Below are 288,358 nucleotides of genomic sequence, written 5' to 3'. Positions count from 1 at the left end.
TCAGCAAATCTGGACAAATCCTATGTCATGCTCGCGGGGGCTAGACCAGATAAGAAATTTTCCTATAAGATAGGTACCTATAAAATTGGACTGGTTCAGTCCTTCTCCTATTTGGGTGTATTATTTGGTGGGCTTTTAAAGTTTAGACTACTTGTGGATAAACACTGCTCAAAATTGGTGGCCTCAACTGGGGCAATAATGAGTTATGGGCAAAGGTTGGGAAGATGGTCCCCCGAGCAAGTGATGAATTTGTATAGATCAATATGCTGTGCCAAGGCAGCCTATGGGGCTGAAGTTTGGGGTTTCGTAAACATACATCAGGTTCAGGCAGAGGAAAATAAATTTTTAAGAAGGATATTGAAAGTCCCACATAGTACATCTGCCTATATCACACATGAAGAACTGGGAGAACCCTATATCGAAGATCAAATCAAGGTCAGGCCGCTTTTGGCCTGGGTGAAGATCTGGTCTAACCCTGAGGCAGGCCTTAGTAGACAAATTATCATAGATTGTCTGAATAGAGACAAAAGGTGCTCTATCCCCTGGCTAAAATATGTAATGCGTACGCTGGAGGACATTGGCTGTAAGAACCTCTAAGCCTGAAGCCGTTACTCCTCAGGATAAAACGAGAGTCAAGAAAATGTATGGGGAATGGATAACTGCAAGCAGGGCGGCCACTGAAGAGCGCAAATCCACAGTTGCTGCTTACAGACTATTGAAAATTGAGAGTGGAAGGGAACCCTATCTCTCACTGACCCATAATGCACAGAACAGATTTTATATGACCCGTTTTAGGTTTAACCTTTTGCATCACTTATTGTCCGATCCCCCCGGTTTTACCTTAACGATTGAGCAGAAGGGTACCTGCGGCTGCGACAATAGGCCTCCACAGGATACCCTTCATTTTGTTTTGTTATGCTCATTTTACACATTACCTAGGTGCAAGTTCCTTGTGGGAATCCTGAAAAGAGCCAAGTTTAAACACGCCAAGGTAGCTTTATTGTTCTTGCAAAAGGCCAATGACGCATACACCCTGTCCTGTATCACGAGTTTTATTAAGATGGCGTTGAGGATAAGGAATTCGAGAGAGATGAGTTGATTGCAATGCCCTTTAACAGAGAGACTCTTGACTAGAAATGTTATGAATTGAATTGTTTTTAATGTGTTTTTAACTGGTTTTATGCACTTTTATGGTATCTTTTTAGGTGCCGAAAAAAGAAATATTTGAATTTGAATTTAGTCACAGCAGTGCATTGGTCCTGAACCATACAGACTACTCCTTAGAGCACAAAGAAAGTACACATGTGAAAATACAACTAGGTATGTGAGCATATTTACTACCTTTCTTTCAATTACCAATACTATGCTAGGAAATGTGAGCAAGGCACTAGGCCTGGGCAAAAAACTCCACTCCACTCACTGAGTTTTTGGAATTTGGGCACTCCGCGCTTCGCTGAATAGTGCGAAGTTCCTGGATTCCACCATCCAGTGCGAAATCGAGTTTCTGTTCACACGCTCAGGCTGCTAGCAAGCACATATGAGATTTTGCACCTGCTCGCACGGCTTCTGGCTGCGACAGATCCAAGATAGTGCCGCTCGTGAACACACCTCGAGCAGCTTTTCTGCTGGAGAAGCAGCTAAATCTACTATAAAAAAGTATTTTGAGTGAATTTTCTTCTCCAACAGACCGTTCAAGTTGTTTTTTGTTTTAGTTCCAACAGGAAGGAAGTGCACCAGAGGCACCAACTTCCTGTTCCTGTCCAGCAGGCTCCTTCTAGTGTTTTGCCTATCTACTAATCAATTTTCAATTGGATTTGGAGCTGGAAGGATCACTTTCTTTGTCTGCTGTATATATACCATTGGATTTAAGGACTTTGTATTTGAGATAAGTAAGTTCAAAAACTCTTGGATAAGGGTTTTCTTTGTTGGGCATGCACCAGTATTTATTTGTACTTTTATTCAAGCTTTCAAATTTATTGTGGTGGGTGGCCTGCAGTTTCAGCAGGGGCCTAGTTATTTGTTTTCCTTTAATTGTTTTTCTTCTGTAAATGAACAATGTTACACAGTTCAGTACATTTTCTCCATGTTTGTTAAATGTGCAATATTTATTTATTTTACTATGTGGTCTATTCTGCCAACGGGCTATCCAGTCAGTAGGCCCAGGCCAGTACTAGTCATGGGTGCATGACACATTTGTTTTTGTGGTATATGTTGTTTTAAAACATCATGTTGGGCTGGGATGGCATTGGATTAAATTAAAAATGTCGCATTTGTTTGTATTTCACATTGTGCTTGTGTACAAAAAGTGTAAATGTGGGGTAATATTTGATGTCTTGGGAGGATGTGTGTTGTAAAAATTGTATAACTCAGTTAATTTGTTTTTAGGCGTTGCTGAATCAATGGTTGTGTTTTCTTCAGTGTTACTATGCCTCCTTTGTCTAGCCAGTGAGTGTGCTTGCAATAGGCCTCGATTTGTCTTGTTCTGCATACCATGGGGCCAGGGACCATTTTCTGTAGTCTGTGGCCATAGACTTGCATGTCTTCTTTGCTCCCCATGCCTTCTGCAGTTTTTGTTTGATCAAGTGGCTGGCAGCCATTTTGTGCATCCCGCCAGTGTGTTTTTGCGAAAGGCTTGAATGTGTTATTTGTTCCCCATGCCTCCTTGCTCACTGTTGTTGTTTTACCATGTGGCTGGCAGCCATTTTGTGCATCCAGCCAGTGTGCCTTTGCAATAGGCTTACATGGATGGATTTGTGATATCGGTTTAATAATATGCTTGAGGGTCATTGTTGTATATGTATATTAAGAATATTATTTTGATGAACTGTGCATATATAATGCATGCATTTTCTTGCATTTTTTATTTTGTACTTCCTTTCCTCACAATAAGTTTCTTCTCATACTCCCATACAAACTTTTTAATTTTGATTTTTTAATTCCCTTTTTTATGTTTTATTTTAATTTAGATTTATTTCCATTTTAATTTTTATTTATGTATTATATTTTTTTGCCTTTGGCTCCATCCATCCATTCTTCCATCTATCCATACACCAGAGGCGCATTCATTTTTTTTGTTGGTATAATTCCATTTCCTCCTGAACACCCTTGCTGCAGTGCATTGCAGACTCATCAGCATTGCTTAAAAAACATGATTATTCCTTTTCCCCTGCACGAAACTGCCTGCCATAGCTACACACTAACCTTAATTATTTTTTAAAGATTATTATTTTTCGATTTACCCATGGACTTCCCTGGGTACCACAGGTGTCTCCTTTAGAATAGATGGACATAAAACAAAGAGCTATATCATGGATGATAAGAAATTGACAAGACTTGAGAAAATCCGACACTAAACTAAACTGCAAGTAGGTGCGGATTATTGAGCATGTTAATAGATACCGGAGGTGCCAACACATTGAAACTCAACCGATTACTATTAGTATGGCACGGTAAGCACAGCAAAAATGTAATGGAACTTCACTGGGTCCGGGGGGAGTAACGTAGCGCATGAAACTTCAGGGCAGGTGAATCTACAACTCCCACAATGCGCCTCCTTGCTACAGGGCAGTCTGGCCCTTGGAGTCCCGGGGTTAGTTGATCACGCTTACTTGGTGCCCACCAAGGAAATTGGTTTATAGGTTAGTTAACTCCTCTCCATTGTCTATGCCTTCATGTCCCTTGTAAACACTGGATGCTTGCCAGGGAGCACCTCAGGGAATTTGCCCGCAGTTGGTGCAGCAAGGTCTAGTGTGTGGTCCCTTTTGTTTGTTCTTTCCTATCATGCTGGGGGGCCTTGGTAACCTAGAACCCTGCATTCAGAGATGCTATTAGGTCACTGGCAACCATGTCAGTGGTCTTGGAAGGCCAGACACCCATAAATTAGCAATAATTGACATTCATATTTTATCATAAAGATATGTGTACTGGTTTATTATTAAGTCGAATTAACGTTTTTAATGTTCCCTATACTTTACCTTAGGGAGAGATCCACCCAGACTGTGGAGTCTTGTTATGCTAGAGTATAGGGAAACATTATTTTAAGTCAAAAACAATCAATAAACATATTTTTATGTTATGCTGAATGTACAATAATTGTGCATATTTATTTTAGAAGTAAAACAACATTTTATAACTGCTACAGCACTATTACCTACATTTTGGATTTTCATTAGTTTAAAAATTTTACAATTAGCTAGAAATTGTTTTTCTGAAGTTTAAAATACAAAATACATTCCTACCTAAAGTAAAATTAAATATGTCTCTTTACCCTTCCACCACATACAGGTAAAAGCTGTTGCAGATTACCCCCACAACCCCACAATGCTCCTACTAGTACTCCAACTTTACTATCGCTGAATGCATTTGTCACACATACTAAGCGATGGTGTTATAGGAACGTACTAGCCACTATCATTTACTGGGGACCAAGGGCTGTCTCTTCTAGTAGGCTTGAGTTGAACACTTTATGAGTGACTGAGTTGCCTTTTCTCTAGGCGGCTCCTTCTCTTTATAACTAACGACTTATAAGGCCACTTGATACCTCCTTCTACTGTCCCCTGTCTGTCAGTCACTATGAGATAGCATTTCCATTAGATCTCCCTGCTTTCTGATTTCCTGTCGTAATTAGGTCTAGCCTAGTGGCAGCATGCTTGCACTGCTCGCTCTGCGAGACTGCTGTAGTAGAGCATGGGGGATAAGCTGCGCCCACTCTCCTCCCATATTTTTCATTGGTTTGTGTCATTGTCTTTCGTAAATGCTGCCTTCGGACGGCCTTGTCTTCATTTGTACCCTCCCATGGCGACTGGCCCTTTTACTTCAGTTGTTACACTGGACCTGTTATTTAGTCTGTAAGCACTATTTACTTGATTGAGTTTCTCTTACTGCAGGCCGGACATGAGCTGCTTCTGCTGGAACCACTTGTGATTTTTTAACCAGCACGGCTGCCTCCGTAACACGGGCGCCTGCTTTCAGTCACTTTAACCCGGCATTATCTTGTGTCTGTTTCAACCCCCAAGTAAAATGGATTTAGAAATGATTAGCAAATTAAGTCATGTGAATTCCAGATACCACAATAATCCTGTGCTAATGGGCTGAGCTGAAGCTGACAACAGCACATCTGTGTTACATGTCATCTTTACTAAAGCCACCTGACAGGTTGTTTTCAAAAGCCTGTTTTACTAACAACAACCCAATAAAGAGAGAGAGGTCCCACAGTACCAAAGGGACAGGGCGTAACTTAGTCAAAAAATAATATAAATTCCCTTCAGTAGCCAAACGAAAATAATTTTTCAACCATTCATCTCAAGTATACCACAAACCATTCATATATCAAATATATACAAAACCCATGTGCCTATATTTGCAATGCCACAAGACAACCACTGAATGATGGAGTACCTCCTGTATTTTATTAAAAGACTTTAAAACATTAAAAATTGTTCATCATGCAAAATTCATAAATTTACATAACATTAAAAAATATATAGCATTGCTCAATTTCATATATTACATAAACAGCATATCGATTCAATACAAATATTATATCACATATGTAAATCCTTCAAATAATACGTACACCATGTCCATGTATATAAAAACAATAAAAAAAATTTGCTAAAAGGAAAATAAAACAGAAGAGAGAGACAGACAACAAATATGACAATTCACTTATTAGTGGTTCATGAACTAATCCAAGTCGAATAACTCAAGTGCCAGACATATATACAATCCAAGTATTTTTCTCACAATGGCTGGTCGGTACACTGGATTTAGTTTATGACAAGCGTCGACATGTCAAGCGTCGACGTGTTTCGGTGGTATTCACAGAATAATGGCCACCTTTATCAAGACAAATATAATGTGCCTCTCCTTTTGAAAATCTTCAAATTCCAAAGCAACTGTGGCGCGTGTCCTAATGGCGTATGTAGTCCTCCTCCGGAAGTGGGTCCACCGCTTACTATGGTAATACCATCATCCCGATCGAAAACTCCAGTTGTGTATGTTCTATTCAATTTTTGCACAACGTTTCCAGGTCAGTCTGTCTATACTGTCCCTCCTCGTGAGTGGATTTCCCAAGAGCTCCAAATGCGGGACCATTAATCTCCTGGGAGCATTTAGATGCTGTTGTATTTCAAGCACTTTGGCATCCTTGCGTCCGGTCTGCTTGTGTTGTTAACAACAACACCACCACCAATACCACCACCTCCACCAATACCACCACCACCAATACTACCAACAACAATACCACTACCACCAGTAACACCACCACCACCAATACCATCACCATCAATGCCACCACCACCAATACCACCACCACCATCAATACCATCACCTCCACCACCAATACCACCACCTCCACCACCAATACCACCACCAATACCACCACCAATACCACCACCACCAACACCACTACCAATACCACCATCAATACCACCACCACTAATATCACCACCACCAGTACTACCACCAATACCACCACCACCAACACCACCACCAATACCACCATCTCCACCAATACCAGCACTAATGCCACCACCACCAATACCACCACCCCCACCAATATCACCAATACCTCCACCACTATCACTTCCACTACCACCAATACCACCACCACCAATACTACCACCAACGGCCACCACCTCCACCACCAATACTGTCAGAGCTCGAACCCCCCCCCCGCTCCGCTCGTGTGCGGAGTGGCGCCGATCATCATGAAGACTCGAGGCGGCCGGATACGGGACTACACTTCCCGATATGCCGAGAATCGCGGCGCACGGATGATGCTGGTCAGGCGCGCAGCCGGAAATAAAGAAGCTTCCGGCTCCAGCGGCGGCGCCGATAATTCAGCTTTGCCCGGAGGAGAAGGTGTGGTAAGCTTGTCTGGTGTCCCACGAATTGTGTTGTGCCTTTTGAGACTTCTGTTCATGTAACACGCAGGTAGCGTGTATTTCAGGACCTTTGGTGGATTGCTAAAGAACCTCAGCTGTGAACACGCTTTCTGCGTGTGTCACAACGTTTCCGTCTCTCTCTCGGCTGTGAGGGCGTGATTAACCTTGAACATTTGACATTGAACGTGCCGAATATTCAGGAACAGTGTTGCACGTTATAATTATGCTTTCCGTGGTATTGTGAAAGATTGGAGGAGCAACACGTGTATAAAGGGACATTAACATTACCTACTGGCAATCAACGTTAAGAAGGAATTAACTTTGTTTGCTGTCTTTTGTTTGTTTCCACAACCTTGTTTTGCTTTGTTTACATATGCAGGAGAATCGAGAGAGGCGTATCTAAAGTAGGGATCCTGTGCCGTTAGGTGAGCTGTTCGGTATGGTTTGCTAGGACCTGTATGAATGAGTATTTTTGTCTTTAACAACCTCAGAGTTTTATGCATATTTCTTCTGTTTCTTATACAGTGAAACAGAATCCCTGGTATCACCTCAAGTCTCCTCTCCTCGCATTTAGTCCCTATTATTTTCTTCCACAGGTACGAAGGAAGGGTTTTGCAATTGCATTACATATACGTCTGTAGGAGTGTTAAGCAGCGGGTACGGGGGGGGGGGCAGAACTTATTCTAACAGCCTGTTCCTTTGTCATTCCAGATCTCCCTCCCCGCTGTTCCCCTTCCTTTCCCTCCCCGGTGGAATTGTCTTGATGGTCTGTATTTTAACGCAGCCATTGGGGTGGTTCTGCAGGGGAGGGCTTGGGTCGTTCAGCACAGTTCTGAAGAGATAAAGGAGGAGCCTGACAAATACCTCCACCACCAATACCAACACCACCACCACCACCAATACCCCCACCAATCCAATACCCCCACCACCAATACCATTACCACCACAACCAATACCACCAATACCACCACCAATACCACCACCACCAATATCACCAGCACCAATACCACCACCACCAATACCACCACCACCAGGACCAATACCACCACCAATACCAATACCATCACCACCAATACCAGTACCACCCCCACCAATACCACCACCAATACCACCACCACCAATACCACCACCAATAGCACCACCAATACCAATACCACCATCAATTCCATCACTAATACCACCACCAATACCACCACCACCAATACCGCCACCACTAATACCAGTACCACCCCCACCAATACCACCACCACTGATACCAATACCACCACCACCAATACCAGTACCGCCACCACCAGTACCACCACCTCTACCAATACCGCCACCACCACCAATATCACCACCAATACCACCACCAATACCAATACCAGTACCACCCCCACCAATACCACCACCACCGATACCAATACCACCACCACCAATACCAGTACCGCCACCACCAATACCACTATCACTACCAATACCGCCACCACCACCACCACCAATACCACCACCACCAATACCAATACCACCACCTCAGCGCCTCTCACTCACTAGTAATAGCAAGGGCACTGTACGAGGCTGGAGCTGCAGCCAAGACCATCCCTCCCTCCATGTGTGCCATAAAGCACAGCACACCCTGCACCCGGAGGTAAAGCCAGGGCCCTACTACAGCTGGAGTGTTTTTTCTCCGGCCAAAGATAGCAATGGCATTATGCAATGCCACACTGCACACTCAAATCACGGAGAGGGCAGGAAATAGCCCCCCCTCCCACTCTTCCTCCTGAGTCGCGACAGTGTAATCACAGAGCGAAAGGTGTTGGAGAGCTTTGTTAGTGTTTATAGCTCGGATCATATGTAACTCTCACTTCACATTTTGCTTCTGTGTAATGAACAACAATTACACATCTTCTTCACAGCACTATTTATCACTACTTTGAAGACGTCACCGTCCGGTCTCGTCCTCTAATATTTACAATCTAACAAGCGGTTGAGAAGGCCCCTTATTGAAATGCAATAGGTCTCTCATTTGCTAGAGGTTAAGCTATTAGTATTGTAAATGACAATGCCTTTTATTTATGTTTTTAAACGCAAAACATAAATAAAAGGCATTGTCATTTACAATGCCAATAGCTCAAACTCACGTGAATGCGAGACCTATTGCATTGCAAATGCTTGTTTTAGAGTTGGAAGTAAACCTGAGGAAATAGGATTCATAGCTCTCCATATGAAGACAGGTAGCAAGTCCTGCGCCAGGGAAGCTCCCAACATATTTGTCAAATGCTCCCTTGCATAGCAGATGTTTTCTTTTAGTCCCTATATTATTTCGCATTAATAGGGACTCTTGCTTAAAGAAAGACATGTATGCCACCGGCTGATGTGAGGATCGAAGTTTGCTTGAGGAGCTGTCCCTTGGAGGCCGACATGCCTGCTGTACTTCCAGCACCTAAGGATCTCTATGTCTCCACCTCTCTGAGAGATCTAAACAAGAAGGCAGAAATTTAGCTTGACAAACCAAGTACTAAAAAACACAATATTTTCTTTTTTACTCTAACGTTTGTTTGGCCGTTGTATAAAAATGAAATCACCTATTTATTCCGTATTGGTTTCTGAATACACGTGTACGTGTATAACAGTTGGGTTGACAACAAAGGCTTTCCATTAAAAAGTAACGTGCCACAATGCTGCTGGCATAACAGTGAAGGCAACAGTACATTTTTACCAGTGATTTCTTTTTCATAACCATCCAGGACAGATCTTCACTGTCTGCTTTTTAGGTTTTGCCTGGCGTAGCACTGCGCAGCAGTATTCGCGCAGGCGAAATCCTATGTTAGACAGTACGGGGCTTTGTCCCGCCTCTCTCTTCCATTGGCTAGCTCCATAAATGGAGGCTAGCCATTGGAAGAGAGATGTGTCAATCTTCGCGGGAGCTGATTCGTGGGCGTTCCACTGTTTTTTTCGCTCTCCGCCCCTTTGAGATCGTCATTGCAGCGGTGGGCGGTGGTTTTTTTTTTAAAGGTTTGTTTTGGCCATTTTGAAAGTGTCGTCTTTGAAAGCGGAGTCTTGTTAAACCGCAGCTGTAAACGATGGAGAAGGAATGCAGAGCATATGGCTATACAGAAGAAATACATATGAAAATAAACAAGGTAGCGTGCCTGCACGCTGAAACGAAGCATCATAACTGTAAGTGTAATAGTCACAAACAAAGGACAAAGTGAAACGCTGCAGCAGAGAACAACGCACTAAAACATAATTCAGTAACAGTCCACGAAACAACAACCTCCCCAGTTACTCATGGACGTTAAGCTTGGTTGCCCCAGACGACCTTGCACCGCCCTTTGATAATATTTGCGCTATAAAAATCGTAATTCAGTACTCCTAATCTTGTAACCAAGACCGTATAGTTAAACCCGTACGGACTCCATTACCAATGAGCACTTCAACGTTTTATGTAAACAGAGCTACTATTGGCACAGGATACCAACGATTCTCCAATCCCAGGCCACTTTACATATTACGACCGCCCCCGACCACTCTCGGCGTACTTTCTGCCATGTGATTGGCAGTCGTATGACCCGGAAGTACTGAAATTACGGAAAGATGTGGAAGTGCTGAAATTACTTACCAACGCCGCCCTTAAAAAAGATCAATTTCCTACAACAGACTTTGGGCTGAATTTACGGACAGACCTTGTAAGTGGGGCAAGCTATAGGGGCTTTGTTGGGAGAGAAGCCTATATAGGGATATCAATCTGGTGTTCTTTAGGTGCTTGTTAACAGCAATAACACTTTCAAAGGACATGGCAGTGGGTTGTCAGATGGGTACTTGCTCAAGAGGCTACTTTAGTCCAAAGGAACAATCCTATTTCATAGAATCCTGCAAGAGATCCAAACGTGTGGCAGAAAACTTCTAAGTGTTTGTGTGAATACCAGGGGTCTCATAGGTTCAAAAGATGTCAGTCACAGGCAGTCCTTCTCAGCGATTACACCGACCCCTTGAAGAATATGAAGGCCACAGCCGCATATTACATTAGGCCTGCCAAATTGCTGCCCCGTGCATTCAAAGGAAGCCAGAGGGTTCAACAACCCAAGGCTGCTCTTGATTATAGAATATTGTCTTCGAATGTTGTGGAACGGCCTAAATCAGCTACTGAACTTGCTTGGGAATCTGATTTGTCTATATCTTTATCTGTTGATGAATGGGATGGTATATGGAGCAAATTGTTTAAGACTTCTGTTGCAGCCCGTATTACCCAATCATTATATTTTATTTACCATAGATCCATTCTCACCACTCTTAGTATTGCCAAGTTCTCACCTTCTTCTTCTACTTTATGCTGGTCATGTTCTTCGCTCACTGGTACCCTCAAACATCAACTTTATGAATGTCCCTCTGTTTTAGCTTTTTGGAACTCGGTTTGGGATATTTGCATGCGTATATTTCAATGTTCAGTTCCCTTGTCATTTTCGACTGTGTTTTTAGGTTCTGCTTCAGTTGATATAGACATTGCTCCTTCTAGTGTTAGATTACTGGATCTTTTTATTGCAATTGCGTTTAAAGTAATTTTATCTTGTTGGAAGGATAATTCTAAACTATCTGTTCTTACATGGTGGAACTTTGTTTGTGATGAACATAGAATTGCTTTTGCTTCCTCCTCATCTGTCTCTTCTAAAGTTAAATCTGATCTTCTTTGGCTCCCCTTCTCCAGTTACCTTTCATCACCCCCCTCTCTTTGATAACTGAGCCTATATATACAATGTTTTTACCCTCCCTTCTCCTTTCTTCTTCTTTCTTCTTTCCTTTTTTCTCTCTCCCCTCTTTTTTCTTACTTTCCTTCTCTCTTTTTGCTTTTCCTTTCTTTTTCATTTCCTCTCTTCTATTGAACCGTTTATTCCATAGTTTTTTCTTTGCCTCAAATGTGTATCTTGGTTCTAATGTACTATTGCATTACCTTTGTATTGAACTTTATTTAAACAAAATAAAAACTTCTTAAACTGAAAAAAAAGGAAGCCAGAGGGAGGGGAGGAGCAATCCAAGGAATACACAGCAATGTAAGTGCGCGATTGCAGAGATTAAGTGGAATTTTATGGCTATGTCAGAGGTAGGTAAATAGGTAGACCAGAACAGCTCTGTAGTGGTCTCGAGAAACTAGTAGTATAGCCCTCTGCAGATAACAAGTTGGTATTAAAAACCTTAGAGAGCGTGGAATCATGAAGGGAACAGGGGGATTTGTCAGGGGGATTTGTCAGGTCGTTTCCCGGTGAACCAAGGGGTACGCCAGGGTTGTGTACTGACTCCCACCCTTTTCTGCCTCTACCTGCCTGTGCTTGCTCTCCTGAGTGTGTGTGTGGCTCTGGGTGGGTGTGTGTGGCTCTGGGTGGGTGTGTGTGGCTCTGGGTGTGTGTGTGTGTGTGGCTCTGGGTGTGTGTGTGTGTGGCTCTGGGTGTGTGTGTGTGTGTGTGTGTGGCTCTGGGTGGGTGTGTGTGTGTGGCTGGCTCTGGGTGGGTGTGGCTGGCTCTGGGTGTTGTGTGTGTGGCTCTGGGTGTGTGTGTGTGGCTCTGGGTGAGTGTGTGTGGCAGTAATTGCTGTCTGCTGAGCTTGTCCGTAGGGTACAATAGGTCTCACATTTACGAGAGATTAAGCTATTGGCAATGTAAATGACAATGCCATTTATTTATCTGTTTTCAAAACCAACACATAAATACAAATTTTGTCATTTACAATGCCAATAGCTCTAACTTTTCCAAAGACGAAACCGTTGCATTGTAAATGCTTGTTTTATATTGTATCTGTCCCTTAAACTGTCTTTCTTCGTTGCCCCCTCTTGTTTTACCTGTGTGTAACCCTTCTTTAACTGTCAGCCTGCCTTGTTGTCATTCTCTGTTTACTTTTACTTTTCCCGTGGCTAGCTTTTCTTCGCCTTTTATCTTCCTTCCTGTGTCTCTTGGTCGTGTGGCACATGCCTGTCCAAATATTTGTTCATCCTTTTGCTTTCACTTTTTCCATCTGCCTGCCTCCACTTTAGCTATTGCTCACTGTAACTGCTGGATGCTGTCATTTAAATGTTTTATCTGGGTTTCCCTTGCTACCTACCTTTGCTTTCTGACTGTCTTTTCTCATTTAATATCTTTTCTGCCTACCTTTGGTAGCACTTGAGCAATTTCTCTCTTTTAACGTTCTGTCCATATTTTCCCATTTTCTATGTGCGTGCCTTCTTTCTTCTCTTCTTTACTTAACTTTTTTCCAACACTCCAACTGTCAGCCCCCTCACATCCCCTTGCCTTTTCTATATGTTCCTGGTTTTTTAATTATATATATTTTTTGTGTCTAATTCTCACTTCTTGTTTTTGTACCTTTCTCTATGCATTTTTTTAAGTTCTGCCATTTTGAAAGCAAACACTTTGGTACAATGCAAGTAGATGCTTAGCAAGTGACAGTGCAGCAGATAGTCTTCTGAAGAGGTTTACACCGCCCACGTCATGGGTCAGAGGGAACTGAAGACTGACAGGCATTTCACAGTGTTATATGTGCACACACAGAGAATATCTCTGCTCCCTTCAGCAAGGAGTCCGGGGAGCCAGCATGCCGATGGTTGATCCCTCAGAATCTAGAGAGGCAAGCGGTTCTGATTGGCTCAATACGTCATAGGTACCTTCTCTCAGCAACGTATGTATATGGTGCGCACACTATCGTGAGTATGGACCATACTAGCCCAAGAAGCAGATACGATAACTTGGAATAGCACATGAATGTGATATATAGGCAGTACATGCTGCGACATGCAACAAAAAGTGTGCCTTTGTTATCCATCCTTTTGCCCAACTCTTCCAGCCACACACTCTCTGTCCTTCCAACACCCACCTCCACATCCGCCCATTCATTTTCCTTCCAACAAACACCTCCATGCATCTGTCCATCCACCCTCCGACTGTTGTTCAAACACCCAACTCCCTCCATTGGTCCACCAATGCACTGTCCTTCCAACAACCATCTATATCCGACAGTCCATTTACCCACTCACTGTCTTTTCAACGCGCACCTCCATCCGTTCATCTATTTCCCATGCAGGTGTATAATATGCAAATATAGATATGTACCTAATGGGTATTAAAGATAGGTGACATGCATGCATTATATTTGTTAGATAATATATTTTTAAATATATGTATCAACAATGTAACTAAACACACTCATACACATGAAGAAACGCGCAAAAACGCATAGACGTCCAGTTGTGTTTAGTGCATTTTAGAGCCAGCACTACAACCTTTTTAAGCTTTGAGATCAACATATTCTGATGTTGCTGTATGCTGAAGTCGGCATATCTTAACATCAGTATATTTTGACGTCACCCTAACTTGACATCAGCACACCTTAATTTTGGTGTATCGTGACATTACCATATTTTGACATCAGTATATATTGGTGTCTACACACCCTGATATAGACTATGTATTCTTTGCAGCTCTCACCCTTATCTTTCCACCATGCCACATAATTCCACTACACAAAGCCACTCCAAACCACACAATTCCACCACACAAAATTCCACAACTAACCATTTCAATGCAACCCACATAATTCCACTACACACCACACACACCCACCCCACTCTAAACTAAAACACAAAGGTAATTGACATTGTCATTTAGTATGCCAATAGCTCTAACTCTCACAAATACAAGACCTATTGGCATGGCCAAAGCTTGTTCTACATTTGTAGGCGCCAGCTTTTACCTGGTAAATCCCCATGCTATAATCTGATATTACTGCATTATCCCAAAGTGCTATAGTATTTAACTCACCTCCATCCCCGCTTTTATGCTAAATTACTAAGGGCTGAAGTGAGTAAAAAAACCAACATGTACTGTGCATGCATTAACAACAAACTGTAGGTCACAAAAGAGTAGAGCCTTCTTATGTAACACATGTGGGTCGTCAGACATTCACCGACTACCCAAAATTTGCATTGAAACATAACTGAACTATGACATTTAACAAATTGTTAACATTATATATTCATGTCATAGTCTGAACTGTGGGTTGTTACTGCGTCACCAACAACAATGAACAGGCTGCATTTGTTTGAACTTTCGTTTGCTTAACTGTTACAACAATGGTCCATTTACACTTAAAGGTCACGTCCTGCATGTTTTGAGATGTGGAAATGTTTTCTTCTGTGAAAATGTGTCTGTGAAAACATACATTGCTTTATCTTGTACTTTATAAAAATTGGTCTTTTCTAAAATAGTGTTCGTAAATCGATAAGAGTTTGACATACTTACTAATAACTTCGGCACTTTTTAATGAATCTTCATGAAATGTGTCAGGTTCATCAACTAAGGTTCTTTGTTTCAATTTTGGGGAAGATTTGTAAATAGGGCAAAGTTACTGGGAAAATGCAAAAGTAACATTCCCGATTTCAAGTCCAATAGAAATGTTTTCTCTCTCCTACCACAAAAACTGCTGAACAGAATCACGCCAAACTTGGCAGGAAGACAAACATTCACTCAAAAAATGAATAGTTGGGGGCGTGGCCAAGATGGCGGGGTGAGCGGACGCTTCCTCCCGTAGCTCCTCCGGCCCGGCTCAGCTCGAGCCCCGATTTCTGCGCTCCTCTCCCCCCGCAGCTGCTTTGCGGGTGAGAGGACTGTGCCGGAGTTCCTGGTGCACATATTGATACTACTTTGACTCCTATCGCCTCGGAGGAAGTACCCCGAAAGTTTGCTCAAAGATCGGAGCACGGAGGAGAGCCTGGGAGGCGGAGCGAATTGCAGTGCTGTCCAGGCGCCTCAGCTGGGCCTGGTGCTGAAAGCTGGCGATCCCGAGAGATCGGGCCCGACGTGCTCCGAAGAATAACAGCGCCCTCCGGCCGAAGCCTACGTGACCGGTGTCACCGATACACGGCTGTTCCTGGACCTTAGCTGGCGCTTTGGCCCTTCGCTACCGACGACGGTGCATGGTGCGGCGTGGACCCCGGACCTGGTGGCGAGGGACGGAGGCATCTACGCAGCAGCCGACCTGGGCGGACCCGCCGGTGAAACTGTGAGACACTGGCTGCGGACTTTCCTTGCTTATTGTGCCCCGGGGGTCGCCGGCGGTCTCGCCAGCCCGGGCCGCTCTCCCGGGCCCCGCCCTGTCGCCATCTTATCCCTGAGGTGCTGGAGCTGGCGACCTCCACCCGTGCCTTTAGCGGGCGGGTGCCTACTTTCACCTTGGCTCCTGAACTAATTTCCCAAGGGGTGCACTACTGAGAGACCCTGACTTTGGCCCCCGATTGCCACCCTGGTCGGAACCACGACTGTCTCGCCCCGGCCGGAGCCGCCATTTTGTCGCTTGTGACGCAGCACCCTTGTCTTCGGCAGAATCGCCACATCTGGTGCCCACGAGCGACTGGACGCATCTACGGCGGCCGGCCCTGAGCCTTACCCACTGCAGCGGCCACGATGACCGGGAGAGGAGGCTCGAAAAGGGGAGACCGCACTCTGCCAGACATGCTCAGCAGAGCCCAGCAGCTGCGGGACAGGACACAACCGTCGCCGGGGTCCTCCCGGGCCTCGGCAGACGCAACTGGAGGCGAACCGCCGGTTACGAGGTCCTTTATGGAGGACTTATTTAGCTCCCTCAAGGACGACTTCCAGACACTAAAGAAGGAAGTGGCCAGCGAGGTCCGAGAAGTGCGCAGGGAGGTAGAGGGCCTTGGCGAGCGTGTTGACACGGTGGAAACGGCGGCCCAGCGCCGAGATGAGGAGATAGTCCATCTCCAGCAGGACGTTCTCCGTCTCCGAGAGCAGTGTGTCGAGCTCCAGGCCCACTCTGAGGACCTCGAGAACAGGTCCAGACGGAACAACATCCGGGTGCGGGGTGTCCCGTCCGCGGACGAGGGGACGGATCTGGTGGCCTATCTACAGGACTTGTTCCGGGAGATTTTGGGGGAAGATGCAGAATTCCCGATCCGCATAGACAGAGCGCATAGAGTGGGCCGACAGCGCCAGTCATCAGCACCCCCCCCGGACATTCTGGCGTTTCTGCCTGATTTTCCCTTGAAGGAGCGCATCATGACAGAGGCCCGCAGGAAGCAGCCTTTAACTTTCAGAGAGCGGCCTGTGGCGCTCTACCCTTAGTGGAGAAGTGTGGCTCAGGGGTTAGAGGCGGCAGACCTGGAGCTTGAGTTCGGCCCCGGACCAGGGTTCAATTCCCCGCCTCGGTGGGTCTTGGGCTCAATAATTCCACGGACTCGTTAATTCTCGCTCCGGTGCCTTCTCAACTCACGGGTTCACACTCTGCGACTTTGGGCAATAGCTTGCTTAATCTCCACATCGGCCCTTCGCGGCGGGATGCCTGGCTTTCACCTTGTGGATACCCTTCCAGGGTTATCTCACAGGGGAATACCAGGACGGGTTCCCTAAGCAAGCGCGGAGATGCCCCAGGGTAAGTCCTGCGCTATATAAGTTTCATACATTTACATTACATTACATTACCAGGACCTGTCCGCCATCACGCTGCAGAAGCGCAGGTCCTTCCGGATTGCTACGGACTTTCTGCGGGAACACGAGACGCCCTACTCCTGGGGTCACCCCTTCCGTCTAATCTTTAGATGGAACGGAGTGTTACACCAGCTGCGCTCCCTCCAGGACATCTGCGGGGTGTTGGGACTCACGGCCACGGAAGAAGATGGAGCGACGCCCACATGGAGGCGCTCGGAGAGACGGAGCCGGCGGAGATCGACGAGGAGACAATCGCCGGCGACTGCGAGTCGCCCTGATTCCCCTACCATCAGGGCGGATATGGCGGAAGCCCTGAGAACGGCGGCCAGGACCTTGCCTGACTCCAATGGCGTGGCCTTGACGGCCTAACTTCACTCCGGGGGGAGAGATTCTTAGCCTCTACGATGCTGGGTTGGGGCTGGGGGTTGGGAGGGAACGGTGGGAGGTGAGTGGCTGAACGTCCACTTGATTGGTTTCTACAGACTTGCCCGTTCGGGCAGGACTGAGACAATGGGGTGTTTTTATTTGTTTGTGGTTTTGGCTAGTTGCCGTGGGTTGGTTCTGGGAGGGCTTAGGAGTTGTTCTGTTGTTGGTGGGGTCCCGTCCGATATTGCCCAAGCACACGCGTGGCCGGTCTTGGCCTTCCCTGCGCGCTTGCCCCACGCGCCCCCTCCGCTGATCCCTCGCTTGCTGCACAGCGCTTCGATTCCCTGGGGGAGATGCCATCCTTGAAGGTAGTGACCCTTAATGTTAAGGGTCTGAACAACCCTGTGAAGCGCAGAGCGATCCTATCCCTGCTAGAAGGGACGCAAGCGGACATATGCCTTTTGCAGGAAACTCATCTGCTACCCAAAGATTGTCATAGGCTGCGCTCTGCCAAGTTCCCCACCCAATTCTTCTCTTCGGCAGCGACCAAGACTGCAGGCGTAGCCATTCTTTTAGCTAGCTCTTTCAGGGGCGAGGTATTGTACAAATATGCCGAACAAAAGGGGAGGCTCCTAGCGTATCGCATGCGGCTTGGGGGTATTACTTTCACGGTTGGCTCCGTTTACAGCCCGAATGATCACCAGGATCGTTTCCTGGAATCGGTGTTGGTGGACGTCACTGCCTCGCCCGATCGCCATGTTGTCTTGGGGGGAGACCTGAACATCGTCTTTGACTCGGCTATGGATAGGTCTGCCCAGCGCTCCCCACAGACGGGGGAGCTTTCCCGCGCGGTGCAAGACCGGATTGCAGAGATGGATCTGCATGACCTCTGGCGCGCTATGCACCCCACCGATAGGGACTATTCCTATTTCTCCCACGCGCACCGCACTTATTCGCGGTTGGACTACCTCCTGGTGAGTGGACTGCTACGCACGGCCGCCACGGCGGCGGACATCGGGGTCCTGTCCCTGTCCGATCATGCACCGGTCTCCGGCGTCTTTGCATGGCCGGCGGCCTCCCCCTCCAGAGGGATGTGGCGGCTTCGAGATACTCTTCTACATAAGAAGTCGGTTGTGAAGCGAGTGGAGGAGGTCATTCGGGATTATCTGGTCCACAATGGCAACTCCGACACGTCTCAAGCGACGCAGTGGGCAGCCTTGAAGGCGGTCCTCAGGGGGGAATTTATCTCCATCTCCTCGGCCGAGAACAGGGAGCGGCAATGTAAGAGGGACGAACTGACTGCGCAGGTCAGGGAACTTGAGCAGGTTCACCGCCGAACAGGGGCTCCTCGAGTTTGGAGGCAGCTGAAAGCGGCGAGGAAACTCCTTTCTGCGCTGGACCTAGACCGGGCGGAATATGCAGCGTTGCGTCTGAAGCACGCCTTTTACACGGGCGGGGACAGATGCGGTAAGCTCCTGGCCCATCGGCTCAGGGCTGCGCAGCAACGCAACGTGGTGAAGGAGCTAGTGGGTGCAGACGGGGTTTCTGTTTCCGGTGACGCGGAGGTGGCGGACTCCTTTCGTAGCTTCTACAAGGCGTTATATGCCGCGGAACCCTCCTCACCGAGGGACGCTGAGGACTATCTGGAGTCTGTGACCCTCCCGGTGCTAGAGCCCGCCCAGGCGGACCACTTAGAGAGGGACATCCATGTGGAGGAAGTCATCTCCGCTATAGCACGATTGAAACACGGTAAAGCCCCGGGCCCGGATGGCTACACGGCCTTGTTCAACAAGACCTTCTGCTCCACTGTGGCGCCAATCCTGGCTCGCCTGTTCAACTCCTTCTCCGAACCGGGGGCTATCCCGCCGGACCTTCTTTCCGCGACTGTGTCGGTTATTCCGAAACCCGGGAAGGACCGGACCCTGTGTGGCTCGTATAGGCCTATTTCGCTTCTGAATGTTGATCTTAAGCTCTACACGGGGATCCTAGCGGCCAGACTTGGACTGCACCTACCGGGCCTGGTGGAGGCGGACCAGGCTGGCTTTGTACCCGGTAGACAGACAGTTGACAACACCAAGAGAGTGACGCACATATTAGAAAAGGCCTCGCGCGTCCCGGGGGAGCGGATGTTACTGTCGGTCGATGCGGAGAAGGCCTTTGATAGAGTTCACTGGCCGTACCTTGAGCTGGTTCTCGGGAAACTGGGAATCGGCGAGAAGTTCCGCACCATGGTCTTCAATTGTTATAAAAAACCATCAGCATCGGTACGGGTCAATGGGCACAGCTCTAGTAGTTTTGTCATTGAGCGCGGTACGAGACAGGGCTGCCCCCTCTCGCCGCTTTTGTTCGCCCTCTACATGGAGCCGTTTGCCCAGAGGATTCGCGATAATCCGGACGCTATTGGGGTTAAGATGGGTCAGTATACCCATACTGTTAGCCTTTATGCGGACGATGTCCTGCTGACCCTGGATGACCCCAGGAGGTCACTCCCTGCTTGCGTCCATGAACGCCTTTGCACGCGTGGCCGGCTTTAAAATGAATATGGCCAAATCGGCTGCCCTGGACGTGTCACTCGCCGCGGACACCAGGAGAGACCTCCAACGTCTCTTCCCCATGCAGTGGTCCTCGTCCACGGTGCCATACCTGGGGATCCTGCTGGCGCCTTCGCTGCCTGAAATGGTCAAAGCCAACTACTCTTCCCTTGGCAGGAAGATTAAGGAGGAACTCGGCCGATGGAACAAGGGCCTGCTCTCGTGGCTGGGCCGTATCTCAGCGGTGAAGATGACGGTACTGCCTCAGATATTGTACCTTTTTCGCGCTCTACCTCTCCAGCCCCCTGTGGGTTGGATACAGCAGGCGCAGGCTGACATCTCCCGTTTCGTGTGGCAAGGCCGCAGGCCTCGGATGAAGAGGGTTCTCTCCACGCTTGCTCCGGAGGCGGGGGGTCTTGGTATCCCGGATCTCCGGAAGTACTTTCAAGCGGCGCAACTCCGATATTTGGTGGAATGGAGCAGGTGGGAATCTGACAAGCACTGGCTCTTTCAGGATCAGGCGGTAGCGGGACGTACCCTTCAAGAGGTTCCATTCCTGCGGCGCGCGCATCGCCCGGCTAATCTCTACGCCTCCTTTGTCACCCGGGTTCCCCTGCGGGTGTGGGATGCGGTTTGCGAGCTTCGCGAGCTAACTACCTTCCCATCACCGTTTAGACCCATAGCTGGTAGCTTTCTCCCACTGGGTGAGTGCAGGTTGCAGGGCACTTTTTCAGATTTACGGGCCGGAGGGCGTGCTTCCTTTCCAGCAACTCCGACAGGAATTTGGTCTGACGGAGTTAGACAGATTGCGCTACATGCAGGTCCGCCACTGGGCTCTCCAACCCCAAGTGCGCGACGTCGCAGCCCGTCAAATCACACCTTACGAGCGGTGGCTAGTGACCCGGACCTCGGATGCCAAGCTTATTACCGATCTGTATAAATTTCTCCAACCCCGATGTTTCATTACCATAATCCGGGGAGGGAGCGCTGGCACAGAGAGTTGGGCAGGACCCTGAGCCACAAGGAGTGGGACAAGATCGCATATCGGGCGAGGCACTCTGCGTACCACACTGGGCTGACGGAGACCTTTACTAAGGTGTCCACCTACTGGTATTACACCCCGGAGAGGCTCTATGAGATGCACAAACTCACCGACAAGGGATGTTGGCGGGGCTGCGGACAGGAGGGTACTCTATCGCACATTCTTTGGGATTGCCCGGTACTGACTGCTTACTGGAAAGAGGTCTTGGATGAGGTGGATAGACACTTTGAGATTGAACTGCCGCGCTTCCCGGCGTATGTATTGCTAGGCCTTCCCAACGACTTAATGTACCCGCTGAAGTCCCGCAGGGGTAGACAGATTGCTATTGCGCTAGGCTCAGCGGTCCAAAATATCCTTGTCCACTGGCGCACCTCCACTGCCCCCTCCATCACTGGTTGGCTACATAGACTCTGGCAGGTACTGGGTATGGAGAAGATGTCGCTTACAGTGGCTGGTAATGTAGATCAGTTCGAGGAGCTCTGGCACCCCTTCCTGGCACTACTGTCCACAGAATTTCGGGAGCTCACATGTCCGAGGTACCTGCGCCTGCTTAGGCTGACGCCACCGGCGGCCCCGGCGGATTAGGAGGGATGGGGCTGGGGGGATTAGGGGATGGGGGTGGGCTGTTTGGGGCGGATGTTCTATTACGGGCTATTGGACGGGGATGTTGGGGTTTTGTTTCCTTCTTTTTTCCTTTTTCTGGGGAAGGGGGGCTTGGAGGGACTGCGTTGTGTTTTGCGGTGTTGCAGGAAGCTACTCGCGCTTCGCTTTGGTTGGGAGGTTGGGGAATATAGGAGGGTTGTGCGCACTGTCTTACTGCCTTACAGCTGATGCCTTTCCTTCCCCTCCTGGACCACCAACCTCCCCCCTTCCGACCAGAACTGCTGCAACATGTCTCTTTTTCTTTTCATTGTACTGTATGTAACCTTGACCTCCTACTCCCCTTCCCCATGTTTCTTTTGTTTCAATAAAAATGCTTTAAACCTAAAAAATGAATAGTTTATTGGTTTAGTGTAATAGTTGAATAGAATTCAGGTATTTGCTTTGTGACTAGGTGCTAAATATACTAAAGATTATTTGTTCATCTATGTGGTATGTTCTTAATACCTGACATAATTTGCCAAAGCTACATGACTTTTTGTAGTGACATGGCCTGTTCAATACAACTTCATTTTTAAGCCCGAAACCCAGAAGGCAGATTACTGCAACCTACCAAGAAGAAGGCCGAAAGAAGATGCACAGCAGAGGAGACTGCAGAGAAGAACTGACTTGTCCCCAGCCCTACCTTTGTGTCTGCAGTTTCCAGAGATCCCGCGCCAAAAGTCACCTTGTTTGCAGCCAGCGGCCTCCAGAACCCCTGGAAGGACTGACTGCTTTCAACAAAGACTGAATCTCTAGTGAAAAGCAGCTCTGTTCAAAAGAATCTCCAAAGAAAAGCTCAGAGCCTGCTGGAGACAAAGAAACCCGATGCCTAGAACCACCACTGCACCCGTCGCCTTGGTTCTGAGTCCGAGTGGCCCATCGGTCTCAGTGAGGTCCCCCAGTACTCCAGGGTCAGAGCCCTTCATGGATTAACCCCTCCAGGACTCCTCAATGTCGCCTGCAGCCTCTACACGGAGACACCCCCAACCGCATGTGGCCAGGTAAGGTAAAAATCAACCTCAAAAGGCACTCCTGCATCCAGCCGCCCTGCGCCCTGGAGAAGAGGACCTGAGGTGCACCTACGTCCTAGAGGCCTCCAACTTACCTTCCCGGCTGTTGGTTCCTCCGAGAAGACTTCCTGGACCAAGCCTGCAGCCAAAATCCAAACCGGTAATTCAGGACTCTGTACCCTGCTGTCCCTGTGCCGCTGTGGGTGCACCTTGTGTGCTAACTTGGATCCCCTTTTGTCCTGAGCTTAACCCTAGGAGCTTTGCTCCCTCAACCTTGTGGCCTCTCTAACCCCAGCTCCAACACCAACGACATCCCTCCTTCGCAAGACCTGTGCGACTCCCTTGCCAACTTCTTCCATCGCAAGATCGCAGACATCCCCGACAGCTTTAGCGTCACGACCACCCCGACAACCACTGAGACCTCCGTCACCACGGTCACCATCCGCACAGACCCCCTGCTCTCCTGGACCAACATAAACGACGACGACACCATCAAAATCATGAACACCATCCACTCCGGATCTCGGTCAGACCCATGCCCACACCACATCTTCAACAAAGCCAGCAACACCATCGCACCACATCTCCAGAAAGCCATCAACATCTCCTTCGAGACAGCAACCTTCCCAGAGAGCTGGAAGCAAGCCAAGATCAACCCCTTACTCAAAAAACCCAAGGCTGACCCCAAGGACCTCAAGAACTTCCAGCCCATCTCCCTGCTCCCATTCCCGGTGAAGGTCATCGAGAAGACCGTCAACAGACAACTGACCCACTACCTCGAGGAGAACAGCATCCTGGACCCGTCCCAGTCCAGGTTCCGCAGCAACCACAGCACCGAAACTGCCCTCATCGCCGCCACCAATGACATCAGGGCCCTGAGAAACCGCTGTCTTCATCCTCCTGGACCTGTCAGCCGCCTTCAACACCGTCTGCCACTGCACCCTACGCACACGCCTCCACGACGCTGGGATCCAAGACAAGACCCTGGACTGGCCCACCTCCTTCCTCTACGGCAAAACCCAGAGCGTCTGCCTCCCCCTTTCCGCTCCGAAGCCACCAAGATCATCTGTGGCGTACCCCAGGGCTCATCCCTCAGTCCAACATTGTTCAACATCTACATGGCACCGCTCGTCCACGTCGCCCGACTGCATGACCTCAACGTTATCTCCTACGCCGACGACACTCAGCTGATCCTCTCCCTCACCAAAGACCCCCACACCGCCAAAACCAACCTCCACAAATGAATGACAGCCATCTCCGAGTGGATGAAGAACAGCCAACTGAAGCTAAACTTGGACAAGACGGAAGTCCTCATCCTCAGTTCCACCCCTTCGGCCTGGAACGACTACTGGTGGCCGACCACACTGGGAACAGCTCCAAAACCCACCGACCACGCATGCAACCTAGGGTTCATCCTCAACTTTTCTCTCTCCATGACAAAGCAGGTCAACGCCGTCTCGTCCTCCTGCTTCAACACCCTCCGCATGCTCCGCAAGATCTACAGGTGGATCCCCACCGAAACAAGAAGAACCGTCACCCAAACCCTCGTCAGCAGCAGGCTGGACGACGGAAATGCTCTCTACGCAGGAGCCTCGGCCAAACTCCTGAAACAACGTCAACACATTCAGAACGCCTCTGCATGACTGATCCTCGACAGCCCTTACCGCAGCCACATCACTTTCAAGCTCCTTACCCACGCACACAAGGCACTCCACAACACCGGACCAACATACCTCAACAGACAACTCAGCTTCTACACCGCCAGCTCCGCTCCACCGACCTCGCCACAGTCCCTCGCATCCGAAGAGCACAGCGGCAGATCGTTCTCTCACCTCGCCGCCAAGACCTGGAACACCTTCACCATCCTCTTGCGGCAGACCCAGGACCTGCTAACCTTCAGAAGACTCCTCAAGACCTGGCTTTTCGAGCAGTAGCAGCATTCCCCCCGCGCCTTGAGACCCTCACGGGTAAGTAGTGCGCTTTACAAATGTTCTGATTGATTGATTGGCCTACCCGAGATCAGCCACCAACCAACAGCCCCCTAGCCCCATAGAGTAACCTCTGCCTAAGCACTCTGCACAAGGCCGCCCTAGTGCCGCTGAGGGTGCTTTTTGAGTGCATCCTTAACCCAAGGCGTATCCGTGTTCCAACCCCAGAAATGCAACCCTCAAGACTATTTACTTATCTGCAAAACGAAAACCCTATTTTTCTCCTTAGGATTGCATTGACAGGTCTTCTCTGAAAAACTTCTAAGTGTTCAGGGTCTTTTTTATGGCGTCAGCTTTTGCTTGTCCTTTTCGCATCCCTCGCCAGAGAAGAGTCTGGCATCTGCTCATTAATGCTTATTTGTAGTTTTCTGTTTGTCACAAGTAATCACTTCCGTTCACATGTTCCAACTGATCAGAGGCAAAGTTCTAGTCTCTTGATTCGGCAACTGCCTTGCTTATTTTGAATGCTTGCTGGGTATTTTTGCATTAAACACCTTAGACATCTATGTGCTTTCCTGAGAGTCAATTTTTCATTTGCACTTCTTAGGTATACAATATTATGATTGTTTGAGGTTTAAGTATAATTGTGTCATCTTCATACTGGTGCAGATTGACCCCACAATTTTTCATAATTATTTCAAATGGCTCCATGTAAATGCTGAAATGTGTTTGACCCAAGATTGAGCAAAAACAAACCTTAATTTATTTTGCAACTCATGATCTGTGATCACTAAATTTGACTAATAGATGTTTGACTTAAGGAAGGAGGTGAACCACTTGAGTACAGTTCTCTGAAAGGTCATATGACTATCCAGCATTGAAATGAGCCTACCATAGTTGATATTATCAATAGGTGTAGACCTGCTAATGAAAATGACTATGCATGTGTCACCTCTGTCTAGAATTTGATATATACTGTTCAGGCTGTTTTAGGTTGCTTATTTCTGGTTGTAACTTGCCCGGAAACGTGACTGGTGAGAGGCAAGAAAGGTCCTCATTTTTTAGGATTTAATTAAGCTATTTCCTGCTGTTCTTTTGAGTGTTTTCCCTAACATCAGAAGGCCGGAGACTTATTGGAAGCTAGGTTCGATGGATCCAGACTGAGCTTCTTGAGTAAGGGAGAAATCCGACTCACTTTTGAGGAGATGGGAAGAACCAAGAATTCTAGAAGGGGTATAAATTGTCTTTAATGACCACTGGAAGGGAGGCTCAGAAATAGTTGGTTGGCTTGAGGTTTCTTATGATTTTCATTAGTTCACTAGGAGAGATGAACACAAAATGATCCAAAGTTTTAATGAATTCATAGATTTGCATTCTTTCCTGCAGTGTTTTAGTTTGGAGAACTTTTGAGTGGATTACCGTAAATTGTTTTCTGCTCACCTCAGTTTTTCTGACATTGGCTTGCTGTTTGAACACCCACGACTGAGTTGGTTTGCAGAGAAATATTTGGTAGTATAGTATAACAAGTATATCTAATTTCTATATAATCATTTCATCGTATTTACATGTTGTGTTTCCAACATCTTTGGAAAGGTCATGCTGGTTTAGTATAGGGACAATTTGTTCCTGGAAAAAGGTGCAAGGGATATTTTCATGACTCTAGCAAGTCTTTTTGGTTGAGGATGAGTGTCAGGACCATATTATCTTTCAGGCTCATGCTTATGATTGTTCATCAGGCAATAGTTCTACTGCTTGCAAACAGAGCATTGAAGCTAACTTCTCTTTATTCGCCTGGTTTCCCAAGTCTGTTGTTTCTAGCTCACAGTAAAAGTATAAATAAATGCCAAATATTTTGTAGCTAATCAGCTTTTAAAATGTAATCCATACTACGCCTCAGAGATTCTCTCTTACCAAAGGATTGATTAGCGAGAACAGATCTTCAAGATAAACCTTCCATGGTACCTATTCACAAAAGGTACAGGATGTTTTAGAAAATTTAAGAAATCGGAAGTGGAACTTGTTGCTTCCCACAATGGGGCTGATGGTAATGGGGCTTCAGCTGCCATGTGGGGAAACAATCAGGTTCCAATCATTAAAAAGACCCATTCCCACACCACAAAGCAGAGAAGATCCTGGGGAATGCAGGAAATAACTTTCTCTGCCTATAAGAACATATCTAAGATTAGGAAGGAGTAGAATATGTGTATTTGTAGAGTGCACTGTCATCCACAAGGGCATCCTGACGCTGAGCTGGTGTGTGTGTGCCTAGAGCTGACTATGGTAGGTTGGTTAATTGAAAAGCCTTGTCTTCAGCTTCTTGTGGAATTCAAGAAGAAGAGAGAAAGAGGCTTTGATGTGGAGTGTGAGGTCATTCCATGCTTTAGGAATGATGTAAGAGTACATGTATCCTCCTGATCTGGTTCTGTGTATGCGAGGGATGTGTGCGAGTAGGAAACCTGGGTAACAGAGGTGTTTGGGTGGTTGGTGGAAGGAGAAGTGATTGTTGAGTTGGTGGGGCCCGACTTGTGTAATTCCTTGAAAGCATTTGAGGAGTTTGAATTGAATTCATTAGTATATCGAGAGCCAGTGTAGATCTGAGATGTGATGTGATGGGAGTTCTGTGTGGGAGGTTGAGGATGAGTCTGGCTGCCGGGTTCTGGATGAGTTGTAGTCTTCTAGCAAGTTGCTTGATGATCCCAGCATACAGGGTGTTCCCATAGTCCAACTTGCTGCTCAGAGTCAGTTTTTCGAGTGTTGCTTGGGAGTCATTTGAAAAACTTCCTCAGCATCGTCAGGGTATGAAAGTAGGATGCAGCAGTGGCGTTGACATGTGCAGTCATGCCCAATTTGCAGTGAAAGGCCAAATATACACCTCACACCCAGCCGCCTGCTGTGGAAAGAACCCAATCCACACCTGCCCACAAGAAGGAATTGGTGGCAACTCCCAGAAAGGCGAAATGGAAGGCAGTAGTGAGCTGAGACTGAGAGAAGGAAATGCGGTGGTGTTGCGAGCAATGCCTGCTCTTCCCAGTGAAGAGGTGAGGCAGCGTGTGGGCACAATCGCCTGATGTAGTGCCACAGAACACAACCCAATGCAATACTGCTGTGAGGGGCAAGACGGTGGGAGCAGAAGCAGCATTATGTGGACCTTCCACGACACCTGATAAACAGGCCACGCTCCAGGGTAAAAGGAGTCAATATCAGCCAAAAATACCCTGCGTGGAGAAAGTGGAGTCACAGGCTGGTGCGAGGAGAGCTTTGTGACGGTGGAGAACAACGTTAGCTAGGTTGGTATGCAGATGAGAGGTGAGCTTCAAACCCATAAAATCTGCAGGGATTTTACCAGTGTCTCCAGTAAAGGTTCATGTGGGGATGAAGAACAGTGATGGGATGTGGTACTGGCCAGACATAGGTTAGGTTACAATACCGCTTACAACAACCATATGACCATTACTTTTGTGACAGAGAAGTCTCTTGAATGTGCACCCCTAACTGTACTGATGTCCGAATCCCTAATGCTGATTGTTGTTGTCACAGACAAGCACAGATCATGCATGTGCACCATGACAAAGACCTGTCTGACGGATTGAGGTCGTGTTGACTGGAAAAGGCACCCAAAAAGCTACCCTGGTGAGAGGCTACTGCCTTCACCAGGAGTTAAACAGCACAAGTGCGATGGTGGCAGCATACCATGTATCAGTAGGAGTGAACTGGCCCTAACAAACCTACGCCCCTGGAGTGAGGCCTACTGGCTCTCTCAAAGTTCCCCTGCTGTGTGCTTACCTCATTTAGTTGTATTTTTCCTTTGTGTTCTTAGCGCTAGAAATACAATAGTTCTCTTTTTCAATAAAAGTGAGCATTTGGCTGGACAATGATTTATTGCTGCTGCATGCCTTTTGAATTGTGAGCCTATACTCACTTCCCTGTATCGCCTCCCATTGAGGACTTCTTGGACTGCTTGGACCATGCTAGACCAAGAAGCCCTCAAGTACTTCTTCAGTCAAGTGCTGAATGGGTACTTGGCCCAGTTGCTCAGGATAGTAGGTTGGTCCCCAGGACATCAGAAATAAAAGGCCTCAACCCCCTTGGTTGGGTTCAGTAACCCACTGGCAGCAAGAGGTGGGGTGCCTATTGTTTAGGAGCCTGGATATAAAAGTGGCCTTGGCCATTTCCAATTTATGCCAACAGTACAATAAGTCAATTTTGAATGCACCAATGTGACATGCTTAGGCAATGGAAAACTCAAGGTTGTGAATACACCTCAGCATTATGTCCATGGATCAGACCAAGGATTTATGCAGGGACAGAGGGTGGGGGATTCCAGGATTAGGGACTTAAAAGTCCTTGTTAACTTCATCATGGACCAGTTTCAGACACTGGGTGAAGCGGATGAGGTTGTAGTTGAGTCTAGGGAGAAAACCACGGTAGGTACCCAGAAAGAGAGTGCTGTAGATTCAGGGTGTAGGTTTCCCTTACGACAGATCGATCCAAGACACACACAGATTGCATCCCTTAATGCATCTTATAGAGTTTTATCAAGCCACTTACCACCTTTAGTTTCTAAAGTACAGCAGGTGTCTACACCACCTTTGATTTCTAGGGTACCACTGTCACCAATTCCAGTAGTGACTCTCTTTGGTGGCCTGAACCTAGTAGAGATCCTGAGCTTGCAGTTGGAGCTTCAGAAAGCTAAGGCTGAAGAGGATGCGATGGTTAGAGAGTGTGAGAGGGGAAAAAAATAAAATTAGCTCACCGGGAACCAGAGGAACGGAGGAGGGAGAGACAGAATCAATGGGCCTGGGAAGAGAAATTGTGAGATAGGGGGAAGAAACAGAGAGAAAGGGAGGAAAACAGACAGAGTGGGAGCAGAAACAGAAGGAAAAGGAAAGAGCTGTAGAGAGAAAAGATTGCCCTTAAGAGAGTGAAACTTAAGATAGAAGCATTGACAACTCCATCTGGTATAAGTGACTCCACATCCAGATCAGGCTACGTTTGTGGCCAATGTTCCAGAAGCTCTTGTGCATGTGTATGTGGACGTTCAGGACATTTTGGATTAGTTTACAAGCTTTGAGAATGCTTGTGTAGGAAAGTGCCCCTTTTAGACATGGTCCAACCTACTTTTTGCCTGGTATTTGATGCGATTTTGACAGGAATTGCACTGGGTTCCTGCTGACTAGGTCCCCTCTGCCAGGTCTCTTTCCCAAAACTGTTCAATTGTTTCTCGAATTGGCAATACCTTAATCCCTCCCTGTGAGTCTCAAGTAAATGGTACCACTGGTACCTAGAGCAAGGAGGCTAAAGAGGGTACCTAAGTTCTGCAGCATGTATTTTGTCACCCCAAGGGAACCCTCACCAAACACACAGACTGCCACTGCAGGCTGCATGTCTGGGTGCAGACCAAAGTGAAAACACGACATGGCACACCTCACTGTGTGCCATGTCAACATACATTCCATACTGTATAGGTAAGTCACCCTTACAGCCCTAAGGCAGAGCGCACTATGCTACATGTGTGTACATATCTGAATTAGCAGATATGTCCCTGTGTTGGTCAGTTCCATTACTGCCAATACAAGTGATCAGGGAAGCCATTTTAAGTACATGTGTTGGACACTGGTGAAACGAGTTCCCCACCTACATAATGGCTTCCCTGAAACTAGAAATGTATGGTATTAAACATCATGTATTAGTAAGCCCACACTGATTCCAGTGGTGGATGTGTAGTGTAGTTCCTATATTCCCAATAGGCTCTGCGCATTGGAATAACATAAACGATAGTTTAGACGTTGGACTGAAGTCAACTAGGTCTCTATTGAGTATGTTAGACTTAATTGTGAATGCCAGCTAGCTCAGAGGTCACTAGAAACTTTCTTGAATAAGCAAGAAGGGATTCGTTTCTGACAACCATATAACATGACAACTTTGTTCCCCAAGAATAAGAAATATATCTTCAGAGTCGCGGAAACAATAGATGGTAATTTCACTCAGTCAATCGTGCATGCTTCGTTTCACCAGGGTTTTTGCAGAGAAATAGAGAGACGGGCGTTTTCAATAAAAAGGTTATTTATTGAGCAGCCTTCTTTCTCATGCAAGAGAAGTTAATTGCAACAATCGTAATACTTGCTATGAAGTAAAGTGCGTACAGTAAAAAGAGTATTATGAAATAATACTGTAAAAGCATGATGTGGTTTCTAAGCCATAAGATACATAAAATAGATAAAATACATACAATGATAAATAATGACTAAAAGTACTCAACTGGTGCATATAAAATACGCCTACCCCGGTGTACCTAACCTAAGTCTAGTACAAGGGAAGAAGTAAGTGAGGTGTAGCTTGAGTTAAATAGTTTCTGCCAAGAATCTATCCAAGAATTCTCTAAGGGTCTAATCAGTTCCGTACCTTGGTTATAGAATGAAGGAGGTCTTGTATCTCTCTCTCAGGACTCGATCTCCCAGTAACCCGCAAGGGTAGCAGGGAAACACTGGAGCTGGATTTCTCGGCAGGAGAAAAGACAGCGTCTCTCTCAGTGCGTCAGCTGGAGGGTCGGCTTCCTTCGGCACTCGCTACAGCAGGACATCGGGCAAGTTGTTAGTCGATCTGCTCCAAACCACAGTGTCTTTGCTAGGGCAGTTGTGGGTATATTTATACCTGGAAGGTGCCGAGTTTGACGTAAGGGTGGACATAATAACGTCGAAGTTCTTTACATGCTCCAGGAGTTCTAGGACAAATCAATACTGAAGCAGGGGGAAGTCTTGTACTGCTGAAGGATGGTTGTCTTCAAGAACTCGTTGTACTCTAGGAGCTTAGTGGAAGTAAGGGTAATCAGAAGGGGGAGGAGGAATACATGTCCATTTATTTCCCCAGGTAAGTATCAAGGTTGATCAAGTAGAAAAATGGACACTTGTGACAATTCTAGACCATTGGTTAGAAAAACTATGGTATCCTCAAAAGACCCAATGTGTACAGGTGTTGCGGTATATATCGTTCATCCGCCCCTACATTGTGGTTTGTCGGCAGTTATCATCGGATACCATAGAAAGTGTGGGTGCCTGCCTCATCCAGAGGCTCCTCTGGTCTAGGTTGCAGTGTCCAGAGATGAAAAAAGAGAAAACCAGTGCAAAGAAAGGTAAAAAACTGTTAAAAATAAGGTCAACACCAGTAAAGATTTTAATGGAATGGTGGAGATCTTATATAAAAACAAGTGGGTACTTGTCCTAGATCGAGTTATGGGATCTAGAAGTGCAAATTTACAAAAATGTCGACATGTTTCAGCCCCCTTCGGCTCAACGGAGTCTATGGGGCTTTCGTCAGGACAGAAGGACAGACAAACATAGATAATCTACTCACACTTTTTGTGTGGAGTTCAATGGAAGTAGTGAGGGTCAACTTTAGCCACTCAAGTCTTAATAACCCCCGAAAGTGGAGTCTTTAGTTGTCCTCGGGGAGGCCCAGAGCCGCGTGTGTGGGATCCTACGCCGCTTGTGCTGACTCTGCCCCCAGTCTAGAATTGTCACAAGTGTCCATTTTTCTGCTTAGTGGAAGTAGCCATGCCGTATTTGGACAGCATTGGCTGTGCCTAAATATGGTTATGATTCTTATGCCTATATAAGGATATGATAAGTTATACCTATATAAGGGCATGAATCGGGAAAATTACACTAGAGCCCTAGATACGTTTACAACAGATGTATTAATACATGAAACCAGAGGGCACCTTAGAGGTGCCCCTGAAAGCCTACCTACTACCGGTGTGCTGGCTGACTGTTCCTAGCAAGCCTGCCTCTACAGACGAGTTTCTGACCCCCCAAGGGTGAGAGCCTTTCCTCTCAGGAGGTCAGAAACAAAGCTTGCTCGGGCAGAGGGTGTTTACACCCCCTCCCAAAGGATGACTTGCAAAATAGCATTCCAAGGCAGGGAGCTTCAAAGGACCTACCGCCTTTGGTTTGCAAACATGGCTTCCCTCACAGGAGAGGATGCCAAACCCACTAGACCATGACCCGTTTTGTGCCTGGGCAAGACAGGAAAGTTAATAGTCAGGGGGCATGTCCACCTTTGGGCTAGTTGCACCCCTAAGGTCGACTACCTGGAATGAATTTGAAATTTCAATGGTCTGCCATCTTTGTTATGGCAAAATTAGGAACTCTGGGACAAGGTTATGTCCACTTCCCACAGGAAGTGGTCACATAGGGAGCTTAGTGACCCCAGGGTTCAGTAGCCCAATGGCTACTACCCTACACTCCCCAACTCCATAAATCTAGTATTCAGGGGAACCCCTGGCACCTGAAAATCTGATCCTGTCGACCTGAAAGAAGAAGATGGGCATGAAGATTCACAAGAACAGAAAACCAGCAACTGACTTGGCGCCAACCCTGCCGGCCTGTTCGCTATCCTTAACAATTGGGCCAAAGACAACTTGTCCTGCAGCAGCTGTGTCACCAAAAGCCTGGGAGAACTGCCAGCACTTGACCCACAAACCAGGAACTCCAGTGGAGCAGCATAGCTGCTTCCTGCAGGCACCCAAAGAGACCTAAGAGGACTCTGGAGTGTCAAAAGCCTGACAACGGAAAGCACCACTGCCCCCGTGATGCCTACCTTGAGCGTAACAAGGCCAACATACCAGCATGATCCCTTGGCTCTACAGATACAACGCCTACCTTGGACTTGACCACTGTGAACTCACCGCCGCCGCCTGCAGCATCTGTTTGCAGGTTCCCTCTACTACAAGTGTCTCCTGTGACAAAAAACGACGCCTCAAAGTACCTCTGCACCCATCACCCATGGAGAAGAGGACCAAAGGTGTCTCCACGTCCCCGAGTATCGCAAGATCTGAGCCCATCTGTTGTTTTTGTCTGACAGGTCTCCCAGTCCAAACGGCAGTCTCTTTTCAACCAGACCAATATCCCTGGACTAACATTGGACATTTGACACTGTATTGCACCACTGCCCCCAGCTGCCCCAGTGCCGCTGGAGGTGACCTACTGGTACTGCCTTGGATCTTTTAAGATCCGTCGGAGCACTCAGTTAACGTTGTAATATCTTATTAATTCTTTGTGCTCCAGGGGGAAGGGCGGGTGAGGCTCCTGAAGCAGACCAGTTGCTGCAGTCTAGGTTGCTTCCAGAGATGAAGGGTTTTCTAGCTGCCGAATTGCCTGCCTGAGAAGATTTTTGCAAGGCACAGAAGGAGTGCTATACACTTGTGGGACTTTAGCAGGAAGCCCAGAAACAGGTCAGCAAAGAAAGGGCTGGGAACCCTATGCTGGCTGGAAAAAAGGCTTGCTTTATAGTGACACTTTATAGTGTCATTTTATAGTGACAACTATAACCCACTTTCAGTGTCATTGTGATTAAGCAGTTGATCATTACTTGTTGAATGACAATTTGTTCAAATACATGAAATGGGTTCTTACAGAAATGATTATGAGAATGAATTTTTGTAAAGGCTAATTTTCACAATCATATTTGTTCATGTGAACTGTTTTTTGTACCTTTGTCGTATGCTATTTATTACATAAATTTATATAGAAAAAGAATACACCCTTCTGTCTTAGTTTGTTTTGACTTTGTGAAATCTTGATTTTGTTTGATTCTGTTGTTTGTGTTTGTTTTGCATCAGTTTTTTTTTGTCTTGTGCAATTTTTCATAAAATTGAGTTAAAACAATTTAGTTAATTTGAGGCCACTGCTTTGGGTTCTCTCCATTAGTGGAACAGTGTAAACCAAAAAATGTTTTGGATTACCCAATTCTCGGATAGTACTTTATAGTGAGCCTGTAAATTTATTGTCAGAGAGTCGTGGTTCCATTAGTACACAAGAACTCCAGTATACTGTGCAAAGAGTCCAGGTTTTCCCTTATGAGTGGACAGGAGCTTGCTCTAGCAATCCCAAGGAGCTCTTCTAGGGGCCAGTGTGGTTGACCAGTCTTAGGCTTATCAGAGGTGAGTGTTAGACATCTGCAATACACAAACAGTCAATAAATGGTACACAACTCAATAAGGAGATTCACACTATTTTTATTAAAAAAATAACACATATCTTTATATATCTTTAGGCGCCAGAATCAATACGATCAGGTAAGTGCGTTTTGAAATTGACATACGTCCAGGTTTTAAAAGTTGACTTTCAGTGCAACTTTCATTGGCAACAATGTTAGCCTATAGAGGGAGAACAAATACTGCATATAAGTTCTTTACAGTGACTTACAAGACTAATCTCCTGGACTTAAGATGAGTATGTGGCAAGATCCAAGGCAGTCACTGCTAGGAAAAATGGAGATTCCACTTTTGGTGGTGGTGTGCACATATATACTACGTCCTTGTGGTCTTCTTCAATTTCATTAAGATAAATTATTCATGTAGACGAACATTTCTTTATCTAAGAAAATTCAAGTATTTTATTTCATATTGTTAAAGTATAATGTGCACACCACCACCAAAAGTGGAATCCCCATTTTTCCTAGAAGTCATTTACATATAGTGTTCCTAGACAAAACACTGGGAGGGAGTTGCACAAAAATTACAAAGAATTAATAAGATATTACAACGTTAACTGAGTGCTCCGACCCCAATGGCCCCAAACGCACTAAGGCACCATTAGTGCCTCTACTTGTTGTAGGCATTCCATTTAAGTGGGTTAGAATAGACATAATTGGTCCATCCGACGCCTCTCACAGTCAGGCAACTAGTATATCTTGGTTTGAAGTTGATCACCCGAGAGCTGTACCTCTGCGGAACATGACTGCACGGGCCTTATCAAGAGCACTCCAGGGGATCTTTTCTAGGGTTGGACTTGAAAGAAGAGTAATTTGTGACCAGGGAACCAATATCATCTCCTCTTACATAAGAGAGATGTGGGCGCAAGCTAGTGTAACATACCACTTTATAACACCCAGAAATCAACGGTTTGGTTGAGGGGTTTCACACAACACTGATAAGCATGATGGAAACTCTGGCAGAAAACCAAAGGTGAAAGTGACACGTTTCCCATGAGGAAGGGCATGAAGTAGGGCTGCATCCTACCCTCCTTCTGTTTCTGTTGGCCCATGAGTTGCTGGTAGCAACCACCTGGCAGACAACAGAAATCTGGGGAATCTAAACAATGGAGAGACAAAATAAGCTGTTCTTGTATGCAGAAGATATTCTTCTTAGAGTATCAAATCCCGATAACTGAATTGTCTGCATTCTTTTGGGTAGAGACTTAACTGGGGGAAGGGTGAGGTATTTCTCCTCATGGTGTGTACCAGAAGAGACTGTATTGGAGTGCACTCATTTAAAAGGTTCCAAAGAACCTCAAATACTTCAGCCTATTAGCCAACCGATGTCATGCTCAGGAATGGTTCTAAGTGTTTCATGTGTATTTCCATAGACAAGGCTGATGAAACAAAAAAAAAACTTTATTTTAGAGGACTACTAGTACCATGATCCTTTGCTCTGATCTGGCAAGGCGTCTCCTGTTTATAAGTTGAAAACACACATTCACCAACGCTTACTATTCTAAAACCCCTCACTGGGCGGAGAGGATTTGGCGCTCTCTCTCTGTCTCTCTCCATCAGCTGACGAACTCGTGGAACCATGGAGTGTTTGTTTGCTCCCAGCAAGCAGAATCTTCATGGAGATCATAAATTAGCCGAGTGAATGTGGCTTGTGCTCCACTTTTGTGATGTGCAGTAATCAGTGCTGTTAAAACACGTTTGTTTATGAGAAATCACAGTAATATCCTAGAATATCAGATTTTGTTTTCTGTTTAAGTACGGAGGAAATGCGTTTATCTTGTTTGGCAGTGAACTGCATTCAGTTTCAAAAGTTAAAAGTCTTACCAACAATTAACACTCCGAAAAAAATAAATCTCACACTGTTTAGCAAGAATGTTGAGGAAAGTGTGTATGTCGTGTTTGGCAGTGAATGCTATTAACAGCATTCAGTTAAAAGACGTTTACCAACAATTAACTCTTCTGAAAACAATAGGGCTCACTTTGTTTTTTCAAGACATTCCAGAAAAGAGCAAGTATGAATTATTTATAAGTGTGAACTCTGTGAGCAACACATTTTCTTTACAAATACTAAATCAGATCAAAGTATAATTGACATTGCTTTCAAAATTAACAAGTGCTGATGTAAGAACAGACGGGTGAAGAATTGAAGGCATAACAAATAGATAAAGCTGAGGAAATATCAGATGCACTAACCTGAAATATCTTTAACAGAGCGGGAGAGATGTTTGTGCGTGTCCTATCACTCCCCTCACTGCGATGCAGACCGCTTTCTGCTAGCCTTTGTCACAATTAAGGGAATGGGACAAAATAATAAACAAGATCTGGTCCGTTGGTGCACTGGACACCCTTGTTTGTGGTTGCCGGGTAGGCGCCACCCTTGACGTAATACCATGTGGGCGTTGAGGATGTGGTGCACACTAGGATATGAACATAAACAGAATTACCCACAGATCATCACACCTAACGCAAGCACTCCCTTGCACATCCCACCAAACACTCACTTCAGTATATGTATTACCTTTTCACACAACTAGATCAGCAGATAGCCTCGGGTCTTAGCTCAGGAGAACGGCAGACTGTTGCCTTCTGTTAAATCACTGAAAAACTGCCAGAAGGATTAGAGCCGTTCTCAAATCCAAAAGTGCTGTAAGGCACCTTACAACCATGCCCCCCAGTAATCAACTGTCTAGACCTGAACCAGGTAAACCTTTGGGTTACTTCACCCTCCAGCTATCAGTAGTAGCTATCCCTAACCATTGCAGCAAGCTGGGCATGAGATACTGAGGGCAGTGTCATACGTGCTAGCAGTTGTAGTCCTGTATGTACTGACTTGTTACTTTGCTGAGAGCTGTTGTGGCAAGATTCTATTGTATATAAATTGAATTGTGTTGCGCACACCTTTTCCTTGCCCTAAGTCAAATGTTTTCTAAAATTAATCAGATATGCTTGCAGGCTAGGAGGAGGTTGCCTGCCTCTACTATAACATGTCTAAACAAACAAGTGACTCTTCACCTGATGCCTAGCACAGCGGAAGTTTAACTTCACTCATAAACCAAATATATGCACAATTATGCAAACTTATAATTTATAAAGCTTCTCAATTTCGGTTCATTGATTTATTGAATTGTGTAATATATCACGTTTAACACAAAAAACGATGAATTAGTTGTAACAACATCCAATTCATTTCAAAAGATTATTTGCAACATTTCTTGATTATGGTCTTTAAAATCATGTAGTTCTTCAACATTCTGATGTGAATGATGCCCAATGCCTTTCGGGATAATGGATCCCTTCTCCAGGGGCCTCTATGAATACAAACAAATATAGAACTGGATCGGTAAATGATGCTCTATTGTATACAAGAATAAGAGCCATAACACAGGAATATGAAAGAAATAACGAATGGCAAGCAATGAGATAAAAGAACAAAAAAAGTAGTGTTAGTTAAAAGATAATCGAAGCCAATGCCACGAAGGTGACCAAAAACGTAACCCTGAACCCTTAAAATTGAGAAAAATGGCAAGCAATGAGATAAAGGAACGAATAAGAGTAGTTTAGATTAAATGATAGTCAATGCTAAAACTGTGAAATTGGCATTCAATTTCACCGTGAACCTGTGAAGCATGCAAGAAACCAGAAAGTGTAAAACAACACCTGTCAATCACAACACTTGGTGCTTCAACTCCGTTCAAATTTCAAACACCATGACGATGCTTACTGAATATGAAGCACAGAATCCTGTTCCAAAAGGCAAGAGTAATATTCACAACAGTCAATGCACACGCACTGGTACTCTAAAATGTGACCAAGAAAAAATTTGACATAAATTCAGATACTGCTTCCCTCATGTATTATGGGAACCACCCTGTAAAAACAGTCAAGTACCTGAATTCACGAAAAGTCCAAAAGTCCAGCACCAACCTCCACTACGACCAAGGGCTCAAATGTGTAAACTGACCAACGCTGCAATCAACAAGAATAAGTTCCTCAAAGACGGGTTCACTTGAATGTAACCACTAGCATAAGTAAACTTAAAAAAAATTCCCAGTACTCGTGCGTCTTCAAAAAGCGGTTCAATTAAAACCGCAAGAGTGTAAAAGCGGGTATTTGAAGCAACAATAGAAAATGGAAGACTGACTCGAAATGTCAACTGACGCGGTCGTCATCTTTAAATGTCGTACCCAATATCATTATAAGAATAGACTGAAATGACCAGTTTACAACACTGAAATCAGCAGCCCATGATGGGCTTAGAAAGTGAAAATATAAAACAAAGTGAAAATATATTAAAAAAAAAATATATAAAAATGTATGAGACCACGCAAGGTGGTACTAGAAGACCCCGGAGAGACAACACTAGATATGCATAATATATAAAACACGGGCTGAACAATGTAAACCCAACAAGGACTCTATGTTTGGGTGATTACCCGAGATATAAACACGATGAAACAAAGTAACAACATATGAAAACACTGAAACGCAAGACCCATAGGTAACACACAACAACGTGTTCCAGTGATAAAAGAGACCTCCTGTGAATTTGAAAATAATGAACAATGTAAAAATAAGCAAGTAACACCTACAGTGGTGAAGTTGTGATTGATGATCGTACAAATACTAGAGGGAGAACAGGCAAACCTTGTAATGCGTTAAAACCTGCAATAATAATCATGGGAACAACAGGTGTGGGAAAGCTACTGCGAAACTGTAATACAAAACCACTATCACATATAGGAGAACCTGTACAAACTATACTGTACATACATGGTTGTAATGACACATTACAGGATAAAAGACAAAAGCAACCTAATACATAGTTATGTCGCTGACAGCATAAGCTTTACAAAGTATTACACTCCATAACACTAAATACTAGCCAGGTTGAAGAAATATATAAGTAAACCTGTGCCAATTATACTGTACATATATAGTTGGTGAGACACATTGCAAGATAAAAAACCAGAGCATCCTATACATAGTGCTGTCGCTAACAGCAAAAGCATAAGAAATTAAAGAAAGCAAATCATGTCTATTTTCTCATTCAACCCATTCGAGGTCATAGTGTTGAACTGTTTTATCCACCAGATCTCACGTTGGGATTACAGTTTTAAGTTGTCTGTATCGGTGCTCATGCGTGGGATTTCCAAGATGGTAAATCTAAGTTGTGTTCTATTATGATTATGTTCCACCCAATCTACTGCTAAATTAGATTTAGGATTCTTGGTTCAAATCATGCTTTTATGTGCAGTTATTTTCACTTCGATCTTGCATTCTGTCTTACTTATATACACTAGGCCGCATGGGCATTTAATACTATAAATCACAATGTAAGAATTGCAATCTCCTGAAAATCTCAATCTCAGACTTTTACCAGACTGTGGATGGGTGATTGTATTACCAGGGATCACTGAAATAATATCGACGGACAAAATATCGAGTTGCCAAAATATCGTGGACAAAATATCGACAGTCAAAATATCGAGTTTGTATCTACAAACAGGTAAGTACAAAAATATCGAGTACAAAATATCGTTAACAAAAATATAGATGTAAAAAATATCGACTTTATTAAAAACAGTGTTAAATTAAATTAATATTAAATTTTAATTACTAAAATATACTTAAAACGACTTAAATTAAATTATAATAATTAAATAATAAATGAAAATAATAAAAATAATTTTTTTAAATCTTATTTGTTGACCCTGAACCCTAAAAATACCCCTTTACCCAAAAACCCAAAACTGACCCTGAACCCTAAAAATACCCCTTTACCCAAAAACCCAAAACTGACCCTGAACCCTAAAAATACCCCTTTACCCAAAAACCCAAAACTGACCCTGAACCCTAAAAATACCCCTTTACCCAAAAACTGAAAACTGACCCTGAACCCTAAAAATGCCCCTTTACCCAAAAACTGAAAACTGACCCTGAACCCTAAAAATACCCCATTACCCATGAACTGAAAACTGACCCTGAACCCTAAAAATACCCCTTTACCCATGAACTGAAAACTGACCCTGAACCCTAAAAATACCCCTTTACCCATGAACTGAAAACTGACCCTGAACCCTAAAAATACCCCTTTACCCATGAACTGAAAACTGACCCTGAACCCTAAAAATACCCCTTTACCCATGAACTGAAAACTGACCCTGAACCCTAAAAATACCCCTTTACCCATGAACTGAAAACTGACCCTGAACCCTAAAAATGCTCCTTTACCCAAAATTTATCAATATTATTTAATTAGCAATTAATTATTAATTAACAATAACAATAAAGTAAATATATTAGAACATTAGCTGTAATTATTTTAATAATTAATATTATTTTTTTCAAAATTAATTACTTAAAAATTACACAAAATTATATATATTAAAAATGTACTCTAATTAATGTAATTAACTAATTACAATTAATTAATTAACAATTATTTACTAATACAAAATATGTTCAAAATTATATTAATTAATTAACTAATTAATATTAATTAATTATCAATTAATTATTAATTAAAAATATTAACAAACATATATTAATTAATTAATTATTATTGTATTACTTCCCACCCTATTCCCCTATAAACCCACAACCCGCTACAGAATTACATTACGCAATTATTATAAAAACAAAATGCATGTAATAAAATATTTTATAACATTAATACACACTATTCACACATATTATTACATAAAAATACACTATAAAATATTATATATTATTAAAAAATCGATATTTTTGCTATCTATATTTTATACAGTCGATATTACTTCACTTACCTGAAAAACAATATTTTTGTAGTCGATATTATGTCCAGTCGATATTTTGTCCAGTCTATATTAAAAACTCGATATTATGTCCAGTCGATATTTTGGAGTCGATATTTTGTCTCTATACCTATTACCAGTGATTACATTGTTGCAATGCACACAGTTGTAACATTTGTGCATGCCTTTTTCAGTGGTACTTTGTTTGCATTTAAGTCAGGTTAACAGTTCTTTAATGTTCAGACTACGTGTGTGTGCAAATAATGGTGGTTTGTCAAACAGGTTCTTAAAATAGGGTTTATTCTGTAGAAGTTCCCATCTATTCTTAATAATCTTTTTAATCGCCTCTGATTTCGTTGAATAGTAGAAGACAAAAACCATGCGGTTTTGTAGTGATTTAGACCTCATCGTTGTGAGTGATTCCTGTCTCTGAATGGAAGAGATTCTTGTTTCTGCTTCAGTGAGTATAGAAGATGGAACATTATTTGTGTTAAATGTGATATATTACACAATTACGTAAATCAATGAATGAAAATTGAGAAGCTTTGTAAGTTTGCATATTTGTGCATATCTTTGGATTATGAGTGAAGTTAAACTTCTGCTGTGCAGCAAGGGATCAGGTGAAGAGACACTTGTTTGTTTAGACAAGATTTTTTTGTATGACATTAAAGATGCCCTCTTGGGGGTGTGCGACTGGCGGCGCGACTTAGTGTAGTTTCAGACGTGCCGATGTCCACTGCAGGTCTGTGACACAGGATGACATGCTGACATCCCCTGCAGACTCGTGACACAGGATGACAATCTCCACTACAGACTCGTGACACAGAATGATGTGCTGATGTCTTCTGCAGGGTCTTGATTCAGGATCCACTAGATGCCGTTATCATGAAGTCCAATGGCGACCGGAGCTGCTCTGAAGCTGCAACCGAGCCACACAGATTCCTTATTGCCAAGCAATCAGGTGGGCGGGGAGTGCCTTTATATTCCTCGTCCAATTAAGATGGCAGCTGAGTGGGTGACTCATTTCCTGATTGTATAATCATCAGGCTCATACCATGACTGCCAACTCATTTCCTGATTATATAATCATCAGGCCAGACCATAACATAATGGCGTCAACTCAACAACTACACACAGACTATATGGGGTTACAGCACACACATATAATCAGATGCACATGTGGAAAGCACACAGATACATGCGGGTTCTGAATGTGGGTTTATGCAGAGGGCATTTTCCAAGATTGCACAGCACCAGTCCAGGGATGCACATTATGACAAGCGTCATACATGGTGGTGTATATCCCCATGACAGGAAAGTGTATTCAATTTTGAGAAGACAATCATGAAACATAATCATAGCTAAAAGGTGCAAGCTGTGTGTTATTTTTGATTATGAGAAACATTGTGCAAAAAGAACAATCATATCAAGGTTTTCTTCTCTCTACATTTCCTGAAAGACAAATTTGAATCTTTTTAAGAAAGCCAATCCACCTCTGAGGATTTAGATTTTTAATATATTTATTGAAGGCTGGGGGCGGAGCTAGCCAAGCAACGCGATGGCCGCGGCTTAGGCGAGCTCCTCGCTACTGCCCACATTAATCCTTTAATAATCCTTTACACCTAGGCTCGATAGACGCAAAAAGGTGCACCGGTTGCCAGCAGTTGCCAAGGGCTGGTTATAACCTGGAATTGGCGAGCTTACCACTCTTTGGCTGATGATATTGTGGATCGGCACTCCAAGGCCCTGTCGAGCAAAAACAAAACTGAGGCGGCGGACTAGAGTTGTGGCGGGCGCCATGACGCAGGGCGCGCAACCCGGCTCTGACTGAGACCCCTGCCCGGCGGACCCTACAGGACAGGTCGGAATTCCTGGCGGGCGGCTACGGCACTGTCAAGGTGAGCTGGGAGCTGTAGGCTCGCGCGACCATCCACTGCCGGAAGGTGGGGAAAATAAAGCTAACGGGACTGTGGCCGAACTAGCTGTAACGAACATCGCGCGGTGATAGAGTGCGGCTGGGATTGGATCGGTAGAGGTGCGACACGCTGCTTGAAACCTGCAGCGCGAAAGATCCTGTGATCAGCACTGAGGAGACGACCCCCGTAAAGTAGCAGTGCGAGGCCGGGGGCGGCTCAAATCTGCGGCGGGAGGAGGAGCGACTATCGGCCCCACTGTCAGCTGTGGTCCCCGGGGGAGTGTGGCAGCTGGGGTGCTCCCGTCTGGAGTACCGCTCCTTGATGTGCAGGCGAGGCCTGGGGGTACAGAGCAAGCCTGGCTAAGAAGGCCACACACAGTGAAGGGAACAGAAACAGAATAAATAATAGAGACAGCATTTGACAGACAAGGGGCAGGCCGGCTCTAATGTATTGCTCTACATGGTGGCGTGAATAAAGCAACATGCTGCCACGTGCCCTGTTTTTTCTTTTGAACCGAGGACTTGGGGCCTAGAGGACTGGGAGCTCTACTGGTTCCCACACTAGGAACTGCGACATCAAGAGGCCAGTCCCAGGGCATAAAGAAGATACTGGACGGCCCTGGTCCTCTAGCGTGCCTTGGCCTATAAAACCCCAACTGTGCGTCACACGTAGTGACTCCTAAGTGCTGCCAACAACAGAACAGCTTCAGCGAAGGCACATGGATAACTGAAAGTCAGACCGTCCTGGGTGTGGGGCGCGTCATTGGGAGATACCACATGACGTTTGCATGTAAGGGCGCCCTCAGCCTATGGGAACCCTGATGAAATAATAATAGCAGGGAAAGGTGTAATGGGAGGTGCAAAACTTACTTGCCGCCACATGGGAAGTTGCTCCCAGTAAACTCTACACGAGGTCCCATTGACTACTGAACTGTGCATCTGCTGTGACGCCCGCAGGTAACCCACATGCAAAGAACACTAATCGCAGTATCACAAACGGGAAACAGACAACATCTTCACGCCTGGCGCCGCGTACCACCGAGGGAACAGGAGCAAGAGCTGGCCGGAAGCTGCGATAATGGGTAAAACAGATAGGAACCAGCCAAAAATAACATTCGAGAACACTAAAAAACAAATTGACCGAGGAACGGAAGGGCAGTCGCAGCAGCAGGAGGAGGTGGGGGCCCCCAGCGGTGTCACAAATGTCGAAGTGCAGGCTATGTTCACCACTATACAAGCCGCTCTCACTAATATAGATGGGAAAATTGACTCTCTCATATATCGAGTTTACAGAATGTTGGAGCGCCTAGACAAACACACCGAACGGCTGGACATGGCGGAGCGCAGAATCTCAGAAGCGGAGCACGCTCAGGTGCAGATGGATGCGAAGCAGTCGAGAATGGACAAACAAATTGCCGCTATATCAGCGAAGGCAGAAGATTTGGAAGCGAGATCCCGTAGAAACAACATCCGCCTGACGGGTATATCGGAGACAACAAGCACAGGCCCCATGGAACAGTATGTTATGTTATGTTATGTTATGTTATGAATGTTTATATAGCGCACAGCTGCCCCAGCCAAGGGGCGTCCCGGCGCTGGATGTCTGTGCCAAAAAGGAGGCTGCTGAAAGCAGACTAGCGGTGACATAACAAGCTAACAAAAAAGGTAAGTTTTAATAGCTTTCCTGAAGAATAGAAAATCCTTCATTCCACAAATCTGAGCTGGAAGTTGATTCCACAGCTTTGCTGCAAGGTATCTGAAAGATCGACCACCCATCCGACTCAATTTAATGTAGGGTATCGTGGCCAGATTCTGTCCCTCCGACCGTAAAGAACGTCGAGGAACGTAGGGTGAAAGAAGCGGGCATAACATAGTGGGGGAGGCAAATTTCAAAATTTTAAAAGCAAGACATAAGGTTTTAAAATGAATCCTCTTTTCTACAGGGAGCCAGTGTAGACTCCTGAGGGTGGTAGTGACAGATTTGTGGTGGGGAAGTCTCATCAGGGCTCTTGCGGCGGCATTTTGTACTCGCTGCAGTCTAGCTTTCTCAGCTACGTTAGCTCCTAGCAGCAAGGAGCTGGCGTAGTCCAGCCGCGAGAGAATAGCTGATTGACTCGTACTGAGTACGTGGAAAACCTGCTCATCACTCTGTTGGGACCGGACACCTTCTCTGAGATCTTCATCGTTGAACGAGCACACAGATTCTTTGCGCAAAAACCACCAACCGGATCGCCACCTAGGCCAATAATAGCACGGATATTAAACTACAGAGACCGAGATGCAGGGCTCAGAAAAGCAAGAGAGTTGGGGAAGCGGACTCACAAGAGTATGGACATATCACTGTACTCTGACATCACAATATCGGTACAGGAGGCACAGAAGAAGTTTGGACAGGTGAAGCAGAAACTGAGAGACCTCAATATTCCATATGCAATGCTTTATCCGGCGAGGCTCAGGATAGCAGATGAAGGGAAGGTGAAAATATATACTGAACCAAAAGGCGCGCTAAAATATCTACAGCAAAAAGACCACACAAAACCAAGACGGAGGTCCCCTAGGGGGGAAGCTGAAGAACAACACATAACCTCGGATGTCGAATAACGAGACATTGATAGATATGCAGAGCCCAGAGCGGCGAAAAGGGGGCAAATGACCACCACCACCGAGGGATTGATACTCCTATTACAGATGGAAAGATAGCGGACAACCAAACACTAGTTCTAAAGGTCTCAGCTGGACTGTTGAGCGACCAGACAGCAACGGGACGCACTTGGGGGGACAGGCGCAAAACACAGATAAGTTGAACACCATTGAATTTTGAGCAAACCTGTATTTTGTTACATTGAGTATTGAGCTCAGATATGTTTGAAATAAATTGAGTTCCCGTTATGGAGCCGTTCCCTTGCCACTCAGGCCTCACCGGACACACCTATTTTAACGTAATATGCTATGCTTGGTCTAGGTGAACATGTTTTTTTTTGCAGGGCATTGCCCATGTGGGAACTACCCACAGGAAACGGGCTGGCAGCCATCGCCCTCACGTGTATCCCACACTAGGTTATTGTAAGGTTTTCTTTTTCCTTTTTTTAGTTCTTTCATGGTTAAGCAAATTGGGAATGACTCCGCAAATGGGGACAGGGCGGAGTGGGTGTGGGAGGGGGGAGGGGGAATTAGAAAATGTCTGGTCGGAAACGAGAATCACTACCCACAGCTGATGTTGTACACATGTGGCATATGGAGAACACGACAAGCTCAAGAAAAAGCACATGTACATGGCAGATAACAGAATGAAAAGTCTGAAATTGACATTTCTGACATGGAATGTACGGGGGGTGCAAAACCCACATAAAATACGCAAGGTGATTGCATATTTTGACAGACACAGTATTGATGTGGCATGTATTCAAGAAACATACCTTACCCCAACAACTGAAATGAGGGTGGGCGCCAGGTGGGCTACATACCGCATAGCGTCTTCATACTCCACATATGCAAGAGGGGTAATTCTGTTGGTTAGACGGAGCACACCATTTCAGTTGATCCACACACTGCATGACGATCAAGGCCATTATGTAATGGTGCAAGGTAATTTCGGAGGAACTGTACTAACTATCATTACCTCCTATGGTCCAAACACTGACAACCCTGGATTTTATGCTGAAATATGGGCCAAACTTAGAGATTTTCCAAGTGCACCAATAATATGGGGAGGAGATTTTAATACTTGTCTAGATCCCGCATTAGACAGATCAACAGGCAATGAACGTTATGGAAAACAAGCGGCCGAAGCCCTGAACGATGGTATGGCAACGTGGGAAATGACAGATATCTGGAGGATGAGGCATGGGGGCAGTAGGGAGGGCACATGCAAATCTACAACGCACAATACGTGGTCCCGGAATGACTACTGGTTGCCTACAGCAGAGGCATGTACATGGACACACGCGGTTGAACACTTGCCTAAGACACTTTCAGACCATTCCCCGGTTAGCCTCACATTGGATATTCCCACACACATACCCCGGCATTTTACATGGAAATTACAGGGTAGCTCCCTATTAGACCAAGTATTCCAAATGGAGCTACGACAGGCAATAGTTGAATATTTTGAGTTAAACACCGGATCAGTGGAAAGTGCAGCGACATTGTGGGAAGCATTTAAGGTAACGACTCAGGGTCACTGTATCAACAAGCATGCCGGGATCCTGAAAGATATTCGACAGCAATTAAATATAATAGAGAAAGACATCAGTAAACTGGAGGCGGAACGCACACAGACACAAAACTCAGCCTTAATAGCACAAATTAGGAAAAAAATGGATGACTACCAGAGGTACGCTGTGGACAAGATAAAATATAAATCAAAATGATATACAGAGCGAAACTACGGGGAAGGAGGTAGACCGGGGCAAGCTCTGTTGGGTTAGATTAGAACCTTGTACCCGACATTTTACATAACACAGATTGGGGATGACGCAGATCGAACGTTATACGACACTACGTCCTTATCAAACTGCTTCAGGAGTTACTACTCACAACTTTATGCCAAAAAAACACTACAGCGAAGGAAATCAATCATTACCTCCAGGACGTGACTCTTGCATGGCTCTCAGACACACACCAAAAGTTTCTTAGCCATCACATTACCAAGGATGAACTCATGGACGCAATAAACGTATTACCAAACAACAAAGCTCCTGGGTTAGACGGGCTCCCTGGGGAGTTTTATAAAACGTATAAAGACCTGTTAATCCCACACTTAGCAGAAATGTATGGGGAAGCACACGAAGAAGGTAAACTCCCCATGTCACTGAGAGAAGCGCTCTTAGTGGCGCTCCCCAAACCAGATAAAGATCTCTCAAGGTGCGAATCATATCGCCCCCTGTCGTTAATAAATATAAACACAAAGATCCTAGCTAAAGTCATTGCAACCAGAATACAGCTCCTGCAGGAGAAGCTGGTATTGCCTGACCAAGCGGGATTTGTTCCCACCAGATCTACTACCCAAAACATATGCACCATCTTCGCCCTGTACCATCATTTGGATCCAGAATTGCCAGCAGGGGCAGCACTGCTAGACGCTGCAAAAGCTTTTGACTCAGTGGAATGGTCATTTATGTTTGTGGTATTACGTAGAATGGGGTTCCCCGAAAACTTTCTCAAATGGATAGAGATCCTCTACCATGCCCCAACAGCGAGGATTAGACTGAATAGAAAAGTGCCTGACCCAATAGAAGTAAACAGAGGTATGAGACAGGAATACCCACTACCGCAGATCCTATTCACCCTGATTCTGGAACCTCTGGCCTGTAGGATTCACAGGGAAGCTGCTTTACAGTTTAGCTTACGACCCCTCAACATCTCCCTGTATGCTGATGACATGGTGTTATTTACACTGCACCCTAATATACATTTAAACAATCTTATCAGAGAATACATTCGCTTTGAACAATACGCAGGGTTGAGGATTAACTAGGACAAATAGGTGGTTATACCACTAATGCCAGCCACGACCCAACCTGACCTAGATTATCCCCTGAAATGGCAAACTGACCCGGTGAAATACCTAGGCGTGTGGATACACAGAGAACCAGAACTGGTCATTAGGGAAAACTATGGTAGAGCAATGACTAAGTTAGATGAGCTAATAAATAGATGGATACGGATACCCATGACATTAGCAGTAAGTATGGGTGAAATTTGCTAATTTGCGGTGTGCAAATTCGTGCGAAAGCGAATTCGCGTTCCACATAATCCGCAATTTTGTGCGAGCATCTCCAGCTGTGGGATAAGGTGTACCAGGCCATGCGTATGGAGTCGGGGGCCCGGCGCACCTATGACCAAGTGACGCACCGGTGGGCAGAGGTCCTTGACCGGGAGCAGGACCTGCTCCACCTGCTAGGCGTGGAGATCCCTGGCCTTGGTGAGTAGCTATTTAATAACTACTTTGTTTTCTTCTGCTCTGTGTTATATTGCTAATATATGTTTTTCCCGAAGAGCAAGAATGCTGCAGATTCGATTACATTGCAGGTACATTAATGTTTAAATAGCTTCTGTGATTGCAGGTGCTAGCCTGCTCAGCGGCGTTCCTGCTATGCTTACTTGTTTGCAACTTTGTGCTCATTTGAGCAGAACTGCGTAATGCTAGAGAGACTAGAGACTCAAGTCTAGTCCTTCCTTTGTACTCCTGCTGGCACTAAGAAGAGATAGTGGTGGATTGATAGGTTGAGTATATTATGACTTGTTATTTAGTAGGAGGACATTTTTTAGTGGTCTGCCATCATGATGACGGACTGTGTCTGTCATGTCGCATGCTGCTTAGTGCTGGCAGTCATAGTAGAACCTTCTTGTTGTTGGTTTAGTTAGTGATTTACATAGCTTTCCAAGTAGACGGTCTGCGAATCCAGCAATATTGTACTATCTATCCTAGTTGACCAGATCAGATAGGTCAATCAATACATGTAGTGCAATTGTTGGTCATTTGTTTCCCCGAGATAATTTTAGATTGTGGTCAAAGAAATAAAATATTTCAAAAAAACAATCATCCATGTTTGTGTTTATTTCATGATCATCAGCACCTCCCAGGGCAAGAAGACTACACCCCAGACTCCGGTGGAACAAAGTGGGCAGGAACGGTCCTCTGCAGGCTCTTCTGCTGGCCCCAGTAAGTTGTTCTGTTGTTAATATAATTATACTTCCCAAACATTTACAGCTCCTGTTCATTTCAAACTGTTTCCTAATTCTATTTTTTACAAAATAGTGTTTGATCTTCTTGTAGACTATTTCTACATTCTTATCCTGCCTCTCTACCATCACTCTCTGTGCTACTACTATTTACTATTCGTATGAGTCGGTCTGTGTAGGTAGCTAAGCTTGCCCAGTCGGCAAACGATGTTAAACAAAACTCTGATCCAGCAATAGCTCTAGAGGCACTGAGTGCAGTCCTCTGGGTTGCCCTTGCTGTCTATTCCAGTCTTTTTAATGTTAGTGCTTTGACAATTTCCAACAACAAAATGTCAATGTCCACCAAGAATAAGCTAGTAGTTGGCTTTTTGATTTGATAGTAGCACATACCATACTGCTAGTGTTTCAGGACTATTCTGCACATACAGAAGTATGGACAAGAGATATAGGACATTGTTGATGATAGGTGCAGTTCGACTTTCCACATACCTCAGTCAGAAGTAACTGTGCGGGACTCGGGAGCCCTCACCTTGTTGGAACTTCAAGTCCTTGTGGTGGTGATGAGGAGTAGTTAGAAAAATGTTGCACGTTAAAAAGCAAGCATTCATCAGTTGTGCCAAAAAGTGTTGCATGTTATGGCTAAGCATATAAGTTAACACCCTCCCCATAACCGTGAATTTTTTTCAGTCCCAATAATTAAAAATTGTTTATATATTAACATTTTCTCTTCCATTACGAGACGAAATAGGGAGTGGTGTATGGAATCTAAAAGTATGACATGTTTTTTCTAGGCGTCACAACATCGGATGCAGCACTTCCCCCCACCATTGCCGGGGCCAGCAGCGCGGAGGGTTCCACTCCAGGGGCGGATGCGGCGGTGCCACAAGTGCCACCAGGAGGAGCTGAGGGGGATGGCTCAGCAGCTGCGGACGTTGGTAAGTTATTATACTCCTTACTTATTGACATTTTAGAGTAGGCTCGCAAAGGAGTGTATGATGTACTGTGCAGTAGACAGTACACTAGTACAAGTACACTGTACTGTTAAGAACAGTTACTGATTTAGAACTACGTTTTTGCCAATCACGGAGAAGACAGTCACCCTTGAATTAGCAATAGCATTAGCGGCGGTAGTTCTCGAGTAAGCAATGGCCCCCTCTATTTGACTTCAACTCAGCTGGGAAACTTTTATCGTGAAGCCAAGTCATATCAGAAGAACTTGAGGGATGTGATGAATGAAAAGGGAGAGAACTTAGGGTGAAAGGAAGGACGAGCGAGTCGTAACATTTATGACTGTAAAGAATGATACGTGTTTTTGAATGCAGGCAGAGGTGGCTGATAGGAAGGAATCAGATGCATGGCTGCTTGAAGTAAGGATGGTTGGAGGAGAAAGAAAAGATGACTGCCCGTGTGGGTGAATCAGAAAATGCATGTGTGGAGTGCATTGCAATATATAATTTGGGTGAAACTCAAATGCAAGTCAAGACGGTGGTTTACCAAATAAAATGAAAAGGGTGTTAGTTGGTTGTTGAGAAAAAGTAAAGTTGGTACAGTTGAGACATTAAGAATGAATGAATACCTTCTTCTATAGCGCATGGCTACTCTTGAGCATCCCAGCGCTGTAAGACCAAGGGACCAGGAAGACACTATTGAAACAAGTGTGTCTTTAAACGCTTCCTGAAAGCGAGGTGGTTAGACTCGTGCCTGATGTCATCTGGGAGTGCGTTCCATTCTTTAGCTGCGTGCACAGAGAGCCGGCGGCCACCCATCCGGGCCAGCTTTATCCTGGGGACTACCAACAAGTTCCGCTGGTTGGATCTCAGAGATCTCACTGATTGATGGCGACGAAAGAGGGGATCCAGAATCGGCGGGCCCGCACCATGGATGGACTTATGCGCCAAGCACAGGGTTTTGAAAATAATCCTTCCCTTGATGGGTAGCCAGTGGAGGTATTGAAGTGCAGCTTTCGCTGAGCATCTTTTGGGGACTTTCATAAGCAGCCGAGCAGCACAGTTCTGCACAGATTGCAGAATTTTTATGGTGCCGACTGGAGCCCCCATATAGACGGCATTTGCATAATCCAGCCGCGACATAATCAGCGACTGGACCAGCAATCGTCTGGCTTCGAATGGCAAGAGGTCTAGCACTTTTTTTAAGACTCTCAGCAGCCCATAGCAGGTTGCGGCTACCTTTTTAGCCTGATAGTGAAAACCAAGGGAGGAGTCTAGCCAGATCCCCAGACTTTTTATATAGGTCTTAGGTGCTGGGGGGGGGTCCTAAGCAGTGAGGCCACCAAGGGTCCAAGTTAATTGGGGCTTTGTAGCCCAGAAGCATAATGATAGACGTTTACTTTGGAAGCCTGGATGGTATCTTCTTCCTCATAGATAGCAGCGGTGTATGTAGAGCAGACGCTCAGTGCATGAAGAGTGTCAATGCCAGAGTAGCAAAGCAGAGGAAATCCAAAAGTAACAGTACAGTAGTTTACTTTGCAAGCACAGTATATATTGTGTATGTATTCTGTAGTTTACAATTATATCAAGTCAAGTCCCTTCCTCCGGCAATTATGGTTACCACACTCACTCCCTATGTTAATAATTTTCTTTCAGCTGTGTCAATCATGGGTGGACTATCGCTGTTGTTCACTCAATCTATCACAACAAAGCACCTAAAGTCATCCATCATATAAGCAAAGATCATGTGATCGGCTGGATACAAAATCCAAAATGAATAATCTTCATTTTCCTTTTGTAGTACTGAAGGCCCGGGGGAGCCGTGCAAAATATAAATTACATTGACAGTAGCCCTTGATGTAACCGAGTATGGCCAATGCCACCCCTATAGAAAAGTAAGAGCTTCCCTAACCCCACCTGCATGTACTGCTTAAAGTAATAGGAGTCTGCGTCATCATGGCTTGTGTTTGTTTTTCTTGGGTGCAAGCTGACTGAGCTGGCATTATGCCGGCTACCACAAGTTTACGTACAAGTAATTTATTTTGCAAAACTAGAGAAAAAAAGAAGACTGGTGTACTCTCTGACTCTCTGACTATGTAGTGAGTCCATAGTGCTGCTAGTAGAATTCCTGAAATTCCCACTAATGTTACAGGCCTACAAAGACGGCGGAAAGATACATGCCAAAATTTTATACTGTGCTTGCAAATTGCTAGTGTTACTGTGAGACAACTTTCTGTTGAATTATTTTGTGTTATTGTTAAAAAGTATTGGTTACAGTATTTTTCTTTCTTTCTTCATATAGATGCTCCAAAAAAGCTCACCCGGAAGGAGATGGCTGTCTGTGCCAGGGCCCAGAAGCTGGAGGCCATTTGTGCCGAATATCGCCAGCTGTGGACTCTTGAACAGGAGGAGGAGGCGGCAAAAGCTGCATCCTCCTCCAGTGCCCCCGGGTCCACCAGCCAGCAGTCTCCAGCACGATGCCGTGGTCCGACAGCCTCCCGCTGCCGCTCAGCTGCAACAACACCAGCAGCTGCCCCATCCAGAGCCTGGATGTGACACCTGCGCCGCCTACGCCGCCGACTGGACTACCTGGAGCGCAAGGTGGAGAAGCAGCAGCAACAGCTCCGGGACCTCCGCAAAGAGCTGCAGGACCACCTGTTCACAGGACACCGCCGGAGGTGACTGTGTCCCTTGCCCCTCTTTTAAAGACTGTTGAAGGGGGTGGGAATCGGGAGTTGGGATTCTTTGGGACTTTTCGCTGGACATTTGAAATGGACAATTGTTGGGGTTAGGGAGGGGGTGGTCTGGGTCTTTGGGACTAGTTTCATTTTTGTTAGGGTAAATAATATATAATTATTTATTTTACATACTTCAACATAGTGTACACGTTCATATTATTTTGTGGGGTGGTGGGCGGGGGTTACTGCACATTTGGTTTCCTCAAACTTACCAGCATGAATTATCTAAAACGTCCAAAAATGTAAAAAAAGTGCCACTAACAGAGTTAGTGAATTCAATTGGCCTACTAGTACTTTACTAGTACTACTGTCAGTCTCTCCTCCGAATCCTAGCCCATTATTCTACCTCCCCAAAATGCTTATCTTGCCTGTGATTCATGTTTGAGAATAGAGCTAGGCATCTGCGGATCTGCGGTCTGCGAATTTGCATGAAATCGAAAAAAAAACCCACAAATTCGCTAATTTTCCTGCAAACTCTCTGATTTGGCTAGTCCAGTAAGTGCAACCTTGTTGGGTAAATGTATAGTGCTTTTCCTACACTACAGCTGCGTAAAGTGCCAGAAGAGTTGTCTCCAGTGACATCTGTACTAACGCATTACCGGCAATATTAGCCTACGGGCCGAAATGCACCTTAGAAACAGGGCCAAATCAACTTTCCCCTCAACTTACAGACAAACTACTATTTTTCCCCTAAACTAGACCTTCCCACCGTGCCTCCCAAACCCCTAAACCCACTCCCAAAAATCTAGAACACCCCCAAAAAGCCCACCAAAAACATGCAATACTGCTACCTCGCAGGCCGCCAATGTTAGCCAAGGGAAAAAATGCACCTCAGAAACAGGCTCATATTCCCCTTTCCCCTCAACCTACAACCAAACTGCTGTTTTGACACAAAATTAGACCTTCCCAGCAGTGCTCCCAAACCCCTAAACCCACTCCCACAATCTATAACACCCCCAAATAGCCCCCCCAAAACATGCAATACTGCTACCTCGCAGGCCGCCAATGTAAGCCAATGGCAAAAATGCACCTTAGAAACAGGCCCAAATTCCCCTTTCCCCTCAACCTACGACCAAACTGCTGTATTGACACATAATTAGACCTTCCCAGCAGTGCTCCCAGACCCCTAAACCCACTCCCAGAAATCTAGAACACCCCCAAATAGTCCCCCAAAAACATGCAATACTGCTACCTCGCAGGCCGCCAATGTAAGCCAATGGCAAAAATGCACCTCAGAAACAGGCCCAAATTCCCCTTTCCCCTCAACCTACAACTAAACTACTGTTTTGACTCAAAATTAGACCTTCCCAGCAGTGCTCCCAGACCCCTAAACCCACTCCCAGAAATCTAAAACACCCCCAAATAGCCCCCCAAAAACATGCAATACTGCTACCTCGCATGCCGCCAATGTAGGCCAATGGCAAAAATGCACCTCAGAAACAGGCCCAAATTCCCCTTTCCCCTCAACCTACGACCAAACTGCTGTTTTGACACAACATTAGACCTTCCCAGCAGTGCTCCCAGACCCCTAAACCCACTCCCAAACATCTATAACACCCCCAAATAGCCCTCAAACAAACATGCAATACTGCTACCTCGCAGGCCGCCAATGTAAGCCAATGGCAAAAATGCACCTTAGAAACAGGGCAAAATTCCCCTTTCCCCTCAACCTACGACCAAACTGCTGTTTTGACACAAAATTCGACCTTCCCAGCAGTGCTCCCAGACCCCTAAACCCATTCTCAGAAATCTAGAACACCCCCAAATAGCCCCTCAAAAACATGCTACTGCTACCTCCCAGGCCGCCAATGTAAGCCAATGGCAAAAATTCACCTCAGAAACAGGCCCAAATTCCACTTTCCCCTCAACCTACGACCAAACTGCTGTTTTGACTCAAAATTAGACCTTCCCAGCAGTGCTCCCAGACCCCTAAACCCACTCCCAAAAATCTAGAACACCCCCAAATAGCCCCCCAAAAACATGCAATTCTGCTACCTCGCAGACCGCCAATGTAAGCCAATGGCAAAAATGCACCTCAGAAACAGGCCCAAATTCCCCTTTCCCCTCAACCTACGACCAAACTGCTGTTTTGACACAAAATTAGACCTTCCCAGCAGTGCTCCCAGACCCCTAAACCCACTCCCAAAAATCTAGAACACCCCCAAATAGCCCCCCAAAAACATGCAATACTGCTACCTCCCAGGCTGCCAATGAAAGCCAATGGCAAAAATGCACCTCAGAAACAGGCCCAAATTCCCCTTTCCCCTCAACCTACGACCAAACTGCTGTTTTGACTCAAAATTAGACCTTCCCAGCAGTGCTCCCAGACCCCTAAACCCACTCCCAAAAATCTAGAACACCCCCAAATAGCCCCCCAAAAACATGCAATTCTGCTACCTCGCAGACCGCCAATATAAGCCAATGGCAAAAATGCACCTCAGAAACAGGCCCAAATTCCCCTTTCCCCTCAACCTACGACCAAACTGCTGTTTTGACTCTAAATTAGACATTCCCAGCAGTGCTCCCAGACCCCTAAACCCACTCCCAAAAATCTAGAACACCCCCAAATAGCCCCCTAAAAGCATGCAATACTGCTACCTTGCAGGCCGCCAATGTAAGCCAATGGCAAAAATGCACCTCAGAAACAGGGCCAAATTCCCCTTTCCCCTCAACCTACAACCAAACTGCTGTTTTGACACAAAATTAGACCTTCCCAGCAGTGCTCCCAGACCCCTAAACCCACTCCCAAAAATCTAGAACACCCCACATTACCCTCTCAAAAACGTGCATTACCGCAACCCCGCACAGGCCTTGAAATGGTGCCAAAACGCACTCTGAAACTAGGCCCAAAACACCCCTTTTCCACCATGGATTTTCTTCAAACCACTTGCAATCAAAACTAGACATTCCCAACTCTCATCCCAGCTAAGCAAATCCACTAAGAACCACCTAAACACACTCCAATTGCACCCTGAAAACACGCAATAATTGAAAATTAACATGGGCGCCTATAGCAGGGGTTTCCCTTTCTCGACTTTGCCTAAACACACCCTTCCCATCAATTGATTCCTCCCAAATTTCCTGCACAACCACCAATTCCCTCTCCCTACCACTCCCTGCCCCATTCCCCTAGCTCAACTAGAACACCCCAAACACACTTTCTCCTTGCGCCCCCAAACCGCCCATTGGATAACACGGCAAATCGCCCCTTGACAATAAATAGTTGTTTTCAGCACTTCCACTACTTCAATCCTCTTGAAACTTACCAGGACACTTGTTCCAGCGATTCTCAAGAATCTCAGCAAGGCAGAACAAAATCGATCTACTGGAAGGTGTACGACTTTTCACCCAAACACATGCGCCCGCAAAACACCAAAAAAGGCCAAAATGCGGCCAATTCTGGACCAAAAAACGCCAAACCCCCCTAAAATCTTGCCAACATCATTATGAACAAGCCTGCATCGGGCCCTGAGCCCTAGACTCCGGGAACCCTACCAAATTCAATCCAAAAACCCTAGTAAACCGCACAGAACCCCTAAAACAGCCCTAAACCCTAAAAAACACCCAAATTCCCTCAAACCTAGCCCTCAACCCTACACTGAGCTGGCCTAAAAAAATCCACCTGCTCGCGAATTTGCGAATTTTCGGCAATTTCGCGAGATTCGCTGATTGCGAATTTGCCGAAAATCCGCAAATTACACGAGCGGAACGGATTTTTGGCCCATGCTTATAATTAGCACACAGCAGGCCAAGGCGATGCAGACGGTCAAGGCAGGCACCAATGAGTGAAGCAACCTGATGTAGCATACCTAGGCTCTTTGACACAGACAGACAAAGCATATATAATTTTATGCGACAAGCCACATAGCCCCAATTTTACATGAACTGCTGTCTGGACTCTGCCTGGCATAACAACACTACACTCCCTCGACCACTCCATACCACGACTAGACAGACATGTTGTTCTGCTGTAGTACTTGTTGTTGACTGGTTTACCTGTTTGCCACTCACAAATTGGCCATAGTTCTTCCGTAAACCAACAATGATGATCCATCCATCCCAATGAGTGACTGTAAAGAAAAAAGATATATTAATTAACTTTGATCATCAACACTCATCATCAATCATCATGGTATATTGGCAAACAGTGAGTCCAAGGATATTTTGTATATTGGAAAATGCAACGTAGTGGCCCCTGCAGTTGAAGTACAATTTGAATTAAACAAGGTAAAAAAAGGCAGAGTAGACTTGAGTTACATTTAGTGTGTAAAAGATTAAATAATAACAGAATACATATGATTAATTTCATGCACAACAAACAAACAGCACTTGCTTTAATCAGAGCCAGACAGCCATTGCTGTCCACTGCATGCCATCTTCTCATTATTCATTACCTGTTCCACATTTCGTCCGCATCTTGTTCTGAAGGCTTACAGGGCAGCATCTCCTGTCAATTTCAGAAGTAACTGTCAGCAATCAGCATGTAGTCAGTAATTCCAGTCCCACTTGAGGGGACTCGTCTATGAAGACAAAGTTTCTTGATTCTGCGTAATCTATCCATCTGCCTTGAGGGAAATGGATAGGGGGAGTCTGAAGGAAGAGGATAGAGGAGCATGATTGAGTTGTGAACTTGTAAACCTCAGGAATGCAGACTGCGGCACCTTCAAATCAATAAGGAAATAAGATGAAGACAGTGCTGCTGATGGACTTGTTGTGATTAGGTGATTAGAGTTTTGTTGTGGTAAAAGTTGCAAAACAAAGAAAGACACACAGGAATAAAAGTGAATAAGGACGAAAAAAAAAGGAAGTCATTTTCAGGACTCTGTGTCAGGGAAGTAGAGCTCATCCTCAAACTCTGTGAATTGAGATGGGAGTAGGTCAGCTAACAGAAAAAAACTTCCGTCACCTAAGTCGGTGTCCCCTTCTTCCTGCGTGCATTCACGTATTTTGTAATCTGGTGGTATGAAGTGCTGATTCATCTTGATCATTGTTAACCTCTCTACATTTTTGGGCGAGAGGCGGGTCCTTTTTGAAGTTACAATGGCACCAGCAGCACTGAAAACACGTTCAGAAGACACGCTTGCGAGTGGGCAAGACAAATAATTTAGAGCCAGGTTGGTGATCAGTCGCCATAGAGGCCTTTTCCCATACCAATACAGCAATGGGTTCTGATTAACAAAGACCTTTGTTGGGTCATCCAGATAGGCCTGCACCATTGACTCAAGGTTCTCCTGGGTTGCTCCAATTTGCGTACATCTGTGGCCTTTGCATCAGTGGAACGAGCAAACTCTTGATGAGTTAGCCAATCCGCTTCCGAAAATATTATGGCTGGGCCTGGTGCAGGTGAGGATGATGAAACAGTTGTTGGTGTTGTTAACGGCTGTGAGGGAAAGTGACTGCCTTCAGCCACAGATTCAGAAGTGGACCTTGACGCCGGATGGCCTGCTGATTCAGTAGTACTGCTGCCGGTTCCTTCAATTTTCTTTTTCAAACCGAGTGGCTGACAGAGCTAGCCAATGTTTGTACTTTGAAACATCTGCTTCATTAAAAGGAATGAATGCTTTGCTGGCCACAGCCTTTTTGTACCGTGGATCCAGAATAGTGGCACAAATGTAATGTTGTTCTGTATGTATTTTTTTAAGCTTTTCATTGTCAACTAGGCGGCTTAATAACCTCTCCGCCAACTGATATGCGTCTTGCTTTTCAGCATCATCTCGGAACGTTGAAGACACCGCCTTCAGTTGGTGCTCTAGCATGCACAGCAATGGGATAGCTTTGCCCAAAGTACAGTCCAACCTGCTGGCTTCACGCGTGAAGACCTCAAAAGGACGAAGCATGTCTGGCAGGCTTTTAACTAGCTTCCATTCCTCCAACTCTAGCCTCATGTCTTTCATAGTAGAACCCAGTTAAAAGACATACTCATTGATTACCACCCACTGCTCAGACAGACGCTCAAGCATGTAGAAGGTTGAGTTCCAATGTGTTACCACCTCCTGGATGAGTCCTCTGACTGGCAGTCTTCGTTCACGTTGCATGTTCCTCAGCTTCTTCCGGGCCTTAAAAGAATGGCTGAAAGGTGTGCAGATTCTTCGGCAGGTGGTCAGTAACTTGCTGACTGTTTTTTCTTTTTTCAAGAAATCTTGCACAACAATGTTAATACTGTGCGCCAAACACGGCACTCTGAAATAGCCACCCTCATGAATGGCCTTAACTACATTACTGCCATTATCCGTGGAAACATAACCAATCATGCGCTTTCTTGGATGCAGACATTCATAGACTTTACTCTGAAACTCATCCAAAATGTTTTGTGCAGTATCAGATTTATCCATGGCAAACATGGCTACTGTTGCATGTTTCCGAGTAGCTTGAAAAACTGTGTCCGGGTCAACACCTGCACGTAACTTGTCTGAAACCCTTGCAAAAGAGAGCCAGTGTGCAGTGATGCACATGTAATCAAGGGCTTGGCAACTGGTCCACATGTCTGTTGTCAGGTGGATAGTGTGAACAGCACTCTTCTGCAAAGCTGCCCCAATCACCTCCAGCACATCTTGATGTAGTGCTGGAACTGCAACTCTGGCAAAATAGGACCGGCTAGGAACCTTCCATTTAGGGCAGACTGGTGCCACAAATTCTAGAAAACCCACCCCTTCCACGAAAGAAAAAGGGAGAAGGTCCAGTGCTAACATTTTAGCCAGCATTGCATTATAAAGACGTGCCGTAGGGTGGTTGCGTTCAAATGGTGCATCCAACCGAAACATGCTTCTAATGGTGGTCTGGACCGTTTTCATACGTGGTGATGATGATGATGATGATGCAGACTTCTTCAACCCAGTTAGGCTCATTGATGTACTTTTTTGCATTGGTGTCTCTCCCACACTCTTAGTGTGCCTCATACATGTTGCAGGAGTAGAGGGTGTGGGCGCTACCACTGCAGTGCTGCTGCCAGGGGTACTGGGTGTACCAGAAAAAATGTCTGTCGCTTCTTCACTTCCCCCCTGCACGATCAGCCCCTCGTCATCATCAGATGCAATATTAATGGATACATTTGGATTTTTTTTCTTTTGGCTTCCTGGATCTTCCTTTGGTGCGCATCCCAAATGATACTGTGGTGTTTTTGGAGATGACCTCTCTGGCCTCCGGTACCATAGTTGGTACCAAGCTTACCCCGACTAACTACAATTTTACAAATCGAACAAACAATCATGTTTTCCGCGTTTTTGCTAACACTAAAGAAGTCCCAAACTGGGGACTGGAGATGTCTGCTGGTGGTGGAAGTGCTACTTTCCGTTTCAATGCCAGATGAAGTGGAGGATGGGCGTGACTCTGTTGTGCACTTACAGCACCACTACTTGAGGTAATGGAGGTCGATCTGGATGGAGGTCCCTGCCGGCCCTTCTGACGAGAAAATATGGAAGCTGTAGGTCGTGTTGGTGTAGTAGTTAACTGCTTTGGTGGTGGTACCAGTGCCACCCCGCCCACATCCCGCGCAGCAGCAATTCGGGATAGGGTAAAAATGTCTGTTTGCTGCATGCCCGCTGGGGATGGAGTGACGACTGTGATGACTGGGTCGTCGTCAGACTGTTCATCAGCAGCAGAATACACCACATCTTGTTCGTCGTCATCACCCATAACTGAAAGCCTTGCGGGAACCTTCCTTTTAGTCTTAGCTACCTTTGTCGGCTCATGGCGTGCCTCACACTCAGACTGCATTGGTGGGTTTCAATCAAGATCATCACAAGGAAGGGGGCTTGAAGAAGAACTTGTAGTAGCCCTTCTTGACTTTTATCTTGCTGGGGATCTGGAAGACAATGGATCATCAACAGAAGGAGTGGCTTCCTTGGATGATACCTATGCTTCAATCTCGATTTCCTGATGTGCCCCTACTTCTGGAGGAACAAGCATTGTGGGCAGTTGTGCCGCTCCATGCGCCTCTCCATGCACCGCTCCACGCACCTCTCCTTGCGCCTCTCCTTGCGCTTCTCCTTGCGCCTCTCCTTGCGCCTCTCCTTGGGCCTCTCCTTGCGCCTCTCCTTGCATATGTAGTTGCACTTGTACTGCTTGCACCTGTGGTTGTTGTTGCGGCTGTGGTTGTTGAACTCTCGTCAGATGAGTTACAACCTGCGTTGATTGGATGCTACTTTCTTGCGATGAGCCAACATCACTGGTCGATGATGATTGAGCAATTAAAGTGGCTGCCTCTGCAGCACTCATGGACTTGGACCTAACTTGGTGTGGTGGCACTGAGCCCAGTGAAGCGGAGGTGCTGCTCCCAGGTTGGTCACCGGCGGACCCCGCTGCTGTAGGCTTAGGTTTTTTTCCCCAAAAAATGTGCCGGTCGGCACACCAGTCTCCTTGGTAAGTGGCTCCACTTGCTTCTTCTGCTCCTTCTTACTGGCAACATTCTTGGTAGAGGAGCTACGGCCACCTTTTGTCGGGCCCATCTTCTTCAGATGTCAGAACAGCAGGCCGCAGTTGCACGAGTGTCAGAGTTGTCTGTGGCCACACGTGACGTCATGTGATGTTGTGCTGCACACACCGCAGCAGGACTTCTTCCTGGCACTGATGATGAACGATGGGGCTGATTCGTCTTTGTGCACCTAAAAGCAAACGAAGCCACGGGAACATCAGTTAAATAAATGTTGCATATGTCGTGCTTCAATTAATAGTTTGCAACTAGGCATTTATTATTATTACAACACACCCCAAAACGGAAAGACCAAAAATAAAAATTGCTAATTTATTTCTAATAAAAAATGGATGTTTACATTAATAGAAGAGAGACTACAAAGAGAGAGTTTTTTCTTGCACCACTGAGAACCCCTGGGCATAATGGATGAAAGCAAGGCATACTGGGTACAGCAGGCCTATGGCACAAAGCACACTGCCTGGCTTCAAAATGGCCCTTTGACCCCCACCCACATGGCCAGGCCCTGCCTTGACCGGGCCTCAAAATGGCCCCCACCCACATGGCCAGGCCCCCCCCAAAAAAAAAGCAAAAAAAAAAAAAGAAATCTCCACAATCCAATACCATCCATACCCTAAATTATGTATAAATTCAAGACACCCCACAGAAAGACTTGGTCCATGCACCACTGAGTACCCCTGGGCATAATGGATGAAAGCAAGGCAAACTGGGTGCAGGCATGAGCACACTGCCTGGCTTCAAAATGGCCCCTTGACCCCCAGCCACATGGCCAGGCCCTGCCTGGACCAGACCTCAAAGTGGCCCCCACCCACATGGCCAGGCCCCAACACCACCACAAAAAGTCGAAAAACACACATAAATCACCACAATCCAATGCCATCCATGCCCTCAATGATGTTTAAATTCAATACGCTCCACATAAAGACTTGGTCCATGCACCACTGAGTACCCCTGGGCCTAATGGATGAAAGCAAGTCAAACTGGGTGCAGGCCTGAGCACACTGCCTGGCTTCAAAATGGCCCATTGACCCCCAGCCATATGGCCAGACCCTGCCTGTATCAGGCCTCAAAATGGCCCCAACCCACTTGGCCAGGCACCAACAACACCCTGAGAAGTCAAAATAAACACAAAAATCACCACAATCCAATGCCATCCATGCCCTCAATGATGTTTAAATTCAAGACACCCCACAGAAAGACTTGGTCCATGCACCACTGAGTACCCCTGGGCATAATGGATGAAAGCAAGGCAAACTGGGTGCAGGTCTGAGCACACTGTCTGGCTTCAAAATGGACCCTTGACCCCCAGCCACATGGCCAGGCCCTGCCCCACAGAAAAACTTGGTCCATGCACCACTCACTACCCCTGGGCCTACTGGCTAGTGTGGCTTTACAGGCACCCCAAAATTAAAAAAAAAAGAATCCACATATAGTGAGCTAAAATTCAATGACATAAAGGAGATTTAAGTTCAACAAAACTCACAGAAACAGTTGTATCATGCACCCATGACTAACCCTGGGCCTACTGGATACTGTGGCTACCCACAATATATATTTTTTTAAGTTGTGAAAAAGTTTTAAAATTGTAGTTGCAGCAACTGCAATGCCACAAGCAAACAACACCAACTTACTTGTAAAATCTCAAATCCAAAGTGATCCAAAGTCCAAAAAGTCCTCAAATACAAATATCCAGCAGCAGCCACAAAGAGTAATCCTTCCAGCTCCAGATCCAAATGAAAAGTGGCCAGGACATGGACAAAGCACTGGGAGGAGCCTGCTGGACAGGAACAGGAAGTTGGAGTCTCTGGGGCACTTCCTTCCTCCCACTCCCCCCCCAAAAAATTGACTCCTTGTACCAAAAAGTGCAGCCAAATGTCAATATGAGGAGTTATTCTGATCAAAATCATCATTTTCAGAAGGTTTATGCTGCCTGCGGTGGATTTCTTGTGCAGAATTGCAATTTTTGCAAGTTCGGGAAAGCCAGCTGTTCAAATCTCCCGCCGGAAGTCAGCAGCGCGCGCCGCATCTACGTGTTCGCAATTGTTTACTCCCGCGATACGTGATCGCAGGCCCTTATGACGTACTCGTGTTGTCAAACTCTTGCTGTGCAAGATGGCTGGCCGCGATGACGTACTCGCGGTCGAAAAAGTCTCGCGCGATCACGCAGCAAGATCCAAAATGGCGCAGCACACGCAAACCGGGAGGAAAAACAACTCGGGGAACTCAGAATCACAGTAAGTCAACGCCGCGCGCGTGATATTGTATTTTTGAAGCGCGACCAAGCGAAAAAATCCGCCAGCATGCAAATTGCAGATTTTTGGGCAAATTCGCGCGATTCGCAAACTGCGAATTTGCCAAAAATCCGCCAATTCCTCGAACGGATTGGATTTTCAGACCATACTTAATTAGCAGATAGAATAGCACTGCAAAAGATGATTATACTGCCCCGTTTTCTATACTTATTTATTAATATCCCAATATGGCTGACGCAGACTTTTTTTGCAGAGTTGCGATCAAAAATACAGAAGCTGACGTCGGCAGGTAAACAGGCTAGGATTAGCTGGACTAAACTAACGAAACCATATCATATGGGCGGATTTGGAGCACCGGATCTGCAGCTATATTTCTACTGCGCACAGGCGCAACATGCTCACAACTGGACTAAACCACATGCGTATGTCTCGCACGTAGCAGTGGAAACAGACAGTGCACAACCCACTCCATTGCTGTCATTTGTGTCGAACCCGAGACCATACACGTATAGGGAAGCGATACAACCTGTGCGCTGCACAACACATGCATGGCATGCTTTGGCACCAAGGGCCAATAAACTGCCTATATACGCCCCAGCGCTTCCCATTGCTAACCATCCACAATTAGCAGTAACCCAAGAAAAGGGCATGATGGGACTGCTAGAAGATATGACACTTTCCACTATGAAAGATGTTTTTCCACACAACAGATTCATGCAGAGGAACGACCCGCACTAAGCACACACAACACACCAATGAAAGTGTTTGCTCACCTGCGGCTGCAAACAGCAGTTAGGGAACTATATGACACCTACCCGGAGGAGCCGCCAACATTGCAAGCTTTGCAGGCCCTACTCATAGCACCAACACTCCAGAAGTTAATTACACGTTTATATAATACGTCACAATCAGAACAAAGTGGGGCAAGAAATAGATCATTAGTTAGATGGGAAACACTGCTGGGAGACAAGATAGAGGTGCGGGACTGGGAATATAGCTGCACACAGTTACAATTATTGACATCCAACTGTAACCTGCGGATTATACATTTTCAATTTTATTATACCCCAACCCAACTCCACAGATACGGCCTCAGAACACATGACAGATGTCAGATGTGCAACGCTCTGAATACAGATTTCCTACACTTGGCGTGGGCATGTCCACAAGTATATAGATACTGGAACGACGTCATAGGGGCGATAAACGAAATGGCAACCGAACAAGTGCCAAACACGCCTCTGGTGTGCTTACTAGGGATATATAAATTAACGCCGACAAGAAGGGGGAAGTTTCTGGCGGTGGCACTGCTACTGGCGAAAAGACGAGTAGCTATCAGATGGGGTTAATTCCATTTCACCTCAGTGTTGGTTATTCCGACATACAATACATTTGTTTACCAATTTTTTCAAATGTAGAGTCTATGTTATAGTAGTTCATTGGTTGGCTTAGTGCCACATTTCCTCATAGGTGGTCCCATCCTCAATTCAACATGTTATCGGGCTCAGTGCCCTTGTAAATGTATTGTATGTCGGAATAACCAACACTGAAGTTAAATGGAATTATTCCATACATGAGACTGACTTTTTTTAAACTCCTTAGAAAGTTGCCTTGTCCCCTTTCAAACGTTTGTAAATAATCTAATAGTGATGAATACAATGTCTGATTAAGTTAAAAGATATTAACATGCAATGCTAAAAACGTTTTTTAGTTCTAATTGTTTTGATAAACTACATCTCCCAGCATGCTTCATTATAAGTTGATGGGTAGTGAATGTATATAAGGTGAAAATAGAAAATGGACTAGTGGCAACACTGTGAGCAAAACCTGCGGTCGAAACGCGTAGGTGAATGGGGCTCCTTGAGTCTCTTGAATAAAAACCCTATTTTGTGAAATTGGACGAGTGCAGACACTATTTTCTAGTTTGGTGAAGAATATATATATATATATATATATATTCCACAACACCGTTCACCAGGTTGCCGAACACTGCAGCGGGTGCTTCCGTCACGGTAGGTGACTCCGTCTTGTTACACAACAACTTCAAAACACACGGAGCATACTCAGGGGTCTTCGAAAAAATGGTTTATTTTCGCAAATGCATTTCGGTATTTCACCTTCCTCAGTGCTTAAAACCATTTGCCAATTCTGCTCAGCTACCATTCTTTAAAACTATTACTCACGCTTCATTGGCGCGGCTTCAGCCAATCACAGAACAGCACATCCCACATTGGGCAGAGATAGCGGATCGGCGGGGACTCAATGTCCCATAATTCACCTTTGCAGTCCATGTCCGTTATCAAAGTATTAAATGTTCTTGGCTTTTTCATCATATTGCCTATTAGAGTGCTGTGTTGATGGTGAGGCCTTTAATTATAGATTGAGTTGAGCGTAGTCCCTTCACTTCCCGCCGTGGAAATTGCACAGACGCTCGCGGGTATCTCTTGGCATTTTGAGGTTCCCCAGACTGATTAGCCGACTCCCTCACAGGAATACCAGCGCTGGCGGCGGTGGTTCAGGCACACCCAAACTATTCCACAACACCGTTCACCAGGTTGCCGAACACTGCAGCGGTTGCTTCCGTCACGGTAGGTGACTCCGTCTTGTTACACAACAACTTCAAAACACACGGAGCATACTCAGGGGTCTTCGAAAAAATGGTTTATTTTCGCAAATGCATTTCGGTATTCCACCTTCCTCAGTGCTTAAAACCATTTGCCAATTCTGCTCAGCTACCATTCTTTAAAACTATTACTCACGCTTCATTGGCGCGGCTTCAGCCAATCACAGAACAGCACATCCCACATTGGGCAGAGATAGCGGATCGGCGGGGACTCAATGCCCCATAATTAACCTTTGCAGTCCATGTCCGTTATCAAAGTATTAAATGTTCTTGGCTTTTTCATCATATTGCCTATTAGAGTGCTGTGTTGATGGTGAGGCCTTTAATTATAGATTGAGTTGAGCGTAGTCCCTTCGCTTCCCGCCGTGGAAATTGCACAGACGCTCGCGGGTATCTCTTGGCATTTTGAGGTTCCCCAGACTGATTAGCCGACTCCCTCACAGGAATACCAGCGCTGGCGGCGGTGGTTCAGGCACACCCAAACTATTCCACAACACCGTTCACCAGGTTGCCGAACACTGCAGCGGTTGCTTCCGTCACGGTAGGTGACTCCGTCTTGTTACACAACAACTTCAAAACACACGGAGCATACTCAGGGGTCTTCGAAAAAATGGTTTATTTTCGCAAATGCATTTCGGTATTCCACCTTCCTCAGTGCTTAAAACCATTTGCCAATTCTGCTCAGCTACCATTCTTTAAAACTATTACTCACGCTTCATTGGCGCGGCTTCAGCCAATCACAGAACCGCACATCCCACATTGGGCAGAGATAGCGGATCGGCGGGGACTCAATGTCCCATAATTCACCTTTGCAGTCCATGTCCGCTATCAAAGTATTAAATGTTCTTGGCTTTTTCATCATTTTGCCTATTAGAGTGCTGTGTTGATGGTGAGGCCTTTAATTATAGATTGAGTTGAGCGTAGTCCCTTCGCTTCCCGCCGTGGAAATTGCACAGACGCTCGCGGGTATCTCTTGGCATTTTGAGGTACCCCAGACTGATTAGCCGACTCCCTCACAGGAATACCAGCGCTGGCGGCGGTGGTTCAGGCACACCCAAACTATTCCACAACACCGTTCACCAGGTTGCCGAACACTGCAGCGGTTGCTTCCGTCACGGTAGGTGACTCCGTCTTGTTACACAACTTCAAAACACACGGAGCATACTCAGGGGTCTTCGAAAAAATGGTTTATTTTCGCAAATGCATTTCGGTATTCCACCTTCCTCAGTGCTTAAAACCATTTGCCAATTCTGCTCAGCTACCATTCTTTAAAACTATTACTCACGCTTCATTGGCGCGGCTTCAGCCAATCACAGAACAGCACATCCCACATTGGGCAGAGATAGCGGATCGGCGGGGACTCAATGCCCCATAATTAACCTTTGCAGTCCATGTCCGTTATCAAAGTATTAAATGTTCTTGGCTTTTTCATCATATTGCCTATTAGAGTGCTGTGTTGATGGTGAGGCCTTTAATTATAGATTGAGTTGAGCGTAGTCCCTTCGCTTCCCGCCGTGGAAATTGCACAGACGCTCGCGGGTATCTCTTGGCATTTTGAGGTTCCCCAGACTGATTAGCCGACTCCCTCACAGGAATACCAGCGCTGGCGGCGGTGGTTCAGGCACACCCAAACTATTCCACAACACCGTTCACCAGGTTGCCGAACACTGCAGCGGTTGCTTCCGTCACGGTAGGTGACTCCGTCTTGTTACACAACAACTTCAAAACACACGGAGCATACTCAGGGGTCTTCGAAAAAATGGTTTATTTTCGCAAATGCATTTCGGTATTCCACCTTCCTCAGTGCTTAAAACCATTTGCCAATTCTGCTCAGCTACCATTCTTTAAAACTATTACTCACGCTTCATTGGCGCGGCTTCAGCCAATCACAGAACCGCACATCCCACATTGGGCAGAGATAGCGGATCGGCGGGGACTCAATGTCCCATAATTCACCTTTGCAGTCCATGTCCGCTATCAAAGTATTAAATGTTCTTGGCTTTTTCATCATTTTGCCTATTAGAGTGCTGTGTTGATGGTGAGGCCTTTAATTATAGATTGAGTTGAGCGTAGTCCCTTCGCTTCCCGCCGTGGAAATTGCACAGACGCTCGCGGGTATCTCTTGGCATTTTGAGGTACCCCAGACTGATTAGCCGACTCCCTCACAGGAATACCAGCGCTGGCGGCGGTGGTTCAGGCACACCCAAACTATTCCACAACACCGTTCACCAGGTTGCCGAACACTGCAGCGGTTGCTTCCGTCACGGTAGGTGACTCCGTCTTGTTACACAACTTCAAAACACACGGAGCATACTCAGGGGTCTTCGAAAAAATGGTTTATTTTCGCAAATGCATTTCGGTATTCCACCTTCCTCAGTGCTTAAAACCATTTGCCAATTCTGCTCAGCTACCATTCTTTAAAACTATTACTCACGCTTCATTGGCGCGGCTTCAGCCAATCACAGAACAGCACATCCCACATTGGGCAGAGATAGCGGATCGGCGGGGACTCAATGTCCCATAATTCATCTTTGCAGTCCATGTCCGTTATCAAAGTATTAAATGTTCTTGGCTTTTTCATCATTTTGCCTATTAGAGTGCTGTGTTGATGGTGAGGCCTTTAATTATAGATTAAGTTGAGCTTAGTCCCTTCGCTTCCCGCCGTGGAAATTGCACAGACGCTCGCGGGTATCTCTTGGCATTTTGAGGTACCCCAGACTGATTAGCCGACTCCCTCACAGGAATACCAGCGCTGGCGGCGGTGGTTCAGGCACACCCAAACTATTCCACAACACCGTTCACCAGGTTGCCGAACACTGCAGCGGTTGCTTCCGTCACGGTAGGATATATATATATACTAGCAGCCCGTCCCAACCTTGTCCGGGAGCAATCAGGCTTCAGGGCCCCCGCCCGCCCCTACATTGTCCGTGGGTCCCCCGGAGGAGCAGCCCGTCCCGACCTTGGCTTCAGGGCCCCCGCCCGCCCCGACATTGTCAGTGGGTGCCCCAGAGCCTTACCTCATCCGCCGCACCTCCCCGCACTCCTGAGTTCACCGGTCTGCCGCTCCTCGCCGCTCCTCCCCGCCTGTCCGCCGCTCCTCCCCGCGCTCCTGATGTCAGCACGCATGTCGCGGCCGGCGCTACTTCCATGGGACTACTTTTTTTTCTCGTAAATTTTTTAAATAACTTATATTTATTTTATTTATATAGCCTATGTCCATCTGCACACCCTGGCAATTACAACAATGTATCGGGTCTATGGATTGGCGCTGTGGTTCCCGAGTTTACCCGCCTCAAAGGTTCAAAGTTCTTCCTTTATAATAGTAGTATAGATATTTATTGAAGGTACCAGTAGTATAATACATACATATATTATATATGAATATAGAATTTGAAAGATACACATACTCATTTTCCCAATTATTTTAGTTTCAGACCTCCTTCCCAGCAGTCCCTTCCCCTCACCCGGCATCTTAGAGGTTCATTGTTTGTTTAGTTGAGAAACAAAGGGGTGCCTGGAGGTGGGTCCCATTTTAGCATTGTGTCAATCCTGAGAAGTGTCAGATTCTTTCTTAACAGACTGGACAACAGGGGCCAACAAAACAAGGCACAAGAAATCTTTCTCCTGCTTAATCTGAAATAGGAAGCCCTTACTTTGGATGAGGGCATACGTTATGAAGATCAATATTGATTACAGAGTTTATAGAGCCTCACCATGTTAAGAATGGTTGACTGACACAGTAATAAAGGAACTGTATGGGGAAATGTATGGTGCTGTGCCAACCCCATTGTCTGAACTAGGCAATGAAGCAGGGTCTAGTTTTGCCATATAGTGCCCCAGGCCCATTCTCTCCACATCTGAAGCATGAGAGTCTCAAATTTACCTGCCAGCCCATAGACAGGGTAGTGGTAAATTGTCCATCCTACCAAGGCCAATAACCTTAGGTCACTGTCTTTCTGATGAACAAGTCTCTGAGCCCATGTCCTCTGCATGTACATTTTTCTAAACATCGAGAAGAGGTAGCAATAACAGGATGCATTTGTCATCTAGAAGAACAAGATGGGCTAAGAGTAGATGTTGGGGCCAACTGGGACTTTCCTCAGCTTCTCACCTGATGCTTTGCTAGCTTTGGAAACTAAGTCAGCGACATGGCTTAAAATAAACAATAACCTTTTGATGACCTATGTAACTTATAAGGAGCTTCTGCTTTAAAGCCTCAGAGAAGTGACGCAAATCGTTTTCGATAAAATTTCAGCTTTTGTTATGTTCTGCGGTCAAACACCTGCTAATGTTCCTCATTAAAAATGTATACAAGTCCTGTTCACTGAGCAGCTCATTGATCACATCTCACAGTGTAAATTCACGATGAGGTGCTCCCAGCTAGCTGGTTTATTTAACATTAGATACGGCCTCATTGTATTTTGATATTCAGTTACGCTCTCTCTCACTCTCTCTTTGAATTTCCGTGATTTTAAACTTGCCAGACTGCATGTTTTTACTCTTGATCATGATGTGTCTTTGACACTTGTTACCTGCTAGATTGTATGATGTTATTTTTGATTAATGATCTGACTTTGACACCTATTGTTTACTTGTAGTGTCACTACTGAAAACACATTCAGTGTCAGTTTGTGTGGTGAAAATAAAGCAACCTCTAACAGTTGGCCATTACGAAGGGAAGTGCAATAAGGACTTCCAGTCGGTGGAGAACAGGACATCCCCTGTGGCTGCGGCCAGGGTTTGCCCCTCCCCGTCTCTTCGTGCCTGAACCACTAGACACACACAGGTAATCAAAGAGTTTTTCTTTTTCTCTTTGTCTTGCCTTAGTGTAGTGTCTGGGTGCGGTTGTCTGGGGCCTGTGGGTGTCATATTCCTGTCCTGGTGCCCCCGTCCTTTTAACAGACTGTCACCTTGCCATGTCAAAAATCCCTTTCTTAAATAAAGCACACAAGCAGGAACTGAGCCAGGACTTATTATAGGACCTTGACGTTTGAGGTTAGTGGGTTTTGGGCTTCCCGTGCAAGATTTTACTGGACCTTGTAATCTGGTATCATCCTTTCTGTGGATTAACCTACAAAAGTGGCTAAATTATGTAGGAGTAGTTTGAGATCTGTACAGTACCATCATTCAAATTCTATTTTTTACCTGACAATGGGGACACTCAGATGGAAATTGAAGGATCTGCTTCTGCAAACATTCATGGAGGAAAGATGTGCATCCATGCTAAACCATACAAAAGGGAGTAGATGAGGGAATCTAGTCTGAAACTTAGCTGTTCGAAAATGCTTTGTGAGTGGCATTACACCACTTCAACCTAAGCCCAACTCTTAACTGCTGGAGATGTAGTTGGACATAGATAGACACTCTTCACATTATGGTCCTGCCCAAAAATCACCATCTATAGGTTTGAGATTTGTGAAGAATGTAAAGTATTATGTCGGTACTCTTTCACGTCGACCAGAGCTATGGTTATAGTATATGAGGTATCAGAAATCCCATGGATAACCTCAATCAGAAGGTTGTTTGACCCATCCCTAGCAGTCACAAAGATGTGTAGTCTAGGGAAGTGGAATTCAACACTACCACCAAATACGGACAACTGGTACAGGGAAATGGTAAACATGGCCAGGAACATCTGATTTATAGGATCAATGATCCATCAGCAGGATTTAGAAAGATCTTGGCATTTCCTAGATCAGGAGGGACAGATGAAAAAATGGGCCTTTGTTGAATCCTAAGTGATATGACCAGGGAATTTGAGAGAGGGATTATATCTTAGCATAAACACATTGTGTTCAGAACAGGAGATCGAATCTCAAAGGTTACTCTATACGGAACCTCTCCATTCTGACATTATGGTTCAATAAGTGGCCAAGCCCCATCCTGATATAATAACTGTGACGATTTCTAGGAGAGAAAGAATGACACCGCTTGGTCCTACTGAGAACCCTGTTGAGTGCATTAGTAACTGTGATCCACCCTTAATTCTAATATGGGTAATCTTATCTGCAATACTTTTGGCCTAAACTCTCTATCTGAGGGTAGGGGATCTGACAGCTCCTTGGGAGGGAATGAGGGAAGGGACCCAGTCAATAGAAAGGACCTAGGGTATGTGAGACCACTACTGAGGATCGAATGAATGAATGAGTTTAGTTTTGTCAATTACAATTGATACAAGAATTCACAAAAAAAAAAAAATCAGTTAACATATAAACACCGGTCCAAAAATACAAGACTATAAAATACTACTCCATTACAAAAGTAAATAAATATGATTTTTAAATGATGGCGGTAAAGATCATGTTAACAAATTTCCCAAAGCATGCCAAATACATGTGAACCGTGGTAGACCTACAAAGTTCAAGCACATCCGTACACATGGAGACCCTATTCAGCCTGAAAATTGTTTTTTAGTAAAGTGCGTGTGCAGGTAAAAATATAATTTCAAAACTCCTTAAAGTTGATGGGATCAAGAATGTTGTTGTCCATATGTTGACTATTGTCCTCATCAACAGTTGCTTAGTCTGAAACATTTGGAATCAACAGTATTGATTAGCCTGATATGTGTGTAGTATTCTCATAAAAAAGAGATAAAGATTTTAAAATCAATTGAACTAGTGGCCTTCAAAATGAGATCTCAAGGGCTGACAATGGTTATCTACTTAGAGGACATAGATTTTATGGCCAGAGATTATTTAATTTGTCACCAACAGATTCCCTCAGTAATGCTGTTTCTTTGTGATCAAAACATAGAAATCAGAACATTATTTTATCCAGCCAGGATTTCTGGGTTACACTTTTTTAATATATATTTTTATTTTGCCTCATAAACAAACGAAACAGACATGTAGGGCACCAGGAGTCCACCCATAAAGAGGTAGCGACATTAACAACCAAATCACCCTCCCTTCCCCAGACATCAATCAGCTGGAACATTTAAAAAAAGAAATAGAAACATCAACAGCAGAATTTCAGAGACAGTTATCCCATTATGACACTGTGGTTGAACAGCCAATGCGTCTTGGCTCTGTCCCATTCCATCTCCCTTGACACCCAGAGAGTAGTACCTAATCCAGCTACCCCGCATATTGTAGAAATTTCGGGGGCAGCTCCTACTGGCATATCTGACTTTAGTCGGGCTTTCACTCCACTCCCCCTCAGTACCGGATTATATGCCTCTTTGCTACCACCAAGCTGTAGTGTACAATGTATTTCTTTTATGTCCATTGTATTAGGTATTCATGGTCAATGATCGCGTATGTGCACATGCCATCATAGAACGATAAATAAACATGTTTTCTTTTGATTGTAGGCCCGAGTTGATGTGCCTATCCGCTGGAGATCAGAACGCAACTCTCGGCCAGTCTGGCCAATAGCTGTTGGATCCTTACGTGCTAAGACGCACTCCTGTGGGCTCGGCCAAGTATTTGGAATAAAGCGTCATAAAGGAAATATACAAATTTCACTTCAAGTTAATTCAGCTTCTCCCGCTTTACATTTGGCGTTGAGTTGAGCAGAGTCACACGTTTTGTGTGATTTTCGACAGCTTTAAACACTGCACTATTCCCCCTTTGGACTTCAGATTGCCTCCTATTTGGAAACTTCACCTTCATTGGATTTTGACTCGCTGAATCCATCAAGACCGTCTTGGATTTCATCTAAATTTAAAGAGTCCTTCAAGAACGAAACCACAAACGCCTTTAAGTCCTCCCCGCTCTCCCCTCAGGGACTTTCAAAATCCACACATTGTTCCTTCTTGAAAAGTTTTCAAGTGACTCGTCCCTCTCCTTCAAAGCTTCTCCTTCGCTTCGCAATGTCTGGATTTTAGATTCCGCCACTTCCAAATTTGCTTTTATGCAGCCCCCCTCTCCCTCTAAGCTCTCTGTCCTCTCGAACAATCCATCTACTTTTCTTTCCAGTGTTTCACAAGCAGCTCTTATTTCATTTTGATTTGCCTTGGATATTGCAAAGTCACTTCTGATTTCCTCCCTCATGGCTGACATCGCAATCAAGATAGTTTCAATGGAGTTTTTTTGACTCTCTCCCTCCTCCCCCCTCCCCCAACCTCCTTGCAAGTGTTCGTCGTGGAGTTTATATCCTCCGTAGCGGGATCACCGGGAGGGATAGGGGTAAAGGCGGAGATAGAGTTGGCGATAGGAATAGAGGTGTGAGGAGCAAGAGAGGGGAGAGAAAGGAGGGAATTCGGGGATGTCATGTCCCCCAAAGGTAGAGCCTGTAAAGGCATTTCCGGGGTAAGAGACTTACTTATGAGCCCCCCTTCAGAAGGGCCAGCGCTTATTTCAGCCATACTTGTCTGTTTTAAGTTTCCAGATTTTTCAGGGTTAATAGCTAGGACCTGAGGGAGAACTTTGAAAAAGGAGCGGAGAGATGGGGTAACCCGAGCCACGCTATTCAATATACTCTTGTTTTTACCCTTTCTTTTCTTTCCAGTCTCCTTACTCACTTATCCACCCTTGCCCTTCTCGCTGGGAATATCTGGATTCTGACCTCCCTCTGCCTTATCTTTATCTGAGCTGGATGTGTTAAGTGAATGCTCCACCTCCGGGCTTCTTTGGCCAAGTTTCTAGATAGAGACATTCAGCGGGTTCATCGTGATCCCTTTCACCTTAATCCCGGAAGAACAAAGCCACTAAAACTACTGATAAACTTTCAGACCTATACTTTGAAAGAAAAGATCCTGAATCTTGCCTTAAAAGCGAAGACGCTAAAAGGTCCTGATTTTTCGTGTGAAATTAGGTCAGACCTCTCCAAAGTTACATTAGACTGGCAATGGGAGCTGGGCCAGAGGATGGAAAAACTTAGGGCATCCGGGGCCACATCCAGATGCGATTCCACGCTTTTTTGCGGGTAATGTATAATAATAATATGTATAATTTTCGATCCCCCTTTGAAGTAGACGAATTTTTAGGAGAGCTCGAGGGGGGGGGGGGATATAACAGAAAGGGCCAGATAGGTCTTTCACATATCTCCCGTTTTTTTTTGTTCTCTTCCTTTTCCTATTGTTTATAGAGATATATGGTAAATCACCGGGTTAGGTTAAGGGGTGTAGGAGACATAAAAAAAAAGGGGAAAGAAATAGGGGTAAAGAGAGAGGGTAGAATCAGAAAAGGAAAAAGGAAAAAAAAAAGAGACAAAAAAAGAGACAAAGAAACTAAAAAAAGAAAAAAGGGGAAAAATATATATATATATAAATAAAACATTTATATTCACAAAGTAAAAAAATGTATACACTAATCAGACAATGAATGAATGGTTAAGTTCAGATTTAAATAGAGTCTGCAAATATATAATAAAGAGGGGAAAAAGATAACAAGAAAAATTGTATATTCTAAATAAAGCTCTTTTTGTGGTGGTGGTGTTCATCCCTTTACTTTTCATTTTCTTCGGTTGTCTTTCTAGAAAGCGGTGGGTCCAAGGGAGAAGAGATCGGACCAGCATAATTTAAATGCAAAGTTAAACCCAAATTTAAACCCATTTTTTAAATTTATTTTTCACAATTTAAATTCTAAATACTCTAATTTGTAAGAAGAAATGGGTGCAGTGGTGCAGATGGGAGCAGGGGGGGAGGACGTAAATGGTGGGGGGATTAAGGGGGTTACAGGGGGGGGAAGGGGAAAAGCAAAAAAAATCCTCAGGAGTCAGACTTCACCAGGTTGAGTAATTTAGTTTGCCTTATATTTTTTTTCTTATCAGATAATCGGAACATATCAGTTGTTCGCAAAGTAGACCCTATGGTTAGTGGAAATCAGTTCATGGAGGAGGTTAAAAAGACTCATAGTTAGATGACCTCCATAAAGTTCCTCTCCTGGAACGTCAATGGCCTGCGTGTAAGGAGTTGAAGGTATAAAATCTTACAATATTTGATAGATTCCCCGGCGCAGGTCATTGTCATCCAGGAGACACATTTACTTAAAACGGAGGTCTGTGAGATACTAAAGGAAGAGAGATGGGTTGGTGTGTCCCTATGTACAGACCAAACCGCTAACATAAGAGGGATACTAATAATTTTCAAGAAGTCGTTAAAAGTCCAAATTTTGGCATGCAAGGAAGAGATGGTTAATTTCGAGAATTGTATTAGAGGGTAATCCTTTGACGTTGGTGGGATACTACAGGCCTAATAACAAAAGCAAACTGGGGGTCTACACAGGAGCTAACTGGACTCCCAAAGTGTGCACACTTCTATACAAGTAAGTTGGCGCTTAAAGAGCTAGATAAATCTAGCTCCTTATCAAAATGTCAGAAAAACAACCTATGAAGTTGGACTCACTGCAATTGTTGATAAGACCCGTACAGAGACACAACGGATTCCCATCAAAGTCAGATGTAGATCAAATATTCTCATTTGGTCATCCGAATAGGGATGGTATGTCTCATGATCATCAACACTAATCCATAGCCCATACTCATCTGGGTCACATTCTCAATCGCCATGAAGACCATGAGATAATGATAATGATGGAATTAAGTGCAGTGCAAAAAACCATAATGTGTGGTGAGTTAAAAAAGGATAGTAGATCAATAAGACACACTTTAATAGAACTTGATCTCTCCCTCAATAAAACCAAGAACAGTGCAAAGAAAGCAGCTTAACCATATAACTGCATCTATAGGGCCAACATGTTTCAGCCTAAAGGGAACCAAATCCCATGGCTTTCTTCAGGGCCACAGTTCTTAGCATTTGCTACTGCATATCAAAAGTGAAAAATTAAAGAACCGCTTAAAGGATACTTATGTGTAGTACAAATTTCATGTTCCTCTGTGGCAACCAGTGGCTTATACATCTGTGTTGTACAGGGAGTATACCTCACCTCTCCTGGAACTTTGCTCAGGAAAAAAGAGGCCCGCTCTGTCCGTCGTTGCCTCGTGGTAGGAAGCTGAGCTCCAACCTACTGGTATGCAGGACAGTTTGGCAACCCCGATAAAGGAGGCTGGGATATTTAGATGGGGAGAGTTATTGGTGGATGGAAGGGTTCATGACTGGGAGGTGCTAAGAGACAAGGTGGGCCCAGCTCTTTCCAGGTTTAAATATATACATATGGACAGTTGGGCAAGAGCAGTAAGCAGGAAAGGCCTTCAATTGGGGAAATCTAGCCAGTTCGAACAACAACTGGTGGAAAAGCCAGAAGGGGGCAAGGAGGTGGCAATTTGGTATTGGAACATGGTCGAGGATGCGGATGGGGACTTTGTTTTGCCAGAAAAGTTATGGGGAAATATCTTGACCATTCAGTGCGAAGACTTATGGATGAGCTCTTTCAATCTCCTCTATAAAATAGTGAGCCAGCCTGGTTAAGACGTAATCATTTGTTTACTCTACACAGTGCCTACCTCTCACCCCTTAGGCTCTCAAAGTTTCTTCCAGGGAAGAAGTGTAAGAAGTGCAATTTGCTGGCAGCTCCAGATACACATATGTTCATGGAATGTCCTGTAATTATGCAGTTCTGTGAAGAAGTGAAGGTCACCCTGGATTCAATTCTAAATATATCTTTGAATATCACCCTCCCCTTAATTATTTTTGGATTGGAGGAAAATGTAACCGGTCAGGCAAAGTCCCTTCTTTTTTACTCAATCATTTTGGCTAGGCGACAAATATGTAGATTTGGGTGGCTGTTATACCTCCATCCCACGTAGCTTGGTTAATGTCGCTGTATGAAACCTCAAAAACAAACTTGGCCAGATCATGTAGCAAAAGAAATCTGTCCTTTTGGGATTTGTTGATTAACTGGAGATAGGATTCCCAGTTTTTTTTTTATTGTATTTATTTATTTTCTTTTTCCCCGGGTCCAATGATTATGCTGATTAGTCTCCATAGACCCCAGGATGTGGCCTTTCCCGTACGTAAATCCTGGGTTCGTCAGGTTTGAATACCGAGGCTGGAGTTTCTCAGTTTTTCCATTTAAAAGGCTGGTCTCCCACCCATTAAAACATCGGATCTGGAAAAGGTCAGGGCGGAGGATAGATTGCTAAAGTACCTTAAGGCAGACACGTGTGGTGGTTGGTGAGTTTTCGTGGTCGGAGGTTATGGCAAATGAGGACAAAAAAAAAGACAGTCTTGGATTTTTTCTTCATTTCTATTGTATGCAGACTTTAAGCACTTTCGCTGCATACTATCCATGCTCCAGCCTGTGCACGAGTCCCACCGCCTTGAGACTTTCACTCCGTCCTTTGAACAGGACACAATGTAAGACAACCAGCAATTGGACCTAAGTCATCCCGACTAGCACGTTTACGGTGGCCAACTTGGATTGGTTTGTTCTGTATTGCTTTAACTTCACTCGTTTATAATTATTATACACAGCATTTCAACAGAACAGCCTGTATTTTTACATCTACATTGCCCAACTACATTATTTAAAGCTAGTTTTCAGCTAAATCTTTTGCTCCAGGATATTTAGTAAGATTTTCATTCTACATTTTTCTTAAATATGCCTAACTCTCAACAAACAGTTGTTCAATTGGATACATTTCTACCTGATCCTGGTAAATCAAAAACAACATGGAAGATTGGTTTAGCTCTTTTGAAAGCTTCTTGGTGGCAATTGATGCAGAAGTATATTCTCCAAGACGAAAACTAGCACTCCTATTTACTTATTTGGGTAATGAAGGGCAAAATGTTACGGACAATTTGCCAGTGTCAATTCCACCGTCAGGTAATGGGGATGGATGGAATATTTTTACAGAAGCTGTTGCGAGGGTGAACAAAATGTTTTTAGAGCAGTCGAGTGTCATTTTGGAAAAATTTGATTTCATAAAGAGGAAACAGGAACCGGATGAGACGGTTGAAGAATTTATTTCTGCATTGAGGAATTTAGTTGCTAACTGTAATTTTGACTCCTCCCTAGATGTCTACATTAGAGATCAATTTGTCTACAGTTGTCACTCAAAGACAATTCAGGAAAGGATTTTAAGCTGTAGAGACCCTTCACTTTCAGAAGTAATTGACATAGCCAAAAGTATAGAAAGAGCCATTGTATCCTCTATTGCCCACATGCATCAAGCATTTTTGGAGTCGCAAGCGGTGCGATTCCTTAAAATCGGCCGTTTGCGATTCCAAAAATGATTTTTGAGATGCATCATTATTTTTTGATGAAAATCGCTAATTTTGTGACTTTCCAAAATGCGATTGCATTTAAGGAATCGCAATTTTGCGATTCCTTAAATGCAATGCATCATTCTTAAAACAAATTGCGAATTCAAAGATTGCAAGTGCAAATTACCACGAGGTTGAACCTCGTGGTAATTTGCGAAAAATGTTTTAAATGCTCAAATTAGCATTTTAAACACTGTCATGTTACAGACACACATGTCCTTAGGACATGTGTGTGTGAAACATCCATTTTAAAATACATTTCAGGGGTGCATCAACATTTTGCGAATTCCAATTTGCGAATTCGCAATTCCCATTGGCCTTTTGGCCCATAGGAATCAATGGGAATTGCGAAATTGGAAATTGGAATTTGCATAATATTTGCGATTCGGTAAAAATTGTGATTATTACCGAATCACAAATATTATGCACTTTCAATGATGCATCCCGTTTTACGATTCCTTATTTGCGATTCGGTAAAAATCGCAAATTTGGAATCGCAAAACGGGAGTTTGATGCATGTGGGCGCAAATGTGTATGACACCATAGTCCATCTAACTCCCTTATTAATTCTGTTCATGATGATGCGTCTGTTAATCCAGTGTCAGTCAGAAACAAAGTTCCCAGGGTCTTTCAAAATAAATCTTCTTCTGTATTCTTTAAGTGTGGTTCTCGAACACATTTAGGTAACAGCCCAACTTGTCCTGCTTTAGATAAAACATGCATTACATTTCAAAGATTTGGTAATTTTCATTCAGTTTGCAGAGGTAAAAGTGTCAGACAGGTTAGCATGTTCAAGCTGAAGAAAACATGAATTTGGGGTGTTGTGAACATAGTGATTATTTGCAATGGGAATTCCAGAAATTGTTTTTAACCATTGACTCACCAGTAACTGATCTGAAAATGTCAAAAGGGTAAAGGCTCATTTTGTCAAGTAATTTTGGGTCAATTTGGTTTTGACATGATGGCAGATTCTGGAGCTCCGGTAACTATTATTTCCGACACTCTCAACATGAAAGACTGGTCTTCAAGGGTTACCCTTGAAAAAAATGACATAATTCCCAAAGACTATGGTGACAAAGACATTGATATGTTGGGTTATTTTTATGAGAATGATTCTTGTTTGGGTAAGAAGATATACACAAAGATATACGTTGCTATCAAAGGCAAAAGCATTGTTGGCTATGAGACTTAGCCAAAATGGACCCCAAACTGGTAACTGGTTCTGAAAATCTGGCACAATTAAATGATGAGAGTGTGGCTTGTGTAACAGATGCAATGGATAACAATTACTAGCAAAAAAATGTATATACATTCCCAGAGTTATTTAATAACAATATTGGTAAAATAACCACTTTTCAACATTTGATTGAATTGAAAGCCTATGCTGTTCCTGTTACTCATAAGCTCAGACCTATACCTCTAAGTGTTAGGGATGATCTTAAGAAGTTGCTTGATAAATTGGTGTCTGAAGTTAGTATTGAATTAACTGATTCTTCAGAATAGGTCAGTTTCATTGTTGTTGTACGAGAAATGACTGAGGACCTTCGTTTGTGTGCAGATTTGCACACTTTAAATAAAAATATATTAGTGGATTGTAATCCACTACCAAAAATTCAAGATTAGTTGGCAGATATTGGTGGTGCTCAGTTCTTTAGTCTATCAGATTTACGATCTGCGTATCACCAAATTCCTTTGGCTCATGAACCCACAGACCTCACAACTTTTGTCACTCCATTTGGAGCGTATACATTTTGGAGGTTGCCTTTCGGCTTGGCCTCTGCGGCCAGTGTATTTCAGATGTTTATGGATCACCTACTTGCTGGAATCACTGGAGTACAGGCCTATCAAGACGATGTGTTTATATTTTCCAGACCTAAAGCTGAACAATTATCCTTATTGAAAGAGTATTGTGTATTTTTAGGAAAGCTGGAGTTACCTTGGGTTTAAATAAATGCTAATTTCTCAGAGACAATCTTGAGTATTTAGGTCACACTATCTCTGCCTCAGGAATTAAGCGCGAGCTGTCCCTGTCACAAGCAATTTCTGAGGTACCTATAACTAAGTACAAGGACACCTAAAATCCTTTTTTTGGCATGACCAAATATTACTCAAGATTTATCCCAGGATGTGCAATTGTAGTGCAACTGTTGCGTTCATTACTCAAGAAGGACTAATTCTTCAATTGGCATAAAGATGCAGACCAAGCATTCAAGGAGATTACAAATGTAATTGTCAATGCTCCCGTACTCTCCTCATTCACATCTGGGCAGAAATGTTTTCTGACAGTGGATGCCAGCCAACATGGCTTAGGTGCTGTATTATCCCAATGGATAGATTGCAAAGAACATATCATTGTTTTTTTTTCTCAAGAGCACTCAACCAAGTGGAAGGTCATTAAAGCACCATAGAGAGAGAGGCTCTTGCCTGTTGAAAAATGTAAGACATTTTTTATGGGGCGCCCATTTTGACGTTTTTAAAGACCACAAACCCCTCTTGTGAATAGTAATGGGGATGAGACAGCTTCAGTCAGTTTATTTTGCATTTTCTCACGCTTACATTATTATAATTTTGTGATCAAGTACATTGTTGGTGGCCGCAACCTCGGGCAGATTGCCTTTCTAGACTTCCTTTGCCCAGAGATCTTGCTGATTTGGATTAAGAAGTTGAATGTGTGGTAGCCAACATAGAAGATATATTCACCTCTCAATGTATTTTGTCTCACAAAGATTGAATTGATGCCACGGTTAAAGATACTCTTGTAGCTGCCACAAACATGGTCGTAAATAGCTGGCCCAAAGAATGGTCCCTTCCTGCTTCACTGAAACTGTTTGCCCAGGTTTCTAGGGATTTATCTATAGTCGATTATATGCTAGTGAGCTCAGATTTATATATTACTCCTCTTTTGTTGGGAAAGACTAATTCAATTAGCTCATGAGGGACATTTAGATTTTGGGTGCACATGCAGGAAATTGAAAGAACTCTGTTGGTGGCCTAGCATGGATAATGATGTGTTACACATGATCAGTATTTGTCAAACTTGTCTATTAAGCACTGGAAAACTATTAAAAGTCCTTAACACGTAGTTCCAGTAATTGAGGAATGCTTGGTTCAAGTTTACATTGGATTTCACTGGTCCTTTTAAGCTTTTGCTGACTAATAAAAAATACATCATTGTATTGATTGATTATTACTCTAAATGGGTTGAGTATGAATTCACATCCTCTCCCAGTATTATGTCTGTAATAACATTTTTGACTAGAATTTTTATCTCAGAAGGTAGTCGTAAAGAGTTAGTCACAGACTAGGCCACACATTTTGTCTCAGCTAAAATGAGGAATTTTCTGGATTCATATCAAATGAATCATCTTAAGGTTGCCTTGTACTCCCCTTCTTCCAATGGTCTTGTTGAAAGAATGAATAGATTTGTCAGGGAGGGGATACAATCTTCTTTAGCTTGCAATGAATCTGTAGATGAGTTTTGCACATAAAAATCTGGTCTTATCTAATCACACCACATTCCAAAACAGGGATTTCCCCTTTTCGCATGTAGTTGAAAATGGAACCAAGGGGTAATCTGTGTTCAGATTGGTTGAAATATTTAAAGTCAAGAAAATTTCCTTAGGTTGCTTGCACTGATAAAAAAAGAATGAAGAATGCTGTTTTAGAGCAACAGGATGTCCAGGAGAATTTTTTGGAGTCAAAACATAAAACTGGTATGAAAGATTATTTTGTTGGTAATTGGTTCATGTTTAAAAAAACACATCAGAGCTAAAAAGGGTGAATCAAAATATACACCTCCTTTACAAGTTTGGTTTTGAAGGTAGCAAAAGGTTCCCTCTTTTTAGCTAAAAAGGGGTGGTGGAGTATTCATTCATTCAAAAGTACTTTATTCGGTTTTTTTGTATACAAAACCATAAAAGTTCATATTACAGTAAAAATAGCATTCCAAGCTACAATTAAAAAGCTCACAAAACGAAATACAGTATATGGGGAACCCACAATTCATGACAGTGGTTATTCTGCTATTGCACTTTGTAAGGGGTTTAACTCTTATTGGTTCTTACATGTCCAGGCATTTCCTATACTTCATGATACATTTTAAAAAACCCGCCATGTGAGGTATGATTTCTGGGTTCAGCATTTGTAAATAAAATAGTGCAGGCCGGGTTTGTACAAAGTTCATTCTTTTTAAAATGGGTTTAAGGTAAAAGATCATTGGGAATTCATAATATTTACAAAAAAACATAAAGTGAAGCAGATCCTGTGGAGACTGAGAGTCGCAGCCACAGGGTGCTAACACCATCCCCTTATGGCAGCCCCTGGGGACTGCCAGTAAAAGATGAAACATGTTAAGCCTGAACCTGATTGGTGGCGGAGTAAAAGCGCAATTAAAAAAAAAAATTCCTTTATTCGGTTTTCATGAAAATACAAAAACCATAAAAGTACATTTTTCTATAAAAACCTTATTAAAATGATTAAAGTTTCATCCTATATTTATAAAAATAGTTTAGAAAAAAGATTTGTACACGTTCTATCAATAACAGTACATACCAACAATATAAAGTGCCAAAATACCAGATCAATTTTAATGGACATCGGATACAACATTAGAGTGAAAGCGCAATTTGTTAAATTGACTAATGCTTAGGCACACAACATTTTATCTGGTAAATCTTGTTACAGGCAAGATACAGATAATACTTCTCACATGTTTTGCAATTTTCCTGCTGTTGTTGAGAGATAAATGGTCACTTCACTGGTATCAAATTCAAACAATTCCGAAGCTCAAGGTTTTTATGTGTGTAAGAAAGTAAGATGTGCTTCCCCACTTTTTTTTGTCAAAGTTGTGTTTCTTTTTCCAAGTATTACATTACAAACCATATTCTTTCAGTGCCCTTACTCCTAGATACAAACTATGTGCTGTTGCCAAGAGTACAGTGTTCTTACATCGAGGATCAAGGAAAAAAGTTCTAATAAGAAAAAGAAATAAGGAAAACACTATACAAACTAAGACCCTCTCAGGCGCAAAATGCCTCCCTCCCTCCCCCTTCCCCCAACAGCAGGATTTATAAACATTAAATAAATTGTAGTACAACGAGTGAAATGCATAGTTCAGAAATGGGGTGGAGAATCTCATCAATGCCTGGGGAATTCCTGAACCTTCTGGCATCCTCCCAGGACCACTACCCTTCAAATTGAAACAGCTGAAGTGCCCTCGTTCTGGCAGGGCAAACACACATGGGAAGACCCTGCGAGAGATACGACACCAGAGGACCTCACAAAAATGTAACATTTTTGTATGAGTCTGCCAAAATATAAGCTAGACGCTCCATTGTTAGTGCTCTCCACAAGCGAGCGTGCCATTGAGATCCGCCTTTGAAGCATGCCACAGAGCTGGCTGAAACCATACTCAATCATGACATAGACATAGCCTTCCTCGCCGAAACCTGGCTAAATGGCTGGATTCTGACGAGCATTGAAGTGGAGTGGAGAAGTGTGGCTCAGGGGTTAGAGGCGGCAGACCTGGAGCTTGAGTTCGGCCCTGGACCAGGGTTCAATTCCCCGCCTCGGAGGGTCTTGGGCTCAAAATTCCACGGACTCGTTAATTCTCGCTCCGGTGCCTTCTCGACTCACGGGTTCACACTCTGCGACTCTGGGCAATAGCTTGCTTAATCTCCACAACGGCCCCTCGCGGTGGGATGCCTGGCTTTCACCTTGTGGATACCCTGCCAGGGTTATCTCACAGGGGAATACCAGGACGGGTTCCCTAACCAAGCGCTGAGATGCCCCAGGGTAAGTCGTGCGCTATATAAGTCTCATTCATTTCATTTCATTTCATTCTGGATATGCTCGTACCTCTGGGCTTATCTATCATCAACAAGGATAGGAAGGGCCAAATAGGCAGTGGCGTGGCAATTATCCACAACAACAACATATCGATTTCTGAAATAGAGTCCATCGACCACAACTCCTTTGAATGCCTAACCTCCAACATCAGTACCGCCAACAACACTGTACTCCACTGTAACCTCCTGTATCATCCACCATGCAACACCACCTCATTCTCGGAGCACCTATCAGACCTGATAGCACACTGCTCCCTCCGGAACACTAACAACATAATTTTAGGCGACCTCAATCTCCACTGGAATGATGAGAAATAGTGTTCCAGTACAAGCACTGAATGACCTATTACACTCTAACAAGCTCACTCAACACTGCTCAAAAGAAACCCACAACAAAGGTGCAATCCTGGACGTCAACATCGCCCAATAGGACACAGTCACTATAGACCACATCCTTCCAGTCGACTGGTCGGATCATCACCTAATCCTATTCCACCTATCGCAACCGATCACATGTCAGCCCTACACCAGAGACACCCCTACATGGTCTAGGAACCAATCGCAAATCAACATTGTCGACTTAGAAGAAAAAATATCCTCCCTCCTACCCATCTCCCCTGACGGTCTCTCTACTGCAGAACTCACAGCACACTATAACACAACGATCTCCTCCATCTTAGACCAACTTGCCCCTGTGAAACTGAAAAAAAACGGGATCATCCCCTCAAGAACATGGTTCAACAAGGACATCAACGAGGAAAGGAGGCAACTCAGAGCCACAGAACGGCTTGGAGAAAGAACCCCTCCTCAAGCCACGGTGAAAAGCTCAAATCAGCTAGAAGAAAGTACAAAAAGCATATCAACAATGAAAAAACCAACTTCTTCTGTATTGCGCTCGATAAGGCAAAAAACAGACCAAGAGAACTATTTGACATCATAAAAAAACAAACGTCCAAACCGTCGAATTCCCTTGTCCAGCCCTCTAAAGCCTTATGCGATAACTTCGCCAACTTTTTTAACGACAAAATCGACAAGATCGAACTTTCCCTTGACATCAACCCACATCCTCAAGACAACAACCTCTCAAAAGCCAAAACCACCTCGAGAAGAAGACCCGCAATCACATGGTCCGCCTTGGACCCCGTCACGGAAAAGGAGATTCTCAATTTAATCGCTACATCCAAACCCTCTTCCCACAACTTGGACCCTATACCATCCCAACTGGCCAAAGATCTAAAACTCTACCTTGCTCCACTCTGGTGCAAAATAATAAACAGCTCCGTAAAAACGGGCACCATACCCGACTGCCTCAAGGTCGGACAAGTAACACCACTCCTGAAAAAAACAGGCCTAGACTCTAACGACCTGAATAACTTCAGACTGGTCTCCAATCTTCCCTTCTTGGCCAAAATTCTGGAAAAATTTGTTCTCCGGCAACTGAACAAACATATCGACACTATCAACCTGCTAGACCAGCATCAATCAGGTTTTAGAAAAGGTTGTAGCACCGAAACTTGAATCCTTAACATTGTGGATGACATCCGGCAATACCTTGACTCAGACTATTGCTGTCTCGTCCTCCTTGGCCTGTCAGCTGCCTTCGACACGGTAGATCATAGTCTTCTCATCAAGGCCCTCAAAGAAAGAGTTGGTGCAGATGTACAGGTTTTGCAATGGTTCTCATCCTTCTTCCAGAATCACTCCCAGAGAGTCAAAATCAAAGCCTTTACTTCTGACCTTCTCCCCATGAATAGAGGAGTCCCCCAAGGTTCCATTCTCTCCCCTCAATTGTTCAACATATACATTGTACCCCACGCCACCACTCTGAATAAAGCCAACATCCCCTTGCATCAATACGCAGACGACACCCAGATTTCCCTAGAATCCTCCTCCCTCAATGACATTCTAAGACATTCTAAGACTCAATAATACTCTCAAAGAAGTCCAAAAGTGGTTATCAACGAACCACCTTAAACTCAATCAAGGTAAAACTGAGATCCTCCTTGTTGGACCTGCGATGGACAAGCCCAGCACAAAGGGGGTAGCTTGGCTCAAGTGACAAGGCAAGTGAAGGCTTTAGTGCTAAGCCGGCTCTGACCCAATAATAACTCCCTGTACAGTCACCAAAAAGAAGGACACCACACCACTGCTGTAGAAAAATACGATTACTTTATATAGAAATTCTCTGTTGGGAATAGGGTTCAATTGGGAAAGCACATACACATTTTCTTTTAGTCGCAAATTTCTGGGTTTCAGTTTTGAGATAAATATCATAAATAATATCAGGAATAATCATCACCAATAAATAGAATAAATAGCAGGAATAGATATCACCAATAAGTAAAATAAATAGCAGGAATAAATATCACCAATAAATAGAATAAATATCACTTTTGCATAGCAGAATAAATACTGGTTCCTTCAACTAAACAAACACAGGTTCATTCTGGTATCGCTGCCACCAATTAAATACTTCGGAATTATTACACTTGCAATACGTTTCAGTTTGGAAAGATTACTCTTACAGTTTGTGTTGGTTTCAATGATAATGCATACGGGCTTCTCTGGGCACAGAATGAGTTTTGGGACTCTTTAAGGATCACTCGGGGAGTATGCGCGTGTATCTAAAAGGCAAGGAAACACAGTGAATACTTCATTTACACTCGGCTGCCACCGGGGTGAGATCTCTGCTTGCCGGTGGGGCCTAAGCGCGCCTTCGGGCTTTGTCACCGCTAGCACTCAGGCGGCACCAGTTCAAAGTCCTTAGACTGACGAACGGGTTGCCAGAGAGGTCATACAATCTTCGCGCTCGGTCAAATAAATGCCGGTTCACAGTTCCTTCAAAACGCTGCTCCCCACCTGAAGAAACGGGCCCACCCCACATCGGCTGCAATCGGGAAGCGATTCAGTCGGGGCACAGCACTTCTCACGCCAGCGACGGGGTTCTCAGGGTCTTCACGGACCTCCCTCCGACTTCCTCATTCGGGGGTGGTTCCCGCCCACAGCTACAGCTCTTGATTCACTGGGGAGGCGCAGAGACACTAGTCCCGCCCAACGAAGGCCAGCCTTTCCCCGCCCCAGTGCGCCTCCTCACCTTCAGTCCGCGCAGGAAGCACTCTACGCTGGTGGGGCTCGGAGACGTCCGAGCTCCTCGCTGGAGGCGCCTGTCGCGAAGGGGGCACAGGAGACGATCGCGGCGAACTTGCTCTCGCCTCGCGACACGTGGAGTCTGTCACGATTCACCACCGGGGGGCGGGGAGGCACACGAAATTTGCCACAGTCTCTTGGGGGTAATGAGGCACTCGCTGGGTAGGCGTTGTAGGCGCAAGGTCACCGCTCACGCAGTTGACTGGAACGCCAGTCAGAATCAACGCCATGACCTTTGCTACTCTACTGCCTGGGCTACCAGCCACCTCAGGGGTCAACAGGGCAGGTGTCAATCTGGTGTCAAGTCTGGAATCTCCTTCTTCTTCTTAAGGTCAAATCTGGTTCAATCTCTTTCTTCATCTAAAATGGCCGCCAGGGACTGGACCTTATATAGCCAGTGCCCTGAGGCGCTGGCACGAGCCAGAAGGTTCTACAACCTTCTTTGGTTATGCCAATGACATGGCACTTTTGAGGTGTATTTAGGACCCTAGCAGCCACCATACTGTGGTTCTAGAACAGCCATTTTGTGTACCTGAGGGAAATAAAGGAATTCCTGTCAGGAATGCGCGCCAAACAAAAGGGCGCCAAAACCTCCAAAGGCCAAAGTTCATGGAGGCTCCACGGGGAGTCACTCACATGAGGAAAAAGGATGACCACCATTTTAGGGTCATTCATACAGGTTGCCAATCCCAGTCTATAATGCCACAGGTTTCGCCAGGCGCCTTGTAAATAGGTGCCAAAAACCTTGTGAACAACTGGGCGTCAAGGAACATCTAGCCCCATGAAACAGCACATAAAATGTCCTGGCAGACAAAGAAAAGCGACACATTTTGGGAGGTACAGGGGAACAAAAGAAACCATAGTGGTGAGGAGACTCTCAGAAGCAGACGGGTCTAACACTCCTCATCTCCAACAAGGAAGAAAACCCGCAAATGACGGAGTGGGTGAAAGCCATTGATACTCTCAACACAAATCTCACTCGGACAAACTCAGTAAAATCACTGGGAATCACCCTGGACCACAAACTATCCATGACTAACCACATCAAGAACTCTTTTAAGAGCGCCTTCTTCAATCTGAAGCTACGCAACAAAATCAAAACTACATTCCACCTAAGGATCTCAAGCAAGCCACCCAATCTCTGGTGTTATCCAGACTGGACTACGGGAAGGCGATCCTCTCTGGTACTCCTCTCTCCCACCTAGCACCCCTAAAAACCACCCTCAATGCAGCAGCCAGAATGGTCTCAGGAGTAAAAAAATTCTACCACATTTCTCCCGCACTCAAAGATCTAAAGTGGCTCCCAGTAGAAATGCGGGCCAACTTCAGAATGGCCTGCCTGACACACAAAGCCTTTCACACAGGGAAACCAGAATACCTAGCCTCAAAACTCAAGAAAGCCGGTCAAGCTAGAAGTCTCAGAGGCTCAAACTCCCTCCTTCTCATCCCTCTGAAAACAAGCACACAGAAAACGGCGAACCGCTCCTTTGAAGGGAATGCTCCAAAATTCTGGAACGCCATCCTCGTGGACATCAGAACTTCCCTCCTTTCTAAAGTTTAAAAGCCGCCTAAAAGACCTCTACCTCAACCGGGCCTTTCCAAACCCAATTACGTAACGCTCAAGCACTAATCAGGTCAATCTTCAGACCGCACGCACCGGCAACCGACCTCACCCCCTATATCCTCCCCATCACATGGGGTCTACTCCGCTAGGGAAATCTCTCAGGTTAATACATCGCCGAGGCAGCAAGAACTCTCCCTGACCATTCTACCTCAACGAGGACCTCCGATCCCCTGAACCCTAGTCCTCAGCGGCACACCTCAGCCCTCATCACCTGTGATCGGTCAAATAGTTCTTTATAGTACGCTTCACATAGCCACATTGAGTGATTACATGTTGTAATGTCCCTAGCCACTCTTGACCATTGAGCTTCCGTGATGTCACAGTTCAGGACATTTACCCAGTGTGCTTTATGTCAGGGCAGAGGTGTATGTAGAGTGTCTAGCAGTAGGTTGTATAGAATGGTGATATTACCCCTTGTCCCAATTCTACATTTTGCAAATTTCTCAATGGGGGTGAGATCTATCGTGGCCGCCTCCCTCACGTTGGGGTGGGAAACCCACTGAATCAGCTGATTGTAGTGATAGCGTTCTGCGGTGGGGAGATGATAGTCCCAGACTCAGTTCTCAAAGGTACGCACATCCGAGTTATGGAATAGGTCAGAGACTGTTAAACAACTCCCCTTCCTCCAGGCCTCGAAAGGACCGAGCCGTAGGGCTGGGGGGAATGCTGGATTGAAGTGTATTGGGGTAAAAGGTGATGGGAAAAATGTCATAGCCCCATTCCCTGTGACCGTATCCCAAACCCTGAGGGTGGTACAGGCAGTGTGTGCTAAGATAAGCATTTGGTGGTCGGTCCTTTTGTGGCTTCCACAACACATCCCAAATATATGTTCCCATGAGTGCACTCTCCATGTAGAGCCAGTATTTGTCTGATTCACAGGCGGACCATTCCGGGATGACCCGTAATTGCACGGCTTTATAATGTAGAGTGAAATCTGGCAGAGCCAGGCCTCCCTTGGCTTTAGATAGTCTGAGCACCTTATAAGATAATCTTGCTCTTCCATTCAGCCAAATGAATTGTGTCATTAGAGAGCATAGGCTAGAGAAAACACTGCCATCTACGTCAATTAAGATACCTTGTAATAGGTATAGAAGGCAAGGGAGTACTGACATTTTATTGACGTGAATCCTGCCCAGCCAAGACAGATATAGCGGAGCCCATCTTTTTAAGTTTGCTTTTAATTGCTGAAGCAGTGGGAGATGGTTGGCGCGGAACAATTCCGGTAGTGTGGGTGTGATTCGAAAGCCTAGATATGTAATCTTGCGGGAAGCCCACTGAAAAGGTGTTGAGCCTTTGAGGGTGTCCACCATCGCTTGGGGGGGCATCAGATTAAGCAGGTGTGACTTAGAAAGGCTAATACGAAATCCTGCTACCTCTTTGAAGCGTTGTAGAACCTCCAAAATCGCCAGAAGTGAGGCAGCGGGTTCAGTTAATGAGAGCAGGATATTGTCTACAAAGAGAGACACCTTGTAATCGTCCCATGCGAAACATATTCCGCTAATCTTTGGGTCCAGTCGAATCGTGGCTGCTAGCGGCTCTATACTGAGCACAAACAGTAGAGGGGAGAGGGGACACCCCTGTTGTGTTCCCCTTCCCAACGGAAACACCTCTGAGCCCACCCTGTTTACTCGCACTCTAGCTACTGGAGAGCAGCAGTTCGCCTTATTCATTGTTAAGAATTTATCGCAGAAGCCAAACTTCTTCAAAGTGAGGAAAAGAAATCCCCAGTGCACCCGGTCAAATGCCTTCTTGGCGTCCAGCGCCAGAAGGACAGCAGGTATCTTCTTTTTGGAGAAGTTCTTAATAATGTGTAGAATCCATCGAATATTATCAAAGATGTAATCTAAACTGGAATAAGTTCTGTCGGAGTGGGAGAAGAAGGTGTAATTGCAGACCTTCAGGTGTAATGTGCGCTACGTGTCTAGGAGGCCCAAGTCCACTGGTTGAACATTGAGGACATGTGGTGTCTAACGCTGCTTCCCAGGTCAGGCTGAAATCCCCCATTAAGAGGATTGGCCCCTCTGCAAAGCTTCTCAGGGCTTCCAAAAAATTGTGCAGAAACAGTTTGATTGGTGTTAGGGGCATACGCTGTAGCAAAGGTACAAAGCCTACCTAATATACCCCCCTTGACTATAAGGTACCTCCCCTCCTTAACCCTCTTGCAGCCCTCTGGAGCAAAACACAGGGAGGAGTGAAAGAAAAGGTCTACCCCGTTTTGCTTAGTGTGTGCCGAGGATTTATACATGAATGGGTATTGTTTGTGCTTGAGGCGATGTTCCTCTGTCCTTTTGAAGTGAGTTTCCTGTAGGGCCCCCACATCGTGCCTTTTGTCTAGAATGTGTTTCCATAGTCGTCATCGTTTCATCGGGGAGTTGAGTCCCTGTATATTCCATGTGAGGGTTGTGATGACCATTATCTGTATCTGTCAAATCCTCCTTGCTGCATATGATCACCCTGTCCAGTGCTCCGTATCTCCCTTCTCCCTCCCCGTTTTGATCCCATCCTCCCGGAAGGCTGCTCTCTGCATCAATACTGCACCTTCCCCATCATCATCTGGTTTCCCCTTGTTCTACAATTAAAGAACAAAACCCCTGAAACCACCAACCAAAAAAGAAAACCCCAAATGAGTGTCATATCTGTTAACATTTTGAAAAAGTGTATAGGGATCTGACCATTCCCCGCTATGGCATTCCTTCGATCAGCTGGAGATAATCACTTGAGGATTAAAGAACAGGGAGGGACCACTCAAAGTTACCCCGGTTTGAGTCAATCAAGCCTGCATTATCCCAGTACCTCACCACTCAGACAGTCGGTAGTCCCCCTTGAAGTCGTGGACCCTGTGAGGTCCTTCATCTCCCATGGGAGGTCTCTTTTTGGGCCGTAGATCATCCATCTGGTGTCGCTGTGTGCGATTCTTCTATGACCTTTGGTGTCCGCTGTCTTCCATTGGGCCTCTTCCCCCTGAGTGGGTCGAGGACTGGACCCTCCACCATCTCCTGCCGCCTCCAGTTGCTCTAATTGTTGTGGCAAACCAAATGCTTGTCTCGCTTCTTGGATGTCGGTGACATGTCGTGGCTCATTGTGCAGTTCGAAAGCTAGGCCAAAGGGATAGGTCCACCTGTATCGGATGTTGTCCTGTCGAAGTTTGACTGTGATAGGCTTGAATTGGGCACACCTCACCAATGTCGCTGGAGCGATTTCTTGAAAGAGCAGCCATGTCACACCTTGGAATGATACTACCTTTAGCAACCGGGCTGCTTGGAGGATCACTTCTTTTACACTGTAGGAGTGCAGTTTGACCAGCACATCTCTTGGCCTGCATTTGTTGCCTTGGGGTGAGGGGGTGACCCTGTGCACTCTCTCTATTTTCACTTTGGGGCCTGATTCTCCCAACAGTTCTGCGAACAGCCCCTGTGAGAAGGCCTCTAGGTCTGGCCCCTCCGCCCCTTCCTTTTGGTTCCGAATGCGTACGTTGTCCCTTCGGGATCTATTTTCAAGGTCCTTGTTTTTCAAGGCGGCTATCTTGAGTTGGTTGTAGAGGGAACAACCACAGTCTCCAGACTATGGGTTTTCCCCTCAAGATCCGTGACCATGGAATCTAGGTCCAATGTGTCAGGATCGCGCCGGGACAATAACAACGGATGCGCCTGCCGAGTTGTTTGAAACCGGCTGAAGAACGGACTTCATGTCCCAGAAAGCTCCTGGGAGGAGGAGCCGATAAAATGGGGAAGTGCGCACTTCCGCGTGTGCGTAATTTTGACCTTGGAAATGGTTTCGCGTTGGAGAACGCCTAACAGAGACTGCAGTGTGGATTAACAAACGTGGAGCACGGAGGGTAGAGGATTCACCCGCCGTGAAGCCGCGTTGTAGAACGCCGAGTCGGGACCGCAGTAACCCGTGGTTCGTGTGAACAGTTTAGTGAGAGAGGATTCACTCACGTCGTCCAGTAACCGGAAGGCGGTGCAGAAGACAGGTAGGGAAAGATGAGTTGGGATCAGCTCCTTCTCTCTGAACTATCACCTTCTGCTTCTTTGCTTTGTACTCAGGAGCCGAGTAGGCACACATTGATGTAACGGTGCTATCTCGCTGATTCAGTGGATTGTTTGGGGGCTTTACTCACTTTTAGAAATCATCCCCGTTTTGCTTTAGATTCTCAGCGTGTTGATTTCCCAGTGAGGAGGAGCGCTGAGGGAGCAGACTGAAATGCATTATAGTTGTAACAGCTGACAGCGCGTTGATACCTGGTGAGGGGGAGCGCTGCACCGAGTTTTCTTAAAGGCGACGGTTGTTACACCGTGGAATCAAGACTTATATAAGTGACTGACTTTACCTGTTAACTTTGGAACCATCTTATTCATTTTTTTTGGGAAACAAAGGGGCAGTACTTTTCTTTGGTCTTGCTGCAGAACCGGAGTTGAAGGTTCATGGTTAATGGAGGCTGGATAGTCTTCGTGTTGCTCATTGTTTGTAGGGTCTGATTATACAAGGTATTAGACGTATTAGTGAGACCTATTGAGAGTAGACCAGGAAATGTCGTGTTTACTAATGTGTCTGCTTATGTATTCCAGATCCTTTGTCCCTGCTGTACCTTCCCGTCCTTTGTCCCCTGCCTGATCTGACCAGAACTCAGTGTTATACGAGTTGAGTTCGGAATGATCTGGAAGTGGAATCATTATAACGTCATACCGACCCTGAGGAGCTGGATCCTAACACAATATTCGTGTGCCCACTGAGTCGACATCCTGTTGTAGGAAGATTAAGCATGTGTTGATGTCGGACCGCAGACCCGCCAGGAAGGTGGTCAGATCCGCTTTGAGTTCTTCCCTCAACTCTCTTTCCAAGTCCCTCAGTGAGAGAAGCAGGTCCTCTTTAGCTAGAGGCATGGTTTCAGGATTGGAGTTGCGGGTAACGGAGGTCCCTGTCTCTGGTGCTGCATAATAGTTGGAGCCCGTTACTCTGGGCCTTTTTCGGCAGCATATAGACCGATGCAGAGGGGTGGCCGCCCCTCGTTGCTGTCACCTGTGAGGCCTTTCCCATGGCCAGGGGCCCCCGTCAGTGCAGCCCCGTCTCCACTTTTGCAGCTGTGTAAATTAGCGTTTACCCGGGCAGCCACTCGGTCCCTGCGTGCCCACTGGTCACCTGGTCAACTTAATGTGGCGAGAGAAACTGTTGCCTCACCATCCTGCCAGAAGAAGCACCAGCTCCCCCAAGGGGACGTCCCATTAGCTGGATGATCTCTCCTCTACGTTTTGACAGGTTTGCTAGTGTTGTTTTAGGGGCCATGGTATCCCTGCATTAAAGTTAGGCTGCTCCTTCTTCCCTGCTGAAAATGTGCATCCAGCGCGATCTGGAGAGATGCATTGAACCAGGGAAGCCATCTCGCTGGCGGTGAACGGCGACAAGGAGAAGAGTCGGGGAGGAACAGAGCAACGGACAAGGGACTCACAAGCCGAAACCTCTGGCAGGATTGCAGCTAGCAGCGGACATCTTCCCTGGCGCCGCACGATGGTGCGGGAGGCCAGGGCCGGTCGTGGGGTGGCTGGAGAGAATGGAAAAACTAAGACCGGCCTTGGGCACTCGCCGAATGCAAGTAAGGGGGCAGATTGACCGTTTGTGCCTCTGAGCAAGCAATAGAAACCCTGCGTACGAGCTGCTGCCAGAGTGTGCTGCGACCGGGCCAGAATCACTCACCAAGTGCTAGTAGAGGCAATGGCCTTCCCGTAAACAGCCCGCGGCAGGTTGGAGCCCAGCCCAAAAGCGATGAATAGGAGGCAGGAGACTCACTGAGGAGGGAATCGGCAGTAACAAACATTCATACATTTGCTTCATGTTTACACTGTTTTTGACTAGTCTGACTGATTCTGCTAATCAGAACCGCAGTCTATCTGCTTTCTCCCTAAAATGTTATGTCCTGTACTTAGGTAACCTCTAGATTGGATCCTGGGGTACACTTGTCCCTAGTATACCTGGGCATAGGTACCCGAGAGGGCTCCCATGGGCTGAAGCATGTATTATACCACCCATGAGAGGTCATGCTAAATGGAACTACAGGCTTGCAATTGCTTAGGTATTGCTAGGTTAGGTATGTGTAACCCCTCACCATACTGAGTATGTCTACTAAAGGAGATACCAGTGGCTCTCTGCCCTCTGGAGATGGTGAGCTTTCATTCCAAGAATTGAAAGCCCTGTGTGCCTCTAGAAAGCTGAAGACAGGGAGAAGTGCCAACACTCCACAACAGGAGAGAGTGGATGGGACAGGGAGTGAGGACAGTTCAGGAGGTGATACTGTATATGACCTGGACTCAAACCCTGGTCAGGAGAAATAAGATGGGTCACACCTGGATAAATCAGATCTTCGGGAAGGTGATAGAGAAGGCCAACATCACCCCTCCTGGAAGAGTGCAAAGTTTACCAAGGATATCTAGATCTCCCTCTGCACCCACTCTACCATATTGGGGATTACATCCATAAGTGGATAACTGCTTTAGAGAGGGCCTGTAAAGTACAGAGTCCCTTAAGAGCAGTGTGTCAGGTTTATACCGAGCAGCGCCTGCCTCGCCTGTAGGAAACTACATCTTCCATGATCCTCGAGGGGAGGATGTACTTTAGGCAACGGAGCACGCTCACTGATGCACGGTATACGGACTGCTTTCTGTTTATTCCGGAATCCAGAGCTGGAGAAGTGCTGCCCGCTGTAAGGGGTTTTCGTCTCTTTTCAGTGTTTCCCGAATCAGTGTCTTCTGCTGTGAGCGGCGTTGGTACGGTAGGAGTCCTGAGGTAATCTGTCCTGCGGAGCGCTATGGTTGGTTCTGCGCGCTACCGTGTTTTGTTTTGTGTTCGTGCCAAATCTCTAATAGAAGGATAGCGCGGTGGTGACCTGAACAACGCGCTGCCGTATTCTATTTACCTTGCCCAAAGACTTCCTTGCTAGAAGCGGAGCACGGTGGCTAAGGTTTCCACACGCTGCTGAGTTCTATTTACTGGGTTCAAAGAATTCCTGGCTAGAAGCGGACTGCAGTGGCAAAGAAGTCCACGCGCTGCCGTATTCTAGATTTCCTTCACCATCAAAGAAAGATATAGAAAGAAGCAGAGCGCAGTGGTGGACGCAACCGCGCGTTACCGTGTTCTTTCTAGACATGAATCATATAACTCATTTATTGTAAGTGGAGCGCTGTGGTGAGGTTAACCACGTGTTCCCGTATTCCAGGGTGCTTTGTGGAGCCTTCATTTGGATTTAGTGTGCAGGTGTTATATGCCGTGCTTGGCTAATTCCAGTATATTACCTTTACTTCATGAACTACCTAACAGAGCAGAGTGTTGTGGTTTTTGTCCCCACACATTACCGTATCTGTGGATTACTTTAGTGATACCGTTTATAGTGTGTATTTTCCTTTACTGCAGAGGAAGTGATTCTTATCATTTCACTTTATTTCTTTGGATGTCTGGAAAAGGTTTCTTTCACGGACCAGGCAAAGAGAAATAGGAAACCCATTCTCTTATTAGGCCTACTTGGTATGCCTGTAGTAATAATCAGATATATTATGCAGAATGTGGGGGTTATGACACTTGTGAGTATATCCTCTGTTTTCCAGGTTATCTATGCTGTCAGAGAATTATCTTGGGAGTATACCAAGTTTATGTTGTACTTCAGTTTCAAACAGGTATACTGCAGTTTAGTGAGATCAAATGAGAGTAGTTTGGTATTATATGCACTGTTTATAATATTGTCTTTTGTTGTTTTAGACTCCCTTCCCTTTCCTTTCCCTTGCCTAATGTCTCGAACACTCTGTGTATTATATTCAGGGTGTTGGTGACGTTAGCAGGTGGACCATTGCTTGCGGCAACTGGATCCTGCGGAGCACATCCTGACAGTGGGCAGTTATCTTGTGGCTCTCCTTTGCTAACAAAGTTAGAGATAAGCACCTCACTGTAAGAGAAGAGGATGCTGACAACTATTCAATCTTGAAGAGTGCTGTCATTGATGGGTTTTGCTTAACCACTGAGCAGTACAGGATTACGTTTAGAGACACCCAGAAGACACAGAATCAGGATTGGGTAAACTTTGTGGCTAGTGCCATTAATGTAATGTACTGTAATGTAAGGTAAGCAAGACTTATAAAGCGCACTATCACCCAACGGGTATCCTGGCTCAGAGATTACAGAGCATTCCACCATATACGCACTTAACCATACCACACGGAAGTAAACACAACTATGGCTAGGCTCCGCTTTACCCTTGAGAACAGCCACGTGTTTAGCCTTTTTCTAAAGTACAACACATCCTTTATTTGTCTCAGTTCAGCCGGAAGATCATTCCACAGCCGCGCAGCTGCAGAACTGAATGCTCTGCCTCGAATCCTGCTCTTTCTGAACCTAGGGATGCTTACCAACTTTCCTGAGGATCAACGTAAGTTTCTGGATGGGGCATACCATGGGAATTTACTTTGCAATGGTTTAGGTCCCATACCATGTGCTGCCTTAAAGACTATGCAGAGTGCTTTAAAATTAATTCTTTGCATAATCGGTAGCCACTGAAGATCTTTCAGGGACATGGAGGCAGAGGACCTGCGTTGTCTCTTTAAAGCTAGCTTGGCTTCTATTGTTTGAATTCTCTGAAGCTTCTGTATCAGAAAATTCGGTGCTCCAAGTAGCAAAGCATTGCAGTAATCTAGCCGACTCAGAATGACACCTGTCACCACCTGCGTCCTGGCAGAGTTTGGCAACAACTGAAGTATTTCCCGTAAAGCTCTAAAGATAGACAAGTACCAACTGTTTTATTCACTTGGGAGTATAACAGTAGACTATCATCAAACATCACCCCCACAGATAATGCACCGTTTTGGATGCTCTGGAAGGCTGATTTCTTGGCAGCAAATTTCAAGGCATTGAACAATTTGATTATGAGGGAGCAGATCCTTAATGATTGACAAAATCAGTTGTTGCATTAGTACCTGGTTGACTCTAATCTGACTTCTCCCAAGAATTGGGAAAGACGGCAGATAAGTGGGTCAGAACCAGGGTGCAGCACAAAAACCAGAACCATGGTGGTGACTAGAAAAAGCAAGATGCTAAAACTTCAGATAAGGGTGGGGACAAGGGTAAAGATGACAAGTCTTCATCAGGTCCCCAAAAACCTGCATCTGGGGGGCAGTCACAACCCAACAAAGGTAAAGGCGAAAAGAAACCTTGGTGTTATCTCTGTAAACAGAACACACAGTGGACAAATGATGCTGATTGTCCAAGAGCCAAGGAGAATACTCCTACCACCACTGCCCCTCCTAGCACAAGTACAGGTGGTGGTACAGGGAACAAGGGAATAGTAGGGTTAACCTTGGGCTCTATGATGGGTTCTGGCCTAGTCAGAACTCCAGCTCAGAATGTACTAGTCTGTGATGGTGGCATTGCCACCTTATTTGTCAGTTCCAGTAACCTGGGCAAATACAGACAACAGCCTCTGATAAATGGTAAGGAGGCCATGGCAAACAGGGAAATGGGTGCAAGTGTCACTATGGTGACAGAGAATCTTGTGGGCCCTGGCCAAATTATAGTTGTAGAAATGTGCCTCGTGATCAATGCTAGCAATGCCAGGACTGATCATTCCTTGGCAGTTGGTAATTTCAGCTGGGGAGGGGTACTGTCCCTAAGAATGTTGTTGTTAGCTCAGATCCTGCAGTGGAGTGTTTGTTGGGCAATGATTTGGAAACTTCAGCTTGGGATGAAGTAGAGTTAAGGACTCATGCAGCAATGCTGGGTATCACTGCAGCTGTGTTTGCTGTGACCAGGTCACAGGCCAAACTGGCTAACATTTAACAGGCCTTGGATCCTGGAACAATGGACCAAGGACTCCAGGAAAAAGAGCAGGATGGGTAAGGGTGTGTCTTCCCCAAAGACTCAGTGTGAAGATCAACCTCTTGCGGGAGATGATTTCAGTCCCTGTGAAGGAACTGCCTCAGATGAACTTGACCCTGACCAGGTTGAGTTCTTGGGGACAGGGGGCCGTCCAGGGCAGACTTGAGTTTGGAGCAGCAAACCTACCCCTCTCTTGAACTCCTCAGATAGCAAGCTACTGCTGAGGCTGCTGGGAGTATCAGTGGATGTCACAAGATCTATTCGGATGAGGGACTCCTATACTCAGAGGGTAGAGACCCCAAGCACGGTGCCACCAGGAGGTTGGTCATACCTCTGAAGTTTAGGGGCTTCATACTCACCCTTGCACATGACATTCCCTTAGCAGGACAACTAGTCCAAAGTAAGACTTGGGACAAGCTTGTCCCTCACTTTCACTAGCCTAACATGTCAGAGGACACAAAGGAGTTTTGCCGCTCCTGTACCACCTGTCAAGCCAGTGGTAAGGCAGGAGGTACCACAAAGGCCCTCCTCATACCACTACCGGTGGTGGGGGTTCCCTTTGAGAGGGTTGGGAATGACATAATTGGTCCCATGAACCCAACTGCATCTGGACACAGTTATATATCTAGTGGTGGTGGACCATGCCACTAGGTATCTAGAGGCTATACCCTAGAACCACCACAGCTCCCGTGGTGGCCAGGGCCCTCCAGGAATTTTTTTCCAGAGTGGGTTTCCCTAAGGAGATCTTAACTGACAGAGGTAAAAACTTCATGTCCAGTTATGTGGAGTTATGTGGAAGTAGTGTGGAGAGAACTACAAATTCGCCACACCCTATCATCCACAACACAATGGGTTGGTTGAAAGGTTCAACAAAACCCTAAAGGGCATGATCATTGGCCTCCCAGAAAAGCTTAGGTGAAAATGGGATGGCCTGTTGCCCTGCCTTCTCTTTGCCTACAGAGAGGCCGCACAAAAGGGGGTTGGCTACAGCCCTTTTGAACTTTTATTTGGGTATCCCGTGTGGGGCCCCCTGTGTTTGGTGAAGGAAGGATGGGAGTTACCTCTCAAACCTCCCAAACAAGACATAGTTGACTATGTACTTGGTGTCCGCTCTTGGATGGCTGAGGTCACGAAGAAGGCAAGCAAAAACCTTGAGGCAAGTCAAGAATTGCAAAAAACTTAGCATGACCAAAAGGCTGTGCTGACTGTTTATCAGCCAGGACAGAAGGTGTGGGTGTTGGAGCCTGTGCAGCCAGCAGGTCTCAAAGATAAATGGAGTGGACCCCATACCATACTTGAGCAAAAGGGAGAGGACACCTACTTGGTTGACCTGGGTACTACCAGGAGCCCCCATAGGGTGCTCCATGTGAACCGGCTCAACCGATTCATTGACAGGGAAAGAGTGACCCGCTCCATGACCTCCTCTCACAGAACCCTGATGATGGATCAGTTGATGGTGTAGTCTTGGCAGGCAGCCTCACTGGTCAACAGCAGATTGATTGTAGGAATGTCCTCAATCAATAGAGGCATTTTTTTCTCTGACACCTAGTCAAACCACCTGGTGTACCCATGAAGTGGACACAGGTGAGAGTCTACCTGTGAAGAAAATAATTTACAGGCAGCCTGATCATGTAAGAGATTGCATCAGGACATAGGTCCAAAAGATGCTGGAATTAGAAGTGACTGAGCCCTCAGATAGCCCTTGGGCTAGCCCAGTAGGCGTGGTACCTAAACCTTACACCCAGGGTGGTAAGAGAGAGATGAGGTTTTTTATGGATTACCGGGGACTCCATGCAGTCACTAGGCCTGATGCTCATTCTGTTCCTAGGGCAGATGAGCTTATTGATACTTTGGCCTCAGCCAAGTGTCTAAGTACATTGGACCTAACTGCTGGATATTGGCAAATCAGATTAGCTCAGGATGCCAAACCAAAAACAGCATTCACAACCCCTAGTGGGCATTATAAATTTATTGTGATGCCCTTTGGTTGAAGAATGCACCTGCCACATTCCAAAGGCTGGTGTCCTAACAGGCCTAGAAGCCTATAGTGCAGCATATCTTGATGATATAGCTCTATTTAGCTCCACCTGGGAGGATCACCTGGTCCACCTGAAGAATGTTTTGGAGGCTCTGAAAAGAGCAGGCCTCACTATCAAGGCTACTAAGTACCAGATAGGGCAGAGCAAGGTTGTGTACTCGGGCCACCTAGTGGGTGGAGGCCAGATTCAACCATTACAGAGCAAAATCCAGACCATAATGGACTGGGTTGCTCCCACTACCCAGCCTCAGGTCAGAGCTTTCTGGGGCCTGGCTAGGTATTACAGGAGATTTGTTAAAGGATATGGGTCTATAGTAACTCCCTTGAATGATCTCACATCAAAGAGAATGCCAAAGAAGCGTCAGTGGACAATTAGCTGTCAGAAGGCATTTGATGATCTCAAGCAGGCCAAGTGCACTGCTCCCATTCTGCAAAGTCCTGACTACTCCAATCAATTTATTGTCCAAACAGATGTTTCTGAGTTGGGGGTAGGGGCTGTGTTAACACAACTTAATGCAGAAGGTAAGTATCAACCAGTTTCTTTTATTAGCAGAAGGTTGACCCTCAGAGAGAAATGTGGGTCAGCTATAGAGAGGGAAGCCTTTGCTGTGGTCTGGGCCCTGAAGAAGTTGAGGCGATACCTGTTTGGTGCTCACTTCATTGTTCAGACAGACCATAAGCCCATCCTATGGCTAAATCAGATGAAGGGTAAAAAAAACAAAATTTTGAGGTGGTCCATTTCCCTACAGGGTATAGACTATACAGTGGAACATAGACCTGGGAGTAACCATGCCAATGCAGATGGAATCTCCAGATATTTCCACTTAGAAAACAAAGACTCAACTGGGCAAGTTTAGTCTCATCTCCTTACCATTGGGTGGGTTGTGTAGTAAAGTAGGATCTGCTTTTTATGGTTACCCCCACTTTTTGCTTCATGTTATGTTGTTTTTGACTAGTCTGACTGGGATCCAGCTAATCAGGACCCCAGTCTATCTGCTTTCTCCCTAAAATGTTATGTCCTGTACCTAGGTACACTCCAGATTGGATACTGGGGTACCCATGTACCCAGGCATAGGTACCCCAGGGGCCTCCCATGGGCTGAAGCATGCATTATGGAACTACAGGCCTGCCGTTGCGGCCTGTGTAAGATGGTGCATGCACCTCTTACTTTAAATATAGGTTTCCTATATCTAAGGGTCACTGCACTTAAAACCTATAAGTCACCCTTATAGCAGGCCTTAACAATCCTGAGGACAGGGTGCTTGGTTCAAGTGAGAGGGTGCCCCTGCATGAGCAAGACACCCCTACAGCCTACGGACTGCTGTCTCCTGGATTGTCAGTGTATCAGCCATTTACGACATATAGAGTGGCATTATGCGACCGCATAATGACCAACTCTAAAACGGTTGAAAGTAACCCTATCGTGTTTGATATCAAACATTGTGTAATCACACCCCCTCACTGATAACCGATGTGGCAGGTATGATTCCACCCCTCAGAAACTAGCTTTGTGAGGTCCCTGGTGTTCTGGGTACCAGCCTTCTAGTCCCAGGCAGCCCAAAAGGGTTACTGCTGACCAGAGACACATTTCTGACCTTCTGCTGCTGAGCCAAGCTCGTGAAGGGGAAGGCAGAACAGGCATCCTGTCACAGGGAGGTGTGACCACCTCCCAGACGGGATTTAGAGTATTAGGACTGGGTGGGTGCGCTTGCCTTCGACCGAAAGTCTGCATGAGGGGCACATTTGGTGTCCCTGTGCATAGTCCAGTTCAAACCAGTCCTAGAGACGATCACTCCTGCTCTGGTGCGAACCTGGACAAAGGACATGGGAGTAACCTCCCCACTGTTCTGACCATCCCCTGGGAGGGTCCCCTGAACCCACCCAACCCTCTCCTGTGGGTACAACAGGGCTTATCTGGCTGTATGACCCTAGATTCGATGTGGATAAGATACTGACCCAGAAACCACTGAACTTCGACCGTCTGGACACTCTGGACTTTGTTTGGGCCCAACTTAGTCTCCCACTCCGTCCAAAGCATTGTCTGTGCCTGTGCACCATACAGCCTCTGTGCAGGAAATGTGGAGCACCAAGGACAACTGAAGACATCTCCCTTGGAATGAAGCAGTCACTCCCCTGCAACAGCAGGTACCATAACGCAACTGACCGGTCTGCTGATCCTCAGCTCCTGCAGACTCCGAAGGCTCCAGCAACACAGGAGGTGAGTTCCACGTCCTTTGAGGTCCAAGCTGCCCTCTCACCAGGTTTGAGGTCAGAATCCCTCATGGGGCTGCAATACCTGTAACCCTGTGCACAGCATACTTTTGCAAGTGCATGCTTTTTGGCGTTCCAAAAACAAGTGCACTGGGCTACGAGTAGCCCTGACTTCTGGCACCATTTCTACCAAAGAACTTCGGCCACCTCTCACTTAATGCACCGTGGGCTGTTGCTTTGTAATTTTGCTCGAGGTCTCGCGACTCTTGTGCCTCCAGCCTGTGAGTCTTCTTGCAGATCAAGACTGCTTTTCTTGGGCTTCCCCGGTTTCTCCAGGCTTGCCCCGACTCCCCTGTGTTTGGTGAGTCTCCTGGGCTCTGTTGGTCCAAACCGTAACTCTCCTCTTGACCATCTTCGTGGGTTGCCGCTGCCAAGGCGCCAAGGCTTGTGCGTTCTCCAGCCATACACCGACACCTCAGCACTTGACATCCTTCGTGGGACAGCTTGCTTCTGGCTCTTGGTCATCCTCCATGTCTCCTGGTCCCGGTGGCTGTAGAATCAAGAACCCCCTAAACGCACCTGAAGCACCCGACATCGGTGGGCATTAGTCTACTGAGCCTCTGGTCACTCCTGAGTGACCCAGACTCTGTCCCCTCTGCTTTCAAGTACTCTTTGACACAAATCCACCTTTGGTTCCAAAGGAAACGTTTCTACTTTCCCACAGTGACATTTCCTTGAAGTCCTCCATTTTCCGACACCACTTCAGCCCTATGCACCCAGCTTCACTGGGATAGATAACTCTGGCTCTACGGTATCCACAGGTGGAGTGGCTCTCCAACCTTCTATGATCAAAAATGTTTCTTCGTATTCCACTGGGAAGGGTCCTTAAACTTTAAAACTGCAACCGCGACTGTATCATTGAATTGTACATAGCACGCGGTTGTGTTCTCACACTGCACCCATCCTCCATGGGGTCCCTACTTACTCACCGTAGGCTTTTCCGTGGGGTCCCAGCAATTCTACATCCTCTAGACACTGTCTTGACTTGAGTTGTGGTTCTCATACCACTATTTTAGCATATGGTTTGGTCTCCCCCTGGCGCCCACTGTGCATTAGTGCTACTTACGTTTGTTTCTATGCTACAGTATTGTGTGCTTTGTGTTTATCTTTGTGTAGCAGATACTGTGGGGTATTTAGAGTGTGTGATAATAATAAATACATACTTTTATAACTACTGTATGGGTCTCCTTTCATTTAACCAATACAATAAGGTTGCATTCTGATAAAACACGCTGCTTAACATTCCTTCAAGACTAAGCCTGGAAGCTGCTCTCCACAGCTACCACCTGGATAGCTTTCTAATGTTATCTTTAACCTCTTAAATCACTATAAGGATTGTTTGGACTGGTGCAAGGTGCCCACTTTAATTAGTTGACATCATATACAAGGCCAACCTCTCACAATGTGTATTAGTTTTCTTGCTGTAGATAGGGTGAAGATGTAGTGTACAATGTATTTCTTTTATGTTCATTGTATTTGGTATTCACCTTCTATGATGCGTTAGTGCACATGCCAACATAGAAAGATAAATAATCATGTTTTCTTTTGATTGTATGCCTGTGCTGATGTACCTGTCCGTTGGAGATCAGAAGGAAACTGTCGGCCAGTCTGGGCAGTTGCAGTCGGACCTTTACGGGATAAGACACACTTACACAGGCTCTGCCAATATTTGGACCAAATCTTCAAAAAGTAAATATACAAATTTAGTTTCAAGTTATTTCAGCTTCTCCCGCTTTACACAAGCCAAGGCCACAAAAAAATAGTTTGGCCTGTGGAAGGTCCACGTTGTTAGGGATCCCCGAAAGAATGAACTTCGGCTCAGGTCGGATATGCTTCTGAGTTAAACGGTTGATTCAAAAGAAACCATTTTACAAGTTCTCGATACATATGTTTTTGAAGTAAAAATTGGAAATTTGTCCGTATTACCAGGGCTTTAAGTGGGAGAAAAAACACTGGTGGTGCTCTAAAAGGGGCGTGGCAAATTTCTTAAAGGGGCGTGGCCTATTCGAGTAGGGGCGTGGTCTAAATCAAGATAACTAGCATTGAGTGCTTAAGAAAATCACGAAGTCGCATCCAGCAAAGGATAATAAAATAGGCAAAAAGGTATATTTATTAAGTATAAGCCATAAAATACCAAACACTTTAAAAATTATTTACATTACTTAGAAATCTATTGCAGGATTTCCCAAAACCCTTGAAGATATTCACTGTGTGTTGAGCCCTCACTCACCTGAAAATCCAGGTAGTTCTGCTGGAGAGATAAGAAGACTATTCCCCCGACTCTCTCAAACCTCTATTCCTGCCGCACTGTCTTTAAAGAAAAGTGCGTGAAGAAAAGAAGCCCAAGGGAAGGGGGAAGTGGATAAAATAACAAAAGAGAGAGAAACACTGCTCCTCTTGGCTTTACAACTTGTCGAGAACTTGTGTTGCTTGACTCGTCTTTCAAATGGAATTATTAAACATCATTATTACTTGACTGATATGTGTCTTAAAGAAGTCTATACATTAAACTGAAACTCTTAAACAGGATATACCTCTCTATTCGGGTTTTTCCTATGTCACCAGAGAAGGACTTTAGTCTTCTGAATGAAGCGACACTTTAACCTAAAAGTTCTTGAGAAAAGAGGAATCAATAAAACTTATATCTGTTCACAATTCACAACATAAGTCTTTTGTTACCAATAGGTGATCATTGCTTACTTCTCTTGTTTGTCCTTACAACTGAAAATGTCCTTGAGTAGTAGTAGTAAACATAGATGCACAAGAAAGCGTGTTTCTAAAATAAATGTACCTCCAAAGATATCACTAGTATTTGTAATACAATATAAACTAACACATGCCCCTCTATTCATTTGCCAACAATGTTTTTTCTGCCAAGCTCCTCTCTCTTACTTTAGAGAGTGAAAAAGTTTTCAGGCTTGTATTGCAGTTCGAGGGGTTCGGAATTCAAACATCCGATGGTAAAACAAACTTGAAGATTGCTGGAGTTTTCATGTGAAATATCCAGTGTCAAACCCAAATGAATCTTGTTTTTTCAGTTTAGAATTAGAACTCGATTCAGAAAAGGTACCTCAATGCGCATTGTTTCCCTTTTTAAAATGACTTAGAAAGTGGTACTTACTCGAGTTCTGCTGGAGACCAAGTGCTTATTTACCCTTTTTTCTTTTTATGTTGCAGGACGGGCGGGAATCACCTACAGGACCGAAGGCTGCGGTGCATCGGAAGAGACGGGGAAGATTTCTGTAGCTGGACCGGGGCTTCAACAGGAAGCGGAACCGCCGACGAGAAGCGCCCACAGATGTAGGAATCAGGTAAGCAGATGCTGCCGAGCTGGATCTTCTGGGGAGGAGGGTATATCAAAAGAGTACGAGCAGGCGCTTGTGTTCACGGCTGCCTTTTATAGCTGCCATTGGGTGGGGTTCCGAGTGCCTACAAGTGTTGCACATTGAAACGGTTCTTGCCGTTTACACGTGCAGCACTCCATTACATCATGAAGGGCTCAAATGAAGGTGCTTAACACTCACAGTTCAAACGTGGGGCTCATATGTATATGCACAATCAGTTTCTTAACTGTTTTAGACCAACAAAAGATGACCATAAACCTTGGCTAAAGCAAGTGATGACTAAAAATATGCAAGAAACAATTTAACAATTTCAAGACCCTTGTAACTTACCAAGTTCAAATAAAGCTACCGTAAGGAGAGTGGACAGGCCCTTTGTACAGAATATACCCTAACACTGTGTCTATTTTGCTGGGGTTTCTCACAACAATTTTCTTCAGTAGATCTTCTACCTTTTGCCACCCAACTCACAGCACACCAGAGTGGTGGGAGGAGTAGCACCTGGGTCTCAATAGGGCTGTGCCTGCCTGCCACAATGCTGGCTCCACCTCCTGCAGTGAGTCTGATGTACCTGGCCCACACTCACAAAGGAAGAAGAGGTGCACTGGCAGAGTGCAACCATCTGCATGTAGAGTACATGCAGATGGGTCTATTCAGCCTTGTGCTGACTCAGCCAGCCTCCTGGAGCCGCCCCCAGACCCTGTCACTCACAAACCAGACAGTCAATACACAGCCAGGCAGAGGCACACAGAAAGGTTAAACAGGAAAATAGCCACTTTCTAAAAGTGCTATTTCCAAAACAAAGAATTTAAAAACCATCTTCACTAAAGGGTGTGTTATTAATTTCTGAGTTCAGGGATACCAGATTCCATATGTCTATCTTGTTGTTATGGGAAGATATGGAGGTAAACATGTCACACAGCATTCCCCATGTTATCCTATGGGCAAGATAGCCTTTCAACTGTGAAAACCGAAATTGGCAGTATTTCACTATCAAAACATGTTACCCACACTAGTAACACCAAACAACAAGCATTTGCAATGCAATAGGTCTCGCATTAGGAAAGTTTGAGCTATTGGTATTATAAATGACACATTTTTATTTATGTTTTGTTTTTGAAAATAGCGAAATTAATAGCTTTGTCATTTACAATGCCAATAGTTATAACTTTAGCAAATGTGACACCTATAGCATTTGTAATGAAATATGTGTTGTATTAACGTGACTTACATGTATTGATATTACAAATAACAATGGCTTTTATTTTTTTTAAATAATGAATACTTAAATAAAAGTTATTGTAATTTATTAATGGCAATAGCTTAAACTTTTGTAAATAACTTTTGTGAAGATTATGTTCAGTGTATTTTATTGTGACAAAAATCCAAGAACAGAAGTGAAATATTAACATCTTTTTGTTACATTTGTAATAAAGCTTGAAACATTGAGAGAACATATTTGAATCAGGTGTTGTTGAATGGGTGTACAGATTGATGCTGTGGTGGCGCTGCGTGATGTTGTGATGGCGATCGAGTGATGCTGTGGCGTTCAGTGATGCTGTGGTAGCGCATACTGATGTTGTGGTGCCCCTGAGTGATGCTGTGCTGGTGCTGAGTGATGCTGTATTGTATGCTGTTAGACCTGGCACCTTGGCGTGAGCCTCCCTTCCACTTTTTGCTGGTGTGCCTCCGATGTTTTGCTGGTTTTCCGATACACAGGGCACTGCGCCACGGCTGACCCGTGCCACAGTGCAAGTGCTCCCTACTGTAAATTGTACATGTGATTGATGTCCATGATTGGTGCATTGGATTTACTGTTAGTCCCTAGTAAAGTGCACTAGGAGTGCCAGGGCTTGTAGATGCCAATACTGCTAGTGGGCCTGCAGCGCTGGTTGCGCCACCCACCGAAGCAGCCGTAAGATGTGTCTGGGGTCCGCCATTACAGACCCCGCGTGCAGTCGCGTACTGTCACGCTGGCTGGGCAAGTGCACCCACTTGCCAGCCGCAAAATCTTCCCTTAACTTCATGTTAGTCACCCCTATGGTAGGCCCGAGGGCAGGGTGCATTGTAAGTGTAAGGTAGGACAAGCCCTGATGTGCGTGGCATGTCCTAGTAGTGAATTACAACTAAATTCGTATTTCACTATTGTAAGGCTACCTGCTTCCTTTAGGCCAGAACGAGCAGCTGGAATTGTTACACCCTATAATCCCAGCCGGCTCAGGGAGCACGGTAGAGAGTCGTGTTTAGTATGCCTGAACTCAGAATAATAAAATGTTTCTTTTAGTAAAGTTTATTTTAATATCCTGTGTTTGCAAATGCTACTTTTAGAAAGTTAGCATTTGCTTGCCTAACCATTTCAGCCCGCCTCTGCTGGTATGTGTATCCGACTGTCTGGGATGTGTGAGTGACAGGGCTGGGGGATGACAGGTGGTGAATGCGCAGATTACACCTTAGTGGGAGGTAGGAGTGGCTCTTGACTCTGAATCTTGCTGTGCTCTGCCACCACAATGCTGGCTCCACCCTCCTGGGGAGCGACTGATGACTCAGCCGACACCTGGCCCAGGAAGGGCGAAGCCCCATCAACAAGGTACTTCTGGCTGCCCCTGTCCACACAATGGTGGCTCCACCTCCTGTGGGGCGTCTGATGCGCCTGCCCCTCGCACTGAAAGCAGAAGCCGGAGTACACCCACTAGAGTACTCAAGGACTGAAAGTGGCTATGCAAAGGCCCCCTGGCCTGCGAGAACAAAAGAAATGCAGTATAAAAGAAGGAGCCCTGCTCCTTGTAAATCAGATCCGGTTTGTGCTACAGAAGGAACTCTGCCCGACGAGAAGGACCTGGAAGGACAAGGAAGAGTGCTGACTCTTGCCTGTGTCTGGTGCCTTGCTGCAGAAGGAGAGGAAAAGGAAAGACTACAAGAGACTTTTGCTTTGTGAAACTTTGTGCCAAACTCTGCTGAAGAGATCTCCAAGGGGTTGCTGCTGAACTTGCCCCCTGACCAGCGCCCCAGGACCAGTGGGCGCTACATCCTGAAGAAAGCGACTGTGTGTGCTGCTTATCGCTGCAGTACTGACAGAAGGGTATGGGAGTGCTGGGCAAGCCTGCCACACTCCCCGTATCCAAGGCATCGACATCCCCCTGAGCACCGTGACCGGGGCCCAAAGCAACAGCGAGAGCAACGTGAGGCCCAGCCGCCGCTGGCCCGAACACCGTGACTGCACCTGCACTGGGAGCCCGAGAGCAAAGTAAAGGAGGACCCGTCCGGTCCAAGCTCCCGGATTGACTGCGTCAAGCCACTTGCGAAGACGGACAGCTGCCTATGATAACCCCCCTCTGGTCGGTAGCCTGCCCGACAGCTCAGCTGTGAGCGCACAGCTGCAACCGGCACTTGGCTGGGTACGTCCTGCACTTGGGGACCGTACTGCCACTTGCCGCCACCACACAGCCGCCGACTCCAGGGTCGGAGCGAACGACGAGGAAAGGACCCTGCCGCCACAGAGCACCGCCGCCCCGGATGACCCGTGACCTGCCCGGCTGAGAGCCGCCGCGACCAGCGACCCCGGAAAAGCAACGCGACGTGGGACAGCTCCCCTGGAAGCCAACCGCTCCAAAAGAATCGAAAGGTACTGTGTTGTATCCTCACGGTGCGAGCGTCCGGCAACTCGAGCACGCACCGCGCTATCTACTCCCAACACGAGCCTACTCTGAAATCGAGGCTCGCACGGCGCCCGGCCCCCGGGGCCCACGTGGAGAGCGCATTGAGGCACTACGAGACACCGAACCTTGTCGAACCTGGGCAGAAGGCCCAATAGACTGCGTATTGCTAAAAGAGAACTGTGGCAACCTGAACTCAAGTAACCTGGAACCGATATTGAAAGTTTAATAACTGTATTTACAAGCCTGCTTGAAATCTATATAAAGATATATATTTTTACAAATACAGTTTGGTGTCATTGTGTGGTGGGTTGGTTGTGGTGGTGTGATATTGCAGATGTTTAACCCTATGTGCCCCAAAGATTAGCCTAAGACTGCTTAAGCCACACTGCCTAGAGGGTAAGCAGAGGTTGTCTGGAAGGTAACCCTCAGCCCTGACGAGGAATAGAGAGTCCCTGCTTGTCGCTAGTGTTACACTGCGCCAACTAGAGCCTCCCCCTTCCTACATTGGACGCAGCGGTGAGGATTTTCGAATTTACATTTGCAGTGTCTATACCTTAACCTCTGACCATTGCACAGTGATTTCAGTCCAGTTACTTGGCCACAGGTTTTGTTGTAATTTGGCCGAGAGAAGATCCCTACCGGAGAAACCATGCCGGGCACGAAGAGCCTGGATGGAGCGGAGTCCACGACCTCTGAGGTGTTGGAGGTGGAGTGGGACGCCGCAAAGCTGGACAAATACTCAAAGAATGAACTGAAGTTTTTTTGCAAGAAACTCAAGGTTCCGCACGCCGGTTGCAAGAACAAGCCAGAGCTCTACAAGGCCCTGAAAGCCTGGATAGAGTCCAGAAAGGCCCCGGAGGATCAAGATGCCCTCGCGGAGCAGGATGCAACTGAGGAGCAGAATGCACCTATGGATCTGGTGGATCTCAAAAGGCAAGACAGCGTGCACAGCTTTGGTAAAGGCCTGTCGCCAGCGGAGCTGGCAGACAGGAAGGAAACGAGGGATCACGAAAGGAAGCTGGCAGAATTAAAAATCCAACTGGAGCTTGAAACCAAAAGAATGGCGCTGGAAGAGCGAAAGCACCAAATGGATTACGAATTGAAAATGAGGGAGATGAGTCTAAAGGAGAGAAACTTGGATCATCCTCCCTCTGGTGGCAGCACAACGCCAGTGCAGGTAGAGTCAAGAGTGCACATCCCCAAAGATGTAGTTAAAGAGTTCTTTAAGGGTTTAAGGGGGATGACATAGGACAATGGTTTAGGGCATACGAGGTAGCCATGTCCTCCCACCGGGTCCCTGACAAGGATTGGGGAGCGGGGTTGTGGGGAAGGTTCCTTAGCGAAGGGCGGGACACCCTGCTAGATTTGCCCGTTGAAAACCAGAAATCCTATTCCCACATGAAAGAAGCTTTAATGAACAGGTACGGGCTTACCCCTGAAATGTATAGACAGAAGTTTAGGGGATGTACTAAGCGGCCTGGGAATACGTATGTGGAGTATGTGACTTATTTTTGCAGAGCACTGGATGGTTGGGTGAAGGGTAGCAAAGTGAATGATTTTCAAGGTCTCTTTGATTTAATTGCATGGGAGCACTTGTCTGATCACTGTTTTCCTGAGTTACGCCAACACCTGATCGATAGCAAGTTGTCCAACCCGAGGAAGCTTGCTGAGGAGGCGGACCGCTGGCTCAGCACCAGGGTCCACAAGGGTCCAGTGGGAGACTCCGCCAAGAGTGGGCAGGGTCCCCAGCAGAAGAGTGGGGGGGACAAGGGAAAACAGAAAGGGTTCCAAAAAGGCCCCCAAAGTAATCCCCAAGGGAACCAGCAGCAAGGTTCTCAGCCTCCCCCACCCCCAAAGCAGAATGGGGCCCGACAGGTAAACCTGTTCCGAAGGGGCCCTTCAATTGTTTCAAATATGGTGAACCGGGGCACATCTCCAGTGACCCCAAGTGTCGCCTGTTTGGAAAACCCGCACCCACTGGTGCTCCGCCCCGTCAAGTGACTAGTGTTCACTTAGGAGAAGAAGTGATGGTCCCGGGGGGTGGAGATCCCGTTCACATGACCCTAGTCTCGCTAGGAGACAGTGAGATGATCCCTACGAAGTACGTGCCCTCTAACACTAAGAAATATGGGCAGGTGGTGATCATCAATGGTAAGGAAGCTGAAGCTCTTAGAGATACAGGAGCCAGTGTGACTGCAGTGAGGCAGCACCTGGTGTCTCAAGAGCAGGTTGTACCCCATGCCTACTGTAGGGTTATCAACGCTGATAATTCAGAGAGTCAGTGTCCGATGGCTCAAGTTCCCTTCGAGTGGGGGGGGGGTCTCTGGTACTCTACAGGTCTGTGTGAGGAAAACCATGCCTGTTGACTGTTTGCTAGGGAATGACTTGGAGCACTCCCCTTGGGAAAAAGTGGAGAAGACGACTCACCTGAGGATGGTGGGTCTGCCTGACTGGGCGTGCGTGACCACCGGGTCAATGGCAGCCAGTAGGGGTGATCAAGAGGTCCTGGGGCCTGAAGGAGAGGCCCAGGAACCGGCCTTAGGGAGAAGGCGCAGGGGGCGCGGGAAACCGGCCCCGGAAGTTCCCACGGTCCAGGAGGAAGCAGACCTTGAGGGGGATGCCCTGGAGCCTACAGGGGAGCAGATTGCCGAACTGGGGGACCTGCCTGAGCTGACCCATTGGCAGCAAGAAGGAGGACCCTCCAGGGAGGAATTCTGCAAGGAGCAGAAAGAATGCCCTTCTCTCGTGGGTATGCGGCAGCAGGCTGCAGACCAGGCCAATGGTGTTCAGGCCAAAACACATTACGTGTACTGGGAGAACGACCTCCTGTATTCAGAGCCTAAGGCTGCTGAACCTGGGTCAGCCCGTGTGCTGGTGGTACCCCAGAAGTTCAGAGCCTTCCTACTGGGTCTGGCTCACGATGTGCCTTTAGCAGGACATTTGGGGATGGACAAGACCTATGACAGGCTTGTCACCCACTTTTACTGGCCCCAAATGCACAAGAGCTCAGATGCTCATTGTAGAACCTGTCCGACTTGCCAGGCAAGTGGGAAGAGCGGAGGGAAGAACAAGGCTCCCCTCCAACCCTTCCCTGTGGTCGGTACGCCATTCCAGCGAGTGGGTATTGACATCGTTGGGCCTCTGGACCCCAAGACAGCCATGGGCAACAGGTTCATCCTGGTCTTGGTGGATCATGCCACCCGGTACCCTGAAGCCATCCCTCTGAGGACAGTGACGGCCCCCGCGGTGGGACGTGCACTGATGGGAATTTTCTCACGAGTAGGATTCCCTCTAGAGGTGGTGAGCGACAGGAGGACCAACTTCATCTCCAAGTATATGAAGTCCCTTTGGCAAGAGTGCGGCGTAACGTACAAGTTCACCACACCTTACCATCCCCAAGGAAACGGGTTGGTTGAAAGATTCAACCGAACCCTAAAAGGCATGATCATGGGCCTGGAAGGTCCAATGAGGCGTAAGTGGGACATCCTCTTACCATGCCTGCTCTTTGCATATCGCGAGGTACCCCAGAAGTCCCTAGGGTTCAGCCCCTTTGAACTGCTGTACGGTCACCCCGTGAGAGGACCACTGAGTTTGGTAAAGGAAGGCTGGGAGCAATCTCCCAGGAAACCTCCCCAGAATGTATATAGCTACATGCTGGCCTTCAGAAACCAAACCAGGCACTTCAGACAACTTGCCGAGGCAAATCTGGAAGCAAGCCAGGAGGAAATGAAGCGGTGGTACGACCAGAATGCCACTCTGGTCGAGCTTCAGCCTGGACAAGAGGTGTATGTCCTGGCCCCAGTGGAGCCCTGTGCCCTTCAGGATAAGTGGACAGGTCCATTTGAGGTTGTGGAGCGCAAGAGCCCAGTGACATACTTGGTAGACATGAAGACGCCCAGGAATCCTTTGAGGGTCCTACATGTCAACCGCCTCAAGCCCCACCTAAGAAGGTCCGAAGTGGGCATGTTGTTGGCAACTGATGATGGAATGGAGGAGGAGTCGGAGCCTCTTCCTGACCTCTTAGTGGCCTGTGAGAAAGATTGGTCAGTGGATGGAGTTAACCTCTCACCCACCCTGACCCCCGAACAACAGGAAGACTGCCGCCAGTTGCTGGGGCAGTTTCCAGATCTGTTCTCCCTGGTTCCGAGTGTCACAGATTGGTGCGTCCATGATGTGGACACAGGAGACAGCTTACCTGTGAAGCATAAGGCTTACAGAGTGACTGACAGGGTCAGGGCCTGCATCAAGGAGGAGGTCTCCAAGATGCTTGCCCTTGGGGTGGTTGAGTCTTCCAGCAGTCCTTGGTCCAGCTCCGTGGTCTTGGTCCCAAGGGCTGCTGCGCCGGGAGCCCCACCCGAACTCCGGTTCTGTGTGGACTACAGAGGACTCAATTCAGTCACGAAGACTGACGCGCACCCCATCCCCAGAGCTGATGAGCTCATTGATCGGCTAGGGGCTGCCCGGTTCCTCAGCACGTTTGATTTAACGTCTGGGTACTGGCAGATCGCCTTGACCGATGGGGCAAAGGAGAGGTCCGCATTCTCTACACCAGATGGGCATTTCCAGTTCCGGGTTATGCCATTTGGAATGAAGAATATCCCAGCCACCTTTCAGAGATTGGTCAACCAGGTGTTGGCTGGGCTGGACGAGTTCAGTGCCGCCTACCTGGATGACATCGCGGTGTTCAGTGGCACCTGGCCAGAACACCTGCGACACCTCTGGGAAGTGTTGATGGCCCTGCGCAGAGCAGGCCTCACAATCAAGGCGAGCAAGTGCCAGATTGGGCAGGGTTCCGTGGTGTACTTGGGACACCAAGTGGGGAGTGGCAAGGTGGCACCCTTGCAACCCAAAATCGAGACCATCCTGGCTTGGGAACCCCCCAAGACCCAGACTGCAGTGAGAGCCTTCCAGGGGCTCACTGGGTATTACAGGAGGTTTGTCAAGGGCTATGGCACGATCGTGACCCCCTTGACAGAGCTGACTTCGAAGAAGCAGCCCAGGAATGTGATTTGGACTGACACCTGTCAGAAGGCTTTTGACACCCTGAAGACTGCCATGTGCACGGCGCCCGTGCTCCTGGCTCCTGATTTCTCCAAGGAATTCATAGTGCAAATAGACGCTTCAGAGCATGGTGTAGGGGCTGTTCTTTCACAGATGACTGAAGAGGGCTTTGACCAACCCGTAGCCTTCATAAGTAGGAGGTTACTTCCACGGGAAAGTAGGTGGAGTGCAATAGAGGGTGAAGCATTTGCTGTGGTCTGGGCGCTGAAGAAGCTAAGACCCTACTTGTTTGGGTCTCACTTCCGAGTTCAGACGGACCACAGGCCCCTCAGATGGTTGATGCAAATGAGGGGTGAGAACCCGAAACTGTTGAGGTGGTCCATTTCTCTACAGAGTATGGACTTTACGGTGGAACACCGCCCTGGCACCGATCACGCCAACGCTGACGGTCTGTCCAGATTTTTCCGCCTTAGTGATGTGGAACTCCCTGGGGAAGGGTAGTTCCCCCCACATTTCAGCTGGAGGGGACACATGTTAGACCTGGCACCTTGGCGTGAGTCTCCCTTCCACTTTTTGCTGGTGTGCCTCCGATGTTTTGCTGGTTTTCCGATACTCAGGGCACTGCACCACGGCTGACCCGTGCCACAGTGCAAGTGCTCCCTACTGTAAATTGTACATGTGATTGATGTCCATGATTGGTGCATTGGATTTACTGTTAGTCCCTAGTAAAGTGCACTAGGAGTGCCAGGGCTTGTAGATGCCAATACTGCTAGTGGGCCTGCAGTGCTGGTTGCGCCACCCACCGAAGCAGCCGTAAGATGTGTCTGGGGTCCGCCATTGCAGACCCCGCGTGCAGTCGCGTACTGTCACGCTGGCTGGGCAAGTGCACCCACTTGCCAGCCGCCAAACCTTCCCTTAACTTCATGTTAGTCACCCCTATGGTAGGCCCGAGGGCAGGGTGCATTGTAAGTGTAAGGTAGGACAAGCCCTGATGTGCGTGGCATGTCCTAGTAGTGAATTACAACTAAATTCGTATTTCACTATTGTAAGGCTACCTGCTTCCTTTAGGCCAGAACGAGCGGCTGGAATTGTTACACCCTATAATCCCAGCCGGCTCAGGGAGCACGGTAGAGAGTCGTGTTTAGTATGCCTGAACTCAGAATAATAAAATGTTTCTTTTAGTAAAGTTTATTTTAATATCCTGTGTTTGCAAATGCTACTTTTAGAAAGTTAGCATTTGCTTGCCTAACATTTCAGCCCGCCTCTGCTGGTATGTGTATCCGACTGTCTGGGATGTGTGAGTGACAGGGCTGGGGGATGACAGGTGGTGAATGCGCAGATTACACCTTAGTGGGAGGTAGGAGTGGCTCTTGACTCTGAATCTTGCTGTGCTCTGCCACCACAATGCTGGCTCCACCCTCCTGGGGAGCGACTGATGACTCAGCCGACACCTGGCCCAGGAAGGGCGAAGCCCCATCAACAAGGTACTTCTGGCTGCCCCTGTCCACACAATGGTGGCTCCACCTCCTGTGGGGCGTCTGATGCGCCTGCCCCTCGCACTGAAAGCAGAAGCCGGAGTACACCCACTAGAGTACTCAAGGACTGAAAGTGGCTATGCAAAGGCCCCCCTGGCCTGCGAGAACAAAAGAAATGCAGTATAAAAGAAGGAGCCCTGCTCCTTGTAAATCAGATCCGGTTTGTGCTACAGAAGGAACTCTGCCCGACGAGAAGGACCTGGAAGGACAAGGAAGAGTGCTGACTCTTGCCTGTGTCTGGTGCCTTGCTGCAGAAGGAGAGGAAAAGGAAAGACTACAAGAGACTTTTGCTTTGTGAAACTTTGTGCCAAACTCTGCTGAAGAGATCTCCAAGGGCTTGCTGCTGAACTTGCCCCCTGACCAGCGCCCCAGGACCAGTGGGCGCTACATCCTGAAGAAAGCGACTGTGTGTGCTGCTTATCGCTGCAGTACTGACAGAAGGGTCTGGGAGCGCTGGGCAAGCCTGCCACACTCCCCGTATCCAAGGCATCGACATCCCCCTGAGCACCGTGACCGGGGCCCAAAGCAACAGCGAGAGCAACGTGAGGCCCAGCCGCCGCTGGCCCGAACACCGTGACTGCACCTGCACTGGGAGCCCGAGAGCAAAGTAAAGGAGGACCCGTCCGGTCCAAGCTCCCGGATTGACTGCGTCAAGCCACTTGCGAAGACGGACAGCTGCCTGTGATAACCCCCCTCTGGTCGGTATCCTGCCCGACAGCTCAGCTGTGAGCGCACAGCTGCAACCGGCACTTGGCTGGGTACGTCCTGCACTTGGGGACCGTACTGCCACTTGCCGCCACCACACAGCCGCCGACTCCAGGGTCGGAGCGAACGACGAGGAAAGGACCCTGCCGCCACAGAGCACCGCCGCCCCGGATGACCCGTGACCTGCCCGGCTGAGAGCCGCCGCGACCAGCGACCCCGGAAAAGCAACGCGACGTGGGACAGCTCCCCTGGAAGCCAACCGCTCCAAAAGAATCGAAAGGTACTGTGTTGTATCCTCACGGTGCGAGCGTCCGGCAACTCGAGCACGCACCGCGCTATCTACTCCCAACACAAGCCTACTCTGAAATCGAGGCTCGCACGGCGCCCGGCCCCCGGGGCCCACGTGGAGAGCGCATTGAGGCACTACGAGACACCGAACCTTGTCGAACCTGGGCAGAAGGCCCAATAGACTGCGTATTGCTAAAAGAGAACTGTGGCAACCTGAACTCAAGTAACCTGGAACCGATATTGAAAGTTTAATAACTGTATTTACAAGCCTGCTTGAAATCTATATAAAGATATATATTTTTACAAATACAGTTTGGTGTCATTGTGTGGTGGGTTGGTTGTGGTGGTGTGATATTGCAGATGTTTAACCCTATGTGCCCCAAAGATTAGCCTAAGACTGCTTAAGCCACACTGCCTAGAGGGTAAGCAGAGGTTGTCTGGAAGGTAACCCTCAGCCCTGACGAGGAAGAGAGAGTCCCTGCTTGTCGCTAGTGTTACACTGCGCCAACTAGAGCCTCCCCCTTCCTACATATGCTAGGTTTTGTTTTGCTATCCTATGCTTTGATTTGATATGCTATGCTATGCTGTGCTGTGTTTTGTTATGCTGTTTTGTTATGCTATGCTTTATTTTGTTATGCTATGTTTTGCAATGCTTTGTTATGCTATGCTTTGTTATGCTATGCAATGTTTTGTTATGCTGTGTTTTGTTATGCTGTGTTTTGTTGTGATTTATTATGCTATGCTTTGTTTTGCTATGCTATGTTTTATTATGCTATGTTTTGTTGTGTTTGGTATGCTATGTTTTGCTATGCTATTATATGTTTTGTTGTGTTTTGTTAAGCCATGCTATGCTTTGTTGTGTTTGCTATGTTTTGTTATGCTATGTGTTGTGTTTTTTATGCTGTTTTGTTATGTTATGCTATGTTTTGTTATGCTATGCTATGTTTTATTTTGCTATCCTATGCTTTGTTTTGTTATGCTATGCTGTTTTGATGTGTTTTGCTATGTTATGCTTTGTTTTGCTTTGCTTTGTTATGCTGTTTTGTTATGCTATGCTTTTAATTCTATGTTTTGGTATGCTATGCTAAGTTTTGTTATGCTATGCTATGTTGTGTTTTGTTATGCTATGCTATGTTTTGTTGCGTTTTGTTATGCTATGCTGTTCTGCTATGCTTTGCTGTGCTATGTTTTGTTATGTATGCTATGTTTTGTTGTGTTTTGTTATGCTATGTTTTGTTGTGTTTTGTTATGCTATGCTATGTTATGTTATGTTTTGTTATGCTATGCTTTGTTATGTTTTGTTATGCTATGCTATGTTTTGCTATGCATTGCTATACTGTTTTGTTATGCAAGCTATGTTTTGGTGTGTTTTGTTATGCTATGCTATGTTTTGTTTTGGTATGCTATGCTATGTTTTGTTATGCTATGCTATGCTTTGTTGTGTTTTGCTAAGTGTCGTTATGCTATGCTTTTTGTTGTTATGTTATGCTATGTATTGTTATGTTATGTTTTGTTATGTTATGCTGTTTTGTTGTGTTTTGTTATGCTATGCTATGTTTTGTTATACTATGCTGTTTTGTTTGGTTATGCTATGCTTTGTTTTGTTGTGCTATGCTTTGTTTTGTTATGCTATGTTTTGTTATGCTATGCTGTTTCAAGTTTATTTATTTTATGATTACGGAACTCATTTGAGATCCACATAAAAGACAAATTATTACATACCAAGTATACATGATAAAACTGGACATCAAAACTTTCGCCTAACACAGATTCAAAAAACATTTTAAAAAATTAAACAATTTAAAATAAAACATTTCATTTGGAGGATTGTTCATGGCTTCAATAAAGGTAGCAGCAGATAAAATATTCATTTGGAGACAAATCTGTCTTAACCACTTGCGCCTGTGCGACATTAGAGCAGGGCAGACAAACAAAACATGCATCAAATCCTGATTACTCATATTGCAAAAATCACATACGGCTGATGAACCATACCATTTTGATAAGAGTGATTTCAAGGGGAGTAAGTCCTGCCTCAATAGAAGCACAAAATGCCTAACTCCGTGAGGAATATTCTAGTGAACATATGGTTGCGCTTTCTGAATCATACAGGAATCAATAGTAGGGGTGGTACCCTTATTCTGAATGCAAAACTCTCTATCTAATCTAAACCCTAATTCCCAAGATGCAGACTTTAGAAGGGATTTCAATTGATATGACAATAAAGAAAAGAAAACTTCCTCATCTAATTGTAAATTATTCACAGCATATCTAAAAATTTTCAGGATCAAGGAGTATTCGTTAAGATTCCCCAGTAGCTCAGATTTTATAAGATATCGTAATGAGCCTGGTTCGCCCTCAGCCAGGCTAAAAGCCCAACGGACGCACCCAGCTAAACCTTGCACCCAGCTGCTGCGTAAACCAAGTTCCTGTCTAAGAGCAGCTGTAGAACTAGCTGTATTGACAGAAAGAAGGCTACGTAGAATTTTACCTTCAGTGGAGTTTAAAAAACTCCAACATTTAATATCAATTAATTCCATTCCATATAATAGGGAGGCGGGTATTTTTGCTCTAAATACCTCCAACAATATCGAGAGAGGTCTTCTGCCTGTGGCTTTATATAAGGACACCAAGCTCTTTCCTTGGACAACAGTTTTCCGGATGTTGTTAGCTATATGAGCTTTTTCACTTAAATTGCTCATAACAATTTTGCCAAGAAAAGTATAAGATTTTACTGTTTCCAATTTTTGGCCCCCCACAGTCCAAAGAAAGTTCACATATTTTGGATTTTTCCTGCCCGATAGACACATCACTTTACTTTTTGCGATGTTTATTGTCAAGTGATGGTTTCCTGCATATGTATGTAATGCATGCAGTCGATTGTTCAAACCTTTAGGCGTTAAGTCAAGAATGAAAATGTTGTCTGCATACACAAGACATATAATTGGCGAACCCCCAAATTCGGAGCAATACCACTACTCGCAGAAAGAGCCTGGGGTAATCCGCTACATATAAAGAGAACAGCAAAGGAGCCAACAGGCAACCTTGCTTTAACCCGTTAGATGTAGCAATAATTTTAGACAGACCTATTCCCCCCCCCAGCAATACTCTGCACCAGGTATCCGTATGCAAAGCACGGACCAATCTGATGAGAAGGTGGCATCCCCAAATCGAGTAACTTTCTCCACAGTATAAATCTATCCACTTTATCAAAGGCTGTGGAGAAATCGATAAAGGCGCCATAAATACACCCTTCACGAACCTTCACATATTTCTCTGTTAAAACTTGGAGTGCAGTCAAATTGTCAAGGGTGCCATGCCTCTTCCTAAAGCCGGTTTGTTCATAAGGCAAGATATTAGTCAAAGATACCCAATCATTAATAAAATTAAGGAGACATCTAGCAAAAACCTTGCCAATAGCGTCTAAGAGTGCAATTTGGCAATAGTTCTGAGGGAGCTCTGTAGCTCCCTTCTTAAAGAGAGGAACCAGTATACTTCCTTTCCAAGATATAGGAACAGTACCGCTAAAAAAACAAAACTTGAACACTGGATAAAGAATTTTACTCCATAGTTCACAATGCTGCTTTAGAGCCGAAATTGGAATCTCATCTGGACCCATCGCGCCTGAAGAGCGCATGCCCCTAATCGCTAATTCGATGTCCTTTTCGGACGGGGGATCACAAGGGAGAAAGTCCTCATACAAAGGATCAATATCTTGATGCAAACCGTTAGTACTATACAATTGTTTGATATATTGGACCCAAGTCTGCTCTTCGATGGAGATAGATGTGGGGCGGGATCTAGAGCCACAACCTTCGGCAATTAGAGACCAAAATGTCCTGGCATGGCCCTTATAAGAGGATTCCCGGAGTTTAATCCATAGAGAATCCTCCTTATCTCTTTTTAATCTAGCCCTCATCCTCGATCTCCTTCTTTTTAGTAAGACCAATTTATGGTATCGATCTTTATTAAATTGTAAGTATTGCCCCCCTATCAGTTTATTTATTTCAATGTTTAATTGCCGAAGAGGTTTGGGGAAGACTAAAGGTTTTTTAATAGGAGAAACTTTCCTAGCAGTTAAAGTTACTAAAGCCATGAATTCTGAAAACCCCAAAAGTTCCCTCCCGTCCTATTGGGACAAATTCTTTACAGTAGATACCAAAAGGCGCAGTAAATTCTTAATAGCCCCATAGTTTTAATAGCATTTCCCAGACTTAGCTCCAAAACTCACCAAGTCAGAATCAATATGCCAAGGATCTGACAGGGGAGATTTAAGATCGACTGTAAGAGAAAGTACCTTATGATCACTCAATATAGAGTCGGCAACCAGTATATCCTTCATAAACGGAAAAAAGGAAGTAACAGCCACCACATAATCAATAATCGAATCTCCATTTTTTGATTTATGAGTAAAAGCGGCAGGGGTGTCAGATGGAAGTCTACCGTTTAATACTATGCAATCCACTTTAGAAAGACCATCCATAAATAATTTCTCTCTTTTGTTGGACCTGATATTCAGCGGAAATAGCGCTTGAGGAATATGGAGAGCTTGTTCCTAAATAAATCAAGACCACAATTAGAAATTTTACAGTTAAAATCACCTAATAACAATACATACGGAGGAGAAGGATCATCCATAAGTTTAGATATAAAAGAAAAAAGCGACTTTAGGCCAACATTGAAGCAGTTATCAGGGGGAATATAGGTATTTATCAAAACCAACGATTTATTAGAACCGTCTATAACCACGTTTTTCAAAGTTATTGCCTGGAACAATTTATTCGGGTCTAGGAAGTGGGAGAAGTTCCAATTAATTTTATTGGAGAGTAAACATGCTAATCCGCCCTTTGCATGGCCTCTCCTGGAGGGCAGTGCGCTACCATCTAAAACAAAGTAGTCTTTTTCCATCAAAAGTTTACTGTCCACCCAAGTCTCTTGAAGACAAATAATATCTGCTGCTAAAGATTTTAAAAATAACATTTTATCAGGATTATTCTTTAAACCCGCAATGTTCCAAGAAATAATCTTCAAATCAATGTTAAAAATGTAAATCAGATTTAAGGGAGGAAGTGGATTTGCTTGAGAGGACACCTGGCAACCAACTCCATTTGGATAAATCATTCATTAAAACTGGTTTAGGTGGAGGAGGAGGATTTTTACACAGTACTTGGCGTTCATTATTTGCTATATGAATTTTTAAATCCTTAGTCTTTGTTGAGGACCAGTCTGAAGAAGAAGACTTAACTCCATGGATGGATAACAAGTTAGTGGACAATTTATTACCCTGTTCCTTATTAAAGAAGGGGGCAACATCTATCCCTCTAATTTGTAGTTCCTCTGCCCAGTTAAGGATGTGATTTAAAACCAATTTAGAGTGAAACTTGACTCTGGCTGTTGTCCCCATAGCAGAGATTATAAGTGTTACCAAGTCCAAGTCAGAGTTTTTAATTAATTTTAGACTTTCAATATCTTGGAAACACTTAGTAAGTGCCGATCTATTTAAAATAAGATCGGAATCAAAAAGGGGAACAAAATCCAAAAAGACAGTATCAACACTTTCTTTCACCTGGGTAGATGAACGAGGGACAGGCTCAATTGCACGAAGGTCTTGAAAAGGCATAGCAAAAGGATTAAGAATTAGAGGTGAAACATTTACGGGAAAGATTGGTTCAACCGGATCTATATTTCTCAAATGACCCTTGGGGGGAGTAGTAGCAATCACCTGCTCCCCTTGAGATACCCCAGGTAAGTCATTCAGAGAATTAGGCGATGGCTCTTTCTGGCAAGATTTTTCTAAAGGAGACTCTAGATTATTTTCAAAATAGAGTTTCTTCTGTCTTTTTTTATATAATCTTCGAATAGGTTTCCTTTTTTTTTACTCTATTCTTTTTTTGCTTTATGGGGCTACCTTGGTATCGTTTGTTGGGGGTTCAATGGGTGTCCGTTTTCCCATCTTTAAATGTGAGGCAAATATAGAAAATACAGGAGGCGTATCTGTATTTTGAGTTGTAACAGGATCTAACATGGGTTTTAACACATCATCCAGGATGGCAATGCAATTGCTTCCGGCAGACGCTACATTAGGGACGCAGCGATCATACAGGATACTTGCCAGATTATTTCCAATCTGCCCATCAGATGCGGGGTTCATATCCTTTTGGGATGGATCTAAATTTTTCACCTCCTTGGGGGACATATTGTCTTTATTTTGATTCAACGATAAATTGACCAACTCAAGATGTGACTCAAGAATGGACCCCCCTTTTTATGTAATAGAACCCTAAGGATTTGGGTAACCGTATCTAGGACACAATCAGAACCTCCAACAAATTTCTCCAATAAACTGAGAATGGATGATAACAAATATTCCAAAGAAGACATGGTTTTAGAAAATAAATTATCATTACCAGTCGGGGAACTAGGAAAAAAGTTATTCAAATGAGTGTCATGATTGGAAGAAAGGTTTAGTTGGGGTGCAGAGAGATCTGACTTATTGGAGGGGGTACTACTATAAAGATGGAGCCTAGGGATAATGGGGACTTCATTATCGATTGTCATAACCATGGCTTTGGCTTGAACAGACTTTGAATACCTATTTTGCACCTGTAAGTCAATATCAGGTAAAGTAAAGTCACCCTCCAAAATTGGGGACTTAGGCTGAGAAGGGCCAGGGGAAACTTTTAGTTCCTCTACATTTGGAAAAAATAAATTATTTTCTGTTACTTCAGGTGATTTTATAAATAAGTTGTTAGAGGATTTTAAATCATTAGCTCCAGAGGCCCCATCGTGTAAGGTATTCCCGAGATGTAGCGATAATGGGATATCCGACAAATTATTAATGTCTTTAGAAGAGGGAGGCACTACCTCAGAATATACGCCCTTTCAATCGATGGAATTAACAATATCTGATGTCATTTTCTCTTTTCCCCTTTCCCATAAATTAAACAATTGACATTGACCTTTCAGTTGCAAAGTAGAGTTAATTTTGTTCCGCAGGGGATTAGATTTTGTTTTGGAACCTGTCCTCCCCACTAATACTCGACCTGAGCGAAGTTTTTTTGCCGTCATAATGAAAACAAACAAAATTCCGACAAGAGATGATGAATATAGTACAAGACAGAGATATTAAACTCTAACTAAGGAGCAAATAGGACCAGAGGCTAATAACTGGAAACAAAACCCAAAGGAACAGGGCCCAGCCCAGCCTACTTCAGCCTCTGACTGCCTCAGACGGTCCCGCCCTTGTCCCGGGACGCTCCCGCACGTCCCGCGCAGCAGTTAAGGAGTCCTATTAAGTAGGAGAGTGTGATGGGAGGGGGGTGGGGCGAGCAGGGAGAGCAGCCCAGGTGTTTCCTATCGGGCTAGCCGGGACTCCTGGGACATGGAGTCCCTAAGCACGATGCTCGCAGCCCTGCTCCACTGACCAATCGCCCCACAACAGTCTTGCAGAGTCACAGCCCCTCCTCTGTCCAAAGCTCCACCAAGGCGGCAGACGAAGCGGGCGAGAGGTAGCGTTCTCCAAAGGCGACACACAGGCAGCAGTAAACAGCAATCCCAGCAGGTAGGCAACAGAAGAGTATGCTGTTTTGTTATGCTATGCTTTGTTTTGTTATGCTATGTTTTGTTTTGCTATCCTATGCTTTGTTTTGTTATGCTATGCTGTGTTTTGTTATGCTATGCTGGTGAGGGTGTGTGAGGGTGAGTGAGGGTGAGGGGGTGTGAGGGTGATGGGGTGTGAGGGTGTGTGAGGGTGAGGGTGAGTGAGGGTGAGAGGGTGTGAGGGTGAGAGGGTGAGGGTGTGTGAGGGCGAGGGTGTGTGAGGGCGAGGGGGTTGTGAGGGTGAGAGGGTGTGAGGGTGAGTGACGGTGTGTGAGGGTAAGTGAGGGTGAGGGTGTATGAGGGTGTGTGAGGGTGAGGGTGTGTGAGGGTGGGGATGTGTGAGGGTGTGAGGGAGAGGCGGTGTCATGGTGAGGGGGTGTGTGAGGGCGAGGGGGTGTGTGAGAATGAGGGGGTGTGTGAGGGTGAGGGGTGTGAGAGTGAGGGGGTGTGAGAGTGAGGAAGTGTGAGGGTGAGAGGGGGTGTGTGAGGGTGTGCGAGGGTGAGGAGAGGGTGTGTGAGGGTGAGAGGGTGTGTGAGGGTGAAAGGGTGGGTGAGAGGGTGAGGGGTGGGTGAGGGTGAGGAGGGTGAGGGGGGATGAAGGTGAAGAGGTGCGAAGGGAATGTGAGGGAGGGTGAGGGGATGTGAGGGTGAGGGGATGTGAGGGTGCGGGGGTGTGAGGGTGGGAGGGTTGTGAGGGTGAGGGTGAATGAGGGTGTGTGAGGATGAGGGTGTGTGAGGGTGAGGAGAGGGTGTGTGAGGGTGAGAGGGTGTGTGAGGGTGAGAGGGTGTGTGAGGGTGAGAGGGTGGGTGGGTGAGATGGTGAGAGAGGGTGAGAGAGGGTGAGGGGTGTGTGAGGGTGAGGAAGGTGATGGGGTGAGGGTGAAGAGGTGCGAAGGGAATGTGAGGGAGGGTGCGGGGGTGTGAGGGTGAGTGAGGGTGAGAGGGTTGTGAGGGTGAATGAGGGTGTGTGAGGGTGAGGGGGTGTGAGGGTGGGTGAGGGTGTGAGGGGCAGTGAGGGTTTGTGAGGGTGAGAGGGTGTGTGAGGGTGAGGATCCGAAGTAAAAGGTGGCAGGGCAGACATCATAAGACAGAGGGAAACAAAAATGTTAAGATAACAGCGCTAGAAGGGGTTGTGAGAAGGTGGAAATGGGACTAAAGGAGAAAGGATGAAAAGTTAAGTAGGAAAGAGGCCAGAAAGGAGACACAAAGGAGTGGAGTGTGTGGCGGAAATAGGGAAAAGCAGAAAATAATGAAGATGGATCCGAGAGGGTGCAAGTAGGGTCCCATGCGGGAGAAGAAAGACTCGTTAGGAGAGTGTGATAAGGGTGATGCTAGAGAGAACAAACAAGAGGACATGAGTGTGCCAAAAAAAGAGCGTAAATTAGACATGATGGTAGAGTGAGGGCGGTAGAGTGGGGGCACGAGGGCGGTAGAGTGAGTGCGGTAGAGTGAGGGCGGTAGAGTGGAAGAGTGAGGGCATTAGAGTGTGGGCGTGAGGTCAGTAGAGCGGTAGAGTGACGCTGGTAGAGTGGAAGAGTGAGCGCTGTAGAGTGAGGATGGTAGAGTGGAAGAGTGAGGGCGGTAGAGTGGTAGAGTGAGGGTGGTAGAGTGAGGGCGGTAGAGTGGTAGAGTGAGGGCAGTAGAGTGAGGGCGGTAGAGTGGTAGAGTGAGGGCAGTAGAGTGAGGGTGGTAGAGTGGTAGAGCGAGAGCAGTAGAGTGAGGGTGGTAGAGTGAGGGTAGTAGAGTGCTACTGTTAAACTGTTAAATGTTGTAAGAAACAATGGAGAAGAAATCTAGAGTCGAAGCCTAACCACCGCCCTTCTCACAGAAATAGCATGTTTTACGTAATTTCCAATTCACATGGATAGCAGGAACAGCAAAGCAAACTCTAGAGTGGAAATGCATGATCAGAGTTAGCATCTATCAAGTGAGTAAGCAATTAAGTGAAGGTGAGAGGGAGGAAGGGGAGGGGAGGGAGAGAGAGAACAAATGAGAGCATGAAGAGAGGAAGGAGTGACTAAGATGTTACATTACCTCACTTAGGCGGTCCAGTGAGGGTGAAATCAGCCTTCCATGGGTGTTTTCTAGCTCAGGATGGACATGGCCTGACAATTCATGTTATGCTGTTCATACTGAAGCAGGACCAATACAGATTTGCATATGGCTGCGGAGAACGTTTAATTAGAAAAATAAATTTGTGTGCTTAAAATGGACGGGACGCAAATGGAGTAGATGTATTGTATTTTCTTAATTACGTTTTAAACTTGCCAGAACAAGGCCTCAAGTGAGAGCAATAAAGCAACCAGCTCTAAGCATTGCTGTGGCGTGGGAGCACATTCCGTTGAAGTCTAAAGCAGGGGCAGGGGAGCGCATTCCTTTGAAGTCTGAAGCGGGGGAGCACATTCCTTTGAAGCCTGATGCCGAGGCCGATGGCGTTTGATGTGCACGCGCCTGAATTATATGATCTGTACCAAATCCGCAGTTTGGGGAGACTTTTCGGAAGCCTACTTTAATCTTGCCGAACAATGCTTACGCATTGATTCAGCGAGACCTAAAAACCAGGACGTCTGATCACCCTATCTTTGACTCTGAGGCCCGAAAATAGAGCCCTTTCGAGGCCCCCAAAAAATAACTGGGGGGCTCAGATTCCCCCCCCCCCCCCAAAAAAAAGCCCTGCGTATTGCTCAATGTTTCTGGATTTCTTTACATCACCCAGCCAAAACTATAGGCGTTTGGGATATTTTCCAAAACACTGTCTTTCTAGACCCTCTTTGTATTCGGGCACTTCACAGATTTTGAAGATTCAGATTCTTACTGGGATACTATGTCCTTTAGATCAGGAGGCTCGAGTACAATTCCAGCGCTGGCTAAAAACATCTTGATGCAAGGAACTGTACAGCTATTCTTTGTTCAGCCTTCGGATATTGCTTTAAAATTAAAAACTAGGGGAGCTGCAACAGAGATTCGCACGACAGATAACAATTTCGAGTAATTTGCTTGCTATAGGTCATTAATATTTTCGCGACGACCATTCTTATGTGGGTGGCAAACCGTTCTCATTACCAGCCTACAAGGCCTTCCTGACGTCATAGGGCAAAGATAACAGACCGTCCGCCATGTTAAGGTCAGTCAAGCCGACGCTACAGACAAATCATCAAAAGTGGCGGTCTCATTTGCTGGATGCAAGATTAAAGACGCGCAAGGTCCCTTTGCGCACGCGCGTAGGCTTAATCGGGGCGGAAAAACAAGTCACCGTGGACGGTACTGGGAGTTGTAGTTCACACTGCCATCTTTCTGAAGGCGACCATTCTCGGGAAACTAACATCGCTCTCTAGGGGACTGAATGAGATCTGTACTTTACTGACACCGGGTCTTGAAGAGCCTGGGGAAACCTACGACGTTCACAACAAGTGGAGGCGTAAGTCGTTGAGACCTGTGCAGGCCCGACGCCCGGGCTATCATACCGGGCCTTGCATGCACTGAGGTCTCTTCGAGATGTCTCTGGTAGCCTATGCCAGTAGCGAGGATAGTGACTCGGAACCTGAACCGCCCGGGACAGAGAAGCAGCGGGCTGGTGGACTGTTCTCGAGTCTGCCACCTCCCCGTAACACCGTGCCCACTCGCTTCACGTTGGTGGACGCCGCAGAGACAGACCTTCCTGCCACACATCGGACTGCGCCCCCGACGAATGCACTCCCGACAGAATCCAGGTTAGGGCTGCCCCCTCCCAAGGGAAGCGGTCTGAACCTGCCCGCCCCCACCGGCGATACTTCTACCGTCCCCGGTGCCAAGAAGAGGGCGGAGCCTGTAAGGATCAGCGCACCCCAGCTGCATGGTCATGATGTGAGTAACGCTAATTTGGGGGGGATAGTTGCGCCCATTGCATGATTAACCGGCATGTGGTGGGGTGTTGTGCGAGTAATGAGGAGCTGTATCACCATTATACTGCGACCAATATTTTATGTCCAGGCGTAAACATTACAAGGATACTGAGGTTTGAATTATTTGGGATACATTTAGGGGACACATTTAAATATGCATTTACAATGCAACGGTCTCGCCTTTGCAAAAGTTAGAGCTATTGGCGTTGTAAATGACAACATTTTTATTTATGTGTTGGTTTTGAAAACAGATAAATAATTGGCATTGTCATTTACAATGCCAATAGCTTAATCTCTCGCAAATGCCGGTATATCTCTCGTAAATTTGATATAATCCCGGGTGCCGCGATTATACCAAAATGAAAGAAATAGAAAAAACATCTATTTCTTTCATTTTGGTATAATCGCGGCACCCGCGCATTACTTTTAAAATGTTATAAGTAAAGCGCGGGTGGCGCGATTATACTAAAATGAAAGAAATAGAAAAAACATCTATTTCTTTCATTTTGAGTGAATACTGGGCTGTACTTGGAGGAGGAATGTGGCCAGAATAGCAAAGAAATTAAATGATAAAACATAATACACATATATTTGAGATTAAATGTTAATATTGGAATAATGATGAATGATAATGAATATCAAAAAAGTAATAATTATACCGGTAGCAGTAATTATAGTATTGTTGTAATTTAATAAGTAGAGGTTAAGTTAAGTAGAGAGTAAAAGGTTTCTTTTCCAAGGTCTGTGTGTGTGGACTATTTGCGCTAAGCCTCTGGCCTCCGCCAAATTCTTATCATGCCAGAATTGGAGCGGATTCCACTTCCTGGCCCTGACTCATAATGTCAATATAACATGGCATGATGTGGGATTGGTAGTTCTTCCTAGGACTCTGTGAAGAATTGAATAATGATATATAAGGCTCGTGATATAATTCGAAGACGGAAGGGCCTGCCTTTCATTCTTCAGAATACGCTACATTGAGTAGCATACAGTTGAATAACAGCAGCACTCGTTACCCACAGCGCCAGAAATCCCCAAGACTGACAGCAAGAAAGATGTGACCATAAAATAGATAAACAATATATCTATGTTCGCCATTGTGGTTGATGATTTGACTGTGATCTGTACTTAAAGTGCACGGCCCACAGGAATGTCTTGTGTTAGTTGAGTAGGTCAACAACTGAAGCCGAGCTGTCCGACGGAGTGCGCGCTGCATTCTTGCAGCAAGTGCAGCTGTGGATGCGGGGAGGTTGTCAACGAGTTCCACATTTTATCCCTGCAGGATGTGCAAGCCGCACAGCTGTTCCTAATCGGGAAGTGTCGCTTTAATTCGAAAGTCAGGGCATCGCGGGAAGGAATGTCTTCGAGTCGGGGCAGCAGTGGAAACACGCCCCCTGCTGCCAGAGTCACGCGGAGGCTACGCTGCCCCAGTCACATCGGACGGGCACTTGAAAGAGGCGCGTGTTTTATGACACTGGCGGAGGCACACGCACCTTTCCCTGCCTCATTGCTTCGGCGTGGTAGGTGGGTGGGGTGGGCGATAACCACCCACTGGGTGCAAGCGCTTGCAGCCCAGAGGCAGAGCTTTACCAGCAGCGGCCTGCAGCCTCCTTCCTGGGTGGCTGGCAGTAGGGCAAAGCTGACAAACACCCTGTGTGTTGTTTCGCAACCTAAATTCCGCCCTATTCAGCTCACACACAAAAAAAATGTGTATTAGTTACTATATACGCGGGTATAAAAAACAGATGGACGGGAACCGTAGATCTATAGCTCGGGCCAGTACAAGAGATGCGTTCTTTGAACCCACAGCGAAAGCCCTTCCATTTCAAGAGTTTTCATTTCACACCATCTCTTCTTCCCACAGCCCCTGTGGAATTTAGCATTAGACCTACCCTGTTACATCGATATTCTATAGATCAGCCACCATCTGTGGGTGCCCTTGATGAGAGCGGAGTGGGGGTTGTCCGTGTATCTGTGAGTGTTGTATGCATCTGCCTTTCCACCCCGCCTGTCCCATCCTGTCCTGTCCCCGTACCCCCCTCAGTATCTCCACACCCTTTGGATGCTGTGTATTTATTTGGAAGGTTTTATATACCGCAGACATTACCAAACTTTGATAGAGCGCTTTACATTAGAAATAAGACATCACATTAGAATTATAAACGACACCACTCAAACGTAAACAGGTAAGATGCTAAAGAGGGTTTCACACATTAATAACCATGTGCGCAGATGAGCCAGGCGCAGCCTTTGAGAGGCCCGTATAAAGCTGTGGACCGCTCCGTGGAGCATGTAATAAACACTTTTGTGGGAGTGTCGTGCGCAAAACCTGTCTTCGTGCACAAGCTGCTGCGAGGTGCTACCAGAGCCCCGACCCCCGCGATCTCCAGGGAGCGCTGCTGCCCTGGCTGCAGCTCCAGCAGGCAGGACAGGCACCTCTGTCCAGAGCAGCAGGGCCTCTTCAGACGAAGGAGCTCGGTTCCCTGCCCCGCGCCCCCAGCTCTCCCATCACCCCACCTCCGCTGCGCTCCGGAGATCCCGGGCCTCCCACCACCCCACCTTCCCTAATTTCGTAGCTCCCGGCCTGCCTCCAGTCCCACCTCTCCTCGCAGAGCCCCAGCACTCCTCCTAAGTGCTCCAAGTCCTCCTCATCTCCGAAAGGAAACTGGGAGCCAATGAGCAAACCACTTCAAGCAGAACTTCTCACTTTCTCTTTTCAGTCCGCGCCTTCCTTTGCAAATACCGCTCCAAACCGGCTACGTCAAGAGCAATTCAGGAGATGGTGATTTGCAACACCTCAGTTAAAGTAAATGCCGCCATTAAACATGTTCAAAACACAGAAGAAAGCGGCGGGATCTCTCGAGTCCCGACGTGAACGTCCTCATGTAATACCACCGATTAATGTGCAGCTCCAGGCACTACTCTGATCGGGGGTTTAGCGAACAGAGTCTTGACCCTGGGTTACAATCACGATGCGGAACCTGGACGTCAGTAAGCGCGGGGAGGGGGAAACAGAGTTCTCGCGAGGAGGGAGCGTAGGGGCCTGACATACTGCTGTAGTAAAAGGTTCCTTATCTTCTTTATGGGGCGAAACAGATGGCCCCATACAGAAGATAAGAAAGCTTTTAGCGCAGCAGTAAGTCAAGTAAGCCACTCTGAAAAGGATGGGGCTTACAGAGAAAGAAGAACGTCACTAGGACCTCTTCTCAAATGGCTGGCCACCGTTTAGCATGAACGGTGGTGCCAGCCAATGGAAAAGAGGGGCGGGGCTTAACCTCGCTAGTGAAAAATACCCTACCTCATTAAATCTCGCCAGCTCCACTGCGCATGTGTGCAGTCTTTCGCAGGCTGAGACCTAAATAGAAGTGGGGGGACTAGCCAAGTTTGGCAGCATGCAAGTGACATCATGGCTCATGACATCCCAGTGCATGACATCACGTGACATTGCATGTGACATCTCAACCCATGACCTCAGAGAAAGTGACGTCCTATCTTAAGACCTCACACATATGTGTAGCAGGTCTTTTATGAGTACATTTGAGAGCATTACAGTATTTAACAAATTTGATTTTGTGTCTTGGTTGTGCCAAGAAAGTGACGAAACCCCAATGCAAAATCTGGGCCTTAGTTTTTACAACTGTTTTTTAAAACCCTGCCCCACATAAATTAGCTTCAAGGAGACAAGTGGCAGTAAATCTGTTCTGCTTAATTTTTTGCAAAGTCTGTATTTGAAAAAATCTTATGAGGTTCAGACGTTTGCTACAGAGATCTTTGTATTCCAACTTAATCACAGAATAATAATGGTAAGATAACTCTGAGGTTAGCATATTTGCTGGAGATATGTGTTTTGGCTAGTCCCTGTTCTTAATCAAAATAGCAGTATGTCTCCTGCAAAGCACATTAGGCATCCCACAAACAATAGATTCTCATTTGATGTAAATGGGTAAGTGGGTTACTGCTTTTGACACAGATCCTTTTGTTACGTGAAGTTCATAAACTGTAGTCCTTCTAATATAGCGCAGTGAGCTATGAAGGATATGTAGCTCCTACACCTTGAAAACCTCACTGTCTTATGCAATAATACATCCTGCACATTGATTTATACATATATGATATATTGTCCATGAATAATGTGTACATGTGATGTAAAGTGCCCTGACACCCTGCAATGGGATGAGCAGCACTATAGCGCTATAAAAGAAATAAAACAAAAAGTGGTATTTAAATGTATTTGTGTACATAGTGGGAAAGACCAACACATCTGACATTCTTACAGTGCATGCATATCTCTTGTATACATGGACTGAAGATAATCAGAAACGTGCCCCCTCACAAATACCTGTGAGGGGATGAGCTGTGTGCCTTTGTTTCCCCTCCATTACATTTAGGTGTGAGGCTCCCAATCGCTCCCATCCAGGCTACTCCAAAAAAAGGAGGCCTGGTGGCCCCTTAACTTCAGCCTTTGTTACGGGCCTTGCTAGAATCCAATAAGCCCCTTCTCTGCTTGCACTTTGCTGCTCTGAACGAAAGCATACAACATGCAGGTGCCACTAAATGTGTCCTGGTGTCTGAAAATTACACCGGGACAAGTTTAGCATATTTCTCTGAGGCCCAACGTTTTGGCAGGGTAGACTGTGTCCACCCTGTGACAAGAGTGGGAAGACGCTGTTTACCCATGTGTGACCTGGACTTGTGCCCTTGGTACATTAAAAACAATCATGACATAGCCTGTATATTTGCCCATTGTAAACTGGTGTTGTGGCAATTTTTTTATTGTAAGCCACAAGAATAAAAGCAGGAATTGCAAAGCCACTCCGTCTCAGATTTAAATAACAGTGCTGTTGGCTCTGCTATTGTATGTTTAGATTGCTATGTGTCAAGGCACATGCGTTGCAATCTTGGAATGAGTTTCCTGTTAAGGCAGACCCCCTCCAGGATTTTGTGAATTGTTTTGCCAAATTTTGAGGCCTCAAAATAAAAAAGCAAAGGCCCAAAAAAGCTAAAATTGCTTTATTTTCGAATCTGGAGCTAAACCTGTCTGTCACACAGCAACCATGTCCCAGGTGTGGGGCCAGAAAACGGCACTGTACAGAGCACGGCAGACAAATGTTTGGTGCCTGCAGAGCGAAGATTTACATTTAAACGTTGCACTCTCTCTGTCACCACTCTGCCATCATGCTTCCCAAGCAGCAAATACATGGTGCTGGAGGTAAACTGTTGCTTTAGTCACATGTGCTCACCTCCCACTTTAAATTAAGGTGCGAGGCGGGATATATGATGATACATCGCAAACACTCACATCACATGCTTTTACATCGTAATTTATACATCGCATATGCCCTTACATCTTTAGTAATCACATCGCATACCATTACGTAGGATTCGTATAGGCATGCATGTGAAATACAGTTATATTGCATACAGACACCTGCATGTTATTGTATAGCAATTTTTAGCCGTATGCGCATTTCCCTTCACCCGACCCTAAACCCAAATCCTTGCACCATGAAACAGTACCCTACAATATGGCACGCTAACACTTCCCTAAGCAGTAAATCAAGCCTACACTACGACCTCCACCCAAAACCCTAATTCCCAAACGCCAAAACAGTCCCTATACTGCAAGTAGCCCTAAGCCCTACGGAAACCCCAAAACGGCACCAATAGTACACGAAGCCCTAACGCAACCCAAAACAGCACCCATTCTATTAGTAGCCCTAACGCAACCCCAAAACAGCACCCATTCTATAAGTAGCCCTAGTAGCCCTAACGCAACCCCAAAACAGCACCCATTCTTTAAGTAGCTCTAATAGCCCTAACGCAACCCCAAAACAGCACCCATTTTATTAGTTTTCGGATTTTTGTGATATCTAGAGGATTAATTTTCACAGGCTCAAAATAAAGACTGTGTTTTTCCTTCAATGTCCAGCCGGACTTAGAAGTATTTATTTTTGAAGATGGTAAAAATAAACAGGATAAAGCGAAACAATTCGCACATTAATGACTGGGCACAAGCCTGTACCAATTCAGAGGGAGACAATACAAAAAGAGAAAGACAAAGAATTCACAGGCAAACAGGGAGAACAGGGTGGCTTATAATACAATGCAAGCAGTTCTTGAATAAGCACAAACCCACAGTAACTGCCGAGAAAGTTAAAAATCATACAACGAGCAGTACTGCAAAACAGTCGACGAACGTTTCGATCCCTATCTCCAATAATATAGTGGGATCATCTTCAGGACTAAAATTTGACTTTGCCTGATTTGTCGAGTAAGCCATTGTGCTGCTAGACGGGAACCCATTGCGGCCCCACTACGAGTAAATCACGGCTCGCACGGAAAAGGCTTATGCTATCGAGCGCCTTGCGTGGAACAGACCACCGGCTACGGCTACAACTCTCAAATTGGAGTTCCACATCGAGCCCACGCTAAATGCTAGGCTCCATCGGTCCCAACCAATTCGACCTTTTTGGCTGGTATTAATCCTTCTTTCGATTCCGCTGAATCGCTACCCGGCATCAACTATAATTGGAACTGATTGCCCTTGGAAGTGCTTCCATCCACGACCGGCCCATCCAGCCCTGCTCGTGGCTTACTCGACAAATCAGGCAAAGTCAAATTTTAGTCCTGAAGATGATCCCACTATATTATTGGAGATAGGGATCGAAACGTTCGTCAACTGTTTTGCAGTACTGCTCGTTGTATGATTTTTAACTTTCTCGGCAGTTACTGTGGGTTTGTGCTTATTCAAGAACTGCTTGCATTGTATTATAAGCCACCCTGTTCTCCCTGTTTGCCTGTGAATTCTTTGTCTTTCTCTTTTTGTATTGTCTCCCTCTGACTTGGTACAGGCTTGTGCCCAGTCATTAATGTGCGAATTGTTTCGCTTTATCCTGTTTATTTTTACCATCTTCAAAAATAAATACTTCTAGGTCCGGCTGGACACTGAAGGAAAAACACAGTCTTTATTTTGAGCCTGTGAAAATTAATCCTCTAGATATCACAAAAATCCGAGGACCTTTTGTAATACAAATATAAGTAGCTTAACCCATGGTCCTTGGCCATTACTTTGGGTTCCCTTGTATACTAATACCCCCATTTTATTAGTAGCCCTAACGCAACCCCAAAACATCACCCATTCTACTAGTAGCCCTAATCCCCAACCTCAAAACAGCACCTATACTGCAACTAGCCCTAAGCCCTAACGCAACCCCAAAACAGCACCTCCTTACCTGTCTCTTGTCGTTGTTCCAGAGTTGTCTCCCTGTCGTCTGTGTCCCCTGGATGCCCTCTCGGCGCGCTTCCATTACATCCCATGCGTTGGGAATGCATGCGTTCTAAATGCACATGCGACATAATGGCGTGCATAGACAACGCACGCGTCGTACCGTCGCGTGCGAGGTCTATGCATGCGTCGTAACGCATGCGTTGAGATGGTTGTTTCCCGTGAGGTGGGCGGACAGAGCTAATTTAACAGCTCCCCTCCTGCACCATGTATTTCACACTAATTGTGTGTGTGATGGGTGCTCTGGCGTAAGGGTGATGGGAGTAGCTATCAAGGGATGGGGTGAGCACAGATAAGTGCCACAGTGGGTTGTGTAGGGGCCAAAGACTGCCAAAGGAGGCTGATACATTAACATACTTGTTGAGACCCTGTCTTTTGCATTCTTTTGTTGTGCTTTGTTATGGAGGCAGAGGGAGTAGCAAAACACCTCTCTCCTGCCAAGCCTCCTTTTACTGGCCCAGCGCAGAGCCAATAAAAAGAGGTTTAAAGAAATGGCTTACTGCAGCTTTTGAGGGGGCTTTTGTAAAAATCATGGCATTTTTATGAAAGCCCAGATTTTGCAGTTTTTTGGCAAATCGTGAAATAGCAAAATCATGGAGGGTCTGTTAAGGGCAACTCATTGCAAGATGACAGCTAGGCATTATGACTTGTGTGTACACACACACCATGATGTACGCATGCATTATTTATGACGCAGCTAACATTTTGTTAGTTTTTTTCTTTTTTTAATTTACCTTTCCATGGTGACGGGTTCCCATATAGGAGTCAAGTCAAGTCAATTAATTTATATAGCGCGCTACATACCCAGAGGGTCTCAAGGCGCTTGAAGAAGGGTGGGGGAATTACTTGTCGAATATCCAGGTTTTAAGTTGCTTTCTGAATGCTAGGTGGTTCTGAGTGAGGCGAAGGTGAGTGGGAAGTGAGTTCCAGGTTTTAGCCGCCAGGTAGGAGAAGGATCTTCCTCCCATGGTGGTTTTGTTGATGCGGGGTACAGCAGCAAGGGCTTGGTTGGAAGAGCGTAGCTGGCGGGAGGGGGTGTAGAAGGAAAGTCGTGTGTTGAGGCATTCAGGTCCAAGTTCGTATAGTGCTTTGTGTGCGTGGGTTAGGAGGCGGAATGTTATCCTCTTATTGATGGGAAGCCAGTGGAGGTTTTTCAGGTGATCAGAAATGTGGTCTTTACGCGGGATGTCTAGTATGAGTCTGGCTGATGCGTTCTGGATGCGTTGGAGTTTTTTCTGGAGTTTTGCGGTGGTTCCGGCGTATAGGGTGTTTCCGTAGTCCAGGCGGCTTGTAACCAGTGCGTGGGTGACCGTTTTTCTAGTTTCGGTGGGGATCCAGCGAAATGTTTTTTTGAGCATGCGAAGAATGTTGAAACAAGATGACGAGACGGCGTTGACTTGTCTGGTCATCGAGAGTGAGGAGTCCAGGATGACGCCCAGGTTCTGTGCGTGGTCCGTCGGGATGGGTGCTTTTCCAAGGGCCTCTGGCCACCAAGAGTCGTCCCAGGCGGAGGGGGAGGTACCTAAGATGAGGACTTCTGTTTTGTCTGAGTTCAGTTTCAGACGGCTGTGCTTCATCCACTCGGCTACTTCTTTCATTCCTTAATGTAGGTTGGTTTTGGCGGTGTTAGGGTCTTTGGTGAGTGAGAGGATCAGTTGAGTGTCATCAGCGTAGGAGATGATGTTGAGGTTGTGTTGGCGTGCGATGGCTGCGAGGGGGCTCATGTATACGTTGAAGAGGGTGGGGCTGAGTGAAGATCCTTGTGGTACGCCACAAATGACTTCAGTGGCCTCTGACTTGAATGGTGGGCGGCGGACTCTCTGAGTTCTTCCGGCAAGGAACGAGGTGATCCATTCCAGTGCTTTTCCTTGGATTCCGATGTTTCTGAGGCGTTGTAACAGGGTGCTGTGACAGACTGTGTCGAAGGCTGCGGAGAGGTCGAGGAGGATGAGGGCGACTGTGTCTCCATTGTCCAGTAGAGTTTGAATGTCGTCTGTTGCTGCGATGAGTGCGGTCTCAGTGCTGTGTTTGGCTCGGAAGCCGGACTGTGAGGAGTCGAGGGATTTGTTGGTTTCGAGGAAGGCGGCGAGCTGGTTGTTGACCTCTTTTTCCATGACTTTGGCCGGGAATGGAAGGAGCGAGATGGGGCGGTAGTTTTTGAGTTCGGTGGGGTCAGCTGTGGGTTTTTTCAGAAGGGCGCTGAGTTCGGCATGTTTCCACCTTTCCGGGAAGGTGGCGGAGTTGAGGGAGCAGTTGATGACGTCACGGAGGTGTGGTGCTATGATGGAGTCTGCTTTGTTGAAGATGTGGTGAGGGCAAGGGTCTGTGGGGGATCCTGAGTGGGTGGAGTTCATCAGGCGGATGGTGTCTTCAGTGGAGATTGGATTCCAGTCATTAAGGGTGTACAAGGGGGGTGAAGGTGCGGCAGAAGTTTGGGTGGGTTGGTCTCCGTGTTGGTTGGTGAAGCTGTTGTGGATGTCTGCGATTTTGTCGTGGAAGAATGAAGCTAGGGAGTCGCAGAGGGTTTGAGAGGGAGTGATGTCGTTGGAGTTGGCAGTGGGGTTAGTAAACTCTTTGACGATGTTGAATAATTCCTTGCTGTTGTGGGCGTTGTTGTCTAGTCGATCTTTGAATGCGGCTTTCTTGGCAGTCCGGATCAGTTGGTGGTGTATGCGAGTGGCGCTTTTGAAGGCGTCCCTGGTGCTGGTGTTTGGGTCTTTTTTCCAGGCCTTCTCAATGTAGCGACAGAGTTTCTTGGATTTCTTAAGATCATCGTTGAACCAGGGGGCGTTTTTGCTGCCTAGTTTGATTTGACGTTTTTTCAAAGGTGCTAGGTTGTCGGCGCTGTTGGTTAGCCATTGAGTGAGGTTAATGGCTGCTTGGTTGGGGTTCGAAGAGTGGGCAGGGGGGTTTTGAAGAAGCGATGGAGATTTGGTCGATGGTGATTTTGTTTGTGCTAAAAAGAAAATTAATTGTAAAGTAATGTGCCCCCCCACCACACGCCTGGCAATGAAGTGCGCCTCATTTTAGGATGTGCACATGAACTCTTTCAATGTGCTGTTTGATATAACACAGGAAAGAGATAGAAGGTGCTTACAGAGTATAGGGCTGCATAAGCTGGAATTACTGATTGCACAAAAAAGCCACTTCACAAGCTCTGAACCTGTACCCAGGCGAGTGTGCTCAATCCGAATGGAAGAATATTCTCTTACTTTCTTACCGGAACACCTTAATTACTAAGGGGCTTCACATAGGTAGATTTCTCTGCACTACTGCCTTCCCGTACAAATAATAACAAAGTGTATTGTGTATTTAGTGTAGGAAGAGGAACATGGTCCTGGTGAGTGCTATGCATCTTCAAAGCCATTTGCAAATAAATTGACCAAATGGGGAAGCGCTTTGACTTTTCTCACTTTAGTATTTTAATCTTGATAGATGGAAACATCAATCGAACTGTTCTAGCGGTAGGCAATGTCAACCCCTTAACTGCTGAGGCTTTTCCACCCCAGTATTTAGCCTTTTCTTGGTTTATTGGGGTACTTCGCGCTTAAGTCACCATAAGCTTTTATCCACATAAAACCTTCATGCCAAATGTACATCTTAGGGATTTTAAAAGTATCCAGCGAGGATACCCCCTGGATGGGACCTAGAAAATAGCAAAAATATAGCTTGTTTTTTGGTGGAAAAATGTGAGGGGGGAGTGCCCCCAAAAATATATATATGTTCCCTAAGAATGACACCAACATAAGGTTTACTATGCTAAAATGACAATTTTCTCGGCTTTGAGAAACATGCAGAGCTGTATCCCAAAATAATATTTTACCACCATAATGCATTTTTTTAAAGATGTTGCCCATTTTCCCTAATTTTTGGGTTTCAATCTACTTCTAGTTTGTGGTGGAAACAGGTGTGAAACCCATGGGTGTTGCCAGTAAGCTATACGTTTCTGAAAAGTGGACAACATTCTTAATTCAGCGCAGTGTCATTAGTGTAGATCCATTAAGGTATTCCTAATAAAATTAACCCGTGCGCCCAGACAGGAAAATGCGCAAAACGCAACATGGACAGATCAAGTATTTCCACTTAAAAACAACCCTTTTTTGTCTGTGTTGGTGACTGTGGAATTTGGGCCCTAGCACAGCTGGCGCCAAAGGAAACGTATTACGTGTCTGATTGTTACCGTTCCCTATAACTGTAAAGCTCTCTGATATCCTTCGGGATCTAGTCCGCCCTATATAAAACTTTATAAATAAATAAATAGGTTAAAAATACATATTTTACCCACATCTGTGGGATGGAAGTTTTAGAATCTGCTACGTTGGCTAAAACACCAGTTTGTGAGGACTCCCATTGACCTTGGTTTGTTTTGTTCCTGTCGTGGGCACATGGCCCAGCCACCCAAGTGGGGCAGCAATTTAATCAGTACAAATGGGATAATGCTTGGTGATAGGAATGTTGTGGATTCCTACTGAGTCTGAAAGTTTCCATCACGGAAGTGTAAGGAAAATGAATGATTTTAGGCAAAAAATGAGATTGCTGAAAAAGTAATTATACCACAGATGGACTATCCCAGCCGCATCACAACACGGTTAACCGAAGAATATATAGAGAAATTAACCAGGCTCCAACATAACATCGTTTTAGGATGCGCAGTTGGTCTAGATCTGGCCTGGTACATTGAAAAGTTAAACCAAGTGGTACAAAGTATCAAGGTCGAACTTAGAACAGACGTAAAGATTACCAAAAGCACACAAACCACTCAAGTTAGGAAGGGAAATTGGTACAATGTAGCCTGTTTAGATAAGAAAAGAGAACTATGGCGAGAACAGCGCAGTTTGCGTAAAAAATTTCTAGAGCTGAATATCTTGTAAAATTAAAGAAAGAGTATACCATGCTTCTTTATAGCACAAGAAGAGCCCATAAGGATAACTGCTGGGAGAAACTGCTGGAGGCAATAGAATCCAAGAATATACGATTGTTCTGGAATCTAGTCCGTTCAGTAACAGAAGCCTCAGCTGCTTCAATGATTTGTGTGGTAGAAGAGGGTGCCTGGGAGGATTATTTGTAAGAACTATACCCTCCGGGGAGAGAAACCGAAGAGGAAGTACAAGGGGACTGGAGAGGTCTAGTAGATGACCTAAAACCAGACTTCTCAGAAGAAAATGTACTTAATACAATAAAAACCCTAAATTTAATAAGAGCCTCAGGCCCAGATAACCTGCCTGCCCTGATAATTAAGTCAGGAAAATCTTGGTGGGCTAAATTCTTCTCCCAAATGTTTTTAGTAATCCTAGAATCGGGGATAGTTCCAAGCAATTGGAAGGGTGCGATAATTCGACTGATCCATAAAAAGGGGATGTCAACGCACCAAGGAACTATAGATTAATCAACCTACTTGATATTGGAGAAAAAATATTTGCAAAATAATATTAGGTAGGCTTAAGACTTGGGCAGAAGAGAGAGCAATTATTCTAGTGGAACAGGGCGGCTTCAAAGAAGGCCATTCTACAATAGACCACTGCTTTGCCCTATGGGCTTTGGCCCGGAAATCAATAGAACAAAATGTGAAGTTGCATTGTTGTTTCGTTGATTTTCGGGCCGCGTTTGACTCTGTGGACCGTAACAAACTCTGGGAGGATTTGACAGGATATGGAATTCCGGATGGCTTATTGATGATCTTGAAAGATCTTCACAGAGGGAATTCGGGCCCAGGTTATTAGAGATTCGCATGGGTCACTAACCCACAAGATATTGGTAGGGAATGGCCTTAGACAGGGGTGCGTCCTGGCACCCCTGTTATTTTCAATCTTTCTGGCAGATCTCCCTGCGACACTTGAAGTGGAAAGAAGCGCAAGCCCTAGAATGAGTGGGCACAAAGTGCCTTGTCTTTTATAGGTAGATGACTTAGTGATCCTGGATCAAACAGAAATAGGACTTCAAAGGAAACTAAATGCTTTTAAAGGTTATTGTGATAGGAAAATTCTGACTGTAAATATGAAAAAAACTAAGGTTTTATGTTTTGGAAAGAGCAAGAAGAACTTTAATTGGTTTTTGGTAATGATAAACTAGAGGCAGTCAAGGAATATAGATATTTAGGCCTCTGGTTTGATAGTGCGCTAAAATGGCGCACCCATTTGGAGGCTCAAAGAGCCAAAGCTTTTTCATCCACATGTGGGATGAAAAGGTTTAATAAAGAATATGGTGACATGACTCTTAAACCAATGATAAAGGCATTTGGAGCAATGATCCCTCCCCCCCCCCCCCCCCCCCCCCCCCCAAGTATTGTATGGCGCTGAAGTGTTATACTTGAGCGGTAAGCCTGAGTGGGACCAGAAAGAGGGAAAAATCGTACAAATATTATTGTCCTTACCAAACTGTACTATGGTTCAAGCAATAAGAATGGAGCTAGGGATAACCTCATGGACCGTACAATCCCAAATGACTCTAGTAAGATTGTGGAAGCGCCAAGACCCAGGAGTGACACTATAGGTCTCACAGTGGTGTAGAGATGAGATCCAAATAAGTAACCTTGCCTGGGCAAAGGATGTGAGTAAAACTCTCCAGAAAGTAACAGGGCGCCTTAATGTGAAATTCTCTCAGGACGCCTTGATGGCCGATTTTACTAAGAAAACTCTTAGGGAACAAGGCCAGTCGCTCTCCAGGGCGCAGGACCTAGATTATATGTCAGAGAAAAAATCGGTCCAGTGGTTAAAAAAGCCATGGGTTAACGATGGCTGGTTCCCGTATTTGGACATTCTTCCCAACCAAGTGCTGAGATATGAAATTCTTAGGACTCGGGTTGGGGTTAACCCATGGAAGATAGATGGAAAATTAAAATCTGCACTGATTGGCCCGAAGGTAACTGTAACTGTGGGCGTGGCCTAAGACATGATATGCTGCACATTTTACTTGATTGCTTATTTGTACACAATATAAGGAAATTGTTTTTACGTCCTATATTTCTATCACATAAGATAACTTCACGTGCCAAGGCGATCTGTTTACTTACCGATATGCTCACGTTAGAAATTGTAATTTGATTGGGTACATTTTTGAAGGGTTTAAAAGAATTTGGAAGGGAGATTTCGAAGGAGGGGCACTGATTTTAAGTCGTTTTAAAGTTTTTATAAAATGAAAAATTTTCTTCTTATCCTTTTAGCGATTTTGAGACATATGTAAAAATAGGGTGTATTGTATGTTGTGTTTTTGAGGGTGCCACCCTCTTTTAACTTTCTTTTAACAAGTATTGAATTTTACCTATTTAAGATGTAGTAGAATTTTGTCTGTCCGTACTTTTTTGATCCTAATTGTGTGTGTTCTGTACTGTTTAAAAGACCATGGTCTAAATAAACAAGTTTCTCTCTCTCTCTCTAGAGTTAGAAAACAGTGTAGGATGCAAGGCTCACCTCCCCGGAATCCTCTGGGTGTCTTGTTTTTAAAAAATGTCAGTGGTTGGTAGGTTTCCATGGGTGGCGGCTGAACCCTGCCCCAAATTCCATATCTACACCTCCCATTTCACTTGTGGAGTTAAAGAAATTTTCTAGCCTCATGCTCAAAATAGGGAGTGCACAAATCAAGCATACTGGTTGTCATACTGGTATACTCTCACAGTTAGAATTACCCTGTGCTCCGCAGTGGTCATGAACAGAGACCTCTTTTAGCGATTGCAGCGCATGCTACATTTGAATCATAATTCTGCTGCATTGCCCCGGAATCATCCAGACCACAACAGGTTGTTTAAAACTAGGCCTGGTGTAGGACATATGTCTACCAAGTTGCCTAGAGATTTATACTCCTAGAAATGAATATATCCATTGATAAGTCCTTGATCCTCTAGAAAGGGCATTTGCTGTTCAGTCAGTGCATACAGATCAAAAGAAGTTATTGCATCAAAATGTATGTTCTCTGTTAGAGCTCTACAGGTTATGTATATAGCCTGAGAGTGTATAAAAGGTAGAAATCCGCTCTAAATCCTGTAGGTTGTACTTCCACACTATGAATCACGGCAAATATCTTATGGGAGTTTCTACACCCACTCTTTCATAAAGGTTAGAACCTTTATGTGGACAACTTCTATATTATAGTAGATCTGTTCAGTGAGCTGTACAAAGATGGCACTGTGGCATGCAGTACAGTTCTATGTCGGCGCAAATTTTTCCAACAGGAGCTTGTTTATAAGAAGTTCCAAGAACACTGTGTTGCGTGCTAAGGAACTGCTCGAAATCAAATTCACTGCAGTCCATGATGAAAGCATTTCCCCTGTCACGATTTGGGTCAGTTTGCCGAAGTGTACAAGCCTGCCTTTCTTCTTAATTACAACAAGAACATGGGCAGAGTGGATTAGAATGACCATGTACTTCAGCCATACAATGCAAATCGTAAAACTTGCACATGGTATAAGAAGCTGTTTACCCACCTGATCCATTTGGTAACATACAATGCATATATTGTAAACGTCAGACCACCATAGTAAGACCAGTGCTTTCTTTGATACTTTTAGTTGACCGTCATTGAAAGTCTTTCTGCTGAAGAAATGGTAATGCTGCAGGATCTGCACCCTGTCAACCGTATTCATGCAAATAACAAAAAAGACTCCACCATATCTTTGCTGCAGTGTCTGCTTTAAGCAAGGAAAGAGGTAGGAGACTTCTTTCTACTGGCGCCAGTGCCATTTTCAACCAGGCCTGTGTGTTCCAATTGCTTTACGTTGTACCAATTTCCGGGGGAGGGGGGGGGGGCTTACCCACTCCCAAAAAAATGGAACTCCCAAAAAAAAGCAATTCCCAAAAAATGGAAATGATGACCACTACCATTTTGTATTCCCTCGGGAATGGAGAGTAGAGGTTGCCCAAAAAAAGATAATCCAGGGTGTATAGTGGGGTTTCAGCTCGTGCATTGCTGCACCTCCACAATCAATAAGCAGGAAATCGCTTGAGGGAGTCATTGCTGGAAAGAAGAGACTCTCCCCTTTCCAAGGATGCCTAACTCTAACGTCGGGAGGCATCATGGGTGTTGAAAACCCCACCGGACACTGGAGCAGACCACTCGCCTTCTCCCTCTCTCCGCTCTGGTGAGTATCGTGATATCAGCATAGATCGCAGTGCGCTGATGTCACAAATGAGCTGGAGGAGGGGCGATGGCAGAAGTGGAAGCAATTTTGCTTCTCCCGGAGCCAGGGGTTTTAATAAAGGAAACCTCTGGTGCTACTACTGACGGTTCCTTTAAATTCCTCCATGTGTTAGCCAGTGGCCGATGGACACACTGGGGAGGGAGGGAGTGCAGGCATCTGCCAGTTCCCGATGCCCCAACTACTAGAATTAATAGTTTTTCATTTTTTGTTAGCTACTTTTAGGCATGCAGTAGAACTGGAATAGAAGTAGATTACCTTGCTTATCTGTTTTAGGTCAAGAAGTTTCCACAAGGTGGGTGAGCCATCTGTGTAGTCTATGATTACACCACACCAGTGAGGAGCTACTTACTGATGAAGCATGCCACCTACAGATAGGTGAGGGCAAACTGTCCTTTTCACGTGGGATTGTTCGGTCCAGGTGCACCATGGTGAAACAGAATAATGAGCCAAGGATAATAGATATCTGTAGATTTTCCATGGTATTTTTGTCGTTTAATTAATTCTAGGGGGTAAACTGTAGAATAACTTTACTTTTCAGTTCCCATGAGTGAAGAAGTAAAACGATGTAACTCACATTGCAAGGTAGTCAGTGGCTGAAGTGGGCTGACCCATTTCCCCATGCTTTATGCTCTGGTGGGGGTAAGCAAAATGTCAATGACAATTGGTCATACCAATGGACTAAGAAGCCTGACTAAAAGGCCCTCATATATATGTATGCCTTATTTATTTTTTGGACTACTTGAGGTTTAAAGCATAGTAGTTTTCCGCAGTTTTTTTTCTTTCTGATTTTTAAATGTTGGTATGCTTCAACCATGTTCTATTAAATGGTGCCTTAGAGAAATTCTAAGAAATTGGATTAATATTTAGGGTGGGTGACCCCCCTCAGGGTATAATTCCTTAAGGTGGGTAGTCACTCACCAAGGGTGAACTCTCAAAGTCACTAAATTGACCTGAGCTCAACCACTATGATGTAGAGCATACAGGCTTAGCCTAGGGCAATGAATAAAGTATTTATACAGTACTAAAAAAATAACAAAGTCAAAATGTAAAACCAATAAAATCTCTAATTTGAAAAATGGAGGCAAATTTAAAAAACAAAATGCCAAAAATACAATGAGAGGACCTGGAAATCTACATTTAAAAAAAAAATAGCGCCAAACAGTACAAAGTTCCAATGATAGACCATGGTTACAGAAGACCCGGATCTAGGTGCAATTTGAGGCTGGCCACAATGGAGTGCAGGTCGAATATACTAACCAGCTTTACCTAAGTCAAAAATTGTACCCTTTAGTTTTAATTCACTACAGCAGTACTCTTATAAAGGCCCACATGACCTCAGGGGAGGCACCTAAAGACTCATGGAGTGTCAGACAGAGGTAAACAGCAGGGTCCAGTTGCCAGTGGTCAGCTGGGTGCATCCAAGAAAAGGCCTCTTGTAGCTTGCTATATCCCTTTAACGTGAACAGAGGGTCAGCCTATGTCCCTTGGAATCCACTTCTTTGTCCTGTGTACAAAAGGTGCAGGCGCAGTCCTTCAGGGTTCTTCTCCGGTCAAAACAGCAGGACCAGCCCTCTTCTGATCTTCCTCAGGTTCAAGGATTATTCTGAAGGGGGGGGGTCCCTGGAGGTTCTGTATTTATTTGTGGCACTAGCTAGTCGGTGGAAATGACTTCTGGGCTCACCTTAAGCAATGGGGTAAAAATATTTCTGGGGCCAGCTCTACCCATTGTGGCCATTTTCAAGATAGCAGTAGTGTTTGGACACACTAAACTTTTGCTCTCATGGCTGTGTGAGCAGTGTGCTACGATAATCCCAGTGTTCTCCCACATCAAATACTAAAATCCAGTTTGAGGCATCCCCTGTACCTACAATTATTCTGAGACAGTATTTTTTTAGCACATAAGCAGAGTCTTTCAGCATCCAGACAGTGGAGTCACAAGAATGTCACAAGAATTGTCTTGGCGTCCTGTTCTCTCTCCTTTCAAGTGTGCCCCAAGTATTGAATGTGAACCAAGCAGTATTTGGCTTTCAAGCAGGATATGACACAGAAGTGTCAAAAGGATGCCCACAACCTGCACCCTTCATATTCTGAGTTCAGAGGAGACCCCTCTGCCCATTCAGGCCAGCCCATTGTTTGCTCCTCGAAGGTATTTCACATCTATTCAAGGCTAATTATTGTCTGGGAGCTGCTGGAGAGAAAATGAATTTATCCGCAAGAAGCTTCAGGCAGGGAAAGGGTAACTTAAAAGTTACTCCCCCGTAATATGTATTTTTTGAAAAACACTTTGCCACAAAATTTTATTTTTAATAACTATTAAAAATAGCAGTTTAATTATTTTTCTAGCTGGTCGCTTCCCCAAGGGACAGTATTAATATTTGGTATAGCTTTCCAGTGTTTCTCTATGGGCCAGCCTTCCTAGAGTTAAAATATCTTTTGGGTGCTAGACACTGTAAGGTCATGTTAACATTACATTTCTACATATAGTACTTTTAAATACAATGCACCCTTCCTTGTAGGCTATGCGGCCTACACAGTGGTAACTTACTAATATTTAACAAGCATTGGCAAAGCCAAAAGATCTATCCTATACAATAGCGATTAGCTTCGGCAATGTGTTTTTTGACGTGTTGTACACCAGTGTGGCTGCTGTTCAAGCATGGCTTCAAGTTAGTGGGAGGAGGGTCCTAGACTGGAGTGGGAGGAGTAGAGTGTCATAGACTGGATTTATTTATTTATTTATCAGTGTAAGGGAGTAGAGTTCAGTGAAAGTAAGTGTCGTAGAGTGCAGTGGGGTGTAGTGGATTGAGGTAGTGGGGTGGATTGGATTGGGGTAGATTGGATTAGGGTAGAGTGGGTTGTATTTAGTGAGATGGGTTGGAGTGGGTGGGATGGATTGAAATTGGGTTAGATGTATTGGAGTGGTATGGGTTATATTGATTTTGGTGGATTGGATTAGAGTAAAGTGGTTAAAATTGGGGTGAATTAAAGTGGAGTGGAGAGGGTGGATTGAATTGGAGTGGGGTTGATTGGAGTGTGGTGCGCTGGATGGATTGGATTGAGTGAGGTGGGGTGGGCTGAACTGTGGGGGTGGATTAGATTAGTGTGTGGTTGATTGGACTGCAGTGGGGTGGGGTGGACTGGATGGGGTGGATTAAATTGGAGTGGGGTGGATTAAAATGTGGTGGTGTGGATTACAATAGTGGGGTGGATTGTAGTGGAGTAGATTGATTGCAGTGGGTGGATTCGATTAGGGTGGATTAGAATTAAGTGGATTGGAATAGGGTAGAATGGGATGGGTTGGATTGAGGTGGATTGGGTTGGGGTGAACTGGATTGAGGTAGATTGGATTGTGGTTGGCTATGGTCAGGTGGATGGGAGTGGGCGTATTGTTTTGGATGGGAGTGGGGCGTATTGTTTTGGATGGGAGTGGGGCGTATTGTTTTGGAATTGGAGTGGGGCGTATTGTTTTGGATGGGAGTGGGGCATATTGTTTTGGATGGGAGTGGGGCGTATTGTTTTGGATGGGAGTGGGGCGTATTGTGTTGGATGGGAGTGGGGCGTATTGTGTTGGATGGGAGTGGGGCGTATTGTGTTGGATGGGAGTGGGGCGTATTGTGTTGGATGGGAGTGGGGCGTATTGTGTTGGATGGGAGTGGGGCATATTGTGTTGGATTGGAGGGGGGCATATTGTTTTGGATTTGAGGGGATGATGGGAGTGGGGCAGATTGTGTTGGATTGGAGTGGGGCATATTGTTTTGGATTGGAGTGGGGCTGATGGGAGTGGGGCAGATTGTTTTGGATGGGAGTGGGGCTGATGGGAGTGGGGCAGATTGTTTTGGATGGGAGTGGGGCAGATTGTTTTGGATGGGAGTGGGGCAGATTGTTTTGGATGGGAGTGGGGCAGATTGTTTTGGATGGGAGTGGGGCAGATTGTTTTGGATGGGAGTGGGGCAGATTGTTTTGGATGGGAGTGGGCAGATTGTTTTGGATTGGAGTGGGGCAGATTGTTTTGGAATGGAGTGGAGCCGACTGGAGTTGGGCAGACTGTTTTGGATTGAGGTAGTGGGGTGGATTGGATTGGATTGGATTGGAGTAACATTGGGTTGGATTGAATTAGGGTAGAGTGGGTTGGATGGAATGGAGTTGAGGGGACTGGATGGGGTGAATTGGAGTGGGGTGGGGTGAAGTGAATTGGATTGGGGTGAGGTGGATTAGATTGGTTTGGGATGAGGTGGATTGGATTAGAGTAGGGTGGTAAAGATTAGGGTGAATTAAAGTGTAGTAGAGGGGGTGAATTGGCTTGGAGTGGGGCAGATTGGACAGGAGTGGAGGATTGGAGTAGAGTGGACTGGATGGCTGGATTGGACTGAGTGGGGAAGCATGGAATGGAATAGGGTGAAGTGGGGTGGGGTGGAGGTGAGTAGATTGAAGTGGGGTAGATTTATTGCAGAGGGGTGGATTGGAGTGGGTGGATTGGATTGAGAGGGGTAGATTGAGGTGGATTTAATTAGGGTGAACTGGATCAGGGTGGATTGGAGTAGTTTGGGGTGGATTTGATTAGGGTAGAGTGGACTGGCTTGAGTGGGGTGGATTGGAGTGGAGTGGATTAGATTGATTTGGGATTGGGTGGATTAGATTGGGATGTATTAGTTTAGAGTAGGGTGGTTTAGATTGCGGTGAATTAAAGTGGAGTGGAGGATTTGACTGGAATGGAGGGGGTGGTTCAGACTGGACTGGACTGGAGTGGGGTGGATTGGACTGGACTGGAGTGGAGTGGGGTGGATTGGATTGGAGTGTGGTGGGCTGCATGGATTGCATTGAGTGGGGTAGACTAAACTGGTGGGGGTGGGGTGGATTGGGTTGGAGTGGGGTGGGTTGGATCAGAGTCTGGTAGGTTAGATTGGAGTGGGTCGATTAGATTTGATTGGAGTGGGGTGAATTGGATTGCAAGAGTGGATTGGATCGGAGTGGGACAGATTGTTTTGGATTGGAGCAGTATTTACGATGCTATTGCCAGGCTTCAGTGGTAGGCCTGATGCTATGTATGCACTGCTACTGTAGAGTATGTAGTGTAAGATACAATAGGTGCTGCAGACCACTGGTGGCATCTAACTCCCAGGCCCTGGGTAAATTTTTTTTACTCAATGCCAGGGACTTGCAGACACATTATATACCCAAGCAATATTGCAGTTTGCAATGGCAGGGCGTGAGAACGGCTCCCACCCGGGTATTACAAACACTGCTTTGCTGAAACCTGCTCTCGCTTCCACAAAGCAAAGCAGATTTCTTTTGGACAAAGGGGGCTGCATGTCAGCAGCCCCCCATGTCCAAAAGCAGTGCCGGCCCCTGCACTGGGGGTCCCCCGCGTTCCCCAACGTTGAGGCCAAGCCCAGGGGGATGGGGTCCCCGGAGCCAGAAGTGGCCCGCGAGGGGGGCCACTTGGCTCCCTCCCTTTTTTCTTCCTGTTAAAGGAAGGGCAGTCCCTGGGGATGGGGATAATTGGCTTGGTGCGGGGGGCCACATGGCCCCCTCTAAAATGATTAATAAAGGGGTCCCCGGGGACAATAGTGGCTCAGGGCAGGGGGAGCCTCGTGGCCCCTCTCCTGTATTAAAAAAAAAGAAATTCCCAAAATGAGGCCATGCCCTGGGGGATGGGGTCCCCGGGCCGAAATCAGCCTTGGGAGGGGGCCCGAGCTGCCCCTTCCCGTTTTTTTTTTTTTTTTTTTTTTTTTTAATGGGTCAGGACCTGGCGATGGGGTCCCCAGGGCCTACAAAATGTTAAGAGAAGAGGGGGGGGCACACAGCCCCCCTTATAACAAAAAACAAAAAAAAGAAATGCCGGCATCTTGCCGTAGGCCCAGCCCCCTCCTTGCACGACTCTGCAAATGCGCCTCCTGGTGCTTTCTAAGTTGGGGGATTAAGTCCCCTTGAATCCTGAGAGTCCATTGGGCCAACTAGCCCACCAGGTACCTCCAGTAAGCCCCACACTGTGGGATTCCTGAGAGGTGGTCTGAGGCCTTGCCCCTTTTCACACCACTGTGCAAACGCGCTTCTTGGGGCATTGCTGGGGGGGCGAAGGGGTACTCTTGTGTCCTGATGATCTCAGGACTAAAGTGGACCTCATCCTCCGGGCAGCAGTGCGCCAGGAAGCTTGTTTGCAGAGTGGTCTAAAAAGGGGGCATGGCCTCGGACCACGCTCAGCAATCCAGCTGTGTGGGGCCTACTGGAGATACCTGGAGGGCTAGTTGGTCCCCAGGGACTCCGGATTCAAGGAGGCTTAATCCACCAACCCAGAACGCGCCAGTAGGCGTGTTTGCAGAGTGGTGGGGAAAGGAGGCGTGGCCTATGTCTACCTGTCAGGTATCCCACTATCCGGGGCATACTGGAGGTATCGGGTAGGCTAGTTGCCCCTAAGGACCCCTAGCAGGGAAGGGGACTTTAATCCCTATCCAAGAGCCTGCCCAGAAGTGCGTTCGCAGAGTGGTGGGGAAAGGAGGCGGGCCTGCTATGAGAAGTTAGCAATCCTGCTGTGTGGGACTTACTGGAGGTAATAGGAGGGGTAGTTGGCCTCCAAGGTTGACCTTTGGGGCCAACTGCCCCTCCTGTTACATCCTGTAAGTCCCACACAGTGGGATTGCTAAGAGGTCTTCGGAGGTCACACTCACCTTTCTCCACCACTCTGCAAATGCGCCTCCTGGCACAGTACTGGTTGAGGGATGAAGTCCACTTTTTTCCTGAGAGACTTTTGCTGGCAAGTAACCCTCCTGGTACCTCCTATAAGTCCAAAGCAGCGTAATTCCTGCGCGCTGGTTGGAGGCCCAGGCCTGTTTCTGCACCACTCTGAAAATGCGACTACTACTTTATAGTTAGAAAATAGCATTTAAAAAACCTTTGAAATTCATTGAAAAAAAACCATAGGTTTCAGGGACTTTATAGTTAGTAATTAGCATTTAAAAAACCTTGGAAATTCACTGAAAAAACCACACGGTTCAGGGACGTTATAGTTAATTCGACATTTCACTTGTACAGAAATTCGGCCCTTATAGTTAGTTGAGCTAACAATAACTCGCGCCCCCACAATGCACTGCTGATGATGTCACATATTAAATCACTGATGACATGGTCAGTGACATCACTGGTGACATCACTGATGACATATTCCACTTAATATCTGATGCACCTCATGACACCCTAATATAACCTTTCATACACCTACTCTAAAATATATACCACCATTCTCGGAACCATAGACACACCAATACCAGTAAGTACATACCCACTGACTGATTCATAGGTCTACACCCACATCCACTCACCCTTACAGTCACTTGTACATGCAGTCACTCATCTTGTGCTTCAGCCAGAGGGAAAACGAAAATGGTAAAATAAAAGATTAAAAACAAGAAAAGGGGGCAGGGTAAAAACACCCTGACCTTCCCCCCCACCCGCAGGCTACCATCCCCCGGGGCACTCTTTAATTAAATATGGGGGTCCATTGCGGACCTCCGAGCCCTGGGGCCCACCACCTCCACAGGGCTTTAAAGAGTAAGGGAGAAGGGCTACGCGGCCCCCCCCTCCTGGAGCCCTTGATGGCCCTGGGGACTGCCAACCCCCAGGCCCGCATTCTTCATATTTATTTATTTATTTATTTATTTTTACTTTATTTTTGCATTTCCTTTAAAACACTTTATTTTCTCTGCAAGTACTTTCAGAATCTCCACCTTCCTCCACCCCTGCCTTACTTCATTTGCACTTTGTATTATTCCCACAGCTTTACTTGTTGCTAAATGTTCTGATAAGCCTAAATAAAACACGTTACCATCCCAAAGGACATTAAGATTTTCTGCAATTGACAATTAATTAGCTTGTTTTGATGATGACAAAGAAGACATGGTAATGCTTGTTGCCTTTATACTAAATTAACTGTGCTGGAACTGTAGCTGGCTGATTGGACTGAAGACAAAGCCATTTACATACATGGTCTGAGCTGTGGCTTAGCAGCTGCTGGAAAAAGTAAAGACATTACCAGCTGAGGCTGCCTGATTGGCTCCCCCCCGTATTTACTATAAGAGCTGCCTAAATGTGGTGATGGGGATCATTGACGCATTTGCTGCACACAGATGATATGGGTGACATGCCGACGGGGTGGTGGGCCCAGAGCTGATGTTTTTCTTTTGAATTATGGCTATTAAAATAATTTGCTGAAATCATGAGGTACGTCAGAATCACAAGTATCCTGGCTGGGCAAACCCTTGATTAAAATGCAATGTGAATTATTGCTATAGTAATACCAATAAATAAAGTATATAATAGCTAAGACAAAGCCAACCAAAGTCAATGGCCCATATCTGAAAACTCAAGTAAGCATTTGAAATTAACTTAATTTACTATAATGCTAAGGGGGGAACTGTGCTGGGAGGTGAAGCAGTGTGCTCGCATCCCCCTTCGGCCCCTATATAATCCCAATATCCATTTTTCGAAGAAGTATTGCTACCTGGACAAATGCATTAAAACTCATCTAAAACTCCAACTTAAAATTAGACTATCAAAATTCTAGAGAGACAGTTTAAAGAAACAAATATAAAAATAATAATATTGAGTAGTCTTTGTAATCTATTGATTATTTGCCCTATTCAATGTAATAGGTGAGATTTTTAGGATAGACTTTTGGCTTTTTAGTGATATATAAATTTCACAAAGAAAACAAAGGTTGCAGGGATGTTATAGGTAGGTTCAAATTTAAATGCACAAAACCATAGAAATTCAGCCTTTATAGTTGTTTTTTTCAAGTAACTATAACCCATGCCCTATGGTAACTATAACCCACCCCTTCGCCATGCACAGTTTTCTCATAAATAATTTTACAGCAAGTGTTATTGTGATATCAATGATGTCATAGAAGATGTCATGAGTGATGTAATATCCGGGGTAATTCGCAGTGCATGGCGAGGGTGCAAGTTATAGTTACCATACGACACAAGTTATAGTTACTTGAAATTACTAAGTAAAAGCTGAATTTCTCGGTTTTTGTGTGTTTACAATCTGAGCCTAACTATAACATCCCTGTAACCTTTGCTTTTTTAGTGAATTTCTAATATTTTTTGAAAAATAATATTTCCTAACTATTACGTCCCTGTAACCTTTTTTCCAGTGAATGTCTGTTTTTTGTAACGCTAAGTAAGATGCCCATTGCAATGCACGGGGCGGGATTAGACGCAGGGTGTGGCATGGCATTGTGCTGCCCCACCCAAGATTGCTACCCCTGCCCCCTCCTTGCCATCCATTGTCCAAGTACCACTTTCCTCATTACTGCCATGTGTGGCTGTTTTTCCGCCACTGCCCTTCGCAGTTGTCTTAAACAGTTAGCTTGCTGTTCCATCCACCACCTCCCTTCCCTCTGTTGTCCAAGTCCATGCACCAGCCCCCTCCCTTCTGCCCTGCATGGTTCGATGTGCAGCCACTACCCTCCATTTAGCTTGATGTCTTCCCCACTCCTCCTGCCCTCCGTTGCCCAATTCTATGGCCAGTCATTGTTCTCCTGCTTAGCTTCTGTGCTTAGCTTGTCGCCCCTACACTCCTTCCCCCTGCCCTCCAATGTCTGTGCGCATGCCCCTGCTCCCTCCTTTAATGTGCACCATGTTTCATGGACATGCTACTGCCCATCCTATCTGTTCTGAGTGTGCTGTTGAACTGGGAGTGCCCCTTCGGCCTGCCTAGCATGGTTAGATGGCTGCCACTTGTCCCTGCCACCTCCACAGTGCCAGTCTGAGTTCCATGACCCGATCCTCTTTCCGCCTGCCGTCCATGGTTCATTTTACTGCCACTCCCTTCTGTCCTTGATGCTCTGTTGTGCTATAACTGCTCCTCCTGCCTGCCTCGCTGTAGGAAACTCGGATCTGTTCTATGGTTACCCCCACTTTTTGCTTGATGTGATGCTGTTTTTGACTAGTCTGACTGAGATCCTGCTAATCAGGACCCCAGTCTATCTGCTTTCTCCCTAAATTGGTTTTGTTCAGTACTTGGGTATACCCCAGATTGGATACTGAGGTACTCTTATTAGTCCCTAGTATATGGTACCTAGGGTATAGGTACCCCAGATATCTCCCATGGGCTAAAGCATGTACTAGGCCACCCATGAGAGACCATTGAAAATGGAACTGCAGGCTTGACATTGCAGTTTGTATAAGTTGGTGCTTACATCACTTACTAAAGATATAGTTTTCCTTTATCTGGGGTAGCAGCACTTAAAACCTATAAGTCACCCTTATAGCAGGCCTTTGCAAATCTTGAAGGCAGGGTGCTTGGTTCTAAATGAAAGGGTACCCCTGCATGAGCAGGACACCCCTGCAGCCCACGGAGACTATTCTCCCGGGTTGTCAGTGAAGCAGCCATATACTATATAGAGGGGCAAAGCGTAATTATGCGATGCCCATCTAAAGAAAACGGCTACAACAAATCCTATCCTGTTTGGTATCAAACATGTTGGAATCATACCCCCACACCGTAAACGGTGTGGGAGGTATGATTCCTACCACTGGAAGAGCCCTCCGTTAGGCTCTAAGTGTTCCCGGTAGCAGCCTTCTTGACCCTGACAGCACAAAGTGGTTGTGTTGTGTAGCATTTTAGGACCCTATTGTAATTTTCCCGATTCATTCCCTTATATAGGCATAAATCACCATATCCTTATATAGGCATAGGAATCATAACCATATTTAGACATAGCTCATGCAGTCCAAATACGGCAGGGCTACTTCCACCAGTTCCGAAAATCTACAACGATTTCTTGGAAAAACTCAGCTTCAGCAGCTAGGGACTTCCCCTTGCTTGAATATTGATTTGTCCAAGAACTCATGGAGTTTTAAAAGAACTGAGACTCTTTGATGACGTTATTATGTCCAACTGTACGTCAAACTCTGCACCTTCAAGGTATAAATATCCCCACACTTGCCCAAGCAAACACACAGTGGTTTGAAGCAGTTCGACTATCTACTGCCCGACGCATCTCGCTGCAGCAAGTGCCGAAGGAAGCCGACCCTCCAGCAGACGCACTGAGAGAGACGCTGTCTTTTCGCCTGGCGAGAAATCCAGCTCTAGTGTTTCCAAGCTACCCTTGCGGGTTGCTGGGAAATAGAGTCCTGAACCTGACCTTCTTCATTCCAAATCAAGGTACGGAGCTGATTAGACCCTAAGAGAAATCTTGGACAGATTCTTGGCAACAGAATATTATATTTACTCTACACCTCACTTACTTCTTCTTCGTACTAAGCTTAGGTTAGGTACATCGGGGTAGGCGTATTTTAGAAGCAACAGTTGAGTACTTTTCAGCCTCTGTTATTTATGTATGTATTTATATATGGTTTAGGAACCATACCATGCTCTTACCGTATTATTTTATTCTAGTATTTTTACTGTACGCGTTATACTTTGCAACCAGTTTTACGATTGTAGCAGTTCATTTCTTCTGCTTGAGAAAGAAGACTGTTCTATAAATCCTTTTATTGAAAACGCCCGTCTATCTCTGATGAAACGAAGCATGCACGAATGACTGAGTAAAATATCTATCTATTGTTTCCACGACTCTATGGATAAGTTTTATCTTGGGAAACAAAGTTGTCATGTTTATGTGGTTGTCAGAAACTAAAAGTTTCTAGTGACCTCTGAGCTAGCTGGCACTCACAATTAAGTCTAATATATTCGATAGAGACTTAGTCGACCTAAGTCCAATGTCAATACTATAGGATAAATTATTCCAATGCGCAGAGCCTATTGGGAATATAGGAACTACACTACAGTTGCTGCCGACCAGAGACACGTTTCTGCCCTCCTGCTGCTGAGCCAAGCTCGAGCAGGGGAAGGCAGAACAAAAGGCATCCTGTCACAGGGAGGTTTGACTACCTCCTAGACAGGATTTAATGTATTGGGATCAGGTGGGTGCGCTTGCTAGCACCAGAAAGTCTGCATGAGGGGACATTTGGTGTCCCTGTGCATAGTCCAATTCAAACCAGTCCTGGGAGCTGTTGGCTCCCATTCTGGTGCGAAACTGGACAAAGGACATAGGAGTAACCTACCCCCTGTCCAGACCCTCCCCTGGTAGGGTCCTCTGAATCTTTCCAACCCTTTCCCGAGGGTACTTAAGGGCTTAGCTGGGTGTAGGTCCCTAGATTTGTTGTGGATTAAGATTCATATCAGACACCACTGCTCTTCTACTGTCTGGGCTCTCTGGACTTCGTTTGGGCCTGACTTCGTCTCCCTTCCAGTCTGCTGCATCATCTGTGCATCCTACAGGAACCTTGCAAGGCCTGTGAAACATCAAAGACACCTGAAGAAAATCTCCCATGGAGTAAGGGAGTCCTTCACCTGCATTCGCAGGCACCGCAATTAAGTCGACCGTTCTGCAGATCCTGAGCTGCTCCGGACTCCGTGGGCTCTGCACACAGGTGGTGGTTTTCCACAGTTCTCGAGGCCTACCCTGCCCTCGCACCAAGTTTAGGGCCAGTATCCCTCGTGGGGGCTTTTAATAACTGAACCCATCTGCACTGCGTCCAACTTGCAGTTGCAAAAGGCTTGTTGGTATCTTTCCAAGAAGATCTTCGTGCTCCAAGTAGCCCCAACCGCACCTCCTGTGACCAGAATCTTCAGCCAGACCGCATTGTGTGCATCGTGGCCTGCATCTTTTGGTGAGCTGCTTAAGGCCCTCACTCGACTCCAGTGCCCCCGGCCTATGGGTCCACTTGAGGATCACACTTGTTTCTTTTGGGCTCCTCTGATTGCTTGGGGCCTGCCTGGCTCCCCTGCCTTTGGTGAGCCCCTTGGACCTTGCTGGTCCCGACGCTGCTCCTTCTTTGATTCGTGCATAGGTTGCTTTTGCCAAGGCTTGTTGGTGCTCCCGCCGGACACCAACCTTCTTAGTACTCGACATCCTTCGTGGGACAGCTCGTACACGGCTCCTGGTCCTCCTCCGTGTCGCCTGGTCCTCACAGCTGCAGAGTAAAGGTCCTCATCATCCATCCTACAACACCAGACTTCGGAGGACATTCGTCTTTCAAGTCTCCTGGTCACCCCTGAGTGACATAGACTCTGTACCCTCTGTTTGCAGGTACCTCTTATCCAGAATCAGTCCTCGGATACCACCGGACAATTACTTCCTTCCTCCACATCGGCACTTTCCTGAAGGCCTCCATTCGGTTTGATGGTGGTTGCCGACACCACGTCACACGTTTGCACCTGGCTTCCCTGGTGTAGGTAACATGGGTACTAGGGTATCCACAGGTGGGGTGGCCCTCCAACCTTCTGTCTTCCACAGGTTTTTTCATGGTCGACTGGGAAGGGTCTTTAAAAATCTGACGGCGACTTGCACATAGATTTGTACGGAGCACGCAGTCGTGTTCCCACACTGCACACGCTCTCCGTGGGGTCCCTATCTACTTACCTTGGGTGGTTCTGTAGGTCCCCAGCAATTCAACGTCCTCTCGACATCGTCCTGACTCGAGCTGTGGTTTTTATACCACTTTCTTAGTATATGGTTTGGTCCCCCCTTGGGGCCACTGTGTATTTTGTGCTATTTGCTGTGTTTCTTTGCTAAAGTATTGTGTGCATTGTGCATATCTCCCGGTAGGAGATATTTCTATGTGTTAGAGAGTGTTATATAATACATATTTTTATAAATACTTTGTGTGGTTCTTCTTCACTTAATCTATAGTATTAGATTGCATTCTGGCAAAACAAGCTGCTTTACACTCCTTCTGTACAAAGCCTGAAGGCTGCTCTCTACAGCTACCACTTGGAGAGCTTTCTAAGGTTGTCTAAGACTTCTTAAATCACCATAAGGGTTGTCTGGACTGGTTCGAAGTGTCCACTTACATAAGTGTACATCATATACCAGGCCAGCTGCTCACATCTGCGTAGTCTGTTGTGAAGCCCCTTCCCTTGTCCTCTCCTGTCTGTGTCCAGCCCCTAGCCCTCCCTTCTTTCCTCCACGATCCTTTGTGCATACGCCTGCCCCCTCCCTCACCATGGCAGTGGTGCTGCTACTAAACCACCTGCTTGCCATGCCTGGTCTTCTTTACTACCACAGCCTCTCCCTACTTCTTTGTGTGATCAACTTGCCACCCCTGACCCCCATCTTCCCTCCGTAGTCTCCCTCCGTAGTCTGTGTGAATGCCATCATATTCTCATTGTTGCCCTCCGTGGTGTGTTGTGCTTGCCCTCCATGGTCGGCTTGCTGCTCCTGCTGTGCCCCCTTGCTCCTACCCTCAGTTTTCCATGTGCAAGCCCTCCCTCTTGCCTTGTCTGATCCGTTGCTGTGTCCCTGCTCCCTCGCACCTACCCTTCATGGTGTGTTATGCTGAAACTGCCCCTCATGTCTGGTAGGGTCAGTTTGCTACCCTTGCATCTTTCCCCTCTGCTCTCTGTTGTCCATGCGCATGGCCCTGTCCCCTCCCTATTGCTTTCCATGGCGTGTTGTGCTGCACTGCCGTCTCGCTTACCCTGTTTGGTGAATTGTGCAGCTGCAACCCTGACGCCTGCCCTTGAAGGTCAGTTTAGTACCCCTACCCATCTCCCTCCTGCCCTCTGTTATCAGAGTCCATGCCCTACCCCATTCCTTTTGACCTTCGTTATCCAATGTGCCATACTTGCCAACGTTTTGAACTTGTAAGAGGGAGATTTGGGGAAAAAAACCTGGGGAATTGATTTCCCCCATTGACTTACATTGAAACAGAGCAGATTGTAGGCAGGAGACATAAAATAAAGCCCTTTGGGCTTAAAACCTTGGGAGTCTTCTGCCTGAGTCTGGTCTGTTTGTGATGTATAGTAGTACTGCCACTGTCTCTTCCTTCTGCCCTCAATGGTCCGTTATAGTGCTACAGCCTCTCGTGTCTGTCCTGCATGGTTGATTTGCTCCCCTTGCCCCATTTCCCCTGCCCTCCATCGTCTGTTGTGCTGTCACTTCCCCTCCCGTATGAGGTCAACTGTTGCCTCTGCACTCTCCTCCCTGCCTCCAATTATCCAAGTCTGTGCGCCTGACCTCTGCCGCTCCACAGTCTTCTAATGAACTACTAGATTGCTAGCATTCTATATTAATTACAAAAGTGTGGCATCCTGATTTCATCTTGATGTAATCAAAACTGTAATACCTAAAGCATTTCCTTTAGAAGGTATAACAAGCATTGGCATAGCCAATAGGTCTTGCTTTTGGGACCTTATAAGTATTTAGTTATGCAGCACAATATCCTTGGTGCAACAACATTAACTGTTGCATGGTTAAACACTTTTAAGGTCCCAAAGGCGAGACCTATTGGCTATGCCAATGCTTGTTGTGCATGAAAATAGTGCTAAGTGAGTGTGTGTAAGAAACAGCAAAAGGGCTGCAACTTAAAGAATGCGTCCATCCTCTGTGCAGCATGCTGGTACCAGTGCGTTTCACACCACTAAAAAGTAGGCAAGTGAAAAGGCATTAAAAAGGCAACTCACAGACCATATTCCCTACATCCTTTATGTAGTGCCGTATCCTTACAGATCAGCATAATTCTGAAGTTGCTCGAACGTTGCATTATTAAAGTGTCCATGTGCAAAACATCAAGTGTTGCCTCTGGGTACTTGTTTCAAAAGCAGAAGGGTCGCGGGGGCTCCATTCATGCTTACGCACTCGGAAGGCAGTCTGTGAAATGTTACTGTTTCACAAGCGAAGTTACACTGCAAGGGGTTAAACGGATGGCAAAACAGCAACTGCCTGCTATAGCAATTGATATCTTGAATCTTCTCACAAGGGAGGGGTAAAGGGTAACTGGGAAGAGCTGGTTACACATTTGTATGCCAGAGGACGCTGCTCAAACCCGTCCTGCCCAGGATTTCCAAACAAAGGCTACAATTACGAAAGCTTTGGGGGCTTCTTAAATATTTGGACATCACTTGGCAATTCCACTTTAAAAACACAAGGTAGTAGGTGAAACTCAAGTTGCAGTGTTACTCTCACAGTCTATGTTCCCACAAGGGACTGTGTGTTGGCGTCATTTGTTGCTCGCTCTCGATGGCTTATTCCTGGGGTGTAGCTGGTTAAAGCGTGCTCTGACACCGAAGTCTGGCCGGAGCATACAATACTAAAAGGTAAGGTGGCCATAAAGCGTGCAACGTAATCAAACAGTAACATGAGCTTGGTCCATGGAACCAATGAAAACAGGAACACACACCAGAAAATGTCTACTGTCTGAGGTGGCATTGGCTTAGTCGGAAGTGAATTGCTCCTTGAAGAATTCACATCAGATGCTTCCGAAGTTAAGAATAACAAGCTAATGAGGAGGGAGGGGGGGAAAGGGAGGGGGGTAGTGAGAGCAGACAGCAAGGGGGTGGAGGAGCATGATTCACTCGCTGGAAGGCTTAATGAGTCCTGACAGAAAGGCAGATGGCAGCTGCGCGCGTGCACGCTCATGTGCACTCAAGCTTTAGGCCACCAAAAGCCTCTGGTGGCACTTTTAAAAGCCACTTACTAAATGTCTCGAAGAGGCAGCATGTGCTGGCTTAGGCGAGACCTAAAAATTAGAGGGTCTTCTTACCATAGAAATTATTATTAGTGCTCTAAAAAACTAAAATGAGTACATATTTTCTGAGTTCTCAAATAGCAGTAAATCATGAGGTTTTTTTCATCCAGCTGATCACTTGATTATATGTTACATGTACGGGAGAGGATGTGGCATTACGGCCAGAGCATCAGACTTTGCAACTTGGTGACCAGGTTTGAGTTTCGGGGTCACCTCGACATCCTGTGATCCTGAGCAAATGACTTAATCTCCCCATACCTAAAACCAAAATTAATGTGTCCTTGTGTAATGTAACTGATATTCATGTAAAGCATTCCAATATCTTCGGGTCAAGTCTGCGCTATATAAAACTGCAAAAAAGACAAATTAAGTGTTTTGCATACTTCTGTCATTGGGCTATACTTAGGCTACATTTGGGTGATATTTGGGCTACATTTGGCCTCTTCTTCTCTGGTGGCCATCTCGGGAGACTTATTTTTTAATTGCAGTATCCTAAGTGGAAAATGCTTTCAGTTTTCCACTTTGATTTCATCAAGATGGCGTTCAGATGTGCCACAACGTTTGGCATAAAATCAGAATGTTAGCACTCTAGTTGCTTATCAGAACACTGTAGTAATGCTGCTGATCACCAGGGAGTTAACTGTCAGTCTGCTGCTGGTATTGAAAATGCATTTTTCAGTTTGCATGTCAGAATGTTTTAATGGAATAGAAAGGGAAGATATTTGAGAACTCACTTAAAATATATCATAATTGTTCTTCCTACAGCGCTAACCATAATTTCTATGACACCATGAACCCCCTCATTTAGTTTTTTTTCTAATTTGAATATTTTAAGTTTTACCTGTTTGATTCAATCAAGATGGCTTCAGGTGTGCCATACGTTTGACATAAGTAAGACTGTTAGTGCTCTAGTAGTTCTTTAGAACACTCTGGGAGGGTACAGTAGCACACAAGGAAATCAACTGACAGGCTGCTCCTGTTGTAAGTACATATATTTCTGAGAATGTCAAACTTCATTCTCATATGGCTGAGAAAGAGTGTGTGGTTTTACAGAAAATATGCTCTCATTTTAGCTTCTGGAGCACCTTACTTCACCTCTATGGGAAAACCATGAGAAAACTGTTCTCTGTCAACAAGATTCATGAAATCCCAGCAGAAGGCTTTTTCTCAGGGTAAAATCACCTTAGAACGCACCACAATTCCTAAAATTAGAATGGCACCATCAACAAATGATTTATATTGTAACTAAAATCTGTTACCACCCTTTATACGTTCTCCTTTTTGTGACCTTCAAAACTTGCCATTCATTACAATGCATGTCAATGGGGACCATGCCTCAGCGTCCTGTAAGTGATGCCATAGCATATTGTGGCCTGACAATTAAGGGGGGGTGCATTTGGGACCCCCATATATGCTTTTTGGGGTCTCTGTGTGCTCACCCCGCCAATTTACATATTTATTTTTATTTCATAATCGGGACAAAGGGAACAAGTCTCTGAGTTTTGCAATGGCTGCCAAAGCATATTGTTCAGGTTGTCACCAAAGTATCAGGATTGACTAGTCTCCTTTAAATTAGGCATACTCTAGCTATTTTGTTGACCACTTTTTCCCCAGTATTCGTGGATAATTGGGCATACTCTCAGCAAGTGAAAAAATGAACCCTCTTGTCCGCAGGTTCGTAGGCAGTATATTGTTGTTTTTCTACCCATTTTGACCAATGTGGCTCTGGGGAGATAAACTCTGTTCAGGATCTTGAGTTGGATTAGGTTTCATCTAGTGGAGATGGCAACTTCTCTAGGAGATTCGAGGGCTTCCTGCCAGTCCTCATTTCCCAGATCACTGTTCCAATATCCACAGTCTCTGTAGGGGGTCAGGGGAATTATGCAATCGTTTTTGGTATGTCGGGGAGATAGCTTTACGATCCATAAAGTCAGTGAAAAGCCTGTCCTCTAACTATGAGGCTTCTGGGGGGATGTCTGTCTTTAGGGCATGTATGACTTGTAAGTATCTGAAGGTTTCTGTGGAAGCCATCTTCAAACGTCCAGTATCACATGTACGCAGATGATACTCAATTATATTTAAAGATCCACTCTCTAGAGGACATCAAATCTCTGAACTTAACACTACAAAAAACTTAAACTTGGCTGCCCGAAAATCATCTGAAACTAAACCCCCTCAAAACTGAATTTCTCCTAATCGCACCTCCCAACCAATCTACCATCATTCAAGAATAGATGAAACATCTATCAGCACTCAACAGCCAACCTCTTATTGTCGACTCTGCGAAATCACTGGGAGTAACTCTTGACCAAAATCTTAACATGCAGAAACCCATTAGCGCCGCAACAAAAGGAGCACATTTTCAGATGAACACCTTGAAAACATTGAAACCCTTCCTTCCAGCAAATGACTTTCAAACTGGCAGTTCAAGCACTAGTAATCCCAAGAGTGGAATATGGAAGTGTCTCTCTCTATGGTCTTCCTCGATCGACAACAGCTCCTCTAAGAGCATCAATCAACGCAACAGCCAGACTCCTCACAGGCTCTAAAAGAAACTGTCACATCTCCCCTGACCATAGAGCTCTCAACTGGCTACCTTTCGAAGCCAGAATTCAACTAAAAATCGCATGCATGACTAACAAGGCCATACATCCCAACACTCTGAGCTACCTGGCCCAGAAACTGGTGCTTTCCTGTGGTAGCTCCAGTAACCTACTGAAACCACAGCGATTTGCCAAGAAGAAAACATACAACTGTGCATTTTCAGGGATTGCTCCCAGTATTTGAAATGCCAAATGAATCCTTCTACTGCATGTTTAAAAAAAAAAAAAAGTGAAATCTCTTCTCGTGTCCAAATTCACATGAACTATGTATATAACTCGTAATACGACTTGTTCTGTATAGTACATATCTACATTGTCTGTTTCAAATATCTCCCCTTGTAAAGCGCTCTGATACCCGTAAGGGTCTTGTTCACGCTATATAAAACCTTCAAAATAAATAAATAAACCAGAGCATATCTGAACATCAACTGTCCAGATATAAGATTTCTTTGTCCTTTAATATTTCAAAAACGACTGAACTGATTTACACCACATAACAAAAAGTGTTCTTTCTGGACCAAGAGCTACCTTGCTGCTCAATTTGGTGTAATTCCGTCCAGCGGTTCGGGCTGTAGCCTTGTTTAAAATCTCTATGGGAATTAACATGAGAAATGCACTTTTTTTTAAACTCCCCCCCCCCCCCCCCCGACCCTTTTTTTTCCATAATCCCGCTTGATGGATCACCCCAAAACTTTCCTTGCACAATAACACCCAGCGGCACAGTTTTTAAAGAAAATTTCATGAAGATTCATCAACCAGTACCAAATGTATAGTCAAGTAAAAAAAAACGCTTTTCCTATGGAAACATGGTCCTGACTAGAACTAACTACTGGCGACTACCAGTAGGTAAAGTACTTTATTGTATTTTATACAAAAAACAAAGTTGTCATGATACAGTAATGCAGAACACATGTTGGAAAAGGCAGGCAAAGTGAATTAATCTCTTGTACAAAAATGCTTAACTCAGTATAAATGAAAGGAGGCGAAAATAAAGCTTAAGGTTAAAAAATCATGAAATCATACAACACATAAGGATAAAAAACCAAGTCAAGATATCCCAATAGTAGGCTTAACAATCCAGGAACTGGAAGTGTCAGCATACCCATTTTTAGCGAGACAACAGTTTGGCAACGGGCAAAAGAGTTTTGTGCAATGACTAGAAGTCAACCATATGGTGTGTTGAGGGATTCATGGTGGTTTGGTATTTGCGAACTAGTGATCTAGTAAGCAACGAAAGGTTGTATGGGGTGGAATTCTAACCCTTACACCTTATTGGGTATTTATTTAAAAAATGTATAAAGTGCTCACATACATATTAGTCCGTTTTGGATCTAGGTTTTAAGACAATACGATGAACACCACAGCACTATAAGGAAAGGGGCCTGGTTTTAACTTCCTGAAGGAAAAGTGTCTGTCAGACAAACTGTTATAATGAAAGAGACTTTCAGATGTTTTCTTTTTTTGTTAAAAATGCTCAGCAACACACTTCAGATACACAGGATTATCTGGATAGTCACAGCGAGGGTATTGGATTTGTTGCCTATGTTCAATACAGTCATTCCATTTCAGTATAATATTAATAAATTCCGCCCCAGTGACATCCCATTGCATTTGTGAAGTCCCATCACGCCTCCCCTCCTATAACAGCATCTACAGTTGTAACATTTCAGAACTCTCTATTATCCACCCTCCGGCCCCATACTTTACCCCACTTCCTCGGGCGCCCACAGCTTTGGCACATCACTTTTTCAGCTGCGCAGCATCAATAGAGATCGGCCTTCCACTCTGCGACCCCCGAAGGCTGAGTCGCTCCCCACGCCCTTGCCGTATTTCTTTTTGCCACTATATCTGCGACCATAAGCCATATTTGAGTATTTCGGCCAAGGGTCGTCCTCTGTCACACACAGAATGTGCCATTGAGCCGCTTATGTGACCTCTTGACCCACCACTTTGGAAATTACCTGCACTATCTCATTCCAGCAATGCTGGATTTGGGAGCAGGCCCATAATGTGTGTAAGAAAGTGCCCACTGCTCCACTGCCCGATGTAAAATTATCGGGATCAGTGTGGCCCATGCGTTGTAGCAGTGCCCTAGAGGTGTATGATCTGTGCAAAATTCGGAGTTGTATGAGGCAAAACCGAGCTCTTACAGCTACCTCCCTGGGACTCTGTATTGCCTCTTCCCCATCGTCATCCTTTACTATGCCCAGCTCTGCCTCCCATGCCTTCGGAGAGCTCTCAGGGGATCTGGAATATTGTTTATTTTCTTTTTATATATCAGGGAAGTGGCGCTAACTGGCATTGGATCTAACAATACCCTATCCTCAAGTGGTGTGTATTCTGGTATTTGTTCGCCTCTGGAATATGGGCACGCTATGCGTATTTGTTGCAAATATCAGAACTGTTCGGAGTCCGGCATCTGGTACTCTGCCTTTTAAGTCTGTAAACTCAACAATCTTTTGTCCTCTCCAGACGTCTTCTAAGTATTCAATCCCTAGATGTCAACATTGACGGAAGCCCTTCAGTCCACCAACCTCCCGTCCCTGCATTCGCGTCTTCCGAGGTGATTGGTCGGATATACCCTGTGCCCTATGGCTTGCCCCTCTAACCCAATGCGCATCGGTTGAATGTGTCAGTAGATAATCCAAGCGGGTGTACCCCCATGACACGCCGAGTAGAACGTGTACTGTCTGGTCCTAGGTTTATGCACACAACAGAGATCCACCAATCCGAGGGCCTCAGCAAATGGTCGTAGTGGTTCTGCCCCATTCCCCTTTCCATGTGCGAAACAAGGCCCCACTCCGGGCCCATTGTGGCGTTCATGTCCCCTCCCAACACCAGGACACCCATTGGGAGCTCAAGTAATAGTGTACTAAGCACAGGCTGGGTGTCAGCATGCAGTCTCGGCGGTACATACATTGAACATACATTTTTAACCCTGCCCTCCCATACCCCCATCATTACCACATATCTGCTCATCCGATTGTGTCAAACCTTGCCAGATATAAAGGGAAGTGTTGTCTTAACTAGTATCCCCACTCCTCGTGACCCTGTTGTAAACCCTGCATGTGCCATTAGTTTATATCCTTATCTCTCTAGAGCTTTACAACTGTACAATTGTTGCCCTTTAGGTGGGCCTCCTGTAATAGAACTATACCTGGTGCATGTCTGCGCGGATATGGAGCACCGTTGTACGTTTTATTTTGTTACCAAGACCATTTACTTTCTAGGTCATGATTCTCAGATCTGCACATTTGTGTTTGTGTGTGCAGGAAGTAGATCTGGAAAGTTCACCCCACTAGCCAAATCAGTCATTTAGATTGTCTTGATGGAAGTTTGGGCTGTGCCCGGCTGCCTCAGTGGTAATGGGTGGAGTCGTTCCCCTCCCTCCTCACCATCCCGATCCCCAGAGTGTGCCAAGCTATTCCCTTATGTAACACTAGAACTGTGCCATCTTGAAGGTTGTAACCCAACCCCCTAACATGCAACTCCCCCCTCCCTGCTACCCTGAAGTGTGGGCATAAAACCTCCCACCACCCTAATTCGCAGAGTGCCTGTCTCCCCATAACAATAATACCGCAAGTCCGGTGGGCTTAAGCTGTGTGAAAGCCCGCCGGCTACCCCCCCAGCCCACCTTCATGCGTAGGATAGGTGCAATATTAACAGTAGCAAATACAAATAGCGATTGCGTTAATTATGAAAAATTAAAGTCTGGAAAGTGAATTTTTAGCTGTGTATTCAGTCCCAATCCGTGGTTCAGCCTGGCCAGGTGATACCATCGCCCCAGTCCAATAAGTCTGCCTGATTTGCCCAGTGTCCCGGTAGTCTTTCAGTGATGTTCCAGGCTGCATGCTCACTCCCTTCGGGTTATAGAATGATCTGTATGGTGAGGAAGTCCTTCTCCATTGTCCGCTGTTGGTCCTGCCTCGGCGCCCTCCGATGTTGCTCTGCTTCTATTCTTATGCCGTTTTCATACCGCCGTCCTCCAGCCAGACCCACACATTCTCCGGAGTGGGAAACCGCCATACCTTGCCATCCGCCGCAATTGAGTGTTGCAGGGAAAAGCCCTGAGTATTTCATTTCCTTTATCGAAGAGCTTTTTTCACCTCAAGGAAACTCTGTCTTTTCTGTTGTACCTTTAGGATAAAGTCTAGGAAGAAGGGGATTTCAGAAATTTGGTATTTAAGTGGCGGGGCGTTCCCGGCAGCTTGTAGTATTACTTTCCGTTCACAATAGTTAAACATTCTCGCTATTATGAGGCGGGGTTGGGCACCTTGCCGTGACAGGGTGCCAGGTATTCCTGCTCCACAGATAAATAGTTAGACAGGCCTCTGGGCTAGAGCATATTAGTTATTATATCCTCCATGAATAGGTCCACTGCTGGCGCCTATGCTTTTTCTCGCACCCAGATTATTTGGACGTTATTGTGTCAGCAGCGGCCCTCCTGATCTTCCAGCCTGGCTGTTAGGGCTAGGGCTTTAATTGTTATGGTTAGTTCATGAACCTCTTTCTGGGGAGCTTTCTTGTCTGTTACCAGGCCAGTTGCGACCCCCTGAGAATTTCAGGATAGAGCTCGCCCCCTTGGCAAATCTTCCTAACGTTATGTATAGATGGGCAAATGCTGAAATTAGAGCCAGGACAATAAAGAGTTTATGAACTAATGAGGCCATTGCTTGCTTAGAGCTTTGTGAGAGAAGCATATAATTTGGAACACAAATCCTAAAATGACTCACCATTACACTTCTCCATTATATGCTGAAAATTTTAATACCTGTTGAAATATATATTTAATTTTTGTTTTCTAAAATCATTTTTATTTTTGCTTTAAAAGAAAACCAGGTTTCCTAAACATGTTTCGTATAATCAACACGTAGAGTAGTTGATATTTTTGTTTTCTTATACTTATTACAGTTGCATTTGAAAGTTTTTTTAAATCAATTAAGAGGTATAAGCAACCAGACTAATCTTTAAAATCCTCCATTGATTATTGCTCCCAGCTCTGGTCTGATATTGTTTCTCTCTCTCAGTCAGATTCAGAGGAAGAGGAACCTGCAAAGAAGAAAAAAATTCACCAAGTAAGTCCTGTAGTATGTTTTTATCTAAGTTTATCTATATAAAATGAATTTCTCAATAATTTCTGAATCTTTGTTTTTGACCCGCACCAAAAGAAAGTAATTGTTCATCACATACAATATTAATGGCATTTATGGGGAATTTACAGTGGCCAACTAGCTACATATGTAGCCTACTGTACAAAGATTGGATAGAGAATTTTCTAGATATAATTTGAGTGTTTCCTATTGCTGTATTAGGAAACGAGGTGGATGGCTGTCATCTGCCTTGTAAAACATTGTACAGAAGAGTGTTTTGTTTCAACAACTTGCATACTAACATTTTTAAGACAAAATGATCTGCTTCTTTTGGGGTAAGAGTTAAAGTCTTGAATATAAACATAGAACTGAAAAGATAACATTATTTTTAAATTAAAAACTTTTCTTTATCCTGTTCTCACAAAAGTCCTACTGAAAATGTTGAGGCTGTATTGTTGAACACATATGAACCAGAAACAAGAAATGTAATCTGAGGGCCTAATTTTGCCCACATATCTGATATTTAAAGTATTCTAACAGTAAGTTTTGGGACCTCTTGTGTAATGGCATGTCTGATTGCTGCGAAAGACGGGTGTAATCTTTATTTGTAATGAAAACCCATTTCTGGACAAAATGCATTCTCCATCTGAGATGGCTCTGGGATGTCTGTATACACAACTACCATCTGGCAGCTCAAAGAAAGAGGAGCAATGATACAAATTTGGTCAACTGTCTTACAGTGAACTGTACGTGCTCTTTATTGACAAATGACTTTTTGCATATATTTTAACAGACTCTAAACCTCAAATGTGACCAATATGTTTTGACAGCAAGGGTGTAAATACTTTGTGATTGTCTAATTTATTTCTTGTTGAACAGCAGATAAGCAGAGATGGATCAGGATTGTCAGCTTTGCTTCCGCAACCCAAGAACTTGTCTGGAAAAGACTCACAGCGCCAGCTTCTACCATACTCATTCACCAAAAAAGCTGCAGACAAAAATGAAAACCCTATAAAGACTGCTTCTTCCTCAAAGGCAAATCCAAAACCTGTGTCCAAGTCGGAAATACATACTACTCTCTCACCATCTCTAATCAAAGCTGCGGCTAAGTGTGCCAGCCTTCAGATTACCAAACAGATAACTCAGGAGGAAGAGGACAGTGATGATGAGGTGAAGCATGGCAACTTCTTTTCTTTGTCAGATAATAGTGACTCTCCTGTTGTCCGAACTGAATCATTTACGTACACAGCCCCCATTGTGACAGAAAGTTCATTGCCAGAAACTGTTCATTTGGTAGATAGTTCCTCCAATGACCCTTTGGAGTTCAAGTCAGAAGAGGATCCAGAGACACCACCACCGCCACCACCACCCGGGACGTCTGATAATTGGGAGACCAAACCAGGAGTGGACCTCCAAGTAGAGTCTTATAACCAGTACACAGAGTACAGTGGTTCTGGTGCTGTTCCTGCTGCATCTGGAGCTCCTTACTATCAGGTTTGTGCACTTCATGTATACGTATAAATGAAGTGGCTGCATGTTTTATGAAATACTATTGTTCTGGCTTGGCTAACAATCGGGAAAGTGTTTAGCTGGATGAGAAAAATTCTAAGAGAAGCCTTGCAAATCTGGTAGAAGAGTGCACCAGATCATTGGGTATAAAGAAGCTCTAAGACAAGTGATGATTAGCCCATTTCCTAGAATATAACCAGACAGAAACCAAGTTCTTATATTGTCAAAAAAAGAAATAATCTTTCACGTATTTCTTCTGTTAATGATAATTGGTAATATGGTAAGAGGTCTAATTCTGTCGCAGTGGCCTGAATCTGGTGGATTCAGTGGGCAACAGGACGGGCCTGGGAGTGTGCACTTGTTTCTGCTTTTTTATGCTGTTTGCTTTGCCTTCCAAGGTTTCTACTTTCATTGTCAAAACCTCCACTTTTATTACCAAGGCCAACAGTCCAACATACTCCATTGGTTGGAGAGAAAAATGCAGAATTGCCTCTACTCCTACTCCTCCACTGAGAGAGAACAAAATCAAAACAAAATTAGTTTTTCAGTCGAGTCCCATTTTACCTCCGTGAGAGGGAGAGAGTCCTGTCCTGTGCCCTGGCGTGTTTTTTTTAAAATCTGTGTTGATGTGTCTCTATCCTAGCACTTTTCTGTGTGGTAGACGTTGAACCAGTAGTGAAACCTCGTATTTTATTTGTTGCAAACTTTATTATCCAAGCTGTGATGGCTGTGACTGCAGAAAGTCAGAAGCAAGTACCTATCCCCGAATGACAGGCCAATCCTCCTCCTCCGCCTTCTTCCCATTTCCAACATGGGGCAAGAATTATGCAGCCAAGTGACCAATCTGTTAAACGTTGATCAACCAGTCATTGTAGCAAGACTGCTCTCACTTGCTGTTTTTTGCATTTATATGCAAGAACCTCTGTCTTGCTTTGTATCTCTGCACCCAGATGGCCCACGAAAATGTATATTTTGGTCTTTTAAATGACCATTCTCTTATCGGAGTGTTGTAAGAACAATGGGCCATATGTATCATCATCCTGATTTGCGATTCTGAAATAGCGATTTTTTAGGAATCGCTACTTCAGAATCGCAAATAGGGATGTATGTACAAATTCGGATTTTTTTTGCGAATTCTTGAATTCTTAGTATTCCTTAATTGCGATGAGCAAATTGCGAATCGCTATTAAGGAATACTTTCCCATTCATTTCTATGGGCCAGGAGGCCCGTAGAAATGAATGGGAAGTTCTTCTCAATTTACGATTCGCTATTTGAGAATCGCAAATTGAGAATAATTTTAAGGGTGCAGGGGTGTCCAAAGGACACCCTGTTGCACTCCTGAAATAAGCATGGGTGCACATGTGGCGCACATACATGCTCTAAGGGCAGTATGTGCGTCACATGGCACTTTGAAAAACGCAAAAATGTGCATTTTTCAAGGAATTCGCAAATTACCACCAACTTGAAGTTGGTGGTAATTTGCGATTCCTTAAGGACAATTTGCATTTTTATTTTGCTTCATACATTGCATTGAAGGAATCCCTAAATTTGTGATTCCTTAAATGCAATTGCAAAATAAGGAATTGCAAATTTTGCGATTTCCTTGTTTTGCACCAGATTTCCCTTAATCCATTCCATTTGGCAAATTCGCGTTCGCTGAAATTCTGCGAATTCCGGTGTTTGCGAATGCAAATTTGCTTGATACGTATGGCCCAATATCACAATCTTATTAATATTGTTAAAAAGAAAGTTCACAATTTTTCTGCAGTTTTTATATGTCACAATCTGAGAGATCAAATGAATTCTGTAGGGTACACAGAATTAAAATTAGGGGCCTTAAAACTCAGTTAAAGTTCATTATTCAATTACTTTCCTGTGCTGCACCACAATTATCACCTGCAGGATACGCAAACATTTTTAAAAACCTATTCATGAGTGGTATCAACACACTTGAGAGACCTAGTTGAAAATGCATGTAGGTTCACCTGAGGACATGTTCCTGTGGAAGGAATCCAGAAAAATCTATCAGCTTTTATAAAAAAAAATGTTCATGGAAAAGATAGCATGGTAGCAACTCAGGTTGAAGGCTTCCTACCACCTTTTTGTTGATTATTTGAGTTATGACCGAGCTAAATATTTTAACTTGGACACCTCTGTCCTGTAGAAATGAGGAGGCTTCAATTAGATTATTTATTACCAAGGGGCGGATTTATATGTTGGCAGAAAGGGTACCCCAGCCACCATCACAATGATCCTGTTTGACAAATATGTACAGGTAGACCTTTGGTGTAATGGCGCGAAACTTCACTATGGTTAAACCCCTCCGATGAGTAAAGATTATTGGTAGTTAACCTTTATGTCCACCCCCGGAATTAAGATGGGTGGACATAGAGGTCAGTTTTCACTGCCTTTCTGCGCAAGGAAAAGGAGAAGGTGGTAAGTGGCAGTGAAACCTGTAAAATGCCCTCCTCGCCATGGGAGATGACTCCCATGGCAAGGGGGGCATTTCTCAAATTTCCAAATACAAAATCCCTCTTTGTGGTTTTGTTTTGGAAAATAAATAATTGTAGCCTTGCCGTAGGTTTCTGTTTGAAGGAGCCGTATGCAAAGTTACAATGTATTGGCAGGAACTGCCTTTTTCAAACCGTTAAATGCTTCTTTTAGCCTGTTGTTCACTAATTTCTTTACCCATTTTATGCTTCCTTTTCATTCTACCTTTCCCTATATACTTTATTCATTCTTCTTTTCATCATCCTTCTCTTATCTCGTTGTCATTGCTCTCCGATTTCCTTCCCATTATTTCTACATTCTATTCTTTCACACTCTTGTCCACCTGCTTTTTTCTCGTCTGTTTTCTCACTGTTCACGAAATTTGTGTTCCATATTGGTGAGCAGGATAAGAGGGATGAGAGCCTCTAACTTTGAAGAGCATAATCCATGCTGCTTGGTTTAAAGAGCAATTAAAACATTTTAGCAGAACCTCTTAACTACTGTGATCATGGGTCTCTTCAGATTAATCTAGCCAAATAGAGATCTCAGTGAACCAAATAATTTTTATCCAATAATTGCTCATTCCTATTTTGGGAAAGTAATTGGAGCTTTAGCTAGTGCTCAGCTGCATGATTTTTTAAAACGAACAGCCCTGTCAATCTGAGTTCCAACCATAGAGCAATGCAAAGTCAGTTAATGTTATTGGGGACAGAGAGGGCGTTTGACCTGAGGGACACAGTAAGATCCACAACTCTGTCAACTACATTTGATTCAAAGGACCACTTCATAGTCCTTGATTCTTTGTTGATCTTGATTGGTTTGATCAGTTCTTCAACATTAGTATCAGATATTGGCCCTGTCCTTTCTTACCATCAAAAGCCAGCAAGTGCAATAGGTTAATTATAGCCCTACCTCTAAGTTCTTGTTGTGCCGGGCCCCACAGCTGTCAACTCACTTCCTTATTTCTGTTTTAGTCATATTTGCTGCATTTGGCTCAGCTGGTTGAGAAGCATGGTCCACAATGGTAGCTATACTCTGACAGTACCCAGACACTGCAAGATCAGGGATTTGGGTGATGATGTCGCTGGGGTGTTGGCTCACCTGTCCTCCGTTTACTAATGGCTGCAAGATCATTGGCTCTAGTTGATTGGGCACCTGGATGAAGTCCCGCTCCTTGCCGGAAATGCCCCTTGTCCATGGCAGGGGTAATATGTGTATAGTCTCTGCAGAGCTGGCCGGGTGTTAATCTCGGGCTGATGCACTGTCTAAAATTTCACATGCTCTTTTTTTCCTCATTTCCTAAATGTTACCCTCATTGTTCCCGAAGTATTGTAAGAGATTATTTCTGAATATGCCTGCAATGTTACTGGGAAAGCTGCAGGATGTCCAGAAAACATGAATTAAGTAGTCATATGTCCTAAAGACATGTAGTTGCCTGGTACCTTCGCTAGTTAAGTTTCAAACCCCATATTGATCACTGAGCTCTTACGTTTATCTGAAAACTGATAAGTGACCACTCTTCTCGTTATCTCTCTCACCTGATGAGAAGTGCAGAAGGAGGGCACTAACTTGTTGATGCACTCACCCACACAGGCTCCACACAAATTGGTGAGCACCTATTCAAATTCAGTTCACTGCAAGAAGCAACTGGTTTAATGTTCTTCATCTATATTATATGAACTAAAATGTTTTAGGTTATGTCAGTTGGGTCATACCAGACACAAACAGCAAAATAACTTTTATTACCATTTTATGTCCATCTCACTACAGTAAGATGGATTTCCTTAGTCCAGCATCTTCAGATTTCTTATATCCTGTGCACTCCAAAATTTGGCACACAGGAATGAACATTTTACACCAGTCAACAGCTATTCTCATTATCCACTTCACATCAATATCAGCCTCGCAGATCATAATCTGTTATGCGTGTTGTTGAATGTAGGGAGGGGCCATGGTTCACAAGAGGAAAGCCTTTATTCGGTCATGATCAGCACACACTCCCTCAAAATGGTAATACATAGCGTATTGTACTCTGTGCATCTACCTATATGATTTATGGTATGCCATTTTATGTTTATTTGTATAAATATGGTAATTAACCAAAACCAGGATGCAAGGAGTGAACAGTATTGTAAGATCACTTCGAAGAAGCCTCATGACTATTGGAAGAGTTGTTTCCCTTTGTAAAGTAGTTAAAACTGTTACTGAGCCACATTTATTTTCACTGCAGAGGTATAAGTGTGTGTGTACAAATCTGGTCACTGAAAAGAAACCCAGTTAAAAGTTCAGTTCTAGTTCTGGCTCCAACACAACCACTGATGGGGAGTGTGAAGTAGCAATGGAAGAGCGGGTTGCAGCAGAAGAGCTGTGTGTAGCCTTAAGTGGTGCGGAGGTTTTCTCCATAGTGTTCAGTCCTTTTCAGGTCGAAACCTGCCAGACGGTGCCAAGGTACATTGGGGACTTTGCTTATTGCTGTTTCATTTCTGCCTGTTTGTGTACCATTAGCCTTGTGTTTAGTCATTAGGTCTCGCCTCTCAATGTGCATGCGCATTGAGCAAGACTATAGGGACTTAAACAAGGTTTACCTAGACTGGCGATTTGATGGTGTGCCCGTGCGCTTTTAGGTCAATGCGCAAGCGCATTGACCTAAAATGCGCGTGTACATCATCAAATCGCCATCTGTTCCCCGGCAGCACTCCTCCCACTCCTTTGAAGTGAAGCTTAGCTTCACTTCAAAGGCCCCTGCTTCATCGCCGCTCTCCCAGCTCCGCCCCCACTTGCTTAAGACGAACAGAGAGCGAGTGGTGGCATGCAGCTGCACTTCCTGCTTCTCCCAGCGCGATCTTTTCCAGTAATCTATTTAAGTAGCACATACATGTTTAAACAAAGTCATGGCCTCAGATTAACACAAACAAAATGCTATAAATAGTCTCGAGACCCTCTCCCCATGCACTAATTACATAGGAACCTTGTAGTTGCCTGGGTTCTGTTTTAGTGTTAATAAGCTGCTAACTCGTGGTTTTATCGCCCAGTAACGTGGCCTTCCTGAGCTCGGAACTTTAAGGTACTGAGCCCAAACACGTAGCTGCAAGCCAAGCGGCTGCACGTATTTCGAGAACAACTTCGTCAAAAAATATTCCCTCTGCGAGCCTGGAAATCCTACTGGGCAGTGCACTCCTCCCACTCCTTTGAAGTGAAGCTTAGCTTCACTTCAAAGGCCCCTGCTTCATCGCCGCTCTCCCAGCTCCGCTCCCTGCTGCGGCCGTGTCGCATTTCTTCTCCCCCCTCCCCACAGCAATGCCCTCCGTCTTGCAGAACTGTACAGTTCACTCTTAAGAGAACATGTTGCCTAATATACTGTCGCAAGTTATGCTTTGAGAAGTTTGACATTTGTACCCAATTTGATAGCTGCAGTGGCTTTATTTTGAAGCTATGTCAGCTGTGTGCACGTGACAGAGTAAAATGAATACCCTACTTCTATTATTGCTTATCAAACGTGTTTAGAGCACATCTCATCACTCCCTCCTTGTTCTGTTGTTTACAAGTGAGTATGTGATCATATGTTTCTCGAAGCCTGCAGATAAAGAACGCTTGGAGAAACTTCTTACTCTTTTGCAGGCCTCCCCTAGTTCAGCCATGTTACTAGCGCCTAGGTGCCTGTTTGCGAATGTTTGGGCTGATGTAATTTGGACCCAAGGTCTTCATGAAATGTACATAAGTATACATTTCACCTGCTTAAGACTAACAGAGAGCGAGTGGTGGCATGCAGCTGCACTTCCTGCTTCTCCCAGCGCGATCTTTTCCAGTAATCTATTTAAGTAGCACGTACATGTTTAAACAAAGTCTTGGGCTCAGATTAACACAAACAAAATGCTATAAATAGTCTCGAGACCCTCTCCCCACGCATTAATTACATAGGAACCTTGTAGTTGCCTGGGTTCTGTTTTAGTGTTAATAAGCTGCTAACTCGTGGTTTTATCGCCCAGTAACGTGACCTTCCTGAGCTCGGAACTTTAAGGTACTCAGCCCAAACGCGTAGCTGCAAGCTGAGCGGCTGCACGTATTTTGAGAACAACTTCGGCAAAAATATTCCCTCTGCAAGCCTGGAAATCCTGCTGGGCAGTGACCCAGTGTGAAATGCAAGTCTGGGCAGTTACTAACTTTGACTGTCAAAGACACAGCGGAGAACATTCTGAACATGTGTAGTTTCTCACTTCTCACGTGTAGGCCCATTTTCACTGCTTTACACTGCGAGTTCCTGTTTACCTGGACCCATGGGTTTAATCACCAGCCGCACCATGGGGCAGAATAAGGTTATGCAAAGGAGGTATTTGACCAATGCTGTACATTCAAGCTAAAAACATTGCCCCTTGTTGCTTGTTTTTCCTTGCCCCTCTTCCAATTTAGGTTTTCGCGCGCTTGGCTTGCATAATATAAGGAGCTTGTGATTGCAAATCCTATCACTTCAGGAAGTGCCGATACGCTTAGACCGTCATTTGAGGTAAGCCCACTGATATGCGCTCTTTACAGGTTGCGATTGGTTTTCGCTCCGCTCGCATTTTGTTTGTTAGTTTTGCTATTTTATTAGCTTCACTATTGATATATATATTGATATATATATATATATATATATATATATATATATATATATATATATATATAGCTCTGTTTCTGCATGGCACCTTGATTTGTGTCTCCATCCTTAATTACAAGCGTCCTCACTCTATGCACTTCGAACGCTTGACAACTACGATACTGAGCACACCGTTTATACTTTCCTCCCTTGTATATTTTCCCTTTCTCGCATGCTTTATCGCTACGTCGCTGCTTTACGTTTGGACTGTAAGATGTCCCTATGTTTTTCAATATGCAATTCAGCCACGCCCGCTAGCTCTCTGCGGCATGGGGCCCTGGTGTTCCGTTTCTTCACTTGACCCATGACACCCTGCGCTGCTTGCTGATACTCCATCGGGGTCTCTAACACTGAGATTTGTTCATTCATTGACGACTGTTTATGATTCAAACTGTTTATACTCGATGATATTTCCTTGCCCCAGCCATGACTATATCTTTCTTAGGCATCATGGCTCCCATATGTCGTCCATTCCACCTCACCTGCTGTTTTTCTTTGATTCCTACATCTTGAGGGTGATTGGATTTTATTTCACAACAGCGCCAACACAGCACCACTCAGCGCAAGCACAGCACCACTTAGCGCAACCACAGCATCACTCAGCGCAACCACAGCATCACTCAGCGCACCCACAGCATCACTCAGCGCAACCACAGCATCACTCAGAACCACCACAGCATCACTGGTTCAAATATGTTTTCTCAATGTTTCAAGCTTTATTACAAATGTCACAAAAAGATGTTAATAATTCACTTCTGTTCTTGGATTTTCGTCACAATAAAATACACTGAACATATTCTTCACAAAAGTTATTTACAAAAGTTTAAGCTATAAATTAAATACATTTTTTAAGTATTAATTATTTAAAAAAATTAAAAGCCATTGTTATTTGTAATATCAATACATCTAAGTCACGTAAATACAAAACATGTTGCATTAGAAATGCTATAGGTGTCACATTTGCAAAAGTTATAACTATTGGCATTGTAAATGACAAAGCTATTAATTTAGCTATTTTCAAAAACAATGCCCAAGTAAAATATGCTGCCTGCTATTCCGTTATCCCCCAATACACGTCACCTTCACAAATCCGGTTAGAATTTGGGCTTCCCAAGCAAGATCTAGCACAGCAAAGCGCCCTTCTCAAGTACTTATCATCCGTTAGAATAGGCCCTCCGAATACTCTAAAAGCATTAATCTGGAAGGAGATTCAGGATAAGAGTCAAGCAAATTGCTGGACCAAGGAGAGACTTGAGGCTTTAGAGGAGCCGGCCTCACAACAGCTGTGGGGAGCACGCTAACCACATCACTATTTTAATCTTTCAGTGACCAAACAAACAAGATTTATTCTGGGCGCAAGATCAGGAACACTTCCACAAGCGTGACACTAGTTGCTATAAATCAATACATCTCAAACGCGCCACCGAGCTATCTCTTCGAAACCATCAAAGGATTCTATAAATGTAGATTTTTAGGGTTAAGACATGGCCTATTACCAACAAAAGATGCGGTGCCACCATGTGTCCCAGAACCAACTTCACTGTCATGCCAGCTGTGTCAGGGGTCTGTCGAATCCTTCTTGCGCATATTATGCATATGCCCCATGGTGCAACCGGTGCACAGAAAGCTTTCACGCAATCTGTTTAATGCTAAAGGAGCAAATACGTGCCGCCAAACATTGCTGTACTGCTTGCAAGGTCGGAGGCCGCAAGCAATATCATGCCTGGTAAAATGTACTACCAGTGTGGAACAACAATACAGTGGTCACACAATCAAATGCAGGAACTCTGTCCTAATGCTTTTCCCCTTTTCATCAGTGCTTACAATGAACCAGCACCTAACTGTGTGTTCGTCCTTCTCAACTAAGGAGAGTTAATGAAGCGTCCTTTAGCGATTAGCAACCAAATAGCTCTCTTTCATTGTTTTATTTTGTTAAAATGCAACCTTTTCCTTCAGTTTTATCTACTGTGCATTAGCTTTTTAGGTAGCATTAAGGTCAAAGAGCTCCTGCATTAGCACTCTAACTAGTGTAAACGTGAATTAATCAAGACATTTGCTGAAGTGACCTTATGTGTTAGCATTATTCTTTTATCACTGATTCTGTTCTTATATCATGTAAAGGTTTTAATGAGCTAAATCACGAATAATACATTTACTTTAAGCTTATCTAGAAAGTACTCGGACCTAAATCTACATTTGCTTTTGTAACATTCATTTTGTTATAATGATAAATCTTTATTTCTTGGATTTCCCTTCATTCCTTGGTTTTATTTTTTAGGTCTCGCAGAGAGACCTATTGCAGTCAAACCAGAAAGCTGAGTTCACGATGCGGATTTGTAGAAGTGCACGTGCTTGTGAACGCGCTTCTATCCCCATGCCTTGCTCTTCAAAGGCTCCCCTTACCATTTGCTCCTTCCTCCCGCCCACTGCTTCACACTTCACGGCCGCCAGGCCGTGACTTGCCTTTCTGCCCAGCCCCCCCTCCCAGCGCTGCCTTGTCTCATGGCCTCTCCCTCCTCGATCTCGGTTACTCACTCTCTTTATTTCTTTCATTGTTTCAGCCTCTCACTTTCTTTCCCTCTACCTCTATCTATCCCCTACTCCAGTGCCTTGTTTCCCCCCGTCTCTCAGTCTGCCATCTGTCTCTCCTTGTTTATTTTGTTACCCCCTTAAAGGCAGACTATATGATTCATGATTAAAATGTGCTAGCTAGTGTTACACTTTTACTTTCAAAGGCCGTTTTATCGTTATTTTTTATATTAGACAGAGCTATAGTATCTGGGCATTACCTTTGCAGAGGGATTTGCCCATTTACTATTAAATAAGGGTTTATCTTAAAAGTGTCCAATTGTGCATATAGCGCTCCTTACTATCTTTCCGCCTTCGCGGTGCTAGACTGGTGTTTGGACTGGAACGTTTCACGTTGTGCAAGCGGAGGTCCGGCGCTTCTATCCCCCTGCCTTGCTCTTCAAAGGCTCCCCTTACCATTTGCTCCTGCCTCCCCGCCCACTGCTTCACACTTCATGGCCGCCAGGCCGTGACTCGCATTTCTGCCCAGCCCCCCTCCCAGCGCTGCCTTGTCTCGTGGCCTCTCCCTCCTCGTTCTCGGTTACTCACTCTCTTTCTTTCATTGTCTCTGCCTCTCACTTTCTTTCCCTCTACCTCTATCCCCTACTCCAGTGCCTTGTTTCCCCCCGTCTGTCTGCCATCTGTCTCTCCTTGTTTATTTTGTTACCCCCTTAAAGGCAGACTATATGATTCATGATTAAAATGTGCTAGCTAGTGTTACACTTTTACTTTCAAAGGCCGTTTTTATTGTTATTTTGTATATTAGACAGAGCTTTAGTATGCAGCCATCAGAGTTTGGGACCACGAGTCCCATATCGCAGTGAAGCTGATAAGGAGAGCCTTTGCATTGCCACCTTTTATCCTGCATTGACAGCACTATATAGTGCAGAGGAAGTTCCCGCAGCATGGGACCACAAACGCTGCCATCGGAGTCAGGGACCAGGAGTCCAATATCGAAACAGGGTTGAGTTGGAGGTCTTTTGCATTGTTACCACCTGTCCTGCATTGACAGCGCTATATAGCGCAGAGAAAGCTCCTGCAGCACGGGACGCCTCCGCTCAAGGGCGCGTCCGTTCTTGCCCGCCATTGCCAGGATGAGACAAGTGAGGTAGTGTGGCTCACTGGTTAGAGGCGGCAGACCCGAGAGCAGAGGACGGCCCGGGACCAGGGTTCGATTCCCGGCGCGGCAGGTTTCTGGACCAGGGTCAGCGGACTCGATAATTCTCTCGCCTCGGTGCCCACTCTGATCAGCGATCATACTCGGCAACTCTGGGCATTAGCTTGCCTCATCCTCACTAACGGCCCCACCAGACCGCCGGGGACGCCTGGTCTCACCCTGGAGATACCCATTAAGGGACCATCTCTCAGGGAAGCCAGGAAGGGTTTCGCAGCGGTCGAAGCGCCTTGGGACCCTACGGGTAAGTAGTGCGCTATATAAATGCCTATACATTTACATTTACACACAAGGCAAGGCCAACCCCCTTAAGTTTTATATCGGGCACAATCCTTCACTCTGGTAAGCCCTCTGTTGACACCAGAAAAGTTTAATCAATGACAAATCATTTTACGGGACTCTTCCTCTTTTTGTTTCCCCTCTGTGGCTGTGTAAACAGCAGTATGTGCCCCTGAACTTAGCAGACCCTCTGCTGCAAGTGATTTGGATTTCCCAGGAACCTAACCCCCTTGGCCACATTATAAGATGTTGAAAAGTGGTAAGAGTTTGCTCTATTGTGCATTGCTCTGGACCCCTATTATCAACACTCTGTAGCCTTTTCCCCCTTCACTTAGCCAATTGGGACAACCTGGGTGCCTGGAGATTTAGGCCTTTTTTGAGGCCAGCTGATTTATCTCCATATGAAGGACAGGGCTTGCTGGATATATTGATAACTCAATCCGTAGCAGGGGTCTCGCCAGTAGAATGTAAGCTGTTCCTCGCATTTTGTTGCGCTGGACTGATAGACACAAAGACGTGCTACCCAAGTTCGCACATTTCTGGTGTTCTTCTTGTTGCCTTAGTCATCAATTAGCACTAGTCTCAGCAGGAGTGTAATTACAGATTGTTTTTACCAAGTTAGTACTGTTAAAAGAAGTTGAAGCCCTCCTAGATACTAAGGCAAAGGGGGAACAGCCAGGAAAGGATGTCTTCAAATCAATCTTTTAAAAAACAGGGTGCACCAACATATTGGTTCACAACCTCAGACACTAACACTCGTCCTTTACCACCACTTCCGACTGGGCAAAAAAGCCACCCGAATTTCCCTAGCATCTGTAATAACAATTTACTGTAGCTATTTATTTGAAGTATTGTGGACTAAGGAAGAAACAACCACAGACAATATACAGCTACCACCAACTTATAGTAATGTTTCGCCTGCTGTAAGGGATTCCCCAAACTTGCAGTCAATCTCATTAAAGGAAGAGATAATTAGCCTGATAGACTATTTTGGGAAGGTTGCCTAACCGTTAATGACAAGGTGGATGACTTGGCGGATTTGGTAACAAAGCTGAATTCCAACCTACTTCAAGCCATTGGGAAGGCTAACCCCGCTCACCCTAGTCAGGACGTTAATTTGGGAAATACTCCACACATATCTTTCAAGCTGGACCCACGTGACAAATGCCCGGGGTATTACTAGAGTGACTAGGTGACGCCCTCATCCTTCTCAAATCTAGGATGTAATTCTAACCCACCCCAGAGCTGTGACTCGAGGCCCACAGAGCCTCACAGGAGTAATAGCATAATTGGTCAGCAAAGTATGAGGAAGGCCTCACTAAGGCCTCATTAACCTCAAATTCCAAAAGAGACATAGCAAGACCATTAGGAGCCAACACCGAGCACCATGGCATATTTATGTTCAGTGTTCCAAAAATCCCGCAAGTGTCATCTGATGATAATTAATCACTTGATTTATTAATTAATAAATCCATTCACTCGCTCCGAAATGTCAGGGGCTGTAGATCTGTTTATTAGAAAGGACAGATTAAACGTCCCTAGGTTCAGTAGCAGACACTCAACACTGGTCTCAATGGATTGAAGCTAGGAAGCCACAACCTTGTTGAAGGGTTGATAGCGCGGGAGCACAGATGTAGGCTCCCGTAGAGTCACAGATCAAACTCAAGGTAAATGCCCCATGCCCATTAACCACCCCAGTTAGTGTTAGCACCTTGAACCCACCAACATGCCGCCAGCTGTCTCACCTCCCAGCCACCCATTTGGGCAATCTGAAATTGACTGATTACTAGAAAATCTGCCTGAAGTTTTCGGATCCTTTCAGCCGAAAACATACCATTAGATAGACCTCCCATGACAGAGCCCTAATTTAAACAATATACAAAAACATCTATTAATTCCTCTAATTTAGTAGTAACAGGAGAGAAGAAGAGCATTAATCTGCCAGACCATCATCTATGGGTGGTCCCGTGTCAGATTGACACTTTAAAATTATTTTCTCAGAGCTGAGTTAACAGACCCTGATTGGGGTGGCTTTATAGACCAACACCACATTATATTACTGCAGGAAATATAGACGTTTGAGCCGATGTTTAGATCAGGTTATATTACATTTGCTACGAATGCAGCACCATCACCTGCAGGGAGACCTTCAGGCGGTTTGCTGAGCTGGCTTAAGATGGACCTGCTCCCTAAAATAAAGAGAATTCCGTAAGAGTGTAGAGATCTATTGGGAATAGCTATTCCAACAGGCATTGCTTTTGGGGCTAGGCACATTGCCATCAGAAATGTCTACATTTGTTCGGTCCCAGCAAACCTTGATTTAGATGCAGTGGTCCAGGTTTCAGTCATGATTGACCCCTTTTACCACAGTCCCTTCAAAATCCTCACAGGGGACTAAAGCAAAAATGGCAGCTACCCTCATTTCCATGGGCCAGATGGAACCAACACACTTGTCCAGGGCAATGTCTGCTAGTGTTGCTGACCTTTCTAGGGTCGCAGCTCAAATTGTTGACTTGATATTGGCCTGAAGGTTGTCAATAGCTTAACTCAGTCGGACTTTCTACCTCGTCCAACCTTTAAAAGAGGATTGTATACCAGTAATATTGATTATATCCTTCTGGATAGAAGACTATGGACATGTTTAATAGATATGGAGGTCGTCTCCAGAAATTATAGTGATCATGAAGCACTGAGCACTTATTTTTCTGCTGCACCCTTCTCAAATTTATGCATACCATGCAAAATCACCATTTGCATGGTTGAAACCTGTAATGATAGAAAGAATGTGAAATGGGCAGCAAATGCAGATAATTCCGCAGTCCAGATTCAAATGTTCACTCTTTTTGTTGAGGAAATGGCCCCTTTAGAATCAATTGACACAAGCATGATACACTTTGTGAACCACCATTATGAACTTATGGGGCAGCTGAAAATCTCTTTACCTAGGAGGCGTGTAGTGGTCATATGCTAATCAATCTTCCTGGGTGGTATTCCCATGACTGTAGACATTCTAAAACATTATTAATTGAAGCTGCAAAAAAAGGTGACCATAGGGAGATCACTGGTGCCTTTAGAGCCTATAAGGCCCTCCTGATTAAGTCTAAAAGGGTATGGGAGTTAGAGCAGTGGGAAGAACTTACCCAATCCCTTTATAACCGGAATGCTACGGTCTTCTGGAAACTCATAGCATCTGTGTCGTACTATAGAAAACTACCTCAGCGCTGTGGGTCAGCCTGAGGCATGGGTAGCCCATTGTGTTGAATGGTGAACTTCATAGGGTGTGGGCCAAAGATAAAGTCGCACTTAATGAGGACTGTATAGTAGCCTATATAGAGCACAAGGATGGGCCTGAGGCTGGAGCCTCTACTGAATTTTGAATAACCAAAACAGCACATTGTGCTTCCCAGGTGATTTATGTGTTTCAACTAGAAATCTGGGTGCCCTTTCTGAATGCCCTAGGAAACACTATGGAAGAGGTGAGGATATACCTCCTTCCTCGCACGGAGTTGCCATTGTCCCTATTTATAACAAGCATTTACAATGCAATGGTTTCGCCTTTGGAAAAGTTAGAGTTATTGGCATTGTATATGCCAAAATTTGTATTTATGTTTTTGTTTCGAAAACAGATAAGGAAATGGCATTGTCATTTACATTGCCATTACCTTTTTTTTGCAGTCACTTGGCACTCTCTAGCACTCCCTAGTACTCTTTTTGCACTCTGCATTTCATATGCACTCCCTGTGCACTCTGCACTCCCTATGCAGCACTCTGTATGCACTCTGTACTCTATATGCACCCTACACGCTCCACTTCCTATGCACTCCCTATGCACTCTGCACTTTTTATGCAGCACTCTGTATGCACTGTGCACTTTGTATGCACTCCACACTTCCTATGCACTCTGCACTTCCTATGCACTCTGCACTTATCATGCACTCCCTATGCACTCCCTATGCACTCTGCACTCCCTATGCAGCACTTTGCATAGAGAGTGCAGAGTGCATAGGGAGTGCATAGAGAGTGCAGAGTGCCTAAAGAGTGCAGAGTACACTCCCTATGCACTCTGCACTGTCTATGCACTCTACACTCCCTATGCACTCTACACTCCCTATGCACTCTGCACTCCCTATGCACTCTGCACTCCCTATGCACTCTGCACTCCCTATGCACTCTGTATGCATTCTGCATTACCTATGCACTGTGCACTGTCTATGCACTGTGCACTCTGCACTTCTTATGCACTCTGCACTCCCTATGCACTCTCTGCATTCCTTATGCACTCTGCACTTCCTATGCACTCTGCACTCTCTATACACTTTGCACTCCCTATGTACTCTCTCTGCACTTTGCACTGTCTATGCACTCCCTATGCACTCTGCATTACCTATGCACTCTCTATGCACTTTGCACTCCTTATGCACTCTTTATACATTCTGCAATTTTTATGCACTCTCTCTCTGCACTCTCTATGCACTCTGCACTCCTTATGCACTCTGCACTGTGTATGCACTCCCTATACACTCTGCATTCCCTATGCACTCTGCACTTTGTATACATTCCCTATGCACTTTGTATGCACTCTTTATGCACTCTCTCTGGACTCTGCATTCCCTATGTACTCTGCACTGCCTATGCACTTTGCACCCTCTATGCACTCTGCACTCTATGCACTCTGCACTCCCCCTGCTCTATGCACTCCCTACTCTGCACTCCCTTTGTTAAAGTTTGAGCTTTTGCTAAATGGTGTTTTGTATCTTCATTGAATTATGTGTAAAACGTTGATGTGTTTTACTTTACACAGAAATCTGGAGTGCATTTATGATGCAATTATTTGCAGAGAGAGGGAAGGGATGAAAGAGGCCAGGAGTAAGAAAGCTCAAAAGGAAGCGAGTGCAGGATAGAGAGGGAGAGCAGGAGGGAAGGAATAGACGCAGGAGAGAGGGAGGGCATAAAGGAGTGTGAGGGCATGAGGGAAGGTAGGAAAGTGTGAGAAAGGCAGAAAGGAGAGGGCGGCAGGTAAGAGAGGGAGGGCGGAAAGGAGAAGGCGGGCTAGAGGAGGAGAGAGAGGGAGAGTGGGCAGGAGAGGGTAAAGAAAGCACACAGGCAACAGAGGGTGGGCAGAAGAGGGTAGGGAGAACATGTGGACAACGGAGGGTGGGCAGGGGAGGGTAAAGAAAGCACACTGGCAACAGAGGGTAAGGAGAGCACATGGACAACGGAGGGTGGGCAGGAGATGGAGGGGAGAGCACATGGACAACGAAGGGTGGGCAGGAGAGGGTAAAGAAAGCACACTGGCAACAGGGTGGGCAGAAGAGGGCAGGGAGAGCACAAGGACAACGGAGGGTGGGCAGGGGAGGGTAAAGAAAGCACACTGGCAACAGAGGGTGGGCAGGAGAGGGTAAGGAGAGCACATCGACAACGATGGGTGGGCAGGAGAGGGTGAGGAGAGCACATGGAAAATGAAGAGTGGGCAGGAGAGGGTAAAGAAAGCACACTGGCAACAGGGTGGGCAGAAGAGGGCAGGGAGAGCACAAGGACAACGGGGGGTGGGCAGGGGAGGGTAAAGAAAGCACACTGGCAACAGAGGGTGGGCAGGAGAGGGTAAGGAGAGCACATGGACAACGAAGGGTGGGCAGGAGAGGGTAAAGAAAGCACACTGGCAACAGAGGGTTGGCATGAGAGGGTAGGGAGAGCACATGGACAACGGAGGGTGGGCAGGAGAGGGTAAAGAAAGCACACGGGCAACAGAGGGTTGGCATGAGAGGGCGGGGAGAGCACACGGAAAATGGAGGGTGGGCAGGAGAGGTTAGGGAGAGCACAGGTCAACAGAGGGTGGGCAGGAGAGGGTATGGAGAGCACATGGACAATGGAGGGTGGGCAGGAGAGGGTAAAGAAAGCACACGGGCAATAGAGGGTGGTCAGGAGAGAGTGGGGAGAGCACACGGACATCGGAGGGTGGGCAGGAGAGGGTAAAAAAAGCACACGTCAACAGAGGGTGGGCAGGAGAGGGTGGGGAGAGCACAAGGACATCGGAGGGTGGGCAGGAGAGGGTAAAGAAAGCACACGGGCAATAGAGGGTGGGCAGGAGAGGGTGGGGAGAGCACAGGGACATCGGAGGGTGGGCAGGAGAGGGTAAAGAAAGCACACGGGCAATAGAGGGTGGGCAGAGCACACGTCAACAAAGGGTAGGCAGGAGAGGGTATGGAGAGCACATGGACAATGGAGGGTGGGCAGGAGAGGGTAGGGAGAGCACACTGACAACGAAGGATGGGTAGGAGATGCTGGGTCAAGCAAAATGACAAAGGATGAAAGGCAGGAACAGAATGAGTGAGAAACACAGAGGGGGAGAAGTACACAAGGGAGCCAGCTGGAGGAAACACGCACTCTCATAAAGTGGTGCTTAAATTAAAAGAAAAAAGTACCACCTGAAATAGTGAGCCGTGGATAGACAGCAGTGCGTCCATAACGCTAAAGAAGAAAAAAAAAAAGAAATAAAGTAGAGGGAGGACAACCTACCGAAGCTAAGAATTCCAAGCAAGCAAAGGAGAGTGACAATGAACCGAAGTAGAAATGGGCGGGCGCTAAGTCCACTGTAAAGTACCAAAACGTCTGGCAACAGACAGAGGTGAGACATAATAAAAATAAAATGATGTACACAGTGGGCTTTGGATCCAGTCAGAGGAGTATTGGTCACTCACCTCCTGGTACAAGACAGCGAGGGGGGGGGCGGGAACGGGGCACAGGACAGCGAGGGGGGGAGGGCGAGAACGGGGCACAGGACAGCGAGGGGGGGAGGGCAGGAACGGGGCACAGGACAGCGAGGGGGGGGGGGCGGGAACAGCACACGGTGTTCAATTATTCTCCTGGCGATGTGATTACTGCCAAAAGAGTCCACTTCAACATAAGAAATTCAAGGCATAGTGCATTTAATCAAAAGTTTGCTAATCCTCTTAATAGCACCATGCCCTGCTCCCAATTAGATAAAAGCCATACAGAAGAAACCATTTAAACCTTTGCGTTTTCAGTGGCAATGTAAACCGAGTGCATTCCAGATGATTTCTTGTTAACTGCAGTCAAATAGTAAGCCTAAACTTGCTCTAAATAGTATAGCAACCACGTGCTTGGGCGATACAAGTCTGAATGCAACCCCCTGGGCACCAAAAACAAACAAGCAACGGAGAGTGAAAGGGGAGGGGGGGCGGAACGGACAGCGGGAGGGGGCGGGAACGGGGCACAGGACAGCGAGGGGGGGGGGGCGGGAACGGGGCACAGGACAGCGAGGGGGGGGAGGGCGGGAACGGGGCACAGGACAGCGAGGGGGGGGAGGGCCACGTCAACCGTGCTGAAGGCCAACGTTCACAACCAGAAAAACACACCCTAGTAAAACCATAGGTTGAAAACCAGTCCGGTCGCAGAGTCCATTTCCGTTTAATGAGGTATGAAAGGAACCCGGTCCTCTCCAGATGTTTTCCGGCAGTACATCAATAACAACCTGGCCAGGGGAGGATGTAAAGCAACACACAAAAAACCCATGACAAGGGAAGCACAAACCACGTCACAGGAACATTTGACCCGGCTTTGGTGACGAAAGAAACGATTATTTTCTAAACTGGTTACAAAGCGGACACGCTCACACCTTCCTGTGCCTAAAACACACATTTAAGGAGGCTAGCAGCCCTTTTAGCAAGTTTAAATCACTTTGCAACAGTGATGGGCAGAATTGTGGTAGACAGCACAGAAAACATCACAACCTCAGTGCCCACAATTATACATAATCCTACAAGTAACTGGTGCTGACCGTCAAGAAATGTGGTGAGACGACTCGAGCTGGCATAGGGAGTCCAACTTGTGAGGAGCTCTGCTCTGGACACCGTCTGCGGCCGCTCGGAGAACACAGGCGTCCGGGGCCCTGGCTGGCGAAACCGAAACTGTAGCCGCGGGCGGTGGTGAGCGCTGCAGCCGTGACGCAAGTCACGCAAGGTGGAGGAAAGTAGCGGTTCGGGCCGGTGGGCTCCCCCTATGGTGCCGAAGAAACGCATGCAATTCAGGGCAGATGCTGGTCCCGGCTGAGGAGGCTGCGGCTCGGTGTGTGGGCGCAGAGAGCTCGCATGGAGCCGGTGGGAACCCTGAGCGCGACTACACAGTAAGCGGCACTGTAGGCCCGTAGCGGCCGCCTCAAAAATGGTGCCGCCTGGGGCGGACCGCCCCCCCCCTAGCTACGCGGCTGGGCCGAAGACTCACCCTCGCAGGCACGGCCCCCGTCGCAGCTCCCACTGGCCTCCGCTGACGTCGAGGGTTCCCCCGGAGTCAGCCACTCACAGCGCGGCTCCCGGGGCAGATCCTGATGACGTGGCGAGGCTCCAACCAACGGCGGCGCAGCTCACGGGGACAGGCCCACTGCAGCGGCCAATCAGAGCGCGCCTCTGCTGACGAGCCTCCGAAAAGCCACCAATGCGGTCGCAGCCCCTTCGTGCCTCGGCCAAGGTGCCGAGCAGCTGCCGGTTGACCCCCGGGCGGATAAAAAAAAATGGCGGCAGCACCTACGAGGACACGGGGGGGGCGGGAGAGGAACGGACGGCGGGAGGGGGCGGGAGAGGACACAGGGGGCGTGAGGCACGAAAATTGGCACAAGTGCGGCGTGGGCAGCCGCGGATTAAAAAAAAAAATAAATAAATGGCGGCAGCACCTACGAGGACACGGGGGGGGCGGGAGAGGAACGGACGGCGGGAGGGGGCGGGAGAGGACACAGGGGGCGTGAGGGGGGCGGGAGAGAACACGAACGGCGGGAGGGAGGCGGGAAACGTGCCGGGGAAAAACACTCACGATGCCCAGGACAGCAGCAAGCACGGCCCGGCCGGAGGAGACTCGGGGGCGTTCCCGGCGTCGCGTGACGTCGGCAAAAGCCAAAGAATCTCGGGAACGCCCCCGTGTCTGGTCCGGCATTGATGGACAGGCCCCTCGTCCAATGGCTAGGCTCCATTTATGGAGCTAGCCAATGGGACGGGGGGGCGTGTTCCATAGTGCTTACTGTGCTCAATAGATTTCTCTGGAGGAGGAGCCTAACGGCTCCGTCCCCCAGCGAAACCTAAAAAGGGGAGGAGGTTTGACCGATCCAGTTACAGGCCTATCAGTCTAAATGACATTAGCCAGAAAATATTTGCCAGGCAGATATTATTTAGACTCCCATCGTGGATAACAGACCATCACATCCTATCAGATAGCCAAGCGAGGTTCACGGCTAAGGTCAGTACCCTCAAACAGGTGTTCCGCTTCAGGACGATTTGTAGGAAGTACGTCGCCCTGAGGCTGGACCACCTTTATGTTGCCTTCATTGATCTAAGGGCAGCTTTTGACCTGGTTCTGTGAAAAAACTCATGGAGGGTGTTGGAGTCATATGGCATACCAGGTGATCTCCTAAGGATCCTGAAAAACCTACTTTCTGAAACATATGCACAGGTAAGGTGGAACTCTGAAGGGGATCTCACATCCAGGATAACCATAAACCATGGGGTCAGGCAATGCTGCGTGCTTGCCCCCATGCTTTTTAGCTATATTAATGGAGCAGTAGATTGGTTGGCAAAATGCAACCACAATGCCTCTAAATCTGCGGGCATTAACAGCCCCATCCTCATGTTTGCGTACAATACACTCCTAATATTCTGAACCCCACATGGTCTCCAAGCTCTGTTGACTTGCTTTGCATCGTTCCGCCTTACAAGGGCCACTGAGATAAATTCTGCAAAGTTGAAATTCATGAGACTGAATCCCCACTGTTCCTTTAGAGGCAGGATGAGGGTAGAGGGGGCACCTCTGGAGCAACTCAAATGTATAGTTATCTGGGTGTAAGACCAGTGCTTAATTTGTAAAATATTAAGTGCCAGGGCTCTGACCGGGAGGCCACTGCAGATTGCACCATCCATTGCCCTTGTCATCGCTGCCAAAACAACCACTAATCATCTCTCTCGCATGTAAATGTGACAGTTCAGATTATCCCGGTCCCTAAAGCTAAAGGAATGGCTGGGGAGGCAGGTATTTGAAATTTTAATGTATATTGTATTTCTAAACAACCCTTGTTCTGCTCATCTCTAAATTAAATGAGCAGCGCCACCATGTGGTAGACTGTTCTATCTATGGTGTTGACAATTAGGTGCCGGGTGCCGAGCACCGGAAACCAATTAATTGCCGTTGCTTAGCACCGGAAAGCCCCAGCTCAAATTAAGCACTGCCGAAAACATGTCTTGGGTCCCACAGATGGGGAAAAGCAAAACCACCCTGCTCCAAAGGACGACGACTAGAGGAAGGAAATATAAGGCCACCTCCAGTGGAGCAGTAACGCTGGCTCTTGAAGTATGCAGGGCCATAGCTATGTCAGGGGCTGCATATGGTGCAAACTTTTGGGGATGTGCTGATGTGTCTTTTCTTACCCAAACTGAAAACCAGTTTATCAGGACAATATTCAATCTGCCTGGAGGCACCCTTCTCACACCCATATAATTTGATCAAGTCCTAAAGATAATTGATCAGGCGATACTACTAAAACTTATGATCTACTGGGTGAGACTTTGGGCGACAAAGGGATTGGAGGCCTGCAGAAAAGCTTTGTTGGAGATAGGCACTATTGACAAAGGAGTTCGCATCCCATGGCTTAGTAAAATAAAAGTATTGTGTGAATTTGTTTAAATTACGGAAGTATGACATGCCCTCTGCTTCAATGACAAAAGTTACCTGTATAAAATTGCAGCAAGCTTATTGGGATTTCATGTTGGAACATACTTAGAAAGACCAAAAAGCGGGGAATACACAAGAAATTCTTAACCACAAATGCTTGTGTAGTTTCAAACCATATTTCGACAGGATCCGGCCCTCCAAAGCGAAAAGCTTGTATATAAAATTTAGAATTGGCATTCTGCTGCTAAAATCTTTTACATGCAAATGGGACAAAAGCTGCTGTGTCTTCTCATTGTCGTTTCTGCCCGCAGACGAAAGAGTCCGTGAACCATTTCCTCCTCTTCTGCTAAAGTTATTCCCTGCCCTGAAAAATATATATTGATTATTCTAGTGTGTGCAAGCTAATGGGCACAGCCATTATTTGGAAGCCTCTACTTCTTACTTTACTTTACTTAGGTGTGACACAAAGGATTATTTTGCATTTGCTGTCTCTAGATTTCTAGCGTAGGCATGGAGAATCAGATCTAATAAGCTATCTGTGCTAACATAGCTGGAGGGCTCTCTAGTCCTAATGTGTGCGATTACATTAGAAGCTGTATTTGTATCTCCAATATTGCTGCTGCCAGTTATACCTTTTATTTAATAATAATAATAATAATACAAAAAAAGTATGCATAATTATGTGGGCTACCAAGAAGGTTTAGTAGAATTGTGCACTGTACTATTTCCCAAACACTGTTGCTGCATTGTGACATTTCTAAAATGTGTATACCTATCAGGGTTTTTAAAAAGGTTTACTAGAATTATTTGTTTTATGGATTTACTGCGACAAGAAGTTTTAATGTTTTAAGTTATTTAGGTGTGTACTTTTATGGTTGCAGAAGCCGAAATAAAGTATTATGATATATATTATTAATTCTCTCAATGCCACTCCACACCTCTTTACTCAACTCCACTCTGACACACTACTCCACACTCCTCCACTCTACTTTACTCCACAACACTCTTCTTCACTCTATGCCACACCACACACTTTACTATATTCCACTCCACGACACCATACCCGACTGGCAATCCATGACAATGTATTCCATTCTACTCTGCTCTAATCTACAACATGCTAATCCACTCTACGCAACTCCGTCTACACCATTTCACACCACTATACTCCACTCTACGACCCTCTACTCTATTTACGACAATCTACGCCACTCTGCGAAACTCTTCGCCACTCTGCGAAACTCTTCGCCACTCTGCGAAACTCTTCGCCACTCTGCCAAACTCTTCGCCACTCTGCCAAACTCTTCGCCACTCTGCCAAACTCTTCGCCACTCTGCCAAACTCTTCGCCACTCTGCCAAACTCTTCGCCACTCTGCCAAACTCTTCGCCACTCTGCCAAACTCTTTGCCACTCTGCCAAACTCTTTGCCACTCTGTGAAACTCTTTGTCACTCTACCAAACGCTTCCTCTCCGCTAAACTCTACTCTATTCTACAACAATCTACTCTACAACTCTACTTCACTGTACGCAACTGCCTCTTTGCCACTTCATACCCTCTATGCTACTCCACTCTGTGCCACTCCACCCTACTCCAATCTACATCGTTCCACTCTATGCCTTTACACTCTACTCCACTTCACTCTATTCCCTTCATGATACTCCATGCCACCCCACTCTGACATGCTACTTGGCGACACTACGCTAATCCACTGTACTCTACTCAAATCCATTTTACTCCTCTCTAGTCCATGCCACTCCACTTTATGCCACTTCGCTCATGCCACTTCACTCCACTCTATGCCACTCCACGCAACTCTATGCCACTCAATGACACTTCGGGTCACTCTCCTCTGCATAACTTTTAGGCATGCTGAACAGCAGCCACACTCATGTGCAACATGGCTAAACACATTGGCAAAGCCAATAGCTCTTGCGTGGGGGAGACCTATTGGCTTTGCAGTGCTTGTTTTAGACAGAAAAATGCTGCCACCCCTCAATGGGCTGCTGTGACTGAACTAAAAAAAAACTTGCTGTTGAGCCCAGTTTTTAAACATTCCACACTCTTTAAACCGCGTTAATAGCGTTAAATAGTAGCTAGTAAATGTGTTTCCTGAAGTAGTACAGCATCAGGGTTATGTATTTTAATCAAGGATTACATTTCTTTCTTTTACTCTGATTGTTGAACTGATTAAAGTTAAGAGATTTTTATTTTTAACTCTGCTGCCCTCAAATCTTTGTTTGTTGGCAGTGCTCATTATATTCAGTTTTTAGGTCGAGCCTATGGCAGCGCGCATGCGTTGCATAGGAAATCGACCTCTTGGAATCACTTCAGCTTGTGGGGAAGCTCGTGCTTGTGGTGCTCACACGCGATTGGCCTTTGCGTCTGGCTTTAGTACGCTATTGGCAAAGGCGTGTGGAGGTCCCAGCTTCTTGTGACCTGTTTACTCCCAGAGCTTTTTGCTCTCGGGAGCCAGCAGCGGCGCGCAGGGATGCCATCTGGTTTTATTTAGCGTGCCTGCGCTTGTCTCCCATGCAGTGTCTGCTCCCCCTCGTGTAGCCCGTTCCTTTCAGACTTTACTTGGGACGGTACTGACGGAATAAGATAGTGCTCTGTGGACATCTAGTGGCCATTGTCAAAGGTATTTATATGGCACCCAGTTCATTCAGGGAATTGACTTCTAGTTTCCACTCGCCTAAACTAACTGTATCAAATCACTAAACTACAGTGATTTGTAGAACGTTACGATGGAATGGAATATAGTGTTTCCGATGACATTTACCATATCTGGTGACCAACCATACCCGGTAATTGTTTTTTTGTTAACTCATTACACTTTTACTAGTGTTACTGGCCTGTTTTGCTTACAAATGCATCTTGTACTAATGCAGTATCTCCCTACACCCCCTTCGAGAAGTCATGCCTTCCCCACCCCACAAAGTACCAAGACTTTTAATTTGTCTCCTCCTACCTCAAGCCCCCCCACACACTTTTACTCATGCCCTGTTCGCTACAACCCTGGAATAATGCCCAAATCGACAAGTGTGGACCCACGCTCATTGATTGTGGATGGGTCCTGCAGTTCATTGCTGCATCAGACACTCTTCAAACAAAAATACAATTTCCCATTGAACGTAATGTATGTAAATGTAAATGTATTGGCATTTATATAGCGCACTACCTACCCGTAGGGTCCCAAGGCGCTTCGACCGCTGCGAAACCCTTCCTGGCTTCCCTGAGAGATGGTCCCTTAATGGGTATCTCCAGGGTGAGACCAGGCATCCCCGGCGGTCTGGTGGGGCCGTTAGTGAAGATGAGGCAAGCTAATGCCCAGAGTTGCCGAGTGTGATCGCTGATCAGAGTGGGCACCGAGGCGAGAGAATTATCGAGTCCGCTGACCCTGGTCCAGAAACCTGCCGCGCCGGGAATCGAACCCTGGTCCCGGGCCGTCCTCTGCTCTCGGGTCTGCCGCCTCTAATCGAACCCTGGTCCCGGGCCGTCCTCTGCTCCCGGGTCTGCCGCCTCTAACCAGTGATGCAAATGAACGGGTGATGTTGTCAGCTGGCGTTGTTTGAGGCCAGTTTATGGGGTGAAATGGGATTAGCAGGACAGTCCCTTCCACTCCTGTTAGACCCCTTCCCACAGTCTGTCCCCCCCAGTTTACCCTTTCTCCCTTTTGTAGAAGCCTCCATGAAATCTTGGTGGGGTAGACAGTGGTTGCGTCACTACTTCCTGTTCCCTTTGGAGACCCATCTGTCCTGTTAGCGCTATATTCCTGCATCTATTCTAGGAGCATCTTTCAGACCTCCCGCAGAACACTCAGGTGAAGCATCATTTGAATGCTTCATTCCAGTCTTAATTAACTATTGAAATGGACTACAAGTAATGCAAGCGAATGACAAAGGGCAATCAGAAAAATGGATCTGGTCCATTCACAAAGTCCTTTTGTTGCCTCTAGTTCATCTCTGGCTCATTCTTACCGTCTCCATTACTAAGGGTCACTTGCACCTCTCCCTTACACCCCAAGTTCTGCTTTTGGCTCCTTACCCCTCACTGGGTGCTGCCCATCTATCACCTTCCAGCACAGAAATCCTTCATTTAATCTGATCACACTTTTCCTTTGACCACAATGAATCTTTTCATTGGCAAAAAGCTGCTTCTAGTTCCTTGAGGCCCCCCTTCATGCTGAGTACAGGGGAGCAGTGATGCTCAGGTCGAAGGGTGAATCTGGAGATGAACGGTATTTCTCTTTGTGTTCTTGACATGATACTTTTCTTAGGCATGGTACTTCTCATCCGCATCCTCCTCCTCCTCGGCATGGTACTGCCCCTGCCATCCAGCCCTTTTAAAACGTAGTGCCTCTTCTTTTATCACACCCTACACAATCCGACCACAGACCGTGCTCTGTTCAGGGGTCTTTATAGCGAGGTCCCTGACCAGCAAGAAATGCTACTTGCGTGGACACCTCTTTTTCTCCTGTGTTAACTCTCCACCCTTCAAGATTTTAAACCCACCATTATTATGGTCATGTTGATTCTGTCTCTTGCTAGGGTGCTAAGAGTGACGCCAGGAAGTTGTTTACTTTCCTGGCGATTTAATTGCTACAGGAGTTTTGCCAGCAAGTGTAAGTTTGGCAAATATGCCTATAATCTGACTGTTAAATGGCCGCTTAAAAAGCTCTTGTCCTGCCAAGTACCAGTGATGTTTATGTCCAGTGACAATGGCTGGTATAGGCCTAGATCGGTTGGGCATAAGATAGATGTTGGGGAGGTGGACAGATCAGAGCTCAGGAGGATACAGGCCACGGGATCAGCTCGCTCAAACACTTACACTCCGGATTGATTCCTGCTTCTGGAAAGCGATCAGCTGGACCAGTGCTGGGTCGCCAATGTGTAGAGGGGAAAGATCTTCCTAAGAGAGATTGGGGTAAATTATGGCGTAGGTTACTCAAAAACTAATTGTCTCTATCTCTTGTGTCATGAAATGACCAACACCCTCTAAAGGCTGTGCAGTGGAAATGCCTGCTGCTTCTGTAGGTACTGACCCCACGTCAGTGTGGTTAACGCATGTAGTGATTGACGCCCACTCATTTGTCATGCCATTTCCATCATGTGTGAGCTACCACATAGCCCGTTGCATTGATCTTGGTTCAGTTTCATGTCATTTTACTTACTTTGATGTTTCTATCATGCCAAAGGTCATGTGCACATAGTCCATTCCATTCATCTTCATGTTGTGTAACTTCCTGAGATGCGTTATCATACCAATGGTCATGTGATGTTCTTTCCGGTGATGTTATCTATCAGTGAGGTCAGAGTGTTGGCAAGCATGAGTGAGTTACTGACGTGTGTTGGTCACTACATCTCAAAACAAGCATTGGCATAGCCAATATAAGTGTTTAGCCATGCAGCAGTTGATGTTGTTGCACCAAGGATATTGTGCTGGATAACTAAACACTTATAAGTTACAAAATGCGAGACCTATTGGCTATGCCAATGCTTGTTTGTAACTGTTACTGGGTCACTTCTAGCAACCCCCTTTTATATTTTTATATCACTTTCATTTGGAAGCCAGTGGCTTTGTGTATATTGTTTGTGTCATTTATGCTTGTTCTCCTTTTTAGGTTTCGCCTGGCGAACAGCTGCGCAAGCAGCGTTTCGCGCAGGCGAAATCTTATGTTTCACAGTATGGACACTTTGTCCCGCTTCTCCTCCATTGGCTAGCTCCATAAATGGAGGCTAGCCATTGGAAGAGAGATCTGTCCGTCATTGCCGGAGCAGATTCGTGGGCGTTCCCGCGATTTTTACTCATCCCGCCCCTTTGCGATCGTCATGCGGCGGTGGGCGGTGTTTTTTTTTTTTTTTAAAGCTTTGTTTTCGCCATTTTGGAAGTGTTGTTTTCAGGGGTGGGTTGCGCGATGTCCCGCTGTCCGTTCCCGCTCCCCCTGTCCGTGTGCCCATTCCTGCCCCCCCCCCCCTCCCGCTGTCCGTGTGCCCGTTCCTGCCCCCCCTCCCGCTGTCCGTGTAGCCGTTCCCACCCCCCCTCCGGCTGTCTGTTCCCGTCCCCCCCTCACGCTGTCCTTGTGCCCGTAGGTGCTTGTTTATCAATGCTGCCACAGCTTTGAGGCATTGGCGTTCCTATGAAAGGCTGTCACTTGTTCATTGTGCCTGCTGCTTCTGTGTGCAACGCTCTCTTGTCTCCGAATCCTTGCTTCTGATAATACAGAGGTTGGTGTATGTGTATTTTTATCCCGCACGCTGCTGCTGCACGCCGGGGTTTGCAGCCTCGGCGTGCCCTGCAGGCTGTCACCGCTCGCTGCCATGGCTGATTAGCGTTTGCCTTTCCTCCAGTCAATGGCTCGCTCTCTCCTTTCCGCCTCCCTGTGAATATTTCGGTGCCTCGGCAACCTGATGGAGAATCTTCCCCCCATTCATTGTGGCGCGAGGCCAGGTGGAGCGGTGTATGGGAGTGATTTGGTGTGTTATGGGAGTGATTGGCGGTGCTATGGGAGGGACTGACTGTGGAAAGGGCTCAGGGTGGACGTATTTTTTGCGTGTCTCACACATTTGACATTTCGTGGCACGCCAGGGTCATCCGCCACAAAGCTGCCTCGAGAGATCAGAGTGCCCGGACTCCGCCGCGAGCCGGGCCAGCTGCTGTAACACTAGATAAAACAGCACATGTCTTGCTCGAGAGTCCATTTTGATGCTGCATTCATATCAAATTAAAACCGCACGAGCCGGGCTCCTTCAGAAATAAAGACCCCCGCTGCCGGTGGAGGGCGGGCGCTGTTCTCCTACCCATCAGCCAGGTCGCTGGCCTTTTTTGGTACTCTGCTAAAAAAAACATTCTTCAATTGCTATATTTTTCTGTGTTCTCCTGTGATTTAAATATATTTTCATTAGAAGCTGAATAGTATTCCGGGGTGGCCTAGTTATAAATGGAATCTTAACGCCGCCCCCACACCGAGTTAATTAATTTTCATTGACATTTAAATCCATTGTTGAATGTTCCTCCATCCTTTCCTATCAAATATCAAACATGTGTTTTATTATTTTTTTATTTATTTAGTGAAGCCTGCTTTGCTTTTGTTTTTTTTTCTTCATTTAACGTGTTTTATATCCTTCCCTATATAAGGCTCGGGGTGGGGCTACCCATAGGCTGATATGAAGTCCGTGTCTCAGTAAGACTCGGGGGGAAACAGCAGCTGAGCTTGAATGAAACACTCATGCATGCTTTATGAGAGCCGGGCTGCTCCCTGCAAGCCACAGGCGTGATTAAAGCCTGCACCCTGCACCCCTTCAGAGGAGCAATCGGATCTCCACCGCCTGCGGCGCATGGGCCACTCAGCGGTGTGTGGGCTGCTTGCCTTTCTGATATTTTATCAATGGCTTCCTGCCGCAGGTCACATTTCTGACTTTTATTAGCGAATTTGATTTTTACTAGTATTTTCCTGGCCCGTGCCCTCGTTTAGAGGTAACTCCCTGCCCGAGGTAAACTCAGATGAAAGACTGCACAAATCTCTCTCTTGGGCCATACATTAATCTAATGTGTCGATTTGACTGAATCCTTCCCCGGCGTCTGAATCGCACATCGATACCAAATTTGCTGGCTGGGCGGGAAACATGGCTGTGTTGAGTAATTTCATAACATTTCTAACCTGACTTTTATTTGGAAAACAGAAAATTGAGCACACGGTTGTACAGCATTGTGGGTGGGCAAACCTCAAACTGCTGGTCAGTGCTCTAACAATCTGAGGGCAGGTGATCACATCTCTACACACCTTTTCCCCCTTACTAAGAGTTAATTTAAAAACATTGGTGCACTCTGGGAATTGTAGTCCTGGTGCTGGCCCATTGAACCAATTGGACTAACACACTTGAAAACCAGTCATTTGTGAAAGGAAACTGGTGGTGCTGATGACAAGGAGTCCCCTGGTATCCCCTACTTCTAGTATTAGAAACCTGTTCATTTTGTTTGCACCCCTTTGGGTTAAGTGATGGGATGTTGCAGGGTGTACCAGGGTCAGACTCCAGAGGAGGCTATTAAATGTTCCAAGAGGTTGCCAAGAGGTTGCTGCTTCTTAAAGGCCTCTAGGGTGACGAAAGAGACCTTCTCGCAGGCGCCTGGGCGCATCTCCAAACCTTCTGGCCTTAAATCTTTTCACTGCATTACTGGCCAGCAATCCTCGGATCTTTCCTTTGGCATTATTAGGACTTAACTTAGCTAATAACACAGCTGAAAATACTGATTCTCTTAAGTTATTATTAAAAATATATATAATTTATCCAAACAGTGCAGGACTTGGTAAGATATACGGGCACTACATGCAAAGGCTCAGATGTATTGGTAAATGTGGCGCTGTTCAGCTCTCTCCCATCCACGCAACGCAGCAACTTGCCTTGCAAAATTGCATGAACTGTTAGTAAATATGCCCCTATGTGTAGAAATACTAAAATAGATGAGTGATTGGTAAAATACAAAGACAGTGCTTCCTGTATAAATTACTTTTTTTGGTAGATTGTCTTGGGCATGTGAGCTAACTTGATTTGCCAGTATTACACACTGTTTGGTCACTGCTATAGCCCAGGATGGAAACCAGGTCTTCTTGCTCCCTGGCCCTCATCATAGCCAATGGACTATACCTCCTGCTGATCACACCAGGTCCAAATGCTTTGCCTTGTGTCAGCATAGACTGTCAAAGATGCATTGATCAAGAACTATCTCCCTTTTCTAGTCCCTCGTTAAAACCCCATATTAGAACTTTGGAATGTTGGGAGCCCAATTGAAGACAAATGAGTGCTCCGGGCTTCTAATGGCTGGTAGAAGTCCAGTGCATCAACATTCTAATGTTTGTTCACAGCTGTTGCTGTGAACAAAGGCTTCACCGAGCCCAAGGGGATTTCCCCCCCTCGGACTCTGGGAGGCCTTTGTGTTACAAATTAGAACATTCTGCCCTCTAGGGGCAGAATGTTCTAATAGCCTTAGAGCCCTCCGTAGCAGGCTTTATTGTCCATTAAAGGCCCGCTCCTTTTTTTTCAAAGGCCCTCTCCTTCAGCTCAGGTATTTAATGCTGGAGAAGGCCTTTAATGGCCGGCATTGGCTACTCTTCATTGTTGATAGTAGCTATCTACTACTCTTCTTCCCCGGGATCTTTCCTGTGGACATGCAGCTCGTCGGAGGCCTCTGTGATATTGATGATTCTTGAAGTAACTTGTTAAAAATTGAAGACTGTTTCTCGAGGTTGGGAATCAGTGGCTTGTAGTTTCTGCTGTAGATTATTAAGAAGGTTTCTGGGTAGTGTTTCAAGAAGCAAGAGAGCCTCTCCAAAAACTGGCGTTATTGAATAAGAGTGTAATAGCAATACAGAAGGAACAGTTTATCGAACACCACACGCACTTCCGAAAACTTGTTTGCAAACAGCTTTCTCAGAAAAGGCTTGGCTTGTTCATGCGTAAGCCAGGCTGCGCTGCTGCACATGTAGCACAGTAAGGAGCTATTGTCACTCCTAAAATATCCCAGTCATTAAGTTAATAGGGAAACGGCTAAAAATAATTTGGTGTTGCAGTACGTAATTGCTGATGATTGCGGCTAATTTGCAATATGTTTTTCCGAATATATTTTTCTAGGTATATTAGGGCCTGCAAGTCACCTCCCAGATACTGATGGTTTGAGAAATAGAAGGCCCAGCAGTAGAACTGGGTTGAAGGCAAAACATTGTTCACTCAAATGAACCTTTTTATGGTCTCTGGATGACACCATAGCTTAGCATTGTGATCCAGCAACAACCCTGCTTTATTCTTGATGGCACTGTTTAGGTTTCGCCTGGCGTTCACTGCGCAGCAGTGTCGCGCAGGCGAAATTTTTTGATCTCCAGTATGGGGCTTTAACCCGCCTCGCTCTTCCATTGGCTAGCTCCATAAATGGAGGCTAGCCATTGGAAGAGAGCTGTGGCAATCATTCTCGGAGCAGATTCGTGGGCGTTCCTGGTTTTTTTTAAGCCCTGCCCCTTTTTTCCGTCATGAAGTTGTGGGCGTTTACTTAAAAAATTTTTTTTTTTTACACCGATGTTTTTCTTCATTGTTAACCTCGTCCCTGTCCCTCTTGGTTGTATCCTGACCACCTTCCCGCTGTCCGTCCCCTCTCCCGCTGTCCTTGTGTTTGTTCCCGCCCCCCCTCGCAGATCACTACAGTAGCCGCTTGGGCAAGAGGTGTCTTTGTTCCCGCCCCACCTCGTTCCCGCCCCCCCTCGCGGATCACCACAGTCGCCGCTTCTGGGCCCTGCATACAAAGAATCCGCATACAATTCAGTAAATGTTTATCCCATCCACCTCCAACTGTTTCGATTAAATGCCATATACTTGGTTAAAGTATAGGTGCTTTTTAGAGATTTAATTTATAGCGTGAACATGACCCGAGGGTAGAAAAGCTCTTTACATGAGCACCAGTTGCGTTACAGACAGACACGCTCCTTTTAGTTAGGTGCGGGGAAATTACGTGATTTGCCCAGAATCACAAGATGTTAAGCGTCTCTGCCGGACTCTAACCTGGTTTCCCCTCGCTCTAGCCGTTAGGCCACATGTGATCGATCCAAATGGTTCCCAATACCAGTGCTTTCTTTGTAAAATAATAAGTGCTCGTGCCCAAAACTGCTCGCACATCCGTTGTCGGCGTTATGAAATGTGCCAGTGACGAATAGCAAAGCTGCGAAGCCCGGAATCCACCTCCGCATTTTTTCCGTTGCCAGACACTCCCAGCCCTTTACCTCACTCTTGCAGGTTGATGCTAGCTGTCTCATTTGGTGACTGTTTTTCTGTTTTGCTCTTCCTGTTTATTTCTCCTTTGTATACTGTTCGCTCTGTTACTCCAGGGAAATATCTGAATACTCCAGGGAAATATCTGACACAGAGAAATAAGTGCCAGTCCCCAAAATTAAGCACTGCCCATTTTTTAAGCCTAATATGGATTTTAATTCTTCGATACGTAAGTGGAGCATTGAACAGGTTTACACTAAGCTTGGTATGAAGTTAGAAATTTGCTATGAACAGATCTTTTTTTGTTTGCTGATAATCCGCTCTATAGTTTTTGAGACGATTACAGGAAAAGGTGTCAGTTGAGATTCAAAGAGTAAATCGTGGGTGTGGGTATTTGTACCTCTTAATTCCGGAAACCGCCATCTTTTAGTAAAGCACACGCGAACGCGTTGATTTGTTTTCCACTACATAAGCGAACATTTGATGTTTTTGAAATTCAATGCATTTCTATATACTTTAAACACACTTAAAAGTAACTTATTAGTAAGGGGAAACATTTACTCCGTAGTTACATTGTTGATAAAACAATACATTTTTATATCAATAAGTAAAAACTCAATAAATTACTCAATCGAGAAAAACATAGATTCTGAATCGGTTGCTGTTGTATTACACATGTTGGTCACTAGCTGATTAATGTCTTATTTTCAAGATGGCCGCCTGCAAAACATTTTTCACCCGTAGCGCTGCGTTGGGACCTTAGTCCTTTCTCTGCCTCGATAGTTTGGCAGGGGTGCTGCTGCTGGTAAGATGGCGGTGGTGTCAGAGAGCAGAGTACTGGGGTACACCGTACACCGCTGGAGCTCATTCTCCTCCACATATCTTCCTGAGTAAGTGACCTAAGTATAGGCTCTGGTGCGTCATGGAAGGCTGAATCCAAAAGTATAAACTTCTGGGGTTGAATGGGGAATTTGTGAGCAGACATTGGATTGTGCAGAGGCCTGGTTGGAAACTGTGCAGGAACTAGTTAGTGCTGTGGGTGTTGAAGCATTGCAGCCTGGAGTTGAATTGTGTTGGCCAGTGTTCTGCTCTACGACCGGACCAGAACTTTGTAGATCCAGAGTACGGAGGTCCACGCAGAGGAGTTGTGGAGACCACAGGGTTGGAGGGGCTTGAGAACATGAAAGGAAGATTGGCAGATCTCTTAAATATTTATGTCTTGAGGGGTGCTGTGGAGATCTCTCGCATCCAAGTTTCTGGAAAGGAACTTTGCAAAACCATATTTTATAGGACACAGGAACCTGAAATGGGTTTGTTTGAACATGTACATTGTTTACATCCTGTGTTTGTTGTTTCCCACAGAGGAATGAAGAGCATTACCATGTTGAAACGCCTTATACTGCAAAACAGCAGTGTAGATAGCGTGAATGCATAATGCTTTGAATTGAATTTTATTGGTGTGATGGAGTAGTCACAGTGTGTGTGTGGGGGGGGCTCTGTGTGTGTGGGGCTCTCTGTATGTGTGTGTGTGTGTGGGGCTCTGTGTGTGTGCGTGTGTGGCTCTGTGTGTGTGCGTGTGTGTGTGGGGCTCTGTGCGTGTGGGGCTCTGTGCGTGTGTGTGTGGGGCTCTGTGCGTGTGTGTGTGTGGGGGGGACTCTGTGTGTGTGGGAGGGGCTCTGTGTGTGTGGGAGGGGCTCTGTGTGTGTGGGGGGGGCTCTGTGTGTGTGGGGGGGCTCTTTGTGTATGGGGGGGCTCTTTGTGTGTGTGGGGGGCTCTTTGTGTGTGTGGGGGGCTCTGTGTGTGTGGGGGGCTCTGTGTGTGTGGGGGGCTCTTTGTGTATGTGGGGGGCTCTGTGTGTGTGTGGGTGCAAATGCAATAGGCCTCGCATTTGCGAGAGATTAAGCTATTGCCATTGTAAATGACATTTATTTATCTGTTTTCAAAACCAACACATAAATAAAAATGTTGTCATTTACAATGCCAATAGCTCTAACTTTGGCAAAAGCGAAACCGCTGCATTGTAAATGCTTGTTGTTTATTCCTTACACCCTTGAGACACTTCCTCTGTAGTCTTCTTCTGTCTATTGTTCCTCTGACTTAGCAGATCTATGCTAACAGTATTCTATCTTCTTCTGGGTGAGCTTGCTCAGCACCTATGACTATCCAGAGCTAAATCTGTATTTTGCCTCTACGATATCAGTTTATTTTTATCAAGAGTCTCAAATAGTGGTCAGAAATGACTTGTGTGCACCTGCGAATCTGCAACTTGCACGTTCGGCCAGTCGGGGTCCTATATCTGTAAGAGGTATGCTTCCTATTGCAGCATCTAAAGATTTAAATTTACAGAACCCAAATACTGGGACCCTCACTGCTGTAAATCATATTTTTTTGACAGTTAACAACCATTCTTCAGCAAATGCTGTGCCTTACAACTTAGAACTCCCTCCAGCTGCCACGACTTATGTTAATATTTGGTAATGATCCTTTGTTGCTTCTGAATGCTGTTGAAAATTATGGACAGCTTAAAAACAAAGTGTTTAAGTGGTTGCATAAACGTTTGGGTTGTAGTTTACCATTCTTCTCAACCTAAGATTTTAGATAGTAACTGCGTAGTAGTTCACTTTGATAACTTGCACTTAGCTGGGTATTTATTATCCCAGTTATCATTTAGTACTGAGTCTACTGCAGGTACATTTGTGTTTCCTTTAGTTTTTTTTTGTATATAAGCTCCCTTGTCCTTGTTTTGAGGAGTTCAGTGTTTCTCCAGCTCTTCGTACAAGTTCTTCGTCTCCATCCCATGGCCTTTGCTTGAGGTTAATATCTGAAGAAACAGGTAGCTATAGATTTCTTACCTTAGAATTACCCCCAGGCGTCAAACTGGATCCAGATTTTTTTTTTGTCAGCAGTACCCCTGCGCTTCGGAAGGTGGCGTTGGTTGACTCCGCGTTGGTCGTTGGTGTCGTGGTCGCTGGGATGACGTTGCTGTAGCTATATAGACGCCGCCCTCACACGCTGACGTCCGTTCTTTCTTTTTCCGCGCCGGCATGCGCAGATCCGGAGAGAGCGGTAACCGCAGTCACTTTTTGACTGACTTTTTCTCGACCTTTGTCGACATAGTTTTTTGAGTCCATCGTCTCCTGGTGCACGAGGGCTGCCCAGCCTCAAGGCTTGTGGTTCCTGTAGCCGACTGATGTCTGTGACGAATCCGCACCGCTTGTACCTCTTCTGACTGGAGCACGACCTCGACTTGGGGTCGTGCTCCGACTGCCGGACCATGAATCCGAAGTCTTTGTGGGAGCGGTCCCGAAAGCTTCTCGAAGGCCCGGCAGTCGGCTCACCGCCGTTCGAGGTCCCGGTCGTGTAGGAGGTTGAGGGATCGGTCGCGGAGCCATCCTCACTCTTCATCCAAGTCTTTGCACTTGGGTTCAGGTAAGTCGAAGCATAAGAAGTCGAGGAAGCATAGTTGCTCTTCGACTTCTCCCCGTCTGTCGGCCGACGTGACGAGGGATGCGGGTGGTGCCCCTCCTGCGGCTCTGCGTGCAAAGCCCGAAGGGCCGACTCCGGCTTCCCTCCCTTCCCGGAGCGACCCCTGCCCATCTTCGTCAATTTTACGAAGCGATGCATGCCATCTTCGAGCATCTCGACTCCGCCGGTGTGCCTTTGGGCCCCTCAGACTCGGCTAGGGGCCCTGGGCCTCCGCCGGCGGATCTGGCCTCGGCCCCGCAGGGCCCCCTTGGATCCAGGCCTGGATACGGATTGGTGCTGGTCGACCTTGTGACACCTCCAGCACCGATTCCACCGGCACCACTTCCGTGACCGGCTGTGTCCCCAGCCAACCCTGGCCTCCTCCTCGAGGTAGACATGGAGCGGAACCGGCATTGACCAACGCCGTTTCCGGCGCCGTGTACTTCTGTGTCTCTGTTTTACCCTGGCTCTTTGAGACCAGATTGGCAGCCAGAGAAGATGACCAGGGCTGAGGGGGGTCTGGAGACCCTTTAACCAACCAGTTAGGGTATGAACTGGACTGGAGAGAGGAACTGTGGGAAGGCAGTGCCTGGAGACCTCACCAGACCTTGACATGTTGTCTCCTCCTACCGTGGCTACGGAGTAGGGAGCGTCGTATGCAGTGGTGTTTCATAGGGCAACCAAGGCTCTCCACCTCGAGCTACCTACGGTGGCAGTCAGAACTAACCTCCTGACAGAGGTGCTTCAACCGGCAGCGAGCTCATCGGAGCCCCTGCTGCCGTTTAAGGAAGCCCTAACAGACATCCTTTTGGGCACCTGATCCAGGCCCAACACGGGGGCTCCTGTGGATAGGATGATTGCCCGATGCCACCGCCCGGCCCCGGGCGACCCCCACTTTCCACTCCCAACACACCACCCTTAAGAGCTTGGTGGTCCAAGCCTCCATCTCCAAGGGCGCATTCATTACCACTCCACCTGACCGGGGCCGTACTCTCTCAGGCAGTTGCCGAAGGGAGAGATACAGCAAAGTTTACCATCCACTGTGGGCTAGATACTGCCGACCCACTAGGCAGGATGATTTCCAGGGGAAATCCAATCCACTCCTATGGCCATGCCCTTAGATGGCCGTCGCCTATTTGGCGACAAGGCAGACAACGTGCTGGAGCGCTTTAAGGACTCTCGGGCTACGGCCAGGTCCTTCGGCAACTCCACCTGCCCTGTGTAGTCTGCCTTTCATGGCTACGGAAGGGGTACCCCGCCACATCCCGCCCAGAGCCTCAGGCCAGCGCAAGCTGTTCAGCCCCTGCGCAACCGGGGGCATGGAAACCACTGCCGTGGTTCTGGGGGCCAGTGGGCTTGGATGTCCACCACAGCCCCCTCTTCAGCAGCCTCCAAACCTTCCTAGTCCGACCTTTCAGGGCCACCAAACGGCAGTGGGTGGCAAGATACGCCACTGGTGCACCATCACGTAGGACAGGTGGGTTTTGCAAATAGTCCGAAGGGGCTACTCCCTCCTCTTTGAGACTACCCCTCCTGCCATACCGCCTCCGTACCATCGCATGTCGGAGGATCATCTGGTCCTTCTCCAGGAGGAACTTCGGCACTCTTGACCAATTGGGCAATCGAGCGAGTCTCTGTCCCAGAAGTAGGTTGAGGTTGCTATTCCCACTACGTTCTGTTGCCAAGAAGGACAAAGGCCTGCGTCCTATCTTGGATCTCGGGAACATCAACCGCTTTCTCCGGAAGGAGTAGTTAACAAGCATTTACAATGCAACGGTCTCGCCTTTGCCAAAGTTAGAGCTATTGGCCTTGTAAATGACAACATTTTTATTTATGTGTTGGTTTTGAAAACAGATAAATAAATGGCATTGTCATTTACAATGTCAATAGCTTAATCTCTCGCAAATGCGAGACCTATTGCATTTGCACCCACACACACACACACACAGAGCCACACACAGGGAGCCACACACACAGAGCCCCCAGACACAGACACAGAGCCCCCCTCACACACACAGAGCCCCCCTCACACACACACACAGAGCCCCCCACACACACAGAGCCCCCCACACACAGAGGCCCCCACTCACACAGAGCCCCCCACACAGTCCACCCACACACACAGAGCCCCCACACACACAGAGCCCCCCCCCCACACACACAGGACCCCCCCACACACACAGGGCCCACCCACACACAGAGCCCACCCACACACACAGAGCCCCCCCATACACACAGAGCCCCCCATACACACAGAGCCCCCCACACACAGAGCCCCCCCCACACACACAGCCCCCCCCACACACAGAGCCCCCCAAACACACAGAGCCCCCCAAACACACAGAGCCCCCCCACACACACAGAGCCCCCCCACACACACAGAGACCCCCCTCACACACACACAGCCCCCCCACCCCCCCAAATGCCTAGCATCTTTAACACAGTCTCTGAAACTTGTAAGCATAGCCCACCATAAAATATTTGAGACCTCAGGATTTCTAAAATTAACTAAGGGTGTCTGAAACCTTCTCCATATGACAACATTGTCCGTAATGGCCAACAAGGTCTACATAACATTTTGCATTGTAGCTCCTTCCTGTGTAAACACGGTCTTATGGTCAAATTTCCCCCAAAATCCTATTAGGACCTTCTGTTTGTCTTGGTCCTAATTTTAACTTCTCTACTTTCCTTTAGGTAAATAAAGGAACTATAGAAGGGGTCATGGCCAAGCGGCATTGTAGTAAGCCGCACTCCTTCGGAGCTCCCCCTCGAGATTTCCCATCCACTGCCATCCTGCAGACACAGAGGCCTGGTGGGGGTGGGGTGGCTGCTGATGCCAACTATATGCCCCCTTCATCCTCCCCTGCACTGTATGACGACCCAGAGGGAGACAATCGGGTCCCGCTTAAGTCTTTGGCGCCATGGGTGCGGAGTTCCGATCCTTAATGTACCTGTGGCGACTGCCAGGTGGAGTACCTAACAACCAGAGCGTCCTGGAGGCTGTCGCCACGGTCCCGAGCCTGCCCCCCTGCAGAGCCCTGACCTGAGAGCCGGTGCGGCACGGAAACTGCAGGGAAATGAGCCACTACGAGAGTGAACAGGGGGCTTGAAACGCCGCGACCATAGGCCTCTCAGCACTTGGTTCTGAGGTGCTCGGGCTGTGACTTCAGGACCCCTCCCCAACAGTGAAGATTGGCCTAGTACCTGCCTGTGCAGTTCAGAGGCATGCAGCGCCTGACAATCGACTAGGCCAGGTAATGCGAGGACTGTTCTTGCTCGGCCCAAGCTGCCTTTCACTCGTTAGCCGGGCCCGCCATAACGTATGCCCTGAAGGGTAAATGGGGCAACAATTGATGGTGCATGTATGATTGCACTAGCAACCAAGAGTGGAGTCGGCCCCAGCACTTCTCAAGACAACAGCTGAGGAGCACGGAGAGGAGCGCTTGTATCCCTTGGGCAAAGGTTTGCCAACACAAGCTTAGCACAGAAAGAGGACTAGCAAGACGGACGTTACTAGGCCTATTCACAAATGCATTTGGAGAGCATAAAGTACTATTTAAGGGAGAGTCTAGCATATTTTACAGAGTGGATGTCAATTGACTCCTCTCCTGAAGATACCAAGGATACCAGTAAAAACCCTGGGGCTTATTTTATTTACAAGCCCCTTGTGCCGCCAGTCTTTTCCATATTAAAAGTGACGCACTGGTCGCGCTAGGGGCTTGTAAATAAGCCCCCCTGTTCCAGTCACTTGTCATTGCTGCCACCAGCTAGCTGCCTGTCTCCCGTAGACTTTTAAGGGGGCACTGTACTAATACCCCAGCGGGCTTCAAAAACAACAAGGAGCACGTCCAGTGAGATCCAAGATAGGAAGCCTTTCGTCCTTAGAAAAAATCTGCTTTGTTAGTTGAATCTTGCAGCAAATTATGATCAGTAAATTCAAAAAGTGTATTTCGTTAACTTGCTATGCCATGTCATCTTAGTACATACGGTTTTATCAGTTCATTGAGAAGTATTTTTTAAAAGTTATAGTTTTCAAACATGATTTTAGAAACATTCACGCTTCCACCCACCCTGACAACAATGCCAGTAGAGAACTAAGAGGCAAGTCAGTTGTTATGTGCATCCTTTGGGCAGCCTGCGTTGCTATTACACAGAAACAACATTATAGGTTATTAAATTAAACACAGGTTTTGTACAGCGCAAATCCCGAAGTCTTCTATTTGGAGGTCCTCTTATATGTGATAATGAATTAAAAGGAGGGAAAATGAAATAAAACCATTGCCTAGGATCGCACAGTTTGATCAGGTAGGGAAGCCAGGATTGATCCAAATGTTCTGGTTTTACATAGTGCAATTCAGCCACTAGATGCATGTTTCACCTCCCCTACACCCACCTTACCTACACCTGCCCCCTCAACTGACACCATGCTGGTTTCAATGCGGCCCTCTGCCACATACACTACATAGTTTGCTCCCTGGGAAAATGTTTGCGACTGCGAGTACACATGCAATGGATCATAAGTAGTTTAACTGTAGTACACAGGTAGACACCCAAAGCAATCCTCGCTGCAGCATTTAAAGCCATCCTTAAGTCACAAAACATTATCGACCGCAATCACAGCACAATCTCTGGAAGATAGAAATGAAAGGACTCACCGCAGCAAGGTGTTTTATTTCTGCAAAGGTGTGTACCCTCTCGGGACAGCCGGCAATGGCATACCAGTGCCCGAGGTGCGGAGAGAACTCGCCTCAGCCTGGACACTTCTGTGCCCTGTATGTAGACTCTCAGAAGCGGCACTCGAGACCCACACCAGGGCGGAGGAGGGACGGCGAGGGCAGGCCCAGCGCATCACTGTCGCTGAAACGGATGCAATGGCAGCATCCGGGGCATTTCCTAGTATTGTAGTGCAAGCGAACAGAGGTGAGATTGTCCTGCGTGTTTGTTCGAGTTTGATCATGTCCCCCTCCAACATCACGCGGCACGATCTGTATTTCCTCCACTGGCTTCTAGGAAACACCCCGGGCCTGCAGGAGAGCGAGCCAGAGTTTATTTACTCACTCAGCTCGACAGGACTGAGAGCCCAGGAAAAACAAGCCTCTGCCTCGCATTTGGAGGATCAGTCGCTTTTCCGGCCCTGCAAAACAGCCTGACCTTTACAGCCGAAAAGAAGTACTTTTGGTTTGTAAGACAAAGGAGACATGTCTTCACAGCTTCTGGCAGGTTCCCATGAAATAGGAGAAGATGAAGCCATCTAGTCCATGCGATTGCGATGTGATTGTGTGCCACTTTTCTAAACTTCATGTAAATGATCTTTCTCTTACCTCGGCCTCTGGGCCCAATACCGGATGAAGGGGAGACGACGGTGCTCGCAATACAGAGCTGTGCAGAGCTGTGTTTGTGTTACACAGCGAGCCGAGCCAGCGTGCGTAACCAGATTGGTGTCACCCCATGATGGAGTGACACCCGGTTCGGTCCGCACCCCCCTAGTGACGCCGCTGCCTGAGGGCTCTGGCTAATAGTGGACGGTGGTGAGACCGCGGCGCGAGGGAGGAGGCACGGACAGTGGGCGGGCGAGAGGGATGAGGCACGGACAGTGGGCGGGCGGGCGGGAGGGAGAAGGCACGGACAACGGGAGGGAGGGCGTGGGATAAACAAGACGAGGCAGGCTCGGAGGAACTTAAGAGTTCATAGATAGGTTGGACAGCATCGAACACGGACAGTGGGCGGGCGGGAGGGAGAAGGCACGGACAGTGGGCGGGCGGGAGGGAGAACTTTGAGAAGGCACGGACAACGGGACGGCGAGAGGGAGGGTGTTTGGGGCGGGACTTAAAAAAAGGCACAGAAACGCCCCCGAATCGCGTGGTGACGGGGGAAACAGTGATGGACAACCATGTCTTCCAATGGCTAGCCTCCATTTATGGAGCTAGCCAATGGAAGAGCAGGCGGGACAAAGCCCCCGTGCTGTTCTAACATTAGATTTCACCTGCGCGAACGCTGCTGCGCAGCGAACGCCAGGCGAAACCTAAAAATATTGACGCTAGTTAAGGTTGTGTCTACCCTAGACCCTGGAGACTGGATGGTAGCTTTGGACTTGCAGGACGCTTATTTTCACATCCCCGTCCTGCCGACCCACCGGCGTTACCTGCGGTTCACGGTAGGCCACAAGCACTTTCAGTTTACCGTGCTCCCGTTTGGCTTTACCAGCGCCCCTTGGGTGTTCACAAAAGTGATGGCGGTGGTCGCAGCTTATCTGCGTAGATCAGGGGTTCCAGTCTTCCCATATCTCGATGACTGGCTGTTTAAGGTGTGCTCGCCCCAGGCTATCGTCTCCCACCTCCAGACTACAGCCGACCTCCTGCATTTGCTGGGGTTTTCCATCAATGTGCCGAAGGCACACCTGATTCCCTCTCAGAAGCTACTCTTCATCGGAGCAGTTCTGGACACGATGCAGTTTTGGATCTATCCTTCCGAACAGCGATACCTGGCTATTCGGGCTATGATTCCGATCTTTCAGCCTCTATCCTGGGTTTCGGTCAGGATGACCCTCCGGCTACTGGTCATGATGGGCCTCCTGCATCCTGCTGGTGGACCATATCAGATGGCATATACGGGCTCTGCAGTGGGACCTGCAGTTCCAGTGGGCACAACATCAGGGGAGCAAGGCAGATCCCTCTCCCTTCCTCAATCAGAGTTCACAGTGGTGATCGATGCATCACTTCTGGAATGGGGCGGCCATATGGGAGAGGCAGAGATCAGAGACCTCTGGTCTCTGGCGGAGTATGTGCTCCACATCAACCTTCCGGGGCTTCGGGCTAGTCGTCTTGCACTCAAAGCATTCCTTCCTTCTGTCCGGGGAAGAGTAGTGCAGGTGTTCACGGACAACACCACCGCCATGTGGTACTGCAACAAACAAGGCAGGGCGGGGTCATGGACCCAATGTCAGGAGGCCCTCCGCCTCTGGACATGGCTTGAACTTCAGGGCATATCCCTGATGGTTCAACACCTGGCAGGTTCCCTGAACGCCAGGGCAGACAAACTAAGCAACATGTGCATGATGGATCACAAATGGTGTCTTCAGTCGGAGGTGGTGCAAGGTCTCTTTCAGCAGTGGGGAGATCCTTGGTTAGATCTATTCGCCATCGAAGAGAACGAGCAAGGTCAGAGGTTCTGCTCGTTGGAATTCCCAAGGTGGCACTCGCTAGGCGGCACATTTCGTCACGAGTGGAGTTGCGGTTGTCTATATGCCATTCCGCCTATACCACTTCTGCCCAGAGTGCTGAAGAAGATCAAACGTGACCGGGCCAAGTCATTCTTGTGGCTCCAGCCTGGGCACGAAGAGTCTGGTATCCCGAGCTGCTCACCATGGCCATCGATCCTCTGATCAGACTGCCTCTTCGGGGGTGGTCCTCCACCTGAGCCTGTCCAGCCTCCACCTCCTTGCGTGGAGATTGAGCAGCGGCAGTTGACGTTGTGTGACCTGCCTCCCGAAGTCTGCGATAGTTATCTTGGCAGCCAGGCGTCACTCCACTAAGACGGTATACGCCTGCAGATGGAACAAATTTGTGACATGGTGCACAGCAAAGGCTGTGGATCTCCTTTCTGCCCCTATTTCTGAGGTTCACGTGTTCCTCCTTTCTTTGACCCAGCAGGACTCTGCTCTGGGCACTCTAAAAGGTTACTAATAACAAACAGGGATACTAGTGGTCTAGGAGGCTAGAGAAGAAATCACAGTGGCATAAAAAATGTCTTGTATCTTAATGATGTACGCAACATGGAAAAAGAGAAACCCATCAGCCCACCCAGTGGCGGAGCATCATCATCTGGGAGGGCCACTGGGTGGGCTGATGGGTTTCTCTTTTTCCATGTTGCGTATATCATTAAGATACAAGACCGTTTTAATGCCACTGTGATTTCTTCTCTAGCCTCCTACACCACTAGTATCCCTGTTTGTTTTTAGTATAGTTGGATTGGGGGATAGGATACTAGAGGGTCGGTAATCTCATTTCCCCTTGGACCCTTTATCTAAGTTTATGTTCACACTCTAAAAGGTTACCTTTCAGCCATTTCAGCCTTCCTTAGGCTTCCTGATCAGCCTTCTCTTTTCAAGTCCCCTGTTGTAAATCGCTTTCTTAGGGACATTACTTCTCTTTTTCCTCCGATTCCCTTTGTAATGCCCCAGTGGGACTTGAACTTGGTTCTTACATATCATATGTGTGCTCCCTTTGAGCCATTACAGAACTGTCCTCTCAGGCTTCTCACTTTGAAAACTGCCTTTCTGGTGGCCATCACCTCTGCACGCAGGGTGAGGGAGCTACAAGCTCTTTCTTCCAAGCCTCCTGAAGAACCGTGCATACCCACTTACTGGGTCTCGACAGCGGGGGAACCGCCGAAGTCTTCCATATCCTCGTTATATAGAAAAAGGAGGCACAGGAGCCTTCGTCTGCAGGAGGAACCAAGTTTTATTCGAATAGCCCTGGCTATGGAACAGAGTCCCAAGCTCGTTAGAAACAAGACAGAAGAGGCTGCTGTTTTACTCTGCAGCTTACAGGCCTTATATACACATTTCACACCTTGAGAAACCAGTTAGGATGGGGGCCGGTCGCCCGAGTCAGAATATAGTTACGCCATTCTTTGTTCAGGCAGGACGGTGCTGCAACAAATGGTGCAAAAGATTACGGACAGGTCTTGCAAAACAGGATATGCGCGTGAGAGAACAGACAGATCTTGAACAGCAGGATATGTGAAAGAAACAAGTTCTGGGACAGTGGTGTGACCAAATCTTGCGAAACAGGTTGGGTGTGTGCAGGAGTTCAGTCCGAGGGTGGTGAGGTCAATTCTTTGTTCTCTTTTTTGAAATTGGATCAACCACAAGGAGCAGGAAGGGCAGGGTGGTTGTGACAGTTAGAGTTTCATCAGACATCAGCAGAAAAGACCAGGAGGGTCGTGCAGAGGTGTTTGACACGAAATGGCAATACAAAGAATAATGGAGTCCTGACACAAGATAAATGCCGACAAGAAGGACACTGTTCCTCACTCCCCTTCTGGCTGTCCATCTGGACAAGGTAGTCTTTAGAACTAGACCTTCCTTTCTTCCCAAGGTGGTTACTTCTTTCCACATTGGCCAAACCATCCCTTTGCCCACCTTCTTTCCGCTTCTGCATCCTTCCAAAGAGGAGGAGAGGCTCCACTGTCTGGATCTAAAACATGCGCTTTCCTTCTACTTGGATCGCACCAAACAATTCCGGGTGGACGACCAGCTCTTTATCGCTTACGTGGGCGCTAAGAAAGGTCGGGCCGTGCACAAACGGACCATCTCCAGGTGGGTCATTCTGTGCATCAAGGCTTGCTAGATTTGGCAAAGAAGGAGCCTCCAGTGGGACTGCGCGCCCATTCCACCAGGGCGACGGCAGCCACCACTGCTTTGGGGCGGGGAGTCCCCCTTAACCCTTTGGATGCGTCGGACGGCTCACGGCCGTCCGACGCAATGGATGGCGTGTGCCGGGAACCTTCCGAATTGCGCACGCGTGAAATTTTTCCGCACTGTGGGAAATTTTGCGCGCATCCAAGGGGTTAATGACATCTGTCAGGCAGCTACGTGGGCATCTCTGCACACGTTCACCAGACACTACAGCCTGGACAGCCAAGTCCGGAGAGACAGCTTCTTTGGCTGTTCTGTTCTCCAGGACTTTCTGGAGTGAACTTAGTTCGCAGACCATCCTCCGGGGCTGGTATTGCTGGGATATCTATTCTAAGGTAAGGAATCTATAACTAACTTGTTTTTTTCAGATTAACAAGTTACTTCCCTTCGGTAACAATATATCTGTAAGAAACATAGGTTAGTTATAGATTCCTTACCGCCCTACCCATCCTCCCCGTACTGCAAACTGACTTCTAGGGTTAAGGACTTCCTTTCAGGGCCCTAGTTTTGTGCACCAGTGGTCAGTGTCTTGCATGGCTCTGCGCTTTTGGCCTGAAAAGTCGCGTATAGAACTGATGTCAGCATGCAAGGGTGACGTCTATATAGCTACTGCGACGTCATCTCTGAGACCACGACACCAACGTTGAACGCGGAGTCGACCGACGCCACCTTCCGACATGCAGGGGTACTGCTGACTAAAAACTTTCCAGATCCAGTCTGACGCCTGGAGGTAATTCTAAGGTAAGAAATATATAACTAACCTATGTTTCTTAGATATATTGTTACTGAAGGTAAGTAACTTGTTTGTTTCCACGTTTAATTGCTTTGTGCCATTAAGTACACATTGTAATAATGATCAACTGTCCAATTCAGCTGTCAGTGGCTTCTCTCCTCGTTTGGGTGACTCTAAGGACCACCAGTTAGATTCTGATATCATTTAGATTCTTAACTGGAATGTTGCTGGCCTTGCTAACAAAAGGATGTTAGGGCCTTTCACAATTTTGTATCTAATTTCAACATTGTGTGTCTACAAGAGACGAGGGATACAGTCTCAAATGTTTTCCTCAATGTGTTTCTTTTTTTCGTGTCCCTGCTGCTCCTTCTACTCATGGGGAGGGCAAGCGGTGGTCTTCTTATCTTGGTTTCATTAACACTTGTATGCACAGTATCCATGATCCACACCGGTTTGCCTAATTTGGCAGTTGTTTTGTTGAAATTTACTAGCTCTCTCAGTTTGTTAGTTGTTAATTTCTATAACCCTTCTTCCTTGTCTGGAATCCCTAGTGAAGTAGAGACGCTTAAAGGATCTTTTAATTCCCTGCCCACTTCTTGTCTGAGAAAAGTTTTGGCATCCGAGCTGGAGAATTAATTTGCACCCTCGTACGAACAGGTGTTTTTACCAGCCTTGGGGCATGGCTAATCCTTTTTTAGAGTATTTGCACTTTCCATATACCCCCATGTGGGATCTTATGACTTCTTTCCTGGATGAGTATGATTTAGTCTCTACCCGTGCTTCTGATTTTGCCACTTCCCCAGAAGGATATATTTCCACTTTTTTAGGTCGTGGTGCAAATAGTGTTATATATTTTTTTAAATTTTATTTCCCCACCTTTGATTTATTAGTAAAGTTTTAGTCACTTGGAGCAAATTGTGCGACCAAAATCCCATATCGGCTTCCTTTCATTGACCTCCTATCCATGAACGGCTGGTGCACTCAGCCTCACTTTGTGGGAGTCTCCGCTTGCAAAGTCATCATTTAAAATGGTGTGTTCTCATCCCAGAAGTATTCCGCAGAGATTTAATTAAGTCATGCCACACCGATATTGATTTGTGTTAAAATTCTACCTCTTCTGATACTGTTAATATAAATTATTTTGAAGTTAATAGTCGTAACATACATTCCATTTAACAGGTAAAAAATCAAGACCCTTTAACTGGTTTAATGCTAAATGTTCCAGGTTTCATCAGGTCCTCTTGGAGGCAGTGAAGACTATCCCCAGAAATCGTAGATGGGTTGCCTTGTATAAGAGCATTTTAGAGGAACAGAAGAGGTTGTCGAGAGAGGAGGCCTGGGAACAGTTATTGGCTGCCAGCTGTCTGGGAAAAATTTTGAATCTATTTATAACGTGCTCAATCCCTCACTTGTTAGTGGCCAAACCCACTTCCCTAAAGCTTCTATTATTTTGGTAGAATGAACAGGTTTGTAATGCTATTCAAGTGCTACCCTCAAACAAGGCCCTCTGTCCCAACGGTGTCCCGCTCGATGTGTATACCAATAGCATAGAGTTCTGGACACCCCTACTAACCCTATACTTAAATTCGGTTGCAAATTGTCACTTTCTGTAGCCTGTTCCACCTATGTGATTGTTCCCCTTTTCAAAAAAGGTAACCGCTCAGATACTAAGTGTTACTGGCCCATTTCTTTTTTTATCAGTTCCACAGTTAAGGTTGTAGTCCGCATTGTACTGAATAGGCTAGTGGGCTGGGCCATGGATCAGAATGTTTTTCTGATAATCAATATGGCTTCTGGTCTAGGAACCTTTGACCAGGGTCTTAACCTGTATCTGATTATAGGTAAATATACAATCGCAAAACAAAGGGCCTTCCAGCTTGCATTTTCTGTATTTAAGTACTGCATTTGAGATGGTCAACAGGGAGAAACTATGTACCGTCATGATGGGGAATGGGTCCAGATCCTCAGCTGGTTTCATTTTTGTGTGATCCTCACTTTAATTTGTCAGCCTCAGTTAGATTTGGAGATAGAGGAGAATGCAGTGAACACTTTAATCTAAATCGGGGGCATGGGGTGTTATCAAGGCTGTATTTTGGCCCCGTTTATATTTAGGCTGTACTTATACAGCTTATAGAAAACGGTTATCAAAGGTGGCAAGAACATGCCTAAAATTGGTCACAGTCCAATCCCTGTGCTGCTTTACGCAGACAACGCTTTACTTATCTCGCATACCGCCATAGGCCTAGACCACTTGCTTACTTTCTATGTGGATTTAAAGATAGCCTTAACTTAAGCACCAATTTTACAAAATCACGTTATGGTGATTGTTCTTCATGCTACTAAGACTAGATCGAATTAAAGGTAATTCCCTTAGCCGTGTCTCTGCATTCCTTTATTTTGGAGCATTCTTCGACTCCTCTTTATCTTGGTCTCCCCTGATAATAGTTAGGACATATGATCTCCAGGAGCATTGCTTCTGTGTTTGATTTTGCAACTAGGTTGGTCACAAAACCCTCAAGGCTATGTTAGAGATCTAGAAAGCGAAATTTGTTTCCATCGCAAGAACTGACTGCCTGGCTCTTGACTGAGCATCCAGTATTCTCTGGCTAAAGAAATATTAAAGACAGTTTTCTTAAGTTGGGCCGACCTGAGATTTTTCATCATCCAGAAAATGTAGTTGTATAAGAAATCACCTGGACAAAGAGGGCATTGGACAGAAAATGAGGGAGCTCTATCTGCTAGGAATAGAACAACTTTTGGAGCTTTTTACCTGATCCAGACGACTTTTTAAAATTGAACTGTATCTTCCTTATCACATGCCTGATTGCCATCGATTTCTTTAGATACATTTCACATTAAATTCCTTACATCAGCTGTTAGCTGTGCCTAGAGGTAGTTCATTTGGTTCTGCTTTTTCCCCCAAGTAGATACGATAACATTTCAGGACATGTTGCACTTTATCATGTTTTGCTTTTTTTACAAAAGATTACGTAAGTCTTTTATTGTAACCCTATTTGCTAACATGCGTTTTGCACAAGTTCGACCCGCCCTGTTAATTTTAAACAAGATATGTTTACTTGTTTTAATATAGCTAACTTTTTGTCAGGCCCCGTTTGTTTGCGAAAGACTTTATTTAATGCATGATGTGCTTTTTTTGTATTTTCGCTTAGTGTTGATATTGTAAACGTTTTTAATTTTATTTTAGATGTTTTTAATGTATTTATCTATGTGGGCTTTTATCAGTTTTTTTGTTGTAAAAAACGATTTAAGATATATATAGATACACTGGTCAGAAATGTTTCTACCTCTGATACTTATTTTAGCATTTGAAAACAGCCCAACCTTAAAACCTTTAATCTGACTGGATGTTGAATTTTCGTATGAGAAGCAAGCACTCTGAATTTTTCATAGGCTTGTTTGAATTCCCAGCGTCTTTGCAAAAGCTCTAAAATACTTCTGGGTAGATTTTTAAAGAAAAATCTGCTGTATCAATGGATTTTAGTTGGATTGCCTTATGTACAATCTTTTCTTCAATACTGAAGTCTTGCTTTTGTGCATGGTTTGTCGCTATCTTTGGCTGCGTGAATTGCACTTTGTGCTCTATAGCAATGGTAAGATCAGTATGTCAGTCTTTGAGGAATGTACTGTACATGGGTTTTGTGATTTCTTCAATTATATAGACCCTGTTCAAATATGTTTCTGCCCCCCTCCCCCCACTCCAGTCTCAAGTTTGATCGGAATGGTTTTCCAAGTCTTCCAATTTGAATTTAGTTGAAATCCTCTATTACTGTAACTCAAGCATAGACTTTTATTATGGTAGCATGAGAATCGCCTACAGCTGAAAGTCTTTGTTCTAATTTCTCACATCTGTCTCCTAGCCATGGCATTTTCTTTTAATAGTATCTAATACGAGACTGCTTGTCTGACTAATTAGACCTGATCCTGATTAGACGGCCCACCGCTCGGTTTCGTAATGAGAAAAAGGGAATTTGTTTATTCTTGAAAGAAAATAATTCAGGTAGTCCTATATCGTAAGTCTGAGTGGTAGAATGATAGGTGTGAGGAATGAAAATTTGCCTAACAACATGAAGGTAAATTTCAATTCTATTAGGGACACGGATCCGAGGATTATGCTTTATCTTCCTTCACTTTAATATCCTTTCTTAAAAGAGCAGCCTTTTTAACATTCCAGAAACAATTATTTTCTCATGATCACCAGGAAAACATCAACAGATTACGAGTCCTTCTTCATTGTCCATGAGTCCCATATAGTCCTTCCTCATTTCTGGGCTCCCTCTTTCTGCGCATGAATCATGCCATCAGTTTCGCATCAGGCGTCCTGTTTTGATCCATTGTTTCCTGCAAAGACACACCAGGTCAGAAAAGCTCTGATCGAATTTCCTCCAAACACTTCACAAAACAATACACACTTTTATTAGGCGGAGAACATGAACACAAAGACAGCAATACATTCAATTGTAATCATTGTAATGATAACAGCCTTACTTACTCCGATACGGGGAGGGTCTGCATCAAGACTAATGCCGAGTGGGATAATCCTCGCCTCCATGTTCTTAATAAAATTGAAAGTTACCTTCACGTTGTTAGGCAAATGTTTATTCTATGTCCAGACTGGAGGCAAGGATTATGCTAGTTCAAAGCCTACTCCACACCATCTGAGCAACCTCCACCACTGGCTTGAAATGGGAATTTTTGATGTCCAGTTGGAGGACCAGTCTGCCACTCGTATCAGGGCCTCCTTACACGCCCCCAGACCAAAGGCTTTCGAGGCCATAGCTCCCCTTACAGAATGTGCCCCGAACTTCTTAGTGTCTATGCCGGCTTCTTGCAGAACCCAGCGGACCCACCGAGCTATGGTGGGAGAAGAAACCGCCTTATATGGCTTTTTCAAAGCAATGAGTTGCTGTCTTTCGCCCGGAGGGTGGACCTCTTGAGTCATTTCTTCATAGGCCCTCAGGCAGCGTGCAGCGCATATCTTGGGAGAGTCCAGGAATGAAGGGTAAGCGATTGTACGCATATTCAACTTGGCACGTTGACATACGGTAAACACTACCCCTTCTGGGGAAAACACTTGCAGAAATGTCTAAGGCTCACACACCTGAGATCTACCTACAGGAGAGCAAGTAAAGCAGCATAGCCAATTTTGCCAAAAGTTCCTTTGGGGATAGGTACCTGTACGATTGCTAGGACTGAAAATGTTCAGGACTAAATTTACATCCCTCAGAACTGAACAGCGTGGCTCTGGAGGAAGGGAAAGACTGATTCTGCGCAACAGCCGACAAACAAAGGGGTGTTCCCCCACCATGGTTCCATATATTGGAGCATGCCCTGCTGAAATGGCAGATCTAATTGCTTGGATCGAGCGGTAGGCCAAGCCATCCTATGCCAGGTCGGACAAGAAATGTAATACCTGCACTATATCAGTGACCACCGGATCCAGGTTCCGTCGAATACACCAACAAACCCATCTAGTCCAGGCAGAGTGGTAACGTTTGTTGGTACTGTCCGCCCATACCTTGAACAGAGTGGCCTGGGAGCGACCAGCGTTGCCTGTAATCCGTCAATCCATTAACTGGAGGGAACCCTTTGATACTAGGAAATGCGGGCCTGGTCCGGATTCAACAGAATAAGGAAGGAGGGATAGTCGGATTGGAGAATCCCAAGAAAGTTCCAGAAGAACCGGAAACTAAACTGGCGACCTCCACGTGGACGTTACCTTGTCCATGTCCGCTGCCTGCTAGTGGATCAGAGCTGATGACTGAGTGATCATCGAGAATGGTGGAAAGACATAGCCCCTTTCCTGGCTCCAGTCCTGGAGAAAAGTGTCCATGGCCACTGCCTGTGGGTTTGGTCTCCAACTGAAGAAGCGGGGACGCTGGTGGTCCAAATGAGATGCAAACAAGTCGATCAATGATGGGCCCCACTAGGCTAAGAGCCACCTGAAGATCCAGCTACACAGGCTGGAATCGTGAAGGAGTCCCGAGTGCCAATCAGCCACTTGATTGGCTTGACCTGGGAGATATTACACATGACAGAGATGTGATGCTCCAGGCAGAGGTTCCTGAACTCCTTCGACAAGTCCGCCAGATCCTGGATCTAGTACCCCCTAGGTGGTTGATATATCTCACCGCCAAGACATTGTCCATCTTTAGGAGTACACAGGATTGGATCCTGTCCTTGGTCCAACAGTGTACTGCGAATGACCCCGCCAAGAGCTTTAGACATTTTATGTGTAGATCCTGTTCTTCTAAATACCAACTTCGTACTGTGGAGAATTTCCCACAACGGGGACCCCAGACCGACCTGCTGAAATTCGATGACCTGATCAGGAACGGAACCGAATATGGCTCTTCCGTTCCACGCCTCCATATGGTTTAACCACCATGCGATCTCCTCTCTGGCCTCCTATGTTAGGTGTACTGATTGGGTGTACGTCAAGCCCCTCTACAGGTGGTGTGTCTTTAGGCGTTGCAAGGCTCCGTAATGAAGCGGGCCCGGAAAAATTGCCTGGATGGAGGAGGAGAGGATGCTTACCAGGCGAGTGATTTTTCAGAGAGACGTCTAGGGTCTGACCAGCGTCAGACGCAATTTGTGACATCATCTTCCAAGAAGGAAGGCTGAGCAATGCCGACGTGGAGTCCACAACGAATCCCAAGAAAGTTGCCCCCTGGGTGGGAGGAGTGACTTTTTCTCGTTGGTCACACACCCCAGGCTTTGCAGGAGATCTACTGAGATCTGAAGGCAGGCAACCAACTTCCTGGGGCATTGGACAATGAGTAACATGTCATCCAGGTAAACAATTAGGCGAATGACATGTGCCCTGAGAAACTATATTGCTGGCTTGAGTATCTTGGTAAAGCCCCACGACGCCGAGGACCAGCCAGAAGGGAGCGTAGTGACCTTGAAGATCTGTTTGCGCCATCGGAATTGCAGGAGCCTGCGATGGGGAGGGAAAGTTGTAATGAGCGGGCAGTCGTGCTTCAAATCGAGGCACACCATCCAATCTGATGGAAGCAGGACATCTCTGAGGAGGTAAACTCCCTCCATTTTGAAGTGTTGGTACACCAGCCACTTGTTGAAGTCTTGGAGGTTGATGAACGGGTGGCGGGAGCCGTTGGACTTGTCAACCAAAAAGATGTCGCGTAAGAAACCTTTGGGGTGTAGGCCCGAGCAACAGATGGCTCCTTTGTGCAGAAGCGCTGAAGCGCTACGGTGTGAAACCTGAAAAGGGCAATTGTAGAATTCTATATGAAAGCCCTGCACCGTCTGCAATACCTACGTATCCGAGGTGATGGAGGCACAGGCTGCGTGGAAATCCGCCAAGTGCCCCTAACCTGGAACTGAGCAGAGGGAAGAACACGTACCATTGGAGTTGGCACTGCCTGGCTGATATGGGGTGTTACCCTGAAACCAGTCCCAGGATACTTGTTCCCGGTCTGGTTCAGGCAGGATATTGCTTGGCAGTTTCGGCTGGACCGTTCCCATGAGACACAGTGTCAAGACTGATTTGTAAATATAGCTGTGTCTGAACTGGGGTGGCGAAGTGAGCTAAAGAATGATGATGGATTCAACGCAGATCTGTGATTGGGGGTGAGTGTTCGAAAAGTTTCAGCACTCTATCCATCATCTCCTTGTGTTTGCTTTGTTCGCCCTAAGTTGGCAGGATATGCCAAGACGGGAGTCCTTTGCTCACCTTTGCCGCTGGATTCCAGCTAGCCTGGCTGATGAGGGGTGTTAACCCAAACCGGTCCCAGGATGCTTGTTTCTGGTCCAGGGAAGACATGGCTTGGCTGTTCGGGCTGGACTCTTCCCATGAGGCACAAACTGATTTGCATATAGCTGTGTCTGAACTGGGGTGGCAAAGTGAGCTAAAGAATGAGGATGGATTCAACCCAGATCTGTGACTGGGGGTGAGTGTTTGAAAAGTTTCAGACTCCGTCCATCATCTCCTTATGTTTGCTTTGTCCTCTGTATCCACCTTGACCTCTGAAGCGTTGGCCGCACCCGGAGCCTTGTCCCTGGGGAGGGGTTTGGTATGAAGGGCAGTTAGCTGAGATGCCCCTGCTTCGGTCAGCCCCCTGGAAAACCCACGGTTTAAAATTCTTTTGATATTGGCTTGCACCTTATCTGGCGAGGTGAAGGTCGCCACACACTTTCCAAGGTCCTTGACGAAGGGGTCTACGAAGAGACCCCCTAGTGCCCACTCTCTCCCACCTCCAAGGAGGCCAGATGTCCTAATTTGGAATGAGCTTAATGAGTAAGGAGAGCCGACGCTCCGTTGAAGGGGCGCAGTTGGCATTACCCATAAAAATTACAGCATGCTGCTCCCAGTCTGAGAGAATTTCTGTGGAGATTAAAGCTCTTGAAATTTTGGCCATGGGACCTATGGCCTCTAGTAACTTATCTTGGCATGAGCTCCATGGGAAGAGCGGAAGCCTGCCTGATGAGGGTCTAAGAATTTGGTGTCTTCTATGAGGGTGCAAAAAGGTTTAGCGATGTGTGCCTCTAATACATTGGCTAGGAGTGGCAGAAGCGATATTGGCCCATAGTTAGCCAACCTCTGCGGGTCAACCCCTTGTTTTTTCTGGAGCAGGATGATTACTGCTTCTTTGAAGGCTAGTGGGACTGTCCCTTGACTAAGGGATAGGTTGAGTAGGGAGAGGATATTTTCTGGAAATACGGAGCAAATGGCTTTTTGTATGTGAGGGGGACAGATGTCATTTGGGGAGCCTGTTTTAACTTTATCAAGAAGTTCCAAGATCTGTTCATTGCTCAGGCAGGAGAGGGTGGCCTCTAGGAGGTGTTGTTGATTCCAGGTGTTTCCATCACTTTACTTTTGTTAGGGTCAATGGAAACCTGAATGTTCTTAATTTTTTCAAAGAAAAAAGAATTTAGTTCATTACATAGCTTCTGTGTGGGAGGGATGGGGGGGCCACACGCTCTGGGTTGGCTATCTCTCTTACGGTGTTGAAGATGTCTTTCGTTTTGTTGTTCGAGTTTAGTATTTGTTAGAGAAGAACATCTTTTTAGCCTCTAGAACGGCTTTTTTATAGGTCACAAGTTTAGTGTAATCTATAAAATGACCTAATGACTTTCAGGGAGCTACAAAAACTGCTGGTTTACCTAATATGGAAGACAGGATGATATAGGATGTCATCCATGAAGCCTATGTTGCCCTCTGCTGAGCTATGTTTTGAAGCACAGTTGCAGAGGATAGTTGGCTGACACCTGTCTGTAGAAGCAGACTTTGCCCTGCTAGATGTTGGAAGGAACGCAGTTATTATGGCTTTAAAAATGTAACCAAAAAGCCTGATAGGTACGCTACATCGACTACTGCCAATGGCCAGATAGTTCTTGGAATGTTGCTAAGAGAAGACTGACTAAAGCGCTATATGCCTCCTGTCTCGCAGTTGGTAGATGTTAGAGATCATGGAGGGGTTGCAAGATGCCAATTCTTGGCCCCTTTCTATTTGTTTGTCTCGAAACAGGACTTAGCAAGATATAAACTAAATAACAGGCATTAAGTGGTATACTGCACAGACTCTGACCACTGAGAGCACACAAAAAGACATGATGTAGGCCGACCTTCTCATAAATTCAGGGTCTCTCAAGAGTTCGTTGAGTGTCCCTCGGATTGTTTTATCGATTTTTTTCTTTGAATTTCTCACATTATTCAGTTGATTTGCTGATTTTATGTAGGTATTTCTGAAACATATATTTCATGTACCCATGAAGCCTCTCTTGCAATCCGGCAGAGTGTCAGGTAAACTTGTAACATTTGCTGGAAATAAGTTTGGACATGTCATGTAAGTCGCACGAGTAAGTGAAACGCATTGGAGCCCGAGAAAGATAAGCAACTGCAGGCTGTGGGATGATAACAGTGACATAATCCTCCAGACCTTTCGCAAAATGACGCATTTACTGAATATGCATACAGATTTGGTTGTAACATTGTGTATATAATTGTCATTGTTTCTTCTGTAAAAATCTGTATTGTGAGGTAGTAGTGCAAAATTGAAAAATCATTGAAACCTTTTTAAAAATTAAACAAAAAGTCAAAACAGAGCAAAATACTGATCATATTTTCTGGAGAAAAGTAAACGAAGGCATAGAGAAAAATACAATTTGGAATAATGGTGTTGCTCAGTATTTAGTGGCGTGCATGTCTTTACACGTGCTAGCAATAGGTTCAGCAACCACGATCATTTGTCAGTAATACTAATATTGTGGGGCACTTTAGGAGATATGCACGTATTTATTTCATTTTACCGTTATGTTCTTTGTGCCGTAATAACATTTTTTGGTATGGCTCAGATCTTGAGCGCAATAGTCTGCTTCAAGTTTGCTTTCAACTTTGTTTCTTTAACTGATGTTACTTTTATCACTTTATAGGACTACTATGCTGCAGGTTATTATGGTGAGTCGGATCCAGTCGTATCATCACCTACTGAAAGTGTCACTGAACCATCAACTTTTATAGACGATGAAGCGGTAAGGCGAATGATCATACCACTAATTACCATAGCATATCACATGCATTAGCTGTTTGTTTTCAACACAATGTTGTGCAATAGATAGAATTCCCATTTTGCCACACTGCCTTTTTCAAGCATTAACATTGCTAATGGGTAATTCTACTGCAGCGGTATCCATTTAAAGCTGTATGAAACTCTTGCTATGTGCCAGGAGTCGATACCTACCTTATAATGTAAGTGAAGCTAAACAAGACCCCTCCAAAATGTCTTTTCGAAAACCCTTGAGAGCAGCATGACTGTTTCGGTTATTTTTTCACTAATGTTGCCAAAATTGTCACCTATTAATAAATGGCAAGGAGTCTCCCCAGATTTTGACAACTGTTCTTCTGGTAGACGGCTGACATATCCTGGTGAATGTTATAACCAGGAAGTCCACATCGTGGTTCAAATTTGTTAATCCCCTGAAGACGGGGTCCCAAGAGGGGGTACCACAGGGGCTCTGTTGAAAAAGTTTGGTGACCCAGCACGCCTTAACTGAGGTCCTCAATTCCTTTTATTGCTGGTCCGCAAAGTTGCAGGTTTGGCTGAGCAGTAGGCACCTGCAGAGTGAGCTTTTAAGGAGAACGGTCCAGTCCCTTTGACTCCTCTGAGGGAGTTTCACAAAAGTTTTTTTTCGACAAGTGTGACTTAATACCTGAAATGTGTATAATGTTTATTTCGGGGGAAACCCACATACATAGAATACATTTACAGCTACATTTCATCATTTCAGTATAAAATTTAAAATAAAAAACATGACATTGTAAATTTCTATACATAAAATCTTTAAAATGTAAAGTTCTTCAGTTGCTCTCTGTCTTACCCGTCAAGCAGGGAATACATATTTTCACACAGAAGAAACAATTTAGTTAGTATTATCTGTTCCTAAAATCCGTAGAGCATCACAGTAGGCAATGAAAACTATTCTGTAAATGATAAATAAAAGCACTGGAAATGTCCTTCTATATAAGGCCATAATCTGCAGGAGAAGCCAAGGCATCAACAATCTGCAGGAGCTTGCCATTTATTGCAAAACCTATTCACTAGTTAAATCCCATGCCTGAATTATACTTAAATTGATCTTGCTTGTGTTGGTTCTGTCCAATTCAAGAACTGCTTGATGACCAAAGTTAATTTGAAATTGAAAAATCTTCTAGTCAATTATTATTTCTGAGCCGGTGTTGGCAGTGTTCTAATCGCACCCCTAAATAATCAGTCATTTACTTGTTCTAGAACAGTAACCCCCAGCTTCACCCCCCCACCAACAAACACACACACACACACCCACTAAAAGACATGTGAGGATGAAAAGCCACAGATTTGGTTTTTGTGACATTTATTTATTTATTGAAAGGGTTTTATATAGCGCTGGCTAGACCCGAAGGTATCAGAGCGCTTTACATGAGAATCAACAATGTAACAGAAAAAGATCAACAATCATACAATACATCAAAAAATAGGCAATACATTAGGAGAGGAGAGAAAGGAGAGAGAAAAGTAGTGGAGGGGGCAGGGGAGGTGAGAAAGGGATGATAAGGGAAGAGACAACAAGGAGAGACGAAAGGAAGTCTGTCTAAAGACCGACTGGGTAGGTGACGACCAAGGAGGGAATCCACGGCCCATCTCCCCTATAGCTAAACCAGGTAGCTCCATCGGGCATCAGACAAAATAGTTCAGTCTCAACACATTGAGAGAAGGAGAGACATAAATAGAGGGAGGGTGCGGGAAGAGACGACAGGAGAGACGAAAGGAAGTCTGTCTAAAGACCGACTGGGTAGGTGACGTCCAAGGACGGGAATCTCTGAACTGTCTCCCCTATAGCTAAACCAGGTAGCTCCATCGGGCATCGTACAAAATAGTTCAGTCTCAGTACATTTAGAGAGGAGAGAAGGAGAGACATAAATAGAAGGAGGGTGCGGTAAGAGATGACAGGAGAGATCCATGGTAGACTTCAATATTATTAGCGTGTTGTTCGCAAAGAGTGGAACAGGAATTTTCTGACCAGCCCCACTTGGGCGAATCATTGTTACAACCAGAAAGCATATAATTCACCATATATATACATATATATATATATATATATATATATATATATATATATATATATATATATATATATATATATATATATATATATATATATATTGAAGTAGGGTTAATACGGTTCCTTGTGGGCCCCCCGCAGTACGATGCTAATGTGATCCATTGATTTCACCTTTCTGCCCCATCTTACTTGTGCCTAATCAGCACTATAAAGATGTATTATTCGGACAATAAGGTAGCATTCCCAAGTCTGATTACAGACCATCATTCTACCCAAGGTATCATGTCAAGCAGTGCCCTTAGGTCAACAAACACAACATACAGAGATGACCCATGTTCATTACAACTACTTCCCATAAGATTAGAATAAATCTAAAGACCTGGCCAATAGTACTCGCGTGAGTTCTAACGATTGCCTGAAGGTGTGATAACACATTTTCCCTTCATCCGCACTTTAGCCAATACTTGCATACTAAATATCTTTTGAGCATTATCAATCAGGCTTATTGGCTTGTAGTTGGTGTGGTTATCCTTGTCTTCTTTCTTACAGAGAGTTATTATTTATGCACCCCTCTGTGTCTTGGGTATCTCCTTTCCCCTACCAATAGCATTAGATAGCACATTCAAGAGAAACCCCGATACATTGGCTCTGACCGAATGAGATTGCTTGGTATACAGTCCAATCCCAGTGCTTTCCCAACTTTCAAGGTCTCTGTTGCCGCTAACATGTCCTCCATAGTGAAAGAGACTGGGGGAATTTACAGGAAAATTATCAAATCACTGAACTGTGATTTCACCTCACCTGCATATTCTTGTCTTACCCTGCAACGTATAAAGATTTGTAATTGTTATGAGACCTCGGGTTGAATGTAAAAGTTTTCATCCCTTGTTGTTTTAGAAGTGCCTTCTGTGATCGTATGCTAAAATGTCTTGCTGTCCTTCATTCTTGCAGCGGCGACCAGATCAAGCCGATTTACTTCCTCAAATTTCCTTTTGGCTATACTCTTGGCTAATCTATACTCTTCCTGTCTGCAGTTATCAATTCTTTGTTGCCATACCTGTTAGCTGTAATCAGTTTTAATGTGGCTTGTCTACATGTTTTATCATAACAGAGTGTTTATTTTGGCTTATATGGTTGTAGCTTATACATTAATAGAACAACCTCCTGAGAACTTCAATTAATGAATTAAAGATGTTTATAATTGGGGGCTCCTCCAAGGGCTACCTTCATAAGGATCAAGGTATCAATGACTAAGGAATAAATGTTAACAATTGTGGTCAAATTTGTCATGATGGTGAGCCACTTGGCACATCATCTATTGTTGGAATAAAATATTGGAGCCTCCTGCGTGTAATTTGCTTCCATACTGTTCACTAGAGGGATGTTCCTCAGAGAGCGGGACAAAGCATTGTAATCTCTCACTTCTGTTTACTACCATCATGTCATACATATTTCTCCATAGTCGAAGATCAAGTAGTATTTAGTCAATTTTGCTCTTATACATTGCCCTTCTAAAGGTGTATGCAGCTCCCCTATCTGATGAGGAGCAGCCGTTCAAAGCCAGCAAGCCAAGAAACAACTTGAGATGCTACTGTTGTCCACTTTTTTAAAGGTGGTACAGTTAGCATAGGAATGCCCCTGTGCCTATTTATGGTACCACCCTGAAATGTTGAAGTAACTTGCACTTAGTAACATAACAAAAACATTGTGAATCGGGTTTTTTGCGAGATGCTATTTTTATGTAAAATGTACTATGAGTCTACGGATGGATAAAAGGTGTTGTAGAATTCAACTCACCACTTAAACTTTCCCTGTATGCACTTAGTTTGGTAGACATAGATCTTCTTAACTTTCCACTGCATACTAAGTCACTTCTTGCATGGAGACATCTCTCTGGTTGTTTGAGGTTTTACTAGCCACTTCAGCCGTTGCTGCATCCATATTCGATTTACAGATGAAAGTGAGGGATGCACTTGTCTATTTCCTTGAATAGGCAAGTTCCCCAAGCAGATCGAAACCTATTTTGGGTTGCTAGTGTTCTGGTTCAGGACAGTCCTGGCTTGGCAGCTCAAGTTGTACTGTTCCTACTGGAGCAGGGTCAAGACCGATTTGCCTATGGCTGGGTCCAAACTGAGGTGGGATGATTGTCAAAAGAAAGATCAGTGGACTGCTACCCTGAGCAATTGCCTGTGGTTAATACTTATTGTCAGTACTCCTCCCATGACTTTTTGTGTCTTTGCCAAAATGCTTGTGGCCAAGTCTGTTTTCTCCACCTGCTAGTATATCACATGGCCTCAGGTATTTTCTTACTAGGAAAATTCATAAGGGTTTTCGTAGCAGTCAAAACCTCCAAATTCCTTGAGCATTAATTTTAGCCCTGAAACCCTCTTCTGCCTCCTCTGTTCTAGAATATGTTAATATAGATGATCAGGCTTGCTGGGCCCTGTGATTAGCTTTGATGCACAGCTCTTGCACGGACCCCTTTTCTAGGCGCTGGATGGTGGTGTGACCAGGTTACTACGTATTCAGCTTGATTAGAGGGCACCTATCACCAATCTGGATGAGAGTAAAAGAGAAGTGAGGCCACCTCTGTCCCCTTGACATGTTCGCTGCATACCAAATGGTATTATGGCAAAGCCTATCCAGGAAGATGTTGGGGGAGGAGAAGAGTCTGTCATGGTGAAGTGGCTGGGTTCCTGAGTGACGTCTCTGCCATCTCCACAGCTGAGGTCCAATGGGTTTGCTGGATCATTTTGGCGAGGAAGAGCTTTAGGTGTAAGCTTACAAATAATCAGTGCTGTGGACAAAGCTGTCTTCATGCCCTAATATGCCCCTTCAGCATTGTGAGCATGGATCCGCTAGAGTCTAGGTGTTTGCTAGGAGCACACTGAATTGGGTAGTAGTAGTCATAGAATATACTTTATTTATTATTTATTTTAGTAATTTTATATAGCGCTAGCATGACCCGAGGGTATCGGAGCGCTTTACAGAGTAAACATTGCAAAGATAAAAAACTAGACAAGAGACAAGAGAAAGATATAAAAATAATGCAGGGGTCAGCTTCGTAGTCGAGGGAACATCTGTTTCGTAGTCTCGCTGACATGATGATGGAGCAGTAATTAAGAGTCTGTTACCCCACTCTGAATGCTCCTATTGACTCCCTTTTGAATTTTACAAAGGAGGGAATCATTCTGATGTGGGGGGAATGGAGTTCCAGATTTTGGGCGCGCTTCCATTGAAGGAACTAGTCGCAGTTTTTATTTTCTGAGTTTTTGGCAGGATGAGAAGGAGGGAGTTTGAGCTTTTGAGGTTCCTGGCCTGACCAGCTTTTTTGAGTTTGGCCGCCAGGTATTCGGGTTTGCCGGTATGTAGGGCTTTATGAGTGAGGCGCGCTACTCTGAAGCTGATCCTCATTTCAACTGGGAGCCACTTAAGTTCACTGAGTGCAGGAGAGATATGGTCAAATTTCTTGATTCCGAAGACCATTCTGGCTGCCGCATTCAGAGGTGTTTTGATGGGAGCTAGGTGTGACTTTGCAATTCCTGAGAGGACTGTGTTCCCATAGTCCAGCCTTGACAGTACCAGTGTTTGAGTGGCCTGTTTGAGATCACCAGGCGGAGTGAAGGGTTTTATTTTGTTCAGGAGTTAAGGAAGGCGCTTTAAGCCGAATTCTAGATGTGTCTGGTCATGTCTAGTTTCGGGTCTAGTGTGATGCCTAGTGATTTGACAGAGTCAGCTAGGGTGAGATTCCTGTTGAGCACATCTACGGCTTTTAGCCATTCAGCAATTTGAGGGTTCTCCTCCTTGTTTGAAATGAGAAGTATCTCGGTTTTGTCGGGGTTTACTTTAAGATGATTCGCAGACAGCCAGTGTTGGACATCATTCAGTAAGTCATTGAGTCTTTAAATGTCACTGAGGGAGGAGGTTTCCAGATATCGGAGTGTCGTTTGCGTAAAGATGGAAATGGATGTTGGCTGCTCTGAGTAGTTTGGTGAGGGGTTACATGTAGATGTTAGAGTTGCAGGGAGAGCACTGAGCCTTGAAGGACTCCCTTGTTGTTAGGGTGAGAGTCAGAAGCAAAGTTTTTGATTTATATTTTTTGAGTGCGATTGTGTAGGAATGAGGAAAACCATTGGAGGACTGCTTCACCAAGACCGGATCTTTCTTGGAGAGCCTAATGAGGAGTTTGTTGTCTACTGTGTCAAATGCTGCCGATAGGTCAAGGAGAATGAGGAGGCAGCATTGATCAGAGTCTAGTGAGTGGTGGATATCGTCTATGATGTTGAGAAACGCGGTTTCTGTGCTGCAGCCTTTTCTGAAGCCAAATTGGTGGGAGTCCAAGAGGTTCATGTTATCCAGGTGTTGGGTAAGCTGTTGGAGTAGGCACTTTTCTAGGATTTTGGAAAGAAGGGGGAGGTTTGATACAGGTCTAAAGTTATTCAAATCCGTCGTATCAAGGCCAGGTTTTTTTTAACAGGGGTGTGACTTGATCTACTTTAAGGCAGTCTGGAACGTCTCCATTTTCCATGGAGCTGTTTATTATTGTACACCAAAGCAGTGCTAGGGCGTGCCCCAGTTTTTGGTTAGTAGGGGCGGAATGGGGTCAAGGACATGGAAAGAGGGTTTGGAAGTGGAGATCGGTGCGATTATCTCTTGTTCTTGGATGGGGCGGAAACTTAGCCAAGAATTGGAGGAGGGGCAAGGAGCGACAACGGCCGCCCCGGGCGTGGTGCTCTTGGTGGGTCGAGTGTTAATGGTATCCAGGGAGAGTTCGATCTTAGTGATCTTGTCGTTAAAGAATTTGGCGAAGTTGTCACAAAGATCGTTGGACGCCAAAATTGAGGAGGCCACAGGCTTGGAGGTTTGTTGCCTAATGATGCGGTAGAGCTCTCTAGGTCTTATTTTTTGCGCTTTCCAGCGCAGAGCAAAAAAACGCAGATTTCTTGTTTTAGATGTGATTGTTGAATTCCCTGCGGGTTGTTTTGAGTTGTTCGCGGAGAGAGGAGGTAGGGTTCTTCCTCCAGCTTCTTTTTATCGCCCCTAAGTTTCTCATTTTGGCATTCGAGTCCGTGTTGGTAGTGGAGAGGTGGTCATTGGGGCAGGGCAGGAGCGAGCTTATCCTTTCTTTGAGGACTTCCATGGGAATCTGAGAGAGGTTTCGGACCCATTTGGGGGGGGTCTTGCAATGGTGGTTGAGAGAGAATTTGTTGGTTGATATGGAGTAGGATCATGTGGTGGTCCGACCAGTCCACGGGGAGTACGTGTTCGATCGAGATTGCGTCTCGTTTGGCTATGATTGCATCTAATGTAGCTTCTTTGTAGTGCGTCTCCTCTGTGCAATGTTGGGTTAGATTATTGTCACCGTGATGATTGGATAGCATTTGAATTAGCGGATTATGTGTTTCATTCCATCGCAGGTTAAGGTCACCAAGAATTAAATTATTGGAGTCTCCAAGAGCACAGTGAGCAATCAGGTCGGATAGTTGTTCCCCAAAAGCTGTGGTGTTGCCCGGTGGGTGATAGAAAAGGTGACAGAGTAGTGTTCCATTATCTTTGGTCTTTATGTTTGCGGTAAGGCATTCAAAGGTGTTGTATTTGCACAAGTCTATTTTAATGATGAAGATGTTGTCTTTACGGATGATGGCTACTCCACCCCCTCGTTGGTCTTTTCTGTTTTTGTTGATAATGGAAAAATCTGGGGGCACAAGCATGTCTAAGCATGGTGAGGAGAGCTCATTGAGCCAGGTCTCCGTGATGAACACAATGTCAACGTCCTGCGAGGGAATGGCTTCTGCTAGTTCGGTTGCCTGAATGGATACCGATCTGCAGTTGATGAGCATGCAGTTGGTGGAAAACTCTTTAGAGCTAGGGTTCAATTCCTTGGGTGCTCTGGGAACGGAGGTGAGGAAAGGCGGTCTGGGGAGTTTAGTGCACGGAGGGTCTCTTCCGAGACCCGTGATCACTTGGATCTTGGATTTAGGGGAGACAGAGGGGGGTGTGTCGTAAGAGGAGGATATATTGGCTGCTTCTTTGTCAGACATCGCGGTTTCGGTTCTTGTAGGTCTAGAGGAGACTGGCTCAATGTCATTATTTGGATGAATCTGAGCTCTAGTGCCGCGGGCTGTGTTTCTTAGGGTTTTTTGTGACAATTCCTCCTTCATTCTAGGGGGTCTCTGTACCTGTGTCACGGGGATTTCAACGGGCCTAGAGGGGCACTGGTGGTGGAGGGAGTTGGATGGAGAGGGTGAACTGGTGGGGTATTGTTGGGGCCTTCGGACCTTGTCGAGGTTGGTGAGGATTTCGTTCAGGCCCCGGGAAATGGTTTCTAACTGGTTTTCTAGTGAAGCGAGATGCTGCGCCATGGTGTTGTGTGCAGGGGTGAGGTCATCAAGGGGCGGGTTGGCCAGAGTAGTGACGGTCGTGTTTATGCTCAGATGTCTATTGCTACTGGTGTAGAGCATGTTGTTTCCTTTTTGTACCCCAGGAGGAGGGTGCGTTGTGCCATGGCGTGAAATTGACCTTCTAAGATCTGGGTGAGTTCTAGTGTTATTGGGGGACGAAGGCGGCCGAGCGGGTTCAAGGAGAAGTGGAGGCTGGGTCAAAATAGGAGAACAGGTTTGTCGTCCTTTTGAGAGTTGGCGGACATTCTCTATGGAGGTGCTGGAGTGGGGGGTGTCTCTGGGGTGTCGAGAAGAGGAGGAGTGGGAAGCGGCAGGGACAGTTTGGAAACCCTGGTGGGGACGGTTATCTGTTGGTGGGTGCTGGGCCAAGAAGAAACTAGGGATGCGCGGAAGAGCAGAGTATGGGGAAGAGGGAGTCGAAAGCCTCTAGATTCTCATTGTTTGCCTGAATCAGGACAGTACTGTTAGTGTAGATGGTCACAGCAGTGCTCCCACCCCTCGGCGAACAGTTACTTTTTAGAATCCTAAAGGCTGCCAAATGTCTTCTTGTGCCCATATTGCGACAGATGGGCACAATCCATTTGCGGCATAGGTTACTGTACTCTGAGCAGAAGAGCATTACATGTTTTTCGTCCTCTTTGCTCAACCACACGCAGAGCATGTTGCAAGATCTCGATTTAAATGCCATTTGCTTGTGAAAGATAGTAGAGGAAGAGATCCATGTTAAAAGTGTAAACATAGGCTCCTTGATAGGGGCGGGGATATAAGATCCAAACACGGCTCATACATTGGAAATGACTTAAAATCTAAAAACATGTCTGTCAAACACCCGCTCGGGCTGATTGTTAAATACCTCTCATTTATAAAAGTCCAATAGTGAGCTTTTATCATCTTGAGATCACTTTTACGAATTGCAGTTGGCTCATCTTAATGGCCCTGCCTGCAGAGTTTACCCAACCAATCTGAAATAAATTTAACCCAAGGTATATTCCTTGCTCCTGGGATTTTTAATAATATTAAAGAGTCTCTATACGTTCCGAGTTCTGGTGTAGTCCGTAGTCAGATCCAATAGGTGATAGTTTTTAAAACAACCAGATCAGCAATTCTTTTCATTCCTACGTCAAAAAACATAGGAGTAAGGGGTGAGCACAATGGGAGGTAGAGCAATTTCCTAATAAATGTATTTTCCGCTGATATCAAAAAGTGAGTCAGCATATCCCCAGATCTCGGCCCCATATAGTGCTGCGCCCGAAGGCTTTTGCTCAATAGACTTCCAGGGTGGGTGAGACTAAACGTGGTGTTGTTCGGTTATAAAATTTTACAATGACATTGGATCTATGCTCAATTGTTGAAACACTTTTCTTCAACTGGCTTGTCCACATGAGGTTATCCATCAGTCTTGCACCCAATTAATCAAAGGTATGTACTCTTTCTATAATCTCTCTACCTGCACTAACAGAGCAACATTTCTTTTTGGTCTTCTCAAAGACCATATACTTGGTTTTATTTACATTCAGCTCTAATCCTCTAGAGTTACAGAAACTTAAAAACTTGTCAATTAAAATCTGGAGACCCATGGGTGTTTTAGAGATCAAAAGGGAGTCGTCCGCAAATAATAAAATAGGAATCTTCTTGCCGTTCAGGGCTGGTGAGTCATTCCTAGATTGCTCTAAAAGTGCTACCACGTCATTAATATATATAGAGAATAAAGTGGGTGCCAGTACACAGCCCTGTCGGACTCCTCTTTTAATGGGAATAAGTTCTGTCAATTCTCCCTTCGGGCCCCAGCGGACTTGTGCATAATTATTTGAGTGTTGTTTCTTCATTAAATATACACAATTCCTGGGGGCCCCCTTTCAATCAAAGTCTGCCATAATCTTTGTCTAGGAATGAAATTGAACGCTGCTCTAAGATCAATAAAAGCCACATAAATTTTCTGATTTTGTAGAAGAACATGTTTCCAATAGAAAATAGAAAATCTGAACTATTGTGCTGACCTTTATCCTAAAACCAGCCTGGTGGGGAGACAATATTTCATTTGAATTTACCCAATCGAGAAGCCTTTCCAAAATCTGTTTAGAACATTTTTAGGGTGCATTATCGATAAGGCTAATGGGCTTATAATTTGATGGGTTGCTCGCGATTCCCTTTTTGTAGATTGCTATGATTTCAGCCCCAAGCCAGGAGTCCAGTACCATACCCCGCTGCTATTGCATTAGCCAGTAGATTTTTATTTACAGAGCACATCAGGGGTTTTGATTTATATAAGTCTCCCAGAATTTTATCTGGACCAGGAGCTTTAGCAGATTTTAGGAAATTGATCGCTCTACTAGTGTTGTCAAGACTAAAAGTAATCGGGGTAATGGGATCCAAAGCTATAGAGGCATCAGCATTGTCAGTGCTAGTACATGGATCATGCAAATCCACAGACACATAAAAGGTAGAGAAATGTGACACCCATTTATCAGGTAAGATATTGTAATTGTGTAATTTAAACTTATCTGCCTTTGATTCAGTCACAAGGTGCCAAAATAATATAATGTCATTAATCTTACTGGCATCCAAGATTTTCTCCAAAGATTATTATCCCAACTTTTCTTTGCCTTTGTCGTGGCTCCACTGTAGTAGATCTTGTTTCACTAATCTTAGCCCGGTCACCCTCAATTACCGCCTTTCTTAGCGATGTTTTGGCTATTTTACACCCTGTATCGCACCATTTTTCTTCCTTAACAGGGTTCAAATTCACACTGGCCACCTTCTTATACAGGGCCGCTCTCATCTCTTCAAATAAGCCAGCGTGTATATTAAAAATAGGAATTTCTTCCTTGCCAAGTATCACATATCCTACCAAATGCTTAGTGACAAGTCTATAGATCTGCCTATATAGTTCTTGATTAGACATTACGTTTGGCCATGAGACTTATCGGCGATTGTTTGTTACAAGGGGAGCAGGTACAATAGTTGTACAGAAATGTGCTCCTCGTCTCAACAAATCACCCGCCATAGTCGCTTTCAAGGAGTTATGGTCACTATCAGGATGCGTTGCAACTGACATATCAACCAGAAGTGGCCATAATCTCAAATCAACAAGTACATATTCAAGTATACTAGTACAATTTCCTCTTTTGAATGTTACAGTTCTGTTGACGTCAGAAGCAGTGCACCCGTTACATGCTCTAAACCCCTACTAATTGTTAATGATGCAAATTGTAATGCAAGATTAGCAGGTGAACCTAAGAAAAAAACCTCTAATGTGGGTACACCCCATATTTCATCTTCCTATCTTGTAATCTCGTTTAGATCCTCAGAATGCTCAAAAGAGGTATTGAAATCTCCTGCAACAATGGTTTTTGAATTAGCTTGTACTTTATCCATAAGATCTCCTAGAAGTGACAAAGTAGGGGATTTCTCAGAGCCCCTTACAGTTCTAACATAAATATTAAGAATAGCTATAATAAATCCTGTTGAAAAGGTAATAGCAACCCCCAGTAAATCAAGACTATCAATAATCATGTGTTTAAATGTACTAATGCATCCGTTTCTAGTTAAAACCACAAGGCCACCAATCGCTCTCCCAAAATGTTCTGCTGGTTTTGCATCTATACTGAAAGTGGTATACCCATTTAAAAATACCTTTTCTGTTGCCCAAGTTTCTTGAAGTAAACGGATGTCATATTTTGATATATAGGAAAACCATTCCTGGTCAACAAACTTGTGCCCAAGCCCGGCTACATTCCAAGATAATAGTCAAATAGTTGATGGAGAGCAATTTGATCGGCTACACCCGCCATCTAATGCAAATGTTGGTATTACATTTTGGCCCACCTTCTCAAATACGTTAGTTATACCCCCCCCCCCACACCCTTACTAAATGTGTTAACCATAATCATCCTAGCACAATCCCTATGCTCAGTGGTGTCGTCACAACTCCTCTCTAAATAAGGTATGTTGGTTCTAGTTGCCTTAGCACCATCTATGAATTCCATGTTGTCTGTGAGATAATTTACACATGATTCAATTAACTCATTAGCACTTGTATTGAACCCTTCGTTAACCCCTGCATGCAACCCACTTCCAGTACATGTTGGTGTGAATCAGATATTTCATCTGGTGCACATGGGGGAGGCTGACATGGAATAATTTGGAGATTATACATTAGTCAGTCAACCTCTACCAGATTATTTTGATCCGGTACAGACTCCCTTTGGGTCTCAGTTGGAGGGGTGATGCCTTCAGTCTTATTCCCAATAGTGTGTTCCCTTAACCCCTTCGACGCTCATGACGAGCTCAGCTCGTCATGAGTTACGCCTGTCGTATGCTCATGACGAGCTGAGCTAGTCATGAACCGCAGGTTTTCGCAAAAATCCGCGCACAGCGGGAAAACGCGTAGCACACATGGTGTTAAATGTGGCTGGTACGCAGTTCAAAGTTGAAACTTTTGGTCAAAAAAATTGACTTTACTACTACTTGTATAGGATCAGTGCACTCTTAATTGAGTACTTGGTGAGGCCCAGCACAAGTTTGTGTTTCTAGTTTGCCTATAGACTGGTAGAGGGCTAAGCCGTTGAGCGGAAGTCCAAACCTGATAGGTACAAGAAAGATTTTTTCATGCTGAGCCCTTCTGTGCCTTGTGGGTATAAAGGTTTGGTGAAACGCACTGATGACTCATGTGGCTGAGAAAGAGAAGGCAATAGCTTCAGCTCCTTAAAAAATAGATGAATGGTACGGGCTTGGTGATGCCTCTGTCTGGCTACCAGCTAAACTAAAAAACTAAAAGCGTTGTTGGAGGACGCTGTCTGGGTCGTTGTTTCCTGGAGTCTTTGAAGTGTAAGAGGTTAAATGAGAAGAACAGTCCAGTAACCTAAGTTCTTCCATGTATCTCCACAGCACTTTTGAAGTTTTGCTGTGAGGGGGGGTGGGGCAATTTGGAAGGGTGAACTGGAACACATCAACCCAATGAAGCCAGAACCGGTCTGAGTTGCATGTGTTCCCTTTCACAGAGGACCTGTCTTAGTAGTTTGTACTGTGCTGTTTCTGGTGAAACAGGACCAAGGTTGATTTGAATATGGCTGGGTCCTGAGTAACTTTAAATGACTGAGGTCAGTTCAAGCATTCCCCGTATCACTTTTTTGTATTCCTTAATGCAGTGCCGTAAGTGCGGTAGGAATTGCGTCCCATGTTCACTGTGCCGCTGGAGCAAAGCTGCCCTACTAAACAACCCAGATAGGCCAAAACAGGACTGAGGGTGCTTGTTCTGTTTCAAAATGGACCTGGTTTGGCAATTCAGACTCAACTGTTCCCATTGAAGAAGTACCACGGCTGATAGGCCCATGACTTGGTCCTGTCTAAGGTGGCATGGTGAGCAAAAAAAACGAAGGACTGGGTGGGGCCCAGAGTAATATTCAATGGTCGAGATCAATTTGAACATTCTACCATCACTTTTTTGAATTACTTAAAGATGAAGATAAGGCTTGTAAGTCATTTTAATGCCAAAAAGATAAACTGACTATGAAAATGAATGTGTCGGGTACATTACATTACTAGGCCCAACTGGTGATGTGTGTATTGGCCCAACTGACCACATAAAGTTGTTTCAAGAGGTAATTTAGTAGGGGTTTGAGGAAGATACAGGAGGTCGTGAGGAGTGCTTATATAGGAGCTGTTCTTGGTAATTCATGTCGACAAAGAAAGATGGCGCTAGTAAACTTAAAGGCAGGGATTCTGAATAATTATCTACAGTGCATAGGACAAGCAACTTAACTTATTTTGAGACGCACACAAATCAGCCTACTTCTTCAACACCATCTGGTCCAATTAAGAGCAAATTTGTCAAGTCAAAAGGAAGAACACGACCACTCAGACCCCTATCTGTATCAGAGTGTTTGGTAGGGCATTGTTACTGCATTGTTGGAGGGGTTGCCTCTAGACAGCGAAAGACGGGAGGTTTTGAGCAGTAGGATAGCCTCATGGGTGCCATCGCTTGGTGTATTGCTAAAACACAGCTTGTTTCGATTGCTGCTTGTGTATGGAGATATAGGAGCTGCTCCGGTGATTCCAGAACAGCAGAGGGGAGCTCTGAAGGTAATCGGGAAAGGGAAAGCTGTGCTTTAGATGCGACAGACACAACTTTGAGGCAGATTAATGTTGATCTGGTCCAGGGCTTCGAATTTCGAGATTCTAACCGGAAGTCGAACAACGTCTACTTAAAATGGCATTTGGTCCAAATATTTATTTGGCCCAAGGTTGATGCGATTTTAGTAAAAATGTAAAAAGTTCACGAAAACAGAAACGTCCTTATGTGTGTTGCATCAGCACTGCCCGTATTACAAATGATTCAAAACCCATGTCCAGCAAGAAAGAAGCACCCACTTCGTACTTGAAAAGACACGTAGACTTCTGAGGCCCAACAGATGGGAAAGGCAACTGATGATCAGTACTGACCCAGAGCAGCTCTCTCAACATTGTTTTTGAAATGCCCAAAACCATTCAGCCGTAACCACCAACATCACGAAGTGGCCCTTGGTATCGGTGCCACTGAGTGGTCTAGTGTAGCTAAAGGTAGGCTGCGCCACCGTCTGAAGCCTTTGACGCTTTTTACAGGGCAAACCTTTTGTAGACATTCTCCAACAGGACACCTTTATGTCTGATACATCCCGCATAAGATGTGCAGCAGGCATGCCGAGTTTAGCATTAAAAGGCAAGTGGCCACCGAGGAAGCTTAAGCAGCATCGAGCCTACTGGAATGAGAGCACAGCTTTTTGTTGGACTGTCACAAACTCACACGGTGCACACTGAGGATTGCCAGGTGACCAGGCAAATGCATTGAAATGTGTTTTGTGCCATTCAGTTGTATACTCCAGGCTATACTGCACCCTTGCCTACATTCCAAGAAGGCTCTGTGTCTGAGAGACGTGGGAGTGTGCTAAGCATCCGTTCGTTCGTTCCCTAGACATTTCTTACTGATTATGCAAGCCCAAGAGGGCAGAGCGGTCTCCTTTCCTATTTATTTTCTGCCAGGTACGGGATTAGTGGAATAAGAACGGTTACCAGTATTATGTGCATGTGAATCCACAACATACATGTTGTATACGGAAAAAGTTATTTCCCTGAGACAATTGATTTGCAGCGCGTGTTAATGATTCACATTGCACCATGTGACATGGAGTTTAGAATCTGCAGGCTGCATTCCGAACGGAATGGGAAGCGAGCGCATAACCTAAACTGATGTTTATTACTGCATTAGGGGGTTCTGGGGATGCGGTCGTGCGTAACCCAGGGACTTGGGAAAAGAAAAACAAATTGCATATTCCAAACAAACCACTAGATGGCAGGACAAGCATGGAAGAATGCAACAAGCTGTAAAACCGGTGGTTAACGGGCAAAAAAATCTATTCCTTGTCATCCTAATACATGCTGTGTGGCTCGCGACTTATTTTGGGTACAGGTTGTGCTTGTATAGCTTTCTTCTCCAACAGAACAGAAGCATAGCGAAACTTCCCTTTGAGAAACAGCAAAAACGAATTTTCTCTTCTCAATTGGTCTTCAAACCATTCCTCATATACCCTGAGACCTGATCCACCTTGTTAACTCCCATTAAGCTCTGCTTAGCACTTGTACCTCTTGACTGACGATTTTGGAATTGATTGTAACTTTGAGATAGATTCATCAAAGTCCTCTTTTGCGAGTCCTTAATAGCGATTATTAAGGAATCGCTATTAAAGACTCGCAAAACGGGATGCATGTAGAAATCGCAATTTATTTAGCGATTTCTAATGATTCCTTATTTGCGAATCGCTAATTGCTAATCGCAAATAAGGAATGGCTTTCCCATTCATTCCTGTGGGCCTCAAATCCCAAAGAAATGAATGGGGAGTCATTCCTTATTTGCGATTAGCAATTAGCGATTCGCAAATAAGGAAGCAATTTCAAGGGTGCCAGGGTGTCCAAAGGACACCCTGTAGCACCCCTGAAAGGCAAATGTACACTGGTGTTGCGCACACACATGTCCAGAGGACATGTGTGTGTGTAACATACAACTTAGAAAAATGCACGAAAGTGCATTTTTCTAAGTTTTCGCTATTTACCACGAAGTTACACTTTGCGGTAAATAGCGGCCCCATATTGCGAATTCGCAATTTTAAAAAGGTTCATAAATAGCATTAAAGGAATCTCCAATTAAGATTCCTGAAATGCGATTCTTCGCAATTTAACGATTTCTATTATTGCGATTTTTGCATTTGGGATGATGAATCCCAAGTGCAAAAATAGCGCTCGCAAAGGGCCAGATTCTCAGAATCTGGCCCTTTGCGAGCCGATTTTGGCTTCATGAATCTACCTGAAAATCTCTTAACTATGGTGCAAACGCTTTTTGCAGTAAGACACGACCCATGATGCGCCGGCACTATAAAAAGAATACATTTATTAGCATTACAACTTCTTTGTACGTTTAAAAAATAAATAAAGATTATAAACTAATTGCAACTTATATTGTGCACATTAATTTCTGGCATTGTATCCTAGACACAACATTTTCTCCACAGTTCTAGGGAAATTAAAACTATAGTTTGAATTTTTTGACGTCATTCTCTTCTTTTTCTGCAGTTTAAGCGACTACAGGGGAAGCGAAACAGAGGCAGAGAAGAGATCAATTTTCTGGAGATTAAAGGAGACGACCAGTTGAGTGGCAACCAGCAGTGGCTCACCAAATCTCTGACTGAAGAGAAAAACATGAAATCCTTCAGCAAGGTATGTGGATATGTGGATTGTTCCTTATGGCACGCGCTAACAACATTAGTTTGTTTCAGACTATTGAGTGTCACTTACATAGAAAAAACCTACTTACTAAAATGTTCTTTATTTTAATGTACAACATCAAAACTAACAACGTTAAATCAAGTGTTAATTTTCTTTGCTGAAATCATCTTGTGAGACAGATAGAAGGACCTGGTCCCTGCCCACCAAGGTAATCGAAGATTACTGGTCCCCAAGTGTATCTATTAGAAGGATTTAACAGTGGTATCCCGAGTCCCGAGTAGTATTGGACCCCAAACTGGATAAATCGGGTAGCGAAATAGAGTGGTCCAAATCTTATTCAGGGAGTAGGTTATACTCAGTGCAACAGGACTATGTAATACCCCCAACAACTGACTGTTCAGGTTTGGTTTTTTACAAAAAAAAGTACTTTAATAGCAGGGCATATTACGTGAAAGAAAACCAGAAATAACTAGCTCTTTCCTAGACACAGATCTGATCCCAAATTCGACATGCTAAGTGCTAGGTTATAGTTAAACAGCAAAAGCAAAAAAACGTTATTTCGGCGATTGGCAAAAAAAGCACTTGCGAAATTGTACATGTATCCAGTAAGTCCTTTAAAAGCCACACGAGTTGATCTAAAATGAATGAGAAGGCCAAAAAAGGGAGAGTAAAACAAACCTACATGCACTATACACATTCAGGAGGAGGCATACAAGAGGTAAAAACAATTCCCTTAGGTTGGGAGGGTAGGAGTACCAGGGTCAGTACTTTTCAGTCGATATCTCCACATTGAGAGGAAAAAGTGTGAGGCAGCGAAAGCAATCAGCTGGAAGGGATAGGACTGGAGTATCTTTGTAGCAATTCTGAAGTCTCTAACGCCCAGATTGTGGCACAATGGCAAGATCCATGGCCTCTTATAGCCATGATATTGCGAACAGAAGAATAATACATGATCAAAACATCCCCTGGTCTCAAATGAAAGAACACCAGTGCCTCGGAGGACGTCCTGTGAACCAGGAAGGCGTTGTTTACTTAAATTGTGATGCCGAGCCTACAAACTGTCTTCACCAGCCCTCCCTCCACCTCTCACCTCTCTCCACCCTCCTCACACTGTTGGGCAGTCTGAAGGACAGGGGTGTAACAAAACTCTATGGGGCTCGCCATATACAATCACCCTAGCAGTCACACATGCAGGCATAGGGATACTACATAGGGGTTGGTATGACAAAGCTGGCGACCTGTGAATGACCTTCTTTCAGCTTACTCCCAGACCAGATGGAAATTAATGTGGGCTTTTAGACCATCCCAAGTATTGTAAACACCAAAGTATGTCATGTTAGCGGATGTCCGTACGGCGTGCAGCTTCTGCTGGTGTGACATTATGGTGTTGTTGCTTTGTCCGCGTACGAGCAGGTACACATGTGTGATTATAACAGTGTGTTGCTAGAAGCTTTACTGTGTAGCAATGTGCGAGGTTTACACACAGAGTGCTTATCCACAATATTGCTGCACTAAATAGTCTCTTCTAAGGGGTACTGGTAGAGGGCTTCAGGGAACAATCATTCTTGAGTTAGACGCAGGTGAAGTAGTAGATTTTTATTCATGATGAGGCTAAAATAACTCTTGCGATGAAGAGCTTATAAGTTAAATAAAAGACTAGACCGTGCTTTCCGGAAAGGATGAGCTGGCACAAGGCACTGGATACTGTTTAGGAGAGAGAGAAGCTGTGTTGTCCACGTAATATGTATGAAAGGTTGCAATCGAGCATATAGGCATGGTAAGCTTTCTCTTTGTACATAGTGCACCTTTAAAAGAGTTGCAGTTATGGAATAGTAGTGAAGTTCATGTTCTCAGATTCTTAGTGCTGATCTAAATATACTTTCATATCAATGGATTGGCTGCCACCGCTCATCTCAAAGTGCTCGTTATGCAAGGGCTACTCAGAGTCTGCTATACAATTGTTTGTATTTTGCAGACTAACGCTGGGCGTGCTAACATGATGGACTGGTACAAGAGATCAGTTGATATTCTGGAGTAACCATTCCCACCTCATGTGTTAAACAAGCATTTACAATGCAACGGTTTCGCCTTCGGAAAAGTTTGAGCTATTGGCACTTTTTATTTATGTGTTGGTTTTGAAAACAGATAAATAAATGGCATTCTCATTTACAATGCCAATAGCTTACTCTGTCGCAAATGCAAGACGTATTGCATTTGCACACACACACCCACACAAGAGCCCCCCACACACACCACACAAGAGCCCCCCACACACACCACACAAGAGCCCCCCACACACACCACACAAGAGCCCCCCACAAACACCCACCACACAGAGCCCCCCACACACACGCGCAAGAGCCCCCTACACACACACGCAAGAGCCCCCCCCACACACACACGCAAGAGCCCCCCCCACACACACACGCAAGAGCCCCCCACACACATACGCAAGAGCCCCACACACACGCAAAGAGCCCCACACACACGCAAAGAGCCCCACACACACGCAAAGAGCCCCACACACATGCAAAGAGCCCCACATACATGCAAAGAGCCCCACACAGAGGTCAGGGGTGGCACAGAAGCAGAGTTTCACCAGCTGAGGCTCGCATGAAGCCTCTAGCATGAAATGAAATGAGGGAGGGTAAGGGAGAAGTGATGAAAGAGAGGAGGTAAACAATGAAGGGAGAGCTGCGTACGTGGGGCGGGGGGTCGAACTTGGCCAGAGGTGGAGGAGGTGTACCCCAGACTCGAGGGACTACCCCTTCCAGCAATCTAGGAAGCTTTTTTCAGGAGAATTTGTTTGAAAAAGCAGGTGGAGCAAGTTGTTCCACCAAGGAATAGCTGTTTTTATTATTACTGCTGATAAGTTATCTGTGCCGCCTGCTCTTGTAAGTTTTAGCATCTCAGTTGTTTTCTTAATTATTAGTATTGAGAACCCCTCTTTGATCTCTTTATTAGCAAGAAATGTTATCAGGCTAACAAATGATGGCATCTTTATTGTAGACTGCCTCCAGGTATTCTACCCAAGCATACTCTCCTATCAAACCTGTCAGTTTCCCCTGCGCTTTTTCAATCCATTCTATACCAGTCTCCAAAATTTCCTTACGTTGTTTGACTCAATTGTTTCAAGCATTACTTTCCAGCATTTTACTTTAAATACCTGCTGCTTACTTGCTGCCATGTTTTTAAGCTCTTTCCTTAAATTTTGAAGATAGAATATAACCACTTTATTTTTAGAGAACTTTATATATCTTTCAAGCGTCCTTATTCTTCGTTTTGGAAGTCTGCATTCCATATCAAACCAGCTATTTTCCTAATACTTCACACTCTTATTTTGATCTTGAATGTTATTAAAGGCCTTCAATTTGACTTTTAGGCACGCAACAACCTCTTTAATTATGTCCTCATACCATAGTAAGTCATCAGAGTGTAATTCTTCATCAGCGAATTCTCTATACTTGTGTTTGAGGACCTTTAATAAATGTAGATGTTTTTCAGAAATGATTGTCCTTAGCTGTTTTGGATACATAACCTTTATAGGGAGCACCTTTGTCTTCCTTGAAATGTGCCAAATTTTGAATTGTATTTAATGGATAGTGGTCACTCCCCTTTACTTTTAGAGCCTCGAATGTCCTAATCAAACTAAAGCATTTAAGATAAAGAGCACTGCCTCTCCAAAGAAGTAGGTTCAAGCTAAAGAAAGTAGAGGACTATCTTCTTAGCCTGTTTAAGGAGTGACTGTACTACTTTCACCCACAGTGATTTTAGACCTATTTTAAATATAGCTGGCTGGTGTGGGATTTTTTTTTTTTAGGAATTTATGTGATGGTGTGAAAATTATAAAACAATATTTGCAGAAGGGTGAGGACAATTCACGGTCTCTTGACCACAAGACTACCACAGATGAAGCACACTACAGCACCAGACGATCCTTCTTCCTGTTCATTACACCCCCAACAAATGTATATTCCTCTATCCTTTCATAAACTGCTTTTGTTGTCTCACACTAATCCATGTACCAGTTTCCTGGCCTTCTCCTCATTACATGCTGCTTGACAAAATATAATTGACAAACAAACCCAACAGCCTAAATGGTCAACAGTGATTTTTTTTGTTTAAAAAAGTACTCAGTCATGACGTGCAATTTGTATACTGTCAGTCCCTACTTCCTCCGTGAAACATCGATGCCTCATGGACTGTCGCTTAAAATATTTACTAGAAGGTACATGGTTTTATCTGGACAAGCACCTTACTAGCTGCAGGGAGTTACAGCATTCTGTTTCTGTAACGATTGGTAGCTCCTTCCTATTTGAGTTCCACTTGGAAGGGATGCACTTTCTGTTGCACTCGGTACAAATTAATTAGGTTGCACTACTCGCATTAATGGACACGGCCATGGTGCCTGCCTTAACAGCTGAGTCATCTCAAGAGAACAGAGCGGATCCGCCAACAGAAGAGCCAGTGTAGAAACGACCGGCAACATTGGGAAATCTGGAGATTACTCGTTCCCGGGTGCACTGCACCCGCTGCACGATTTTCAACTTTGAAGAATTTAGTGTAAACAGGCCTCTTTTCAAAACCGGTGCATGGAAGCAACACAGAAAGCTGCATCATGTGCATTCCTTTTAAAATAAAACTGCATATGCCCATTTACATCACCAGACCGTAGGACTGCCCACGCTGCAAGGGTGTCATTGGTGCACGGACTGCGGGGCCATTCATGCCTAAATAAAAAAACAAGCACCACGAGCACAGGGAGGGGGGGGCGGGCACAGGACGGGGGGGGCGGGAACGGCGCACGGACAGGGGGGGGGGAAGGATCACGGCGCACGCACATTATCTATAATTATATATACAGTTGCTGGAATCATGACAAATAGTGCTTCCTTGTCTTGTGCAATAACTCTTTCATTTCTGGGCAGCCGCTGCCGCATAATTGCAGGGGCCCTGGTGATACTGCACACAAGGAGAAAGCGCCCACCTTCTGCTGGTAGCAAACAGCTATAATCCCTATAACTCGTTCCCGGGTGCACTGCACCCGCTGCACGATTGGTAAGGAACGTAGTTACGCTGCCGCCGGGAGCTATCCCCACCATGTAGACCATATGACTAGAACAGGCATCAGCTCTGTTGACCTCTCCACATCCACCCTGCTAGAGATGTCACTGAAGGGCCACCGTAGACGAGCGAGGCTATAATTAGCCGCGCTAGAAACAATGGCCCGGCGGACACAAGAAGTAGGAGCCGGGGTGTGCGCGGAGGAAGAAGAGGCAGTGAAGAAACGACCGGCAACATTGGGAAATCTGGAGATTACTCGTTCCCGGGTGCACTGCACCCGCTGCACGATTTTCAACTTTGAAGAATTTAGTGTAAACAGGCCTCTTTTCAAAACCGGTGCATGGAAGCACCACAGAAAGCTGCATCATGTGCATTCCTTTTAAAATAAAACTGCATATGCCCATTTACATCACCAGACCGTAGGACTGCCCACGCTGCAAGGGTGTCATTGGTGCACGGACTGCGGGGCCATTCATGCCTAAATAAACAAGCACCTACGAGGACACGGGGGGCGGGAGAGGACATGGACGGCGGGAGGGGGGCGGGAGAGGACACGAACGGCGGAAGAGGACACGGACGGCGGGAGGGGGGCGGGAGAGGACGAGGGGGGCGGGAGAGGACACGGACGGTGGGAGGGAGGCGGGGAACGTGCACAGGACAGCGAGGGGAGGGGGGACGGCGGGAGGAGGGACACGGAGGAAGGCAGGACAGCAGCAAGCGCGGCCCAGCCGGACCAGGTTCGGGGGCGTTCCCGGCTTTTGGCTGACGTAGCATGACGTAGCCAAAAGCCAAAAATTCTCGGGAACGCCCCCGAATCTGGTCCGGCCATGACGGACGCCTCTCTGTTCCAATGGCTAGCCTCCATTTATGGAACTAGTCAATGAAACAGAGGGCGGATTCCAGAGCCACATACTGTAACTCAATAGATTTCTCCTGCGCAAAAGCTGCTTGCGCAGCTTTTTTGCAGCCGAAACCTAAAAATAGGTAAAAAGGCCCCTCCGAATGGTGTTTTAAAAAATATCTATATATATGTGTCTGTGTGTATATTTATATATATATATATATAACACAAACATAGGAAATAGAGTGGGCAAATATGAGCACAAAATAACTTTAACTCTTAACATGAAATTGAGTGAATTACCTGCTGAGTGGAGAGAATGAATGAGCAAATTGCAAAATTCTCTCTCCGAGTATCAACAGTAGGAGAAAATACTAGGGACAATGTTGTATTTTTAAATATTCTTTTAAAAAATTGTCTCCGTATTTTTATGAATCATTACGATTTTAGTGTAAATGATTAAAACTGTTATTGTTATACCCCCGATGAATAGTATATATTCAATGGATTGGAATGTCTAAAAGGTCAGGCATCTCTCACATGTCTGTTGACCTTATCTATTGCAACTGTGTGTCATGTGACGTTAAAACCTGCATTTTTAATGGTGGAGAAATGTTAACGCTGTGTTTTACGTGAGCTAGGCACGAAGTGCCGAAACGCGTAACAGCGGAAAATATAATAAACACGAAACTGATCGTCTGATCGAGCTCCTGTGTCAGTGTCCCGCTCTTAATGAAAGGAATTTGAATTGGAGTGGCTAGATATCTAGTCTCCATATTGGAGAAGAATATTTTCCTAATTGATTTCTTTAACCTAGTGAAATTGTGTGAAATTGTGCTGTTATTTCATTATGTTCATTGGACTGCAAACTGTTTTGTATATTAAACAAAAAATACAGTCTCCCTCTAGATAGCAGATTTTAATAAGGTTTGTCCTGTAAAACAAGAAATTTTACTCTAGATAAATGCCCAGCTGATATGCCTGTAAATAGATATTTTGTTTTATTCTTTTTTTCTTTAGAAAAAAGGAGATCAACCCACTGGGCAACAGAGAAGGAAACACCAGATTACGTACTTGATCCATCAGGTGAGTTGTCATTCAAGTTTGCATCACATCAGGTGGCTGGTATTTCATCATTCCCTCCAGCCTTGCCAGATGTTTGGGGATTAAAGGGTTCTAGTCCATGCTATCCGTGCTTTAAGTGTCAAGTGTTTTTCTTCTCTTCCTGACTGATAGAGATTTTTTTGTTGCAAGTGATAGAAATGCCTTTAACTGAGAATATGTCTTTGAGAAAGTTTTTATTTCTGTGTTTCACTGAATAACGTGACCACCTGCATTTCCTTTATGAACTCTGATAGATTGTGAGACCAGCATAATCATTGGGGAATTACTTAAATCACAGGAGTGTGTGCAGGTACCTGTCTCTTCCACAACTTACTAAGCTTTTTGCTAGGCTATTGTCTCTCACCTCTGTCTAGAATTGACAACTTCTTTGAGTTGAAGCCTCACTCTTGATCTATTTAACTAGTATAGTTTCTAACAAATTCGAGGCAGGACTCGGACCCCTGGGCACCCACAGTTCCAGCACTAAGTAAACAAGCATTTGCAATGCAATAGGTCTCGCATTAGGAAAGTTTGAGCTATTGGTATTGTAAATGACAAATTTTGTATTTATGTGTTGGTTTTGAAAATAGCTAAATTAATAGCTTTGTCATTTACAATGCCAATAGTTTTAACTTTCGCAAATGTGACACCGATAGCATTCGTAATGCAATATGTGTTGTATTTATGTGACTTAGATGTATTGATATTACAAATAACAATGGCTTTTTTAAAATAATTAATACGTAAATAAAAGTTATTGTAATTTATAATGGCAATAGCTTAAACGTTGGTAAATAACTTTTGTGAAGATTATGTTCAGTGTATTTTTTGTGACGAAAATCCAGGAACAGAAGTGAAATAAATTTCAGTTTACCCATTATTACTGTTTTTAATCCAACTGCTGCAAATGGGCTGTTTTGACATTAAAGTAAAAGTAACCAGCAAAAATTGTGAAATGTTACTAGTCAAATGAAAATATTTATTGAAACCAGGAGACATAATTTGACACCAATTAAGAACATCTAATGGCATTTCGAAAACTAGCGCTCCAAGATGCAAAAGGAATACCCTACGGAGACTGTAAGAATACATGTGCTTTTCAATGATCTTGAATCGTGAGGAGTGTTTGTACATGCTTTGTCCACTCCAGGAGGATGTTCAGGGCGAATTGCTGTCACTGGTAGACAGAGGGACAGCAGTTTACTGATAATCCCTCGATATATCCGAATGGAATGGGTTGGGCTCAAATGAGATTTAGGGAATGGACATTTTTCAAAAATAATAAGTCCAGTGATGGATCAGTTTTCCCCTTCCACTGCGCATTTGCCAAGACTGCCCTATGTCCTTTTGTGAGGACTCTGCGCTGCCCCCTCACCCAACTTGGCTGTGGTTACCGCTCATTTCACCCCCATGCTCGTCTACTGTATGCCTCTGACCTTTTATGCTTGTTTTATTTGTCTTCTCTCGTTTGCGGTGCGCTGCGCATAGAACCTGGACCCCGGGCGCTTGTTACGCATTACAATCCCTAAACAATCATGGATGAACCAGTAGGTGGCAGCGGAGCGCGTGTCGTAGCACAAGGGATTAAACCCTGTTCCCTGCTAGCGCCGCACAGGGGACCCAAAACACTGCGGAAGAAGGAGTGCATGCCATCTAGGAAACTTGCGCATCTTGTTTGCGGATGGTGGGCCTCCGCACTCACTGTGGAGCCTGTGACATATTCATCACCACACTTGGACCCACAGCAAGAGGGAGGCAGAAAGGGAAAGGCAGGGAAGCAGTGACACAAGACGATAGACGGGGTGAAAAAGAACCCACAAAAGTGAAATCGAAAGGCAGGGCGTGAGGTCATGCAAGGTGGAATCAACACTAGGCAGCGGCCTGTTGATCGGCAACGCAGGCATTGGGCACGGCCTGCGGGGGCTCCACGGAACCCTTCTGCACCCGGAATTCCTTCATTTGTACACATGAAGAACTGTCTTTAGGCACTTTCAAACTTCGTAGAATAGTCGGTTTTATACACAGCGCACGAAGCCGGGTCTTCTTCCCGAGCGCTCCCAACTTTACCAACAAGAGTGTTCACCGAGTTCAGTTAATCGCATTCCACGCGCGTCGCTCTCCGTTATTTCAATAACGTTAACTATGAAGAAACATCGTGTTCTCTGAAAGAGCTATCTGTACAGACTTGGCGTCGTCCACTGCAGTAGCAACCTAATATTTTAAAGGGACTCCTGTGCAATAACACCCCTCTCAGATGAATTCGAGACCAATTGAAACATCATCTACCTATACTACTCACTGCTTCCAGGTCCAACTTCAAATGGGGAAGGAAGGAAATCGCTACTTTAAAAGAACACGTTCACATTAAGGAGTGCCGCCGCACTGGTCGCGGCGACCCAGAAGCTCTTGGCCGGCCGGCGAATCCGGTCGCGGCCGGCCGGAAGTCCCGCCTCCCGAGGTCCGCGAGCCCGATTGAGAAGAGGAGACGAGACGTGCCGCGCCGTGAGGAGCCCGCCGGAAGAGCGCAATCGGTGAGTGGGGCCCGGGGCTGAAGTGAAGTGCGTGCGTGCCTGTGTGTATGCCTGGGAGGGGTGGGGGAGTGTGTGCGCGCGTGTGTGCGCGATGGAATGTGTGTGCGCATGCGTGACTGTGTGTGATTGAGAGAGAATGCGAGGTAGGGGATAGTGTGCCTGTATGTGTGTCGTATGCCTGCGTGTGCATGCGCGCGCCTGTGTGTGTGTGTGTGTGCGTGCATGCAGAGGGGTGGGGGCTGCCTGTGTGTATGAAAGCAAGGGATTTGCTTCGCACATGCGCAGCTACCAGACGCTCGCTCCCGAGGTGAAATCTGACCTCGTCAAAGCGCGCGTCTGGTAGCTGTCCACATTCCTAAATACGGGCCACAATAGGTCTGAAGCAGACACCTCAATGCTCACGCATTGAGGGTTAGGTCTGCTCGACCTAAAAAACGACATACCCCATTAGGTTATTCCCGTCTACTTGCCTAGCATTTTACATCCTGTCATCTTTCGGCTTCTTAAGGTGGGAGCAAACAGGCTTTCAGCACCACGCCAGAACACATTATATCAGCCAAACCTTCAGCCAATGAGGTGGAAGTGCCAGATCTCCTATTACCTTTAAAGACCACCATAGCTCAGATTTCTAATATATGACCTATGTGAGGAAGTCCCCAGGCAGAACTTTGCTTTAACCTTTGACTGGCCTTAAACCTATTGCTTTCTTGATCTACGCTTTTTGGTGTACCCTGGGACTGAACCAGTCATATCTTCCGCTACCACAGTGCTGCGTGTTGATTTCATGAAAATACAAATTCCTGGGTCAGGGAGTTCTTAGTTCCTTTATTCTGTCAACTGTCAGATAGTACAAATCTCCCTTGAAAACCAGTTCCATCCTGTGGACAGGAGTTGATTTACACTGATGTGTATTTACTGCATTTACACCACTCACAAGGTTTCGCACTGTGATAGATGTAAGACATTTCCCACAAAAGCCCTAAAAGACAGAGAGAAGAGTTTGGCAGTATATTTACTGGGCAAACAAAAATGCCCTGCTTCTAAGGGGATTCCTCCTATGAGGAAGATACTGTGAAGTGCGCCCCGTTAAGCATTTCCATGAGGACACCTCAAAAAAGGAGACATGTTCCATTTCCTGAATTCGATCTTTTTCATAAAGCCCTTTTAGTCACCTCCTCCTCCTAGATTATCGGAGGTTCACTAAGGAAAACACTGCAGGGGAGAAGATTCTGTCTGTTCAAAAACACTCCTATGATGAGCAACCTTCATCTAAGAAAAAAGTATTCCTGTCAGTGACGAACCAAACTGAAATGTTATTGTCGATGAATACTCCAATGCTGGTGAAGGCCCCTGTGACAGGAACGGTTTTGACTTCGACATTGACAGCAGTGTCTACAACAGTGACAAATCTTACTGTACCTACCTTATTACCATTTTAGGTGACAGCCACTTTACCATAAAACATTCTGGGCTCGGAGCTGGAAGAGAATATCAGGGAGTTTGTTTCAGACAATGCATACAGTCCAATGTGAATGGTTGTACGTTATGTCCCAGATTTTGAGGAAATCATGAAAGAGGAACAATCTTACCAAGAATGTGAATATCAAGATTTTAGCCCTAACAATCCTATGTACCTCCCCGAAACAATAGAGAGCCAGAGGTTGTGCTGGTACCTATAGGATTTCTGTCCACATTACAGCAGTTGATGGACACTTTTTAACTGTTGCTACCACAGTACCCTGTTGGTCACCCTCCAGAGCCAGTAATACCTGCTGTACCAATCCTACGACCTCCACCATCAGCCCTCTTACCATTTACACCTCCACCAACTCTTCCATCTATAAAAGCGCCATCTCACAGAATAATCAATACACCTCTTTCCCCACCAACCTCTGAGGACATGGATGATGAGGATTAAGTTAATACTATATATTCAGAACAGACGAAGAGAAAGGTACCATCTACATGTGTTATTTTCCAACATGCACTAGCTTTAACTTTTTCCCAGAGTAAAGTTATACTTTATATTTAACACCTTTGTCACTGTATAGTTATGGTTCAGCCACACTTGCCATACAAAAGGCATTTTTGATTTGCTTAGATCTTTGGTCCCTATCAACACATATACATCAAAAATGTCACTTGCTCGAGAGAGTTAGTCAACTATAGTCCTGCATGCCACCTTCCATCCTGTTCGGTGCAGGGGAGAAAGTTAGAGTGGTAGGTGGTGTAAAACGGATGTGTGATTCCATCTTGTAGAGAAAATGTTGCTTGCACCAACATCCCAAACCACTGAGTGGATTTACACCAAACGTCGCATGAATGTACACCTTTACTTTGAAAGCATGTGTTCGAGGCATGTGGGCGGCTGAATTCATATCTGTGCATAGATCGCCGCCTAGTGTTGGGTCCGGATGATTGCACATTGTTGTCCTGGAAGAGTCTTCGAAGTATCACGAGATAGGTGGCTCCTCCCCTGGACTACAGTGCGCATGGGCATCCTCTCCATCCTCAGATTGTTTTTTTCACCATTGGGTTCGGATGTACTTTCTCGACTCTAGTTCGGAAACTTTGTATTAACTCTTTCCTAAGGCCAAAAGGCCTTCAAAGCGTCGATACAGCTTATCCGATACGGCTATTGTCTAGAACTGACCTCCACCGCCCCCAACATACCCCCAAGGCACCGTCCTATGTCCGCAGAGCACATGCACTTATTGCAGCAAGAAGTACTCTCCATGCTGCAAAAAGGAGCAATAGAGCTCGTGCCTGCAGAAGAACAAGGTACAGGGGTGTACTCTCTGTACTTCCTAATCCCAAAAAAGGACGGGTCCCTGCGGCCCATTCTAGACCTCAGACCCCTCAACCACTACATCCTTTCAGAACTCTTTCACATGTTAACCTTACAGCAGGTCCTGCCGTTGCTCAGCCAGGGCGACTTCCTAGCGACCCTCGACCTCAAGGATGCATATTTCCGTATTCCCATTCACCCAAGTCACAGAAAATATCTCAGGTTCACCATCAACAATCAGCATTACCAATTCAAGGTTCTGCCTTTCGGGGTCACCACTGCCCCCAGAGTGTTCACCAAGTGCTTGGCGACCGTGGCTGCGCACCTTCGCAGACAACATGTTCACGTCTATCCCTACCTGGACGACTGGCTCGTTCAGGCCAAGTCGGCCCAGCAGTGTGCCAGCCACATGTCGAGCACGATTCACCTCCTCCACAGTCTGATGTTCTCGCTCAACTACAAAAAGTCACACCTGCAGCCAGCACATGTGCAACAGTACCTAGTGGCAACGCTGAACACTCTGACGGCAACAGCGCAGCCGAACTCTGCCAGAGTCAACAGCATGCAGCTGCTCATTCGCAAGTTCAGGCCTCAACAATCACTCCCAGCGCAGGTGTTCATGCAACTGATCGGTATGATGGCATCCTGCATATTCATAGTCCCGCACGCGAGACTGCACATGCGTCCCCTCCAAGAATGCTTAGCACGACAGTGGAACCAGGCTCATGGGCATCTAAAAGACCTAGTGTTGGTGACCGGTCGTGCTTACAACTCTCTGCATTGGTGGAACCCACAAAACCTTTGCAGGGGACGACCGCTCCAAGAGCCTGTCCCACAGATAGTGTTAACAACGGACGCATCTCTCCTGGGTTGGGGAGCGCATGTCCTCCATTACACAGTGCAGGGACTATGGACAACACAACACAACAGCAGAAGATGCATATCAACCTGTTAGAGCTGATGGCGATCTTCATGGCACTCAAAGCGTTCAAGTTGCACCTGTGCAACAAGGTCGTGTTGATCCGGACGGACAACATGACTGCCATGTATTACATCCAGAAACAGGGAGGCACACACTCCCGCAGCTATCTCACCTAGCCCAGAGCATGTGGAAGTGGGCCATTCAGAGGAACATCTTCCTCATGGCGGAGCATCTCCCAGGTGTGGACAACCAGATGGCGGACCTGCTCAGCAGGCACAGTCATCAGATGCACGAGTGGAAATCCACCCCTCAGTACTCCAGCCATACTTTCAGCAGTGGGGTCATCCAGAAATCGACCTCTTCGCCACCAAAGAGAACGCAAAATGCCAAAGCTTCGCCGCCAGGTTCCCACAGCCGCAGTCTCAGGGCAATGCGATATGGATGAGCTGGTCAGGCAGATTTGCATACGCTTTTCCCCCAGCCCCCCGCTGGTGGCGCGCAAACTGCGGCAGCACCCCATGACGCTCATCCTGGTTGCTCCAACGTGGGCACGGCAGGCTTGGTACACCACGTTCCTGGAACTTTTAGTGGTGCCTCACCAGCGGCTGCGCCTCACCCCCAGCCTCCTCACTCGGAGCCATGGCGACATTCAGCACCCAGATCCTCAACAGTTGAGCCTAGCGATCTGGCTCCTGAGGCATAGAGTTTGGCTACCTCAACTTGACCCCTGAGTGTATGAACATCATCAAAGAGGCAAGGTGGCCCACAACCAGGGCGTACTATGCAGCCAAATGGAAACGATTTGTCATTTACTGTTCCAACTATGACATTAATCCGCTAGATGCATCCACGCAAAACATCATATGTTACCTACTGCTTCTGTACCAATGCAACCTAGCATATAGTTCCTTCAGGATACATTTGGCTGCTATAGCCGCTTATCTTCAGAACAGGCAGCACCTTTCACTTTTCAGGGTGCCTGCCATCAAAGCCTTTTTGGAAGGCCTTAAAAGGGTGATCCCTCCCAGACACCCTCCTTCGCCTGTCTGGAATCTCAACATTGTTCTCACCAGGCTCATGGGGCCACCCTTTGAGCCTCTTCATTCCTGTGAGATACAGTTTCTTACATGGAAGTGGCTTTTCTGATAGCCATCACATCGCTCCGTAGAGTGAGTGAGCTTCCAGCCCTCACAATTCAAGAGCCCTACCTACAAATTAATGCTAATAGGGTGGTGCTACGCAGCAACCCCAAATTCATGCCAAAAGTAATCTCGCAGTTCCACATTAATCAAAACCTAGAACTGCCAGTTTTCTTTCCAAACCCTGACTCAGTGGCAGACAGAGCACTGCACACCTTAGATGTCAAAAGAGCTCTCCTGTATTACATCGACAGGGCAAAAGACTTTCGAAAGACTAAAAAACTGTTTGTTGCCTTCTCTCCGCAACATAAAGGCAACCCTATCTCCAAATCAGGTATAGCCAGATGGATAGTTAAATGCATTCAAATCTGTTATCAGAAGGCTAAGCGCACTTTAACAGTTCCCCCAAGAGCGCATTCCACACGCAAGCTAGGGGCATCCATGGCATTCCTAGGTAACATTCCTTTAGAGGATATATGTAGAGCAGCCACATGGACCACCATACATAAATTTACCAAACACTACTGCGTAGATGTACACTCCAAGCAGCAAGCTGCTGTAGGACAGGCTGTTCTCAGAACTCTCTTTCAGACTGCTGCAGCTGGCACGGGCACCCGCCGATAAGGAGGTAATTGCTATTTATTCTATGCACAGATATGAATTCAGCAGCCCACATGCCTCGAACGGAATATGCTACTTACCAGTATGCATCTGTTCTTGGCATGTAGGGCTGCTGACATTCATATCGCCCACCCTCCTCCCCGGCGCCTGTAGCGGCTGCAGCACTCAGAATTACTCTTAGCATGGTCATCTCTTACTGTATTACACTCCATCTCTGCCACAATGGCGAAAAACAATCTGAGGATGGAGAGGATTCCCATGCGCACTGTGGTCCAGGGGAGGAGCCACCTATCTCGTGATACTTCGAAGACTCTTCCAGGACAGCAATGTGCAATCATCCGGACCCAACACTAGGCGGCGATCTATGCACAGATATGAATGTCAGCAGCCCTACATGCCAAGAACAGATGCATACTGGTAAGTAGCATATTCCTTTTGTTGGTTTGATATCAACCCTTTCAGTAGTTTGTTGAGATATTAGTATTTGAAAAATGTGCTGTGTATCTTAACACTTTTGTTTATCTTAACAATTGAAAGCCATTTGTTGATTTGCTCATAACTTTGCCACCATTTGACGGATATGTGTACGACTAGTCAGTCACTTAGTATGTTGAGATTACTCTTAGTATTTTTTAAGATCATGCTCTTACGTCAAGAAGGGTTTATTTAAAAAGGGTGCCAAAAAATGTTTTTTACTAATAATTTCAAACTGTATGCTGAATCTGCACCAAGTTTGACAGTCTTAGAGGCATATGTTTTTATATTAGTACGTGAAGTTTTATGCCGATCCGTCAAAGCGGGGCAAAGTTAAAGGAGAAGGATTCAAAAATATTTTTGGTTCATTAATAACTTTGGAACAGTTTGCTAGATCTGTGTTAGATTCGGCAGAAACCTAACAACTTTGCCTCCTCTTTGAATTTTTACGTTCATGCTGATCCATATAGTTGATAGGCAAAGAAGTGTTACTCTGCTAATAATTTTGGTACAGTGTGACAAATCCGCCCAACATTTGCCAGAAGTTAAAATAAATTATATTCATGTGGCAAGTTTTCTGTCAGTTGCTGGGTGGCACAGATAAAGGAAGGTACATTTTCTATTCACTGATTATTCTGTTCTACTATGTTTCATTATGTACATACAAGAGATCATGTTATTGATTACACTGTAGATGGATTAGCCCAATGTGTTTCTATCATTGGCTACATTTTTATATTAATAGCACTTTATTCCCACAGTGTTCTCTCTGTGTCTCATCTTCCCTCAGTCACTCCTATATACTTTACTCACCTTCATTCATGTATCCGCGCCACAACTTAATTAACATTGCACACAAAAGATAATTTCTGGTTTATATTCTGGATCGTGCTAATTTCTGGCTTTATTTGTTTACATTGATATTTGCTGAATTTGACGCTTTCACATGTATCTGTTACCTTTATTGTACTTAGTTTATTTGCATGTGCATAATATCACCCCTTCTTTTAAGTCCAGATGTGCCATTTGAGCTATCTATAACAACCTCTTGTTTTTTGGTTTTTATTGATCAGTGAGATTTAAACGACTCTGTTTGGTGTTCCCATTATTAAAAATATTTATTAATACCACTATACAGAATATTGTAGTAGGTAATGTTTTTAACAAGCTTGTTTGTACCCAAGAGTCTGAGACACCATGGGCATTTGATAAGTGTAGGGATTGTAGATGACGCCAGTTTGTATATATTACTAATACTGATGCGTAGGTCATCCAATTATTTTCCATCTTCTATCGCATTTAGCGAATATATATACAATATATTGCTAGTTTTATTCAATTGTGGAGCTCTTGGCATCCCCCATATTCTTAAATGTTTGAGGTCATGTGGTGTTAGATTTGTAAGAGCTTTGTGCAATCCAACCTTTTGGTTCTTATCAAGAATGGGATTCTGCTTTCGGGGAATTGGTTAGCTTTAAGGTAAGGAGACTCATTTTCCAATTACACTCCTGCGGCTTCCACCCTAATAATGTTTTCATCTCTGCATTGCTCTAATTTTAACGGATCAAAGATAATTATTAAGCCGGACCCCCACTACTCTCCTTTTGTGATTTCTGTATTTTCATGTATTACAAATGCACATCTCTACATCAAGGTTGTGACTCACTCTTGGCATCTCTGATTTGAGTTTTGATTCACTCTTTTTCCGTTGTAATTCCCAATTCCCCCCTGTTGAATATGTCTTTCTATGTTTAATGCCATAATATATCAAGTCCTAAGGTCTCTATAATATTTGTCCCAGGAGCGCTTTGCCATAGGAAAATTGATATCATTATTCCTTATTGCTCCAAGGTGTTGTAATATTCACAATTTCAGTTACCAGGCACGCCCCTCCTCCCAGCTGCTGACCCTCCCACGCTCCGCCCCCTCCACCATCCATTTATGGCCAATGCCCCCACGCGCTGCGTCCACGCGCTACAGCCGCGCCGAAGGTGCGCCAAAGGTAAGCCCGTCTACGCCCGTCCGCGCCTGGACCGCGCCCAGCGCCAGACCCCCTGGTACCCGTAATGCCCAGCCCACTCGCATCACCTACGATGCCACCACCCTCCTAGCTCTTAACCCCGACCGATCCCCCAACTGCGCCCAAGCCACTCCTGGACGCACCCATGGACCCTTCTCTTGCAACTCCTGCAAATTCGACGGCACCAAAACCAACTCCACATCCACCAACGCCATACAGAGACCTGACACCAACCACCTTAAATGCATCCTGCTCAACACCCGCTCGGTCCACAGACACGCCATCGACCTCTGGAATCTACTAGACACCATCTCACCAGACGTCGCCTTCCTAACAGAAACATGGATGAATGCCTCTTCAGCCCCAGACATCACCATTGCCATCCCGGAAGGATACAAGATCATCCGTAAGGACCGCATCAAGCAAACAGGAGGAGGCATCGCTATCGTCCGTCCATAAGAATTCCATCCGCATCTCAACTAGCTCTGACGCCAACCTTGCCAGCGCCGAACACCTCCACTTCCAGATCCACACCGACCCCAAGACCACACTAAGAGGCACCCTCCTCTACCGGCCTCCAGGACCCCGTGCACAATTCAGGGACGACATCACTGACTTTATCACCCCACACGCCCTCCCCTCCGAGGACTAGATTCTATTGAGAGACCTAAATTTTCACCTGGAAAAGAGCAATGACAGCAGCACCACCACCCTTCTGGACAATCTCGCCAACCTCGGACTCAAACAACTTGTCACTACCCCCACCCACAATGCAGGTCACACACTCGACCCTATCTTCACCTCCAGCAAACATGTCTCCTTCTGTCACACCACAACTCTCCATTGGACGGACCACAGCTGCCTTCACTTTATCTACAAGAAGACCACAACCCACAACCATCCTCAACCTACTATGCGAAGAAACTGGAACAAAATCACCATCGATCAGATCTCCTCATCGCTTCTTCAAAACCCCCCTGCCTACTCCCCAAACCCCGACCAAGCAGCCATTAACCTCAGCCAATGGCTATCCAACAGCGCCGACATCCTAGCACCGTTGAAAAAACGTCAGATCAAACCAGGCAGCAAAAAACGCCTCCTGGTTCAACGATGATCTTAAGAAATCGAAGAAACTCTGTCGCTCCCTTGAGAAGGTCTGGAAAAAAGACCCAAACACCAGCACCAAGGACGCCTTCAAAAACGCCACCCGCATACACCACCAACTAATCCGGTCTGCCAAGAAAGCCGCATTCAAAGACCGACTAGATAACAACCCCCACAACAGCAAGGAAATATTCAACATCGTCAAAGAATTTACCAACCCAACAGCCAACTCCAACGACATCACCCCCTCCCAAGCCCTCTGCGACTCCCTAGCTTCCTTCTTCCACAACAAAATCGCAGACATCCACAACAGCTTCGACAACCGACCCGGAGACCAACCCACCCAACCTTCTGCAGGACCTTCACCCCCCTTGAACACCCTCAACGACTGGAACCCAATCTCCACTGAGGACACCATCCGCCTGATGAACTCCATCCACTCAGGATCCCCAACTGACCCATGCCCTCACCACATCTTCAACAAAGCAGACTCCATCATAGCACCACACCTTCGAGATGTCATCAACTGCTCCCTCATCTCCGCCACCTTCCCGGAAAGCTGGAAACACGCAGAACTCAGCGCCCTTCTGAAAAAACCCACAGCTGACCCCACCGAACTCAAAAACTACCGCCCCATCTCGCTTCTTCCATTCCCGGCCAAAGTCATCGAGAAAGCTGTCAACAACCAGCTCGCCACCTTCCTCGAAGCCAACAAATCCCTTGACTCCTCACAGTCCGGCTTCCGAGCCAAACACAGCACCGAGACCGCACTTAACGCAGCAACAGACGACATTTGTACTCTACTGGACAATGGAGACACAGTCGCCCTCATCCTCCTTGACCTCTCCGCTGCCTTCGACACAGTCTGTCATAGCACCCTGTTACAACGCCTCAGAAACGTCGGAATCCAAGGAAAAGCACTGGAATGGATCACCTCGTTCCTCACCGGAAGAACCCAGAGAGTCCGCCTCCCACCATTCAAGTCAGAGTCTTCCGAAGTCATCTGCGGCGTGCCACAAGGATCGTCACTCAGCCCCACCCTCTTCAACGTATACATGAGCCCCCTCGCGGCCATCGCACGCCAACACAATCTCAACATCATCTCCTACGCTGACGACACTCAACTGATCCTCTCACTCACCAAAGACCCTAACACCGCCAAAACAAACTTACACGAAGGAATGAAAGAAGTAGCCGAGTGGATGAAGCACAGCCGTCTGAAACTGAACTCAGACAAAACAGAAGTCCTCATCTTAGGCACCTCCCCCTCCGCCTGGGATGACTCTTGGTGGCCAGAGGCCCTTGGAAAAGCACCCATCCCGACGGACCACGCACGGAACCTGGGCGTCATCCTGGACTCCTCACTCTCGATGACCAGACAAGTCAACGCCGTTTCATCATCTTGCTACAACATCCTTCGCATGCTCAAAAAAACATTTCGCTGGATCCCCACCGAAACTAGAAAAATGGTCACCCACGCACTGGTCACGAGCCGCCTGGACTACGGAAACACCCTATACGCCGGTACCACCGCAAAACTCCAGAAAAAAACTCCAACGCATCCAGAACGCATCAGCCAGGCTCATACTAGACATCCCGCGTGAAGATCACATCTCTGGTCACCTGAAAAACCTCCACTGGCTCCCCGTAAATAAGAGGATTACTTTCCGCCTCCTAACCCACGCACACAAAGCACTTTACGAACTTGGTCCCGAATGCCTCAACACACGACTGTCCTTCTACACCCCCTCCCGTCAGCTACGATCCTCCTACCAAGCCCTTGCCACTGTACCTCGCATCAACAAAACCACCATGGGAGGTAGATCCTTCTCCTACCTGGCAGCTAAAACCTGGAACTCCCTTCCCACTCACCTTCGCCTTACTCAGAACCACCTAGCATTCAGAAAGCAACTTAAAACTTGGATATTCGACAAGTAATTCCCCACCCTGCCTCAAGCGCCTTGAGACCCTATGGGTATGTAGCGCACTATATAAATCTCTTGACTTGACTTGACTTGACTCCATTTTTTGTCTGGCAAGGGCATTCAATTACATAAATCACTTAGCCTGTGTCTCTGATGATCCATTCATTTAATTTCTTATTTTTATCATCAAACATTTCATATTCAATCTTTTTATGCAGTGAGCACGTGACGTGCATCCCTACATTTCAGAACTCCATTTCTCTCTGCATTCCACAATTGCTTCCTTGTCATGGTATAAGACTCCTAGATAGTATATCCTTCAATGAGGCCAGACTTGTATACTCCATACAGGAATGTGGCTCTAGTTGTTCTTCTACCCAGAGCAGATTCCAATTCTTTCACAATATTCTTTTCATTTGTCGATGAGCCATATTAAACTCCACGAAGTACCTGCATTTATTTATTCCATTTCCTTCTCACAGAATGTCTGAATCATACACATTGCTTCCTGAATGAAACGTCTTCAGTGGAACAATTCTTTCATGCTCGCAATAGTTTTCCATAAGGAATCCTTCATTTTAGTTTTTCCATGAGCGCGGTTTCCATGTAGGATACTGTTGTGGCTTGTTGCCTTTTTGTGTATTTTACTGTAGGATTCGTTCTTAAGTATATTGGGCCATCAAGAAAATCAATTCTCTCAGGAATGATACAGCTTGTCAGTTGATTATTACAAGTGCTGTAATTCAGTTTAATTATAAATGTTTCAAGCACTTTATCCTTCCCATACTAGGAATAGGTTGTCAATAAGTCTCATCTATAGAACCACATGGTCCACATTGTTTTTTAAAATTCTTAACTGACCTGCAATTTCATTTCCCAACACCCAATGACGAGATTAGCACACTTGTTTTGATGTTTTTATTGCAAAAAACAGCCTTGGAAAAAAGCCATATATCACAGGAACCTTGGAATATGGAAAGTATTTCATAGTCACATGCAAACTATGTATTTTGTCATCATAATGACATCTCTCAAAATTCTATGCAAAGCTTTAACTTCATCAGGGCTTCCAGAATTATGCAATGTGGAGGACCAAAGTATGCGGCTAGGTTATCTATATTAAGGGGCCAAAATTATGTTCATCTATTCGAGCTAGAAGCTACATTTGTGGTGAAATCTGCAAATTTTGCAATTATGTGGCAAATCCAGTAAATCCATATTTGTGTGGTAAAAAAATGCAGCAAAAGAATCTCTTAAATCCACTGACCTTGCTATTGCCCAAGTTTTATTATCAATGTATTTGTGAAGTGTAAACCAAACCCAAAAATAATGATTCCAATTAGTATCCATGTTTACCAGCACTTTGAAGAAAACACATTTTTCAAGCTAACTACCCCAAATTAAGAATGTAGTATAAAATATCCATAACAGGGTACCGTGTGTGAAATGGTTCTATATTGCCATCGTTGGATTCTAGTGACACAAACCACTCTACCTTCGGCTTTATGATGTCACTGGAGACTCTCGTTCAGCTGCACTTTCCATTGAAAAGGCATGTTGCTTATGTTTTAACGTTCTACCCCGAGGATGGATTTGCTTTTAATTTAGCAGTCTCCTTTACAGTCATCGATTTACAAAGGAGGCCTAGACCTTGAACACTGTACCTATCACACTGTGGGAATAATATCAAAAGTGATGCTATGATTATGGAAAAAAGCCTCGTAATCATCAATAACGTGGAAACTATCCACGCATTTAGAAACAAAAAAGATCAGCACGCACTATTATTGATTCTCTCTAGTCATATATCCTGATTAATGCAGATTTTCGAGATATCAGTTTGAAAGAACAAATTATATATCAAATAGATTAAAATTCACATTATATAGATCTCAATTAAACATATAGAGGCGCGTTGTTGATGGTGAAATCCTTTATTCTTGTTAATTCAAAACTGTTCATCCAAAAGTCGCCAATGCGTTTAGGCCCTTCTTGGGCCTTCTTCAGGGCTTAGTTCTACTGTACTTGTTTCCTTATTTTAATCATATATCTCTAGGATTCCCAAGACCGAAATTAACGTTAATAATTTAACAGTTTTTCACTGGTCCTAGGCAGCAATCTTATTCATCAGAGGTAAGTTCTGGTCCATGTTGACTGCCGCACCTGTGGTATCTGGTCACCCAGTGACTGTTCTGCCAGCTTTCTCTCTTTTGTGGCACACACCGCGTCTCCCCTGGAAGCCGGTTCTTCCATGGAATGGCAAACTGCAAATTATCCTAATCACTCCCCAACCCCTTTTGGGGAGGGGGCGGGCGCAGCCACCCTTCCCGAGCTCTTAAGGCTCCTTCCCTAGTGCTGGCTTCACTGTGGTGCCCGGGAAGCCCACTTCCTGGACACTGATTCCCTGCCCTTGAGTCCGCGAGCAGGGAAAACTTATCTGCACCCACCTGACAGAACCTGCAAAAATGCTACCTTTGGGTGGGAGCAGACATTTGTTTCCCTGCCCACGTTCTTGCATGTAGAGGAATTCGAATAGTCCGGTGTGGGGATGCAAAAACACCTGCGCCTACTGAGTTGGACCAATGGTGACTTGTTGCACGTGGAGTCCGGTGGGGCTTTGGGGTTCCCCAACATTGTTGTGGGTGCCGAATATGGGCACCCGCATTCGACGGATGAGGTTCCCAGGAACCCCATAATGGTGTGGGGAGGGATGTGGGAGGTCCACCACCCCCCTCCCGCCCCCCACACTCTCCCCCTGATCTCCAGAAAAAAACACATTCTGGGGGATGCGTCTCCGGCCAGTAGATGCTCAGGGAGGAGGGCTGTATCATTATAGTAAGGTGAACGTTTCAGTGACAGCTTAACTTTTCAAACAAAAAAAAACACAAATTCACCAGTTATAGTTAATCTCTAGTAACTACAATTTGTGCCCTAAAGTAACTGTAACTCATGCGCTCCCATGCACTGCTAACCACTGCTCATATTGCATCGCTCAGCGTGGTCTATGACATCATTGATAACATGACAGCAACATCTAAAAGGACAATGTTGATGACAATGCTGTGCATTCCTGGGACTTGCATTGGTTTCAAGGGCACAGTTCGGAGCATCTCAGAAAATGCGAACCGCGGGTATGGGAAATAACTGCTCTGACCGCCACATGAGGAATTCTGCAGGGCTCTAGTTTGACCTCCATGTTGTTTCATTTACACAAGGAGCTGCTGAGTATTTATGGAGAAATTTGTTGTGTGCATCCACCAGTTTGCTGAAAGATAATATAGATGAAAACGTTTTCAGTCACCGGTATTACCACTTGCAAAACTTGTCTAATAAACTTTCAGAAATAGTCTCTAGCTGTTAAATCCAGAAAAGACTGCATTGCTCCCCATTGCACGAGACCAACTAAGATTCACTACAGATTGTCCTGAGAGTCTAAAAATTGACAGATTACCTGGTGTTTGGATCAAATCAAATCTGTCAATGAAAACACCCATGGAGCACATAAGCAAATCAACCTGAGGAGCTCTCCTTGCCTTCAAAAGGCCCTGCCAGAACAAATGGATTTGTGTGTTACAAGAAGACATTACAGTTCCTTTTTTTGTTCAGTTGTCTCCCCATTATCAGCATACTGCGAGTGCAAAGTAACTCTATCTTTGCTTTTCTCATAATAAAGACTAGACAGTTCTATTACAGTTTGAAATGTTGATAATTGCAAGTTTATGAAGGAAAATCAATGAAAAAATAGTCTTGCGAGTTCCATCACTAAAACTTACATTTCAGGTCACTGATTTGAAGATGTAAGTGCGTATTACCTACATATATATCTGTTGTTCATCTCGGACGGTAGCATTTTATTGCTTTACACCTTCCCCACGAGCAGATGAAGGACAAATCAGCATCTTTACGGTAGATTTTCTAACTTCTTTATGCTTCTCTCCCCGCTTTTACCTTCTCTTTTCTAAACGGAGCCTGAACCATTTCTTTCCTATGCCTGAACGTATTTCAGAACTCTGTCTCATGTTCTGTGTCTTACAAGTAAAGCACATTGACACTCATTTAGTAAGAGTGGTAATATATAAAAATCATAACTGCCTTTAAAGCTAATTTTTATCACAAAACTGTTTAGAGAGATTTTCTGAATTAAGTCACTATTGCAGTGCAAATGGCTTTTCCCTCTTTTTCATGAAGGTGGGTTCAGTTTTTCAGCTATATCGTAGCGTCACTTCGCCCCTGTTATATCACTGTATTGAGTCTTTGACAAGTGTCTATTATCTGGTGATAGAAATTCCTCGAAAGAATAACCTAGTTTGTGCTTTATCTAAGCTACATACTAGCACTGGTTACTGAGTTAGTTAGGAGATGCCATACTGGGACTGAAGTACAGGGAGAAAAGGAGCAAGCCAGAAAGCTATGATGATCCTTCTGAGTAGAGGTCTTGAACCCACATTACAGGAGTACCACCTAAGTGAAAGTCCAAAGGGATGAGGCAAGTATACCTTAAAAATGTGGGGACCCCCTTACCACTGTGACACATAAAGATGTAACACAAAGAAGCAGCACAATCCCTGTCCTTCTGCTTATGGATAGTAACAAAGACCAGTTGATCATACAGGCAGCCACCTGTGGACCTGCTCAATTTCAAGGCACCTCATTGAGGGTGCCACTGATACTGAGGGATTTGTTGTTATAAAACTCGGCTTGCAATATTTGTGTTCAATTCTTAGCCAGGACATGTCTAGGTTAGATCAGAAGATCTGGGATTTGGAAATCTCCCATGCGTGGGACACTGCTTATGACCCCATGTCTTCTACACAAGGCAGTGATAAAACACAAAATGATGTGGCCCCCTGCAAAATTGATGAGGGGCCCCTCAGTCTCGTACATCTCGCAGAGCTTCATTGGCCTTGTATCGAATAATGGCAGCCCTCCTGCAATGCAGGGGCCTGCTATACATGAAAATGTAGAGAATCCTTTATGGAAAGGTTTCGAATGGTACCAGAGCCATACACCACCACAATGCTTTTAAGATAGATGGCACTCTCCCCTTGTTCAGGCATCTGAGCTGCGAGAGAGGCCTAGCCATAACCGTACATCAGATAGAAATTTAGATTTAGACTGTGATTGTATATCCCTCATTCACTGGATTTCGTCCATAGTGTATTTCGAGTCGAAGATTACATTTTATTAGGTCATTCATAGATCTGCAGGAAAGTAATAGCACAGCACTTAGGAAGTATGAAACCTTTTTTGAAACAAAAAAACAAAAAATTCTGATAAAGCTTCTGGATTGAATTGTAATGGACATGTTGCAGTCCACATGATACCTTTCCTATACTCCCTTGGGTTAGGCCACAAACCGGAAGCATGAAAAGATATTCTCTACTGCAAGTGAACACAGACCTCCAGACTCGCTTGCAGACACCTGCATGTAAAAGGTTCATCTGAATCTGCATCTTCAGCTCCACATGACAAAGGGAGCGAACCAACGGTTTATTTTCTTTAAAAAGCCATAAACATCCAATTCAACCCATGAACCGTGTTTTATTGTTGCATTTTCGCTCAAATTTCTTTGGTTTTCAAAAACAAAATTCTTAAAAGGCAGTTGTTTCCTTAAACCGAAGATGTGATGTTTCACTGAGCATTTCCCAAGTACTTTGTGCAAATTGCACACTAGCTTTCTCGACCATCCCTTGTAATGTTCCATTGCAAAATGGAAAGCCGAAGCAGGTCACAAACACTCCTGATTCATGCATATAAATGAGTTGTGTAGTTGAGTTTTATGACCAACTACGAATGACTGGACATAGTTATGGAAGGCTGTTAAAGACAGGAGACGTCAGTCCCTACATTGATTCCTCAAGATTGAACAGTTTTTAGGTTGCGGCTAGACAGCGCATGCGCTATCTGGAAGCTTCAGAATCGCTCTCATTTGCTTTGATACCATTCGTAATGCTTTTTTGTGTGTTTGGTCCTCCCATAGAGCATGAACCAAGTAAATGTCTCCTTCCACTTCTCCTGGTTTTTGGAGCTATTGTTTTGTCTTTAAGCACTCCACAGTAGTGCTCATGTTTTCACTTGCTCCGTTCCCACTAACCCTCCATTCATGTTTCTTCTTTCCTCCTCCCACTCGCTCCCAGTGCTAGATGCTGTTCATTGCAGTGTTCTATCCACTGTGATGTGTTATGATTACCTTACGGAATGCTGGAGCGTCCGGAACTGACTTGAATGAATGAATGAATATAAGCTTTGTAAAGCACAAACTTAGCCCAGGTGCGTGAAGGCGCTGCGGAAAGGGGTCAGGATCAGGGCCGGACTGGTAACCAAAACCGGCCCTGGCAAAGTGCTTGGCAGAGCACTCCAAACCCCCCCCCCCCCCCCCCCCCCCCCCCAGTTTTCTGCCGATTTGGTTACAGGGACGATTTTGCAGCTATGCTGCAAAAACGGCCCTGTAACACAAAACCGTGCGGCGCACCGGGGGATTGCCCTGGTCAGGGTACAGAGGTGCACATAAATATAAGGCTTACAGATTTGAAATAGTGAAGCGCCAGGTCTTCAAGGCCTTACGGAACAGAAACTGGGTTTCCAGAGCCGTGATTGAAAGAGGAAGGGAGTTCCAGAGTTTTACTGCAGCCAGCGAGAAGGCCCTACCCCTCTCGCCCCCCCCCCCCTCTCCCGAGCCATCGGAAGCCAGTGCAGATTGCTGATAGTGCTCGAGACAGTGTTTTTAGGGAAGACTTCTGACTAGTTTGTTGATACAAAGATGAATCGTAAGCAAGGTAAATTGCAACTCTTTATTACCGGGCTCCTCTCCACCAAGAATGCAGCAACTGCCACACAATGAACATTCTAAGGAAGCCTTCCTAAGACGAAAGGGAGATGCCAATGCCAAGAAGGTGGGAGGGAACAGGAGCATTCCAAATAAAACATAAGAAACATTAAGAACAAATATACATGAATTACATCTTCCTCCCTAAACAATAAAATAAGAAGTGATTATAACATTTGTCTATGAAACCTTTTGGTCGTCTAGTTTTACTTCTATCACATGTCTGCTTTCGGTGGCCATGCACAGGCAATAACCCTCGAGTCTAGACCCCATAGTAGGCTGCGGCAGAATCAACGCTAAGGTTCACTGGAAAAGCAAGTCCATTTTTTTGTGTGTGCAGTTTTTTCATAGTGCTAACTCGACCCAAAGGGATTGAAGTGTTTTACATGATCACCAGTTACATTAAACAAGGATACATTCATTTCTTGGTAGTCCGGGGAGATAAAGTGATTTGCCCAGAATCACAGTTTTTTTAACCTGGTTCCCCGGCTCCAAAGGCGACAACAGTGGGCGTGCTGCCGTCTCCTATCTAGTCTGTTGATGGCTATTCATCCAGTTTAGAAAACCTATTGTGGTGGGAACAGATAAGTGCCGCATTTTGGGGCTCGCAAGTGCTCTCTTTTTACTTTTTTGATGTGTTTTACAATACCGAAAGGTTACTCTGTTAGAACTTATAGTTCATCTTTTCTTTTCTTATGCTCTTCCATAGTTTAACCTGTAAAGTCGGCATGTTGCAAAATATATTGCTATGCATCATTTGTGTGAGCCTGCTTACCTTGTGTGGTGCCTTTGTGTACATCATATTTTGCAGTCTGCAATGCAATTAAGAAACTTCCCATTTATGGTTTAGATTTAACTTCGATCCATGCAATAGTGGCACATTTTAGATGTAAAACAAGCGTCACACCGAGGGGGTGCGATGTAAAAATGCAGAGATGCCTTTACAAAATGTTGTGGCTTAAAACAAGTGGGAGTGAATGTGCGTGTAGGAGAGCGCATCAGCAGAGGAAGTGATAACAGGTGAAGTTCTGGCGCCAAGTATCATGTGGTTTCTGCATTGCCGACTGGAGCGGGGATTTCTCTGCCATATTCAGCCTTGTTTGGCAGGAACCAAGATATCCTGTTTTTGGTTTCAGAGACGCCTTTTTTTGGCTGTGCATTTGTCATTTTTCAACTCCAACTCCTGGCGCATACATTCTTTAGTCGTCACTGTAATTAATGTGCGGAGCTCGTTTTTAGGGCTCGCCTGCTGTGCGCATGCGCATAGCTGGCGAAGCTCTATAGGGGCTTAAATAAGCTTTACCTAGACTGGCGATTTGATGCTGTGCCCGTGGGCTTTTAGGTCAATGCGCAAGCGCATTGACCTAAAATGCGCGTGCACATCATCAAATCGCCAGTCAATCGCCAGCAGCACTCCTCCCCTGCTGCTTCACACCCTCATGCCGCTCTCCCCGCTCCGCCCCCTGTCCTGCCCGCCGTGTCGCATTTCTCATCCCCCCTCCCCAATCCAGGCGTGCTCTAAAGACCCACGAGTACATTTAAACGAAGAATTGAATATATACGACTTTTCACAGTCATTAATATGCTCCAGGAGGAAAATTAAAAGCTACAATAAAGCCCCAAAACGTAACCCTGCAATAATTTAATAATAACATGTTAAATCTGTTTTTATGCTGATTGCCCCTGTTTACACCTTTGTAAATTTCGGGTTTTTTATTTCGTACATTTTTTTAATGTTAATTCTTCTATTTACAGGACGATACATTCTTTAGTTACTGGTTTTGTATTGCATGTAGGCGTTACTTAATTTGATGATACTTTATTAACCGCTTTAATATCGTCATGCCACTACGTCGTCTCCCTTCATATTGATTTCCATGACATCGTAACATATAATAATGTATTAGATAATATTGTTTACCATTCGAATAATTCTATGTGATGCTGTTTGTGGTTTGCGCTACATAAGAGTAGAATACAATATTTATATCAAAGAGTCTATAACAGCGCCGATCAGGTCCACCACCCGGGCCCCCCAAATATGTGCCACGTGCGATTTATGCTACGATTTGGCATTAACATTTCTGCTTTTTTTATCATCTCTGAATTAACGACTCACACGATGAAGCACGAATAACACAGCTCTCCAGGGTCCAATAATGTTGCTGTAATAAAACACCCTCTAGATTATTTTGGAATTTTGGATTTGTTTTAACTTTTCGGCAATAATTTTAGCCAATTTCAACGGGCCTACCTAATACGCTCTTCTGCCATCTAAATTCCAATTTGGCAGTGAAACCAACTTTTGGAGCCGTTGCACGCCATAACCTTTCTAAGGCTTGGCGCCCCAGCTCAGAGCGCCCCAAGGGGACACCTTTACTCGTCGCGCAATTAAGACCAGAAAAACAACTCGTCCCGTGGGAGATTCGGGTGACTCTGCAATCAACATTTGAAGGCTGAAATTTCCAGCGTATGAAACGCAATATAAAATCTACTTAGCAAGAAACTCAAATTTAAAGGCCCATCACACCCCCGCTGTGTGTTCATAGCCAGAAATATATTTATATTAAGTACCCGTTTATTTAAACTCGGCTTTTTCTTGTTTCCCTGTCCTTGTAAAGAAACATCTCTTTCCATCTCTCTTCTGTGATTTTCTTGTAATTTTACTGCACTATTATGTATATTTACTATTTGTTTCATTTTGCTGATTGCATATTTCGTGTTTGTATGTTTACACATATCCGTATGCCGTCCATAGTGATGTGATATGTGATTCCACCAGTGATTGAATTGATGGCGTCATGATGTCATTTGTGACAGTATGAAACACATTAACACACACACACATTTGCCAAAATTCCAGGGGTAGCAGAAGTCACACCACACACCCTTTGACCTCACTGACATCATTAGACTGATATGATATGACATTTGACCCTAAATCCTGCTGCTTCACACCCTCATGCCGCTCTCCCCGCTCCGCCCCCTGTCCTGCCCGCCGTGTCGCATTTCTCATCCCCCCTCCCCACAGCAATGCCCTCCGCCGGCCGTACTTTCACTTTGACGGCCGTGTTTCTCCTTGTCTCTCGTGTCACCAGGCTGTGTGTGCTGCCTCCGCGGGCACCATGATGTAACCCCACTCTCTTAAATGCCTACATTATACCAGTCTTAAACATGATCAATAGCTTCAATCTGGGCTAACATATTTACGCTGATGATAATCATATTCACTTTAGGATATTCAGTTAACTATGTGCCCTTACTGTTGTGTCGGGCAGTTGGTCAGCCACGACACTCTCAGTGTATTTTATTGATAAGGTGTGCCAAACATGCTCTACAATAATCACAGGAGCCTGCGCGCTGCTTAACTATCAGCATTACACTTACCACAGTGAGAAGAGTCGGTGTCAGACAAGGTAATATTTTCATGTTGGAAATTGGCTTTTGAAATAATCGAAGTTCATATGTCTGTTGTTCTAAACCACAAGTACTAGCTGTGTGACGGGTTGGAACGCCACATCCACCACCACCACCGCATCCACCATCACCACATCCACCGCATCCACCACCACCGCATCCACCATCACCACCACATCCACCCCCACATCCACCCCCACATCCACCACCACATCCACCATCACATCCACCATCACCTCCACATCCACCATGACATCCACAGCCACATCCACCACCACCACATCCACCACCACTGCATCCACCACCACCACCGCATCCACCACCACCACCGCATCCACCATCACCACATCCACCACTACGGCATCCACCACCACATCCACCATCAACACCACATCCACCACCACCACCACCACATCCACCACCACATCCACCAACACATCCACCATCACCTCCACATCCACCATGACATCCACCACCACATCCACCACCACCACATCCACCACCACCACATCCACCACCACCACATCCACCACCACCGCATCCACCACCACATCCACCACCACATCCACCACCACATCCACATCCACCATCACATCCACATCCACCATGACATCCACAGCCACCACCACATCCACCACCACCGCATCCACCACCACCACCACCGCATCCACCACCACCACCACCGCATCCACCACCGCATCCACCATCACCACATCCACTGCATCCACCACCACCGCATCCACCACCACATCCACCATCAACACCACATCCACCACCACATCCACATCCACCAACACATCCACCATCACCTCCACATCCACCATGACATCCACCACCACATCCACCATCACCACATCCACCGCATCCACCACCACGGCAGGCACCACCACATCCACCATCAACACCACATCCACCACCACCACCACCACATCCACCACCACATCCACCAACACATCCACCATCACCTCCACATCCACCATGACATCCACCACCACATCCACCACCACCACATCCACCACCACCACATCCACCACCACCACATCCACCACCACCGCATCCACCACCACACCCACCACCACATCCACCACCACATCCACCACCACATCCACCACCACATCCACCACCACATCCACCACCACATCCACCATCACCTCCACATCCACCATGACATCCACAGCCACATCCACCACCACATCCACCACCACCGCATCCAACACCACCACCACCGCATCCACCACCACCACCGCATCCACCACCACCACCGCATCCACCATCACCACATCCACCGCATCCACCACCACCGCATCCACCGCCACATCCACCATCAACACCACATCCACCACCACCACATCCACCACCACCGCATACACCACCACCACCGCATACACCACCACCACCACACCCACCACCACCACCACCACACCCACCACCACTACATCCACCACCACATCCACTACAACCACCACCCCATCCACCACTACCACCACCACCGCATCCACCACCACCACCACCGCATCCACCACCACCGCCGCCGCATCCACCACTCCACCACCACCACATCCACCGCATCCACCACCACATCCACCACCACATCCACCATCACCACCACATCCACCATCACATCCACCATCAAATCCAACACCACATCCACCATCAAATCCAACACCACATCCACCATCACATCCACCGCCACATCCACCACCACATCCACCACCACTTCACCACCTCATCCACCACCACATCCACCACCACCACCACATCCACCACCACATCCACCACTTCCACCACCACCACATCCACCACTGCATCCACCACTACCACATCCACCACCACATCCACCACCACATCCACCGTCACATCCACCACCACATCCACCACCTCATCCACCACCTCATCCACCAACGCATCCACCACCACCGCATCCACCACCACCGCATCCACCACCACCGCATCCACCACCACCGCATCCACCACCACACCCACCACCACTACATCCACCACCACATCCACTACAACCACCACCCCATCCACCACTACCACCACCACCGCATCCACCAGCACTGCATCCACCACCACATCCACCATCAACACCACATCCACCATCACATCCACCACCACCACCACCACCACATCCACCAACACATCCACCATCACCTCCACATCCACCATCACATCCACCGCCACAGCCACCACCACATCCACCACCAACACATCCACCACCCACACATCCACCACCACCGCATCCACCACCACCGCATCCACCACCACCACACCCACCACCACCACCACCACACCCACCACCACCACCACACCCACCACCACCACCACACCCACCACACCCACCACCACCACCACACCCACCACCACATCCACTACAACCCCCACCCCATCCACCACTACCACCACCACCGCATCCACCACCGCCGCATCCACCACCACCACATCCACCACCACCACATCCACCACCACCACATCCACCACCACATCCACCATCACCACCACATCCACCATCAAATCCACCACCACCATCACATCCACCACCACATCCACCATCACATCCACCGCCACATCCACCACCACATCCACCACCACCACTTCACCACCACATCCACCACATCCACCACCACCACCACATCCACTGCATCCACCACCACATCCACCACTTCCACTGCATCCACCACCACCAAATCCACCACCACCACATCCACCACCGCATTCACCACCACCGCATCCACCACCACATCCACCACCTCATCCACCACCTCATCCACCACCTCATCCACCAACGCATCCACCACAACCACCACATCCACAACCACCACATCCACCACCACCACATCCACCACAACACCACCACATCCACCACCACCACATCCACCACAACACCACCACATCCACCACCACATCCACCACCACATCCACCATCACCACCACATCCACCATCACATCCACCACCACATCCACCATCACATCCATCACCTTCACATCCACCATGACATCCACCACCACATCCACCACCACATACACCACTTCCACCGCATCCACCAGCACCGCATCCACCACCACATCCACCACCACCACCACATCCACCACCACCACCACCACATCCACCACCACCACCACATCCACCACCACCACCACATCCACCACCACCACATCCACCACCACATCCATCACCGCATCCACCACCACCTCATCCACCACCTCATCCACCACCACCACATCCACCACCGCATCCACCACCGCATCCACCACACCCACCACCATCACTTCCACCACCACTTTCACCACATCCACAACCACCACATCCACCACCACCACATCCACCACATCAACACCACATCGACCACCTCCACCACCACCACCACATCCACCACCACCACCACCTCCACCACCTCCACCACCTCCACCACCACCACCACCACCACCACATCCACCACCACCACCACCACCACCACCACATCCACCACCACATCCACCACCACATCCACCACCACCCCCACATTCACCACCACATCCACCCCCACATCCACCACCATCACCACCACATCCACCACCACATCCACCACCACATCCACCACCACCATATCCCCCACCACCATATCCCCCAGATACACCACCACCACATCTACATGTGTGTGGCTATGTGTGTGTAGGTGCAAATGCAATGTTCTTGGATTGTCGTCACAATAAAATACACTGAACATAATCTTCACAAAAGTTATTTACAAACGTTTAAGCTATTGCCATTATAAATTACAATAACTTATTTAAGTATTAATTATTTACAAAATTAAAAGCCATTGTTATTTGTAATATCAATACATCTAAGTCACGTAAATACAACACACATTGCATTACAAATGCTATAGGTGTCACATTTGCAAAAGTTAAAACTATTGACATTGTAACTGACAAAGCTATTAATTTTGCTACTTTCAAAACCAACACATAAATAAAAAAAAGGGTCATTTACAATACCAATAGCTCAAACTTTCCTAATGCGAGACCTATTGCATCTCCAATGCTTGTTTTTTTTATTAGACCCACAAATTGCTTCATGGAAAGGATTGCTACTTGCTGCAAGACCTTTGTGAGCGGAACAGGTTGCTTCTGATTCACTAGGCATTACTTGATTCTTTAGGTGTTGAGACCCTATGACTGTATGGGACTTCTTTCAGTCGCCCCCCCTACTTCCAGCTCTCAACCAGTTGTGTGATCTTATTACACTTTAAAAATACAGAGATATGAGTTACAGGTTTATTGTGGGCACCTACTAATTTTTCTTTTCTTCTAACAAAGCATGTGCTTGCAAAAGGCCGCTGCAAGTACTCAGGGTTTGATTGGGATCACAGTTTGGCCCGGCACTGACAAAAAAGTGTCCCACACTCGCAGGGTGTGGCCCACATTCACGGGGCGTGGCTCACATTCCCAGGGCGTGGCCCACATTCATGGGGCGTTGCCCACATTCGCAGGCGCGCTTTTCATGAAATACATAAGGAATGTAAGTGGGAGATATTGTTCTTGGGAAGGACACAGGGCCAAGGTGACAATGTCCTACAAGCTGAGGAACTGAAAAACAGCGAGGCCCCTTTCTATTAAAAAATAATTCCTCAGCCCTAAGCGCAGGAACACCTGAAAAGCAGCGAGGCCCCTTTCTATTACAAAATTATTCCCCAGCCCTCCAACGCAGGAGCATCTGAAAACAGTGAGGCCCTTGGTCTATTAAAAAATTATTCCCCAGCCCTCCAACGCAGGAGCATCTGAAAACAGTGAGGCCCTTGGTCTATTAAAAAATTATTCCCCAGCTCTCCAGCGCAGGAGCACCTGAAAAGCAGCGAGGCCACTTTCTATTAAAATGTATTCCCCAGCCCTACTGTGCAGGAGCACCTGAAAAACAGCGAGGCCCCTTTCTATTACAAAATTATTCCCCAGCCATCCAGCGCAGGAGCATCTGGTAACAGCCAGGCCCCTTTCTATTACAAAATTATTCCCCAGCCTTCCAGCGCAGGAGCACCTGAAAAACAACGAGGCCCCTTTCTATTACAAAATTATTCCCCAGCCCTCAAGCACAGGAGCATCTGAAAACAGCGAGGCCCCTTTCTATTACAAAATTATTCCCCTGCCCTCCAGCGCAGGGGCATCTGAAAACAGCGAGGCCCCTTTCTATTACAAAATTATTCCCCAGCCCTCAAGCACAGGAGCATCTGAAAACAGCGAGGCCCCTTTCTATTACAAAATTATTCCCCTGCCCTCCAGCGCAGGGGCATCTGAAAACAGCGAGGCCCCTTTCTATTACAAAATTATTCCCCTGCCCTCCAGCGCAGGAGCATCTGAAAACAGCGAGGCCCCTTTCTATTACAAAATTATTCCCCTGCCCTCCAGCGCAGGAGCATCTAAAAACAGCGAGGCCCCTTTCTATTACAAAATGGTTCCCCAGCCCTTCAGCGCAGGAGCACCTGAAAAACAGTGAGGCCTCTTTCTATTACAAAATGGTTCCCCAGCCCTTCAGCGCAGGAGCACCTGAAAAGGAGCGAGGCCCCTTTCTATTAGAAAATTATTCCTCAGCCCTCCAGTGCAGGAGCACCTGAAAAACAGTGAGGCATAGGGTATGGACAATAAATGAGTGTGTCATGAATCGGGCTATGCTGCAGGATGTATTAAAACTGGACAATGTGGGCAGATTTGAATGGCTAGTTTACGTTAAACGTTTCCTTATTGATATTGGCTGTCAACAATACTATGATGACCCACTTTCTTTGTGCAATATACCCAGAAAAGTGCTGAAAAAACTGTGTATGGAATACCTCGAGGAAAAGAGAAGGCGATAGGAAATGAGTAAAAAGACCGTTACCTCGCATCTCTTGTTTTAACTGGTGATAAGGTACAGCCATATTTAACCCTGCCGATGTCTAATTATGATCGATTTCTCTTGTCCCGTTTTAGATTAAATATTGTTTTTAGACTCTTGTCCTTCCCAGTAATGAATTCATGGTTGTGAAATGTGCCTACCTGCCCGTGTGATGATTCCTCGTCCCAATCTGACATTCATATTCAGTTTTTTGTAAATTTTATATTTTATCACGTAGGAAACTCATCATCCCATTCCTCAAAGAAATGAATTAAACAGATGTCGACCAGCCTTTTTAGAATTTCAGAGAATGGACACTGTTTTAACTGTTACTGTAGTTTTAAACTTTTTTAAATATGTTTTTAAATTACGGAAAACATTTGGTGTTAATGAAATACATTAGAACTGTCACTTTTTCTAAATAATTTCCCTGTGTAATTGTGTAATTTTATGCTGTTGCTTTTATGGTTATTGTCTTTTAACCGAATAAAGTACCTTTTGAACTGGAACTTGAACAGTGAGGCCCCAGATACTTGTAAATTACTCAGCCCTCCCCAGAAATTCACTGCCTCAGGGTAATGGCCTGGCAGGAGATGGGATAGAGCAACAAACACAGCTGCTGGGCCATCCATGGGAAGGGGAGGCGCTAAGGTGAAGATGGTGCAAGTTCCCAACATCACCTGGCCCCCACAGTGAGACCCATTCTTCCTCGCCCACTATGCCCTGAATGAGGTGTTACGTCGGCCCCAGGGGGGCAGAGGTAAAGATGGCTCCATGGCCTGAGCAACACCTGCCCCCTTAGGAGGCCGATTCTTGCACACAATCACCCCTCCCTAGCCCACCATCAGCGTGATTGCTTGGCAGGGCAGGGGTCAAGGAGAGGCCACAGCTTAGGATCGCTGAACGCCTCACAGCAAGGCTGCTTTCCTCTCCCTGTCAGTACTCTGTGGACTGGGAAAGGGGAAAAAAATGGCCCACAGAGTGCACAGTGATACCGGCCCTTTACCCGTGCCCGCAGTGCCAATCTGCCCCTGCAAGTACTGGTGTGGTTCTCTCCCTGCCAGTTTGAAAAGTTGGTCCTTACATGGCTTGGTGGCTACCCCACAACAGTGTTCTTGTGAAACAACTATTTCTAACTCGAGGTTTTGCATTTCGTGACAGCATCAGTTCTCCCTAATTCCCTGATGTGGGTCACTTTAATAGGCCCCCTGCAGTGGATGCAGTATGGACAAGTGCCTCTTTCCACCTCCCACTCGTCCCACTGCTAGACGCTGTTCATTGGAGTATATCTCTCCGCTATGATATATGATGATTACCTAACTCTTTTTTTCCTTGAGACTGAATTTAAGCTGGCTAGTGTCTTTGGTTGTAACTACGTCGTTCTTGTGATAAATGGAAAATCCAGCCATTCAGAGATGGCCGCTACATTCAGTAATAGCGATCTGCACTTTTGTCAGCTGCCTGCACATCAAAGCTTCCATTGCAACCCTACAGGCTACTACAGGAAACAATCTAAAAGACACTCACATTGACAATTCTAATAGCGCAGGCATTGCCGAGACCTATTGGCTTTGCCAGTGCATGTTTTAAAAAAAAATTGTCCATGTTCCTTAAGAAACAAGTGCTGCTTCAAAACAAATTTGTGACACAGAAGGAAAACATCTGTGGAAGCATGCCCTGCTCCTCTGGACTGTATGCTTTTTTTCAGGTCATCCGGCATGATTCTGAAAGTAGGAGCTTTCCCATTGTAGATCATTTTCCACCTCAATTCAGGATGCAGTAACTGATCAGATTTCAAACACATTTACAGTCACAACGTATTGATAAATTGGATGCCCTCTCCATTTCGTAATGAGCTGCCAAACCCCTTCCGCACGTCAACATTTTTTTTTCTTTCTAACAAAAATGGTTTTGTTTTAAAAAAAAAAAGTATTTTTGTGGTTGCAAGCCCTGAGATCTTGTACATTGCTGAGTTTGCAATCGCAAAATTATGTACACGAGGCCCTAACTCCATAAGTTCAAAAAGATAACTTATTTGTTCTCTCCTTGCAGTCAAGTGCATAGTCTTCTATGAAGAAGGAATGGTAGATTAATGCCTTACTTCTTTGCTTGGCTTTACAATTGCTTCTTATTTTTTGGCCATACTACTAGTTATCAGTTACCTGGTGCTGCTAGAATTTGGTCTCACTCTCCCAAGAGCTTGCCTATTTATCGACTCCAGCCCAAAATTTCATTTTGATACCTTGGATGCAGGGAACTACATTTGGACATGGATTTGTTCTTGTTTTCTAAACAGTTATAATTAAAACAAACTAAATAATTTTACAAGGATGTTGAAGGCCAGCCTAAACATTGTGTGCCAGAAGGATTGCAACCAAATCACTTTAGTAGCCCATCAAATAGGTCAATGTTTGTAAAACGATCTTTTTTAATGTATTTGTCTTGCTTGCTCTGTATTTTCTGCACCGTCGCTAGCTTGTCTTTGACAGAATATGAATGTATCGTTTATAGTAGATGCTGCATTCCTTTGTCACATTATACATTATTCATGTATTTTTTATTTTTTTTATTTTTTTTATTTCAAATCTTTTTTATTGAAGAATAAGGATAAAAATAAAGACAATACAATAAATCTTTAAAGGTACAAATGAACGAATTCTTGGTATCATGACACTCACAATAATCAAAAAGCAAATCAAGGGAAGAAGATAAGAAAAGGGAGAGAGAAAAAGAGAGGTAGAGAAGAGAAAAGATAGAGGAGAAGAGAAGAAAGAGGTGAGAAGAGAGAGGACAGGTGTATCCATAGGGCAATAGTAGTTGGTTTACCCAGACTTGGCACACTGTGTGCGTAGCAGAGAATATACAGTAAGTATATAAAACCAAAAGCAAACACCTCATGTATTTTGACACATTAGGTTTATAACCCATGCATGAGAAATCTAGGAATTTACTTCTATAACCTGATGACTTTTGAGCTCCTTCCCCATTATACTAGAAACGTGTTAACTTTGAATGAAAACAAGTACTCGTTGGTGTATGTGTTTTAATTAACTAGTTTCAATTGAGTGCAGAACTTTAAAAAACATGTACATTCTGGCCTTTCTTTTGTCTTGTTTTAGGCTAAGGAGCGAGAATTGGAGCTGAAAAATGCTTGGGCGGACAACAAACTTAGCAGGCGCCAGACTCAAGCCAAGTATGGATTTTAGCCTCTACCTTTCTTGAGGTTGGAATTGGTGTAGATGACCTAACCCAGGCATGCCCAATGGACTTGACTGTTCCAGCTGCGAGTTTCCAGATGCCTACGTGCAAACGTTTTCCTTAGATGTGTGATGTGTGCTGGGATAATCGTTTTCTCCAAAAACTGCTTAAAAGAAACGGATTCTTTCATCTTCTGGTCAAACCATGTTGCAAGACATTGATATTGAAAATTATTTGGCACTGTGAAAACCTTTTTGTACATAAAATTGAAACTTGGATTTATATATTCGAATTCCAGGATCAGTTTGATACGGAACCTGTCTAAAAGCATCAAAGATGAGTACAGTGATTGCTTGACACCACAACTCCCTCCACCCTTACAATAGACTACCACTATTCTATTATGCTTTGTTTTAGATGCCCATTTTTTAAGTTTAGCCTTTAACTGTGTTGATGAAACAACAGAGTGCTGCATCCCATCGTTCCTTTAACATTGTGTTAGCAGGTGCTATTTTTTCATTAATTCTTTTTGCCATCCCTTTATCCTACCATCAAAACATTTCTTTTTTTTAATTAAAATTAAAAAAAACGACTTCTTCTTTTAGACGGGAGTAATACAGCTATTTGGATTGCGTTTTTTTTAACGCTTGAATCCACTCCCAATGACTGCTTCTGTACTTTGTGGCTTTAATCCTGATCATCAAAGGAAAGCAGCCTGTTTTTCTAAAAGGCTTTTATTGTCCATTCAGACAAAAGTCGCAATAAAAAGATAAAATTACCAGTCTGTGTCAAATGTTTAAATATATTTTTTATTGGTATGAGCAGGAAAGAGCGGAACAACCATGATAACACAAATCGACGCATCACAAAGAAAGAAATTCTCTGACATTTTAAACCAGCACAAAAAATGGAAACCCCATACTTTTATCCTTTGCGAAGTCTCAAATCCATAGATGAACGTCTGCTTCTCCATTTTGGAATTCAGTGGCTACGGAAAGGTGTGGAGGAAAGCAGACGAGGCAAGGAGAGAGAGCAGGAAGTCATCCCAATGAAATTGACATTGGATCATACTTGGTTTTCCCTCTGATAAATCACGGGTCATGGGAATTCCAATTAGGATAAAGTAACTTAACATTTAACAGTCAAGACCTGTTTCATCATCTGGACTTTCTCGGTGCTTGGAATTATTTTTATTTAAAATAAACTGGTGATTGAAGTAATGTGACCTTTTCATCTTGTGATTTCCTGAGTGAAGGTCAAAAACCCTGTATCTGATAGACTTCTAGCCACAGATTCCTTACCGTAGAATATTTCCCAGTCAGACTGGATACAGACATTTTTCGTGAGCAGTACT

General features: G+C 45.6%; 1 protein-coding gene across 2 annotated transcripts; it reads left to right on the top strand.

The window, feature by feature from the left end:
- Positions 1-130,445: 130,445 nt before the first annotated feature.
- On the top strand, positions 130,446-287,785 carry PRCC (proline rich mitotic checkpoint control factor). Of its 2 annotated transcripts, none has more exons than XM_086945020.1 (7): positions 130,446-131,073; positions 171,692-171,739; positions 172,634-173,248; positions 229,859-229,957; positions 247,027-247,170; positions 254,105-254,170; positions 286,926-287,785. In XM_086945020.1, the coding sequence occupies exons 1-7, from the start codon at positions 130,726-130,728 to the stop codon at positions 287,010-287,012; spliced, it is 1,407 nt and encodes a 468-aa protein (XP_086801146.1). In that variant the 5' UTR covers positions 130,446-130,725; the 3' UTR covers positions 287,013-287,785. The 2 variants fall into 2 exon arrangements, with proteins under 2 accessions (XP_086801146.1, XP_086801147.1); XM_086945021.1 differs by having other exon boundaries at positions 130,452-131,073; positions 172,637-173,248.
- The last annotated feature ends 573 nt before the right edge of the window (positions 287,786-288,358 follow it).

The sequence above is a fragment of the Lissotriton vulgaris genome, chromosome 12 (assembly GCF_964263255.1).
Source record: "Lissotriton vulgaris chromosome 12, aLisVul1.2, whole genome shotgun sequence".
Lineage (NCBI taxonomy): Eukaryota > Metazoa > Chordata > Amphibia > Caudata > Salamandridae > Lissotriton > Lissotriton vulgaris.
Note: the sequence above shows the minus strand (reverse complement) of the source record. Positions and strands in the feature narration are given on the sequence as shown.

Coding starts and splice junctions, on each gene's coding strand:
- PRCC (XM_086945020.1), top strand. CDS start 130,726: ATGTCTCTGGTAGCCTATGCCAGTAGCGAGGATAGTGACTCGGAACCT. Junction 229,958..247,026: donor CTTTTATAGACGATGAAGCG/GTAAGGCGAATG, acceptor CTTTTTCTGCAG/TTTAAGCGACTACAGGGGAA. Junction 254,171..286,925: donor TTACGTACTTGATCCATCAG/GTGAGTTGTCAT, acceptor GTCTTGTTTTAG/GCTAAGGAGCGAGAATTGGA.